Below are 207,627 nucleotides of genomic sequence, written 5' to 3' on the forward strand. Positions count from 1 at the left end.
CGAAGAGAACATTTATCAGATTTTGGAACTTCCAGTTAAGTATCGTATTATTGCATAAAGATAAATAAACTGTCAGGACTCAGCGACATTTATTCTGTACCTTCCGTACAAAGTTTCTTTACACAATGGTCTAATTTTTGTGAGTTATGGGTCCTTCCTTTCCGTTGCAGTATAAAAGTTGAGGTGCAAGAATCACGAGTCGAAGTCAACAAAATGCGATCTGAACGACATGAGATCAAATAGAAATTGGTGCGACAGCAAAAGGAACACGAGCGACAAATCAGTAGACAGAGGGAGTCGTCCGCCAAACTGGAACGTACTGTTGAGAGACTAACAAAACAAGTTATCGAACACAGACAGTATCTCGAAAAAAGGGAGGTCAGGTATTCAGCAAGTTGGACTCTCGGGGAAGTCTTCGAAAAGTAACTCTTTATCAACGCTGCATAATAAAAACCATAAGGGTCCTGTGCAGGAACATTCGGGACGGTTGAGACACAACAGGGACGAAAGCGATGATACGGATATCATTTTTTTCTAGTATATAGACGAGGTAATATTTTAATGGAAGGTGTTTTTGGAAACTCAGTTGTTAAGGCTTGGTTTTAAAGGCTCATTCAGACAACTATTTGAATTTTGGGAAAAATGATTCTGTCAATCTTAAGTCGTGCTTAAACAATGTGTCTGAGTCGAAGTGGAATATCTCATTTCATTGGTAAAGATGTCCGTTGCTTCATAACTATAAGCCAAGAACCCATTCTGGTTCTTTGGTGTCTCTGGTCACTTCTGCACCAAACGAGACATGCTTTGATATTACATAAGATAGCTGGACTTCAAATACTATTTGAGTGGGGCGTGCTTCAGGATACTTGACAGGGTTGATGTAGGCCCATTAACTGATTGGGAGAGCCATAAGGGTTCATGCGGTTGGTTTGGATCCAAAAGGCTCTAACAGCCTGAAATACTTTCAATGGCAACGGCCATTCCCCCATCAATATTTATCAAGGCAAATGATATGATGATTCTTGTTTTTGCACAATTTCGATTTGCTTGGATATTCAGGAGGTTCCTGATAGTTTCATTACATACTTTCTGAATAGATAAATAATATTTTTTATTGTGAGATATACTTTCGTTTGTTTTCAATCTTTTAGAATTTATGACTACCATAACAAAATGTAAATTTATTTGCATTGGCTAAGTACTTGTATCGCGCAGCTGTTAGGTCTTAAATAAAAATTGTCTTTAGGACTTTTTCGTAACTCAGTTTAAACGAAATTCACTAAACTTGCATGATGGCATTAACTTCGTGTTATTAAAAAGACAAGTCATCAAGTTCGTAAGGTTGGTAAGGGGTAAATAACATGTCTAGATTAAACTGTTACCAATTAGAATCTAGAAGAAACTACTCTATACGCTCGACGGGTGTCAGCCAACAAGCCTCTCTTCTTTGGCCATTTGTTTTGCACCACGTGATACTTTTCAGCCTCTTAACAGAGGAGCTTGTCCCGGTTGCTATAGAGAAGTTTAGCGGTGTTTCGAACCCGTTCATTAAGTTCGCTCACCCTACTGTACGCTCAGACAGTTGTACTTTAATCGAGATTTCATAAGGCATACTTTTAGAGAAAAGTATCATCATTTTCTTGCTGTGTTTCCTGTATTGGTTCACGTTTTACTCTTGAATTTTAGATACCCTCACGCAGCTTTTCCCGTTAATGGTAAAAAAAAGTTTTATTATCGAATTCTCCTTTTCAACACCAATATGCAAAGCTTGATAAAATGATCCTACCATTTATTCCTATATCATTGGATTTTTGACATGTTCTTGACAGTAGACACAGCACCCCCCTCCCCTCCCCCCCCTCCTTGACAAAAATAGTTTTGCTGATTTTTCTTAACACAAATTTGATATTATCGTAGGCGCGGAGGAGCAATAGCCTGTGAACTCCCAAGAGACACTTCTCCCGCTTATATTTTTGATTGTTGGTTTCCCCTTTGGACCACCTGTGGTTCAATCAAATTGAATCTCCCTTGAGTATCGCAGGTTTTCGTAGAATATAAATAAGCAATCCATTTGCTTTATAATCAATATTCTGAATTATAAACCAGATATTAAATATGATGCATAACAAAGTTTTTATGATGCTAATGGAGACTTGAGGATAATATCGTTCGCTCTGGCATTCTGAAATGAATTCGGCAGTGTTTTCGAAGGTTTATGCTATCCAAGATGGCCTACTTGATGGTGCTCTATTGTGACTTCAGCTAGATCTATAAATCAACTAAATCTCTAAACTTTTCAACTTTGTTCGATACTGGATTTTGTATTGCACCGTAAAGCTTCGTCAAGTAGAAGACATTCGATGCCTGGACGCAGAGGTAGAGGACGCAGGCTGATTGCGTTTAATTGAGGTAATCGAATATGTTCTCTTATTTCCTTTCAAAGTGTTGCTTTTATCTTACCTTATCAGAAAGAAAATACGACATCTTCAAGACTGTTCTTCTTAACGTCAAGCGAATAAGCTTTGTTGAATAATTTTGATAGGGTTCTTATTTTAAGTATTCTGCAACTTCGATAAATACGCAGTAAATCAAAAACCTGCCGGCTGTAAAGAAAACCTGTTTTCAGAGAGCAAACTTAGAATTCGTTTGGTTAAAGCTTTGATTGCAATATATGTGGAAACGTCATTTGACCAGGGACGGATCCAGGATTTTTGGTGACTATAGATCAAATTGTTTGGGATCGGGACCACACCCTTCTTGCTTGTGGGACACGCCCACTATATGGGCAAATGATAAAACCATGTGTGTTTATAGTTGCTTCGTATTCATAAATATTCCTTCGAACATCCTTTTTGTATCTCCAGGGACGCCAGAGAAGGGGGTGTGGGGGTACAACCGCCCCTGTTGCCCTTTTACAAAAGGGGCAAGGGTTGTTTTAATAAAGTTCCCTTGAAACTGGCCAATTGTAATAATCAGAGAGATCATATGAAATTCTGAACTTCTCAAAACATGTAAAATAATTCCTTATGCCGAAAGTTAGCCAATGTTGAAGATACCTACAGGTAATAAAATTGCAGTTACGTATGAATTTGTAGAAGCTGAGAATGATCTTTCAAAAGCCCTTTACTCAAGCCTGCCCCCCCCTCTCTTGCCGCTTGGTCGTTCCGCCGTCCCTGCCTATTCCCTAGTAGGTTCTTGCCTTTGAAGCTACATTACAGGGGACCCAGGATGTGAAGACGAGCTATAGTCCACTGTTGCTTTACAGGGGGCAGAGAGCGGAGAAGAACCGTGGATACTCATATTCTATTGGTTAAAAAGCCATTTTCAAACCTGACTATAGCTTCACTATAGCTCGCGCCAAAAATTATAGTACGAGTTTCATTGTCTTCGATGCCTTTTCCAGAGCAAATCCGGAGAGGCATAGTGATGACCAGTGGCGGCTCGTGACTTTCACAGTTGGGAGGGCAGACCATCAATATTGCGATAATCGATAGAAAGGTCGACTTTGCAAATTTTTCACTGTATTCATGGTTTGATGTTGATCGTCATGGAGTGCAGAAGAAAAAGCATAAATAGATGTGGTTGTTGTTTAGCGATGATGTCATTTTACGGGCAAAATTTTTCTTGCCCCGAATCCAAATGAGCCAATCACAGACGGCGTTTTGCAATGCTCGAGGTCAAAACTTAGCTTGTGCGCATGTCGGCTAGGGGCAAAAAAACTTTGCCGGTAAAATGACATCATCGCTCAAGGCACTAGCGGGCCAGAAGCGAGGCTAAGGACGAGACGGGATAGCAAGGAGCTTTTTCTAGAAGAGATACAAACTTATATAATTAACCACAGTAAGACTATCTTTAAAATTAAATATGAATATCATAGATTTCCTTTGAATCTTTTTGAGGGTGCATGGCCCCAGATGCCCATTAGCAAGAGCCGCCAGCAATGCATGTTTGTTAATAATTTGATAACCTATACCGCTGCTTTCAAATGTTGAGAGGCTTGATAGCAGAGGAAAAATTAACACTTAACTTTGAATTCCGAAAATCAAACACGGAGATTTTGACTATAGCTCGAGCTACAGTTGCTATAGTCTGGATCCGCTCCTGATTTGACCCTATACATTGAATGCAAAACCCCAGTAATTCAGGAGAATTAAAATTCCCTAAATACTTTTACATTGAATTGCGATGTAGTGCTTAGATTTTCTCGCCTCAATCTACTGTAACAAAATTTTTTCGAGGTCGATCTGATTGACTTTCTATTTTGTTTTTCTTATTATAATATCTGTGAATCATTGGTCATGATCTACACCTCCCCCCCCCCCCTACGAACACCCCGACCCGGAAGGAAAATGGAATGGTTGCATACTCCAGTCCCATAGTGAATCTACGTCACTTTATTTGATTCAATCCAAGTAAAGAATTGGAATGCCGGATAAAGTAGTATTTGCTATGATCGTCATAACCAGTATCGTTCCAAGAGTTGAAATCATATGTTCTAAAGAAAAAGAAGCCCTCCTCTTTATCTAGGAGGGGATATAGTGAAGGGGCTATATAGCCTCGCCTAATCAATCAACAAGGGTAAAATCAATCAGAACGATATTTAGCTACCCTTACCCTCTGGTAATAAGAAGATTTTTGGTGAACAGCAAATGCCTGCTGCGTTTACAAATTATTGACATTTTCCTAAGCACGGGATTAAGATCAATTTTGAATCACCTGCAATGCAGCCTGAACTCTATCCATACTTACTCTACATCGAGTAACATGAATCTAAGTAAATTCTTACCTTAGATAGATAGAAAAGATGATTTATATTCGTGTCCCTTTTACTTTTGAAAGAAACTTTGTAGTCTCTGCCCTTTGTATCTTATGCTAACTTTATCTTTGAACTATTTGTATAAGACTCTAAGTTTGAATTTTCAAAAGTTTATGTTTCTCGTTGGATTCATCCATTGATAGAAAGCATTGCTTGTTCTGCCATATTTTCCTTGGATGTTTCCATCCATAATCTAATCTAAGTAAACTGTTACCCTTGATAGATAAAGTCGAAGATTCACCATCGTGTCCTTCCTACGTTCTGAAAGAAGGTTTGTTGACTCTACCCTTTATACCTTTGGCTAAATTTATTTTGGAAGTATTCTGATTCAACTCTAAATTTGAATTCTAAAAGATTAATACTACAGCAAATTTAAGAACGGTCTTACCCTTTATTGATAAAGTCAACGACTTTCCGTCGTGTCTCTTCTGCGTTTTAAAACAAGGTTTTTGTTCCTGTCTCTTGTACTTTTGGCTAAATTTATCTTTAAAATATTCTGATTAAACATTTACTTTGAAGTAAATAACGTTTACGTTTCTCGATGATGTCTCTCCATTGATAGACAGCAATGCTTGTTATGCCATTAATTCCTTGGATTTTTCAATCTTCAATCTAATCGAAGAAAAATCTTACCCTATATTGAAAAGTCGATGACTGTCCATCGTGTCTCTTCTGCGTTGTGAAACAAGCTTCTTGTCCCTGTCTTTTGTACTTTTGGCTAAACTCTTTTTTAATTATACTGATTAAAATCTAACATTTAAATTGATAAAGTTTATGTTTCTCGTTATTCTCTCTCAATTAATAGACAGCAAAGCTTGTCATGCCATTATTTCCCGGGATTTTTAAATGCTTAACCTAATCTTCGTGAACTCTTATGTTAGACCGAAAAAGTCAACGACTTTCCATCGTGTCTGTTCTGCGTTTAAAAACAAGGTTTTCGTTTCTGTCTCTTGTACTGTTGGCTAAATGTATCTTTGAATAATACTGATTAGACTCTTACCTTTTATTAGATAAAGTTTATGTTTCTCGTTGGTCTCTCTCAATTGATAGACAGCAATGCTTGTTGTGCCATTGATTCCTTGGACGTTTCAGTTCTTTATCTAATCTAAGTAAGGTCTTACCCCCTATTGATAAAGTCAATCTCTCTCCATATTGTCTCTTCTGCGTTTTGAAACAAGGTTTTTGTTCCTGTCCCCTTTACTTTTGACTAAACGTATCTTTGAATAATTCTGATTAAAGTCTTACTTTCAAATTATGTTTCTCGTTGGTCTATTTCAATTAATAGACAGCAATGCTTCTCGTAATATTATTTCCTGGGATGTTTCAATCCTCAACGTAGTCTTTGTAAACTCTTACGTTAGACCGAAAAAAGTCGATGAATGTCCATCGTGTCCTTTCTACGTTTTGAAGTTCATCGTTTGATGTTCATTAAATCGTTATAATTTTTGGCAGTTTTACATTCAGTTTGGCAGGATAAAAGTCCCTGACATCCTCAAACAAAACCACAAAGTTACCCACTTTCTTCTACTGTTTTGTATTTTCAAATCAAAAGTAGACAGTCTTGAATTGCTCGCAAAAAAATTTCTTTTTTCATAGATAACTAGGCCTAGATTGCCATTAATTTAATTTCAATAATAAAATTTCGTTTACCATAAGATAATGTTATTAATATTTATGCATTAGTCCACAGAATGAATGCATTACAAAACTTTCCTTCCGTCTGCAGATAATGTAGCAACTAATTCTTTACATCATTTTTGGGTGTAGCCTTTAATAAAGGGCGTGTCTGTGTGGCTTTCTTATTTTGGCTCCCTCACTTCTGATCTGCTTCATACGTGGCTTGATGTAGGACACAGCTGCATAATGTTTGTGGATTTTAAGGCTTTGACTAAAATATTGAAAGTTTGGGAAAAATTTAGGACAAAATCCTGACTTGTTTAATTTCCTCCGAATTCTTCCAAACTAAGGCTGTAATGTGATGCCAATGATTAAAGTCCAATGCAAAACATTATGCGTTACTTTTAATTACCATGACATTACCTCTACTAATGCTACTTTTGCAAGAAATTTGAAGATATCCTCTTAGCAACGATACTACCCTTTGTTATGAAAACCTCCTCTCTTAGCTCTTTTGAATCAATGTCATTTTTTGGCAATTCAGTTTAGAAAACAAAATATTGTTGCTTTTTAGAACTTTGAAAAAATGTTAACAATGAAAAAGCCATCTATGATTTCGATACTTTGATTGAAACGACTTTTTGATTTCAGACTTTGTCGATAACGTTCTCCAGATCTCTTTTAATCATAAACAGTTTGTTTGGTTTCTTCGGTCCTTCAGGTCTTGCTTTTGCTCAGGACTCTGTTCTTTGGGACAAAATTAAAGAAAATTGCATTTTCGTGAACTTTATTGAAATATCTTTTCAACTACTTCCAATGTTTTTTTTGTTAAAATCCTAGGACTCACAAATTCCTCTTCAAAGCTCCATCAATGTAGCCAGTTGATGCTTTGAACAACTAGAAATTGGATATGAATGGGATCTGGACTAAAACCTTCATAAAAACTTGTATGACTTTTGCAGGTATGTCGGTTCCCTTTCCTTCAAATTCAAAAATTACAAACTTTAATAGCGTGGGTCGTTCTGCATTTATTCTTAACTGCAGACCTTTTATTCTGAAGTGCAGACATTACATTTTTTTGGAAAATTTTTATTTTAGAACTACCATTATAATTCAAAAATAATATTTTCCTTGAGAATTAAATCCTGTTCATGACTTATTTTACGTTGCTTTTGATAAAAAGTTTCTTAATGTTGTAAGCTTTGTAAAAACATTTCTCTAAAATTTTTCTGTTATTTTGTTTCCTTCCTCATAAAATTTTATTTCAAACTTACTGCTGGTGGCTCTGTTATGAAATTTCTCTAAAAAACACTATTATTTTTATTTCCTTGCGTATTGATTTATGATTATCACTTACTATCACTAGCTTTGCTTATGAGTTTCTCTAAAAACCAACGTGTCATGTTTTCTTACTAATTTGCTGTAGAGAGCTTTACGTTAAATTTGCCCTAAAATACTTCCTTCCTCTTTGTTTTTGCCTAACAATATTTATTGCTACGTTCCTGTGGGGAGCTTTGCTTTAGAATTATTTTAAAAGCCTTCATGTTCTCATTTCCTTGCCTGTCAATTTTTATTGCTAAGTTGCTGTAGGGAGCTACCCTTCACAATTTCCATAAAATCCTTTCCTCTCTTTCTTTATTTGCCTGTCAATTTTTTTTGCTAAGTTGCAGTAGGGAGCTTTGCTTTGAAACTTCGCAAAAAGCCTTTGTTCTCTTTATTTCATTGCTTGTCATTTTTTAATGCTAAGTTGCTGTAGGGAGCTATGCTTCAGAATTTCCCTACAATCCTTCGCTCTCTTTATTTAGTTATTTGTCAATTTTTTTGCTAAGTTGCTGTAGGGGGCTATCTTTTAGATGTTCCATAAAATCCTTTCCTCCCTTTCTTTTTTTTCCTGTCAATTTTTTTTGCTAATTTGCTCTAGAGAGCTATGCTTCAGAATTTTCATAAAATCAATCGTTGGTTTTCTTTTATTGCTTGTTGATTTTTATTGCTTCCTTGCTGTGGGGGGCTTTGTTTTAGAATTTCCTCAAAATCCTTGGCTCTCTTTATTTCATTGCCTGTCATTTTTTATTGCTTCGTTGCTGTACGGAGCTATGCCTTTGAATTTTCTTAAAGTCCTTAGCTCTCTTTATTTGATTGCCTGTCAATTTTTTTTGCTTAGTTGATGTAGGGAGCTATGCTTCAGAATTTTTTTAAAATCCATCGCTTTCTTTATTTCATTGCCTGTCAATTTTTTTTGCTAAGTTGCTGTAGGGGGCTATCTTTTAGATTTTCCATAAAATCCTTTGCTTTCTTTATTTCATTGCCTGTCAATTTTTATTGCTAAGATGCTGTAGGGAGCTTTGTTTTAGAACTTTCCTAAAATCCTTCGCTCTCTTTAATTCATTGCCTGGCAATTTTTATCGCTAATTTGCTGTAGAGAGCTATGCTTCAGAATTTCCCTAGAATCCTTCGCTCTCTTTATTTAGTTATCTGTCGATTTTTATTGCTTAGTTGCTGTAGGGAGCATCGCTTTGGAATTTCTATAAAATCCTTTCCTCTCTTTATTTATTTGCCTGTCATTTTTTTGTTAATTTGCTGTAGGGGGCTATCTTTTAGAATTTCCATCAAATCATTTCCTTTCTTTATATCATTGCTTGTCATTTTTTATTGCTTTGTTGCTGTAGGGACCTATGCTTTAGAATTTCCCAAAAATCCTTCGTTCTCTTTATTTCATTGCCTGTCATTCTATTGCTTCGTTGCTGTAAGAAGCTATGCTTTAGACTTTTCCTTAAAATCCGTGGCCCTCTTTATTTCATTGGCTGTCATTTCTATTTCTAAGTTGCTGTAGGGAGCTATGCTTTAGAATGTTATTGAAATCCTTGGCTTTCTTTATTTCGTTGCCTGTCATTTCTTATTGCTTCGTTGCTCAAGGGAGCTTTGCTTTAGAAATTTCCTAAAATCCTTCGTTTTCTTTATTTCATTGCCTGTCATTCTATTGCTTCGTTGCTGTAAGAAGCTAAGCTTTAGACTTTTCCTAAAATCCTTGGCCCTCTTTATTTCATTGGCTGTCATTTCTATTGCTAAGTTGCTGTAGGGTGCTATGCTTGAGGATTTCCCTAAAATCCTTCGTTCTCTTTATTTCAATGCCTGTCATTTTTATTGTTTCGTTGATGTAAGGAGCTATGCTTTATAATCTCCCTGAAATCCTTCACTCTCTTTTTTTCATTGCTATGATTCAGAATTTCCCAAAAATCCTTCGTTCTCTTTATTTCATTGCCAGTCATTTTTTGTTGCTTCGTTGTTGTAAGGAGCTCTACGTTAGACTTTTCCTAAAATCCTTCGTTCTCTTTATTTCATTGCCTGTCATTTTTCATTGCTTTGTTCCTGTAACGAGCTATACTTTAGACTTTTCCTAAAATCCTTGGCTCTCTTTATTTCATAGCCTGTCATTTTTATGGCTTTATTGCTGTAGAGAGCTTTGCTTTGGAATTTCCCAAATTTCCCCATTCTTATTATTTCAATGCCTGTCATTTTTATTGTTTCATTGCTGTAGGGAGCTATGCTTCAGAATCTCCCTGAAATCCATTACTCTCTTTATCTCATTGCCTCTATATTTTTAATGCTAAGATGCTGTAGGGAGCTATGTTTCAGAATTTCCAAAAAATCCTTCGTTGTCTTTATTTCTTTGCCTCTCTATTTTAATGTTAAGTTGCTGTAGGGAGCTATGCTTTAAAATTTCACAAAAATCCATCGTTCTCTTTATTTCATTGCCTGTCATTTTTATTGCTTCGTTGCTGTCAGAAGCTATGCTTTAGACTTTTCCTAAAATACTTGGCCCTCTTTATTTCATTGCCTGTCATTTCTATTGCTAAGTTTCTGTAGGGAGCTATGCTTCAGAATTTTTTTGAAATCCTTCGGTTTCTTTATTTCATTGCCTGTCATTTGTTAATGCTTTGTTGCTGTAAGGAGCTTTGCTTTAAAATTTTACAAAAATCTTTCGTTCTCTTTATTTCATTGCTTTTCATTTTTTATTACTAAGTTGCTGTAAGGAGCTAAGCTTTAGAATTTTCTTAAAATCCTTCGCTTTCTTTATTTCGTTGCCTGTCATTTTTATTGCTTCGTTTTTCAAGGGAGCTATGCTTTAGAATCTCCCTAAAATCCTTCGTTCTCTTTTTTTCATTGCCTGTCATTTTTATTCTTTCGTTGTTGTAGAGAGCTATGCTTCAGAATTATCCAAAAATCCTTCGTTCTCTTTATTTCATTGCCTGTCATTTTTTATTGCTTCGTTGCTGTAAGGAGCTCTACTTTAGACTTTTCCTAAAATCATTGGCTCTATATATTTCATTGCCTGTCATTTTATATGGCTTAATTGCTGTAGGGAGCTATTCTTGAGGATTTCCCAAAAATCCTTCGTTGTCTTTATTTCATAGCCTGTCATTTTTATTGCTTCGTTGCTGTAAAGAGCTATACTTTAGACTTTTCCTAAAATCCTTGGCTCTCTTTATTTCCTTGCCTGTCATTTTTATTGTTTCGTTGCTGTAGGGAGCTATGCTTCAGAATTATCCAAAAATCCTTCGTTCTCTTTATTTCATTGTCTGTCATTTTTTATTGCTTCGTTGCTGTGAAGAGCTATGCTTCAGAATCTTCCTAACATCCTTCACTCTCTTTATCTCATTGCCTCTATATTTTTAATGCTAAGATGCTGTAGGGAGCTATGTTTCAGAATTTCCAAAAAGTCCTTCGTTGTCTTTATTTATTTGCCTCTCTATTTTAATGTTAAGTTGCTGTAGGGAGCTATGCTTTAAAATTTCACAAAAATCCATCGTTCTCTTTATTTCATTGCCTGTCATTTTTATTGCTTTGTTGCTGTCAGAAGCTATGCTTTAGACTTTTCCTAAAATACTTGGCCCTCTTTATTTCATTGCCTGTCATTTCTATTGCTAAGTTTCTGTAGGGAGCTATGCTTCGGAATTTTTTTGAAATCCTTCGGTTTCTTTATTTCATTGCCTGTCATTTGTTAATGCTTTGTTGCTGTAAGGAGCTTTGCTTTGAAATTTCACAAAAATCTTTCGTTCTCTTTAATTTATTGCTTTTCATTTTTTATTACTAAGTTGCTGTAAGAAGCTAAGCTTTAGAATTTTCTTAAAATCCTTCGCTTTCTTTATTTCGTTGCCTGTCATTTTTATTGCTTCGTTGTTCAAGGGAGCTATGCTTTAGAATCTCCCTAAAATCCTTCGTTCTCCTTTTTTCATTGCCTGTCATTTTTATTCTTTCGTTGTTGTAGAGAGCTATGCTTCAGAATTATCCAAAAAATCCTTCGTTCTCTTTATTTCATTGCCTGTCATTTTTATTTCTTCGTTGCTGTAAAGAGCTATGCTTCAGACATTTTTTTTAAATCCTTCGCTTCCTTTTTTTCATTGCCTGTCATTTTTATTGCTTCATTGCTGTAAGAAGCTATGCTTTAGATTTTTCCTAAAATCCTTGGCCCTCTTTATTTCATTGCCTGTCATTTCTATTGCTAAGTTGCTGTAGGGAGCTATGCTTTAGAATTTTTTTTGAAATCCTTCGCTTTCTTTATTTCGTTGCCTGTCATTTTTCATTGCTTTGTTGCTGTAAGGAGCTATGCTTCATAATTTTACTAAAATCTTTCACTCTGTACTTTTAGTTGCCTCTCTATTTTTAATGCTAAGTTGCTGTAGGAATCTATCCTTCAGGATTTCCCTAAAATCCTTCCTTTTCTTTATTTCATTGCCTGTCATTTTTTATTGCTTCGTTCCTGTAACGAGCTATACTTTAGACTTTTCCTAAAATCCTTCACTCTCTTTATCTCATTGCCTCTTTATTTTTAATGCTAAGTTGCTGTAGGGAGCTATGCTTCAGAATTTCCAAAAAATCCTTCGTTCTCTTTATTTCTTTGCCTCTCTATATTTAATGTTAAGTTGCTGTAGGGAGCTATGCTTCAGAATTTCCAAAAAATCCTTTGTTCTCTTTATTTCTTTGCCTCTTTATTTTTAATGTTAAGTTGCTGTAGGGAGCTATGCTTCAGAATTTCCAAAAAATCCTTCATTCTCTTTATTTCTTTGCCTCTCTATTTTTAATGTTAAGTTGCTGTAGGGAGCTATATTTCAGAATTTCTTTGAAGTCCTTCGCTTTCTTTATTTAATTGGCTGTCAATTTTCCATTGCTAAGTTGCTCTAAGGAGCATTGCTTTAAAATTTCCCAAAAATCCTTCGTTCTCTTTATTTCATTGCTTTTCATTTTTCAATACTAAGTTGCTGTAGGAAGCTATGCTTCAGAATCTCCCTAAAATCCTTCACTCTCTTTATTTCATTGCCTTTCTTTTTTTATTGCTTAGTTGCTGTAGGGAGCAATGGTTCAGAATTTCCCAAAAATCCTTGGCCCTCGTTATTTCATTGCCTGTCATTTCTATTGCTAAGTTGCTGTAGGGAGCTATGCTTCAGAATTTTTTTGAAATCCTTCGCTTTCTTTATATCAATGCCTGTCATTTTTTATTGATTCGTTGCACAATGGAGCTATGCTTCATAATTTTCCTAAAATCCTTCGTTCTCTTTATTTAATTGCCTGTCATTTTTTATTGCTTCGTTGCTGTGAAGAGCTATGCTTCAGAATTTCCCTAGAATCCTTCGTTCTCTTTATTTCATTGCCTGTCATTTTTATTGTTTCGTTGCTGTAGGAAGCTATGCTTCAGAATCTCCCTAAAATCCTTCACTCTCTTTATTTCATTGCCTCTCTTTTTTAATGCTAACTTGCTGTAGGGAGCAATGGTTCAGAATTTCCCAAAAATCCTTCGTTCTCTTCATTTAATTGCCTGTCATTTCTATTGCTAAGTTGCTGTAGGGAGCTATGCTTCAGAATCTCCCTAAAATCCTTCGCTTTCTTTATTTAATTGCCTGTCAATTTTTATTGCTTCGTTGCTGTAGGGAGCTATGCCTTTGAATTTTCTTAAAGTCCTTAGCTCTCTTTATTTGATTGCCTGTCAATTTTTTTTGCTTAGTTGATGTAGGGAGCTATGCTTCAGAATTTTTTTAAAATCCATCGCTTTCTTTATTTCATTGCCTGTCAATTTTTTGTGGTAAGTTGCTGTAGGGGGCTATCTTTTAGATTTTCCCTAAAATCCTTTGCTTTCTTTATTTCATTGCCTGTCAATTTTTATTGCTAAGATGCTGTAGGGAGCTTTGTTTTAGAATTTTTTTAAAATCCTTCGCTCTCTTTAATTCATTGCCTGGCAATTTTTATCGCTAATTTGCTGTAGAGAGCTATGCTTCAGAATTTCCCTAGAATCCTTCGCTCTCTTTATTTAGTTATCTGTCGATTTTTATTGCTTAGTTGCTGTAGGGGGCATTGCTTTGGAATTTCAAAAAAATCCTTTCCTCTCTTTATTTATTTGCCTGTCATTTTTTTGTTAATTTGCTGTAGGGGGCTATCTTTTAGATTTTCCATCAAATCATTTCCTTTCTTTATATCATTGCTTGTCATTTTTTATTGCTTTGTTGCGGTAGGGACCTATGCTTTAGAATTTCCCAAAAATCCTTCGTTCTCTTTATTTCATTACCTGTCATTCTATTGCTTCGTTGCTGTAAGAAGCTATGCTTTAGACTTTTCCTTAAAACCTTGGCCCTCTTTATTTCATTGCTTGTCATTTCTATTTCTAAGTTGCTGTAGGGAGCTATGCTTTAGAATGTTATTGAAATCCTTGGCTTTCTTTATTTCGTTGCCTGTCATTTCTTATTGCTTCGTTGCTCAAGGGAGATTTGCTTTAGAAATTTCCTAAAATCCTTCGTTTTCTTTATTTCGTTGCCTGTCATTTTTATTGCTTCGTTGTTCAAGGGAGCTATGCTTTAGAATCTCCCTAAAATCCTTCGTTCTCCTTTTTTCATTGCCTGTCATTTTTATTCTTTCTTTGTTGTAGAGAGCTATGCTTCAGAATTATCCAAAAATCTTTCGTTGTCTTTATTTCATTGCCTGTCATTTTTTATTGCTTCGTTGCTGTAAGGAGCTCTACTTTAGACTTTTCCTAAAATCCTTGGCTCTATATATTTCATTGCCTGTCATTTTATATGGCTTAATTGCTGTAGGGAGCTATTCTTGAGGATTTCCCAAAAATCCTTCGTTGTCTTTATTTCATAGCCTGTCATTTTTATTGCTTCGTTGCTGTAAAGAGCTATGCTTCAGAAATTTTTTTAAATCCTTCGCTTCCTTTTTTTCATTGCCTGTCATTTTTATTGCTTCATTGCTGTAAGAAGCTATGCTTTAGATTTTTCCTAAAATCCTTGGCCCTCTTTATTTCATTGCCTGTCATTTCTATTGCTAAGTTGCTGTAGGGAGCTATGCTTTAGAATTTTTTTGAAATCCTTCGCTTCCTTTATTTCGTTGCCTGTCATTTTTCATTGCTTTGTTGCTGTAGGGAGCTATGCTTCATAATGTTACTAAAATCCTTCACTCTGTTTTTTGAGTTGCCTCTCTATTTTTAATGCTAAGTTGCTGTAGGGATCTATCCTTCAGGATTTCCCTAAAATCCTTCTTTTTCTTTGTTTCATTGCCTGTCATTTTTTATTGCTTCGTTCCTGTAACGAGCTATACTTTAGACTTTTCCTAAAATCCTTGGCTCTCTTTATTTCATTGTCTGTCATTTTTTATTGCTTCGTTGCTGTAAAGAGCTATGCTTCAGAATCTTCCTAAAATCCTTCACTCTCTTTATCTCATTGCCTCTTTATTTTTAATGCTAAGTTGCTGTAGGGAGCTATGCTTCAGAATTTCCAAAAAATCCTTCGTTCTCTTTATTTCTTTGCCTCTCTATATTTAATGTTAAGTTGCTGTAGGGAGCTATGCTTCAGAATTTCCAAAAAATCTTCATTCTCTTTATTTCTTTGCCTCTCTCTTTTTAATGTTAAGTTGCTGTAGGGAGCTATACTTCAGAATTTCTTTGAAGTCCTTCGCTTTCTTTATTTAATTGGCTGTCAATTTTCCATTGCTAAGTTGCTCTAAGGAGCATTGCTTTAAAAATTCCCAAAAATCCTTCGTTCTCTTTATTTCATTGCTTTTCATTTTTCAATACTAAGTTGCTGTAGGAAGCTATGCTGCAGAATCTCCCTAAAATCCTTCACTCTCTTTATTTCATTGCCTTTCTTTTTTTAATGCTTAGTTGCTGTAGGGAGCAATGGTTAAGAATTTCCCAAAAATCCTTGGCCCTCGTTATTTCATTGCCTGTCATTTCTATTGCTAAGTTGCTGTAGGGAGCTATGCTTCAGAATTTTTTTGAAATCCTTCGCTTTCTTTATATCATTGCCTGTCATTTTTTATTGATTCGTTGCACAATGGAGCTATGCTTCATAATTTTCCTAAAATCCTTCGTTCTCTTTATTTCATTGCCTGTCATTTTTTATTGCTTCGTTGCTGTAAAGAGCTCTACTTTAGACTTTTCCTAAAATCCTTGGCTCTATATATTTCATTGCCTGTCATTTTATATGGCTTAATTGCTGTAGGGAGCTATTCTTGAAGATTTCCCAAAAATCCTTCGTTGTCTTTATTTCATAGCCTGTCATTTTTATTGCTTCGTTGCTGTAAAGAGCTATGCTTCAGAAATTTTTTTAAATCCTTCGCTTCCTTTTTTTCATTGCCTGTCATTTTTATTGCTTCATTGCTGTAAGAAGCTATGCTTTAGATTTTTCCTAAAATCCTTGGCCCTCTTTATTTCATTGCCTGTCATTTCTATTGCTAAGTTGCTGTAGGGAGCTATGCTTTAGAATTTTTTTGAAATCCTTCGCTTTCTTTATTTTGTTGCCTGTCATTTTTCATTGCTTTGTTGCTGTAGGGAGCTATACTTCATAATTTTACTAAAATCCTTCACTCTGTTTTTTTAGTTGCCTCTCTATTTTTAATGCTAAGTTGCTGTAGGGATCTATCCTTCAGGATTTCCCTAAAATCCTTCTTTTTCTTTGTTTCATTGCCTGTCATTTTTTATTGCTTCGTTCCTGTAACGAGCTATACTTTAGACTTTTCCTAAAATCCTTGGCTCTCTTTATTTCCTTGCCTGTCATTTTTATTGTTTCGTTGCTGTAGGGAGCTATGCTTCAGAATTATCCAAAAAGCCTTCGTTCTCTTTATTTCATTGCCTGTCATTTGTTAATGCTTTGTTGCTGTAAGGAGCTTTGCTTTAAAATTTCACAAAAATCTTTCGTTCTCTTTAATTCATTGCTTTTCATTTTTTATTACTAAGTTGCTGTAAGGAGCTAAGCTTTAGAATTTTCTTAAAATCCTTCGCTTTCTTTATTTCGTTGCCTGTCATTTTTATTGCTTCGTTGTTCAAGGGAGCTATGCTTTAGAATCTCCCTAAAATCCTTCGTTCTCCTTTTTTCATTGCCTGTCATTTTTATTCTTTCTTTGTTGTAGAGAGCTATGCTTCAGAATTATCCAAAAATCTTTCGTTGTCTTTATTTCATTGCCTGTCATTTTTTATTGCTTCGTTGCTGTAAGGAGCTCTACTTTAGACTTTTCCTAAAATCCTTGGCTCTATATATTTCATTGCCTGTCATTTTATATGGCTTAATTGCTGTAGGGAGCTATTCTTGAGGATTTCCCAAAAATCCTTCGTTGTCTTTATTTCATAGCCTGTCATTTTTATTGCTTCGTTGCTGTAAAGAGCTATACTTTAGACTTTTCCTAAAATCCTTGGCTCTCTTTATTTCCTTGCCTGTCATTTTTATTGTTTCGTTGCTGTAGGGAGCTAAGCTTCAGAATTATCCAAAAATCCTTCGTTCTCTTTATTTCATTGCCTGTCATTTTTTATTGCTTCGTTGCTGTAAGGAGCTCTACTTTAGACTTTTCCTAAAATCCTTGGCTCTATATATTTCATTGCCTGTCATTTTATATGGCTTAATTGCTGTAGGGAGCTATTCTTGAAGATTTCCCAAAAATCCTTCGTTGTCTTTATTTCATAGCCTGTCATTTTTATTGCTTCGTTGCTGTAAAGAGCTATGCTTCAGAAATTTTTTTAAATCCTTCGCTTCCTTTTTTTCATTGCCTGTCATTTTTATTGCTTCATTGCTGTAAGAAGCTATGCTTTAGATTTTTCCTAAAATCCTTGGCCCTCTTTATTTCATTGCCTGTCATTTCTATTGCTAAGTTGCTGTAGGGAGCTATGCTTTAGAATTTTTTTGAAATCCTTCGCTTTCTTTATTTTGTTGCCTGTCATTTTTCATTGCTTTGTTGCTGTAGGGAGCTATACTTCATAATTTTACTAAAATCCTTCACTCTGTTTTTTTAGTTGCCTCTCTATTTTTAATGCTAAGTTGCTGTAGGGATCTATCCTTCAGGATTTCCCTAAAATCCTTCTTTTTCTTTGTTTCATTGCCTGTCATTTTTTATTGCTTCGTTCCTGTAACGAGCTATACTTTAGACTTTTCCTAAAATCCTTGGCTCTCTTTATTTCCTTGCCTGTCATTTTTATTGTTTCGTTGCTGTAGGGAGCTATGCTTCAGAATTATCCAAAAAGCCTTCGTTCTCTTTATTTCATTGCCTGTCATTTGTTAATGCTTTGTTGCTGTAAGGAGCTTTGCTTTAAAATTTCACAAAAATCTTTCGTTCTCTTTAATTCATTGCTTTTCATTTTTTATTACTAAGTTGCTGTAAGGAGCTAAGCTTTAGAATTTTCTTAAAATCCTTCGCTTTCTTTATTTCGTTGCCTGTCATTTTTATTGCTTCGTTGTTCAAGGGAGCTATGCTTTAGAATCTCCCTAAAATCCTTCGTTCTCCTTTTTTCATTGCCTGTCATTTTTATTCTTTCTTTGTTGTAAAGAGCTATGCTTCAGAATTATCCAAAAATCTTTCGTTGTCTTTATTTCATTGCCTGTCATTTTTTATTGCTTCGTTGCTGTAAGGAGCTCTACTTTAGACTTTTCCTAAAATCCTTGGCTCTATATATTTCATTGCCTGTCATTTTATATGGCTTAATTGCTGTAGGGAGCTATTCTTGAGGATTTCCCAAAAATCCTTCGTTGTCTTTATTTCATAGCCTGTCATTTTTATTGCTTCGTTGCTGTAAAGAGCTATGCTTCAGAAATTTTTTTAAATCCTTCGCTTCCTTTTTTTCATTGCCTGTCATTTTTATTGCTTCATTGCTGTAAGAAGCTATGCTTTAGATTTTTCCTAAAATCCTTGGCCCTCTTTATTTCATTGCCTGTCATTTCTATTACTAAGTTGCTGTAGGGAGCTATGCTTTAGAATTTTTTTGAAATCCTTCGCTTTCTTTATTTCCTTGCCTGTCATTTTTATTGTTTCGTTGCTGTAGGGAGCTATGCTTCAGAATTATCCAAAAAGCCTTCGTTCTCTTTATTTCATTGTCTGTCATTTTTTATTGCTTCGTTGCTGTAAAGAGCTATGCTTCAGAATCTTCCTAAACTCCTTCACTCTCTTTATCTCATTGCCTCTTTATTTTTAATGCTAAGTTGCTGTAGGGAGCTATGCTTCAGAATTTCCAAAAAATCCTTCGTTCTCTTTATTTCTTTGCCTCTCTATATTTAATGTTAAGTTGCTGTAGGGAGCTATGCTTCAGAATTTCCAAAAAATCCTTCGTTCTCTTTATTTCTTTGCCTCTTTATTTTTAATGTTAAGTTGCTGTAGGGAGCTATGCTTCAGAATTTCCAAAAAATCCTTCATTCTCTTTATTTCTTTGCCTCTCTATTTTTAATGTTAAGTTGCTGTAGGGAGCTATACTTCAGAATTTCTTTGAAGTCCTTCGCTTTCTTTATTTAATTGGCTGTCAATTTTCCATTGCTAAGTTGCTCTAAGGAGCATTGCTTTAAAATTTCCCAAAAATCCTTCGTTCTCTTTATTTAATTGCTTTTCATTTTTCAATACTAAGTTGCTGTAGGAAGCTATGCTTCAGAATCTCCCTAAAATCCTTCACTCTCTTTATTTCATTGCCTTTCTTTTTTTAATGCTAAGTTTCTGTAAGGAGCAATGGTTCAGAATTTCCCAAAAATCCTTGGCCCTCGTTATTTCATTGCCTGTCATTTCTATTGCTAAGTTGCTGTAGGGAGCTATGCTTCAGAATTTTTTTGAAATCCTTCGCTTTCTTTATATCATTGCCTGTCATTTTTTATTGTTTCGTTGCACAATGGAGCTATGCTTCATAATTTTCCTAAAAACCTTCGTTCTCTTTATTTCATTGCCTGTCATTTTTTATTGCTTCGTTGCTGTAAGGAGCTCTACTTTAGACTTTTCCTAAAATCCCCAGTTCTCTTTATTTCATTGCCTGTCCTTTTTTATTGCTTCGTTGCTCAAGGGAGCTAAGCTTCAGAATCTCTCAAGATCCTTCGTTCTATTTTTTTCATTGCCTGTCATTTTTTATTGCTTTGTTGATGTAGGGAGCTAGGCTTCAGAATTATCCAAAAATCCCTCGTTCTCTTTATTTCATTGCCTGTCATTTTTTATTGCTTCGTTGCTGTAAGGAGCTATGCTTCAGAATTTCCCTAGAATCCTTCCTCCTTTTTTTTTCATTGCTTGTCCTTTTTTATTGCTTTGTTGCTCAAGAGAGCTATGCTTCAAAATTTCCCAAGAATCCTTCCTTCTTTTTTTTTCATTGCTTGTCGATTTTTTTTGCTAAGTTGCTGTAGGGGGCTATCTTTCAGATTTTCCATAAAATCCTTTGCTTTCTTTATTTCATTGCCTGTCATTTTTTATTGCTTCGTTGCTGTAAGAAGCTATACTTTAGACTTTTCCTAAAATCCTTCGTTCTCTTTTTTTCATTTCCTGTCATTTTATACGGCTTTATTGCTGTAGGGAGCTTTACTCTGGAATTTCTCAAAAATCCCTCGTTCTCGTTATTTCATTACCTGTCATTTTTTATTGCTTTGCTCCTGTAGGGAGGTATGCTGTAGAATTTCCCTTAAATCCTTCACTCTCTTTATTTCATTGCCTGCCAATTTTTATCGCTAACTTGCTGTAAGGAGCTTTGCTTTAGACTTTCCCTAAAATCCTTGGTTCTCTTTTTTTTATTGCCTGTCATTTTTTGGTTCTTCGTTGCTGTAGGGAGCTTTGCTTCAGAATCTCCCTAAAATCCTTCGCTTTCTTTATTTAATTGCCTGTCAATTTTTATTGCTTCGTTGCTGTAGGGAGCTATGCTTCAGAATATCCCTAGAATCCTTCGCTCTCTTTATTTAGTTATCTGTCGATTTTTATTGCTTAGTTGCTGTAGGGAGCTTTGCTTTGGATATTCCATAAAATCCTTTCCTCTCTTTCTTTATTTGCCTGTCAATTTCTTTTGTTAATTTTCTGTAGGGGGCTATCTTTTAGATTTTCCATAAAATCCTTTGCTTTCTTTATCTCATTGTCTGTCAATTTTTTTGCTAAGTTGCTGTTGGGAGCTATTTTTTAGATTTTCCATAAAATCCTTTGCTTTCTTTATTTCAATGCCTGTCAATTTTTTTTGCTAAGTTGCTGTAAGAAGCTTTGCTTTGGACTTTTTATAAAATCCTTGGTTCACTTTATTTCGTTGTCTGTCATTTTATATTTCTTCGCTGCTGTAGGTAACTTTGTTTTAGAATTTCCCTAAAATCCTTTGCTTTCTTTATTTCAATGCCTGTCAATTTTTTTTGCTAAGTTGCTGTAAGAAGCTTTGCTTTGGACTTTTTATAAAATCCTTGGTTCACTTTATTTCGTTGTCTGTCATTTTATATTTCTTCGCTGCTGTAGGTAACTTTGTTTTAGAATTTCCCTAAAATCATTCGTTCTCTTTATTTCATTGCCTGCCAATTTTTATCGCTAACTTGCTGTAGGGAGCCATGCTTCAGAATTTTCTTAAAATCCGTCGCTTTCTTTATTTAATTGCCTGTCAATTTTTATTGTTTCGTTGCTGTAGGAAGCTATGCTTCAGAATATCCCTAGAATCCTTCGCTCTCTTTATTTAGTTATCTGTCGATTTTTATTGCTTCGTTTCTATAGGGATCTTTGCTTTGAAGTTTCCCAAAAATCCCCAGTTCTCTTTATTTCATTGCCTGACTTTTTTAATTGCTTTGTTGCTGTAGGGAGCTATGCTTGAGGTTTTCCCTAAAATCCTTCGTTCTTTTTATTTCTTTGCCTGTCATTTTTAATGCTTCGTTGCTGTAAGAAGCTTTGCTTTGGACTTTTTATAAAATTCTTGGTTTACTTTATTTCGTTGTCTGTCATTTTATATTTCTTCGCTGCTGTAGGTAACTTTGCTTTAGAATTTCCCTAGAATCCTTCGCTCTCTTTATTTCATTGCCTGCCAATTTTTATCGCTAACTTGCTGTAAGGAGCTTTGCTTTAGACTTTCCCTAAAATCCTTGGTTCTCTTTATTCTATTGCCTGTCATTTTTTGGTGCTTCGTTGCTGTAGGGAGCTATGCTTCAGAATATCCCTAGAATCCTTCGCTCTCTTTATTTAGTTATCTGTCGATTTTTATTGCTTAGTTGCTGTAGGGAGCTTTGCTTTGGATATTCCATAAAATCCTTTCCTCTCTTTCTTTATTTGCCTGTCAATTTGTTTTGTTAATTTTCTGTATGGGGCTATCTTTTAGATTTTCCATAAAATCCTTTGCTCTCTTTATTTCAATGCCTGTCAATTTTTATTGCTAAGATGCTGTAGGAAGCTATGCTTCAGAATTTCCCTAGAATCCTTCCTTCTTTTTTTCATTGCCTGTCAATTTTTATTGCTAAGATGCTTTAGGAAGCTATGCTTCAGGATTTCCCAAGAGTAATTCCTTTTTTTTCATTGCTTGTCGATTTTTATTGCTAAGATGCTGTAGGGAGCTTTGCTTTAGACTTTCCCTAAAATCCTTCGCTTTCTTTATTTAATTGCCTGTCAATTTTTATTGCTTCGTTGCTGTAGGGAGCTATGCTTCAGAATATCCCTAGAATCCTTCGCTCTCTTTATTTAGTTATCTGTCGATTTTTATTGCTTAGTTGCTGTAGGGAGCTTTGCTTTGGATATTCCATAAAATCCTTTCCTCTCTTTCTTTATTTGCCTGTCAATTTGTTTTGTTAATTTTCTGTATGGGGCTATCTTTTAGATTTTCCATAAAATCCTTTGCTCTCTTTATTTCAATGCCTGTCAATTTTTATTGCTAAGATGCTGTAGGAAGCTATGCTTCAGAATTTCCCTAGAATCCTTCCTTCTTTTTTTCATTGCCTGTCAATTTTTATTGCTAAGATGCTTTAGGAAGCTATGCTTCAGGATTTCCCAAGAGTAATTCCTTTTTTTTCATTGCTTGTCGATTTTTATTGCTAAGATGCTGTAGGGAGCTATGCTTTAGAATTTCTCTAAAATCTTTCGCATTCTTTATTTAATTGCCTGTCTGTTTTTTTTGCTAAGTTGCTGTAGGGGGCGATCTTTTAGATTTTCCATAAAATCCTTTGCTTTCTTTATTTCATTGCCTGTCAATTTTTTTGCTTAATTGATGTAGGGAGCTATGCTTTAGAATTTCTCTAAAATCTTTCGCATTCTTTACTTAATTGCCTGTCTGTTTTTTTTGTTGCTGTAGGGGGCTATCCTTTAGATTTGTTGCTGTAGGGGGCTATCTTTTAGATTTTCCATAAAATCCTTTGCTTTCTTTATTTCATTGTCTGTCAATTTTTTTGCTTAGTTGCTGTAGAGTTTTGCTTTGGAATTTCCATAAAATCCTTTCCTCTCTTTCTTTTTTTGCCTGTCAATTTGTTTTGTTAATTTTCTGTAGGGGGCTATCTTTTATATTTTCCATAAAATCCTTTGCTTTCTTTATTTCATTACCTGTCAATTTCTTTTGCTAAGTTGCTGTAGAGGTCTTTTTTCAGATTTCCCATAAAATCCTTTGCTTTTTTATTTCATTGCCTGTCAATTTTTATTGCTAAGATGCTGTAAGGAGCTTTGTTTTAGAATTTTCCTAAAATCCTTCGCTCTCTTTAATTCATTGCCTGCCAATTTTTATCACTAATTTGCTGAAGAGAGCTATGCTTCAGAATTTCCCTAGAATCCTTCGCTCTCTTTATTTAGCTGTCTGTCGATTTTTATTGCTTAGTTGCTGTAGGGAGCTTTGCTTTGGAATTTTCATAAAATCTTTCGTTGTTTTCCTTTTATTGCTTGTTGATTTTTATTGCTTCCTTGCTGTAGGGGGCTTTGTTTTAGAATTTCCTCAAAATCCTTGGCTCTCTTTATTTCATTGCCTGTCATTTTTTATTGCTTCGTTGCTGTACGGAGCTATGCCTTTGAATTTTCTTAAAGTCCTTAGCTCTCTTTATTTGATTGCCTGTCAATTTTTTTTGCTTAGTTGATGTAGGGAGCTATGCTTCAGTATTTTCTTAAAATCCATCGCCTTCTTTTTTTCATTGCCTGTCAATTTTTTTGCTAAGTTGCTGTAGGGGGCTATCTTTTAGATTTTCCAAAAAATCATTCGTTTTCTTTATTTCATTGCCTGTCAATTTTTTTTGCTTAGTTGCTGTAGAGAGCTATGCTTCAGAATTTCTCTAGAATTCTTCGCTCTCTTTATTTAGTTGTCTATCGATTTTTATTGCTTAGTTGCTGTAGGGAGCTTTGCTTTAGAATTTTCCTAGAATCCCTCGCTCTCTTTAATTCAATGCCTGTCATTTTTATTGCTTCGTTGCTGTAGAGAGCTATGCTTCAGAATTTCCCTAGAATTCTTCGCTCTCTATATTTAGTTGTCTGTCGATTTTTATTGCTTAGTTGCTGTAGGGAGCTTTGCTTTGGAATTTCCATAAAATCCTTTCCTCTCTTTCTTTATTTGCCTGTCAATTTTTTTGTAAATTTGCTGTAGGGGGCTATCTTTTAGATTTTCCATCAAATCCTTTGCTTTCTTTATTTCATTGCCTGTGAATTTTTTTTGCTTTGTTGCTGTAGGGAGTTATGCTTCAGAATTTTCTTAAAATCCTTCGCTCTCTTTATTTAATTGCCTGCCAATTTTTACTGCTAAGATGCTGTAGGGAGTTTTGTTTTAGAATTTCCCTAAAATCCTTCGATCTCTTTCTTTAATTGTCTGTTGATTTTTATCGCTCATTTGCTGTAGGGAGCTATGCTTCAGAATTTTCTTAAAATCCTTTGCTTTCTTTATTTAATTGCCTGTCATTTTTTAATGCTAAGATGCTGTAGGGAGCTTTGTTTCAGAATTTCCCTAAATTACTGCACTCTCTTTATTTAATTGCCTGTCATTTTTTAATGCTAAGATGCTGTAGGGAGCTTTGTTTCGGAATCTCCCAAAAATCCTTCACTCTCTTTATTTCAATGCCTGTCATTTTTATTGCTCCGTTGCTGTGGAGAGGTTTGCTTTGGAAATTCCCAAAAATCTCTCGTTCTCTTTATTTCATTGCCTGTCATTTTTTATTGCTTCGTTGCTGTACGGAGCTATGCCTTTGAATTTTCTTAAAGTCCTTAGCTCTCTTTATTTGATTGCCTGTCAATTTTTTTTGCTTAGTTGATGTAGGGAGCTATGCTTCAGAATTTTCTTAAAATCCATCGCCTTCTTTTTTTCATTGCCTGTCAATTTTTTTGCTAAGTTGCTGTAGGGGGCTATCTTCTAGATTTTCCAAAAAATCCTTCGTTTTCTTTATTTCATTGCCTGTCAATTTTTTTTGCTTAGTTGCTGTAGAGAGCTATGCTTCAGAATTTCTCTAGAATTCTTCGCTCTCTTTATTTAGTTGTCTATCGATTTTTATTGCTTAGTTGCTGTAGGGAGCTTTGCTTCAGAATTTTCCTAGAATCCCTCGCTCTCTTTAATTCAATGCCTGTCATTTTTATTGATTCGTTGCTGTAGGGAGCTATGCTTTATAATCTCCTTGAAATCCTTCCATCTCCTTATTTCATTGCCTCTCTATTTTTAATGCTAAGTTGCTGTAGGGAGCTATGCTTCAGACTTTCCCAAAAATCAATCGTTCTCTTTATTTTAATGCCTGTCAATTTTTTTTGCTTAGTTGCTGTAGAGAGCTATGCTTCAGAATTTCCTTAGAATTCTTCGCTCTCTTTATTTAGTTGTCTGTCGATTTTTATTTCTTAGTTGCTGTAGGGAGCTTTGCTTTGGAATTTCCATAAAATCCTTTCCTCTCTTTCTTTATTTGCCTGTCAATTTTTTTGTTAATTTGCTGTAGGGGGCTATCTTTTAGATTTTCCATCAAATCCTTCGCTCTCTTTATTTAATTGCCTGCCAATTTTTACTGCTAAGATGATGTAGGGAGTTTTGTTTTAGAATTTCCCTAAAATCCTTCGATCTCTTTCTTTAATTGTCTGTTGATTTTTATCGCTTATTTGCTGTAGGGAGCTATGCTTCAGAATTTTCTTAAAATCCTTTGCTTTCTTTATTTAATTGCCTGTCATTTTTTAATGCTAAGATGCTGTAGGGAGCTTTGTTTCAGAATTTCCCTAAATTACTTCACTCTCTTTATTTAATTGCCTGTCATTTTTTAATGCTAAGATACTGTAGGGAGCTTTGTTTCGGAATCTCCCAAAAATCCTTCACTCTCTTTTTTTCAATGCCTGTCATTTTTATTGCTTCGTTGCTGTGGAGAGGTTTGCTTTGGAAATTCCCAAAAATCTCTCGTTCTCTTTATTTCATTGCCTGTCATTTTTATTGTTTTGTTGTTGCAGGGAACTATGCTTCAGAATCTCCTTGAAATCCTTCCATCTCTTCATTTCATTGCCTCTCTATTTTTAATGCTAAGTTGCTGTAGGGAGCTTTGCTTTGGAATTTCCATAAAATCCTTTCCTCTCTTTCTTTATTTGCCTGTCAATTAATTTGTTAATTTGCTGTAGGGGGCTATCTTTTAGATTTTCCATCAAATCCTTTCCTTTCTTTATATCATTGCTTGTCATTTTTTATTGCTTTGTTGCTGTAGGGACCTATGCTTTAGAATTTCCCGAAAATCCTTCGTTCTCTTAATTTCATTGCCTGTCATTCTATTGCTTCGTTGCTGTAAGAAGCTATGCTTTAGACTTTTCCTTAAAACCTTGGCCCTCTTTATTTCATTGCTTGTCATTTCTATTTCTAAGTTGCTGTAGGGAGCTATGCTTAGAATGTTTTTGAAATCCTTGGCTTTCTTTATTTCGTTGCCTGTCATTTCTTATTGCTTCGTTGCTCAAGGGAGCTTTGCTTTAGAAATTTCCTGAAATCCTTCGTTTTCTTTATTTCATTGCCTGTCATTCTATAGCTTCGTTGCTGTAAGAAGCTAAGCTTTAGACTTTTTCTAAAATTCTTGGCCCTCTTTTTTTCATTGCCTCTCTATTTTTAATGCTTAGTTGCTGTAGGGAGCTATGATTCAGAATTTCCCAAAAATCCTTCGTTCTCTTTATTTCTTTGCCTCTCTATTTAAATGTTAAGTTGCTGTAGGGAGCTATGCTTTAAAATTTCTCAAAAATCCATCGTTCTCTTTATTTCATTGCCTGTCATTTTTATTGCTCTGTTGCTGTATGGAAATTTGCTTTAGAATTTCTCAAAAATCCATCGTTCTCTTTATTTCATTGCCTGTCATTTTTATTGCTTTGTTGCTGTCAGAAGTTATGCTTTAGACTTTTCCTAAAATACTTGGCCCTCTTTATTTCATTGCCTGTCCTTTTTTATTGATCCTTTGCTCAAGGGAGCTATGCCTTATAATTTTCCTAAAATCCTTCGCTTTCTTTATTTCGTTGTCTGTCCTTTTTTATTGCTTCGTTGCTCAAAGGAGCTATGCCTTATAATTTTCTTAAAATCCTTCGTTCTCTTTATTTCATTGCCTGTCATTTTTATTGTTTCGTTGCTGTAGGAAGCTATGTTTCAGAATCTCCCTAAAATCCTTTACTCTCTTTATTTCATTGCCTCTCTTTTTTTAATGCTAAGTTGCTGTAGGGAGCAATGGTTCAGAATTTCCCAAAAATTCTTTCGTTCTCTTTATTTCATTGCCTGTCATTTTTTATTGCTGTGTTGCTGTATGGAACTTTGCTTTAGAATTGCTCAAAAATCCATCGTTCTCTTTATTTCATTGCCTGTCATTTTTATTGCTTCGTTGCTGTAAGAAGCTATGTTTTAGAATTTTCTTAAAATCCTTCGCTTTTTTTATTTCGTTGCCTGTCATTTTTTATTGCTTCGTTGCTCAAGGGAGCTATGCTTTAGAATTTTCCGAAAATCCTTCGTTCTCTTTATTTCATTGCCTGTCATTTTTATTGTTTCGTTGCTGTAGGAAGCTATGCCTCAGAATCTCCCTAAAATCCTTCACTCTCTTTATTTCATTGCCTCTCTTTTTTTAATGCTAAGATGCTGTAGGGAGCAATTGTTCAGAATTTCCCAAAAATCCTTGGCCCTCGTTATTTCATTGCCTGTCATTTCTATTGCTAAGTTGCTGTAGGGAGCTATGATTCAGAATTTTTTTGAAATCCTTCGCTTTCTTTATATCATTGCCTGTCATTTTTTATTGATTCGTTGCACAATGGAGCTATGCTTCATAATTTTCCTAAAATCCTTGGCACTCTTTATTTCATTGCCAGTCATTTTTTGTTGGTTCGTTGTTGTAAGGAGCTCTACGTTAGAATTTTCCTAAAATCCTTGGCCCTCTTTATTTCATTGCTTGTCATTTCTATTTCTAAGTTGCTGTAGGGAGCTATGCTTTAGAATGTTTTTGAAATCCTTGGCTTTCTTTATTTCATTGCCTGTCATTTTTATTGTTTCGTTGCTGTAGGAAGCTATGTTTCAGAATCTCCTTAAAATCCTTCACTCTCTTTATTTGATTGCCTCTCTTTTTTTAATGCTAAGTTGCTGTAGGGAGCAATGGTTCAGAATTTCCCAAAAATCCTTCGTTCTCTTTATTTCATTGCCTGTCATTTTTTATTGTTTCGTTGCTAAAGGGAGCTATGCTTCAGAATCTCCCTAAAATCATTCGTTCTCTTTTTTTCATTTCCTTTCATTTTTATTGTTTCGTTGTTGTAGAGAGCTATGCATCAGAATCTCCCTAAAATCCTTCGTTCTATTTATTTCATTGCCTGTCATTTTTTATTGCTTTGTTGCTGTAGGGAGCTATGCTTCAGAATTATCCAAAAATCTTTCGTTCTCGTTATTTCATTGCCTGTCACTTTCATTGCTTCGTTGCTGTAAGAAGCTATGCTTTAGACTTTTCCTAAAAACCTTGTCCCTCTTTATTTCATTGCTTGTCATTTCTATTTCTAAGTTGCTGTAGGGAGCTATGCTTTAGAATGTTTTTGAAATCCTTGGCTTTCTTTATTTCGTTGCCTGTCATTTCTTATTGCTTCGTTGCTCAAGGGAGCTTTGCTTTAGAATTTTCCTAAAATCCTTCGTTTTCTTTATTTCATTGCCTATCAATATTATTTGCGTTCTTACTGTAGGGAGCTTTGCTTAAGAATTTCCCAAAAATCCTTCGTTCTATTTATTTCATTGCCTGTCATTCTATTGCTTCGTTGCTGTAAGAAGCTATGCTTTAGAGTTTTCCTAAAATCCTTGCCTCTCTTTATTTCATTGCCTGTCATTTTTATTGTTTCGTTGCTGTAGGGAGCTATGCTTCAGAATCTCCCTGAAATCCTTTACTCTCTTTATTTCATTGCCTCTCTATTTTTAATACTAAGTTGCTGTAGGGAGCTATGCTTCAGAATCTTCCTAAAATCCTTCACTTTCTTTATCTCATTGCCTCTATATTTTTATTGCTAAGTTGCTGTAGGGAGCTATGCTTCAGAATTTCCCAAAAATCCTTCGTTCTCTTTATTTCATTGCCAGTCATTTTTTGTTGCTTCGTTGTTGTGAGGAGCTCTACGTTAGACTTTTCCTAAAATCCTTGGTTCTCTTTACTTCATTGCCTGTCATTTTATCGCTTCGTTGTTGTAAGGAGCTATGCTTCAGAATCTCCCTAAAATCCTTCACTTTCTTTATTTCATTGCCTCTTTATTTTTAATGCTAAGTTGCTGTAGGGAGCTATGATTCAGAATTTCCCAAAAATCCTTCGTTCTCTTTATTTCATTGCCAGTCATTTTTTGTTGCTGATCCTGTAACGAGCTATACTTCAGACATTTCCTAAAATCCTTGGCTCTCTTTATTTCATTGCCTGTCATTTTTATGGCTTTATTGCTGTAGAGAGCTTTGCTTTGGAATTTCCGAAAATTTCCCATTCTCTTTATTTCAATGCCTGTCATTTTTATTGTTTCGTTGCTGTAGGGAGCTATGCTTCAGAATCTCCCTGAATTCCTTTACTCTCTTTATTTCATTGCCTCTCTTTTTTTAATGCTAAGTTGCTGTAGGGAGCAATGGTTCAGAATTTCCCAAAAATCCTTGGCCCTCGTTATTTCATTGCCTGTCATTTCTATTGCTAAGTTGCTGTAGGGAGCTAGGATTCAGAATTTTTTTGAAATCCTTCGCTTTCTTTATATCATTGCCTGTCATTTTTCATTGATTCGTTGCTCAATGGATCTATGCTTCATAATTTTCCTAAAATCCTTCACTCTCTTTATTTCATTGCCTCTTTTTTTTAATACTTAGTTGCTGTAGGGATCTATTCTTCAGGATTTCCCTAAAATCCTTCGTTTTCTTTATTTCATTGCCTGTTATTTTTTATTGCTTCGTTGCTGTAAAGAGCTATGCTTCAGAATTTCCTTAGAATCCTTCGTTCTCTTTATTTCATTGCCTGTCATTTTTATTGTTTCGTTGCTGTAGGGAGCTATGCTTCAGAATCTCCCTGAAATCCTTTACTCTCTTTATTTCATTGCCTCTCTATTTTTAATACTAAGTTGCTGTAGGGAGCTATGCTTCAGAATCTTCCTAAAATCCTTCACTTTCTTTATCTCATTGCCTCTATATTTTTATTGCTAAGTTGCTGTAGGGAGCTATGCTTCAGAATTTCCCAAAAATCCTTCGTTCTCTTTATTTCATTGCCAGTCATTTTTTGTTGCTTCGTTGTTGTGAGGAGCTCTACGTTAGACTTTTCCTAAAATCCTTGGTTCTCTTTACTTCATTGCCTGTCATTTTATCGCTTCGTTGTTGTAAGGAGCCATGCTTCAGAATCTCCCTAAAATCCTTCACTCTCTTTATTTCATTGCCTCTTTATTTTTAATGCTAAGTTGCTGTAGGGATCTATGCTTCAGAATTTCCAAAAAATCCTTCCTTCTCTTTATTTCATTGCCTGTCATTTTTTATTGCTTCGTTCCTGTAACGAGCTATACTTTAGACTTTTCCTAAAATCCTTGGCTCTCTTTATTTCATAGCCTGTCATTTTTACGGCTTTATTGCTGTAGAGAGCTTTGCTTTGGAATTTCCCGAAATTCCCCATTCTCTTTATTTCAATGCCTGTCATTTTTATTGTTTCGTTGCTGTAGGGAGCTATGCTTCAGAATCTCCCTGAAATCCTTTACTCTCTTTATTTCATTGCCTCTCTATTTTTAATGCTAAGTTGCTGTAGGGAGCTATGCTTCAGAATATTCCTAAAATCCTTCACTCTCTTTATCTCATTGCCTCTATATTTTTAATGCTAAGATACTGTAGGGAGCTATGTTTCAGAATTTCCAAAAAATCCTTCGTTCTCTTTATTTCTTTGCCTTTCTATTTAAATGTTAAGTTGCTGTAGGGAGCTATGCTTTAAAATTTCACAAAAATCCATCGTTCTCTTTATTGCATTGCCTGTCATTTTTATTGCTTCGTTGCTGTCAGAAGCTATGCTTCAGAATTTCCCAAAAATCCTTGGCCCTCTTTATTTCATTGCCTGTCATTTCTATTGCTAAGTTGCTGTAGGGAGCTTTGCTTCAGAATTTTTTTGAAATCCTTCGCTTTCTTTATATCATTGCCTGTCATTTTTTATTGATTCGTTGCTCAATGGAGCTATGCTTCATAATTTTCCTAAAATCCTTCACTCTCTTTATTTCATTGCCTCTTTTTTTTAATACTTAGTTGCTGTAGGGTTCTATGCTTCAGGATTTCCCTAGACTCCTTCGTTCTCTTTATTTCATTGCCTGTCATTTTTATTGTTTCGTTGCTGTAGGAAGCTATGCTTCAGAATCTCCTTAAAATCCTTCACTCTCTTTATTTCATTGCCTCTATATATTTAATGCTAAGTTGCTGTAGGGAGCTATGCCTCAGAATTTCCCAAAAATCCTTCGTTCTCTTTATTTCATTGCCTGTCATTTTTATTGCTTCGTTGCTAAAAGAAGCTTTGCTTTAGACTTTTCCTAAAATTCTTGGCTCTCTTTATTTCATTGGCTGTCATTTTTTATGGCTTTTTTTGCTGTAGAGAGCTATGCTTAAGGATTTCCCTAAAATAGTTTATTCTCTTTTTTTCAATGCCTGTCATTTTTATTGTTTCGTTACTGTAGGGAGCTTTGCTTCAGAATCTCCCTGAAATCCTTCACTCTCTTTTTTTCATTGCCTCTCTATTTTTAATGCTAAGTTGCTGTAGGGAGCTATGATCAGAATTTCCCAAAAATACTCCTTTCTTTTTATTTCATTGCCAGTCATTTTTTATTGCTTCGTTGCTGTAAGGAGCTCTATTTCAGACTTTTTCTAAAATCCTTCGTTCTCTTTATTTCAATGCCTGTCATTTTTATTGCTTCGTTGCTGTTGAGAGGTTTGCTTTGGAAATTCCAAAAATCTCTCGTTCTCTTTATTTCATTGCCTGTCATTTTTTATTGCTTCGTTGCTGTACGGAGCTATGCCTTTGAATTTTCTTAAAGTCCTTAGCTCTCTTTATTTGGTTGCCTGTCAATTTTTTTTGCTTAGTTGATGTAGGGAGCTATGCTTCAGAATTTTCTTAAAATCCATCGTCTTCTTTTTTTCATTGCCTGTCAATTTTTTTGCTAAGTTGCTGTAGGGGGCTATCTTTTAGATTTTCCAAAAAATCCTTTGTTTTCTTTATTTCATTGCCTGTCAATTTTTTTTGCTTAGTTGCTGTAGAGAGCTATGCTTCAGAATTTCTCTAGAATTCTTCGCTCTCTTTATTTAGTTGTCTATCGATTTTTATTGCTTAGTTGCTGTAGGGAGCTTTGCTTCAGAATTTTCCTAGAATCCCTCGCTCTCTTTAATTCAATGCCTGTCATTTTTATTGATTCGTTGCTGTAGGGAGCTATGCTTTATAATCTCCTTGAAATCCTTCCATCTCTTTATTTCATTGCCTCTCTATTTTTAATGCTAAGTTGCTATAGGGAGCTATGCTTCAGACTTTCCCAAAAATCCATCGTTCTCTTTATTTCAATGCCTGTCAATTTTTTTTGCTAAGTTGCTGTAGGGAGCTTTGCTTCAGAATTTTTTTGAAATCCTTCGCTTTCTTTATATCATTGCCTGTCATTTTTTATTGATTCGTTGCTCAATGGAGCTATGCTTCATAATTTTCCTAAAATCCTTCACTCTCTTTATTTCATTGCCTCTTTTTTTTAATACTTAGTTGCTGTAGGGTTCTATGCTTCAGGATTTCCCTAGACTCCTTCGTTCTCTTTATTTCATTGCCTGTCATTTTTATTGTTTCGTTGCTGTAGGAAGCTATGCTTCAGAATCTCCTTAAAATCCTTCACTCTCTTTATTTCATTGCCTCTATATATTTAATGCTAAGTTGCTGTAGGGAGCTATGCTTCAGAATTTCCCAAAAATCCTTCGTTCTCTTTATTTCATTGCCTGTCATTTTTATTGCTTCGTTGCTAAAAGAAGCTTTGCTTTAGCCTTTTTCTAAAATTCTTGGCTCTCTTTATTTCATTGGCTGTCATTTTTTATGGCTTTTTTTGCTGTAGAGAGCTATGCTTAAGGATTTCCCTAAAATAGTTTATTCTCTTTTTTTCAATGCCTGTCATTTTTATTGTTTCGTTACTGTAGGGAGCTTTGCTTCAGCATCTCCCTGAAATCCTTCACTCTCTTTTTTTCATTGCCTCTCTATTTTTAATGCTAAGTTGCTGTAGGGAGCTATGATCAGAATTTCCCAAAAATACTCCTTTCTTTTTATTTCATTGCCAGTCATTTTTTATTGCTTCGTTGCTGTAAGGAGCTCTATTTTAGACTTTTTCTAAAATCCTTCGTTCTCTTTATTTCAATGCCTGTCATTTTTATTGCTTCGTTGCTGTTGAGAGGTTTGCTTTGGAAATTCCAAAAATCTCTCGTTCTCTTTATTTCATTGCCTGTCATTTTTTATTGCTTCGTTGCTGTACGGAGCTATGCCTTTGAATTTTCTTAAAGTCCTTAGCTCTCTTTATTTGATTGCCTGTCAATTTTTTTTGCTTAGTTGATGTAGGGAGCTATGCTTCAGAATTTTCTTAAAATCCATCGTCTTCTTTTTTTCATTGCCTGTCAATTTTTTTGCTAAGTTGCTGTAGGGGGCTATCTTTTAGATTTTCCAAAAAATCCTTTGTTTTCTTTATTTCATTGCCTGTCAATTTTTTTTGCTTAGTTGCTGTAGAGAGCTATGCTTCAGAATTTCTCTAGAATTCTTCGCTCTCTTTATTTAGTTGTCTATCGATTTTTATTGCTTAGTTGCTGTAGGGAGCTTTGCTTCAGAATTTTCCTAGAATCCCTCGCTCTCTTTAATTCAATGCCTGTCATTTTTATTGATTCGTTGCTGTAGGGAGCTATGCTTTATAATCTCCTTGAAATCCTTCCATCTCTTTATTTCATTGCCTCTCTATTTTTAATGCTAAGTTGCTATAGGGAGCTATGCTTCAGACTTTCCCAAAAATCCATCGTTCTCTTTATTTCAATGCCTGTCAATTTTTTTTGCTTAGTTGCTGTAGAGAGCTATGCTTCAGAATTTCCTTAGAATTCTTCGCTCTCTTTATTTAGTTGTCTGTCGATTTTTATTGCTTAGTTGCTGTAGGGAGCTTTGCTTTGGAATTTCCATAAAATCCTTTCCTCTCTTTCTTTATTTGCCTGTCAATTTTTTTGTTAATTTGCTGTAGGGGGCTATCTTTTAGATTTTCCATCAAATCCTTTGCTTTCTTTATTTCATTGCCTGTGAATTTTTTTTGCTTTGTTGCTGTAGGGAGTTATGCTTCAGAATTTTTTTAAAATCCTTCGCTCTCTTTATTTAATTGCCTGCCAATTTTTACTGCTAAGATGCTGTAGGGAGTTTTGTTTTAGAATTTCCCTAAAATCCTTCGATCTCTTTCTTTAATTGTCTGTTGATTTTTATCGCTTATTTGCTGTAGGGAGCTATGCTTCAGAATTTTCTTAAAATCCTTTGCTTTCTTTATTTAATTGCCTGTCATTTTTTAATGCTAAGATGCTGTAGGGAGCTTTGTTTCAGAATTTCCCTAAATTACTTCACTCTCTTTATTTAATTGCCTGTCATTTTTTAATGCTAAGATACTGTAGGGAGCTTTGTTTCGGAATCTCCCAAAAATCCTTCACTCTCTTTATTTCAATGCCTGTCATTTTTATTGCTTCGTTGCTGTGGAGAGGTTTGCTTTGGAAATTCCCAAAAATCTCTCGTTCTCTTTATTTCATTGCCTGTCATTTTTATTGTTTTGTTGTTGCAGGGAACTATGCTTCAGAATCTCCCTAAAATCCTTCACTCTCTTTATTTCATTGCCTCTCTATTTTTAATGCTAAGTTGCTGTAGGGAGCTATGCTTCATAATTTCCCAAAAATCCTTCGTTCTCTTTATTTCATTGCCTGTCATTTTTTATTGCTTCGTTGCTATAAGGACCTCGACTTTAGACTTTTCCTAAAATCCTTCGTTCTCTTTATTTCATTGCATGTCATTTTTTATTGCTTCGTTACTGTAGGGAGCTATGCTTCAGAATCTCCTTGAAATCCTTCCATCTCTTCATTTCATTGCCTCTCTATTTTTAATGCTAAGTTGCTGTAGGGAGCTTTGCTTTGGAATTTCCATAAAATCCTTTCCTCTCTTTCTTTATTTGCCTGTCAATTTTTTTGTTAATTTGCTGTAGGGGGCTACCTTTTAGATTTTCCATCAAATCCTTTCCTTTCTTTATATCATTGCTTGTCATTTTTTATTGCTTTGCTGTTGTAGGGACCTATGCTTTAGAATTTCCCGAAAATCCTTCGTTCTCTTAATTTCATTGCCTGTCATTCTATTGCTTCGTTGCTGTAAGAAGCTATGCTTTAGACTTTTCCTTAAAACCTTGGCCCTCTTTATTTCATTGCTTGTCATTTCTATTTCTAAGTTGCTGTAGGGAGCTATACTTAGAATGTTTTTGAAATCCTTGGCTTTCTTTATTTCGTTGCCTGTCATTTCTTATTGCTTCGTTGCTCAAGGGAGCTTTGCTTTAGAAATTTCCTAAAATCCTTCGTTTTCTTTATTTCATTGCCTGTCATTCTATAGCTTCGTTGCTGTAAGAAGCTAAGCTTTAGACTTTTTCTAAAATTTTTGGCCCTCTTTTTTTCATTGCCTCTCTATTTTTAATGCTAAGTTGCTGTAGGGAGCTATGATTCAGAATTTCCCAAAAATCCTTCGTTCTCTTTATTTCTTTGCCTCTCTATTTAAATGTTAAGTTGCTGTAGGGAGCTATGCTTTAAAATTTCTAAAAAATCCATCGTTCTCTTTATTTCATTGCCTGTCATTTTTATTGCTTTGTTGCTGTATGGAAATTTGCTTTAGAATTTCTGAAAAATCCATCGTTCTCTTTATTTCATTGCCTGTCATTTTTATTGCTTTGTTGCTGTCAGAAGCTATGCTTTAGACTTTTCCTAAAATACTTGGCCCTCTTTCTTTCATTGCCTGTCATTTCTATTGCTAAGTTTCTGTAGGGAGCTATGCTTCAGAATTTTTTTGAAATCCCTCGGTTTCTTTATTTCATTGCCTGTCATTTGTTAATGCTTTGTTCCTGTAAGGAGCTTTGCTTTAAAATTTCACAAATATCTTTTGTTCTCTTTATTTCATTGCTTTTTATTTGTTATTACTAAGTTGCTGTAAGGAGCTATGCTTTAGAATTTTTTTAAAATCCTTCGCTTTCTTTATTTCGTTGCCTGTCATTTTTTATTGCTTCGTTGCTCAAAGGAGCTACGCTTTAGAATTTTCCTAAAATCCTTCACTCTCTTTATTTCATTGGCTCTTTTTTTTAATACTTAGTTGCTGTAGGGATCTATTCATCAGGGTTTCCCTAAAATCCTTCGTTTTCTTTATTTCATTGCCTGTCATTTTTTATTGCTTCGTTGCTGTAAAGAGCTATGCTTCAGAATTTCCCTAGAATCCTTCGTTCTTTTTATTTCATTGCCTGTCATTTTTATTGTTTCATTGCTATAGGAAGCTATGCTTCAGAATCTCCCTAAAATCCTTCACTCTCTTTATTTCATTGCCTCTCTTTTTTTAATGCTAAGTTGCTGTAGGGAGCAATGGTTCAGAATTTCCCAAAAATCCTTCGTTCTCTTTATTTCATTGCCTGTCATTTTTTATTGCTTTGTTGCTGTATGGAACTTTGCTTTAGAATTTCTCAAAAATCCATCGTTCTCTTTATTTCATTGCCTGTCATTTTTATTGCTTCGTTGCTGTAAGAAGCTATGCTTTAGACTTTTCCTAAAATCCTTGGCCCTCGTTATTTCATTGCCTGTCAGTTCTATTGCTAAGTTGCTGTAGGGAGCTATGCTTCAGAATTTTTTTGAAATCCTTCGCTTTCTTTATATCATTGCCTGTCCTTTTTTATTGATCCTTTGCTCAAGGGAGCTATGCTTTATAGTTTTCATAAAATCCTTCGCTTTCTTTATTTCGTTGCCTGTCATTTTTTATTGCTTCGTTGCTCAAAGGAGCTATGCTTTAGAATTTTCTTAAAGTCCTTCGCTTTCTTTATTTCGTTGCCTGTCATTTTTTATTGCTTCGTTGCTCAAAGGAGCTATGCCTTATAATTTTCTTAAAATCCTTCGCTTTCTTTATTTCGTTTCCTGTCATTTTTTATTGCTTCGTTGCTCAAAGGAGCTATGCTTTAGAATTTTCCTATAATCCTTCGTTCTCTTTATTTCATTGCCTGTCATTTTTATTGTTTCGTTGCTGTAGGAAGCTATGTTTCAGAATCTCCCTAAAATCCTTCACTCTCTGTATTTCATTGCCTCTCTTTTTTTAATGCTAAGTTGCTGTAGGGAGCAATGGTTCAGAATTTCCCAAAAATCCTTGGCCCTCTTTATTTCATTGCCTGTCATTTTTTATTGTTTCGTTGCTAAAGGGAGCTATGCTTCAGAATCTCCCTAAAATCATTCGTTCTCTTTTTTTCATTTCCTTTCATTTTTATTGTTTCGTTGTTGTAGAGAGCTATGCTTCAGAATCTCCCTAAAATCCATCGTTCTATTTATTTCATTGCCTGTCATTTTTTATTGCTTTGTTGCTGTAGGGAGCTATGATTCAGAAATTCCCAAAAATCCTTCTTTTTCTTTATTTCATTGCCAGTCATTTTTTGTTCCTTCGTTCCTGTAACGAGCTATAATTTAGACTTTTCCTAAAATCCTTGGCTCTCTTTATTTCATTGCCTGTCATTTTTATGGCTTTATTGCTGTAGAGAGCTTTGCTTTGGAATTTCCCAAAATTTCTCATTCTCTTTATTTCAATGCCTGTCATTTTTATTGTTTCGTTGCTGTAGGGAGCTATGCTTCAGAATCTTCCTAAAATCCTTCACTCTCTTTATCTCATTGCCTCTATGTTTTTAATGCTAAGATACTGTAGGGAGCTATGTTTCAGAATTTCCAAAAAATCCTTCGTTCTCTTTATTTCTTTGCCTCTCTATTTAAATGTTAAGTTGCTGTAGGGAGCTATGCTTTAAAATTTCACAAAAATCCATCGTTCTCTTTATTTCATTGCCTGTCATTTTTATTGCTTCGTTGCTGTCAGAAGCTATGCTTTAGACTTTTCCTAAAATACTTGGCCCTCTTTATTTCATTGCCTGTCATTTCTATTGCTAAGTTTCTGTAGAGAGCTATCCTTCAGAATTTTTTTGAAATCCTTCGGTTTCTTTTTTTCATTGCCTGTCATTTCTTAATGCTTTGTTGCTGTAAGGAGCTTTGCTCTAAAATTTCACAAAAATCTTTCGTTCTCTTTATTTCATTGCTTTTCATTTTTTATTACTAAGTTGCTGTAAGGAGCTATGCTTTAGAATTTTCTTAAAATCCTTCGCTTTCTTTATTTCGTTGCCTGTCATTTTTTATTGCTTCGTTGCTCAAAGGAGCTATGCTTTAGAATTGTCCTAAAATCCTTCGTTCTCTTTATTTCATTGCCTCTCCATTTTTAAGGTTAAGTTGTTGTAGGGAGCTATGCTTCAGAATTTCTTTGAAGTCCTTCGCTTTCTTTATTTAATTGGCTGTCAATTTTCCATTGCTAAGTTGCTCTAAGGAGCATTGCTTTAAAATTTCCCAAAAATCCTTCGTTCTCTTTATTTCATTGCTTTTCATTTTTCAATTCTAAGTTGCTGTAAGGAGCTATGCTTTAGAATTTTCTTAAAATCCTTCGCTTTCTTTATTTCATTGCCTGTCATTTTTTATTGCTTCGTTGCTGTAAAGAGCTATGCTTCAGAATTTCCTTAGAATCCTTCGTTCTCTTTATTTCATTGCCTGTCATTTTTATTGTTTCATTGCTGTAGGAAGCTATGCTTCAGAATCTCCCTAAAATCCTTCACTCTCTTTATTTCATTGCCTCTCTTTTTTTAATGCTAAGTTGCTGTAGGGAGCAATGGTTCAGAATTTCCCAAAAATCCTTGGCCCTCATTATTTCATTGCCTGTCATTTCTATTGCTAAGTTGCTGTAGGGAGCTATGATTCAGAATTTTTTTGAAATCCTTCGCTTTCTTTATATCATTGCCTGTCATTTTTCATTGATTCGTTGCTCAATGGAGCTATGCTTCATAATTTTCCTAAAATCCTTCACTCTCTTTATTTCATGGCCTCTTTTTTTTAATACTTAGTTGCTGTAGGGATCTATTCTTCAGAATTTCTCTAAAAACCTTCGTTTTCTTTATTTCATTGCCTGTCATTTTTTATTGCTTCGTTGCTGTAAAGAGCTATGCTTCAGAATTTCCCTAGAATCCTTCGTTCTCTTTATTTCATTGCCTGTCATTTTTATTGTTTCATTGCTGTAGGAAGCTATGCTTCAGAATCTCCCTAAAATCCTTCACTCTCTTTATTTCATTGCCTCTCTTTTTTTAATGCTAAGTTGCTGTAGGGAGCAATGGTTCAGAATTTCCCAAAAATCCTTCGTTCTCTTTAATTCATTGCCTGTCATTTGTTAATGCTTTGTTGCTGTAAGGAGCATTGCTTTAAAATTTTTCAAAAATCCTTCGTTCTCTTTATTTCATTGCTTTTCATTTTTCAATACTAAGTTGCCGTAAGGAGCTATGCTTTAGAATTTTCTTAAAATCCTTCAGTTTTTTAATTTGGTTGCCTGTCATTTTTTATTGCTTCGTTGCTCAAGGGAGCTATGATTTAGAGATTTCATAAAATCCTTCGTTCTCTTTATTTCATTGCCTGTCATTTTTATTGTTTCGTTGCTGTAGGGAGCTATGCTTCAGAATCTCCCTAAAATCCTTCACTCTCTTTATTTCATTGCCTCTTTTTTTTAATGCTAAGTTGCTGTAGGGAGCAATGGTTCAGAATTTCCCAAAAATCCTTGGCCCTCTTTATTTCATTGCCTGTCATTTCTATTGCTAAGTTGCTGTAGGGAGCTTTGCTTCAGAATTTTTTTGAAATCCTTCGCTTTCTTTATATCATTGCCTGTCATTTTTTATTGATTCGTTGCTCAATGGAGCTATGCTTCATAATTTTCCTAAAATCCTTCACTCTCTTTATTTCATTGCCTCTTTTTTTTAATACTTAGTTGCTGTAGGGTTCTATGCTTCAGGATTTCCCTAAAATCCTTCGTTTTCTTTATTTCATTGCCTGTCATTTTTTATTGCTTCGTTGTTGTAAAGAGCTATGCTTCAGAATTTCCCTAGACTCCTTCGTTCTCTTTATTTCATTGCCTGTCATTTTTATTGTTTCGTTGCTGTAGGAAGCTATGCTTCAGAATCTCCCTAAAATCCTTCACTCTCTTTATTTCATTGCCTCTATATTTTTAATGCTAAGTTGCTGTAGGGAGCTATGCTTCAGAAATTCCCAAAAATCCTTCGTTCTCTTTATTTCATTGCCTGTCATTTTTATTGCTTCGTTGCTAAAAGAAGCTTTGCTTTAGACTTTTCCTAAAATTCTTGGCTCTCTTTATTTCATTGGCTGTCATTTTTTATGGCTTTTTTTGCTGTAGAGAGCTATGCTTAAGGATTTCCCTAAAATAATTCATTCTCTTTTTTCAATGCCTGTCATTTTTATTGTTTCGTTACTGTAGGGAGCTTTGCTTCAGAATCTCCCTGAAATCCTTCACTCTCTTTTTTTCATTGCCTCTCTATTTTTAATGCTAAGTTGCTGTAGGGAGCTATGATCAGAATTTCCCAAAAATACTCCTTTCTTTTTATTTCATTGCCAGTCATTTTTTATTGCTTCGTTGCTGTAAGGAGCTCTATTTTAGACTTTTTCTAAAATCCTTCGTTCTCTTTATTTCATTGCCTGTCATTTTTATTGCTTCGTTGCTGTAAGGAGCTATGCTTCAGAATCTCCCTGAAATCCTTTACTCTCTTTATTTCATTGCCTCTCTATTTTTAATGCTAAGTTGCTGTAGGGAGCAATGCTTCAGAATTTTTTTGAAATCCTTTGCTTTCTTTATTTGATTAGCTGTCAATTTTCCATTGCTAAGTTGCTGTAAGGAGCTTTGCTTTAAAATTTCCGAAAAATCCTTCGTTCTCTTTATTTCATTGCTTTTCATTTTTTATTACTAAGTTGCTGTAACGAGCTATGCTTTAGAATTTTCTCAAAATCTTTCACTTTCTTTTTTTCGTTGCCCGTCATTTTTTATTGCTTCGTTGCTCAAGGGAGCTATGCTTTAGAATTTTCCTACAATCCTTGACTCTTATTTATTCATTGCCTGTCATTTTTCATTGGTTCGTTGCTTCGTTGCTGTAGGGAGCTATGCTTCAGAATCTCCCTAAAATTCTTCACTCTCTTTATTTCATTGCCTCTCTTTTTTTTAATGCTAAGTTGCTGTAGGGAGCAATGCTTCAGAATCTCTCAAAAATCCTTCGTTCTCTTTATTTCATTGCCTGTCATTTTTATCGCTTCGTTGCTGTAAGGAGCTATGCTTTAGAATTTCCCAAAAATCTTTCGTTCTTTTTATTTGGTTGCTTGTCATTTTTTATTGCTAAGTTGCTTTAGGAAGCTTTTCTTTGGAATTTCAAATATTCTGATTAAACTCTTACTTTGTAATAGACATAGTTTATGTTTTTTGCTGATGTTTCTCCATTGATAGATAGCAATTTTTTTCTGCCACATTTATCCGGGATGTTTCAGTCCTTTGTTTAATATAAGAAAATTTTCACCCCATACTGCTAAAGTCGATGACTCTCCATCGTGTCTTGTTTGAGAAGCTTTATTGTCCCTGTTTTTTACACTTTTGGTAGGAAATCTTTATAAAAATGGGCAAAGTCACATCTTTCTTTGACATTTGAAATTCATCTTAGCATGCAATTGTCTATGAAAACTTTAAGAAGGGACTGTCGTTATACTCAAACTAAGAAAGGAGCTTTTTATCTTTTTTGTCAACCTACATTGATAGTATTAATTGTTCACAAAGAGTATTACTATGCCCACACAATTCAAATGAACGTGGAATGTTACTGAGGAAGTCAAGAGCTAGAGCTATAGGAACAGCATAAACGACGAGAAGCAATCCAATACAAATGAGTGTAATACAATAAACTAACATTTTACAATAAATTATAACTTTGCTAGGACTTAATGTAATTAATTGTCTTTCTTGACACGTAAGGAAAAGAAATTTGTCTTTTGAAGTCAGCAACTTAAATAGCTTGCATTTTTTCATACCATACAGAGGACGGATCATTGTACAATGAAACTCATCTGCAATGTGGTTACTACATATATTTGACAGAAAGCATTGACAGATTCGTGTCCAAACTTATGGAAACCATCAAAGCAATACTAGAAACATTAAAAAGCCACATACATATTCATTATTTAAAGGACCTTAAAGTTTGAAAACACTTGCGCCTTGTTTTAGATTTAAACTGAATTTGAACTTAGCTCGCATTAGTTATAAATAGAAACTGAAAGATATGGAAAAAGACCAAACCCTAGAAACGAAGACACTGTGCGATTGCAATCTTGTTTCCATGCCAGTCCGTCAGTGGATGTAAACTAACAATCTTTTGGTGGTGCAAAACTTAAAAATGGATTTTCAAAACGCAAACGTTTGATTATACTAAAGCTTTTAATTTGACACTTATTAGAGTATAAAACGTCAGAACATAGATCGAAAACTCTGCGCTAGGAAATATATACACCCAATTGTGGATCGAAATAGGCCAATCAGAAACGCGAGCACATGTCTGTTGAGGTTGCCCAATCAGTGCCACTTCCCTATTGAGAATGTTACCAATGGAGTCCTGAGGTAAAAATGAACTCCCTTTGTCTACACAATAACGGTTTTTCGTGCTTATGTACACTTAGTGAGCAAAAGTATTGCACAGGCTGAAACAGAAATGGCGGCACCGCAGCAAAATATTCTATCGAGCCAAAATTCAAGTGGCGATAGCAAGTTTCATAAAAGCTAAAAGATGACTTTTAAACTGGAATATGTTGGAAAATTTATCAAGTTTTGATGGTGAAAATAGTAAATGTAAGAATACTACTTATTTAGCTAGCTAATGCGTTTACAAAGCAAGCAGGTGCATTTATGTAGCTAGCTCATGCGTTTACAGGACGAAATGGGGCGTTTATTTAGCTAGCTAATGCGTTTACAAAGCAAGCAGGTGCATTTATGTAGCTAGCTCATGCGTTTACAGGACGAAATGGGGCGTTTATTTAGCTAGCTAATGCGTTAACAAAGCAAGCAGGTGCATTTATGTAGCCAGCTCATGCGTTTACAGGACGAAATGGGGCGTTTATTTAGCTAGCTAATACGTTTACAAAGCAAGCAGGTGCATTTATTGAGCTAGCTATTGCGTTTACAGGACGAAATGGGGCGTTTATTTAGCTAGCTAATACGTTTACAAAGCAAGCAGGTGCGTTTATGTAGCTAGCTAATGCGTTTACAGGACGAAATGGGGCGTTTATTTAGCTAGCTAATGCGTTTACAAGGCAAGCAGTTGCGTTTATGTAGCTAGCTAATGCGTTTACAGGACGAAATGGGGCGTTTATTTAGCTAGCTAATACGTTTACAAAGCAAGTAGGTGCGTTTATGTAGCTAGCTAATGCGTTTACGGGACGAAATGGGGCGTTTATTTAGCTAGCTTATACGTTTACAAAGCAAGCAGGTGCATTTATGTTGCTAGCTAATGCGTTTACAGGACGAAATGGGGCGTTTATTTAGCTAGCTAATGCGTTTACAAGGCAAGCAGTTGCGTTTATGTAGCTAGCTAATGCGTTTACAGGACGAAATGGGGCGTTTATTTAGCTAGCTAATACGTTTACAAAGCAAGTAGGTGCGTTTATGTAGCTAGCTAATGCGTTTACGGGACGAAATGGGGCGTTTATTTAGCTAGCTAATACGTTTACAAAGCAAGCAGGTGCATTTATGTAGCCAGCTCACGCGTTTACAGGACGAAATGGGGCGTTTATTTAGCTAGCTAATACGTTTACAAAGCAAGCAGGTGCGTTTATGTAGCCAGCTCATGCGTTTACAGGACGAAATGGGGCGTTTATTTAGCTAGCTAATACGTTTACAAAGCAAGCAGGTGCGTTTATGTAGCTAGCTAATGCGTTTACAGGTCGAAATGGGGCGTTTATTTAGCTAGCTAATACGTTTACAAAGCAAGCAGGTGCGTTTATGTAGCCAGCTCATGCGTTTACAGGACGAAATGGGGCGTTTATTTAGCTAGCTAATACGTTTACAAAGCAAGCAGGTGCGTTTATGTAGCTAGCTAATGCGTTTACAGGACGAAATGGGGCGTTTATTTAGCTAGCTAATGCGTTTACAAGGCAAGCAGTTGCGTTTATGTAGCTAGCTAATGCGTTTACAGGACGAAATGGGGCGTTTATTTAGCTAGCTAATACGTTTACAAAGCAAGCAGGTGCGTTTATGTAGCTAGCTAATGCGTTTACGGGACAAAATGGGGCGTTTATTTAGCTAGCTAATACGTTTACAAAGCAAGCAGGTGCGTTTATGTAGCTAGCTAATGCGTTTACAGGACGAAATGGGGCGTTTTTTTAGCTAGCTAATACGTTTACAAAGCAAGCAGGTGCGTTTATGTAGCTAGCTAATGCGTTTACAGGACGAAATGGGGCGTTTATTTAGCTAGCTAATACGTTTACAAAGCAAGCAGGTGCATTTATGTTGCTAGCTCATGCGTTTACAGGACGAAATGGGGCGTTTATTTAGCTAGCTAATGCGTTTACAAGGCAAGCAGGTGCGTTTATGTAGCTAGCTGACGCGTTTACAGGACGAAATGGGGTGTTTATTTAGTTAGCTTATGCGTTTACAAAGGAAGCAGGTGCGTTTATGTAGCTAGCTAATGCGTTTACAGGACGAAATGGTGCGTTTATTTAGCTAGCTAATGCGTTTACAAAGCAAGCAGGTGCGTTTATGTAGTTAGCTAATGCGTTTACAGGTGCGTTTATTTAGCCATCCTGGGCCATCTTGGGTATTAATTCGAAGATTCTATATTGAATATTGATTATTTCCTATTCATTTTCCCTTTCCCTTTTCCATAGGGCTGATTTCATTCAATATTTCATGCTGTTTTTGAGGATTAAAATTTCAGAAAATTATGTTTTTGTATAGCACATAAACATTTTCTCCTACCCTCAGTAAATTATGCTGTATTTTTGCTTGTTTTTTACAACGTATTATTATCAGCATTTTTTATAAAGAGATAAATTTGCACCTTGGCAGTATCCAGGACGGCGTGCGATCTCCTTAAACCCCAAAAGGATGACATTTCCGCCTTTCTCTGTTCACGTAGGAAAAAAAACCAAAACCTTTGGTATCAAATGGATGCAAGAAATGCATGTTTTTTTGTCACCATAATATAAGCCTTTCTGGGTGGGTTATTAAACGCTCCTAGAGAATATTCCATATTCTCAAGCATGTCCCCTTTTGTGTAATAAGAAAAGCACCCCTTAACGCGATATTTTTATCTTGAAACTTCAAATATTTATTTTTTCCATTTCACTGAGGCTGCTCCCTGCTGAACACCTTCAAACAAAGGTATATCCACAGGATAATGGGGTCGGGAGATTGCGCAAAAACGCAACAAAATTGATGCCTCTGGGGTATACAGATACAACTTGAATGCCGTACAAGTCATTGATAAATTATTATCTCAACCGAGGGACAAATCACTCTAAGAAAATCTCGTACACCTTTTGTGAAAATCCTATTTTTTTATCTGAAAATCTCTAGAAATCCTTTTGTTTTAGGCAAAATCTCGTACGCTATTTGCAAGAGTGAATCGCCCCTCGATCTCAGGCATCAGAAAACTGTTGTACAAGCAGGAAATCGCAACTTGACACTAATGATGATTTTTTGCAAAATTATCAATGATCAAGGTCAAATAATTATAAATACAACCAATGAAAATGATCAAATGACAATGGCTAATATCAAGACTGCACAGAAAACCGAAAACAACGTTTTGGATCGAAAATCACTAGAGAGGAGAAACCAAATAGCCAATCACGCGCCAATACTCCTTTTAGTTCATTTTCGATCCACCAAAGAGCTCAATTCCCGACACAGTTTTCAAATGCTACATCAAAACTTATGCATCAAATAAACCTTTCATAACAGAAAGACCATTGAGATATCACTAGAAAAACTTTCAAACGACTTCCAAGCTCTTTATTGAAGTTGCCAACTTTGCTTATGAATAGCTTTGAATGAGTTTGCGAACTTCAGTTTGCTAATGACACAAAAAAGCGAGCAGTCTCTGCAAGCCTCGCTGTTTAAAACAAACTATGATCTTTATAACATCAAATTCAGGAAGAAGTTCAATAAAATTAAATATTCAGGAAGGTTGAATATTTAATGGAAGAAGTATGTGTTTAAAGGGTCGCCTTTGAAGGGGATTCAGCTGCCGTAACCTAAATTCGTAAGAGGATTTCCTTCTTCAAAAACAAATTCCTTCGTGAGCAGATTTGTATGTGAACCAATCTCTTTTTATGGCTGAAAATTTTCCAGGATTGATTCTGTTTTGCTCCTCTTAGAAGTGTCTTCGTTAAATCTCAGCAATGGAATGCCGTAAGGGGCAAGCATCTCAAAGAAACCAGCAGCACAGTCACTCTTTGTAACCATGTACGACGTCAGTCGTCACCTCTCTGTGTATCTGTCAATTCAAAAAGATAAGACATTTCAGCCAAAAGTGACATTTTCATTAAATTTTTAGGTGAATGCCGCAGACACCCAGTGGACGCCGCAACAGAAGATGATGTCGATGCATCAGTAGCAAAGAAGCAAACGCAAGTGAAGAAAAGGTTTAGGGAATGAACCAAATCTCCACATAGAAACCCAATACAGACACTTTTTCCTAGTTTGTTTATCGTTTTAAATTTTAAAGATTTTCTATGCATAGAAACGTGTTGCCGGAAATTTCTTTCCCCATGGCGTGTAAACTTGATTTCTCACATTCGCCTTTGTAAAGGCCCTTGCCCTTGAAGCTTTTGTGCCGCCTAAACGCCGAAGATTAAGTAGGGTTAGGGTAACTCTGAATAGAAAGCTGCTGTTTGGAGCCATCTATTGTCGGAAAATATGTAAAGGAGTCCCTAAGTTAACGATAAACAACCACTTCGATCGCGTGAATCATAGGTCAATGCAAAATTGAGCCCTTTTCCTACCCCAGCCCTGAATCCTTAGTAAATGTATAATCTGAAACTACTTAGCAACTTGCCCCCTCAGACTCTCCGATACACTTCTTTTCGAGCGGTGTTCAAATGCCCATCTACGTCGAGAGCATTCCCCATCATTGTTACATTGTTTATGTTCTCCTTTTAGGTTCGGCCTTGTCAATTGCCACCCTCAACAAATTAAGAGAGTATTTTGAGATGAAGCTTTAGAAATTGTCTATTGAATTTCTTTTGTTTGAAGTGAGAATCTTTTGAATTGTTGGTTTTTAGGAAAGATAATTTTTACTCGCTCATCCAAAAGGTTAAAGTAAACGTCCTTTTGTGGAATGGTAGCATGGATTGAGATAAATATTGCTTATTTTCTGTGTATTTTTCCTGTTTTGCGTTTAAAAGATATTTGATATTCCAGCCGGCCCGGCCCTCACCTCTTAGTGTTTTCACAAAGAGAGGCTTTTGTCTGAAATTGAATGGCCAGTGTTTCAGCTAGAAGTTGCATTATTGGCGAAACCATAAACAGTATCAAATTTTAGTTTCTACCATTAGGTGCGGGAGGTTGCGGCCGTCCTTGTGGTATTTCGTTTTGTCGAATAGGACCGATTTAAGCAAAGTTATTTGACTTTTTCTTGGCTGAGAGCAAGGGGGATTCAGGTTTACATAAAGGCGTTCAGAAAAAACAATAGGCTTGTGATTCCCCGAGTTTCTGAAGACTTGGGTTTTTAGCGATTTACACAAAAAGTATCACAGTTACAAGTTTTTTAGTGCATTCATGAGATGGGCCGTTCGATGCTCGATTTTTTGAGCTATTTCCCGTAATTTTGGGACCTGTTTATGCTGAGTTATTGAGGATTTAGTGATTAAAACACGCAAAAAACGGTTTTTTGCAGTTTAAAAATCGAAAACAGCCGATAAAAATTCTGCGAGCCGTTCGAGATATCGCTGATTTTTTGCTCGATTTTTTGAGCTATTGCTTGTCTTGTTTGAAGCTTGCGTTACTGAATTAACTCGATTTTTCCGAAAAGTGCACTTTTCAAATTTTCTCAAATTTGCATCGCAGCGACCGATCGAGCTCAAACCGGTAACTGCGGCGGCGGTCAGAACTTTTCCTTGAAAAACGGTGTTTAATTGGAATTTAAAAACAGGAAAAGTCTGTGAACGGGTAAAAGAGCTTCCTGGATTCGATTTAAATGCATTTAAAGTTGCATTTCATGATTTTTTAAAGTTTCGATACATTTGCCCCAATGTTGCTAGCCGCCCGTCGCCCGATCGGCTTGTTCGGTCAAGAAACTCTCAAAACTGTCTGATTTTCACAGCTCTTTGGGAATTTCCATTTCTTTTGTTCTAATCATTAGATCCTCAATAACTCGGCAAAGACAGGTCCTAAAATTACGGGAAACGGCTCACAAAATGGAGCATCAAACGGTCCATCTCATGGATGCGCTCAAAAACTTGTAACTGTGATACTTTTTGTTTAAATCGCTAAAAACCCAAGTCTTTAGAAACTTGGGGAATCAGAAGCCTATTGTTTTTTCTGAACGCCTTTATGCAAACCTGAATCCCCCTTGCTCTCAACCAAGAAAAAGTCGAATAACTTTGCAAAAATCGATCCCATTCGACAAAAGGAAACGTAAAACGGTGTTTAATTGGAATTTAAAAACAGGAAAAGTCTGTGAACGGTGAAAAGAGCTTCCTGGATTCGATTTAAATGCATTTAAAGTTGCATTTCATGATTTTTTAAAGTTTCGATACATTTGCCCCAATGTTGCTAGCCGCCCTTCGCCCGATCGGATTGTTCGGTCAAGAAACTCTCAAAACTGTCTGATTTTCACAGTTCTTTGGGAATTTCCATTTCTTTTGTTCTAATCATTAGATCCTCAATAACTCGGCAAAAACAGGTCCTAAAATTACGGGAAACGGCTCACAAAATCGAGCATCAAACGGTCCATCTCATGGATGCACTCAAAAACTTGTAACTGTGATACTTTTTGTGTAAATCGCTAAAAACCCAAGTCTTTAGAAACTTGGGGAATCACAAGCCTATTGTTTTTTCTGAACGCCTTTATGTAAACCTGAACCCCCCTTGCTCTCAGCCAAGAAAAAGTCGAATAACTTTGCTTAAATCGGTCCTATTCGTCAAAAGGAAACGAAAAACGGTGTTTAATTGGGGCAAATGTATCGAAACTTTAAAAAATCATGAAATGCAACTTTAAATGCATTTAAATCGAATCCAGGAAGCTCTTTTACCCGTTCACAGACTTTTCCTGTTTTTAAGTGTCAATTAAACACCGTTTTTCAAGAAAAAGTCTGACCGCCGCCGCAGTTACCGGTTTGAGCTTGATCGGTAGCTGCGATGCAAATTTGAGAAAATTTGAAAAGTGCACTTTTCGGAAAAATCGAGTTAATTCAGTAACGCAAGCTTCAAACAAGACAAGCAATAGCTCAAAAAATCGAGCAAAAAATCAGCGATATTTTCATTGCTTCACAGAATTTTTATCGGCTGTTTTAGATTTTTAAACTGCAAAAAACCGTTTTTTGCGTGTTTTAATCACTAAATCCTCAATAACTCAGCATAAACAGGTCCCAAAATTACGGGAAATAGCTCAAAAAATCGAGCATCAAACGGCCCATCTCATGAATGCGCTAAAAAACTTGTAACTGTGATACTTTTTGTGTAAATCGCTAAAAACCCAAGTCTTCAGAAACTCGGGGAATCACAAGCCTATTGTTTTTTCTGAACGCCTTTATGTAAACCTGAATCCCCCTTGCTCTCAGCCAAGAAAAAGTCAAATAACTTTGCTTAAATCGGTCCTATTCGACAAAACGAAATACCACAAGGACGGCCGCAACCTCCCGCACCTAATGGTAGAAACTAAAATTTGATACTGTTTATGGTTTCGCCAATAATGCAACTTCTAGCTGAAACACTGGCCATTCAATTTCAGACAAAAGCCTCTCTTTGTGAAAACACTGAGAGGTGAGGGCCGGGCCGGCTGGAATATCAAATATCTTTTAAACGCAAAACAGGAAAAATACACAGAAAATAAGCAATGTTTATCTCAATCCATGCTACCATTCCACAAAAGGACGTTTACTTTAACCTTCTGGATGAGCGAGTATCAATTATCTTTCCTAAAAACCAACAATTCAAAAGATTCTCACTTCAAACAAAAGAAATTCAATAGACAATTTCTAAAGCTTCATCTCAAAATACTCTCTTAATTTGTTGAGGGTGGCAATTGACAAGGCCGAACCTAAAAGGAGAACATAAACAATGTATCAATGATGGGGAATGCTCCCGATGGAGATGGGCATCTTTTCGCTGTAGTTAGACGACACTTGTCGTTCACTATTTAAAAAGGAGAGTTTGAGAGGGCAATAAGGGTGCTAAGTAGCTTCAGAATATACATTTACTAAGGATGCAGGGTTGTAAGTAGGAAAGGGGTTCAATATTTCTAGGGGCGTCGCGACTGAAGGGTGTCACACCTCCTCAATAGCATCTGGATAGGAAATTTCAGGTAAAGTCCGCCCAGTGGAAGCAACGCTTTAGGAATTTCAGAGACCGTCATGCTTAAGATCAATAAAGGAATAAGCAAAGGTAGTTGCTCCTTTGGTTAAATATGATTTTTCTTGATATGAAGGAAGGTAAACAAACTAATGATTTGAAGATTTCTTGTTGGCACAAAATTTAATAATCCATGCCCTCTTTAGGTAAAATTGTGCCATGTGTCCATTTCCCCTAAAGTTCCTCGGTAGAAGCGTCAACTGCAATTCATAATGAGCTCCAGGTTTTTTGTAACATTCAAAAGGCATGCTAGGTTGGAAAGAGGGATCTAAATTGACAACCAGTGCTGCTTGTTACCTGGCTTCAGAGGTAACTGACAACATGGAATTTTTCAAACCACGGGGAAATTTTACCAGTTGTTTTTATCTGCTGCTCAATTTGTTTGTAAAAATAAAAGAATTTTTTATAGGATTAAGAGGATTGCTTTAGTAAAATTTGGTAAAAAAAATGTATTTTCCAGGGAACTGGAAGCATCAAAAATCGAAAATTTTCTAGTCTCTCGGCGGCAACCATGGTGCGGGCTCGGGTAGGTATATCCTTGCCCGTCCCGATATACAGATTTGACAAAACTATTATAAAAGTCTGTTATAATCACTTAAAATTGAAAATTGTGAATTATATGCCACACCGTTAGATTGACAAAAAGTATTGCAGAGGTTTGCTTCAGCATGTTAAGAATTTCAGGTAATTGTTTAATAATCAGGTAAATTTGTTGTCCACACCTCCCCCCCCCCCCAGCAAGGCTTGCCTCGCGATTGCCCTGGATATTGCATCGACCTATGTTCCACGCGATCGAAGAGGGTGTGTTTATGGTTAACTTAGAGACTTCTTTGTACATTTCCCGACAATAGATGGCTCCAAATTGCAGCTTTCCGTTCAGAGTTACCCTACTTAATTTTGGGCAGTTAGGCCGAACAATTTCGGTAGTTAGGCGGCACATAAGCGGCACATTAAGGGCAAGGGGGGCATTCCATTCGGGAGCTAAAGGCGACTGGACAAGTTACAAAGAGATGTTACAAGGCCGAGCGTGAGAAATCAAGTTTACATGCCATACGGAATGGAATTTTCTGCAACGTTCTTGTGGCTGCAAAATCTTTAAACGATTACAAACAAGGAAAGTGTCTGTATTGGATTTCTGTATAGAGACTTGGTTCATGTGGTAAACCTTTCCTTCATGTGCGTTTGCCTCTTTGCTACTGATGCATCGACATCATCTTTTATTGCGGTGTCCACTGGGTGTCTGCGACAGCGAAAATTTCTCCTAGAAAATTTAATGAAAATGTAACTTTTAGCTGAAATGTCTTATCCCTTAAAATTAAAAGCTACACAGAGAGGTGCCGTCGTACATGCTTCTAAAGGGTGACTGTGTTGTTGGTTTCTTTGAGGTGCTTACCCCTTACAGCATTCCATTGCTTCAAAAGAAGGAAGCCCTCTTACGAAACCTAGGTTCAAGGCGGCTGAGTCCCCTTCAAAGGCGCCCCTCCAAGCACAAAGTTCTTCCATTGAATATTCCAAGAGCTTTAAAACAAATTTCAAGCATTTTTTGTTCTGAATTTGATGTTATGAAGACCATGGTTAGTTTTAAACAGTGGGGCTTGCAGAGACTGCTTGCTTTTTGTGTCTTAAGCAAAACTAAGTTCGCAAACCTTAGTAAAAGCTTTTCGCGGTCAAAATTGGTAACTTCAATAAAAAGCTTAGAAGTCATTTGGATCTCAATGGTCTTTCTGTTATTAAAGGTTTATTTGATGCATAAGTTTTGATGTAGCATTTGAAAACTGTGTCGGGAATTGAGCACTTTGGTGGATCGAGAATGACCTAAAAGGAGTATTGGCGCGTGATTGGCTATTTGGTTTCGCCTCTCTAGTGATTTTCGATCCAAAACGTTGTTTTCGGTTTTCTGTGCAGTCTTGATATTAGCCATTGTCATTTGATCATTTTAATTGGTTGTATATATAATTATTAAGAGCTTAGAAGTCAGTTTCTCTAATGATACCTCAATGGTCTTACTGCGATGAAAGGTTTATTTGATGCATCAGTTTTGATGCCCGGAATTGAGCACTTTGGTGGAACGAAAATGACCTTAAAGGAGTATGGGCGCGTGATTGGCAGTTTGGTTGTGCGGGATTAGAGTTGTGTCTGTTGTATTCCACAGAGGCATAATTTTGTAGCGTTCTCGCGCAATCTCCCGAACCCATTGTCCTGTGGATATACCTTTGTTTGAAGGTGGTGAACAGGGAGCAGCCTCAGTGAAATAAATTACATAAATATTTGGAGTTTCAAGATAAACATCTCGGGGTGCTTTTTCTATTACACAAAAAGGGACATGGAAGAGGGCAGGGCCACTTACCAAAAAAAAGCAACTCGCAGGCTTGAGAATTTGGAATATTCTCTAGGAACGTTTAATAACCCACCCAGAAAAGCTTATATTGTGGTGACAAAAATACATGCAAAAATTGACTGAAATCATGAAATCTTTGGATTAATACCCTGCAAATATATATTTTTAATCAACTGCCTATTGCATTTTTGTCATCTGAGGGTATCAAGGCACAAAAACCCTGGAAAACTAGATGAAAATAGCAATCAACCAATAATAAGAGACAACAACGATTAATGACTAGGATTAAATTATGAATTTTGTCAACCAAAGCCGACAAAAATAAAAAAAAAAAAATCAATACGCAAGCAAGTAGAAGTTAATAAAGATTTTGGAGAAACTTTTTGATACGCTCCAACAGGATGCTATAGAAAAAAATTTAATGACAATTTAATTTGAACAAAAAAAGAGTTTGTTAAGAAAATCTGAAGCAAAAAAACCTACAGTAAGGTAGCAATAAAAAACAATACGCCAGGTGGATAATTAAAGAAGGAATTTACAAAATCTCTAAAGCAAAGCTCCCTACAGTAAGGTATTAAAAAAAATAATAAAGAGGAAATAAATATAACAAAAGATATAGGAGTAATTCGAAATAAAAAATATATCGAAAAAATCCTAGCGATACAATTTGGCAGGCAGAAAAATAAAAAGGAGGAAGAATTTTCGAGAAACTCTAAAGCAAAGCTCCAGACAGGAATATTGCAATAAAAATTGACAGGCAGTAAAAGAAAGAGAAAGAAAAATTTGAGAGAAACTCTAAAGCAAATCCTCCTACTGCAACGTAGCAATAAAATTTAAAAGGCAACAGATAAAAACAGCCATGGATTTTAGAGAAACTCTAAAGCAAAGCTCCCTACAGCAACGTAGCAATAAAATTTAAAAGACAACAGATAAAAACAGCCATGTATTTTAGAGAAACTCTAAAGCAAAGCTCCTTGCAGCAATGTAGCCATCAAAATTGAAAGTCAACAAAAAAACAACCATGGATTTTAGAGAAACTCTAAAGCAAAGCTCCCTACAGCAACGGAGCAATAAAATTTGAAAGGCAACAGATAAAAACAGCCATGGATTTTAGAGAAACTCTAAAGCAAAGCTCCTTACAGCAATATAGCCATCAAAATTGAAAGTAAACAAAATAAAAACAGCCATGGATTTTAGAGAAACTCTAAAGCAAAGCTCCCTACAGCAACGGAGCAATAAAATTTGAAAGGCAACAAAATAAAAACAGCCATGGATTTTAGAGAAACTCTAAAGCAAAGCTCCCTACAGCAACGTAGCAATAAAATTGAAAGGCAACAAAATAAAAACAGCCATGGATTTTAGAGAAACTCTAAAGCAAAGCTCCTTACAGCAACGTAGCAATAAAAATTGAAAGGCAACAAAATAAAAACAGCCATGGATTTTAGAGAAACTCTAAAGCAAAGCTCCTTACAGCAATGTAGCCATCAAAATTAAAAGTCAACAAAAAAACAACTATGGATTTTAGAAAAACTCTCAAGCAAAGCTCCTTACAGCAATAAAACCATCAAAATTGAAAGTCAAGAAAAAAACAACCATCGATTTTAGAGAAACTTTAAAGCAAAGCTCCCTACAGCAACGGAGCAATAAAATTTGAAAGGCAACAAATAAAAACAGCCATGGATTTTAGAGAAACTCTAAACCAAAGCTCCCTACAGCAACGTAGCAATAAAAATTGAAAGGCAACAGATAAAAACAGCCATGGATTTTAGAGAAACTCTAAGCAAAGTTCCCTACAGCAACGTAGCAATAAAAATTGAAAGGCAACAGATAAAAACAGCCATGGATTTTAGAGAAACTCTAAATCAAAGCTCCCTACAGCAACGTAGCAATAAAAATTGAAAGGCAACAGATAAAAACAGCCATGGATTTTAAAGAAACTCTAAGCAAAGCTCCCTACAGCAACGTAGCAATAAAATTTGAAAGGAAACAAATAAAAACAGCCATGGATTTTAGAGAAACTCTAAACCAAAGCTCCCTACAGCAACGTAGCAATAAAATTTGAAAGGCAACAAAATAAAAAGAGCCATGGATTTTAGAGAAACTCTAAAGCAAAGCTCCCTACAGCAACGTAGCAATAAAAATTGAAAGGCAACAGATAAAAACAGCCATGGATTTTAGAGAAACTCTAAACCAAAGCTCCCTACAGCAACGTAGCAATAAAATTTGAAAGGCAACAAATAAAAACAGCCATGGATTTTAGAGAAACTCTAAAGCAAAGCTCCCTACAGCAACGTAGCAATAAAAATTGAAAGGCAACAGATAAAAACAGCCATGGATTTTAGAGAAACTCTAAGCAAAGCTCCCTACAACAACGTAGCAATAAAATTTGAAAGGAAACAAATAAAAACAGCCATGGATTTTAGAGAAACTCTAAACCAAAGCTCCCTACAGCAACGTAGCAATAAAATTTGAAAGGCAACAAAATAAAAACAGCCATGGATTTTAGAGAAACTCTAAAGCAAAGCTCCCTACAGCAACGTAGCAATAAAAATTGAAAGGCAACAGATAAAAACAGCCATGGATTTTAGAGAAACTCTAAACCAAAGCTCCCTACAGCAACGTAGCAATAAAAATTGAAAGGCAACAAATAAAAACAGCCATGGATTTTAGAGAAACTCTAAAGCAAAGCTCCCTACAGCAACGTAGCAATAAAAATTGAAAGGCAACAAATAAAAACAGCCATGGATTTTAGAGAAACTCTAAAGCAAAGCTCCCTACAGCAACGTAGCAATAAAAATTGAAAGGCAACAGATAAAAACAGCCATGGATTTTAGAGAAACTCTAAAGCAAAGCTCCCTACAGCAACGTAGCAATAAAAATTGAAAGGCAACAGATAAAAACAGCCATGGATTTTAGAGAAACTCTAAAGCAAAGCTCCCTACAGCAATGTAGCAATAAAAATTGAAAGGCAACAAAATAAAAACAGCCATGGATTTTAGAGAAACTCTAAAGCAAAGCTCCCTACAGCAACGTAGCAATAAAAATTGAAAGGCAACAAAATAAAAACAGCCATGGATTTTAGAGAAACTCTAAAGCAAAGCTCCCTACAGCAACGTAGCAATAAAAATTGAAAGGCAACAGATAAAAACAGCCATGGATTTTAGAGAAACTCTAAACCAAAGCTCCCTACAGCAACGTAGCAATAAAAATTGAAAGGCAACAAATAAAAACAGCCATGGATTTTAGAGAAACTCTAAAGCAAAGCTCCCTACAGCAACGTAGCAATAAAAATTGAAAGGCAACAAATAAAAACAGCCATGGATTTTAGAGAAACTCTAAAGCAAAGCTCCCTACAGCAACGTAGCAATAAAAATTGAAAGGCAACAAAATAAAAACAGCCATGGATTTTAGAGAAACTCTAAAGCAAAGCTCCCTACAGCAACGTAGCAATAAAAATTGAAAGGCAACAAAATAAAAACAGCCATGGATTTTAGAGAAACTCTAAAGCAAAGCTCCCTACAGCAACGTAGCAATAAAAATTGAAAGGCAACAAATAAAAACAGCCATGGATTTTAGAGAAACTCTAAAGCAAAGCTCCCTACAGCAACGTAGCAATAAAAATTGAAAGGCAACAAAATAAAAACAGCCATGGATTTTAGAGAAACTCTAAAGCAAAGCTCCCTACAGCAACGTAGCAATAAAAATTGAAAGGCAACAGATAAAAACAGCAATGGATTTTAGAGAAACTCTAAAGCAAAGCTCCCTACAGCAACGTAGCAATAAAATTTGAAAGGAAACAAATAAAAACAGCCATGCATTTTAGAGAAACTCTAAAGCAAAGCTCCCTACAGCAACGTAGCAATAAAAATTGAAAGGCAACAGATAAAAACAGCCATGGATTTTAGAGAAACTCTAAAGCAAAGCTCCCTACAGCAACGTAGCAATAAAATTTGAAAGGAAACAAATAAAAACAGCCATGGATTTTAGAGAAACTCTAAACCAAAGCTCCCTACAGCAACGTAGCAATAAAATTTGAAAGGCAACAAAATAAAAACAGCCATGGATTTTAGAGAAACTCTAAAGCAAAGCTCCCTACAGCAACGTAGCAATAAAAATTGAAAGGCAACAGATAAAAACAGCAATGGATTTTAGAGAAACTCTAAAGCAAAGCTCCCTACAGCAACGTAGCAATAAAATTTGAAAGGAAACAAATAAAAACAGCCATGGATTTTAGAGAAACTCTAAAGCAAAGCTCCCTACAGCAACGTAGCAATTAAAATTGAAAGGCAACAGATAAAAACAGCCATGGATTTTAGAGAAACTCTAAAGCAAAGCTCCCTACAGCAACGTAGCAATAAAAATTGAAAGGCAACAAATAAAAACAGCCATGGATTTTAGAGAAACTCTAAAGCAAAGCTCCCTACAGCAACGTAGCAATAAAAATTGAAAGGAAACAAATAAAAACAGCCATGGATTTTAGAGAAACTCTAAAGCAAAGCTCCCTACAGCAACGTAGCAATAAAAGTTGAAAGGAAACAAATAAAAACAGCCATGGATTTTAGAGAAACTCTAAAGCAAAGCTCCCTACAGCAACGTAGCAATAAAAATTGAAAGGAAACAAATAAAAACAGCCATGGATTTTAGAGAAACTCTAAAGCAAAGCTCCCTACAGCAACGAAGCAATAAAAATTGAAAGGCAACAAAAAAAACAGCCATGGATTTTAGAGAAACTCTAAAGCAAAGCTCCCTACAGCAACGTAGCAATAAAATTTGAAAGGAAACAAATAGAAAACAGCCATGGATTTTAGAGAAACTCTAAAGCAAAGCTCCCTACAGCAACGTAGCAATAAAAATTGAAAGCCAACAAATAAAAACAGCAATGGATTTTAGAGAAACTCTAAAGCAAAGCTCCCTACAGCAACGGAGCAAGAAAATTTGAAAGGCAACAGATAAAAACAGCCATGGATTTTAGAGAAACTCTAAAGCAAAGCTCCTTACAGCAATGTAGCCATCAAAATTGAAAGTCAACAAAAAAACAACCATGGATTTTAGAGAAACACTAAAGGAAAGCTCCCTACAGCAACGGAGCAATAAAATTTGAAAGGCAACAAAATAAAAACAGCCATGGATTTTAGAGAAACTCTAAAGCAAAGCTCCCTACAGCAACGTACCAATAAAAATTGAAAGGCAACAAATAAAAACAGCAATGGATTTTAGAGAAACTCTAAAGCAAAGTTCCCTACAGCAACGTAGCAATAAAATTTGAAAGGCAACAAATAAAAACAGCAATTGATTTTAGAGAAACTCTAATGCAAAGTTCCCTACAGCAACGTAGCAATAAAATTTGAAAGGCAACAAAAAAAACAGCCATGGATTTTAGAGAAACTCTAAAGCAAAGTTCCCTACAGCAACGTAGCAATAAAATTTGAAAGGCAACAAATAAAAACAGCCATGGATTTTAGAGAAACTCTAAAGCAAAGCTCCCTACAGCAACGTACCAATAAAAATTGAAAGGCAACAAATAAAAACAGCAATGGATTTTAGAGAAACTCTAAAGCAAAGTTCCCTACAGCAACGTAGCAATAAAATTTGAAAGGCAACAAATAAAAACAGCAATTGATTTTAGAGAAACTCTAATGCAAAGTTCCCTACAGCAACGTAGCAATAAAATTTGAAAGGCAACAAAAAAAACAGCCATGGATTTTAGAGAAACTCTAAAGCAAAGTTCCCTACAGCAACGTAGCAATAAAATTTGAAAGGCAACAAATAAAAACAGCCATGGATTTTAGAGAAACTCTAAAGCAAAGCTCCCTACAGCAACGTAGCAATGAAAATTGAAAGGCAACAAATAAAAACAGCAATGGATTTTAGAGAAACTCTAAAGCAAAGTTCCCTACAGCAACGTAGCAATAAAATTTGAAAGGCAACAAATAAAAACAGCAATGGATTTTAGAGAAACTCTAATGCAAAGTTCCCTACAGCAACGTAGCAATAAAATTTGAAAGGCAACAAAAAAAACAGCCATGGATTTTAGAGAAACTCTAAAGCAAAGCTCCCTACAGCAACGTAGCAATAAAAATTGAAAGGCAACAAATAAAAACAGCAATGGATTTTAGAGAAACTCTAAAGCAAAGCTCCCTACAGCAACGTAGCAATAAAATTTGAAAGGCAACAAATAAAAACAGCCATGGATTTTAGAGAAACTCTAAAGCAAAGCTCCCTACAGCAACGTAGCAATAAAATTTGAAAGGCAACAAATAAAAACAGCCATGGATTTTAGAGAAACTCTAAAGCAAAGCTCCCTACAGCAACGTAGCAATAAAAATTGAAAGGCAACAAATAAAAACAGCAATGGATTTTAGAGAAACTCTAAAGCAAAGCTCCCTACAGCAACGTAGCAATAAAATTTGAAAGGCAACAAATAAAAACAGCCATGGATTTTAGAGAAACTCTAAAGCAAAGCTCCTTACAGCAACATAGCAATAAAAATTGAAAGGCAACAAAATAAAAACAGCCATGGATTTTAGAGAAACTCTAAAGCAAAGCTCCCTACAGCAACGTAGCAATAAAAATTGAAAGCCAACAAAATAAAAACAGCCATGGATTTTAGAGAAACTCTAAAGCAAAGCTCCCTACAGCAACGTAGCAATAAAATTTGAAAGGCAACAAATAAAAACAGCCATGGATTTTAGAGAAACTCTAAAGCAAAGCTCCTTACAGCAACGTAGCAATAAAAATTGAAAGGCAACAAAATAAAAACAGCCATGGATTTTAGAGAAACTCTAAAGCAAAGCTCCCTACAGCAACGTAGCAATAAAAATTGAAAGGCAACAAAATAAAAACAGCCATGGATTTTAGAGAAACTCTAAAGCAAAGCTCCCTACAGCAACGTAGCAATAAAAATTGAAAGCCAACAAAAAAAAACAGCAATGGATTTTAGAGAAACTCTAAAGCAAAGCTCCCTACAGCAACGTAGCAATAAAATTTGAAACGCAACAAATAAAAACAGCCATGGACTTTAGAGAAACTCTAAAGCAAAGCTCCCTACAGCAACGTAGCAATAAAAATTGAAAGAGAACAAATAAAAACAGCAATGGATTTTAGAGAAACTCTAAAGCAAAGCTCCCTACAGCAAGGTAGCAATAAAATTTGAAAGGCAACAAATAAAAACAGCCAGGGATTTTAGAGAAACTCTAAAGCAAAGCTCCCTACAGCAACGTAGCAATAAAAATTGAAAGGCAACAAATAAAAACAGCCATGGATTTTAGAGAAACTCTAAAGCAAAGCTCCCTACAGCAACGTAGCAATAAAAATTGAAAGGCAACAAATAAAAACAGCCATGGATTTTAGAGAAACTCTAAAGCAAAGCTCCTTACAGCAATGTAGCCATCAAAATTGAAAGTCAACAAAAAAACAACCATGGATTTTAGAGAAACACTAAAGGAAAGCTCCCTACAGCAACGGAGCAATAAAATTTGAAAGGCAACAAAATAAAAACAGCCATGGATTTTAGAGAAACTCTAAAGCAAAGCTACTTACAGCAACGTAGCAATAAAAATTGAAAGGCAACAAATAAAAACAGCAATGGATTTTAGAGAAACTCTAAAGCAAAGTTCCCTACAGCAACGTAGCAATAAAATTTGAAAGGCAACAAATAAAAACAGCAATGGATTTTAGAGAAACTCTAAAGCAAAGTTCCCTACAGCAACGTAGCAATAAAAATTGAAAGGCAACAAATAAAAACAGCAATGGATTTTAGAGAAACTCTAAAGCAAAGCTCCGTACAGGAACGTAGCAATAAAAATTGACATACAGTAAAAAAAAGAGAACGAAGGATTTTAGAGAAACTCTAAAGAAAAGCTCCTTATATGAACATAGCAATAAAAATTAACAGGCAGTAAAATAAAGAGAAAGAAGGATTTTAAAGAAACTCTAAAGCAAAGCTCCCTACAGCAACGTAGCATGAAAAATTGGCAAGCAGTAAAATAAAGAGAACGAAGGGTCTTAGGGAAATTTTAAAGCAAAGCTTCCTACAGCAACGTAGCAATAATAATTTACAGGCTTGAAATAAAAACAACGAAGGATCTTAGGGAAACTTTAAAGGACAGCTCCCTACAGGAACACAGCAATAAAAATTGACATACAGTAAAAAAAAGAGAACGAAGGATTTTAGAGAAATTCTAAAGCAAAGCTCTCTAAAGGAACATAGCAATAAAAATTGACATACAGTAAAAAAAAAGAGAACGAAGGATTTTAGAGAAACTCTCAAGCAAAGCTCTCTAAAGGAACATAGCAATAAAAATTGACATACAGTAAAAAAAAAGAGAACGAAGGATTTTAGAGAAATTCTAAAGCAAAGCTCTCTAAAGGAACATAGCAATAAAAATTGACATACAGTAAAAAAAAAGAGAACGAAGGATTTTAGAGAAATTCTAAAGCAAAGCTCTCTAAAGGAACATAGCAATAAAAATTGACATACAGTAAAAAAAAAGAGAACGAAGGATTTTAGAGAAACTCTAAAGGAAAGCTCCGTACAGGAACGTAGCAATAAAAATTGACATCCAGTAAAAAAAAGAGAACGAAGGATTTTAGAGAAACTCTAAAGCAAAGCTCCCTACAGGAACGTAGCATGAAAAATTGACAGGCAATGAAATAAAGAGAACGAAGGATTTTAGAGAAATTTCAAAGCAAAACTCCTTATAGGAATAAAGTAATAAAAATTGACCGGCAGTAAACAAACGAGAAAGAAGGATTTTAGAGAAACTATAAAGCAAAGCTTCCTACAGCAACGTAGCAACAAAAATTGACAGTAAGTAAAATAAAGCGAACGAAGGATTTTAGGGAAATTCTAAAGCAAAGCTCCCTACAGGAAGGTAACACTAAAAATTGACAGGCAATAAAAGAACAACGAAGGATTTTAGAAAACCTCTAAAGGAAAGCTCCTTATAGGAACATTGCAATAAAAATTAACAGGCAGTAAAATAAAGAGAAAGAAGGATTATAGAGAAACTCTAAAGCAAAGATCCCTACAGCGACGTAATAAAAAAAATTGACAGGCAGGAAAATAAAGAGAAAAAAGGATTTTAGAGAAACTCTAAAGCAAAGCTCCCTACAGCAACGTAGCATGAAAAATTGGCAGGCAGTAAAATAAAGAGACCGAAGGGCCTTAGGGAAATTCTAAAGCAAAGCTCCCTACAGGAACGAAAACAATAAAAATTAACAGCCAGGAAAATATAGAGAAAAAAGGATTGTAGAGAAACTCTAAAGCAAAGCTTCCTACAGCAACGTAGCATGAAAAATTGGCAGGCAGTAAAATAAAGAGAACGAAGGATTTTAGAGAAACTCTAAAGCAAAGCTCCTTACAGGAACGTAGCAATAAGAATTGACATACAGTAAAATAAAGAGAACGAAGGATTTTAGAGAAACTCTAAAGCAAAGCTTCCTACAGCAACGTAGCATGAAAAATTGACATACAGTAAAATAAAGAGAACGAAGGATTTTAGAGAAACTCTAAAGCAAAGCTCCTTACAGGAACGTAGCAATAAGAATTGACATACAGTAAAAAAAGAGAACGAAGGATTTTAGAGAAACTCTAAAGCAAAGCTCCCTACAGGAACGTAGCAATAAGAATTGACATACAGTAAAAAAAGAGAACGAAGGATTTTAGAGAAACTCTAAAGCAAAGCTCCCTACAGGAACGTAGCAATAAGAATTGACATACAGTAAAAAAAGAGAACGAAGGATTTTAGAGAAACTCTAAAGCAAAGCTCCCTACAGGAACGTAGCAATAAGAATTGACATACAGTAAAAAAAGAGAACGAAGGATTTTAGAGAAACTCTAAAGCAAAGCTCCCTACAGGAACGTAGCAATAAGAATTGACATACAGTAAAAAAAGAGAACGAAGGATTTTAGAGAAACTCTAAAGCAATGCTCCCTACAGGAACGTAGCAATAAGAATTGACATACAGTAAAAAAAGAGAAAAAAGGATTTTAGAGAAACTCTAAAGCAAAGCTCCCTACAGGAACGTAGCAATAAGAATTGACATACAGTAAAAAAAGAGAACGAAGGATTTTAGAGAAACTCTAAAGCAAAGCTCCCTACAGGAACGTAGCAATAAGAATTGACATACAGTAAAAAAAGAGAACGAAGGATTTTAGAGAAACTCTAAAGCAATGCTCCCTACAGGAACGTAGCAATAAGAATTGACATACAGTAAAAAAAGAGAACGAAGGATTTTAGAGAAACTCTAAAGCAAAGCTCCCTACAGGAACGTAGCAATAAGAATTGACATACAGTAAAAAAAGAGAACGAAGGATTTTAGAGAAACTCTAAAGCAAAGCTCCGTACAGGAACGTAGCAAGAAAAATTGACATACAGTAAAAAAAAGAGAACGAAGGATTTTAGAGAAACTCTAAAGAAAAGCTCCCTACAGGAACGTAGCAATAAGAATTAACATACAGTAAAAAAAGAGAACGAAGGATATTAGAGAAACTCTAAAGGAAAGCTCCCTACAGGAACATAGTAATAAAAATTGACATACAGTCAAAAAAAGAGAACGAAGGATTTTAGAGAAACTCTAAAGGAAAGCTCCGTACAGGAACGTAGCAAGAAAAATTGACATACAGTAAAAAAAAGAGAACGAAGGATTTTAGAGAAACTCTAAAGGAAAGCTCCCTACAGGAACATAGTAATAAAAATTGACATACAGTCAAAAAAAGAGAACGAAGGATTTTAGAGAAACTCTAAAGGAAAGCTCCGTACAGGAACGTAGCAAGAAAAATTGACATACAGTAAAAAAAAGAGAACGAAGGATTTTAGAGAAACTCTAAAGGAAAGCTCCGTACAGGAACGTAGCAAGAAAAATTGACATACAGTAAAAAAAAGAGAACGAAGGATTTTAGAGAAACTCTAAAGGAAAGCTCCCTACAGGAACATAGTAATAAAAATTGACATACAGTCAAAAAAAGAGAACGAAGGATTTTAGAGAAACTCTAAAGGAAAGCTCCGTACAGGAACGTAGCAAGAAAAATTGACATACAGTAAAAAAAAGAGAACGAAGGATTTTAGAGAAACTCTAAAGCAAAGCTCCCTACAGGAACGTAGCAAGAAAAATTGACATACAGTAAAAAAAAGAGAACGAAGGATTTTAGAGAAACTCTAAAGGAAAGCTCCCTACAGGAACATAGTAATAAAAATTGACATACAGTCAAAAAAAGAGAACGAAGGATTTTAGAGAAACTCTAAAGGAAAGCTCCGTACAGGAACGTAGCAAGAAAAATTGACATACAGTAAAAAAAAGAGAACGAAGGATTTTAGAGAAACTCTAAAGGAAAGCTCCGTACAGGAACGTAGCAAGAAAAATTGACATACAGTAAAAAAAAGAGAACGAAGGATTTTAGAGAAACTCTAAAGAAAAGCTCCGTACAGGAACGTAGCAAGAAAAATTGACATACAGTAAAAAAAGAGAACGAAGGATTTTAGAGAAACTCTAAAGGAAAGCTCCCTACAGGAACATAGTAATAAAAATTGACATACAGTAAAAAAAGAGAACGAAGGATTTTAGAGAAACTCTAAAGGAAAGCTCCGTACAGGAACGTAGCAAGAAAAATTGACATACAGTAAAAAAAAGAGAACGAAGGATTTTAGAGAAACTCTAAAGGAAAGCTCCCTACAGGAACATAGTAATAAAAATTGACATACAGTCAAAAAAAGAGAACGAAGGATTTTAGAGAAACTCTAAAGGAAAGCTCCGTACAGGAACGTAGCAAGAAAAATTGACATACAGTAAAAAAAAGAGAACGAAGGATTTTAGAGAAACTCTAAAGGAAAGCTCCGTACAGGAACGTAGCAAGAAAAATTGACATACAGTAAAAAAAAGAGAACGAAGGATTTTAGAGAAACTCTAAAGAAAAGCTCCGTACAGGAACGTAGCAAGAAAAATTGACATACAGTAAAAAAAGAGAACGAAGGATTTTAGAGAAACTCTAAAGCAAAGCTCCCTACAGGAACGTAGCAATAAGAATTGACAAACAGTAAAAAAAGAGAACGAAGGATTTTAGAGAAACTCTAAAGCAAAGCTCCCTACAGGAACGTAGCAATAAGAATTGACATACAGTAAAAAAAGAGAACGAAGGATTTTAGAGAAACTCTAAAGCAAAGCTCCCTACAGGAACGTAGCAATAAGAATTGACATACAGTAAAAAAAGAGAACGAAGGATTTTAGAGAAACTCTAAAGCAAAGCTCCGTACAGGAACGTAGCAAGAAAAATTGACATACAGTAAAAAAAAGAGAACGAACGATTTTAGAGAAACTCTAAAGGAAAGCTCCGTACAGGAACGTAGCAATAAGAATTGACATACAGTAAAAAAAGAGAACGAAGGATTTTAGAGAAACTCTAAAGCAAAGCTCCGTACAGGAACGTAGCAAGAAAAATTGAGATACAGTAAAAAAAAGAGAACGAAGGATTTTAGAGAAACTCTAAAGGAAAGCTCCGTACAGGAACGTAGCAAGAAAAATTGACATACAGTAATAAAAAGAGAACGAAGGATTTTAGAGAAACTCTAAAGAAAAGCTCCGTACAGGAACGTAGCAAGAAAAATTGACATACAGTCAAAAAAGAGAACGAAGGATTTTAGAGAAACTCTAAAGCAAAGCTCCCTACAGGAACGTAGCAATAAGAATTGACAAACAGTAAAAAAAGAGAACGAAGGATTTTAGAGAAACTCTAAAGCAAAGCTCCCTACAGGAACGTAGCAATAAGAATTGACATACAGTAAAAAAAGAGAACGAAGGATTTTAGAGAAACTCTAAAGCAAAGCTCCCTACAGGAACGTAGCAATAAGAATTGACATACAGTAAAAAAAGAGAACGAAGGATTTTAGAGAAACTCTAAAGGAAAGCTCCGTACAGGAACGTAGCAAGAAAAATTGACATACAGTAAAAAAAAGAGAACGAAGGATTTTAGAGAAACTCTAAAGAAAAGCTCCCTACAGGAACGTAGCAATAAGAATTGACATACAGTAAAAAAAGAGAACGAAGGATATTAGAGAAACTCTAAAGCAATGCTCCCTACAGCAACGTAGCAATAAGAATTGACATACAGTAAAAAAAGAGAACGAAGGATTTTAGAGAAACTCTAAAGGAAAGCTCCGTACAGGAACGTAGCAAGAAAAATTGACATACAGTAAAAAAAAGAGAACGAAGGATTTTAGAGAAACTCTAAAGAAAAGCTCCGTACAGGAAAGTAGCAAGAAAAATTGACATACAGTAAAAAAAGAGAACGAAGGATTTTAGAGAAACTCTAAAGCAATGCTCCCTACAGGAACGTAGCAATAAGAATTGACATACAGTAAAAAAAGAGAACGAAGGATTTTAGAGAAACTCTAAAGGAAAGCTCCGTACAGGAACGTAGCAAGAAAAATTGACATACAGTAAAAAAAAGAGAACGAAGGATTTTAGAGAAACTCTAAAGGAAAGCTCCCTACAGGAACGTAGCAATAAAATTGACAGGTAATAAAAGGACAACGAAGGATTTTAGAGAACCTCTAAAAGATAGCTTCCTACAGCAACGTAGCAATAATAATTTACAGGCTTAAAATAAAAACAACAAAGGATCTTAGGAAAACTTTAAAGCAAAGCTCCCTACAGGAACATAGCATTAAAAATTGACATACAGGAAAAAAAAGAGAACGAAGGATTTTAGAGAAACCCTAAAGCAAAGCTCCGTACAGGAATGTAGCATGAAAAATTGGCAGGCAGTAAAATAAAGAGAACGAAGGATTTTAGAGAAACTGTAAAGAAAAGCTCCTTATAGGAACATTCCAATAAAAATTAACAAGCAGTAAAATGAAGAGAAAAAAGGATTTTAGAGAAACTCTAAAGCAAAGCTCCCTACAGCAACGTAGCATGAAAAATTAGCAGGCAGTAAAATAAAGAGAACGAAGGATCTTAGGGAAACTTTAAAGCAAAGCTCCCTACAGCAACGTAGCATGAAAAATTGGCAGGCAGTAAAATAAAGAGAACGAAGGATCTTAGGGAAATTCTAAAGCAAAGCTCCCTACAGGAACGTAGCAATAAGAATTGACATACAGTAAAAAAAGAGAACGAAGGATTTTAGAGAAACTCTAAAGGAAAGCTCCGTATAGGAACATTGCAATAAAAATTAACAGGCAGTAAAATAAAGAGAAAGAAGGATTTTAGAGAAACTCTAAAGCAAAGCTGCCTACAGCAACGTAGCAAAAAAAATTGACAGGCAGTAAAATGAAGAGAAAAAAGGACTTTAGAGAAACTCTAAAGCAAAGCTCCCTACAGCAACTTAGAATTGAAAATTGGCAGGCAGTAAAATAAAGAGAACATAGGGTCTTAAGGAAATTCTAAAGCAAAGCTCCTTACAGAAACATAGCAATAAAAATTGACATACAGTAAAAAAAGAGAAGGAAGGATTTTAGAGAAACTCTAAGCCAAGCTCCGTACAGGAATGTAGAACAAAAAATTGGCAGGCAGTAAAATAAAGAGAACGAAGGATTTTAGAGAAACTCTAAAGGAAAGCTCCTTATAGGAACAAAGCAATAAAAATTAACAGGCAGTAAAATAAAGAGAAAGAAGGATTTTAGAGAAATTCTAAAGCAAAGCTCCCTACAGCAACGTAGCAATATAAATTGACAGACAGTTAAAAAAAGAAAACCAAAGATTTTAGAGAAACTCTAAAGGAAAGCTCCTTATAGGAACATAGCAAAAAAAATTAACAGGCAGTAAAATAAAGAGAAAGAAGGATTTTAGAGAAATTCTAAAGCAAAGCTCCCTACAGCAACGTAGCAATAAAAATTGACAGACAGTTAAAAAAAGAAAACGAAGGATTTCAGAGAAACTCTAAAGGAAAGCTCCTTATAGGAACATAGCAATAAAAATTAACAGGCAGTAAAATAAAGAGAAAGAAGTAATTTTAGAGAAACTCATAAGCAAAGCTCCCCACAGGAACGTAACAATAAAAATTGACAGGCAATGAAATAAAGAGAACGAAGGATTTTAGAGAAATTTCAAAGCAAAACTCCTTATAGGAACATAGCAATAAAAATTGACAGGCAGTAAAATAACGAGAAAGAAGGATTTTAGAGAAACTCTAAAGCAAAGCTCCCTACAGGAACGTAGCAATAAAATTGACAGGCAATAAAAGAACAACGAAGGACTTTAGAGAACCTCTAAAAGAAAGTTTCCTACAGCAACGTAGCAATAATAATTTACAGGCTTAAAATAAAAACAACGAAGGATCTTAGGGAGACTTTAAAGCAAAGCTCTCTACAGGAACATAGCAATAAAAATTGACATACTGTAAAAAAAGAGAACAAAGGATTTTAGAGAAACCCTAAAGCAAAGCTCCGTACAGGAACGTAGCATGAAAAATTGGCAAGGAAGAAAATAATAAGAACGAAAGATTTTAGAGAAACTTTAAAGGAAAGCTCCCTACAGCAACGTAGCAATGAAATTGACAGGCAATAAAATAAAAACAACAAAGGCTTTTAGGGAAACACTAACGCAAAGCTCTCCACAGGAACTTGGCAATAAAAATTGACATGTTGGCTTTTTGAGAAACTCAAAAACAGAGTAAGTTATAGTAAGTGATAAACGAAAGTTAATACGCAAGGAAATAAAAATAAAAGTGGTTTTTAGAGAAGCTTTTCAAAAGAGCTACCAGCAGTAAGTTAGAAAGAGAAATTCATGCGAAAGGAAATAAAAATAAAAGTGGTTTTTAGAGAATTGTTTTTACAAAGCTAACAACAGTAAGAAACTTTTCATCAAAAGTAACGCATAGTAAGTTATGAATAGAATTTAATTCTCAAGGAAAAACTATACTTTGAAATATAATGGTAATTTGAAAAAAATAATTTTCCTTGGAAAGTATAAGGTTTGCACTTCAGAATTAAAGGTCTGCACTTCAGAAAAAAAGCTCAAGGATCCACGCTATTTAAGTTTGTAAGTTTGGAATTTGAAGGAAAGGGAACCGACATACCTGCAAAAGTCATACAAGTTCTTATGAAGGTTTTAGTCCAGATCCCATTCATATCCAATTTCTAGGTGTTCAAAGCATCAACTGGCTATATTGATGGAGCTCTGAAGAGGAATTTGTGAGCCCTAGGATTTTAACAAAAAAATAACATTGGAAGTGGTTGAAAAATATTTCAATAAAGGTTCAAGAAAATGAAAGTTTCTGGAATTTTGTCCAAAAGAACAGAGTCCAGAGCTAAAAGCAAGACCTAAAGGACTGAAGAAAACCAAACAAACTGTTTATCATTAAAAGAGATCTGGAGAACGTTATCGAGAAAGTCTGAAATTAAAAAGTCGTTTCAATCAAAGTATCGACATCCTAGATGGCTGTTTCATTGTTAACATTTTTTCAACGTTCTAAAAAGCAAAACAATTTTGTTTTCAGAACTGAATTGCCAAAAAATTGACATTGGTTTTCCTAATGAAGGGTAGTATCGTTGCTAAGAGGATATCTTCAAAAGTAGCATCAGTGAAGGTAATGTCACAGTAGTTAAAAGTAATATATAATGATTTACATTAGACTTTGATTGGCATCACATTGCAGGCTTAGTTTGCAAGAATTTGGATAAATTAAACAAGTGAGGATATTGCCTAAATTTTTCCTAAACTTTCAATATTTTAGTCATAGCTTTAAAATCCACAAAACAATATTCAGATGTGTCCTACATCAAGCTACTTATGAAACAGATCAGAAGTGAGGGAGCCGAAATAAGAAATCCACACAGACACGCCCTTTATCAAAGGCTATATAAATGAAGTAAAGAATTAGTTGACAAATTATCTGCAGACGGAAGAAAAGTTTTATAATATATTCATTTTGTGGGCTAATCTCTATCAGTATCTGATGGAAAAAGAAATTTTATTATTGAAATTTTATTAATGGCAATCTCGGCCTAAATTTCTATAAAAAGGACATTTTTGTGAGGAATTCAAGACTGTCTACTCTTGATTTGAAATTATATAACAGTAGAAGAAAGTGGGTAACTTTGTGGTTTCGTTTGGGGATGTCAGGGACTTTTATCCTGCCAAAAATTATAACTATTTAATGAACATTGATTCAGAGGAACATTTGAATGATGAATGAAGCAAACAATTAAAAACAATGGGCATTGATGAAGGGAGGGGATTCAGGGGCTTGCCCTAAAAAAAATTTAAGGACCAAGTCCTCTGAATTGTATAAAAACATAACTACAACAAGAGTGAATATAAAGTCATCATTCTCATTTCGGCTGGAAAAATTCCTTGGACCATTATGCTCTAACGAATCACTGCTGACATAGACTCTGATATCAAAAGATCAATTTAATCACAGATAATCTGGTTTCCATCTTTGCTATGCTTTAAAGAGCAAAATCTTTTCAAGGCTAGGTCTACAAAGGAAAATTACAGAGCATTTTGGCAAAATACATTCAGTTAAAAGATGAATCTATGAAATCTTTCTGGCACAAAAGAAAATGAGGTTTTCCAAACAGAAAATTAACATTCTTTTAGGAACAGTGACTAAATTCAGAGCATTAATTAAGCAAGATTTAAAACAATATAGAAAATTAAAAATGATATTGATGTCCTTAGATTGCAAAATCTTTTTGAGGACAGCAAGGAATGGTAAGTGTGAATTGCAAAGCATCTGATTGCTTGCAGGAGTGCAAGGAGGGCTGTTTCTATCATCAAGACAGCATTTATTTAAAGAAAATTATATTCAACTTTGGTGGAAACAACATATGATACACTGGAAAAAGTCTTATTTGTTGATAGCTCTTTTAGTTTGCTTCACATTTTAAAATTTTTTTTAAAATACTTGATTCGAAAGGTAGATTACATTAAATGAAAGATACAACAGATTTGAAAGATACATTAAATTATATTTCTTGGCAAATGCTATATCATAATTAACTACCTGGCTTTTGGTTCCAAAGTTTTCCCATCAAGACAAAATACCACAGAAATCAAAGCAGGATGCAAATATCCATGACTCTACATAAAACAAATTTAGACATGAATTTATATATCATGTAGATCATCAAAATTTTAGTATATAATCTTTCACAAACTGGCATTGATTTTTATTAGTTTCAATGCTGTGTTTAAAAATCTTATATCAAAACTTTTAACCATTCTGTTGGGGTCTTGGAGTATTTGCTCAATAATTTCTTGTAATGGTTATCGACCTTTACATTTAAAGGCTGATTCACTTTTACATTCATATTCAAATAAAATTTTCATCCACTTGATGAGAGATGTTATAGAATTTGAAATCATTAAGGGTTCTTATTTTCTTTCAATTTTATTAATCAAATTTAGGTGTAAAGTTATGCTATTAAGCCTCAATTTGCTGTTTTGATGCCTTTGGGAATAATGGTGAAGTTGTAGTTGGGATTTCTTGGGTGAAAGTTGTTACAGAGAGTGTAAGCAAGTGTTTTGGATAGGGCTTCTTGTTTTTTATGTATGCTCTTGCCAGGCTGTTCTCTTCTCCTGTCCCTCTCTCCCCTTCTGGTTTAAAGTAAAGTGTGTTTCGTCAAATCCTCTATAATTTTACCTCATAGGGGTTTGGGCTTATTCACATAACAGGATTCAAATAACAGATTATTATGATTTCATTAAGGGTAGACTTGGCTCTTTAAGTTTTGTTTCTCTTCCCCTCTCATACTTTATGCAACTAAGGTAGGATGGTGCATCAGCTCCCTGGTGTGGATAAGCTGCCTTGTTACTTGAATCAATCAAGTTATATCTAAGGTCTAGGGCAGGCATTCTTAAACCCCTACCTGCGGGTCATCTCCGGCCCACAGCAAAATGTCATTCTGCCTGCTGAATACATTTTACCTCAAAAATATTTTTTGCCAACATTTTCAAAATCTGGAATTCAATTTATCTTTGGTTTTCCTTTGTCTCCTCTGATATATTTTTTTTCTCTTTAATAAATTTTAAATGCAGTCCATTGACAGTTATTAGTCCAAAAGGGAATAACAAAATAGGAAATGCCTTGTTTCCTTTTTCATATCAATAGATAAAACTATGAAACCTAGTCAAGAATATGCCTTGAATTTTCTCTCGTTAAAATCTAACTGAGGTGTTGTTTCTGGCCATTCCTAGATTGATATAGCCTAAAATTTTTCTTGCCACCAACCATGGAGGTGGCCTTGACTAAATACATCCACAAACATAAGATTTTGACCTTTCTTTAAAATACGCTGTGCAGTCCCTTGACCTGACTTCAGGCACTTCAAATCGACCCAACAAGAGACTAACGATGATGAACGTTCTAGCCCAAAAATAGCATAGAACGATTTCCTTACTCAGCCTGGTACAAGAAACATAAAGTTACAGACCTTTGTGAAACTATTCTTTGGGTTTATGCGAAGGTAGATAAGATAGGCAGGCACGAAATAAAAGGCCTGTCTATTTTATCACTAACTTAGCCTGGTAAAAATGAGATCTGAGTTTCATTTTGAGCAGCCTACACAAGGTATGTAAAAGTTGAAAACCAACTGGCCCCCGAAGAAATTCTATATGTTTTTCTGGCCCGGCATTTAAAATAATTAAGAATCCCTGGTCTAGGGCTTTATATGTGATTATTGATCGATTTTTACCAAGGCACCAACAGCCAAATGCGGAAGTGAAGGCTCAACACCCGATTTGAAAGATGGCAAAAATCGATTAAGAACCTAAGATAACAAAGTGATAGATAAAAATAAACTTCCACTAAAAAATAGCCCTTCTTGTTGCTTAAAGTCTATTCAACACTCTACAACACGCAAAACAAAATGATTCTAAACGCCACAAACAACAGACAAGAACAAACACAAAACATCACTGAGCATAAAAATGTGACATGCCAATGGAAGTGTCTTCTGAAGTAAATAATATTTTTAAATTCAAAGAATTCCTTTTTTATTGTTTTCAACCTGAGAAATTAATCTCTTTACGAGTTTTTTACTCAAAAGAGTTTTAATAATTTTGAAAAACAAATCTGAGAGATTGCAAGAGCCCTATACGACACAGCGATCAATATTTGCCACTCTCTAGAGAGTGGCAACTTAGGTTGGTGACTTCATGGCATAGCACTCACGAACAAAATCCTATGAAATAATCCCAATTCTCTTTTTCTCTAGTTATTGCATGCAATGTAGTTTTAGAACATAACTTACAGAAAAGACGGCGCTAAAAACACCACAGGGCTTGATCAGAAGCTGGCCTGACATCATATGGCGTTTATAAAATAACAGTAGCAACAAAGACATACCTTCGGCCTTTAACTGTTCAACATTACAATATATTTATCTAACATCTTGTCGCATAGTAAATATAAATTTTCTTTGAATAACTATAACACGTGAGCCGCTTATGACGAAAACAACTTTCTTCGAAGCCATGTTTTTAATCACACGAAAGGCGAATAGCATTCTGGGTAGTAAAGTTCCTTCGTCGATACGTGTTGACGAAAGAAGATATCTTTACTGTTTTCAAACAACTGCTTTTTGGCCATATGCAAAATCAGAGGCACTAATTATATTTTAAAGAAAAAGCTAGCTAAAAAGGCAAAGAAAACGACGACATTTATTACGGACGCAAAAATTGACAATACTAAAAAAATATAGAAGAAGAATCCATGTTGACAAAGAACTGCATTAAGTTAAATTGTTGGGGAAGAATAAATTTGATGTAGCTGTAACTGTATAAAATTTGTTAGAAAAAGCCAGTGAAAGAAATTTTGATAAAAAGAGATATCAAAAGTAGCCAAGGCATAAAAGTTGCGAAGGAATCACTCAAGGATGACTTCAGACCTCGCTCGTCAGACTCATATTTTTCTCTCGCATTCGCTAATACAGATGAAATTTATACATATATAAAGTACGGATTAACTGTATACCATCTACTTAATGGATAAAAAGTCTACCTGCGGGATGTAATTCTTGTAAATAATTACGAGGACCATAAAAACCTGTGTATAATCCACACTTGTTTAATCATTGTAGTTTTTATATTCTATGGAGTAGCCCCAACTCAATCCTTTGTTTTCCTTTAAGCAAAATGATCTAGTGAAAGAACAAAGGGAAGACTAGCCCATTGAACGATGAAAACGTTATCGCATCGCCGGGTGTTGCAAGGGGCATTCATCTTGTTATTTAGAGAATTGAAAATTTTTGGCATTTGAAAAAGGAAACTGGTTTCCCGGATCTAGAAAAAATCTGGAAAATATAACGTTCGGCTTATCGATAATTTAGAAACACTGGGCTTCTTTTCCGTTTATTTTGCCTACAAATCTTGTTTTCTTGATTAATTACATACTTCTCCATGGGTATTATCTAAAGCTGATACTAAATATACTCGGTGAAGGTTATAGGCAGGTTTTGAGATTTACATTAAAGATTGTAAAATACCCAACTTTAATGTTTTATAGAATTAAATCGGAAGTAAATAGCTAATAATAGTATATATAATTCTACGAGCTGTTGTCTTGCTCTGCATTGTTTTCCGAATAATTCAGTGCTATTTCGTATACCTTATCGTAGTTACTAACAAAATGCTTTTCCAAGTTTTGTTTTATGAAATTTTGCAAGTCGTCATAGTCTTTTTTGTTGCCTTCTGGTAAAATGACTGTTGATATATTTGCACGTTTCGCCTGAAAGGAAAAAATTTTCAAGGTTCATAATTAATGAGTCATTGTGTTTAAATGTTGTGTGATCAAAAAATTTGTTTGTCTATAAGGATATTAAGCATATAGAAAGGGCAGGCCTGTGTTATCCTATAGAAAAGAATAAGATGTTATTTCAAAATAATGAGAGAGTGCTCTCTTGTCTGTATGCATAGATCAACAGCGAAATATTTATCACCTGGGAAACAAATATGTTGATATATTAAATAACTTCGTGAAAAGAAAATGTCAAAAGAGAGTTTGTTATCTTTCTGGTAGAATAATTGACGAATAAAATGTCAAACAAGAAGGATATATCCAAATGTTCTTTTATCATTGTTTTATTTGATGTAGCACTACAGCCTTTCTGTGAAACAATCATTTCGCTATATTTATATATTTCATTTCCAAAATGGCTTTGAAAAAGACGAACTTTTGAAACATGTTTCTGAAGCTTTTCGTCTGACACTCTTCAGAGTATACAACGTCAGAACATAAATCGAAAACTTATTTTATTTTATCTTATTTTATTTTCATTTTTAGTTTTTATGCAAATAACTTCCAGTGAAATGTAAGCTAGTACTCTAACTATTGAAGAAGTAAGTTTGTTAGTGGCTTATTGTACCCAACGAAAAGAGTGCGTTTGGAGCAGAATTTAAATGTGTTGTGCTCTTCTAACAAGATTGGGAATAAAAATAAGAAAGAACAATAATTTTCTCTAATCGTAGTGAATGCTTTTACAGTTTCGATGATCAGTTCATTAAACCCCTGGCTTCTCTAGAGCACGTGTGTATCTAAAAACCAGACTGGAAAAACTACAATAGTTGAGATCCAACAAAACTCAAGTCAAACACCTCTTTATGGTTCTAAACCTCCCTTACTAGATCGATTAATGTTTACTTTAGGAGTGGGGTAAACGATCTGTCGAAATTGTGACAGAGTATAATGAACTTATAAGACGACATTTTGTTTGCACTTAATCGGCCATATATTCAACGATATATTTGCACTCACGCAGAACAGCTAATATTTCTATTGTGTTTACATTTGCTTTGTAGCCTGGCTTGTCTATTTGCTATGTTTTAGCTTATCCCCTTTATTGAGCTGTTGTATTAAAGTTGTGTACATAGTTTAAATGATAATTCGTGTTTTGGACAAGAAAAACAAGCTGTGCTAACTTTTTGCATCTTCAAACACTGAGGTGAGAAATTGTATATATATTTATAATATTTATAATCCAAAACAAATCATTCGTAAAAGAACCAACAACGCTCTTACTAAACCAGTATATCTGTCCAAGAGTTGAAATCATATGTTCTAAAGAGAAAGAAGCCCCCCTCCTTATCTAAGAGAAGATATAGTGAAGGGACTCTATAGCCTCGTCAAAACAAGAATTTTGTAAAGATGGGACTAGTCTTCCAAGATTAGGGTTTTAATATCTTCCTTAAAAACATTTAAAAATTGGTACCTTTCCGACAGTGACAAAACTTTCATTCATTTTTTGGATAGCTGTGTAATTGGAATGTGAATTCAACAGCTACAATTTATTTAGACTCTTGTAACCACAGAAAAACTCAATTTTTTAAAAATTTATCATTATCTTACATTTCTTTCACATAAATGGATTACTAGGTATTAATTTTATAGATTCTAGTATAAAGATAAGTAGATGATAATTTTCGTACTCGTCAAATATTTTTCATTCCTGTTTAGTAGGTCAAAAAGTACCCATTTTCTTTGAATAGAAAACTTTTTGACCCACAAGCCTGAACTTAAATGATATTGTCTCATGCCATCGTCAAATGCAATCGATCGCTACAAATTAGGAAGATTTATAACGTATTTCTATTTTGACATATCTTTTGGTCCGTTTCAATTCTCAACCTCAAGGCAAGATATGCTCATGTCAGACATCTGCCGTTTGAAATTTCTTTCAATGTATGCAGTAGCTGGGTCTCTTTCAAATCTTTAAATTTTCTGACGTTTCAGTCTTCACAAAGACTGAAAATCTGATACTGATTTAAAATAGTTGGAGGAAGGAAATTATCCAGTAGAATTCAGTCTTCTCTTTGTATTTATTTCCTTCCGTGCTAATTTTTAAGGCTTTTCTAGAAGCCTTCTCTATATTAATATCCTTAAGAATTAATTTTCATATATACTTAACTGATGATAGCTTTGCTTTAGATTTTCTCTAATCTTGAGTGATAAATAAAGCAAATACGTAAAGAAATAAAAAAAATGGTTTTCAGAGAATCCGTTAAGAAAAACAACCTACAGAAAGTTATAACTAAAAGATAGCATGTACAGAAAGAAAATTAAAAGTGGTTTATAGAGAAACTATATAGCAATGCTATCTATATTAGGTGTTATATGAAAATTAATACGCAACGAAAAAGAATTTAAATAAAGGAGAAAAGGGGCGTAACAACAAATGGAGCTTCAAGAAGTCGAAAAAGTATCAGTAAAAATAACAAAATTCGATGAAAGTAAACTGGCAGTGCCTCGAGAATAGATCGAAGAACAATTAAACAAAAAGAGAACGAGAATACAACAACAAAAAATGCTCTAAAGAATCAAAGAGAAAAGAGAAAAATGTGAAGGTGAAATGGATATGAAAAAAGGAGTTACAAGTGAAGACAACAAGCATTAATTTAGCGAAAAGATGACAGGGGCAGAACAACAAATAATGCTCTAAAGTAATAAAGAGAAAAAAAGAAAAATCAAAAGATTCAATGGATTGAAAGAAAGAGTTACAAGTGAAGACAACAAGCATTAATTTAGCGAAAAGATGACAGGGGCAGAACAACAAATAATGCTCTAAAGTAATAAAGAGAAAAAAAGAAAAATCAAAAGATTCAATGGATTGAAAGAAAGAGTTTCAAGTGAAGAAATCAAGGATTAATTTAACAAAAAGAGGACGGGGGCAGCACAACAAATAATGCTCTAAAGTATTAAAGAGAAAAAGAAAAAGATTTAATGGATTTAAAGAAGGAGTTCCAAGTGAAGAAATCAAGGATTAATTTAACAAAAAGAGGACAGGGGCAGAACAAATAAATAATGCTCTAAAGTATTAAAGAGAAAAAAAGAAAAATCAAAAGATTCAATGGATTGAAAGAAAGAGTTTCAAGTGAAGAAATCAAGCATTAATTTAACAAAAAGAGGACAGGGGCAGAACAACAAATAATGCTCTAAAGTATTATAGAGAAAAAAAGAAAAATAAAAAGATTTAATGGATTTAAAGAAGGAGTTCCAAGTGAAGAAATCAAGGATTAATTTAACAAAAAGAGGACAGGGGCAGAACAAATAAATAATGCTCTAAAGTATTAAAGAGAAAAAAAGAAAAATCAAAAGATTTAATGGATTTAAAGAAGGAGTTTCAAGTGAGGATTATCAAGGATTAATTTAACGAAAAGAGGACAGGGACAGCACAACAAATAATGCTCTAAAGTATTAAAGAGAAAAAAAGAAAAATAAAAAGATTCAATGAATTTAAAGAAGGACTTTCAAAAGAAGATAATCAAGGATTAATTTGACGATAAGAGGACAGGGGCAGAACAACAAATAATGCACTAAAGTATCAAAGAGAAAAAAAGAAAAATAAAAAGATTTAATGGATTTAAAGAAAGAGTTTCAAGTGAGGATTATCAAGGATTAACTTAACGAAAAGAGGACAGGGGCAGCACAACAAATAATGCTCTAAAGTATTAAAGAGAAAAAAAGAAAAATAAAAAGATTTAATGGATTTAAAGAAAGAGTTTAAAGAGAAGGTTATCAAGGATTAATTTAACGAAAAGAGGACAGGGGCAGAACAACAAATAATGCTCTAAAGTATCAAAGAGAAAAAAAAAAAATAAACAGATTTAATGGATTTAAAGAAAGAGTTTCAAGTGAGGATTATCAAGGATTAATTTAACGAAAAGAGGACAGGGGCAGAACAACAAATAATGCACTAAAGTATCAAAGAGAAACAAAAATAAAAAGATTTAATAGATTTAAAGAAGGAGTTTCAAGTGAAGAAAATCAAGCATTAATTTAACGAAAAGAGGACGGGGGCAGAACAAAAAATAATGCTCTAAAGTTTCAAAGAGAAAAAAGAAAAATAAAAAGATTTAATGGATTTAAAAAAGGAGTTTCAAGTGAGGATTAACAAGGATTAATTTGACGAATAGAGGACAGGGGCAGCAGAACAAATAATGCTCTAAAGTATCAAAGAGAAAAAAAGAAAAATAAAAAGATTTAACGAAGGATTAATTTACCGAAAAGAGGACAGGGGCAGCATAACAAATAATGCTCTAAAGTATCAAAGAGAAAAAAAAAAAAAAAGATTTAATGGATTTAAAGAAGGACTTTCAAAAGAAGATAATCAAGGACTAATTTAACGAAAAGAGGACGGGGCAGAACAAATAAATAATGCTCTAAAGTATCATAGAGAAAAAAAGAAAAATAAACAGATTTAATGGATTTAAAGAAGGAGTTTCAAGTGAGGATTATCAAGGATTAATTTAACGAAAAGAGGACAGGGGCAGCACAACAAATAAATAATGCTCTAAAGTATCAAAGAGAAAAAAAGAAAAATCAAAAGATTCAATGGATTGAAAGAAAGAGTTTCAAGTGAAGAAATCAAGGATTAATTTAACAAAAAGAGGACAGGGGCAGAACAAATAAATAATGCTCTAAAGTAATAAAGAGAAAAAAAGAAAAATCAAAAGATTCAATGGATTGAAAGAAAGAGTTTCAAGTGAAGAAATCAAGGATTAATTTAACAAAAAGAGGACAGGGGCAGAACAACAAATAATGCTCTAAAGTATTATAGATAAAAAAAGAAAAATAAAAAGATTTATTGGATTTAAAGAAGGAGTTCCAAGTGAGGATTATCAAGGATTAATTTAACGAAAAGAGGACAGGGACAGCACAACAAATAATGCTCTAAAGTATTAAAGAGAAAAAAAGAAAAATAAAAAGATTCAATGAATTTAAAGAAGGACTTTCAAAAGAAGATAATCAAGGATTAATTTGACGAAAAGAGGACGGGACAGCACAACAAATAATGCTCTAAAGTATTAAAGAGAAAAAAAGAAAAATAAAAAGATTTAATGAATTTAAAGAAGGACTTTCAAAAGAAGATAATCAAGGATTAATTTGACGAAAAGATGACAGGGGCAGCACAACAAATAATGCTCTAAAGTATTAAAGAGAAAAAAAGAAAAATAAAAAGATTTAATGGATTTAAAGAAGGACTTTCAAAACAAGAAAATCAAGGATTGATTTAACGAAAAGAGGACAGGGGCAGAACAACAAATAATGCTCTAAAGTATTAAAGAGAAAAAAAGAAAAATAAAAAGATTTAATTGATTTAAAGAAGGAGTTTCAAGTGAGGATTATCAAGGATTAATTTAACGAAAAGAAGACAGGGGCAGAACAACAAATAATGCTCTAAAGTATTAAAGAGAAAAAAAGAAAAATAAAAAGATTTAATGGATTTGAAGAAGGAGTTTCAAGTGAGGATTATCAAGGATTAATTTAACGAAAAAAGGACAGGGGCAGAACAACAAATAATGCACTAAAGTATCAAAGAGAAACAAAAATAAAAAGATTTAATGGATTTAAAGAAGGAGTTTCGAGTGAAGAAAATCAAGCATTAATTTAACGAAAAGAGGACGGGGGCAGAACAAAAAATAATGCTCTAAAGTAATAAAGAGAAAAAAAGAAAAATCAAAAGATTTAATGGATTGAAAGAAGGAGTTTCAAGAGAAGATAATCAAGGATTAATTTAACGAAAAGAGGACGGGGGCAGCACAACAAATAATGCTCTAAAGTATTAAAGAGAAAAAAAGAAAAATAAAAAGATTTAATGGATTTAAAGAAGGAGTTTCAAGTGAGGATTATCAAGGATTAATTTAACGAAAAGAGGACAGGGGCAGAACAACAAATAATGCTCTAAAATATCAAAGAGAGAAAAAGAAAAAAAAGGTTTAATGGATTTAAAGAAGGAGTTTCAAGTGAGGATTATCAAGGATTAACTTAGCGAAAAGAGGACGGGACAGCACAACAAATAATGCTCTAAAGTATTAAAGAGAAAAAAAGAAAAATAAAAAGATTTAATGGATTTAAAGAAGGAGTTTCAAGTGAGGATTATCACGGATTAAATTAACGAAAAGAGGACGGGGGCAGCACAACAAATAATGCTCTAAAGTATCAAAGAGAAACAAAGAAAAATAAAAAGATTTAATGGATTTAAAGAAGGACTTTCAAAACAAGAAAATCAAGGATTGATTTAACGAAAAGAGGACAGGGGCAGAACAACAAATAATGCTCTAAAGTATTAAAGAGAAAAAAAGAAAAATAAAAAGATTTAATGGATTTAAAGAAGGAGTTTCAAGTGAGGATTATCAAGGATTAATTTAACGAAAAGAAGACAGGGGCAGAACAACAAATAATGCTCTAAAGTATTAAAGAGAAAAAAAGAAAAATAAAAAGATTTAATGGATTTAAAGAAGGAGTTTCAAGTGAGGATTATCAAGGATTAATTTAACGAAAAAAGGACAGGGGCAGAACAACAAATAATGCACTAAAGTATCAAAGAGAAACAAAAAGAAAAAGATTTAATGGATTTAAAGAAGGAGTTTCGAGTGAAGAAAATCAAGCATTAATTTAACGAAAAGAGGACGGGGGCAGAACAAAAAATAATGCTCTAACGTAATAAAGAGAAAAAAAGAAAAATCAAAAGATTCAATGGATTGAAAGAAAGAGTTTCAAGTGAAGAAATCAAGGATTAATTTAACAAAAAGAGGACAGGGGCAGAACAAATAAATAATGCTCTAAAGTAATAAAGAGAAAAAAAGAAAAATCAAAAGATTCAATGGATTGAAAGAAAGAGTTTCAAGTGAAGAAATCAAGGATTAATTTAACAAAAAGAGGACAGGGGCAGAACAACAAATAATGCTCTAAAGTATTATAGATAAAAAAAGAAAAATAAAAAGATTTATTGGATTTAAAGAAGGAGTTCCAAGTGAGGATTATCAAGGATTAATTTAACGAAAAGAGGACAGGGACAGCACAACAAATAATGCTCTAAAGTATTAAAGAGAAAAAAAGAAAAATAAAAAGATTCAATGAATTTAAAGAAGGACTTTCAAAAGAAGATAATCAAGGATTAATTTGACGAAAAGAGGACGGGACAGCACAACAAATAATGCTCTGAAGTATTAAAGAGAAAAAAAGAAAAATAAAAAGATTTAATGAATTTAAAGAAGGACTTTCAAAAGAAGATAATCAAGGATTAATTTGACGAAAAGATGACAGGGGCAGCACAACAAATAATGCTCTAAAGTATTAAAGAGAAAAAAAGAAAAATAAAAAGATTTAATGGATTTAAAGAAGGACTTTCAAAACAAGAAAATCAAGGATTGATTTAACGAAAAGAGGACAGGGGCAGAACAACAAATAATGCTCTAAAGTATTAAAGAGAAAAAAAGAAAAATAAAAAGATTTAATTGATTTAAAGAAGGAGTTTCAAGTGAGGATTATCAAGGATTAATTTAACGAAAAGAAGACAGGGGCAGAACAACAAATAATGCTCTAAAGTATTAAAGAGAAAAAAAGAAAAATAAAAAGATTTAATGGATTTAAATAAGGAGTTTCAAGTGAGGATTATCAAGGATTAATTTAACGAAAAAAGGACAGGGGCAGAACAACAAATAATGCACTAAAGTATCAAAGAGAAACAAAAATAAAAAGATTTAATGGATTTAAAGAAGGAGTTTCGAGTGAAGAAAATCAAGCATTAATTTAACGAAAAGAGGACAGGGGCAGAACAACAAATAATGCACTAAAGTATCAAAGAGAAACAAAAATAAAAAGATTTAATGGATTTAAAGAAGGAGTTTCGAGTGAAGAAAATCAAGCATTAATTTAACGAAAAGAGGACGGGGGCAGAACAAAAAATAATGCTCTAAAGTAATAAAGAGAAAAAAAGAAAAATCAAAAGATTTAATGGATTGAAAGAAGGAGTTTCAAGAGAAGATAATCAAGGATTAATTTAACGAAAAGAGGACGGGGGCAGCACAACAAATAATGCTCTAAAGTATTAAAGAGAAAAAAAGAAAAATAAAAAGATTTAATGGATTTAAAGAAGGAATTTCAAGTGAGGATTATCAAGGATTAATTTAACGAAAAGAGGACAGGGGCAGAACAACAAATAATGCTCTATAATATCAAAGAGAGAAAAAGAAAAAAAAGGTTTAATGGATTTAAAGAAGGAGTTTCAAGTGAGGATTATCAAGGATTAACTTAGCGAAAAGAGGACGGGACAGCACAACAAATAATGCTCTAAAGTATTAAAGAGAAAAAAAGAAAAATAAAAAGATTTAATGGATTTAAAGAAGGAGTTTCAAGTGAGGATTATCACGGATTAAATTAACGAAAAGAGGACGGGGGCAGCACAACAAATAATGCTCTAAAGTATCAAAGAGAAACAAAGAAAAATAAAAAGATTTAATGGATTTAAAGAAGGACTTTCAAAACAAGAAAATCAAGGATTGATTTAACGAAAAGAGGACAGGGGCAGAACAACAAATAATGCTCTAAAGTATTAAAGAGAAAAAAAGAAAAATAAAAAGATTTAATGGATTTAAAGAAGGAGTTTCAAGTGAGGATTATCAAGGATTAATTTAACGAAAAGAAGACAGGGGCAGAACAACAAATAATGCTCTAAAGTATTAAAGAGAAAAAAAGAAAAATAAAAAGATTTAATGGATTTAAAGAAGGAGTTTCAAGTGAGGATTATCAAGGATTAATTTAACGAAAAAAGGACAGGGGCAGAACAACAAATAATGCACTAAAGTATCAAAGAGAAACAAAAAGAAAAAGATTTAATGGATTTAAAGAAGGAGTTTCGAGTGAAGAAAATCAAGCATTAATTTAACGAAAAGAGGACGGGGGCAGAACAAAAAATAATGCTCTAACGTAATAAAGAGAAAAAAAGAAAAATCAAAAGATTCAATGGATTGAAAGAAAGAGTTTCAAGTGAAGAAATCAAGGATTAATTTAACAAAAAGAGGACAGGGGCAGAACAAATAAATAATGCTCTAAAGTAATAAAGAGAAAAAAAGAAAAATCAAAAGATTCAATGGATTGAAAGAAAGAGTTTCAAGTGAAGAAATCAAGGATTAATTTAACAAAAAGAGGACAGGGGCAGAACAACAAATAATGCTCTAAAGTATTATAGATAAAAAAAGAAAAATAAAAAGATTTATTGGATTTAAAGAAGGAGTTCCAAGTGAGGATTATCAAGGATTAATTTAACGAAAAGAGGACAGGGACAGCACAACAAATAATGCTCTAAAGTATTAAAGAGAAAAAAAGAAAAATAAAAAGATTCAATGAATTTAAAGAAGGACTTTCAAAAGAAGATAATCAAGGATTAATTTGACGAAAAGAGGACGGGACAGCACAACAAATAATGCTCTAAAGTATTAAAGAGAAAAAAAGAAAAATAAAAAGATTTAATGAATTTAAAGAAGGACTTTCAAAAGAAGATAATCAAGGATTAATTTGACGAAAAGATGACAGGGGCAGCACAACAAATAATGCTCTAAAGTATTAAAGAGAAAAAAAGAAAAATAAAAAGATTTAATGGATTTAAAGAAGGACTTTCAAAACAAGAAAATCAAGGATTGATTTAACGAAAAGAGGACAGGGGCAGAACAACAAATAATGCTCTAAAGTATTAAAGAGAAAAAAAGAAAAATAAAAAGATTTAATTGATTTAAAGAAGGAGTTTCAAGTGAGGATTATCAAGGATTAATTTAACGAAAAGAAGACAGGGGCAGAACAACAAATAATGCTCTAAAGTATTAAAGAGAAAAAAAGAAAAATAAAAAGATTTAATGGATTTGAAGAAGGAGTTTCAAGTGAGGATTATCAAGGATTAATTTAACGAAAAAAGGACAGGGGCAGAACAACAAATAATGCACTAAAGTATCAAAGAGAAACAAAAATAAAAAGATTTAATGGATTTAAAGAAGGAGTTTCGAGTGAAGAAAATCAAGCATTAATTTAACGAAAAGAGGACGGGGGCAGAACAAAAAATAATGCTCTAAAGTAATAAAGAGAAAAAAAGAAAAATCAAAAGATTTAATGGATTGAAAGAAGGAGTTTCAAGAGAAGATAATCAAGGATTAATTTAACGAAAAGAGGACGGGGGCAGCACAACAAATAATGCTCTAAAGTATTAAAGAGAAAAAAAGAAAAATAAAAAGATTTAATGGATTTAAAGAAGGAGTTTCAAGTGAGGATTATCAAGGATTAATTTAACGAAAAGAGGACAGGGGCAGAACAACAAATAATGCTCTAAAATATCAAAGAGAGAAAAAGAAAAAAAAGGTTTAATGGATTTAAAGAAGGAGTTTCAAGTGAGGATTATCAAGGATTAACTTAGCGAAAAGAGGACGGGACAGCACAACAAATAATGCTCTAAAGTATTAAAGAGAAAAAAAGAAAAATAAAAAGATTTAATGGATTTAAAGAAGGAGTTTCAAGTGAGGATTATCACGGATTAAATTAACGAAAAGAGGACGGGGGCAGCACAACAAATAATGCTCTAAAGTATCAAAGAGAAACAAAGAAAAATAAAAAGATTTAATGGATTTAAAGAAGGACTTTCAAAACAAGAAAATCAAGGATTGATTTAACGAAAAGAGGACAGGGGCAGAACAACAAATAATGCTCTAAAGTATTAAAGAGAAAAAAAGAAAAATAAAAAGATTTAATGGATTTAAAGAAGGAGTTTCAAGTGAGGATTATCAAGGATTAATTTAACGAAAAGAAGACAGGGGCAGAACAACAAATAATGCTCTAAAGTATTAAAGAGAAAAAAAGAAAAATAAAAAGATTTAATGGATTTAAAGAAGGAGTTTCAAGTGAGGATTATCAAGGATTAATTTAACGAAAAAAGGACAGGGGCAGAACAACAAATAATGCACTAAAGTATCAAAGAGAAACAAAAAGAAAAAGATTTAATGGATTTAAAGAAGGAGTTTCGAGTGAAGAAAATCAAGCATTAATTTAACGAAAAGAGGACGGGGGCAGAACAAAAAATAATGCTCTAACGTAATAAAGAGAAAAAAAGAAAAATCAAAAGATTCAATGGATTGAAAGAAAGAGTTTCAAGTGAAGAAATCAAGGATTAATTTAACAAAAAGAGGACAGGGGCAGAACAAATAAATAATGCTCTAAAGTAATAAAGAGAAAAAAAGAAAAATCAAAAGATTCAATGGATTGAAAGAAAGAGTTTCAAGTGAAGAAATCAAGGATTAATTTAACAAAAAGAGGACAGGGGCAGAACAACAAATAATGCTCTAAAGTATTATAGATAAAAAAAGAAAAATAAAAAGATTTATTGGATTTAAAGAAGGAGTTCCAAGTGAGGATTATCAAGGATTAATTTAACGAAAAGAGGACAGGGACAGCACAACAAATAATGCTCTAAAGTATTAAAGAGAAAAAAAGAAAAATAAAAAGATTCAATGAATTTAAAGAAGGACTTTCAAAAGAAGATAATCAAGGATTAATTTGACGAAAAGAGGACGGGACAGCACAACAAATAATGCTCTGAAGTATTAAAGAGAAAAAAAGAAAAATAAAAAGATTTAATGAATTTAAAGAAGGACTTTCAAAAGAAGATAATCAAGGATTAATTTGACGAAAAGATGACAGGGGCAGCACAACAAATAATGCTCTAAAGTATTAAAGAGAAAAAAAGAAAAATAAAAAGATTTAATGGATTTAAAGAAGGACTTTCAAAACAAGAAAATCAAGGATTGATTTAACGAAAAGAGGACAGGGGCAGAACAACAAATAATGCTCTAAAGTATTAAAGAGAAAAAAAGAAAAATAAAAAGATTTAATTGATTTAAAGAAGGAGTTTCAAGTGAGGATTATCAAGGATTAATTTAACGAAAAGAAGACAGGGGCAGAACAACAAATAATGCTCTAAAGTATTAAAGAGAAAAAAAGAAAAATAAAAAGATTTAATGGATTTAAATAAGGAGTTTCAAGTGAGGATTATCAAGGATTAATTTAACGAAAAAAGGACAGGGGCAGAACAACAAATAATGCACTAAAGTATCAAAGAGAAACAAAAATAAAAAGATTTAATGGATTTAAAGAAGGAGTTTCGAGTGAAGAAAATCAAGCATTAATTTAACGAAAAGAGGACAGGGGCAGAACAACAAATAATGCACTAAAGTATCAAAGAGAAACAAAAATAAAAAGATTTAATGGATTTAAAGAAGGAGTTTCGAGTGAAGAAAATCAAGCATTAATTTAACGAAAAGAGGACGGGGGCAGAACAAAAAATAATGCTCTAAAGTAATAAAGAGAAAAAAAGAAAAATCAAAAGATTTAATGGATTGAAAGAAGGAGTTTCAAGAGAAGATAATCAAGGATTAATTTAACGAAAAGAGGACGGGGGCAGCACAACAAATAATGCTCTAAAGTATTAAAGAGAAAAAAAGAAAAATAAAAAGATTTAATGGATTTAAAGAAGGAATTTCAAGTGAGGATTATCAAGGATTAATTTAACGAAAAGAGGACAGGGGCAGAACAACAAATAATGCTCTATAATATCAAAGAGAGAAAAAGAAAAAAAAGGTTTAATGGATTTAAAGAAGGAGTTTCAAGTGAGGATTATCAAGGATTAACTTAGCGAAAAGAGGACGGGACAGCACAACAAATAATGCTCTAAAGTATTAAAGAGAAAAAAAGAAAAATAAAAAGATTTAATGGATTTAAAGAAGGAGTTTCAAGTGAGGATTATCACGGATTAAATTAACGAAAAGAGGACGGGGGCAGCACAACAAATAATGCTCTAAAGTATCAAAGAGAAACAAAGAAAAATAAAAAGATTTAATGGATTTAAAGAAGGACTTTCAAAACAAGAAAATCAAGGATTGATTTAACGAAAAGAGGACAGGGGCAGAACAACAAATAATGCTCTAAAGTATTAAAGAGAAAAAAAGAAAAATAAAAAGATTTAATGGATTTAAAGAAGGAGTTTCAAGTGAGGATTATCAAGGATTAATTTAACGAAAAGAAGACAGGGGCAGAACAACAAATAATGCTCTAAAGTATTAAAGAGAAAAAAAGAAAAATAAAAAGATTTAATGGATTTAAAGAAGGAGTTTCAAGTGAGGATTATCAAGGATTAATTTAACGAAAAAAGGACAGGGGCAGAACAACAAATAATGCACTAAAGTATCAAAGAGAAACAAAAAGAAAAAGATTTAATGGATTTAAAGAAGGAGTTTCGAGTGAAGAAAATCAAGCATTAATTTAACGAAAAGAGGACGGGGGCAGAACAAAAAATAATGCTCTAACGTAATAAAGAGAAAAAAAGAAAAATCAAAAGATTCAATGGATTGAAAGAAAGAGTTTCAAGTGAAGAAATCAAGGATTAATTTAACAAAAAGAGGACAGGGGCAGAACAAATAAATAATGCTCTAAAGTAATAAAGAGAAAAAAAGAAAAATCAAAAGATTCAATGGATTGAAAGAAAGAGTTTCAAGTGAAGAAATCAAGGATTAATTTAACAAAAAGAGGACAGGGGCAGAACAACAAATAATGCTCTAAAGTATTATAGATAAAAAAAGAAAAATAAAAAGATTTATTGGATTTAAAGAAGGAGTTCCAAGTGAGGATTATCAAGGATTAATTTAACGAAAAGAGGACAGGGACAGCACAACAAATAATGCTCTAAAGTATTAAAGAGAAAAAAAGAAAAATAAAAAGATTCAATGAATTTAAAGAAGGACTTTCAAAAGAAGATAATCAAGGATTAATTTGACGAAAAGAGGACGGGACAGCACAACAAATAATGCTCTAAAGTATTAAAGAGAAAAAAAGAAAAATAAAAAGATTTAATGAATTTAAAGAAGGACTTTCAAAAGAAGATAATCAAGGATTAATTTGACGAAAAGATGACAGGGGCAGCACAACAAATAATGCTCTAAAGTATTAAAGAGAAAAAAAGAAAAATAAAAAGATTTAATGGATTTAAAGAAGGACTTTCAAAACAAGAAAATCAAGGATTGATTTAACGAAAAGAGGACAGGGGCAGAACAACAAATAATGCTCTAAAGTATTAAAGAGAAAAAAAGAAAAATAAAAAGATTTAATTGATTTAAAGAAGGAGTTTCAAGTGAGGATTATCAAGGATTAATTTAACGAAAAGAAGACAGGGGCAGAACAACAAATAATGCTCTAAAGTATTAAAGAGAAAAAAAGAAAAATAAAAAGATTTAATGGATTTAAAGAAGGAGTTTCAAGTGAGGATTATCAAGGATTAATTTAACGAAAAAAGGACAGGGGCAGAACAACAAATAATGCACTAAAGTATCAAAGAGAAACAAAAATAAAAAGATTTAATGGATTTAAAGAAGGAGTTTCGAGTGAAGAAAATCAAGCATTAATTTAACGAAAAGAGGACGGGGGCAGAACAAAAAATAATGCACTAAAGTAATAAAGAGAAAAAAAGAAAAATCAAAAGATTTAATGGATTGAAAGAAGGAGTTTCAAGAGAAGATAATCAAGGATTAATTTAACGAAAAGAGGACGGGGGCAGCACAACAAAAAATGCTCTAAAGTATTAAAGAGAAAAAAAGAAAAATAAAAAGATTTAATGGATTTAAAGAAGGAGTTTCAAGTGAGGATTATCAAGGATTAATTTAACGAAAAGAGGACAGGGGCAGAACAACAAATAAGGCTCTAAAATATCAAAGAGAGAAAAAGAAAAAAAAGGTTTAATGGATTTAAAGAAGGAGTTTCAAGTGAGGATTATCAAGGATTAACTTAGCGAAAAGAGGACGGGGCAGCACAACAAATAATGCTCTAAAGTATTAAAGAGAAAAAAAGAAAAATAAAAAGATTTAATGGATTTAAAGAAGGAGTTTCTTGTGAGGATTATCAAGGATTAATTTAACGAAAAGAAGACAGGGGCAGAACAACAAATAATGCTCTAAAGTATTAAAGAGAAAAAAAGAAAAATAAAAAGATTTAATGGATTTAAAGAAGGAGTTTCAAGTGAGGATTATCAAGGATTAATTTAACGAAAAAAGGACAGGGGCAGAACAACAAATAATGCACTAAAGTATCAAAGAGAAACAAAAAGAAAAAGATTTAATGGATTTAAAGAAGGAGTTTCGAGTGAAGAAAATCAAGCATTAATTTAACGAAAAGAGGACGGGGGCAGAACAAAAAATAATGCTCTAACGTAATAAAGAGAAAAAAAGAAAAATCAAAAGATTTAATGGATTGAAAGAAGGAGTTTCAAGAGAAGATAATCAAGGATTAATTTAACGAAAAGAGGACGGGGGCAGCACAACAAATAATGCTCTAAAGTATTAAAGAGAAAAAAAGAAAAATAAAAAGATTTAACGGATTTAAAGAAGGAGTTTCAAGTGAGGATTATCAAGGATTAATTTAACGAAAAGAGGACAGGGGCAGAACAACAAATAATGCTCTAAAATATCAAAGAGAGAAAAAGAAAAAAAAGGTTTAATGGATTTAAAGAAGGAGTTTCAAGTGAGGATTATCAAGGATTAACTTAGCGAAAAGAGGACGGGGCAGCACAACAAATAATGCTCTAAAGTATTAAAGAGAAAAAAAGAAAAATAAAAAGATTTAATGGATTTAAAGAAGGAGTTTCAAGTGAGGATTATCACGGATTAATTTAACGAAAAGAGGACGGGGGCAGCACAACAAATAATGCTCTAAAGTATCAAAGAGAAACAAAGAAAAATAAAAAGATTTAATGGATTGAAAGAAGGAGTTTCAAGTGAAGATTATCAAGGATTAATTTAACGAAAAGAGGACGGGGGCAGCATAACAAATAATGCTCTAAAGTATCAAAGAGAAAAAAATAAAAAAAAAGATTTAATGGATTTAAAGAAGGACTTTCAAAAGAAGATAATCAAGGACTAATTTAACGAAAAGAGGACGGGCCAGAACAAATAAATAATGCTCTAAAGTATCATAGAGAAAAAAAAAAAAAAATAAAAAGATTTAATGGATTTAAAGAAGGAGTTTCAAGTGAGGATTATCAAGGATTAATTCAACGAAAAGAGGACAGGGGCAGCACAACAAATAATGCTCTAAAGTATTAAAGAGAAAAAAAGAAAAATAAAAAGATTTAATGAATTTAAAGAAGGACTTTCAAAAGAAGATAATCAAGGATTAATTTGACGAAAAGAGGACAGGGACAGCACAACAAATAATGCTCTAAAGTATTAAAGAGAAAAAAAAAAAAATAAAAAGATTTAATGGATTTAAAGAAGGACTTTCAAAACAAGAAAATCAAGGATTGATCTAACGAAAAGAGGACAGGGGCAGAACAACAAATAATGCTCTAAAGTATTAAAGAGAAAAAAAGAAAAATAAAAAGATTTAATGGATTTAAAGAAGGAGTTTCAAGTGAGGATTATCAAGGATTAATTTAACGAAAAGAAGACAGGGGCAGAACAACAAATAATGCTCTAAAGTATTAAAGAGAAAAAAAGAAAAATAAAAAGATTTAATGGATTTAAAGAAAGAGTTTCAAGTGAGGATTATCAAGGATTAATTTAAAGAAAAAAGGACAGGGGCAGAACAACAAATAATGCACTAAAGTATCAAAGAGAAACAAAAATAAAAAGATTTAATGGATTTAAAGAAGGAGTTTCAAGTGAAGAAAATCAAGCATTAATTTAACGAAAAGAGGACGGGGGCAGAACAAAAAATAATGCTCTAAAGTAATAAAGAGAAAAAAAGAAAAATCAAAAGATTTAATGGATTGAAAGAAGGAGTTTCAAGAGAAGATAATCAAGGATTAATTTAACGAAAAGAGGACGGGGGCAGCACAACAAATAATGCTCTAAAGTATTAAAGAGAAAAAAAGAAAAATAAAAAGATTTAATGGATTTAAAGAAGGAGTTTCAAGTGAGGATTATCAAGGATTAATTTAACGAAAAGAGGACAGGGGCAGAACAACAAATAATGCTCTAAAATATCAAAGAGAGAAAAAGAAAAAAAAAGTTTAATGGATTTAAAGAAGGAGTTTCAAGTGAGGATTATCAAGGATTAACTTAACGAAAAGAGGACGGGACAGCACAACAAATAATGCTCTAAAGTATTAAAGAGAAAAAAGAAAAATAAAAGATTTAATGGATTTAAAGAAGGAGTTTCAAGTGAGGATTATCACGGATTAATTTAACGAAAAGAGGACGGGGGCAGCACAACAAATAATGCTCTAAAGTATCAAAGAGAAACAAAGAAAAAAAAAAAGATTTAATGGATTGAAAGAAGGAGTTTCAAGTGAGGATTATCAAGGATTAATTTAACGAAAAGAGGACGGGGGCAGCATAACAAATAATGCTCTAAAATATCAAAGAGAAAAAAATAAAAAAAAAAGATTTAATGGATTTAAAAAAGGACTTTCAAAAGAAGATAATCAAGGACTAATTTAACGAAAAGAGGACGGGGCAGAACAAATAAATAATGCTCTAAAATATCATAGAGAAAAAAAGAAAAATAAAAAGATTTAATGGATTTAAAGAAGGAGTTTCAAGTGAGGATTATCAAGGATTAATTTAACGAAAAGAGGACAGGGGCAGCACAACAAATAATGCTCTAAAGTATTAAAGAGAAAAAAAGAAAAATAAAAAGATTTAATGAATTTAAAGAAGGACTTTCAAAAGAAGATAATCAAGGATTAATTTGACGAAAAGAGGACAGGGGCAGCACAACAAATAATGCTCTAAAGTATTAAAGAGAAAAAAAGAAAAATAAAAAGATTTAATGGATTTAAAGAAGGACTTTCAAAACAAGAAAATCAAGGATTGATTTAACGAAAAGAGGACAGGGGCAGAACAACAAATAATGCTCTAAAGTATTAAAGAGAAAAAAAGAAAAATAAAAAGATTTAATGGATTTAAAGAAGGAGTTTCAAGTGAGGATTATCAAGGATTAATTTAACGAAAAGAAGACAGGGGCAGCACAACAAATAATGCTCTAAAGTATTAAAGAGAAAAAAAGAAAAATAAAAAGATTTAGTGGATTTAAAGAAGGAGTTCCAAGTGAGGATTATCAAGGATTAATTTAACGAAAAAAGGACAGGGGCAGAACAACAAATAATGCACTAAAGTATCAAAGAGAAACAAAAATAAAAAGATTTAATTGATTTAAAGAAGGAGTTTCAAGTGAGGATTATCAAGGATTAATTTAACGAAAAGAGGACGGGGGCAGCACAACAAATAATGCTCTAAAGTATTAAAGAGAAAAAAAGAAAAAAAAAGATTTAATGGATATAAAGAAATACTTTTAAAAGAAGATAATCAAGGACTAATTTAACGAAAAAAGGATGGGGGAAGAACAAATAAATAATGCTCTAAAGTACTAAAGAGAAAAAAAGAAAAATAAAAAGATTTAATGGATTGAAAGAAAGAGTTTCAAGTGAGGATTATCAAGGATTAATTTAACGAAAAGAGGACGGGGGCAGCATAACAAATAATGCTCTAAAGTATCAAAGAGAAAAAAATAAAAAAAAAGATTTAATGGATTTAAAGAAGGACTTTCAAAAGAAGATAATCAAGGACTAATTTAACGAAAAGAGGACGGGCCAGAACAAATAAATAATGCTCTAAAGTATCATAGAGAAAAAAAAAAAAAAATAAAAAGATTTAATGGATTTAAAGAAGGAGTTTCAAGTGAGGATTATCAAGGATTAATTTAACGAAAAGAGGACAGGGGCAGCACAACAAATAATGCTCTAAAGTATTAAAGAGAAAAAAAGAAAAATAAAAAGATTTAATGAATTTAAAGAAGGACTTTCAAAAGAAGATAATCAAGGATTAATTTGACGAAAAGAGGACAGGGGCAGCACAACAAATAATGCTCTAAAGTATTAAAGAGAAAAAAAGAAAAATAAAAAGATTTAATGGATTTAAAGAAGGACTTTCAAAACAAGAAAATCAAGGATTGATCTAACGAAAAGAGGACAGGGGCAGAACAACAAATAATGCTCTAAAGTATTAAAGAGAAAAAAAGAAAAATAAAAAGATTTAATGGATTTAAAGAAGGAGTTTCAAGTGAGGATTATCAAGGATTAATTTAACGAAAAGAAGACAGGGGCAGAACAACAAATAATGCTCTAAAGTATTAAAGAGAAAAAAAGAAAAATAAAAAGATTTAATGGATTTAAAGAAAGAGTTTCAAGTGAGGATTATCAAGGATTAATTTAAAGAAAAAAGGACAGGGCAGAACAACAAATAATGCACTAAAGTATCAAAGAGAAACAAAAATAAAAAGATTTAATGGATTTAAAGAAGGAGTTTCAAGTGAAGAAAATCAAGCATTAATTTAACGAAAAGAGGACGGGGGAGAACAAAAAATAATGCTCTAAAGTAATAAAGAGAAAAAAAGAAAAATCAAAAGATTTAATGGATTGAAAGAAGGAGTTTCAAGAGAAGATAATCAAGGATTAATTTAACGAAAAGAGGACGGGGGCAGCACAACAAATAATGCTCTAAAGTATTAAAGAGAAAAAAAGAAAAATAAAAAGATTTAATGGATTTAAAGAAGGAGTTTCAAGTGAGGATTATCAAGGATTAATTTAACGAAAAGAGGACAGGGGCAGAACAACAAATAATGCTCTAAAATATCAAAGAGAGAAAAAGAAAAAAAAGGTTTAATGGATTTAAAGAAGGAGTTTCAAGTGAGGATTATCAAGGATTAACTTAACGAAAAGAGGACGGGACAGCACAACAAATAATGCTCTAAAGTATTAAAGAGAAAAAAGAAAAATAAAAGATTTAATGGATTTAAAGAAAGAGTTTCAAGTGAGGATTATCACGGATTAATTTAACGAAAAGAGGACGGGGGCAGCACAACAAATAATGCTCTAAAGTATCAAAGAGAAACAAAGAAAAATAAAAAGATTTAATGGATTGAAAGAAGGAGTTTCAAGTGAGGATTATCAAGGATTAATTTAACGAAAAGAGGACGGGGGCAGCATAACAAATAATGCTCTAAAATATCAAAGAGAAAAAAATAAAAAAAAAAGTTTTAATGGATTTAAAAAAGGACTTTCAAAAGAAGATAATCAAGGACTAATTTAACGAAAAGAGGACGGGGCAGAACAAATAAATAATGCTCTAAAATATCATAGAGAAAAAAAGAAAAATAAAAAGATTTAATGGATTTAAAGAAGGAGTTTCAAGTGAGGATTATCAAGGATTAATTTAACGAAAAGAGGACAGGGGCAGCACAACAAATAATGCTCTAAAGTATTAAAGAGAAAAAAAGAAAAATAAAAAGATTTAATGAATTTAAAGAAGGACTTTCAAAAGAAGATAATCAAGGATTAATTTGACGAAAAGAGGACAGGGGCAGCACAACAAATAATGCTCTAAAGTATTAAAGAGAAAAAAAGAAAAATAAAAAGATTTAATGGATTTAAAGAAGGACTTTCAAAACAAGAAAATCAAGGATTGATTTAACGAAAAGAGGACAGGGGCAGAACAACAAATAATGCTCTAAAGTATTAAAGAGAAAAAAAGAAAAATAAAAAGATTTAATGGATTTAAAGAAGGAGTTTCAAGTGAGGATTATCAAGGATTAATTTAACGAAAAGAAGACAGGGGCAGAACAACAAATAATGCTCTAAAGTATTAAAGAGAAAAAAAGAAAAATAAAAAGATTTAGTGGATTTAAAGAAGGAGTTCCAAGTGAGGATTATCAAGGATTAATTTAACGAAAAAAGGACAGGGGCAGAACAACAAATAATGCACTAAAGTATCAAAGAGAAACAAAAATAAAAAGATTTAATTGATTTAAAGAAGGAGTTTCAAGTGAGGATTATCAAGGATTAATTTAACGAAAAGAGGACGGGGGCAGCACAACAAATAATGCTCTAAAGTATTAAAGAGAAAAAAAGAAAAAAAAAAGATTTAATGGATATAAAGAAGGACTTTTAAAAGAAGATAATCAAGGACTAATTTAACGAAAAAAGGATGGGGGAAGAACAAATAAATAATGCTTTAAAGTACTAAAGAGAAAAAAAGAAAAATAAAAAGATTTAATGGATTGAAAGAAAGAGTTTCAAGTGAGGATTATCAAGGATTAATTTAACGAAAAGAGGACGGGGGCAGCACAACAAATAATGCGCTAAAGTATCAAAGAGAATAAAAGTAAAAAGATTTAATGGATTTAAAGAAGGAGTTTCAAGTGAAGAAAATCAAGCATTAATTTAACGAAAAGAGGACGGGGGCAGAACAACAAATAATGCTCTAAAGTATCAAAGAGAAAAAAAGAAAAATAAAGATTTAATGGATTGAAAGAAGGAGTTTTAAGTGAGGATTATTAAGGATTAATTTAACGAAAAGAGGACGGGGGCAGAACAACAAATAATGCTCTAAAGTATCAAAGAGAAAAAAAGAAAAATAAAGATTTAATGGATTGAAAGAAGGAGTTTTAAGTGAGGATTATCAAGGATTAATTTAACGAAAAGAGGACGGGGGCAGCACAACAAATAATGCTCTAAAGTATCAAAGAGAAAAAAAGAAAAATAAAGATTTAATGGATTGAAAGAAGGAGTTTTAAGTGAGGATTATTAAGGATTAATTTAACGAAAAGAGGAGGGGGGCAGAACAACAAATAATGCTCTAAAGTATCAAAGAGAAAAAAGAAAAATAAAAAGATTTAAAGGATTGAAAGAAGGAGTTTTAAGTGAGGATTATCAAGGATTAATTTAACGAAAAGAGGACGGGGGCAGAACAACAAATAATGCTCTAAAGTATCAAAGAGAAAAAAAGAAAAATAAAAAGATTTAATGGATTGAAAGAAGGAGTTTTAAGTGAGGATTATCAAGGATTAATTTAAGGAAAAGAGGACGGGGGCAGAACAACAAATAATGCTCTAAAGTATCAAAGAGAAAAAAAGAAAAAAAAGATTTAATGGATTTAAAGAAGGAGTTTTAAGTGAGGATTATCAAGGATTAATTTAACGAAAAGAGGACAGGGGCAGCACAACAAACAATGCTCTAAAGTATCAAAGAGAAAAAAAGAAAAATAAAAAGATTTAATGGATTTAAAGAAAGACTTTCAAAAGTAGATAATCAATGATTACTTTAACGAAAAGAGGACGGGGGCAGAACAAATAAATAATGCTCTAAAGTATTAAAGAGAACAACAAATGAGGCAGCACAACAAATAATGCTCTAAAGTATCAAAGAGAAAAAAGAAAAATAAAAAGATTTAATGGATTTAAAGAAGGAGTTTCAAGTGAGGATTATCAAGGATTAATTTAACGAAAAGAGGACGGGGGCAGCACAACAAATAATGCTCTAAAGTATCAAAGAGAAAAAAGAAAAATAAAGATTTAATGGATTGAAAGAAGGAGTTTGAAGTGAGGATTATTAAGGATTAATTTAACGAAAAGAGGACGGGGGCAGAACAACAAATAATGCTCTAAGGTATCAAAGAGAAAAAAAGAAAAATAAAGATTTAATGGATTGAAAGAAGGAGTTTTAAGTGAGGATTATCAAGGATTAATTTAACGAAAAGAGGACGGGGGCAGCACAACAAATAATGCTCTAAAGTATCAAAGAGAAAAAAGAAAAATAAAAAGATTTAATGGATTTAAAGAAGGAGTTTCAAGTGAGCATTATCAAGGATTAATTTAACGAAAAGAGGACGGGGGCAGCACAACAAATAATGCTCTAAAGTATCAAAGAGAAAAAAGAAAAATAAAAAGATTTAATGGATTGAAAGAAGGAGTTTTAAGTGAGGATTATTAAGGATTAATTTAACGAAAAGAGGACGGGGGCAGAACAACAAATAATGCTCTAAAGTATAAAAGAGAAAAAAAGAAAAATAAAGATTTAATGGATTGAAAGAAGGAGTTTTAAGTGAGGATTATCAAGGATTAATTTAACAAAAAGAGGACGGGGGCAGCACAACAAATAATGCTCTAAAGTATCAAAGAGAAAAAAGAAAAGTAAAAAGATTTAATGGATTTAAAGAAGGAGTTTCAAGTGAAGAAAATCAAGCATTAATTTAACGAAAAGAGGACGGAGGCAGAACAAAAAATAATGCTCTAAAGTAATAAAGAGAAAAAAAGAAAAATCAAAAGATTTAATGGATTGAAAGAAGGAGTTTCAAGAAAAGATAATCAAGGATTAATTTAACGAAAAGAGGACGGGGGCAGCACAACAAATAATGCTCTAAAGTATTTAAGAGAAAAAAAGAAAATAAAAAGATTTAATGGATTTAAAGAAGGAGTTTCAAGTGAGGATTATCAAGGATTGATTTGACGAATAGAGGACAGGGGCAGCACAACAAATAATGCACTAAAGTATCGAAGAGAAAAAAAGAAAAATAAAAAGATTTAATGGATATAAAGAAGGACTTTCAAAAGAAGATAATCAAGGATTAAATTAACGAAAAGAGGACGGGGGCAGAACAACAAATAATGCTCTAAAGTATCAAAGAGAAAAAAGAAAAAAAAAGATTTAATGGATTGAAAGAAGGAGTTTTAAGTCAGGATTATTAAGGATTAATTTAACGAAAAGAGAACGGGGGCAGAACAACAAATAATGCTCTAAAGTATCAAAAAGAAAAAAAGAAAAATAAAGCTTTAATGGATTTAAAGAAAGAGTTTCAAGTGAAAAAATCAAGGATTAATTTAACGAAAAGAGGACGGGGGCAGCACAACAAATAATGCTCTAAAGTATCAAAGAGAAAAAAAGAAAAATAAAAAGATTTAATGGATTTAAAGAAAGACTTTCAAAAGTAGATAATCAATGATTACTTTAACGAAAAGAGGACGGGGGCAGAACAAATAAATAATGCTCTAAAGTATCAAAGAGAAAAAAAGAAAAATAAAAAGATTTAATTGATTTAAAGAAGGAGTTTTAAGTGAGGATTATCAAGGATTAATTTAACGAAAAGAGGACGGGGGCAGCACAACAAATAATGCTCTTAAGTATCAAAGAGAAAAAAGAAAAATAAAAAGATTTAATGAATTTGAAGAAGGACTTTCAAAAGAAGATAATCAAGGATTAATTTAACGAAAAGAGGAAGGGGGCAGAACAACAAATAATGCTCTAAAGTATCAAAGAGAAAAAAAGAAAAATAAAGATTTAATGGATTGAAAGAAGGAGTTTTAAGTGAGGATTATCAAGGATTAATTTAACGAAAAGAGGACGGGGGCAGCACAACAAATAATGCTCTAAAGTATCAAAGAGAAAAAAGAAAAATAAAAAGATTTAATGGATTTAAAGAAGGAGTTTCAAGTGAGGATTATCAAGGATTAATTTAACGAAAAGAGGACGGGGGCAGCACAACAAATAATGCTCTAAAGTATCAAAGAGAAAAAAGAAAAATAAAAAGATTTAATGGATTGAAAGAAGGAGTTTTAAGTGAGGATTATTAAGGATTAATTTAACGAAAAGAGGACGGGGGCAGAACAACAAATAATGCTCTAAAGTATCAAAGAGAAAAAAGAAAAAAAAAGATTTAATGGATTGAAAGAAGGAGTTTTAAGTCAGGATTATTAAGGATTAATTTAACGAAAAGAGAACGGGGGCAGAACAACAAATAATGCTCTAAAGTATCAAAAAGAAAAAAAGAAAAATAAAGCTTTAATGGATTTAAAGAAAGAGTTTCAAGTGAAAAAATCAAGGATTAATTTAACGAAAAGAGGACGGGGGCAGCACAACAAATAATGCTCTAAAGTATCAAAGAGAAAAAAAGAAAAATAAAAAGATTTAATGGATTTAAAGAAAGACTTTCAAAAGTAGATAATCAATGATTACTTTAACGAAAAGAGGACGGGGGCAGAACAAATAAATAATGCTCTAAAGTATCAAAGAGAAAAAAAGAAAAATAAAAAGATTTAATTGATTTAAAGAAGGAGTTTTAAGTGAGGATTATCAAGGATTAATTTAACGAAAAGAGGACGGGGGCAGCACAACAAATAATGCTCTTAAGTATCAAAGAGAAAAAAGAAAAATAAAAAGATTTAATGAATTTGAAGAAGGACTTTCAAAAGAAGATAATCAAGGATTAATTTAACGAAAAGAGGACGGGGGCAGAACAACAAATAATGCTCTAAAGTATCAAAGAGAAAAAAAGAAAAATAAAGATTTAATGGATTGAAAGAAGGAGTTTTAAGTGAGGATTATCAAGGATTAATTTAACGAAAAGAGGACGGGGGCAGCACAACAAATAATGCTCTAAAGTATCAAAGAGAAAAAAGAAAAATAAAAAGATTTAATGGATTTAAAGAAGGAGTTTCAAGTGAGGATTATCAAGGATTAATTTAACGAAAAGAGGACGGGGGCAGCACAACAAATAATGCTCTAAAGTATCAAAGAGAAAAAAGAAAAATAAAAAGATTTAATGGATTGAAAGAAGGAGTTTTAAGTGAGGATTATTAAGGATTAATTTAACGAAAAGAGGACGGGGGCAGAACAACAAATAATGCTCTAAAGTATCAAAGAGAAAAAAAGAAAAATAAAGATTTAATGGATTGAAAGAAGGAGTTTTAAGTGAGGATTATCAAGGATTAATTTAACGAAAAGAGGACGGGGGCAGCACAACAAATAATGCTCTAAAGTATCAAAGAGAAAAAAAGAAAAATAAAGATTTAATGGATTGAAAGAAGGAGTTTTAAGTGAGGATTATTAAGGATTAATTTAACGAAAAGAGGACGGGGGCAGAACAACAAATAATGCTCTAAAGTATCAAAGAGAAAAAAGAAAAATAAAAAGATTTAATGGATTTAAAGAAGGAGTTTCAAGTGAGGATTATTAAGGATTAATTTAACGAAAAGAGGACGGGGGCAGCACAACAAACAATGCTCTAAAGTATCAAAGAGAAAAAAAGAAAAATAAAAAGATTTAATGGATTGAAAGAAGGAGTTTTAAGTGAGGATTATCAAGGATTAATTTAACGAAAAGAGGACGGGGGCAGAACAACAAATAATGCTCTAAAGTATCAAAGAGAAAAAAAGAAAAATAAAAAGATTTAATGGATTGAAAGAAGGAGTTTTAAGTGAGGATTATCAAGGATTAATTTAACGAAAAGAGGACGGGGGCAGAACAACAAATAATGCTCTAAAGTATCAAAGAGAAAAAAGAAAAATAAAAAGATTTAATGGATTTAAAGAAGGAGTTTCAAGTGAGGATTATTAAGGATTAATTTAACGAAAAGAGGACGGGGGCAGCACAACAAACAATGCTCTAAAGTATCAAAGAGAAAAAAAGAAAAATAAAAAGATTTAATGGATTGAAAGAAGGAGTTTTAAGTGAGGATTATCAAGGATTAATTTAACGAAAAGAGGACGGGGGCAGAACAACAAATAATGCTCTAAAGTATCAAAGAGAAAAAAAGAAAAATAAAAAGATTTAATGGATTGAAAGAAGGAGTTTTAAGTGAGGATTATCAAGGATTAATTTAAGGAAAAGAGGACGGGGGCAGAACAACAAATAATGCTCTAAAGTATCAAAGAGAAAAAAAGAAAAAAAAGATTTAATGGATTTAAAGAAGGAGTTTTAAGTGAGGATTATCAAGGATTAATTTAACGAAAAGAGGACAGGGGCAGCACAACAAACAATGCTCTAAAGTATCAAAGAGAAAAAAAGAAAAATAAAAAGATTTAATGGATTTAAAGAAAGACTTTCAAAAGTAGATAATCAATGATTACTTTAACGAAAAGAGGACGGGGGCAGAACAAATAAATAATGCTCTAAAGTATTAAAGAGAACAACAAATGGGGCAGCACAACAAATAATGCTCTAAAGTATCAAAGAGAAAAAAGAAAAATAAAAAGATTTAATGGATTTAAAGAAGGAGTTTCAAGTGAGGATTATCAAGGATTAATTTAACGAAAAGAGGACGGGGGCAGCACAACAAATAATGCTCTAAAGTATCAAAGAGAAAAAAGAAAAATAAAGATTTAATGGATTGAAAGAAGGAGTTTGAAGTGAGGATTATTAAGGATTAATTTAACGAAAAGAGGACGGGGGCAGAACAACAAATAATGCTCTAAGGTATCAAAGAGAAAAAAAGAAAAATAAAGATTTAATGGATTGAAAGAAGGAGTTTTAAGTGAGGATTATCAAGGATTAATTTAACGAAAAGAGGACGGGGGCAGCACAACAAATAATGCTCTAAAGTATCAAAGAGAAAAAAGAAAAATAAAAAGATTTAATGGATTTAAAGAAGGAGTTTCAAGTGAGCATTATCAAGGATTAATTTAACGAAAAGAGGACGGGGGCAGCACAACAAATAATGCTCTAAAGTATCAAAGAGAAAAAAGAAAAAAAAAAAGATTTAATGGATTGAAAGAAGGAGTTTCAAGTGAGGATTATTAAGGATTAATTTAACGAAAAGAGGACGGGGGCAGCACAACAAACAATGCTCTAAAGTATCAAAGAGAAAAAAAGAAAAATAAAAAGATTTAATGGATTGAAAGAAGGAGTTTTAAGTGAGGATTATCAAGGATTAATTTAACGAAAAGAGGACGGGGGCAGAACAACAAATAATGCTCTAAAGTATCAAAGAGAAAAAAAGAAAAATAAAAAGATTTAATTGATTTAAAGAAGGAGTTTTAAGTGAGGATTATCAAGGATTAATTTAACGAAAAGAGGACGGGGGCAGCACAACAAATAATGCTCTTAAGTATCAAAGAGAAAAAAGAAAAATAAAAAGATTTAATGAATTTGAAGAAGGACTTTCAAAAGAAGATAATCAAGGATTAATTTAACGAAAAGAGGACGGGGGCAGAACAACAAATAATGCTCTAAAGTATCAAAGAGAAAAAAAGAAAAATAAAGATTTAATGGATTGAAAGAAGGAGTTTTAAGTGAGGATTATCAAGGATTAATTTAACGAAAAGAGGACGGGGGCAGCACAACAAATAATGCTCTAAAGTATCAAAGAGAAAAAAGAAAAATAAAAAGATTTAATGGATTTAAAGAAGGAGTTTCAAGTGAGGATTATCAAGGATTAATTTAACGAAAAGAGGACGGGGGCAGCACAACAAATAATGCTCTAAAGTATCAAAGAGAAAAAAGAAAAATAAAAAGATTTAATGGATTGAAAGAAGGAGTTTTAAGTGAGGATTATTAAGGATTAATTTAACGAAAAGAGGACGGGGGCAGAACAACAAATAATGCTCTAAAGTATCAAAGAGAAAAAAAGAAAAATAAAGATTTAATGGATTGAAAGAAGGAGTTTTAAGTGAGGATTATCAAGGATTAATTTAACGAAAAGAGGACGGGGGCAGCACAACAAATAATGCTCTAAAGTATCAAAGAGAAAAAAAGAAAAATAAAGATTTAATGGATTGAAAGAAGGAGTTTTAAGTGAGGATTATTAAGGATTAATTTAACGAAAAGAGGACGGGGGCAGAACAACAAATAATGCTCTAAAGTATCAAAGAGAAAAAAGAAAAATAAAAAGATTTAATGGATTTAAAGAAGGAGTTTCAAGTGAGGATTATTAAGGATTAATTTAACGAAAAGAGGACGGGGGCAGCACAACAAACAATGCTCTAAAGTATCAAAGAGAAAAAAAGAAAAATAAAAAGATTTAATGGATTGAAAGAAGGAGTTTTAAGTGAGGATTATCAAGGATTAATTTAACGAAAAGAGGACGGGGGCAGAACAACAAATAATGCTCTAAAGTATCAAAGAGAAAAAAAGAAAAATAAAAAGATTTAATGGATTGAAAGAAGGAGTTTTAAGTTAGGATTATCAAGGATTAATTTAACGAAAAGAGGACGGGGGCAGAACAACAAATAATGCTCTAAAGTATCAAAGAGAAAAAAGAAAAATAAAAAGATTTAATGGATTTAAAGAAGGAGTTTCAAGTGAGGATTATTAAGGATTAATTTAACGAAAAGAGGACGGGGGCAGCACAACAAACAATGCTCTAAAGTATCAAAGAGAAAAAAAGAAAAATAAAAAGATTTAATGGATTGAAAGAAGGAGTTTTAAGTGAGGATTATCAAGGATTAATTTAACGAAAAGAGGACGGGGGCAGAACAACAAATAATGCTCTAAAGTATCAAAGAGAAAAAAAGAAAAATAAAAAGATTTAATGGATTGAAAGAAGGAGTTTTAAGTGAGGATTATCAAGGATTAATTTAAGGAAAAGAGGACGGGGGCAGAACAACAAATAATGCTCTAAAGTATCAAAGAGAAAAAAAGAAAAAAAAGATTTAATGGATTTAAAGAAGGAGTTTTAAGTGAGGATTATCAAGGATTAATTTAACGAAAAGAGGACAGGGGCAGCACAACAAACAATGCTCTAAAGTATCAAAGAGAAAAAAAGAAAAATAAAAAGATTTAATGGATTTAAAGAAAGACTTTCAAAAGTAGATAATCAATGATTACTTTAACGAAAAGAGGACGGGGGCAGAACAAATAAATAATGCTCTAAAGTATTAAAGAGAACAACAAATGGGGCAGCACAACAAATAATGCTCTAAAGTATCAAAGAGAAAAAAGAAAAATAAAAAGATTTAATGGATTTAAAGAAGGAGTTTCAAGTGAGGATTATCAAGGATTAATTTAACGAAAAGAGGACGGGGGCAGCACAACAAATAATGCTCTAAAGTATCAAAGAGAAAAAAGAAAAATAAAGATTTAATGGATTGAAAGAAGGAGTTTGAAGTGAGGATTATTAAGGATTAATTTAACGAAAAGAGGACGGGGGCAGAACAACAAATAATGCTCTAAGGTATCAAAGAGAAAAAAAGAAAAATAAAGATTTAATGGATTGAAAGAAGGAGTTTTAAGTGAGGATTATCAAGGATTAATTTAACGAAAAGAGGACGGGGGCAGCACAACAAATAATGCTCTAAAGTATCAAAGAGAAAAAAGAAAAATAAAAAGATTTAATGGATTTAAAGAAGGAGTTTCAAGTGAGCATTATCAAGGATTAATTTAACGAAAAGAGGACGGGGGCAGCACAACAAATAATGCTCTAAAGTATCAAAGAGAAAAAAGAAAAAAAAAAAGATTTAATGGATTGAAAGAAGGAGTTTTAAGTGAGGATTATTAAGGATTAATTTAACGAAAAGAGGACGGGGGCAGAACAACAAATAATGCTCTAAAGTATAAAAGAGAAAAAAAGAAAAATAAAGATTTAATGGATTGAAAGAAGGAGTTTTAAGTGAGGATTATCAAGGATTAATTTAACGAAAAGAGGACGGGGGCAGCACAACAAATAATACTCTAAAGTATCAAAGAGAAAAAAGAAAAATAAAAAGATTCAATGGATTGAAAGAAGGAGTTTTAAGTGAGGATTATTAAGGATTAATTTAACGAAAAGAGGACGGGGGCAGCACAACAAATAATGCTCTAAAGTATCAAAGAGAAAAAAAGAAAAATAAAGATTTAATGGATTAAAAGAAGGAGTTTTAAGTGAGGATTATCAAGGATTAATTTAACGAAAAGAGGACGGGGGCAGCACAACAAATAATGCTCTAAAGTATCAAAGAGAAAAAAAGAAAAATAAAGATTTAATGGATTGAAAGAAGGAGTTTTAAGTGAGGATTATTAAGGATTAATTTAACGAAAAGAGGACGGGGGCAGCACAACAAATAATGCTCTAAAGTATCAAAGAGAAAAAAGAAAAATAAAAAGATTTAAAGGATTGAAAGAAGGAGTTTTAAGTGAGGATTATCAAGGATTAATTTAACGAAAAGAGGACGGGGGCAGAACAACAAATAATGCTCTAAAGTATCAAAGAGAAAAAAAGAAAAATAAAAAGATTTAATGGATTGAAAGAAGGAGTTTTAAGTCAGGATTATTAAGGATTAATTTAACGAAAAGAGAACGGGGGCAGAACAACAAATAATGCTCTAAAGTATCAAAAAGAAAAAAAGAAAAATAAAGCTTTAATGGATTTAAAGAAAGAGTTTCAAGTGAAAAAATCAAGGATTAATTTAACGAAAAGAGGACGGGGGCAGCACAACAAATAATGCTCTAAAGTATCAAAGAGAAAAAAAGAAAAATAAAAAGATTTAATGGATTTAAAGAAAGACTTTCAAAAGTAGATAATCAATGATTACTTTAACGAAAAGAGGACGGGGGCAGACCAAATAAATAATGCTCTAAAGTATTAAAGAGAAAAAAAGAAAAATAAAAAGATTTAATGGATTTAAAGAAGGAGTTTTAAGTGAGGATTATCAAGGATTAATTTAACGAAAAGAGGACGGGGGCAGCACAACAAACAATCCTCTAAAGTATCAAAGAGAAAAAAGAAAAATAAAAAGATTTAATGGATTGAAAGAAGGAGTTTTAAGTGAGGATTATTAAGGATTAATTTAACGAAAAGAGGACGGGGGCAGCACAACAAATAATGCTCTAAAGTATCAAAGAGAAAAAAGAAAAATAAAAAGATTTAATGGATTTAAAGAAGGAGTTTTAAGTGAGGATTATCAAGGATTAATTTAACGAAAAGAGGACGGGGTCAGCACAACAAATAATGCTCTAAAGTATCAAAGAGAAAAAAGAAAAATAAAAAGATTTAATGAATTCGAAGAAGGACTTTCAAAAGAAGATAATCAGGGATTAATTTAACGAAAAGAGGACGGGGGCAGCACAACAAATAATGCTCTAAAGTATTAAAGAGAAAAAAAGAAAAATAAAAAGATTTAATGGATTTAAAGAAGGAGTTTCAAGTGAGGATTATCAAGGATTAATTTAAGGAAAAGAGGACGGGGGCAGAACAACAAATAATGCTCTAAAGTATCAAAGAGAAAAAAAGAAAAAAAAGATTTAATGGATTTAAAGAAGGAGTTTTAAGTGAGGATTATCAAGGATTAATTTAACGAAAAGAGGACAGGGGCAGCACAACAAACAATGCTCTAAAGTATCAAAGAGAAAAAAAGAAAAATAAAAAGATTTAATGGATTTAAAGAAAGACTTTCAAAAGTAGATAATCAATGATTACTTTAACGAAAAGAGGACGGGGGCAGAACAAATAAATAATGCTCTAAAGTATTAAAGAGAACAACAAATGGGGCAGCACAACAAATAATGCTCTAAAGTATCAAAGAGAAAAAAGAAAAATAAAAAGATTTAATGGATTTAAAGAAGGAGTTTCAAGTGAGGATTATCAAGGATTAATTTAACGAAAAGAGGACGGGGGCAGCACAACAAATAATGCTCTAAAGTATCAAAGAGAAAAAAGAAAAATAAAGATTTAATGGATTGAAAGAAGGAGTTTGAAGTGAGGATTATTAAGGATTAATTTAACGAAAAGAGGACGGGGGCAGAACAACAAATAATGCTCTAAGGTATCAAAGAGAAAAAAAGAAAAATAAAGATTTAATGGATTGAAAGAAGGAGTTTTAAGTGAGGATTATCAAGGATTAATTTAACGAAAAGAGGACGGGGGCAGCACAACAAATAATGCTCTAAAGTATCAAAGAGAAAAAAGAAAAATAAAAAGATTTAATGGATTTAAAGAAGGAGTTTCAAGTGAGCATTATCAAGGATTAATTTAACGAAAAGAGGACGGGGGCAGCACAACAAATAATGCTCTAAAGTATCAAAGAGAAAAAAGAAAAAAAAAAAGATTTAATGGATTGAAAGAAGGAGTTTTAAGTGAGGATTATTAAGGATTAATTTAACGAAAAGAGGACGGGGGCAGAACAACAAATAATGCTCTAAAGTATAAAAGAGAAAAAAAGAAAAATAAAGATTTAATGGATTGAAAGAAGGAGTTTTAAGTGAGGATTATCAAGGATTAATTTAACGAAAAGAGGACGGGGGCAGCACAACAAATAATACTCTAAAGTATCAAAGAGAAAAAAGAAAAATAAAAAGATTCAATGGATTGAAAGAAGGAGTTTTAAGTGAGGATTATTAAGGATTAATTTAACGAAAAGAGGACGGGGGCAGCACAACAAATAATGCTCTAAAGTATCAAAGAGAAAAAAAGAAAAATAAAGATTTAATGGATTAAAAGAAGGAGTTTTAAGTGAGGATTATCAAGGATTAATTTAACGAAAAGAGGACGGGGGCAGCACAACAAATAATGCTCTAAAGTATCAAAGAGAAAAAAAGAAAAATAAAGATTTAATGGATTGAAAGAAGGAGTTTTAAGTGAGGATTATTAAGGATTAATTTAACGAAAAGAGGACGGGGGCAGCACAACAAATAATGCTCTAAAGTATCAAAGAGAAAAAAGAAAAATAAAAAGATTTAAAGGATTGAAAGAAGGAGTTTTAAGTGAGGATTATCAAGGATTAATTTAACGAAAAGAGGACGGGGGCAGAACAACAAATAATGCTCTAAAGTATCAAAGAGAAAAAAAGAAAAATAAAAAGATTTAATGGATTGAAAGAAGGAGTTTTAAGTCAGGATTATTAAGGATTAATTTAACGAAAAGAGAACGGGGGCAGAACAACAAATAATGCTCTAAAGTATCAAAAAGAAAAAAAGAAAAATAAAGCTTTAATGGATTTAAAGAAAGAGTTTCAAGTGAAAAAATCAAGGATTAATTTAACGAAAAGAGGACGGGGGCAGCACAACAAATAATGCTCTAAAGTATCAAAGAGAAAAAAAGAAAAATAAAAAGATTTAATGGATTTAAAGAAAGACTTTCAAAAGTAGATAATCAATGATTACTTTAACGAAAAGAGGACGGGGGCAGACCAAATAAATAATGCTCTAAAGTATTAAAGAGAAAAAAAGAAAAATAAAAAGATTTAATGGATTTAAAGAAGGAGTTTTAAGTGAGGATTATCAAGGATTAATTTAACGAAAAGAGGACGGGGGCAGCACAACAAACAATCCTCTAAAGTATCAAAGAGAAAAAAGAAAAATAAAAAGATTTAATGGATTGAAAGAAGGAGTTTTAAGTGAGGATTATTAAGGATTAATTTAACGAAAAGAGGACGGGGGCAGCACAACAAATAATGCTCTAAAGTATCAAAGAGAAAAAAGAAAAATAAAAAGATTTAATGGATTTAAAGAAGGAGTTTTAAGTGAGGATTATCAAGGATTAATTTAACGAAAAGAGGACGGGGGCAGCACAACAAATAATGCTCTAAAGTATCAAAGAGAAAAAAGAAAAATAAAAAGATTTAATGAATTCGAAGAAGGAGTTTCAAGTGAGGATTATCAAGGATTAATTTAACGAAAAGAGGACGGGGGCAGCACAACAAATAATGCTCTAAAGTATCAAAGAGAAAAAAGAAAAATAAAAAGATTCAATGGATTGAAAGAAGGAGTTTTAAGTGAGGATTATTAAGGATTAATTTAACGAAAAGAGGACGGGGGCAGAACAACAAATAATGCTCTAAAGTATCAAAGAGAAAAAAAGAAAAATAAAGATTTAATGGATTGAAAGAAGGAGTTTTAAGTGAGGATTATCAAGGATTAATTTAACGAAAAGAGGACGGGGGCAGCACAACAAATAATGCTCTAAAGTATCAAAGAGAAAAAAAGAAAAATAAAGATTTAATGGATTGAAAGAAGGAGTTTTAAGTGACGATTATTAAGGATTAATTTAACGAAAAGAGGACGGGGGCAGCACAACAAATAATGCTCTAAAGTATCAAAGAGAAAAAAGAAAAATAAAAAGATTTAAAGGATTGAAAGAAGGAGTTTTAAGGGAGGATTATCAAGGATTAATTTAACAAAAAGAGGACGGGGGCAGAACAACAAAAAATGCTCTAAAGTATCAAAGAGAAAAAAAGAAAAATAAAAAGATTTAAGGGATTGAAAGAAGGAGTTTTAAGTGAGGATTATCAAGGATTAATTTAACGAAAAGAGGACGGGGGCAGAACAACAAATAATGCTCTAAAGTATCAAAGAGAAAAAAAGAAAAATAAAAAGATTTAATGGATTTAAAGAAGGAGTTTCAAGTGAGGATTATTAAGGATTAATTTAACGAAAAGAGGACGGGGGCAGCACAACAAACAATGCTCTAAAGTATCAAAGAGAAAAAAAGAAAAATAAAAAGATTTAATGGATTTAAAGATGGAGTTTCAAGTGAGGATTATCAAGGATTAATTTAACGAAAAGAGGACAGGGGCAGCACAACAAACAATGCTCTAAAGTATCAAAGAGAAAAAAAGAAAAATAAAAAGATTTAATGGATTTAAAGAAGGAGTTTCAAGTGAGGATTATCAAGGATTAATTTAACGAAAAGAGGACAGGGGCAGAACAACAAACAATGCTCTAAAGTATCAAAGAGAAAAAAAGAAAAATAAAAAGATTTAATGGATTTAAAGAAGGAGTTTCAAGTGAGGATTATCAAGGATTAATTTAACGAAAAGAGGACAGGGGCAGAACAACAAATGATGCTCTAAAGTATCAAAGAGAAAAAAAGAAAAATAAAAAGATTTAATGGATTTAAAGAAGGAGTTTTAAGTGAGGATTATCAAGGATTAATTTAACGAAAAGAGGACGGGGGCAGCACAACAAATAATGCTCTAAAGTATTAATGAGAAAAAAAGAAAAATAAAAAGATTTAATGGATTTAAAGAAGGAGTTTCAAGTGAGGATTATCAAGGATTAATTTAACGAAAAGAGGACAGGGGCAGAACAACAAATGATGCTCTAAAGTATCAAAGAGAAAAAAAGAAAAATAAAAAGATTTAATGGATTGAAAGAAGGAGTTTTAAGTGAGGATTATCAAGGATTAATTTAAGGAAAAGAGGACAGGGGCAGCACAACAAATAATACTCTAAATTATCAAAGAGAAAAAAAGAAAAAAAGATTTAATGGATTGAAAGAAGGAGTTTTAAGTGAGGATTATCAAGGATTAATTTAACGAAAAGAGGACGGGGGCAGAACAACAAATAATGCTCTAAAGTATCAAAGAGAAAAAAAGAAAAATAAAAAGATTTAATGTATTGAAAGAAGGAGTTTTAAGTGAGGATTATCAAGGATTAATTTAACGAAAAGAGGACGGGGGCAGAACAACAAATAATGCTCTAAAGTATCAAAGAGAAAAAAAGAAAAAAAAGATTTAATGGATTGAAAGAAGGAGTTTTAAGTGAGGATTATCAAGGAGTAATTTAACGAAAAGAGGACAGGGCAGAACAACAAATAATGCTCTAAAGTATCAAAGAGAAAAAAAGAAAAATAAAGATTTAATGGATTGAAAGAAGGAGTTTTAAGTGAGGATTATTAAGGATTAATTTAACGAAAAGAGGACGGGGGCAGAACAACAAATAATGCTCTAAAGTATCAAAGAGAAAAAAAGAAAAATAAAGATTTAATGGATTGAAAGAAGGAGTTTTAAGTGAGAATTATTAAGGATTAATTTAACGAAAAGAGGACGGGGGCAGAACAACAAATAATGCTCTAAAGTATCAAAGAGAAAAAAAGAAAAAAAAGATTTAATGGATTGAAAGAAGGAGTTTTAAGTGAGAATTATTAAGGATTAATTTAACGAAAAGAGGACGGGGGCAGAACAACAAATAATGCTCTAAAGTATTGAAGAGAAAAAAAGAAAAATAAAAAGATTTAATGAATTTGAAGAAGGACTTTCAAAAGAAGATAATCAAGGATTAATTTAACGAAAAGAGGACGGGGGCAGAACAACAAATAATGCTCTAAAGTATCAAAGAGAAAAAAAGGAAAATAAAAAGATTTAATGGATTGAAAGAAGGAGTTTTAAGTGAGGATTATTAAGGATTAATTTAACGAAAAGAGGACGGGGGCAGCACAACAAATAATGCTCTAAAGTATCAAAGAGAAAAAAAGAAAAATAAAAAGATTTAATGGATTTAAAGAAGGAGTTTTAAGTGAGGATTATCAAGGATTAATTTAACGAAAAGAGGACAGGGGCAGCACAACAAATAATGCTCTAAAGTATCAAAGAGAAAAAAAGAAAAAAAGATTTAATGGATTGAAAGAAGGAGTTTTAAGTGAGGATTATCAAGGATTAATTTAACGAAAAGAGGACGGGGGCAGAACAACAAATAATGCTCTAAAGTATCAAAGAGAAAAAAAGAAAAATAAAAAGATTTAATGGATTGAAAGAAGGAGTTTTAAGTGACGATTATCAAGGATTAATTTAACGAAAAGAGGACGGGGGCAGAACAACAAATAATGCTCTAAAGTATCAAAGAGAAAAAAAGAAAAAAAAGATTTAATGGATTGAAAGAAGGAGTTTTAAGTGAGGATTATCAAGGAGTAATTTAACGAAAAGAGGACAGGGCAGAACAACAAATAATGCTCTAAAGTATCAAAGAGAAAAAAAGAAAAATAAAGATTTAATGGATTGAAAGAAGGAGTTTTAAGTGAGGATTATTAAGGATTAATTTAACGAAAAGAGGACGGGGGCAGAACAACAAATAATGCTCTAAAGTATCAAAGAGAAAAAAAGAAAAATAAAGATTTAATGGATTGAAAGAAGGAGTTTTAAGTGAGGATTATTAAGGATTAATTTAACGAAAAGAGGACGGGGGCAGAACAACAAATAATGCTCTAAAGTATCAAAGAGAAAAAAGAAAAATAAAAAGATTTAATGGATTGAAAGAAGGAGTTTTAAGTGAGGATTATCAAGGATTAATTTAACGAAAAGAGGACGGGGCAGAACAACAAATAATGCTCTAAAGTATCAAAGAGAAAAAAAGAAAAATAAAGATTTAATGGATTTAAAGAAGGAGTTTCAAGTGAGGATTATCAAGGATTAATTTAACGAAAAGAGGACGGGGGCAGAACAACAAATAATGCTCTAAAGTATCAAAGAGAAAAAAAGAAAAATAAAAAGATTTAATGGATTGAAAGAAGGAGTTTTAAGTGAGGATTATCAAGGATTATTTTAACAAAAAGAGGACGGGGGCAGAACAACAAATAATGCTCTAAAGTATCAAAGAGAAAAAAAGAAAAATAAAGATTTAATGGATTGAAAGAAGGAGTTTTAAGTGAGGATTATTAAGGATTAATTTAACGAAAAGAGGACGGGGGCAGAACAACAAATAATGCTCTAAAGTATCAAAGAGAAAAAAAGAAAAAAAAGATTTAATGGATTGAAAGAAGGAGTTTTAAGTGAGGATTATCAAGGATTAATTTAACGAAAAGAGGACGGGGGCAGAACAACAAATAATGCTCTAAAGTATCAAAGAGAAAAAAAGAAAAATAAAGATTTAATGGATTGAAAGAAGGAGTTTTAAGTGAGGATTATTAAGGATTAATTTAACGAAAAGAGGACGGGGGCAGAACAACAAATAATGCTCTAAAGTATCAAAGAGAAAAAAAGAAAAATAAAAAGATTTAATGGATTGAAAGAAGGAGTTTTAAGTGAGGATTATCAAGGATTAATTTAATGAAAAGAGGACGGGGGCAGAACAACAAATAATGCTCTAAAGTATCAAAGAGAAAAAAAGAAAAAAAAAAGATTTAATGGATTGAAAGAAGGAGTTTTAAGTGAGGATTATTAAGGATTAATTTAACAAAAAGAGGACGGGGGCAGCACAACAAATAATGCTCTAAAGTATCAAAGAGAAAAAAAGAAAAAAAAGATTTAATGGATTGAAAGAAGGAGTTTTAAGTGAGGATTATCAAGGATTAATTTAACGAAAGGAGGACGGGGGCAGAACAACAAATAATGCTCTAAAGTATTAAAGAGAAAAAAAGAAAAATAAAAAGATTTAATGGATTGAAAGAAGGAGTTTTAAGTGAGGATTATCAAGGATTAATTTAACGAAAAGAGGACGGGGCAGAACAACAAATAATGCTCTAAAGTATCAAAGAGAAAAAAAGAAAAAAAAGATTTAATGGATTGAAAGAAGGAGTTTTAAGTGAGGATTATCAAGGATTAATTTAACGAAAAGAGGACAGGGGAAGAACAACAAATAATGCACTAAAGTATCAAAGAGAAAAAAAGAAAAAAAAGATTTAATGGATTGAAAGAAGGAGTTTTAAGTGAGGATTATTAAGGATTAATTTAACGAAAAGAGGACGGGGGCAGAACAACAAATAATGCACTAAAGTATCAAAGAGAAAAAAAGAAAAAAAAGATTTAATGGATTGAAAGAAGGAGTTTTAAGTGAGGATTATCAAGGATTAATGTTACGAAAAGAGGACGGGGCAGAACAACAAATAATGCTCTAAAGTATCAAAGAGAAAAAAAGAAAAATAAAAAGATTTAATGGATTGAAAGAAGGAGTTTTAAGTGAGGATTATCAAGGATTAATTTAACGAAAAGAGGACGGGGGCAGAACAACAAATAATGCGCTAAAGTATCAAAGAGAAAAAAAGAAAAAAAAGATTTAATGGATTGAAAGAAGGAGTTTTAAGTGAGGATTATCAAGGATTAATTTAACGAAAAGAGGACGGGGGCAGCACAACAAATAATGCTCTAAAGTATCAAAGAGAAAAAAAGAAAAATAAAAAGATTTAATGGATTGAAAGAAGGAGTTTTAAGTGAGGATTATCAAGGATTAATTTAACGAAAAGAGGACGGGGGCAGAACAACAAATAATGCTCTAAAGTATCAAAGAGAAAAAAAGAAAAATAAAAAGATTTAATGGATTGAAAGAAGGAGTTTTAAGTGAGGATTATCAAGGATTAATTTAACGAAAAGAGGACGGGGGCAGCACAACAAATAATGCTCTAAAGTATCAAAGACAAAAAAAGAAAAATAAAAAGATTTAATGGATTGAAAGAAGGAGTTTTAAGTGAGGATTATCAAGGATTAATTTAACGAAAAGAGGACGGGGGCAGAACAACAAATAATGCTCTAAAGTATCAAAGAGAAAAAAAGAAAAATAAAAAGATTTAATGGATTGAAAGAAGGAGTTTTAAGTGAGGATTATCAAGGATTAATTTAACGAAAAGAGGACGGGGGCAGCACAACAAATAATGCTCTAAAGTATCAAAGAGAAAAAAAGAAAAATAAAAAGATTTAATGGATTGAAAGAAGGAGTTTTAAGTGAGGATTATCAAGGATTAATTTAACGAAAAGAGGACAGGGGCAGCACAACAAATAATGCTCTAAAGTATCAAAGAGAAAAAAAGAAAAATAAAAAGATTTAATGGATTGAAAGAAGGAGTTTTAAGTGAGGATTATCAAGGATTAATTTAACGAAAAGAGGACGGGGGCAGAACAACAAATAATGCTCTAAAGTATCAAAGAGAAAAAAAGAAAAATAAAAAGATTTAATGGATTGAAAGAAGGAGTTTTAAGTGAGGATTATCAAGGATTAATTTAACGAAAAGAGGACGGGGGCAAAACAACAAATAATGCTCTAAAGTATCAAAGAGAAAAAAAGAAAAAAAAGATTTAATGGATTGAAAGAAGGAGTTTTAAGTGAGGATTATCAAGGATTAATTTAACGAAAAGAGGACAGGGGCAGAACAACAAATAATGCTCTAAAGTATCAAAGAGAAAAAAAGAAAAATAAAGATTTAATGGAGTGAAAGAAGGAGTTTTAAGTGAGGATTAATTAGGATTAATTTAACGAAAAGAGGACGAGGGCAGCACAACAAATAATTCTCTAAAGTATCAAAGAGAAAAAAAGAAAAAAAAGATTTAATGGATTGAAAGAAGGAGTTTTAAGTGAGGATTATCAAGGATTAATTTAACGAAAAGAGGACAGGGGCAGAACAACAAATAATGCTCTAAAGTATCAAAGAGAAAAAAAGAAAAAAAAGATTTAATGGATTGAAAGAAGGAGTTTTAAGTGAGGATTATCAAGGATTAATTTAACGAAAAGAGGACGGGGGCAGAACAACAAATAATGCTCTAAAGTATCAAAGAGAAAAAAAGAAAAATAAAAAGATTTAATGGATTGAAAGAAGGAGTTTTAAGTGAGGATTATCAAGGATTAATTTAACGAAAAGAGGACGGGGCAGAACAACAAATAATGCTCTAAAGTATCAAGGAGAAAAAAAGAAAAATAAAAAGATTTGATGGATTGAAAGAAGGAGTTTTAAGTGAGGATTATCAAGGATTAATTTAACGAAAAGAGGACAGGGGCAGAACAACAAATAATGCTCTAAAGTATCAAAGAGAAAAGAAGAAAAATAAAAAGATTTAATGGATTGAAAGAAGGAGTTTTAAGTGAGGATTATCAAGGATTAATTTAACGAAAAGAGGACGGGGCAGAACAACAAATAATGCTCTAAAGTATCAAAGAGAAAAAAAGAAAAATAAAAAGATTTAATGGATTGAAAGAAGGAGTTTTAAGTGAGGATTATCAAGGATTAATTTAACGAAAAGAGGACAGGGGCAGAACAACAAATAATGCTCTAAAGTATCAAAGAGAAAAAAAGAAAAATAAAAAGATATAATGGATTGAAAGAAGGAGTTTTAAGTGAGGATTATCAAGGATTAATTTAACGAAAAGAGGACGGGGCAGAACAACAAATAATGCTCTAAAGTATCAAAGAGAAAAAAAGAAAAATAAAAAGATTTAATGGATTGAAAGAAGGAGTTTTAAGTGAGGATTATCAAGGATTAATTTAACGAAAAGAGGACGGGGCAGAACAACAAATAATGCTCTAAAGTATCAAAGAGAAAAAAAGAAAAATAAAAAGATTTAATGGATTGAAAGAAGGAGTTTTAAGTGAGGATTATCAAGGATTAATTTAACGAAAAGAGGACAGGGGCAGAACAACAAATAATGCTCTAAAGTATCAAAGAGAAAAAAAGAAAAATAAAAAGATTTAATGGATTGAAAGAAGGAGTTTTAAGTGAGGATTATCAAGGATTAATTTAACGAAAAGAGGACGGGGCAGAACAACAAATAATGCTCTACAGTATCAAAGAGAAAAAAAGAAAAAAAAGATTTAATGGATTGAAAGAAGGAGTTTTAAGTGAGGATTATTAAGGATTAATTTAACGAAAAGAGGACAGGGGAAGAACAACAAATAATGCTCTAAAGTATTAAAGAGAAAAAAAGAAAAATATAAAGATTTAATGGATTTAAAGAAGGACTTTCAAAAGAAGATAATCAAGGACTAATTTAACGAAAAGAGGACGGGGCAGAACAACAAATAATGCTCTAAAGTATTAAAGAGAAAAAAAGAAAAATAAAAAGATTTAATGGATTTAAAGAAGGAGTTTCAAGTGAGGTTTATCAAGGATTAATTTAACGAAAAGAGGACAGGGGAAGAACAACAAATAATGCTCTAAAGTATTAAAGAGAAAAAAAGAAAAAAAAAAATTTAATGGATTGAAAGAAGGGAGTTTTAAGTGAGGATTATCAAGGATTAATTTAACGAAAAGAGGACAGGGGCAGAACAACAAATAATGCTCTAAAGTATCAAAGAGAAAAAAAGAAAAAAAGATTTAATGGATTGAAAAAAGGGAGTTTTAAGTGAGGATTATCAAGGATTAATTTAACGAAAAGAGGACAGGGGCAGCACAACAAATAATGCTCTAAAGTATCAAAGAGAAAAAAAGAAAAAAAAGATTTAATGGATTGAAAGAAGGAGTTTTAAGTGAGGATTATCAAGGATTAATGTTACGAAAAGAGGGCAGGGGCAGCACAACAAATAATGCTCTAAAGTATCAAAGAGAAAAAAAGAAAAATAAATAGATTTAATGGATTTAAAGAAGGACTTTCAAAAGAAGATAATCAAGGACTAATTCAACAAAAAGAGGACGGGGCAGAACAACAAATAATGCTCTAAAGTATTAAAGAGAAAAAAAGAAAAATAAAAAGATTTAATGGATTTAAAGAAGGACTTTCAAAAGAAGATAATCAAGGACTAATTTAACGAAAAGAGGACGGGGCAGAACAACAAATAATGCTCTAAAGTATTAAAGAGAAAAAAAGAAAAATAAAAAGATTTAATGGATTGAAAAAAGGGAGTTTCAAGTGAGGATTATCAAGGATTAATTTAACGAAAAGAGGACGGGGGCAGAACAACAAATAATGCTCTAAAGTATCAAAGAGAAAAAAAGAAAAAAAAGATTTAATGGATTGAAAGAAGGAGTTTTAAGTGAGGATTATCAAGGATTAATGTTACGAAAAGAGGGCAGGGGCAGCACAACAAATAATGCTCTAAAGTATCAAAGAGAAAAAAAGAAAAATAAATAGATTTAATGGATTTAAAGAAGGACTTTCAAAAGAAGATAATCAAGGACTAATTTAACGAAAAGAGGACGGGGCAGAACAACAAATAATGCTCTAAAGTATCAAAGAGAAAAAAAGAAAAAAAAGATTTAATGGATTGAAAAAAGGGAGTTTCAAGTGAGGATTATCAAGGATTAATTTAACGAAAAGAGGACAGGGGCAGCACAACAAATAATGCTCTAAAGTATTAAAGAGAAAAAAAGAAAAATAAAAAGATTTAATGGATTGAAAGAAGGAGTTTTAAGTGAGGATTATCAAGGATTAATTTAACGAAAAGAGGACGGGGCAGAACAACAAATAATGCTCTAAAGTATCAAAGAGAAAAAAAGAAAAATAAAAAGATTTAATGGATTGAAAGAAGGAGTTTTAAGTGAGGATTATCAAGGATTAATTTAACGAAAAGAGGACAGGGGCAGAACAACAAATAATGCTCTAAAGTATCAAAGAGAAAAAAAGAAAAAAAAGATTTAATGGATTGAAAAAAGGGAGTTTTAAGTGAGGATTATCAAGGATTAATTTAACGAAAAGAGGACAGGGGCAGCACAACAAATAATGCTCTAAAGTATCAAAGAGAAAAAAAGAAAAAAAAGATTTAATGGATTGAAAAAAGGGAGTTTTAAGTGAGGATTATCAAGGATTAATTTAACGAAAAGAGGACAGGGGCAGAACAACAAATAATGCTCTAAAGTATCAAAGAGAAAAAAAGAAAAAAAAGATTTAATGGATTGAAAAAAGGGAGTTTCAAGTGAGGATTATCAAGGATTAATTTAACGAAAAGAGGACGGGGGCAGAACAACAAATAATGCTCTAAAGTATCAAAGAGAAAAAAAGAAAAAAAAGATTTAATGGATTGAAAAAAGGGAGTTTTAAGTGAGGATTATCAAGGATTAATTTGACGAAAAGAGGACAGGGGCAGAACAACAAATAATGCTCTAAAGTATCAAAGAGAAAAAAAGAAAAAAAAGATTTAATGGATTGAAAAAAGGGAGTTTCAAGTGAGGATTACCAAGGATTAATTTAACGAAAAGAGGACGGGGGCAGCACAACAAATAATGCTCTAAAGTATCAAAGAGAAAAAAAGAAAAATAAAAAGATTTAATGGATTGAAAGAAGGAGTTTTAAGTGAGGATTATCAAGGATTAATTTAACGAAAAGAGGACAGGGGCAGAACAGCAAATAATGCTCTAAAGTATCAAAGAGAAAAAAAGAAAAATAAAAAGATTTAAAGGATTGAAAGAAGGAGTTTTAGGTGAGGATTATCAAGGATTAATTTAACGAAAAGAGGACGGGGGCAAAACAACAAATAATGCTCTAAAGTATTAAAGAGAAAAAAAAGAAAAATAAAAAGATTTAATGGATTGAATGAAGGAGTTTTAAGTGAGGATTATCAAGGATTAATTTAACGAAAAGAGGACGGGGGCAGCACAACAAATAATGCTCTAAAGTATTAAAGAGAAAAAAAGAAAAATAAAAAGATTTAATGGATTTAAAGAAGGAGTTTCGAGTGAGGATTATCAAGGATTAATTTAACAAAAAGAGGACGGGGGCAGCACAACAAATAATGCTCTAAAGTATCAAAGAGAAAAAAAGAAAAATAAAAAGATTTAATGGATTTAAAGAAGGAGTTTCAAGTGAGGATTATCAAGGATAAATTTAACGAAAAGAGGACGGGGGCATCACAACAAATAATGCTCTAAAGTATTAAAGAGAAAAAAAGAAAAAAAAAGATTTAAAGGATTGAAAGAAGGAGTTTTAAGTGAGGATTATCAAGGATTAATTTAACGAAAAGAGGACAGGGGCAGAAAAACAAATAATGCGCTAAAGTATCAAAGAGAAAAAAAGAAAAATAAAAAGATTTAAAGGATTGAAAGAAGGAGTTTTAAGTGAGGATTATCAAGGATTAATTTAACGAAAAGAGGACAGGGGCAGAACAACAAATAATGCTCTAAAGTATCAAAGAGAAAAAAAGAAAAATAAAAAGATTTAATGGATTGAAAGAAGGAGTTTTAAGTGAGGATTATCAAGGATTAATTTAACGAAAAGAGGACGGGGGCAAAACAACAAATAATGCTCTAAAGTATAAAAGAGAAAAAAAGAAAAATAAAAAGATTTAATGGATTGAAAAAAGGGAGTTTTAAGTGAGGATTATCAAGGATTAATTTAACGAAAAGAGGACAGGGGCAGAACAACAAATAATGCTCTAAAGTATCAAAGAGAAAAAAAGAAAAATAAAAAGATTTAAAGGATTGAAAGAAGGAGTTTCAAGTGAGGAGTATGAAGGATTAATTTAACGAAAAGAGGACGGGGGCAGAACAATAAATAATGCTCTAAAGTATTAAAGAGAAAAAAAGAAAAATAAAAAGATTTAATGGATTGAAAGAAGGAGTTTTAAGTGAGGATTATCAAGGATTAATTTAACGAAAAGAGGACAGGGGCAGAACAACAAATAATGCTCTAAAGTATCAAAGAGAAAAAAAGAAAAATAAAAAGATTTAATGGATTTAAAGAAAGAGTTTCAAGTGAAAAAATCAAGGATTAATTTAACGAAAAGAGGACGGAGGCAGCACAACAAATAATGCTCTAAAGTATCAAAGAGAAAAAAAGAAAAATAAAAAGATTTAATGGATTGAAAGAAGGAGTTTTAAGTGAGAATTATCAAGGATTAATTTAACGAAAAGAGGACAGGGGCAGAACAGCAAATAATGCTCTAAAGTATCAAAGAGAAAAAAAGAAAAATAAAAAGATTTAAAGGATTGAAAGAAGGAGTTTTAGGTGAGGATTATCAAGGATTAATTTAACGAAAAGAGGACGGGGGCAAAACAACAAAGAATGCTCTAAAGTATTAAAGAGAAAAAAAGAAAAAAAAGATCCATTGGATTTAAAGATAGAGTTTCAAGAGAAGATAATCAAGGATTAATTTAACGAAAAGAGGACAGGGGCAGAACAACAAAGAATGCTCTAAAGTATTAAAGAGAAAAAAAGAAAAAAAAAATCAATTGGATTTAAAGATAGAGTTTCAAGAGAAGATAATCAAGGATTAATTTAACGAAAAGAGGACGGGGGCAGCACAACAAATAATGCTCTAAAGTATCAAAGAGAAAAAAAGAAAAATAAAAAGATCCAATCGATTTAAAGATAGAATTTCAAGAGAAGATAATCAAGGATTAATTTAACGAAAAGAGGACAGGGGCAAAACAACAAAGAATGCTCTAAAGTATTAAAGAGAAAAAAAGAAAAAAAAGATCCATTGGATTTAAAGATAGAGTTTCAAGAGAAGATAATCAAGGATTAATTTAACGAAAAGAGGACAGGGGCAGAACAACAAAGAATGCTCTAAAGTATTAAAGAGAAAAAAAGAAAAAAAAAATCAATTGGATTTAAAGATAGAGTTTCAAGAGAAGATAATCAAGGATTAATTTAACGAAAAGAGGACGGGGGCAGCACAACAAATAATGCTCTAAAGTATCAAAGAGAAAAAAAGAAAAATAAAAAGATCCAATCGATTTAAAGATAGAATTTCAAGAGAAGATAATCAAGGATTAATTTAACGAAAAGAGGACAGGGGCAGAACAACAAAGAATGCTCTAAAGTATTAAAGAGAAAAAAAGAAAAAAAAAGATCCATTGGATTTAAAGATAGAGTTTCAAGAGAAGATAATCAAGGATTAATTTAACGAAAAGAGGACAGGGGCAGAACAACAAAGAATGCTCTAAAGTATTAAAGAGAAAAAAAGAAAAAAAAAGATCCAATGGATTTAAAGATAGAGTTTCAAGAGAAGATAATCAAGGATTAATTTAACGAAAAGAGGACAGGGGCAGAACAACAAAGAATGCTCTAAAATATTAAAGAGAAAAAAAGAAAAAAAAGATCCATTGGATTAAAAGATAGAGTTTCAAGAGAAGATAATCAAGGATTAATTTAACGAAAAGAGGACAGGGGCAGAACAACAAAGAATGCTCTAAAGTATTAAAGAGAAAAAAAGAAAAAAAAAGATTTAATAGATTTAAAGAAGGAGTTTGAAGTGAGGATTATCAAGGATTAATTTGACGAAAAGAGGAAAGGGGCAGAACAACCAAGAATGCTCTTAAGTATTAAAGAGAAAAAAAGAAAAACAAGATCCAATGGATTTAAAGAACGAGTTTCAAGAGAAGATAATCAAGGATTAATTTAACGAAAAGAGGACAGGGGCAGAACAACAAAGAATGCTCTAAAGTATTAAAGAGAAAAAAAGAAAAACAAGATCCAATGGATTTAAAGAACGAGTTTCAAGAGAAGATAATCAAGGATTAATTTAACGAAAAGAGGACAGGGGCAGAACAACAAAGAATGCTCTAAAGTATTAAAGAGAAAAAAAGAAAAAAAAAGATCCATTGGATTTAAAGATAGAGTTTCAAGAGAAGATAATCAAGGATTAATTTAACGAAAAGAGGACAGGGGCAGAACAACAAAAAATGCTCTAAAGTATTAAAGAGAATAAAAGAAAAAAAAGGTTTAATAGATTTAAAGAAGGAGTTTCAAGTGAGGATTATCAAGGATTAATTTGACGAAAAGAGTAAAGGGGCAGAACAACAAATAATGCTCTTAAGTATTAAAGAAAAAAAAGAAAAAAAAAGATTTAATAGATTTAAAGAAGGAGTTTCAAGTTAGGATTATCAAGGATTAATTTGAAGAAAAGAGGAAAGGGGCAGAACAACAAATAATGCTCTAAAGTATTAAAGAGAAAAAAGAAAAAAAAAGATCCAATGGATTTAAAGATAGAGTTTCAAGAGAAGATAATCAAGGATTAATTTAACGAAAAGAGGACAGGGGCAGAACAAAAAAGAATGCTCTAAAGTATTAAAGAGAAAAAAAGAAAAAAAAAGATCCATTCGATTTAAAGATAGAGTTTCAAGAGAAGATAATCAAGGATTAATTTAACGAAAAGAGGAAAGGGGCAGCACAACAAAAAATGCTCTAAAGTATTAAATAGAAAAACAGAAAAAAAAGATTTAATAGATTTAAAGAAGTAGTTTCAAGTGAGGATTATCAAGGATTAATTTGACGAAAAGAAGAAAGGGGCAGAACAACAAATAATGCTCTAAAGTATCAAAGAGAAAAAAAAAACAAAAGATTCAAAGGATTTAAAGATAGAGTTTCAATAGAAGATAATCAAGAATTAATTTAACGAAAAGAGGAAAGGGGCAGAACAACAAAGAATGCTCTAAAGTATCAAAGAGAGAAAAAGAAAAAAAAAGATTTAATAGATTTAAAGAAGAAGTTTCAAGTGAGGATTATCAAGGATTAATTTAACGAAAAGAGGAAAGGGGCAGAACAACAAAAAATGCTTTAAAGTATCAAAGAGAAAAAAAGAAAATAAAAAGATTTAATGGATTGAAAGAAGGAGTTTCAAGTGAGGATTATCAAGGATAAATTTAACGAAAAGAGGACAGGGGCAGAACAACAAATAATGCTTTAAAGTATCAAAGAGAAAAAAAGAAAAAAAGAGTTACTGGATTTAAAGAAGGAGTTTCAAGTGAAGAAATCAAGGATAAATTTAACGAAAAGAGGACAGGGGCAGAACAACCAATAATGCTTTAAAGTATCAAAGGGAAAAAAAGAAAATAAAAAGATTTGATGGATTGAAAGAAGGAGTTTCAAGTGAGGATTATCAAGGATTAATTTAACGAAAAGAGGACAGGGGCAGAACAACAAATAATGCTTTAAAGTATCAACGAGAAAAAAAGAAAAAAAAGAGTTAATGGATTTAAAGAAGGAGTTTCAAGTAAGGATTATCAAGGATTAATTTAACGAAAAGAGGACAGGGGCAGAACAACAAATAATGCTTTAAAGTATCAAAGAGAAAAAAAAAATAAAAAGATTTAATGGATTGAAAGAAGGAGTTTCAAGTGAGGATTATCAAGGATTAATTTAACGAAAAGAGGACAGGGGAAGAACAACAAATAATGCTGTAAAGAATCAGAGAGAAAAAAGAAAAAAAGAGTTACAGGATTTAAAGAAGGAGTTTCAAGTGAAGAAATCAAGGATTAGTCTAACGAAAAGAAGACAGGGGCAGAACAACAAAGAATGCTTTAAAGTATCAAAGAGAAAAAAAAATAAAAAGATTTAATGGATTAAAAGATAGAGTTTCAAGAGAAGATAATCAAGGATTAATTTAACGAAAAGAGGACAGGGGCAGAACAACAAAGAATGCTCTAAAGTATTAAAGAGAAAAAAAGAAAAAAAAAGATTTAATAGATTTAAAGAAGGAGTTTGAAGTGAGGATTATCAAGGATTAATTTGACGAAAAGAGGAAAGGGGCAGAACAACCAAGAATGCTCTTAAGTATTAAATAGAAAAAAGAAAAAAAAGATCCATTGGATTTAAAGATAGAGTTTCAAGAGAAGATAATCAAGGATTAATTTAACGAAAAGAGGACAGGGGCAGAACAACAAAGAATGCTCTAAAGTATTAAAGAGAAAAAAAGAAAAACAAGATCCAATGGATTTAAAGAACGAGTTTCAAGAGAAGATAATCAAGGATTAATTTAACGAAAAGAGGACAGGGGCAGAACAACAAAAAATGCTCTAAAGTATTAAAGAGAAAAAAAGAAAAAAAAAGATTTAATAGATTAAAAGAAGGAGTTTCAAGTGAGGATTATCAAGGATTAATTTGACGAAAAGAGTAAAGGGGCAGAACAACAAATAATGCTCTTAAGTATTAAAGAAAAAAAAGAAAAAAAAAGATTTAATAGATTTAAAGAAGGAGTTTCAAGTTAGGATTATCAAGGATTAATTTGAAGAAAAGAGGAAAGGGGCAGAACAACAAATAATGCTCTAAAGTATTAAAGAGAAAAAAGAAAAAAAAAGATCCAATGGATTTAAAGATAGAGTTTCAAGAGAAGATAATCAAGGATTAATTTAACGAAAAGAGGACAGGGGCAGAACAAAAAAGAATGCTCTAAAGTATTAAAGAGAAAAAAAGAAAAAAAAAGATCCATTCGATTTAAAGATAGAGTTTCAAGAGAAGATAATCAAGGATTAATTTAACGAAAAGAGGAAAGGGGCAGCACAACAAAAAATGCTCTAAAGTATTAAATAGAAAAACAGAAAAAAAAGATTTAATAGATTTAAAGAAGTAGTTTCAAGTGAGGATTATCAAGGATTAATTTGACGAAAAGAAGAAAGGGGCAGAACAACAAATAATGCTCTAAAGTATCAAAGAGAAAAAAAGAAAAAAAGAGTTACTGGATTTAAAGAAGGAGTTTCAAGTGAAGAAATCAAGGATAAATTTAACGAAAAGAGGACAGGGGCAGAACAACCAATAATGCTTTAAAGTATCAAAGGGAAAAAAAGAAAATAAAAAGATTTGATGGATTGAAAGAAGGAGTTTCAAGTGAGGATTATCAAGGATTAATTTAACGAAAAGAGGACAGGGGCAGAACAACAAATAATGCTTTAAAGTATCAACGAGAAAAAAAGAAAAAAAAGAGTTAATGGATTTAAAGAAGGAGTTTCAAGTGAGGATTATCAAGGATTAATTTAACGAAAAGAGGACAGGGGCAGAACAACCAATAATGCTTTAAAGTATCAAAGAGAAAAAAAAAGGTTTAATGGATTTAAAGAAGGAGTTTCAAGTGAAGAAATCAAGGATTAATTTAACGAAAAGAGGACAGGGGCAGAACAACCAATAATGCTTTAAAGTATCAAAGAGAAAAAAAGAAAATAAAAAGATTTAATGGATTGAAAGAAGGAGTTTCAAGTGAGGATTATCAAGGATTAATTTAACGAAAAGAGGACAGGGGCAGAACAACAAAAAATGCTTTAAAGAATCAGAGAGAAAAAAGAAAAAAAGAGTTACAGGATTTAAAGAAGGAGTTTCAAGTGAAGAAATCAAGGATTAGTCTAACGAAAAGAAGACAGGGGCAGAACAACAAAGAATGCTTTAAAGTATCAAAGAGAAAAAAAAATAAAAAGATTTAATGGATTTAAAGAAGGAGTTTCAAGTGAAGAAATCAAGGATTAATTTAACGAAAAGAGGACAGGGGGAGAACAACAAATAATGCTCTAAAGTATCAAAGAGAAAAAAAGAAAAATCAAAAGATTTAATGGATTTAAAGAAGGAGTTTCAAGTGAGGATTATCAAGGATTAATTTAACGAAAAGAGGACAGGGGCAGAACAACCAATAATGCTTTAAAGTATCAAAGAGAAAAAAAGAAAAAAAAGAGTTAATGGATTTAAAGAAGGAGTTTCAAGTGAAGAAATCAAGGATTAATTTAACGAAAAGAGGACAGGGGCAGAACAACAAATAATGCTCTAAAGAATCAAAGAGAAAAAAAGAAAAATCAAAAGATTTAATGGATTTAAAGAAGGAGTTTCAAGTGAGGATTATCAAGGATTAATTTAACGAAAAGAGGACAGGGGCAGAACAACAAATAATGCTCTAAAGTATCAAAGAGATAAAAAGAAAAAAAAGAGTTAATGGATTTAAAGAAGGAGTTTCAAGTGAGGATTATCAAGGATTAATTTAACGAAAAGAGGACAGGGGCAGAACAACAAATAATGCTCTAAAGAATCAAAGAGAAAAAAAGAAAAATCAAAAGATTTAATGGATTTAAAGAAGGAGTTTCAAGTGAAGAAATCAAGGATTAATTTAACGAAAAGAGGACAGGGGGAGAACAACAAATAATGCTCTAAAGTATCAAAGAGAAAAAAAGATAAATCAAAAGAGTTACTGGATTTAAAGAAGGAGTTTCAAGTGAAGAAATCAAGGATTAGTCTAACGAAAAGAAGACAGGGGCAGAACAACAAAGAATGCTTTAAAGTATCAAAGAGAAAAAAAAAAAAAAGATTTAATGGATTTAAAGAAGGAGTTTCAAGTGAAGAAATCAAGGATTAATTTAACGAAATAAGGACAGGGGGAGAACAACAAATAATGCTCTAAAGTATCAAAGAAAAAAAAAGATAAATCAAAAGATTTAATGGATTTAAAGAAGGAGTTTCAAGTGAAGAAATCAAGGATTAATTTAACGAAAAGAGGACAGGGGCAGAACAACAAATAATGCTCTAAAGAATCAAAGAGAAAAAAAGAAAAATCAAAAGATTTAATGGATTTAAAGAAGGAGTTTCAAGTGAGAATTATCAAGAATTAATTTAACGAAAAGAGGACAGGGGCAGAACAACCAATAATGCTTTAAAGTATCAAAGAGAAAAAAAGAAAAAAAAGAGTTAATGGATTGAAAGAAGGAGTTTCAAGTGAGGATTATCAAGGATTAATTTAACGAAAAGAGGACAGGGGAAGAACAACAAATAATGCTCTAAAGTATCAAAGAGAAAAAAAGAAAAATCAAAAGATTTAATGGATTGAAAGAAGGAGTTTCAAGTGAGGATTATCAAGGATTAATTTAACGAAAAGAGGACAGGGGCAGAACAACAAATAATGCTTTAAAGTATCAAAGAGAAAAAAAGGTTTAATGGATTTAAAGAAGGAGTTTCAAGTGAAGAAATCAAGGATTAATTTAACGAAAAGAGGACAGGGGCAGAACAACAAATAATGCTTTAAAGTATCAAAGAGAAAAAAAGAAAAAAAAGGGTTAAAGGATTCAAAGAAGGTGTTTCAAGTGAGGATTATCAAGGATTAATTTAACGAAAAGAGGACAGGGGCAGAACAACAAATAATGCTCTAAAGTATCAAAGAGAAAAAAAGAAAAAAAAAGATTTGATGGATTGAAAGAAGGAGTTTCAAGTGAGGATTATCAAGGATTAATTTAACGAAAAGAGGACAGGGGCAGAACAACAAATAATGCTTTAAAGTATCAAAGAGAAAAAAAGAAAAAAAAGAGTTACTGGATTTAAAGAAGGAGTTTCAAGTGAAGAAATCATAGATTAATTCAACGAAAAGGGGACAGGGGCAGAACAACAAAGAATTCTCTAAAGTATCAAAGAGAAAAAAAAAAGATTTAATGGATTTAAAGAAGGAGTTTCAAGTGAAGAAATCATAGATTAATTTAACGAAAAGCGGACAGGGGCAGAACAACAAATAATGCTCTAAAGTATCAAAGAGAAAAAAAGAAAAATCAAAAGATTTAATGGATTGAAAGAAGGAGTTTCAAGTGAGGATTATCAAGGATTAATTTAACGAAAAGAGGACAGGGGCAGAACAACAAATAATGCTTTAAAGTATCAAAGAGAAAAAAAGAAAAAAAAGAGTTACTGGATTTAAAGAAGGAGTTTCAAGTGAAGAAATCATAGATTAATTCAACGAAAAGGGGACAGGGGCAGAACAACAAAGAATGCTCTAAAGTATCAAAGAGAAAAAAAAAAGATTTAATGGATTTAAAGAAGGAGTTTCAAGTGAAGAAATCATAGATTAATTTAACGAAAAGCGGACAGGGGGAGAACAACAAATAATGCTCTAAAGTATCAAAGAGAAAAAAAGAAAAATCAAAAGATTTAATGGATTTAAAGAAGGAGTTTCAAGTGAAGAAATCAAGGATTAATTTAACGAAAAGAGGACAGGGGCAGAACAACAAATAATGCTTTAAAGTATCAAAGAGAAAAAAAGAAAAAAAAGAGTTAATGGATTTAAAGAAGGTGTTTCTAGTGAAGATTATCAAGGATTAATTTAACGAAAAGGGGACAGGGGCAGAACAACAAATAATGCTCTAAAGTATTTAAGAGAAAAAAAGAAAAAAAAGATTTAATGGATTGAAAGAAGGAGTTTCAAGTGAGGATTATCAAGGATTAATTTAACGAAAAGAGGACAGGGGCAGAACAACAAATAATGCTCTAAAGTATCAAAGAGAAAAAAAGAAAAAAAAAGATTTAATGGATTGAAAGAAGGAGTTTCAAGTGAGGATTATCAAGGATTAATTTAACGAAAAGAGGACAGGGGCAGAATAACAAATAATGCTCTAAAGTATCAAAGAGAAAAAAAGAAAAAAAAAGATTTAATGGATTGAAAGAAAGAGTTTCAAGTGAGGATTATCAAGGATTAATTTAACGAAAAGAGGACAGGGGCAGAACAACAAATAATGCTCTAAAGTATTTAAGAGAAAAAAAGAAAAAAAAGATTTAATGGATTGAAAGAAGGAGTTTCAAGTGAGGATTATCAAGGATTAATTTAACGAAAAGAGGACAGGGGCAGAACAACAAATAATGCTCTAAAGTATGAAAGAGAAAAAAAGAAAAAAAAAGATTTAATGGATTGAAAGAAGGAGTTTCAAGTGAGGATTATCAAGGATTAATTTAACGAAAAGAGGACAGGGGCAGAATAACAAATAATGCTCTAAAGTATCAAAGAGAAAAAAAGAAAAAAAAAGATTTAATGGATTGAAAGAAAGAGTTTCAAGTGAGGATTATCAAGGATTAATTTAACGAAAAGAGGACAGGGGCAGAACAGCAAATAATGCTCTAAAGTATCAAAGAGAAAAAAAGAAAAAAAAGGTTTAATGGATTTAAAGAAGGAGTTTCAAGTGAGGATTATCAAGGATTAATTTAACGAAAAGAGGACGGGGGCAGCACAACAAATAATGCTCTAAAGTATCAAAGAGAAAAAAAGAAAAATAAAAAGATTTAATGGATTTAAAGAAGGACTTTCAAAAGAAGATAATCAAGGATTAATTTAACGAAAAGAGGACGGGGGCAGAACAAAAAATAATGCTCTAAAGTATTAAAAAAGAAAAATAAAAAGAATAGAATCAAATGTTTAGATTAGGAAGACAAAGCAGGTATTTCCTTAAAAAGTGAACAAAATAGCACTTACCATGCCCCTCGTCATTCATACACAATTCTCCGTAACCAAGTATTATGATCTGCAACAGAATTCATATTTTGAGAGATTTTACGAAGAAAAAGGGTTTTGATATCTGGGCCGGGGTTTGAACTGTTTTCTGTTATGTGCCATGTGACTCTTCTTCTCTATTTGCCAACTGTGGTCCCTTTTGGACAAACACCCAGAAAGTTGGAGAAAAAAGGGCAGGCATTTTATTTCTGGTTGTAGTTTTAAAAACTTGGAACAAGACCCCAGTCAGGGTACTCTTTGTTCTCTGTTCTCAGGGATTCTTTGTTCTCAGGTGCCATATGCTTCTAACTTTTACAGCAGAATTGCACAGTCAGTAGTGTAAAATGCTTTTCTAAGAATATGGCTAATTGAGATACACATTATATATTGACACCAAAAGCCAATAGTTTTAATGCATTGATAATATATTACCCATTATTTTACAGGAATGATGAAGACTCAGAACAAAGACTTCCATCACGTGTTCCATTTCTCAAAGGTTTCAGGTCCAGGGGCTATTTGAAAATCGAATTCTTAAGGACTATGTAGCATGCTGAAAACCATAGTTTTTACAAGGATAATGGAAATACAGTAAAGTCAATACCACGTAGCAGGGTAGACATAATTGGAGGGCCAGGGGGGAGGGGGGAGTTTAGTTCATGAGCTCAGTTAAAAGTAAAGCTTACGCAACATAAACAGGTAGAAATTAATAACAAAATCGAATGGTTTCAGGAAGGTTCAATATGCGAAAGCCTAGCGCAACCAACTCAATGCTTGGTGCTAAGTGCATTTAAGGAATTGTTAGGTGGCTACCTTTTTCCCCTTTTTTATGCAAGAGAATATGAAATGACTTTTTAAAAAACTTTTATTGAAAGGGTTATCAAGCCAGAAGCCTTTGCTGGTGATCAGCAAAGAGCTTTTAATTACAATTATTGGGCCTCTTTTACCAAAAGGGAGACGATGCTCGTATTATACTTAGTAAGGGGTGCTCAGACTACTTTTTTTGGGTCAAGAATTTCGGCAAAGTTTATTTTAAAGATACACAATTACAGATGGCTATTCATTTATAGATATAATGTGCCCTGTGAAAAGAGAATGGAATATTTGATACCAAAATTCTTCAATAAAGTAAAACTGGGATGGTGAAGAAAAGCAGGGGATACATGAATACAAAATTAGAATCAAAGACTTTATCTCCGTTAAAGACTATAGCCGTCGTATTTGACAAAAACCTCCTGCGAGAAAAAATTGTTTTCCAGTAATTTCCTGTAACCAGTGGATTTTCAAAATTCAAACGGAAAACAGAAACAATTGTAAAACAAAACCCCTTCTTGGGACCATGAATTTCTAAAGTAATTTGTTTGGTATGTTGAAATGAGAAAAATGTTAAAAAAGTAGAGAAAAATTGCAAACTGTCGTCTGGAAAATTTTTTGGGACAAATTTCATGCTGGAAATTAATTTGTTTCTGTTGCTGGTTTGAATAATATCCCTCAGTGCCAGAAATTATGGAGGGTATGCCCCCCCCCCCAATCAGCGATCTTGTCAGAAAATTAGGGCTTATCTTAGGGGCGTAATTGCCAGATAGGGTCTGGAGCACAGGCTACCAGATTTTCTGCTCGCTTTTTGCTCGCAAGTGATCCGCACTTCCCCTTTTTTACACCAGGGGCCTCTATAACCTCTCTGTGCCCGAGCATGATGGGAAGGTAAATCTCTTCCGTGGAAGAAAAACATGAATATTGAAACAAATCGAGTGGTTTGAGGGCAATCAAAAATTAATCCCACTGAATTATTTTGAAACGGGAATTTTTCCTTCAAACGAAATCTTCAAACGCTAAAAAAATCTAGTTTGACTTCGTTAAACTTCCGAAATGGCAAAAAAATAATCTTTTATGTTGTTTGCGTATCAATTTTCATTTTTTTCATCTCCTTTGACATAAACTTACGAGGTATGCAGCTCATCTTCACTTTCTTTTCTTTTGCCCTCTGCATCCAAGAAATTCGAGTCTATGGGTTGAACCAACGCCTATACTGGCTCTTCATTCTGGTTCTCATCGAGATTTACACAGAGACTTAAAAAATATCTAGGAAACAGAAACTTTTGGCACTGAATTTTTTGGCATTTAATGTACTCCTAACGAGATATGAGCTTCGTTGTAAATGTACTTTGCAGATTATTGCATTTTCTTCAGAGGTGTATTCCAATACAGATATGCAGTGAGGAAGCATCTCTTAACGCTCCTTCAGAGTGGCTCAATAAGAATTCTTGAATTCTAGACAAACTTTGAAACTTTGGAGCATGCACAAAGCCAGCACTGAGAAGGTGTTGTGAGAGGTTTCCCTCAAAGAATCGAGATGCATAAAAAGACGCTCTTGTTACGCTTTTGCCATTTCGGCAACAACTCCCTTTTCATGTAAAATAAGTCACTTAAATGATAATATACAAACAAAAGATGATTAAGGGCTAAGAAAATATGATAGGTTCATTCATTTAATTAAACACGAAAACGAGACTACGGATACTAAATTGTCCAATCATATTAGAGGAGGCTATTCCTGTTACAGTGTGGTGTTGGTGGGGGGAGGGGGGGGGGTTTAAGCCGAGCAAAGGAAAGATCGGCATGTCATTGATCGAAACGAAAGCGTTCGTTGCTTGTTCTTTTGAGGTAAAAAATTCAGTAAAAGTATTGTAAAGCCTTCAAGGACTTTTTATCTCGTACTTGGCTGAGAGTTTTTGGAATGAAAACGTTTTAACATTTATTTTTGTAATTTTCCTTTGTTGTATAAAAAAGTATGATGAAGTCAGCCCCGTAGAGCCATATGCTTCTATCATTAAAAACTTTCATTTTCCTACCGGCTATACACATTATGGACTCCGAACTGGGGTTTAGTACTAGGGGTCTCAGGGCAGTGGTGGCGCTAGAAATTCCCCGACGGAGGGACTTGACCTTCTGACAAGGAGGTTAGGCAATCGAAAAGAAAACATGGAATCCCAGTTGCACAAACATTTAGATTATGAAAGGACATGAATTTAACAAACAAGAATAAGCATCTATTCAGAGATTATGGATTAATATTTCATGTGGGTTACTCGCTTTTATAATAAAATGTCCCTGAAAAACAAAGACATAAATGAAGAAAGTTCTTTGTAGATCTTTCCGTGATATTTCTATATTCTCAATATTCTAAACTTTTCTGAGTAATAAAAAGACGTCATTTAATAATATGGTAGTTTGCAAATTATTGCTCGTGTCACAGTAAACAAGTCCAAGAAAGATAATACCTGAGGCGGCACCATAGTTACCGCAGAAGGCGGATAAATTTTGGAATTTTACTGATCCTAGTTCGCTGGAAAATGCAATCATTGATGCAATTGTTCTACCTTTCAATACAACCTTACTCTTAGAATTAATGTCCACAGGCAGAATGCTATTTGATGGTTTTAATCGATTTTCTAGTAATCATTCTCGTCATTCGGGCACCCTACATTGAAACATTGTAATGGGGGGTTTGGTTCTCACTGGTTTCAGATTGCCAATTCAAACATGTCTCTTGAGATCTCCTGAAATTCTGACTTTCTAGAGTAAAGTTCCAGTTAAGACCCCTATACTAAAGCCTTCAAACAGGTAACAACTTCCCCTTGTACTGGAATATACTTTGCAGGTGTGAACAGAAATTAGACCTTAGAAAAGTAATTTAACATCATTGTTGGCTTTATTATCCAAGGAAGTCTATTTTAAAATCAACCACTAGACTATTTGTGATAAATTAGAACAGGGTCCTATTGAATACAATGCTCTCTGTTTAAGGGATAGTTCTTTAATTGTCCAATATAAGTTCTTTCTCTGACCTTACTTACATGATAATTGTCAAAGTATTATTTGCATGAAAATTAATGAAACATTCATTAAAAGTAAGGCAAAATGTCCGAACTACTAAATGTTCAAGATGCTTTGAAAAATAGCAGTGATGTTGAAACCAACTCAGATTCACAACGTATTCAGTCCCACAAGATAGACCGTTTTCGGCTTTTTGGCATAGGAGAGTGTACCATGGTGTTTGTACATAATGGTCTTATTTTAAGTATGACAGGTACCCCTAAAAATTATCTGACTGCTTGTAGGACAGGATAAGATTAAACCACCTCACAATTCACTAGGTAGAATGCAAATTTGAATCTAATTAAAAAAATTCACTGTATGAAATTAGTAACCAATTGTCTTATTTTAAGAATATCAGATACCAAAAAATGAAACCCCTAAATCTTCCCTGACTACTTGAAGGATGGGATAAAATTAAACTAGAGCACAATTCATTACATACTAACACAATTTTGGATCTGATTAAAAAATATTTGAAATTCTCTTAAAGAAATTGGTAGCTAAGTGTCCTAAATCTAGAATGACAGCTACCAAAATAAAAAAACTACTAAAAATTATCTGATTGCTTCAACAAAAAGATAACATTAACCAAGTGTATAATTCATAACGATTTTAAAATCCTTGGATGAAAGCGTACAATTTATTACCTAGAATCCAATTTTGAATGTAACTAAAAAAATAGTTTGAATTCATTGAATGAAATTGTTAGCCAATGGAATGGCGGATACCAAAATAAAAAAAACAAAATTTTGAAAAAGGAACTAAGAAATTTTTCATAGAATCTGTGACAAAAAATTTTTCACTTCAAACACCTTCAAATGAGTTAAAATACATTCCAAACACCATTAGAAGTGCTCTTGATAAACTGCTAGGAAAAATTTGGAACAAAGCACCAAGTCATTTGAAAATGTTTCTGACAGTGAATTTGTGAAAGAGCTTCAAAAATTTGAAAAACTTCTAAATAAAGTTCATGGTCTTAAAGTAAGAAAAAACTACCTCTAAAAAATACCTCCATTTAGCTTTCTCAAGACATTTCTGTTATCTTCCAAGTGATGTCTGACATTGTCATTTGAGAAATCTTGAAATGTGTAAAAATACATTATCAAAACCATTAGAAATTTTTTTGATGAATTTCTAGATCATATTTCGAAAGAAGAACATGAGTAATTTTTCAAAAATATCTGTGACCACAGACGTTTCAAAAAAGTTCAAGAATCCAAAAACTTTATAAAAATTCTTTTTCGCTTGAAAACCCTTTAAATGCGTGAAAATACATTCTGAACACCGTTAAAAGTGCTTTTGATGAATGTAAAGCAAAGAAGATCATGAAATCATTTGAAGCCCACTGGTTGCATAAATTGTGCAATTAAATTTTTATTCAATGTGCTATGTACCAAAGTTATGCAGACCCCTAGGACAAGAAATCTCGTAGTTTTCTGAATGACATTGTTTCAGAGGAAGTTTTCTGGGAAAAGCCTCATCTATGATCCCTATTGAACTGGTGCGGGTGTCTATAATAGATACTTTTAATGGCCACTCTTTAAGCACATTCTAAGGTGCCTCCTACAGAACAATTTTGAAAATCAAAATTTTGTGTGAAAATTCAAGTTTCCGCACGCAAAGTTAGCCACACTGAAATGAGTTTCAAACTTCAAATAAAATAAGAAATAAGAAATAATAAGAAATAAAATTCCTTATTAAACAGGAGGCACTCAAGAAACAAAGTTTTGCAATCAGTATCAAACTGATTGAAGCAATTTTGATGCCAAAAGTTCTGTACGCATGTGAAACATGGACTAACGCAACTAATAAGCAATTTAAAAACTTAGAAAAATTGCAAAAAGATGCAGTAACAATAATTAACTCTCTACCCCAATCAATGTCATATGATGGAATAGTCCTTGAATGTGGCCTGATGCCTATGGAATTTAGAATAAAAGAGAAAAGATTAATATACTTCCATAAGGTATTAAACATGAACGAAAGTAGATTGACCAAGATAGTTTATGAAGAGCAAAAACGTTTAAATTTCCCAAACTGTTGGTATAAAGAAGTGATTAGTGACATAAAACTGATTGATATTAACCTCAAAGAAAATCAGATCAAAAATTTAACCAAAGAACAGTGGAAAAAAGTTGTTAGAGAAAAAATGATCATAATCATAGAGAATAACATTAGAAATAATAGTAAGACTAAACTTAGATTTATCAAGGGTAGTAAATTTGAAATGAAAGAGTATCTGGGGTGTGAAGACGCGTCATCCCTGCTGAAATTAAAACTAAACATGGTTGACTTAAGAGCGAACTACAAAGGAAAGTACTCTGATTCTCTTTGCAGAAGATGTGGGGCCCATGAGGAATATATTGAACACTTATGGGATTGCCCAAGTTTTTATCAAAAACCCAAGATGGAAAAAACATGTTTAGCTACAAATAATTCAAAAATTCTTAAAAGTATCAACAACACCCTTCAAAAATTTCTTACCAATGGATGAAATAGAAATAAAAAGATTGGCTAAAATTATAGCACCAGCTTGTGATACCCAGTAGTTGGGTAACTGCTCCGAAATGGAGATTTAGCTTCAATTATTATAATGATCTAGCGAATGCATTTGCCCCACATTACAGAGACTGAGCCTTGCTTTTCGTTCTTTGCTGGCTCATACAAATAAAGCTAGGGGTTTTTTAAACCTTCATCTGAAAAAGAACTGCTTTTTATAGAAAGTTTTTTCAAACAAAACCGTGATAATATTTTGTTTTCCTTACCTTGAAATAATGTTTTAATTGGTTGTTGATCCATGTGGACGACCGCCATTTTCATTCGACATATTTATACCGGAAACGAGGCTGCAGCTTGAAATCCGCACACTGTTTTGAGATCAGTGGGGCCTCAAATTATAGGTAAAAAAGACATTCGATGTGGAGGAAATATAATTTTTACGAAACTTCGAAACTGGATTCTGTTTAAACTCTAAAATCGGGGAACATTAAAAATTCAGAGGAAAAAATAAATCGTGTCACCAGTTTCAAATTTAAATTTTACCTCCCCCCCCCCTATACTCTCCTTGGAACCGCCTGTGGTACGTCTAGCCATCAAAAGAACATCTATTGCATGACGATTCAATAATCATCTATTGCATGACGATTCAATTTGATCTTTATTTGCAAATAAACAATTCTGCCTTAGGATACGTACATTAGGTTAGCTACTCGAATAGTTAAACAGTCGATGAACCTGACCCAAAATTTGGCCATAACCATGCAGAGCATCAATAACAATTTGATCTTTACAATCTCGAACTCGCACGTTTTACAACAGGGCCTCCAAAAGCTCTATAGATAATCTAGGTGGTGGCAATGCCTACCACGAAGCTAGAAAGTGCTATCTACATCGTTCAAGCTAGGCTTACAGAAATAGCCTTTTTAATCTCAATGGAAACTTTGTTATGTTGTCCCTTAAACGAGCTTTTTATACTTATAGAGTTTTTGTTAGAGTACCCCTAAAAACAGGTGCCACTAAAGATAAGTGCCTTTAATGTGTCCTTGGGTCATAATTATTAAGAACAGCTAGCGATAATTGCCTAGGATCTTGTCAATGTTTTCAATATTAGATGCATATTCTGGCCGTCCTTAGAATAGATATTTTACAAGGCATTCTATTTAAAAATCTTTATCTTGGAAATTTAATTATGATCAATAAGATAAAAAGGCCAAATAAAATTCAAAACATTGCTTGGTTCCATGTTTAGGGTATTCGTGCAACAGTCAATCAGTGAAACAATCTGATTTACAAACTGTTATCCATCGTAGTCTTTCTATAAGTTTCAAATCTGTTTTATACTAGACTTTCATAATACGAAACAATAATACCTAATTATGGTTCTTATTTCGTGAAACTTTGTTATCGTGAATTGCTTTAGGCTGTTCTTTATTGCTGAATACATATGGCATTGGGGTGAAAGTGATATTTACAAATACAAAAGCGAAGCAACTGTATAAGCTGCAACCCTGCCCTTCTACCGGGGGGCTTCAATGCATCGCCTTAAATTTTTGGCCATGTTTGATTACAACACAAGCTTTGTGTTTAGCGACAACAAGAAGCAGATAGATCAGGAATTCAAATTTCACCTTTAAAGAGATAAATAAATCAATGTCCAAGAAGAGAATAAACGTTCTTTACCTCATTTTCCGTTTATTGGTAAGAGTTTACAGAATCACTGAGTAAACCAAGGATTTCACAGAAAATAAATCTTCAAAATATCATGGCGGGACTCTGTTCAACGAAATTTGGCGGGCTTTTCGAAGGTCTCTGTTTTGGCGGTCTTTCATGGCAAAGCATTCTTGCCTCACCCTCTTTACAATGATATGATTGGTTGATAAGAACAACAAGCCAGCATGATTGACAGGATCCCATATTGTTATTTTAATATCGTTCATTTTTATTGGTTAGTTTCAAACAATTCCTCTGCCACATATAAAACTGAATGGCGCCAATGAGCCTTCAGTTCCTCCTTCTGATAAGTGGTGCCGGTCTCCGTCTATTGACGTCGCACACAACACTGTCAGAATGGTATCCCGAAGGAGACAAAGGGATATGGTGGGGGCTAGCCTGTACTCTGACTTGTGGTGCCGGTCTCCGTCTATTGACGTTGCACACAACGCTTGTCAGATAGAGGGTATTCCTAGGAGACAAAGGGATACCTTCGTTGGCTAGCCCCCGACGAGGAACCTTTTTTTGGCCTTCAAGGCAGAGTGATATAGGTCTCACAGTAAACAGTGAGAAATGCCTAGCGCAACATATAGCCTCTCCTCTGCAGCTCATCCCCGCCTTCTCGTGGTGTTGGCTGTTTTCGCCAATGGGGCAACTGAGTCGGGGCGAACGTCCAGCGCCCTAGAAATTAAACTGGACAAAAATTGCCGTGGGGTTTAAACTACTTCTCCAAAACACCCGGTCAGTATAGAGCACTATATATTTTCAACCATATGGCATAAATATAAAGATTTACTCCATTTTTAAATGTCCTCCATACGTTATAAAAGAGAAGTTGTTCATAAATACGAGGGTATAGCTTAAAGGTCTGAAAAAGGGGCATAAAGCCAATGAATCCTTGTTTCCCCAATTCTTATTCAACAGCACCTATTTGCAATATAGAATTTATAGGTTGAGATGATTTGTTATGGCAGTCTTTTGCTAACGAATTCAACAGTCTGATACCCAAAATAATATGAATAAATTTATAGACTTAGTAGAAATATACATTTTGTTATATATATATATACATCCTCATCTACAAGAGGCCTGCTATGATCTTTGCAGACGTGCTACAAATGGGCAAATACGTGCAATAACGCTAGGTTTCAAATCAAGCTTCTATCTAAACTGCTTATTGGAATGGGGAAGGCTCGACCCTGAAATTAGACTATCCAGCTCTGTGAATCTTTTCATGAAAAATTTACTGTCAATTAACCGCCCAGCCCCAAAGCCGGTCTATCGTATTTATGATCCAAAAGACTTATCCGTCCTAACACAGCTACGGGTTGGACTCAGTAAGCTAAATTTTCATCAATTCAAAGATAATTTTAGGGATTCTTTGAACCCTTTATGCCCAACAAATGATAGTGTTGAGGACACGGAGCACTATTTTCTGCTCTGCAATACTTATGATTTAAATAGACGTGATCTTCTCAACATTGTTCATGCGATATTGTTGACTCATGGTATATTAAATCTTTCAAAAAAGAGCTACTGAAAGTCACCCTTTATGGACATGAACAGTTACCATTTGATTTGAATGGAAAAGCCTTACGGCAACATTGAAGTATATCCAGGCCAGTATAACTTGCAAAGTCAAAGATTTTGTGTTAAGATACTTCCTTTTTGCCAATAATCAATTAACAAACAGTTCAAAATTTAACAAACTTTCCGAATTCAGTGTGACCTTCTTAGTTCAACTTAAAGCTCAATACTCAAACATAGCCAAATAGAGAGTTGTTGAAATCGTATAAAATTTAGACATTTTCAACAAACTTTCAGAATTCAGTGTGCCCCTCTTAGTTAAACTTATAGCTCGATACTCAATAGTGGCCAACTAGAGAGTTGTTGAAATCGTATAAAAATTAGACATTTTCAACAAACTTTCAGAATTCAGTGTGCCCCTCTTAGTTAAACTTATAGCTTGATACTCAAAGGTGGCCAAATAGAGAGTTGTTGAAATTGTATAAAAATTAGGCATTTTCAACAAAGTTTCAGGACTCAGTGTGCCCCTCTTAGTTAAACTGATACCTTGATACTCAATCGTAACCAAATAGAGAGTTGTTGAAATCGTATAAAATTTAGACATTTTCAACAAACTTCCAGAATACAGTGTGCCCTCTTAGTTAAATTTCTGGCTTCATACTCAATCATAGCCAAATAGAAAGTTGTTGAAATCGTATAAAATTTAGACATTTTCAACAAACTTTAAGTATTCAGTGTGCCCCTCTTAGTTAAACTTAAAGCTTGATACTTAAAGGTGGCCAACTAGAGAGTTGTTGAAATCGTATAAAAATTAGGCATTTTCAACAAACTTTCAGGATTCAGTGTGCCCCTCTTAGTTAAACTTATAGCTTGATACTCAATAGTGGCCAACCAGAGAGTTGTTGAAATCGTATAAAAATTAGGCATTTTCAACAAACTTTCAGGATTCAGTGTGCCCCTCTTAGTTAAACTTATAGCTTGATACTCAATAGTGGCCAACCAGAGAGTTGGTGAAATCTTATAAAATTTAGACATTTCCAACAAACTTTCTGAATTCAGTGTGCCCTTCTTAGTTAAACTTATAGCTTGATACTCAATAGTGGCCAACTAGAGAGTTGTTGAAATCGTATAAAATTTACACATTTTCAACAAACTTTCAGAATTCAGTGTGCCCCTCTTAGTTAAACTTATAGCTTGATACTCAATAGTGGCCAACTAAAGAGTTGTTGAAATCGTATAAAATTTAGACATTTCCAACCAACTTTCAGAATTCAGTGTGCCCCTCTTAGTTAAACTTATAGCTTGATACTCAATAGTGGCCAACTAGAGAGTTGTTGAAATCGTATAAAATTTAGACATTTCCAACAAACTTTCAGAATTCAGTGTGCCCTCTTAGTTAAACTTATAGCTTGATACTCAATAGTGGCCAACTAGAGAGTTGTTGAAATCGTATAAAATTTAGACATTTTCAACAAACTTTCAGAAATCAGTGTGCCCCTCTTAGTTAAACTTATAGCTTGATACTCAATAGTGGCCAACTAGAGAGTTGTTGAAATCGTATAAAATTTAGACATTTCCAACAAACTTTCAGAATTCAGTGTGCCCCTCTTAGTTAAACTTATAGCTTGATACTCAATGGTGGCCAAAGAGAGAGTTGTTGAAATCGTATAAAATTTACACATTTTCAACAAACTTTCAGAATTCAGTGTGCCCTTCTTAGTTCAACTTATAGCTTGATACTCAATAGTGGCCAAATAGAGAGTTGGTGAAATCGTATAAAATTTACACATTTTCAACAAACTTTCAGAATTCAGTGTGCCCCTCTTAGTTAAACTTATAGCTTGATACTCAATAGTGGCCAACTAAAGAGTTGTTGAAATCGTATAAAATTTAGACATTTCCAACCAACTTTCAGAATTCAGTGTGCCCCTCTTAGTTAAACTTATAGCTTGATACTCAATAGTGGCCAACTAGAGAGTTGTTGAAATCGTATAAAATTTAGACATTTTCAACAAACTTTCAGAAATCAGTGTGCCCCTCTTAGTTAAACTTATAGCTTGATACTCAATAGTGGCCAACTAGAGAGTTGTTGAAATCGTATAAAATTTAGACATTTCCAACAAACTTTCAGAATTCAGTGTGCCCCTCTTAGTTAAACTTATAGCTTGATACTCAATGGTGGCCAAAGAGAGAGTTGTTGAAATCGTATAAAATTTAGACATTTCCAACAAACTTTCAGAATTCAGTGTGCCCTTCTTAGTTCAACTTATAGCTTGATACTCAATAGTGGCCAAAAAGAGAGTTGGTGAAATCGTATAAAATTTACACATTTTCAACAAACTTTCAGAATTCAGTGTGCCCCTCTTAGTTAAACTTATAGCTTGATACTCAATAGTGGCCAACTAAAGAGTTGTTGAAATCGTATAAAATTTAGACATTTCCAACCAACTTTCAGAATTTAGTGTGCCCCTCTTAGTTAAACTTATAGCTTGATACTGAATAGTGGCCAACTAGAGAGTTGTTGAAATCGTATAAAATTTAGACATTTCCAACAAACTTTCAGAATTCAGTGTGCCCTCTTAGTTAAACTTATAGCTTGATACTCAATAGTGGCCAACTAGAGAGTTGTTGAAATCGTATAAAATTTAGACATTTTCAACAAACTTTCAGAATTCAGTGTGCCCCTCTTAGTTAAACTTATAGCTTGATACTCAATAGTGGCCAACTAGAGAGTTGTTGAAATCGTATAAAATTTAGACATTTTCAACAAACTTTCAGAATTCAGTGTGCCCCTCTTAGTTAAACTTATAGCTTGATACTCAATAGTGGCCAACTAAAGAGTTGTTGAAATCGTATAAAATTTAGACATTTCCAACCAACTTTCAGAATTCAGTGTGCCCCTCTTAGTTAAACTTATAGCTTGATACTCAATAGTGGCCAACTAGAGAGTTGTTGAAATCGTATAAAATTTAGACATTTCCAACAAACTTTCAGAATTCAGTGTGCCCTCTTAGTTAAACTTATAGCTTGATACTCAATAGTGGCCAACTAGAGAGTTGTTGAAATCGTATAAAATTTAGACATTTTCAACAAACTTTCAGAATTCAGTGTGCCCCTCTTAGTTAAACTTATAGCTTGATACTCAATAGTGGCCAACTAGAGAGTTGTTGAAATCGTATAAAATTTAGACATGTCCAACAAACTTTCAGAATTCAGTGTGCCCCTCTTAGTTAAACTTATAGCTTGATACTCAATGGTGGCCAAAGAGAGAGTTGTTGAAATCGTATAAAATTTAGACATTTTCTACAAACTTTCAGAATTCAGTGTGCCCCTCTAAGTTAAACTTATAGCTTGATACTTAAAGGTGGATAAACAGAGAGTTGTTGTAATCGCATAAAAATTAGACATTTTCAACAAATTTTCCTATTTCATAACCAAATAAGAAAATGTTAAAATCCTTTAAAATTTAGACATTCTAATCAAACTTTCAGAATTAAGTGTGCCCTTCTTAGTTTAACTGATAGCTTAATACTCAATGGTGGCCAGATAGAGAGTTGTTGAAATCGTATAAAATTTAGACATTTTCAACAAACTTACAGAGTCCTTCTTAGTTAAACTGATAGCTTGATACTCAATCGTAGACAATAAGAGAGTTGTTGAAAACGTATAAAAGTTAGACATTCTCAACAAACTTTCAGAATTCAGTGTGACCTTCTTAGTTTAACTGATCGCTTAATACTCAATGGTGGCCAGATAGAGAGTTGTTGAAATCGTATAAAATTTAGACATTATCAACAAACTTACAGAGTCCTTCTTAGTTAAACTTATAGCTTGATACTCAATCGTAGACAATTAGAGAGTTGTTGAAATCGTATAAAATTTAGACATTTCCAACAAACTTTCTGAATTCAGTGTGCCCTTCTTAGTTCAACTTAGAGCTTGATACTCAATAGTGGCCAACCAGAGAGTTGGTGAAATCTTATAAAATTTAGACATTTCCAACAAACTTTCTTAATTCAGTGTGCCCTTCTTAGTTCAACTTATAGCTTGATACTCAATAGTGGCCAAATAGAGAGTTGGTGAAATCGTATAAAATTTACACATTTTCAACAAACTTTCAGAATTCAGTGTGCCCCTCTTAGTTAAACTTATAGCTTGATACTCAATAGTGGCCAACTAAAGAGTTGTTGAAATCGTATAAAATTTAGACATTTCCAACCAACTTTCAGAAATCAGTGTGCCCCTCTTAGTTAAACTTATAGCTTGATACTCAATAGTGGCCAACTAGAGAGTTGTTGAAATCGTATAAAATTTAGACATTTCCAACAAACTTTCAGAATTCAGTGTGCCCTCTTAGTTAAACTTATAGCTTGATACTCAATAGTGGCCAACTAGAGAGTTGTTGAAATCGTATAAAATTTAGACATTTTCAACAAACTTTCAGAAATCAGTGTGCCCCTCTTAGTTAAACTTATAGCTTGATACTCAATAGTGGCCAACTAGAGAGTTGTTGAAATCGTATAAAATTTAGACATTTCCAACAAACTTTCAGAATTCAGTGTGCCCCTCTTAGTTAAACTTATAGCTTGATACTCAATGGTGGCCAAAGAGAGAGTTGTTGAAATCGTATAAAATTTAGACATTTTCAACAAACTTTCAGAATTCAGTGTGCCCTTCTTAGTTCAACTTATAGCTTGATACTCAATAGTGACCAAAAAGAGAGTTGGTGAAATCGTATAAAATTTACACATTTTCAACAAACTTTCAGAATTCAGTGTGCCCCTCTTAGTTAAACTTATAGCTTGATACTCAATAGTGGCCAACTAAAGAGTTGTTGAAATCGTATAAAATTTAGACATTTCCAACCAACTTTCAGAATTCAGTGTGCCCCTCTTAGTTAAACTTATAGCTTGATACTCAATAGTGGCCAACTAGAAAGTTGTTGAAATCGTATAAAATTTAGACATTTCCAACAAACTTTCAGAATTCAGTGTGCCCTCTTAGTTAAACTTATAGCTTGATACTCAATAGTGGCCAACTAGAGAGTTGTTGAAATGGTATAAAATTTAGACATTTTCAACAAACTTTCAGAATTCAGTGTGCCCCTCTTAGTTAAACTTATAGCTTGATACTCAATAGTGGCCAACTAGAGAGTTGTTGAAATCGTATAAAATTTAGACATTTCCAACAAACTTTCAGAATTCAGTGTGCCCCTCTTAGTTAAACTTATAGCTTGATACTCAATGGTGGCCAAAGAGAGAGTTGTTGAAATCGTATAAAATTTAGACATTTTCAACAAACTTTCAGAATTCAGTGTGCCCCCCTAAGTTAAACTTATAGCTTGATACTTAAAGGTGGATAAACAGAGAGTTGTTGTAATCGCATAAAAATTAGACATTTTAAAAAAACTTTCCCATTTCATAACCAAATAAGAAAATGTTAAAATCCTTTAAAATTTAGACATTCTAAACAAACTTTCAGAATTAAGTGTGCCCTTCTTAGTTTAACTGATAGCTTAATACTCAATGGTGGCCAGATAGAGAGTTGTTGAAATCGTATAAAATTTAGACATTTTCAACAAACTTACAGAGTCCTTCTTAGTTAAACTGGTAGCTTGATACTCAATCGTAGACAATAAGAGAGTTGTTGAAAACGTATAAAAGTTAGACATTCTCAACAAACTTTCAGAATTCAGTGTGACCTTCTTAGTTTAACTGATAGCTTAATACTCAATGGTGGCCAGATAGAGAGTTGTTGAAATCGTATAAAATTTAGACATTATCAACAAACTTACAGAGTCCTTCTTAGTTAAACTTATAGCTTGATACTCAATCGTAGACAATTAGAGAGTTGTTGAAATCGTATAAAATTTAGACATTTCCAACAAACTTTCTGAATTCAGTGTGCCCTTCTTAGTTCAACTTATAGCTTGATACTCAATAGTGGCCAACCAGAGAGTTGGTGAAATCTTATAAAATTTAGACATTTCCAACAAACTTTCTGAATTCAGTGTGCCCTTCTTAGTTCAACTTATAGCTTGATACTCAATAGTGGCCAAATAGAGAGTTGGTGAAATCGTATAAAATTTACACATTTTCAACAAACTTTCAGAATTCAGTGTGCCCTTCTTATTTCAACTTATAGCTTGATACTCAATAGTGGCCAAATAGAGAGTTGGTGAAATCGTATAAAATTTAGACATTTTCAACAAACTTCCAGAATACAGTGTGCCCTCTTAGTTAAATTTCTGGCTTCATACTCATTCATAGCCAAATAGAAAGTTGTTGAAATCGTATAAAATTTAGACATTTTCAACAAACTTTCAGTATTCAGTGTGCCCCTCTTAGTTAAACTTATAGCTTGATACTTAAAGGTGGCCAAAGAGAAAGTTGTTGAAATCGTATAAAATTTAGACATTTCCAACAAACTTTCTGAATTCAGTGTGCCCTTCTTAGTTCAACTTATAGCTTGATACTCAATAGTGGCCAAATAGAGAGTTGGTGAAATCGTATAAAATTTAGACATTTTCAACAAACTTCCAGAATACAGTGTGCCCTCTTAGTTAAATTTCTGGCTTCATACTCAATCATAGCCAAATAGAAAGTTGTTGAAATCGTATAAAATTTAGACATTTTCAACAAACTTTCAGTATTCAGTGTGCCCCTCTTAGTTAAACTTATAGCTTGATACTTAAAGGTGGCCTAATAGAGAGTTGTTGTAAACGTATAAAAATTAGACATTTTCAACCAACTTTCAGAATTCAGTGTGCCCTTCTTAGTTCAACTGATAGCTTGATACTCAATAGTGGCCAACTAGAGAGTTGTTAAAATCGTATAAAATTTAGACATTTCCAACAAACTTTCAGAATTCAGTGTGCCCCTCTTAGTTATACTTACAGCTTGATACTCAAAGGTGGCCAACTAGAGAGTTGTTGAAATCGTATAAAAATTAGGCATTTTCAACAAACTTTCAGGATTCAGTGTGCCCCTCTTAGTTAAACTTATAGCTTGATAGTCAATAGTGGCCAACCAGAGAGTTGTTGAAATCGTATAAAAATTAGGCATTTTCAACAAACTTTCAGGATTCAGTGTGCCCCTCTTAGTTAAACTTATAGCTTGATACTCAATAGTGGCCAACCAGAGAGTTGGTGAAATCTTATAAAATTTAGACATTTCCAACAAACTTTCTGAATTCAGTGTGCCCTTCTTAGTTCAACTTATAGCTTGATACTCAATAGTGGCCAAATAGAGAGTTGGTGAAATCGTATAAAATTTACACATTTTCAACAAACTTTCAGAATTCAGTGTGCCCCTCTTAGTTAAACTTATAGCTTGATACTCAATAGTGGCCAACTAAAGAGTTGTTGAAATCGTATAAAATTTAGACATTTCCAACCAACTTTCAGAATTCAGTGTGCCCCTCTTAGTTAAACTTATAGCTTGATACTCAATAGTGGCCAACTAGAGAGTTGTTGAAATCGTATAAAATTTAGACATTTCCAACAAACTTTCAGAATTCAGTGTGCCCTATTAGTTAAACTTATAGCTTGATACTCAATAGTGGCCAACTAGAGAGTTGTTGAAATCGTATAAAATTTAGACATTTTCAACAAACTTTCAGAATTCAGTGTGCCCCTCTTAGTTACACTTAGAGCTTGATACTCAATAGTGGCCAACTAGAGAGTTGTTGAAATCGTATAAAATTTAGACATTTCCAACAAACGTTCAGAATTCAGTGTGCCCCTCTTAGTTAAACTTATAGCTTGATACTCAATGGTGGCCAAAGAGAGAGTTGTTGAAATCGTATAAAATTTAGACATTTTCAACAAACTTTCAGAATTCAGTGTGCCCCTCTAAGTTAAACTTATAGCTTGATACTTAAAGGTGGATAAACAGAGAGTTGTTGTAATCGCATAAAAATTAGACATTTTCAACAAACTTTCCTATTTCATAACCAAATAAGAAAATGTTGAAATCCTTTAAAATTTAGACATTCTAAACAAACTTTCAGAATTAAGTGTGCCCTTCTTAGTTTAACTGATAGCTTAATACTCAATGGTGGCCAGATAGAGAGTTGTTGAAATCGTATAAAATTTAGACATTTTCAACAAACTTACAGAGTCCTTCTTAGTTAAACTGATAGCTTGATACTCAATCGTAGACAATAAGAGAGTTGTTGAAAACGTATAAAAGTTAGACATTCTCAACAAACTTTCAGAATTCAGTGTGCCCTTCTTAGTTTAACTGATAGCTTAATACTCAATGGTGGCCAGATAGAGAGTTGTTGAAATCGTATAAAATTTAGACATTATTAACAAACTTACAGAGTCCTTCTTAGTTAAACTTATAGCTTGATACTCAATCGTAGACAATTAGAGAGTTGTTGAAATCGTATAAAATTTAGACATTTCCAACAAAATTTCTGAATTCAGTGTGCCCTTCTTAGTTCAACTTATAGCTTGATACTCAATAGTGGCCAACCAGAGAGTTGGTAAAATCTTATAAAATTTAGACATTTCAAACAAACTTTCCGAATTCAGTGTGCCCTTCTTAGTTCAACTTATAGCTTGATACTCAATAGTGGCCAAATAGAGAGTTGGTGAAATCGTATAAAATTTACATATTTTCAACAAACTTTCAGAATTCAGTGTGCCCCTCTTAGTTAAACTTATAGCTTGATACTCAATAGTGGCCAACTAAAGAGTTGTTGAAATCGTATAAAATTTAGACATTTCCAACCAACTTTCAGAATTCAGTGTGCCCCTCTTAGTTAAACTTATAGCTTGATACTCAATAGTGGCCAACTAGAGAGTTATTGAAATCGTATAAAATTTAGACATTTCCAACAAACTTTCAGAATTCAGTGTGCCCCTCTTAGTTAAACTTATAGCTTGATACTCAATGGTGGCCAAAGAGAGAGTTGTTGAAATCGTATAAAATTTAAATATTTTCAACAAACTTTCAGAATTCAGTGTGCCCCTCTAAGTTAAACTTATAGCTTGATACTTAAAGTTGGATAAACAGAGAGTTGTTGTAATCGCATAAAAATTAGACATTTTCAACAAACTTTCCTTTTTCATAACCAAATAAGAAAATGTTGAAATCCTTTAAAATTTAGACATTCTAAACAAACTTTCAGAATTAAGTGTGCCCTTCTTAGTTTAACTGATAGCTTAATACTCAATGGTGGCCAGATAGAGAGTTGTTGAAATCGTATAAAATTTAGACATTTTCAACAAACTTACAGAGTCCTTCTTAGTTAAACTGATAGCTTGATACTCAATCGTAGACAATAAGAGAGTTGTTGAAAACGTATAAAAGTTAGACATTTTCAACAAACTTTCAGAATTCAGTGTGCCCCTCTAAGTTAAACTTATAGCTTGATACTTAAAGTTGGATAAACAGAGAGTTGTTGTAATCGCATAAAAATTAGACATTTTCAACAAACTTTCCTTTTTCATAACCAAATAAGAAAATGTTGAAATCCTTTAAAATTAAGACATTCTAAACAAACTTTCAGAATTAAGTGTGCCCTTCTTAGTTTAACTGATAGCTTAATACTCAATGGTGGCCAGATAGAGAGTTGTTGAAATCGTATAAAATTTAGACATTTTCAACAAACTTACAGAGTCCTTCTTAGTTAAACTGATAGCTTGATACTCAATCGTAGACAATAAGAGAGTTGTTGAAAACGTATAAAAGTTAGACATTCTCAACAAACTTTCAAAATTCAGTGTGCCCTTCTTAGTTTAACTGATAGCTTAATACTCAATGGTGGCCAGATAGAGAGTTGTTGAAATCGTATAAAACTTAGACATTATCAACAAACTTACAGAGTCCTTCTTAGTTAAACTGATAGCTTGATACTCAATCGTAGACAATAAGAGAGTTGTTGAAAACGTATAAAAGTTAGACATTCTCAACAAACTTTCAGAATTCAGTGTGCCCTTCTTAGTTTAACTGATAGCTTAATACTCAATGGTGGCCAGATAGAGAGTTGTTGAAATCGTATAAAATTTAGAAATTTTCAACAAACTTACAGAGTCCTTTTTAGTTAAACTGATAGCTTGATACTCAATCGTAGACAATTAGAGAGTTGTTGAAAACGTATAAAATTTAGACATTCTCAACAAACTTTCAGAATTAAGTGTGCCCTTCTTAGTTTAACTGATAGCTTAATACTCAATGGTGGCCAGATAGAGAGTTGTTGAAATCGTATAAAATTTAGACATTTTCAACAAACTTACAGAGTCCTTTTTAGTTAAACTGATAGCTTGATTCTCAATAGTGGCCAACTAGAGAGTTGGTGAAATCGTATAAAATTTACACATTTTCAACAAACTTTCAGAATTCAGTGTGCCCCTCTTAGTTAAACTTATAGCTTGATACTCAATAGTGGCCAACTAGAGAGTTGTTGAAATCGTATAAAATTTAGACATTTTCAACAAACTTTCAGAATTCAGTGTGCCCCTCTTAGTTAAACTTATAGCTTGATACTCAATAGTGGCCAACTAAAGAGTTGTTGAAATCGTATAAAATTTAGACATTTCCAACCAACTTTCAGAATTCAGTGTGCCCCTCTTAGTTAAACTTATAGCTTGATACTCAATAGTGGCCAACTAGAGAGTTGTTGAAATCGTATAAAATTTAGACATTTCCAACAAACTTTCAGAATTCAGTGTGCCCTCTTAGTTAAACTTATAGCTTGATACTCAATAGTGGCCAACTAGAGAGTTGTTGAAATCGTATAAAATTTAGACATTTTCAACAAACTTTCAGAATTCAGTGTGCCCCTCTTAGTTAAACTTATAGCTTGATACTCAATAGTGGCCAACTAGAGAGTTGTTGAAATCGTATAAAATTTAGACATTTCCAACAAACTTTCAGAATTCAGTGTGCCCCTCTTAGTTAAACTTATAGCTTGATACTCAATGGTGGCCAAAGAGAGAGTTGTTGAAATCGTATAAAATTTAGACATTTTCAACAAACTTTCAGAATTCAGTGTGCCCCTCTAAGTTAAACTTATAGCTTGATACTTAAAGGTGGATAAACAGAGAGTTGTTGTAATCGCATAAAAATTAGACATTTTCAACAAATTTTCCTATTTCATAACCAAATAAGAAAATGTTAAAATCCTTTAAAATTTAGACATTCTAAACAAACTTTCAGAATTAAGTGTGCCCTTCTTAGTTTAACTGATAGCTTAAGGAGGCAGTTCAGGGTAAAAATGCTGAATAACTGAAAATATGGACAAAATTCAAAAATTGTTTTTTTGCATTCTGTGATGCATATTCTATGCCCCTGAGGTTGAAAAGCTGGTATTTGAAGCTTTACTTTTGAGAATTTTCGATTTGTTGTGAGACCACTTACAAATCTAAACCTTAGCAACGAGTATTTTTTGGTTGCTATGGTGAGTTTTTAACAAAAAAATGCCAAATACAGCAGATATTTAAACCGACAAAAGTCCCAGGTGTTTGTCCATTGTCCATTCCGTCTTTTCCAGCCTCTTTACCATTCAAAATTGCATTCACTTCAACTCAGTTTCTTCAATCTTGAAGCACCTCGTGAAATGCTTTCAGTTCCCAAACCAAAATGTCGCCTGCTAAAAAGTTTCGATCTATTCGGAGGAAAGTACGTAAGGGATTCAAAGGTATAAAGATCCAAGATATTCGTAAGGCAGAACAAATTCCATCAGCGAATGCTAGTCCAGTGCAGGCTACAAGTCCTCCTCTTACAAGTAGTGCACAAGGGCCTAGTGAGTCAGGAAGTGTGGCAGACCAAAGTTTCGACCTTGACTCATCCTTCGACGTTATCGATGAAAGCAGTTATGAGACTAGAAACAGGTCTTTACAGCTCGGTAAAAGATATGAACAAATTCATCCTGCGTGTGGTTTCAAAATTATTGACTTCGATCTGCTAAAACAGAGTCTAGAAGCAGCATTTATTTGCACACTTTGTAAAACCGACAAAACGGGAATTGATATCATGGTAGATGAAAAGAAGAGAAAAGGACTTGAAGAAAGCTTGTCTTTTGTGTGTAAAAATTGTGGAAATGAAACTCTACTGCAAACAAGCAAAGCATTAACTGGCAGGAAAGTTTCAGAGGTCAATGCCCGCTCTGTCATAGCTTCATCTTCGATGGGTCATGCCAGATTGTCAGATTTTTGTGGCACCATGGGACTACCACCTCCTCTTGCAAAGTCCAGTTATCAGCAACAGCTGAAAAATATATGCAAACATATTGTAGAAGCGACTGAAGGAGTATTGATTGAAGCTTCAGAGAAGCTGATACAGATAACAGAGAAAGAGGAACCTTTTCAAATACAGTTTGATGATAGTGGTAGGAAAATTGCAAATGTTGGTGTCACAGTTGATGGTACATGGCAAAAACGAGGACATTCTTCCCGGATCGGAGTTGTTTTTGTGATGTCAGTTAGAACTGGTGCTGTTCTTGATTATGTTATCAAATCAAAAACTTGCCATGAATGTCGATGTCATGAAAAGGATGACAAGGAGACAGATCAATATAAATCTTGGCATGAGAATCACAAGTCCCATTGTGAAATAAACCATGAAGGATCATCAGGAGAGATGGAGGCATCTGGTGCAATAGAAATATTTTTAAGAAGTATTGAATCTAGGGGACTTAAGTATATTGATTTTGTGGGGGATGGAGACAGCAGTAGTTTTGGGAGAGTTAAAGAGGCATTAGAGGGAAAATATGGCAAAGATTATGAGGTCAGAAAAGAAGAATGTGTAGGTCACATCCAAAAAAGAATTGGCACTGCCTTGAGAGAATTCAAAAATAAAAGAAAAAGTTGTAAACTTTCAGATGGAAAATATGTTGGTGGTAAAGGGAGACTTACAAAAGTTGCTATTGACAATATTCAAAACTATTATGGATCAGCAATACGAAACAACAAAGGATCGATTGATGGAATGAAGCAAAGTATCAAAGCCATTCAGCATCATTGTATAATAAACAACTATTTATCATTGGAAGAACAACACCAGTTTTGCCCTAAAGATCAAGATACATGGTGTAAATTCTGGAAGGAAAAGCTATACAATGATGGAAAATATTGCCAAGATAAGAGGCTACCCGGTGTATTTTTTGAAGAACTAACACCAATATTTCAAAGGCTTTCAGATGATGCATTGCTTCGAAGATGCCTGAAAGGATTGACCCAGAATCAAAATGAAAGCCTTAATGGTCAAGTGTGGACAAACAGGTGTCCAAAAACAAAGTACTGTGGGACCACAAAAGTTAAAATAGCTGTTTGTGAAGCAGTTTCCATGTGGAATACTGGAGCTGCAAGTAGAGCTCTGCTGATGAAATCTTTGGGTATCAAAGACCTTGGTCCTCATACCTTGAAATATTTGAGGAACCAAAACAAACAGAGGTTTCAAAATTCAAAAAGGAAATCTAGCATGGAATTTAAGACAAAAAGGAAAGCACTGCGTCATAAGAGTAAGAAAAATAAAAAAAACTCAGATAAAAAGTCATATAAAGCAGGTTCTTTTGATATAGACTCTCTACCTGAAGTCAGACAAAAGAAGAAAAATAAAGCAAGAGGAGCAACCAGAAAGCAAGTTGATGATGAACATAATAATAAGAGAAAAAGAATTGATTCAGAAGATGATAGCAATTGTCAAAATATAACATTCATTGATGAAAAAGAAATAGCTGTTCTAACAGAATTCAAGAAAAAGAAGGTCTAAAGGAAGAATTCTGCATGGAAGTTTATTATAAAGACTTAATTGTACAATATTTATCACCAGGACATTGGTCTTATCTTATATTTTGGCATCATTTTGGTTGTGAAATAATCCTAAAACTTTACTATGCGTTTTCTCAACATTTAACATTGTAGACGTGCGTATAGGAAAACATTGATAAATTTAAAATCTGTTGCCAGATCAAGCTCAAATTTTCACAGTATATGTATTTAAGATAGTTCTATGCAATGAATTGACAAGTTTACAAAATTTCTTGTTGAACTAATTTGAACTACAAAAAACTATTTTTTGGACATTCCCCCCTATTAATTGATAATTTTGAAAAAAACCCAATACATTGCACAGCTTGTTGCAATGCAGTTTCTCTGCAGAAGTTTCAGCTTCCTGTGGTTGATAGAACTTGTTTTATCAATGTCAAAGGCAAAAAGAGTACACTTGTTTACATATTGTTTCCATGGAAACCAATTTACTTTTTTCATTAATAATTATCAAAAATTGTTTCTTATTTCAATGTCATCCACTAGCAGAAAAATTGTGTATGTATTGACACTTACACAAAAGTTATGTTGGTTTTGTTAAAACTAACATTTATTCAAATATAACATGAACTGCCTCCTTAATACTCAATGGTGGCCAGATAGAGAGTTGTTGAAATCGTATAAAATTTAGACATTTTCAACAAACTTACAGAGTCCTTCTTAGTTAAACTGATAGCTTGATACTCAATCGTAGACAATAAGAGAGTTGTTGAAAACGTATAAAAGTTAGACATTCTCAACAAACTTTCAGAATTCAGTGTGACCTTCTTAGTTTAACTGATAGCTTAATACTCAATGGTGTCCAGATAGAGAGTTGTTGAAATCGTATAAAATTTAGACATTATCAACAAACTTACAGAGTCCTTCTTAGTTAAACTTATAGCTTGATACTCAATCGTAGACAATTAGAGAGTTGTTGAAATCGTATAAAATTTAGACATTTCCAACAAACTTTCTGAATTCAGTGTGCCCTTCTTAGTTCAACTTAGAGCTTGATACTCAATAGTGGCCAACCAGAGAGTTGGTGAAATCTTATAAAATTTAGACATTTCCAACAAACTTTCTTAATTCAGTGTGCCCTTCTTAGTTCAACTTATAGCTTGATACTCAATAGTGGCCAAATAGAGAGTTGGTGAAATCGTATAAAATTTACACATTTTCAACAAACTTTCAGAATTCAGTGTGCCCCTCTTAGTTAAACTTATAGCTTGATACTCAATAGTGGCCAACTAAAGAGTTGTTGAAATCGTATAAAATTTAGACATTTCCAACCAACTTTCAGAATTCAGTGTGCCCCTCTTAGTTAAACTTATATCTTGATACTCAATAGTGGCCAACTAGAGAGTTGTTGAAATCGTATAAAATTTAGACATTTCCAACAAACTTTCAGAATTCAGTGTGCCCTCTTAGTTAAACTTATAGCTTGATACTCAATAGTGGCCAACTAGAGAGTTGTTGAAATCGTATAAAATTTAGACATTTTCAACAAACTTTCAGAAATCAGTGTGCCCCTCTTAGTTAAACTTATAGCTTGATACTCAATAGTGGCCAACTAGAGAGTTGTTGAAATCGTATAAAATTTAGACATTTCCAACAAACTTTCAGAATTCAGTGTGCCCCTCTTAGTTAAACTTAAAGCTTGATACTCAATGGTGGCCAAAGAGAGAGTTGTTGAAATCGTATAAAATTTAGACATTTCCAACAAACTTTCAGAATTCAGTGTGCCCCTCTTAGTTAAACTTATAGCTTGATACTCAATGGTGGCCAAAGAGAGAGTTGTTGAAATCGTATAAAATTTAGACATTTTCAACAAACTTTCAGAATTCAGTGTGCCCCTCTAAGTTAAACTTATAGCTTGATACTTAAAGGTGGATAAACAGAGAGTTGTTGTAATCGCATAAAAATTAGACATTTTCAACAAATTTTCCTATTTCATAACCAAATAAGAAAATGTTAAAATCCTTTAAAATTTAGACATTCTAAACAAACTTTCAGAATTAAGTGTGCCCTTCTTAGTTTAACTGATAGCTTAATACTCAATGGTGGCCAGATAGAGAGTTGTTGAAATCGTATAAAATTTAGACATTTTCAACAAACTTACAGAGTCCTTCTTAGTTAAACTGATAGCTTGATACTCAATCGTAGACAATAAGAGAGTTGTTGAAAACGTATAAAAGTTAGACATTCTCAACAAACTTTCAGAATTCAGTGTGACCTTCTTAGTTTAACTGATAGCTTAATACTCAATGGTGTCCAGATAGAGAGTTGTTGAAATCGTATAAAATTTAGACATTATCAACAAACTTACAGAGTCCTTCTTAGTTAAACTTATAGCTTGATACTCAATCGTAGACAATTAGAGAGTTGTTGAAATCGTATAAAATTTAGACATTTCCAACAAACTTTCTGAATTCAGTGTGCCCTTCTTAGTTCAACTTAGAGCTTGATACTCAATAGTGGCCAACCAGAGAGTTGGTGAAATCTTATAAAATTTAGACATTTCCAACAAACTTTCTTAATTCAGTGTGCCCTTCTTAGTTCAACTTATAGCTTGATACTCAATAGTGGCCAAATAGAGAGTTGGTGAAATCGTATAAAATTTACACATTTTCAACAAACTTTCAGAATTCAGTGTGCCCCTCTTAGTTAAACTTATAGCTTGATACTCAATAGTGGCCAACTAAAGAGTTGTTGAAATCGTATAAAATTTAGACATTTCCAACCAACTTTCAGAATTCAGTGTGCCCCTCTTAGTTAAACTTATATCTTGATACTCAATAGTGGCCAACTAGAGAGTTGTTGAAATCGTATAAAATTTAGACATTTCCAACAAACTTTCAGAATTCAGTGTGCCCTCTTAGTTAAACTTATAGCTTGATACTCAATAGTGGCCAACTAGAGAGTTGTTGAAATCGTATAAAATTTAGACATTTTCAACAAACTTTCAGAAATCAGTGTGCCCCTCTTAGTTAAACTTATAGCTTGATACTCAATAGTGGCCAACTAGAGAGTTGTTGAAATCGTATAAAATTTAGACATTTCCAACAAACTTTCAGAATTCAGTGTGCCCCTCTTAGTTAAACTTAAAGCTTGATACTCAATGGTGGCCAAAGAGAGAGTTGTTGAAATCGTATAAAATTTAGACATTTTCAACAAACTTTCAGAATTCAGTGTGCCCTTCTTAGTTCAACTTATAGCTTGATACTCAATAGTGGCCAAATAGAGAGTTGGTGAAATCGTATAAAATTTACACATTTTCAACAAACTTTCAGAATTCAGTGTGCCCCTCTTAGTTAAACTTATAGCTTGATACTCAATAGTGGCCAACTAAAGAGTTGTTGAAATCGTATAAAATTTAGACATTTCCAACCAACTTTCAGAATTCAGTATGCCCCTCTTAGTTAAACTGATAGCTTGATACTCAATAGTGGCCAACTAGAGAGTTGTTGAAATCGTATAAAATTTAGACATTTCCAACAAACTTTCAGAATTCAGTGTGCCCTCTTAGTTAAACTTATAGCTTGATACTCAATAGTGGCCAACTAGAGAGTTGTTGAAATCGTATAAAATTTAGACATTTTCAACAAACTTTCAGAAATCAGTGTGCCCCTCTTAGTTAAACTTATAGCTTGATACTCAATAGTGGCCAACTAGAGAGTTGTTGAAATCGTATAAAATTTAGACATTTCCAACAAACTTTCAGAATTCAGTGTGCCCCTCTTAGTTAAACTTATAGCTTGATACTCAATGGTGGCCAAAGAGAGAGTTGTTGAAATCGTATAAAATTTAGACATTTTCAACAAACTTTCAGAATTCAGTGTGCCCTTCTTAGTTCAACTTATAGCTTGATACTCAATAGTGACCAAAAAGAGAGTTGGTGAAATCGTATAAAATTTACACATTTTCAACAAACTTTCAGAATTCAGTGTGCCCCTCTTAGTTAAACTTATAGCTTGATACTCAATAGTGGCCAACTAGAGAGTTGTTGAAATCGTATAAAATTTAGACATTTTCAACAAACTTTCAGAAATCAGTGTGCCCCTCTTAGTTAAACTTATAGCTTGATACTCAATAGCGGCCAACTAGAGAGTTGTTGAAATCGTATAAAATTTAGACATTTCCAACAAACTTTCAGAATTCAGTGTGCCCCTCTTAGTTAAACTTAAAGCTTGATACTCAATGGTGGCCAAAGAGAGAGTTGTTGAAATCGTATAAAATTTAGACATTTTCAACAAACTTTCAGAATTCAGTGTGCCCTTCTTAGTTCAACTTATAGCTTGATACTCAATAGTGGCCAAATAGAGAGTTGGTGAAATCGTATAAAATTTACACATTTTCAACAAACTTTCAGAATTCAGTGTGCCCCTCTTAGTTAAACTTATAGCTTGATACTCAATAGTGGCCAACTAAAGAGTTGTTGAAATCGTATAAAATTTAGACATTTCCAACCAACTTTCAGAATTCAGTATGCCCCTCTTAGTTAAACTTATAGCTTGATACTCAATAGTGGCCAACTAGAGAGTTGTTGAAATCGTATAAAATTTAGACATTTCCAACAAACTTTCAGAATTCAGTGTGCCCTCTTAGTTAAACTTATAGCTTGATACTCAATAGTGGCCAACTAGAGAGTTGTTGAAATCGTATAAAATTTAGACATTTTCAACAAACTTTCAGAAATCAGTGTGCCCCTCTTAGTTAAACTTATAGCTTGATACTCAATAGTGGCCAACTAGAGAGTTGTTGAAATCGTATAAAATTTAGACATTTCCAACAAACTTTCAGAATTCAGTGTGCCCCTCTTAGTTAAACTTATAGCTTGATACTCAATGGTGGCCAAAGAGAGAGTTGTTGAAATCGTATAAAATTTAGACATTTTCAACAAACTTTCAGAATTCAGTGTGCCCCTCTTAGTTAAACTTATAGCTTGATACTCAATGGTGGCCAAAGAGAGAGTTGTTGAAATCGTATAAAATTTAGACATTTTCAACAAACTTTCAGAATTCAGTGTGCCCCCCTAAGTTAAACTTATAGCTTGATACTTAAAGGTGGATAAACAGAGAGTTGTTGTAATCGCATAAAAATTAGACATTTTAAAAAAACTTTCCCATTTCATAACCAAATAAGAAAATGTTAAAATCCTTTAAAATTTAGACATTCTAAACAAACTTTCAGAATTAAGTGTGCCCTTCTTAGTTTAACTGATAGCTTAATACTCAATGGTGGCCAGATAGAGAGTTGTTGAAATCGTATAAAATTTAGACATTTTCAACAAACTTACAGAGTCCTTCTTAGTTAAACTGGTAGCTTGATACTCAATCGTAGACAATAAGAGAGTTGTTGAAAACGTATAAAAGTTAGACATTCTCAACAAACTTTCAGAATTCAGTGTGACCTTCTTAGTTTAACTGATAGCTTAATACTCAATGGTGGCCAGATAGAGAGTTGTTGAAATCGTATAAAATTTAGACATTATCAACAAACTTACAGAGTCCTTCTTAGTTAAACTTATAGCTTGATACTCAATCGTAGACAATTAGAGAGTTGTTGAAATCGTATAAAATTTAGACATTTCCAACAAACTTTCTGAATTCAGTGTGCCCTTCTTAGTTCAACTTATAGCTTGATACTCAATAGTGGCCAACCAGAGAGTTGGTGAAATCTTATAAAATTTAGACATTTCCAACAAACTTTCTGAATTCAGTGTGCCCTTCTTAGTTCAACTTATAGCTTGATACTCAATAGTGGCCAAATAGAGAGTTGGTGAAATCGTATAAAATTTAGACATTTCCAACAAACTTTCAGAATTCAGTGTGCCCTTCTTATTTCAACTTATAGCTTGATACTCAATAGTGGCCAAATAGAGAGTTGGTGAAATCGTATAAAATTTAGACATTTTCAACAAACTTCCAGAATACAGTGTGCCCTCTTAGTTAAATTTCTGGCTTCATACTCAATCATAGCCAACTAGAGAGTTGTTGAAATCGTATAAAAATCAGGCATTTTCAACAAACTTTCAGGATTCAGCGTGCCCCTCTTAGTTAAACTTATAGCTTGATACTCAATAGTGGCCAACCAGAGAGTTGTTGAAATCGTATAAAAATTAGGCATTTTCAACAAACTTTCAGGATTCAGTGTGCCCCTCTTAGTTAAACTTATAGCTTGATACTCAATAGTGGCCAACCAGAGAGTTGGTGAAATCTTATAAAATTTAGACATTTCCAACAAACTTTCTGAATTCAGTGTGCCCTTCTTAGTTCAACTTATAGCTTGATACTCAATAGTGGCCAAATAGAGAGTTGGTGAAATCGTATAAAATTTACACATTTTCAACAAACTTTCAGAATTCAGTGTGCCCCTCTTAGTTAAACTTATAGCTTGATACTCAATAGTGGCCAACTAAAGAGTTGTTGAAATCGTATAAAATTTAGACATTTTTCCAACCAACTTTCAGAATTCAGTGTGCCCCTCTTAGTTAAACTTATAGCTTGATACTCAATAGTGGCCAACTAGAGAGTTGTTGAAATCGTATAAAATTTAGACATTTCCAACAAACATTCAGAATTCAGTGTGCCCTCTTAGTTAAACTTATAGCTTGATACTCAATAGTGGCCAACTAGAGAGTTGTTGAAATCGTATAAAATTTAGACATTTTCAACAAACTTTCAGAATTCAGTGTGCCCCTCTTAGTTGAACTTATAGCTTGATACTCAATAGTGGCCAACCAGAGAGTTGGTGAAATCTTATAAAATTTAGACATTTCCAACAAACTTTCTGAATTCAGTGTGCCCTTCTTAGTTCAACTTATAGCTTGATACTCAATAGTGGCCAAATAGAGAGTTGGTGAAATCGTATAAAATTTACACATTTTCAACAAACTTTCAGAATTCAGTGTGCCCTTCTTAGTTCAACTTATAGCTTGATACTCAATAGTGGCCAAATAGAGAGTTGGTGAAATCGTATAAAATTTAGACATTTTCAACAAACTTCCAGAATACAGTGTGCCCTCTTAGTTAAATTTCTGGCTTCATACTCATTCATAGCCAAATAGAAAGTTGTTGAAATCGTATAAAATTTAGACATTTTCAACAAACTTTCAGTATTCAGTGTGCCCCTCTTAGTTAAACTTATAGCTTGATACTCAATAGTGGCCAACTAGAGAGTTGTTGAAATCGTATAAAATTTAGACATTTCCAACAAACTTTCAGAATTCAGTGTGCCCCTCTTAGTTAAACTTATAGCTTGATACTCAATGGTGGCCAAAGAGAGAGTTGTTGAAATCGTATAAAATTTAGACATTTCCAACAAACTTTCTGAATTCAGTGTGCCCTTCTTAGTTCAACTTATAGCTTGATACTCAATAGTGGCCAAATAGAGAGTTGGTGAAATCGTATAAAATTTACACATTTTCAACAAACTTTCAGAATTCAGTGTGCCCCTCTTAGTTAAACTTATAGCTTGATACTCAATAGTGGCCAACTAAAGAGTTGTTGAAATCGTATAAAATTTAGACATTTCCAACCAACTTTCAGAATTCAGTGTGCCCCTCTTAGTTAAACTTATAGCTTGATACTCAATAGTGGCCAACTAGAGAGTTGTTGAAATCGTATAAAATTTAGACATTTCCAACAAACTTTCAGAATTCAGTGTGCCCTCTTAGTTAAACTTATAGCTTGATACTCAATAGTGGCCAACTAGAGAGTTGTTGAAATCGTATAAAATTTAGACATTTTCAACAAACTTTCAGAATTCAGTGTGCCCCTCTTAGTTGAACTTATAGCTTGATACTCAATAGTGGCCAACCAGAGAGTTGGTGAAATCTTATAAAATTTAGACATTTCCAACAAACTTTCTGAATTCAGTGTGCCCTTCTTAGTTCAACTTATAGCTTGATACTCAATAGTGGCCAAATAGAGAGTTGGTGAAATCGTATAAAATTTACACATTTTCAACAAACTTTCAGAATTCAGTGTGCCCTTCTTAGTTCAACTTATAGCTTGATACTCAATAGTGGCCAAATAGAGAGTTGGTGAAATCGTATAAAATTTAGACATTTTCAACAAACTTTCAGAATACAGTGTGCCCTCTTAGTTAAATTTCTGGCTTCATACTCATTCATAGCCAAATAGAAAGTTGTTGAAATCGTATAAAATTTAGACATTTTCAACAAACTTTCAGAATTCAGTGTGCCCCTCTTAGTTATACTTACAGCTTGATACTCAAAGGTGGCCAACTAGAGAGTTGTTGAAATCGTATAAAAATTAGGCATTTTCAACAAACTTTCAGGATTCAGTGTGCCCCTCTTAGTTAAACTTATAGCTTGATACTCAATAGTGGCCAACCAGAGAGTTGTTGAAATCGTATAAAAATTAGGCATTTTCAACAAACTTTCAGGATTCAGTGTGCCCCTCTTAGCTAAACTTATAGCTTGATACTCAATAGTGGCCAACCAGAGAGTTGGTGAAATCTTATAAAATTTAGACATTTCCAACAAACTTTCTGAATTCAGTGTGCCTTCTTAGTTCAACTTATAGCTTGATACTCAATAGTGGCCAAATAGAGAGTTGGTGAAATCGTATAAAATTTACACATTTTCAACAAACTTTCAGAATTCAGTGTGCCCCTCTTAGTTAAACTTATAGCTTGATACTCAATAGTGGCCAACTAAAGAGTTGTTGAAATCGTATAAAATTTAGACATTTCCAACCAACTTTCAGAATTCAGTGTGCCCCTCTTAGTTAAACTTATAGCTTGATACTCAATAGTTGCCAACTAGAGAGTTGTTGAAATCGTATAAAATTTAGACATTTCCAACAAACTTTCAGAATTCAGTGTGCCCTATTAGTTAAACTTATAGCTTGATACTCAATAGTGGCCAACTAGAGAGTTGTTGAAATCGTATAAAATTTAGACATTTTCAACAAACTTTCAGAATTCAGTGTGCCCCTCTTAGTTACACTTAGAGCTTGATACTCAATAGTGGCCAACTAGAGAGTTGTTGAAATCGTATAAAATTTAGACATTTCCAACAAACGTTCAGAATTCAGTGTGCCCCTCTTAGTTAAACTTATAGCTTGATACTCAATGGTGGCCAAAGAGAGAGTTGTTGAAATCGTATAAAATTTAGACATTTTCAACAAACTTTCAGAATTCAGTGTGCCCCTCTAAGTTAAACTTATAGCTTGATACTTAAAGGTGGATAAACAGAGAGTTGTTGTAATCGCATAAAAATTAGACATTTTCAACAAACTTTCCTATTTCATAACCAAATAAGAAAATGTTGAAATCCTTTAAAATTTAGACATTCTAAACAAACTTTCAGAATTAAGTGTGCCCTTCTTAGTTTAACTGATAGCTTAATACTCAATGGTGGCCAGATAGAGAGTTGTTGAAATCGTATAAAATTTAGACATTTTCAACAAACTTACAGAGTCCTTCTTAGTTAAACTGATAGCTTGATACTCAATCGTAGACAATAAGAGAGTTGTTGAAAACGTATAAAAGTTAGACATTCTCAACAAACTTTCAGAAATCAGTGTGCCCTTCTTAGTTTAACTGATAGCTTAATACTCAATGGTGGCCAGATAGAGAGTTGTTGAAATCGTATAAAACTTAGACATTATCAACAAACTTACAGAGTCCTTCTTAGTTAAACTTATAGCTTGATACTCAATCGTAGACAATTAGAGAGTTGTTGAAATCGTATAAAATTTAGACATTTCCAACAAACTTTCTGAATTCAGTGTGCCCTTCTTAGTTCAACTTATAGCTTGATACTCAATAGTGGCCAAATAGAGAGTTGGTGAAATCGTATAAAATTTACACATTTTCAACAAACTTTCAGAATTCAGTGTGCCCCTCTTAGTTAAACTTATAGCTTGATACTCAATAGTGGCCAACTAGAGAGTTGTTGAAATCGTATAAAATTTAGACATTTCCAACCAACTTTCAGAATTCAGTGTGCCCCTCTTAGTTAAACTTATAGCTTGATACTCAATAGTGGCCAACTAGAGAGTTGTTGAAATCGTATAAAATTTAGACTTTTCCAACAAACTTTCAGAATTCAGTGTGCCCTCTTAGTTAAACTTATAGCTTGATACTCAATAGTTGCCAACTAGAGAGTTGTTGAAATCGTATAAAATTTAGACATTTTCAACAAACTTTCAGAATTCAGTGTGCCCCTCTTAGTTAAACTTATAGCTTGATACTGAATAGTGGCCAACTAGAGAGTTGTTGAAATCGTATAAAATTTAGACATTTCCAACAAACTTTCAGAATTCAGTGTGCCCTATTAGTTAAACTTATAGCTTGATACTCAATAGTGGCCAACTAGAGAGTTGTTGAAATCGTATAAAATTTAGACATTTTCAACAAACTTTCAGAATTCAGTGTGCCCCTCTTAGTTACACTTAGAGCTTGATACTCAATAGTGGCCAACTAGAGAGTTGTTGAAATCGTATAAAAGTTAGACATTTCCAACAAACGTTCAGAATTCAGTGTGCCCCTCTTAGTTAAACTTATAGCTTGATACTCAATGGTGGCCAAAGAGAGAGTTGTTGAAATCGTATAAAATTTAGACATTTTCAACAAACTTTCAGAATTCAGTGTGCCCCTCTAAGTTAAACTTATAGCTTGATACTTAAAGGTGGATAAACAGAGAGTTGTTGTAATCGCATAAAAATTAGACATTTTCAACAAACTTTCCTATTTCATAACCAAATAAGAAAATGTTGAAATCCTTTAAAATTTAGACATTCTAAACAAACTTTCAGAATTAAGTGTGCCCTTCTTAGTTTAACTGATAGCTTAATACTCAATGGTGGCCAGATAGAGAGTTGTTGAAATCGTATAAAATTTAGACATTTTCAACAAACTTACAGAGTCCTTCTTAGTTAAACTGATAGCTTGATACTCAATCGTAGACAATAAGAGAGTTGTTGAAAACGTATAAAAGTTAGACATTCTCAACAAACTTTCAGAATTCAGTGTGCCCTTCTTAGTTTAACTGATAGCTTAATACTCAATGGTGGCCAGATAGAGAGTTGTTGAAATCGTATAAAACTTAGACATTATCAACAAACTTACAGAGTCCTTCTTAGTTAAACTTATAGCTTGATACTCAATCGTAGACAATTAGAGAGTTGTTGAAATCGTATAAAATTTAGACATTTCCAACAAACTTTCTGAATTCAGTGTGCCCTTCTTAGTTCAACTTATAGCTTGATACTCAATAGTGGCCAAATAGAGAGTTGGTGAAATCGTATAAAATTTACACATTTTCAACAAACTTTCAGAATTCAGTGTGCCCCTCTTAGTTAAACTTATAGCTTGATACTCAATAGTGGCCAACTAGAGAGTTGTTGAAATCGTATAAAATTTAGACATTTCCAACCAACTTTCAGAATTCAGTGTGCCCCTCTTAGTTAAACTTATAGCTTGATACTCAATAGTGGCCAACTAGAGAGTTGTTGAAATCGTATAAAATTTAGACTTTTCCAACAAACTTTCAGAATTCAGTGTGCCCTCTTAGTTAAACTTATAGCTTGATACTCAATAGTTGCCAACTAGAGAGTTGTTGAAATCGTATAAAATTTAGACATTTTCAACAAACTTTCAGAATTCAGTGTGCCCCTCTTAGTTAAACTTATAGCTTGATACTCAATAGTGGCCAACTAGAGAGTTGTTGAAATCGTATAAAATTTAGACATTTCCAACAAACTTTCAGAATTCAGTGTGCCCCTCTTAGTTAAACTTATAGCTTGATACTCAATGGTGGCCAAAGAGAGAGTTGTTGGAATCGTATAAAAGTTAGACATTTTCAACAAACTTTCAGAATTCAGTGTGCCCCTCTAAGTTAAACTTATAGCTTGATACTTAAAGGTGGATAAACAGAGAGTTGTTGTAATCGCATAAAAACTAGACATTTTCAACAAACTTTCCTATTTCATAACCAAATAAGAAAATGTTGAAATCCTTTAAAATTTAGACATTCTAAACAAACTTTCAGAATTAAGTGTGCCCTTCTTAGTTTAACTGATAGCTTAATACTCAATTGTGGCCAGATAGAGAGTTGTTGAAATCGTATAAAATTTAGACATTTTCAACAAACTTACAGAGTCCTTCTTAGTTAAACTGATAGCTTGATACTCAATCGTAGACAATAAGAGAGTTGTTGAAAACGTATAAAAGTTAGACATTCTCAACAAACTTTCAGAATTCAGTGTGCCCTTCTTAGTTTAACTGATAGCTTAATACTCAATGGTGGCCAGATAGAGAGTTGTTGAAATCGTATAAAATTTAGAAATTTTCAACAAACTTACAGAGTCCTTTTTAGTTAAACTGATAGCTTGATACTCAATCGTAGACAATAAGAGAGTTGTTGAAAACGTATAAAAGTTAGACATTCTCAACAAACTTTCAGAATTCAGTGTGCCCTTCTTAGTTTAACTGATAGCTTAATACTCAATGGTGGCCAGATAGAGAGTTGTTGAAATCGTATAAAACTTAGACATTATCAACAAACTTACAGAGTCCTTCTTAGTTAAACTTATAGCTTGATACTCAATCGTAGACAATTAGAGAGTTGTTGAAATCGTATAAAATTTAGACATTTCCAACAAACTTTCTGAATTCAGTGTGCCCTTCTTAGTTCAACTTATAGCTTGATACTCAATAGTGGCCAAATAGAGAGTTGGTGAAATCGTATAAAATTTACACATTTTCAACAAACTTTCAGAATTCAGTGTGCCCCTCTTAGTTAAACTTATAGCTTGATACTCAATAGTGGCCAACTAGAGAGTTGTTGAAATCGTATAAAATTTAGACATTTCCAACCAACTTTCAGAATTCAGTGTGCCCCTCTTAGTTAAACTTATAGCTTGATACTCAATAGTGGCCAACTAGAGAGTTGTTGAAATCGTATAAAATTTAGACATTTCCAACAAACTTTCAGAATTCAGTGTGCCCTCTTAGTTAAACTTATAGCTTGATACTCAATAGTTGCCAACTAGAGAGTTGTTGAAATCGTATAAAATTTAGACATTTTCAACAAACTTTCAGAATTCAGTGTGCCCCTCTTAGTTAAACTTATAGCTTGATACTCAATAGTGGCCAACTAGAGAGTTGTTGAAATCGTATAAAATTTAGACATTTCCAACAAACTTTCAGAATTCAGTGTGCCCCTCTTAGTTAAACTTATAGCTTGATACTCAATGGTGGCCAAAGAGAGAGTTGTTGGAATCGTATAAAAGTTAGACATTTTCAACAAACTTTCAGAATTCAGTGTGCCCCTCTAAGTTAAACTTATAGCTTGATACTTAAAGGTGGATAAACAGAGAGTTGTTGTAATCGCATAAAAACTAGACATTTTCAACAAACTTTCCTATTTCATAACCAAATAAGAAAATGTTGAAATCCTTTAAAATTTAGACATTCTAAACAAACTTTCAGAATTAAGTGTGCCCTTCTTAGTTTAACTGATAGCTTAATACTCAATTGTGGCCAGATAGAGAGTTGTTGAAATCGTATAAAATTTAGACATTTTCAACAAACTTACAGAGTCCTTCTTAGTTAAACTGATAGCTTGATACTCAATCGTAGACAATAAGAGAGTTGTTGAAAACGTATAAAAGTTAGACATTCTCAACAAACTTTCAGAATTCAGTGTGCCCTTCTTAGTTTAACTGATAGCTTAATACTCAATGGTGGCCAGATAGAGAGTTGTTGAAATCGTATAAAATTTAGAAATTTTCAACAAACTTACAGAGTCCTTTTTAGTTAAACTGATAGCTTGATACTCAATCGTAGACAATTAGAGAGTTGTTGAAAACGTATAAAATTTAGACATTCTCAACAAACTTTCAGAATTAAGTGTGCCCTTCTTAGTTTAACTGATAGCTTAATACTCAATGGTGGCCAGATAGAGAGTTGTTGAAATCGTATAAAATTTAGACATTTTCAACAAACTTACAGAGTCCTTTTTAGTTAAACTGATAGCTTGATTCTCAATAGTGGCCAAATAGAGAGTTGGTGAAATCGTATAAAATTTACACATTTTCAACAAACTTTCAGAATTCAGTGTGCCCCTCTTAGTTAAACTTATAGCTTGATACTCAATAGTGGCCAACTAGAGAGTTGTTGAAATCGTATAAAATTTAGACATTTCCAACAAACTTTCAGAATTCAGTGTGCCCCTCTTAGTTAAACTTATAGCTTGATACTCAAAGGTGGCCAAATAGAGAGTTTTTGAAATCGTATAAAATTTAGACATTTCCAACAAACTTTCAGAATTCAGTGTGCCCCTCTTAGTTAAACTTATAGCTTGATACTCAATAGTGGCCAACTAGAGAGTTGTTGAAATCGTATAAAATTTAGACATTTCCAACAAACTTTCAGAATTCAGTGTGCCCCTCTTAGTTAAACTTATAGCTTGATACTCAATGGTGGCCAAAGAGAAAGTTGTTGAAATCGTATAAAATTTAGACATTTTCAACAAACTTTCAGAATTCGGTGTGCCCCTCTAAGTTAAACTTATAGCTTGATACTTAAAGGTGGATAAACAGAGAGTTGTTGTAATCGGATAAAAATTAGACATTTTTAACAAACGTTCCTATTTCATAACCAAATAGGAAGTTGTTGAAATCCTTTAAAATTTAGACATTCTCAACAAACTTTCAGAATTGAGTGTGTGCCCTTCTTAGTTTAACTGATAGCTTAATACTCAATGGTTGCCAGATAGAGAGTTGTTGAAATCGTATAAAATTTAGACATTTTCAACAAACTTACAGAGTCCTTCTTAGTTAAACTGATAGCTTGATACTCAATCGTAGACAATAAGAGAGTTGTTGAAAACGTATAAAATTTAGACATTTCCAACAAAATACAAACTTTCAGAATTCAGTGTGCCCTTCTTAGTTCAACTTATAGCTTGATACTCAATAGTGGCCAACCAGAGAGTTGGTAAAATCTTATAAAATTTAGACATTTCAAACAAACTTTCCGAATTCAGTGTGCCCTTCTTAGTTCAACTTATAGCTTGATACTCAATAGTGGCCAAATAGAGAGTTGGTGAAATCGTATAAAATTTACATATTTTCAACAAACTTTCAGAATTCAGTGTGCCCCTCTTAGTTAAACTTATAGCTTGATACTCAATAGTGGCCAACTAAAGAGTTGTTGAAATCGTATAAAATTTAGACATTTCCAACCAACTTTCAGAATTCAGTGTGCCCCTCTTAGTTAAACTTATAGCTTGATACTCAATAGTGGCCAACTAGAGAGTTGTTGAAATCGTATAAAATTTAGACATTTCCAACAAACTTTCAGAATTCAGTGTGCCCCTCTTAGTTAAACTTATAGCTTGATACTCAATGGTGGCCAAAGAGAGAGTTGTTGAAATCGTATAAAATTTAGATATTTTCAACAAACTTTCAGAATTCAGTGTGCCCCTCTAAGTTAAACTTATAGCTTGATACTTAAAGTTGGATAAACAGAGAGTTGTTGTAATCGCATAAAAATTAGACATTTTCAACAAACTTTCCTTTTTCATAACCAAATAAGAAAATGTTGAAATCCTTTAAAATTTAGACATTCTAAACAAACTTTCAGAATTAAGTGTGCCCTTCTTAGTTTAACTGATAGCTTAATACTCAATGGTGGCCAGATAGAGAGTTGTTGAAATCGTATAAAATTTAGACATTTTCAACAAACTTACAGAGTCCTTCTTAGTTAAACTGATAGCTTGATACTCAATCGTAGACAATAAGAGAGTTGTTGAAAACGTATAAAAGTTAGACATTTTCAACAAACTTTCAGAATTCAGTGTGCCCCTCTAAGTTAAACTTATAGCTTGATACTTAAAGTTGGATAAACAGAGAGTTGTTGTAATCGCATAAAAATTAGACATTTTCAACAAACTTTCCTTTTTCATAACCAAATAAGAAAATGTTGAAATCCTTTAAAATTAAGACATTCTAAACAAACTTTCAGAATTAAGTGTGCCCTTCTTAGTTTAACTGATAGCTTAATACTCAATGGTGGCCAGATAGAGAGTTGTTGAAATCGTATAAAATTTAGACATTTTCAACAAACTTACAGAGTCCTTCTTAGTTAAACTGATAGCTTGATACTCAATCGTAGACAATAAGAGAGTTGTTGAAAACGTATAAAAGTTAGACATTCTCAACAAACTTTCAGAATTCAGTGTGACCTTCTTAGTTTAACTGATAGCTTAATACTCAATGGTGGCCAGATAGAGAGTTGTTGAAATCGTATAAAACTTAGACATTATCAACAAACTTACAGAGTCCTTCTTAGTTAAACTTATAGCTTGATACTCAATCGTAGACAATTAGAGAGTTGTTGAAATCGTATAAAATTTAGACATTTCCAACAAACTTTCTGAATTCAGTGTGCCCTTCTTAGTTCAACTTATAGCTTGATACTCAATAGTGGCCAAATAGAGAGTTGGTGAAATCGTATAAAATTTACACATTTTCAACAAACTTTCAGAATTCAGTGTGCCCCTCTTAGTTAAACTTATAGCTTGATACTCAATAGTGGCCAACTAGAGAGTTGTTGAAATCGTATAAAATTTAGACATTTCCAACCAACTTTCAGAATTCAGTGTGCCCCTCTTAGTTAAACTTATAGCTTGATACTCAATAGTGGCCAACTAGAGAGTTGTTGAAATCGTATAAAATTTAGACATTTCCAACAAACTTTCAGAATTCAGTGTGCCCTCTTAGTTAAACTTATAGCTTGATACTCAATAGTTGCCAACTAGAGAGTTGTTGAAATCGTATAAAATTTAGACATTTTCAACAAACTTTCAGAATTCAGTGTGCCCCTCTTAGTTAAACTTATAGCTTGATACTCAATAGTGGCCAACTAGAGAGTTGTTGAAATCGTATAAAATTTAGACATTTCCAACAAACTTTCAGAATTCAGTGTGCCCCTCTTAGTTAAACTTATAGCTTGATACTCAATGGTGGCCAAAGAGAGAGTTGTTGGAATCGTATAAAAGTTAGACATTTTCAACAAACTTTCAGAATTCAGTGTGCCCCTCTAAGTTAAACTTATAGCTTGATACTTAAAGGTGGATAAACAGAGAGTTGTTGTAATCGCATAAAAACTAGACATTTTCAACAAACTTTCCTATTTCATAACCAAATAAGAAAATGTTGAAATCCTTTAAAATTTAGACATTCTAAACAAACTTTCAGAATTAAGTGTGCCCTTCTTAGTTTAACTGATAGCTTAATACTCAATTGTGGCCAGATAGAGAGTTGTTGAAATCGTATAAAATTTAGACATTTTCAACAAACTTACAGAGTCCTTCTTAGTTAAACTGATAGCTTGATACTCAATCGTAGACAATAAGAGAGTTGTTGAAAACGTATAAAAGTTAGACATTCTCAACAAACTTTCAGAATTCAGTGTGCCCTTCTTAGTTTAACTGATAGCTTAATACTCAATGGTGGCCAGATAGAGAGTTGTTGAAATCGTATAAAATTTAGAAATTTTCAACAAACTTACAGAGTCCTTTTTAGTTAAACTGATAGCTTGATACTCAATCGTAGACAATTAGAGAGTTGTTGAAAACGTATAAAATTTAGACATTCTCAACAAACTTTCAGAATTAAGTGTGCCCTTCTTAGTTTAACTGATAGCTTAATACTCAATGGTGGCCAGATAGAGAGTTGTTGAAATCGTATAAAATTTAGACATTTTCAACAAACTTACAGAGTCCTTTTTAGTTAAACTGATAGCTTGATTCTCAATAGTGGCCAAATAGAGAGTTGGTGAAATCGTATAAAATTTACACATTTTCAACAAACTTTCAGAATTCAGTGTGCCCCTCTTAGTTAAACTTATAGCTTGATACTCAATAGTGGCCAACTAGAGAGTTGTTGAAATCGTATAAAATTTAGACATTTCCAACAAACTTTCAGAATTCAGTGTGCCCCTCTTAGTTAAACTTATAGCTTGATACTCAAAGGTGGCCATATAGAGAGTTGTTGAAATCGTATAAAATTTAGACATTTCCAACAAACTTTCAGAATTCAGTGTGCCCCTCTTAGTTAAACTTATAGCTTGATACTCAATAGTGGCCAACTAGAGAGTTGTTGAAATCGTATAAAATTTAGACATTTCCAACAAACTTTCAGAATTCAGTGTGCCCCTCTTAGTTAAACTTATAGCTTGATACTCAATGGTGGCCAAAGAGAAAGTTGTTGAAATCGTATAAAATTTAGACATTTTCAACAAACTTTCAGAATTCGGTGTGCCCCTCTAAGTTAAACTTATAGCTTGATACTTAAAGGTGGATAAACAGAGAGTTGTTGTAATCGGATAAAAATTAGACATTTTCAACAAACGTTCCTATTTCATAACCAAATAGGAAGTTGTTGAAATCCTTTAAAATTTAGACATTCTCAACAAACTTTCAGAATTGAGTGTGTGCCCTTCTTAGTTTAACTGATAGCTTAATACTCAATGGTTGCCAGATAGAGAGTTGTTGAAATCGTATAAAATTTAGACATTTTCAACAAACTTACAGAGTCCTTCTTAGTTAAACTGATAGCTTGATACTCAATCGTAGACAATAAGAGAGTTGTTGAAAACGTATAAAAGTTAGACATTCTCAACAAACTTTCAGAATTCAGTGTGCCCTTCTTAGTTTAACTGATAATAGTGGCCAACCAGAGAGTTGGTAAAATCTTATAAAATTTAGACATTTCAAACAAACTTTCCGAATTCAGTGTGCCCTTCTTAGTTCAACTTATAGCTTGATACTCAATAGTGGCCAAATAGAGAGTTGGTGAAATCGTATAAAATTTACATATTTTCAACAAACTTTCAGAATTCAGTGTGCCCCTCTTAGTTAAACTTATAGCTTGATACTCAATAGTGGCCAACTAAAGAGTTGTTGAAATCGTATAAAATTTAGACATTTCCAACCAACTTTCAGAATTCAGTGTGCCCCTCTTAGTTAAACTTATAGCTTGATACTCAATAGTGGCCAACTAGAGAGTTGTTGAAATCGTATAAAATTTAGACATTTCCAACAAACTTTCAGAATTCAGTGTGCCCCTCTTAGTTAAACTTATAGCTTGATACTCAATGGTGGCCAAAGAGAGAGTTGTTGAAATCGTATAAAATTTAGATATTTTCAACAAACTTTCAGAATTCAGTGTGCCCCTCTAAGTTAAACTTATAGCTTGATACTTAAAGTTGGATAAACAGAGAGTTGTTGTAATCGCATAAAAATTAGACATTTTCAACAAACTTTCCTTTTTCATAACCAAATAAGAAAATGTTGAAATCCTTTAAAATTTAGACATTCTAAACAAACTTTCAGAATTAAGTGTGCCCTTCTTAGTTTAACTGATAGCTTAATACTCAATGGTGGCCAGATAGAGAGTTGTTGAAATCGTATAAAATTTAGACATTTTCAACAAACTTACAGAGTCCTTCTTAGTTAAACTGATAGCTTGATACTCAATCGTAGACAATAAGAGAGTTGTTGAAAACGTATAAAAGTTAGACATTTTCAACAAACTTTCAGAATTCAGTGTGCCCCTCTAAGTTAAACTTATAGCTTGATACTTAAAGTTGGATAAACAGAGAGTTGTTGTAATCGCATAAAAATTAGACATTTTCAACAAACTTTCCTTTTTCATAACCAAATAAGAAAATGTTGAAATCCTTTAAAATTAAGACATTCTAAACAAACTTTCAGAATTAAGTGTGCCCTTCTTAGTTTAACTGATAGCTTAATACTCAATGGTGGCCAGATAGAGAGTTGTTGAAATCGTATAAAATTTAGACATTTTCAACAAACTTACAGAGTCCTTCTTAGTTAAACTGATAGCTTGATACTCAATCGTAGACAATAAGAGAGTTGTTGAAAACGTATAAAAGTTAGACATTCTCAACAAACTTTCAGAATTCAGTGTGACCTTCTTAGTTTAACTGATAGCTTAATACTCAATGGTGGCCAGATAGAGAGTTGTTGAAATCGTATAAAACTTAGACATTATCAACAAACTTACAGAGTCCTTCTTAGTTAAACTTATAGCTTGATACTCAATCGTAGACAATTAGAGAGTTGTTGAAATCGTATAAAATTTAGACATTTCCAACAAACTTTCTGAATTCAGTGTGCCCTTCTTAGTTCAACTTATAGCTTGATACTCAATAGTGGCCAAATAGAGAGTTGGTGAAATCGTATAAAATTTACACATTTTCAACAAACTTTCAGAATTCAGTGTGCCCCTCTTAGTTAAACTTATAGCTTGATACTCAATAGTGGCCAACTAGAGAGTTGTTGAAATCGTATAAAATTTAGACATTTCCAACCAACTTTCAGAATTCAGTGTGCCCCTCTTAGTTAAACTTATAGCTTGATACTCAATAGTGGCCAACTAGAGAGTTGTTGAAATCGTATAAAATTTAGACATTTCCAACAAACTTTCAGAATTCAGTGTGCCCTCTTAGTTAAACTTATAGCTTGATACTCAATAGTTGCCAACTAGAGAGTTGTTGAAATCGTATAAAATTTAGACATTTTCAACAAACTTTCAGAATTCAGTGTGCCCCTCTTAGTTAAACTTATAGCTTGATACTCAATAGTGGCCAACTAGAGAGTTGTTGAAATCGTATAAAATTTAGACATTTCCAACAAACTTTCAGAATTCAGTGTGCCCCTCTTAGTTAAACTTATAGCTTGATACTCAATGGTGGCCAAAGAGAGAGTTGCTGGAATCGTATAAAAGTTAGACATTTTCAACAAACTTTCAGAATTCAGTGTGCCCCTCTAAGTTAAACTTATAGCTTGATACTTAAAGGTGGATAAACAGAGAGTTGTTGTAATCGCATAAAAACTAGACATTTTCAACAAACTTTCCTATTTCATAACCAAATAAGAAAATGTTGAAATCCTTTAAAATTTAGACATTCTAAACAAACTTTCAGAATTAAGTGTGCCCTTCTTAGTTTAACTGATAGCTTAATACTCAATTGTGGCCAGATAGAGAGTTGTTGAAATCGTATAAAATTTAGACATTTTCAACAAACTTACAGAGTCCTTCTTAGTTAAACTGATAGCTTGATACTCAATCGTAGACAATAAGAGAGTTGTTGAAAACGTATAAAAGTTAGACATTCTCAACAAACTTTCAGAATTCAGTGTGCCCTTCTTAGTTTAACTGATAGCTTAATACTCAATGGTGGCCAGATAGAGAGTTGTTGAAATCGTATAAAATTTAGAAATTTTCAACAAACTTACAGAGTCCTTTTTAGTTAAACTGATAGCTTGATACTCAATCGTAGACAATTAGAGAGTTGTTGAAAACGTATAAAATTTAGACATTCTCAACAAACTTTCAGAATTAAGTGTGCCCTTCTTAGTTTAACTGATAGCTTAATACTCAATGGTGGCCAGATAGAGAGTTGTTGAAATCGTATAAAATTTAGACATTTTCAACAAACTTACAGAGTCCTTTTTAGTTAAACTGATAGCTTGATTCTCAATAGTGGCCAAATAGAGAGTTGGTGAAATCGTATAAAATTTACACATTTTCAACAAACTTTCAGAATTCAGTGTGCCCCTCTTAGTTAAACTTATAGCTTGATACTCAATAGTGGCCAACTAGAGAGTTGTTGAAATCGTATAAAATTTAGACATTTCCAACAAACTTTCAGAATTCAGTGTGCCCCTCTTAGTTAAACTTATAGCTTGATACTCAAAGGTGGCCATATAGAGAGTTGTTGAAATCGTATAAAATTTAGACATTTCCAACAAACTTTCAGAATTCAGTGTGCCCCTCTTAGTTAAACTTATAGCTTGATACTCAATAGTGGCCAACTAGAGAGTTGTTGAAATCGTATAAAATTTAGACATTTCCAACAAACTTTCAGAATTCAGTGTGCCCCTCTTAGTTAAACTTATAGCTTGATACTCAATGGTGGCCAAAGAGAAAGTTGTTGAAATCGTATAAAATTTAGACATTTTCAACAAACTTTCAGAATTCGGTGTGCCCCTCTAAGTTAAACTTATAGCTTGATACTTAAAGGTGGATAAACAGAGAGTTGTTGTAATCGGATAAAAATTAGACATTTTCAACAAACGTTCCTATTTCATAACCAAATAGGAAGTTGTTGAAATCCTTTAAAATTTAGACATTCTCAACAAACTTTCAGAATTGAGTGTGTGCCCTTCTTAGTTTAACTGATAGCTTAATACTCAATGGTTGCCAGATAGAGAGTTGTTGAAATCGTATAAAATTTAGACATTTTCAACAAACTTACAGAGTCCTTCTTAGTTAAACTGATAGCTTGATACTCAATCGTAGACAATAAGAGAGTTGTTGAAAACGTATAAAAGTTAGACATTCTCAACAAACTTTCAGAATTCAGTGTGCCCTTCTTAGTTTAACTGATAGCTTAATACTCAATGGTGGCCAGATAGAGAGTTGTTGAAATCGTATAAAATTTAGACATTTTCAACAAACTTACAGAGTCCTTTTTAGTTAAACTGATAGCTTGATACTCAATCGTAGACAATTAGAGAGTTGTTGAAAACGTATAAAATTTAGACATTCTCAACAAACTTTCAGAATTAAGTGTGCCCTTCTTAGTTAAACTGATAGCTTGATACTCAATCGTAGACAATTAGAGAGTTGTTGATAACGTATAAAATTTAGACATTCTCAACAAACTTTCTGAATTCAGTGTGCCCTTCTTAGTTCAACTTATAGCTTGATACTCAATAGTGGCCAAATAGAGAGTTGGTGAAATCGTATAAAATTTACACATTTTCAACAAACTTTCAGAATTCAGTGTGCCCCTCTTAGTTAAACTTATAGCTTGATACTCAATAGTGGCCAACTAGAGAGTTGTTGAAATCGTATAAAATTTAGACATTTCCAACAAACTTTCAGAATTCAGTGTGCCCTTCTTAGTTTAACTGATAGCTTAATACTCAAGGGTCGCCATATAGAGAGTTGTTGAAATCGTATGAAATTTAGACATTTTCAACAAACTTTCAGAATTAAGTGTGCCCTTCTTAGTTTAACTTACACCTTGATACTCAATCGTAGATAATTAGAGAGTTGTTGTAATCGTATAAAATTTAGACATTCTCAACAAACTTTCAGAATTCAGTGTGCCCTTCTTAGTTTAACTGATAGCTTAATACTCAATGGTGGCCAGATAGATAGTTGTTGAAATCGTATAAAATTTAGACATTTTCAAAAAACTTACAGAGTCCTTTTTAGTTAAACTGATAGCTTGATTCTCAATAGTGGCCAAATAGAGAGTTGGTGAAATCGTATAAAATTTACACATTTTCAACAAACTTTCAGAATTCAGTGTGCCCTTCTTAGTTTAACTGATAGCTTAATACTCAATGGTGGCTAGATAGATAGTTGTTGAAATCGTATAAAATTTAGACATTTCCAACAAACTTTCAGAATTCAGTGTGCCCCTCTTAGTTAAACTTATAGCTTGATACTCAATGGTGGCCAAAGAGAGAGTTATTGAAATCGTATAAAATTTAGACATTTTCAACAAACTTTCAGAATTCAGTGTGCCCCTCTAATTTAAATTTATAGCTTGATACTTAAAGGTGGATAAACAGAGAGTTGTTGTAATCGTATAAAAATTAGACATTTTCAACAAACGTTCCTATTTCATAACCAAATAGGAAGTTGTTGAAATCCTTTAAAATTTAGACATTCTCAACAAACTTTCAGAATTGAGAGTGTGCCCTTCTTAGTTTAACTGATAGCTTAATACTTAATGGTCGCCAGATAGAGAGTTGTTGAAATCGTATGAAATTTAGACATTTTCAACAAACTTTCAGAATTAAGTGTGCCTTTCTTAGTTTAACTTATACCTTGATACTCAATCGTAGACAATTAGAGAGTTGTTGTAATCGTATAAAATTTAGACATTCTCAACAAACTTTCAGAATTCAGTGTGCCCTTCTTAGTTTAACTGATAGCTTAATACTCAATGGTGGCCAGATAGATAGTTGTTGAAATCGTATAAAATTTAGACATTTTCAACAAACTTACAGAGTCCTTTTTAGTTAAACTGATAGCTTGATACTCAATCGTAGACAATTAGAGAGTTGTTGAAAACGTATAAATTTTAGACATTCTCAACAAACTTTCAGAATTCAGTGTGCCCTTCTTAGTTTAACTGATAGCTTAATACTCAATGGTGGCCAGATAGAGAGTTGTTGAAATCGTATAAAATTTAGACATTTTCAACAAACTTACAGAGTCCTTTTTAGTTAAACTGATAGCTTGATACTCAATCGTAGACAATTAGAGAGTTGTTGATAACGTATAAAGTTTAGACATTCTCAACAAACTTTCTGAATTCAGTGTGCCCTTCTTAGTTAAACTGATAGCTTGATACTCAATCGTAGGCAATTAGAGAGTTGTTGATAACGTATAAAATTTAGACATTCTCAACAAACTTTCTGAATTCAGTGTGCCCTTCTTAGTTCAACTTATAGCTTGATACTCCATAGTTGCCAAATAGAGAGTTGGTGAAATCGTATAAAATTTACACATTTTCAACAAACTTTCAGAATTCAGTGTGCCCCTCTTAGTTAAACTTATAGCTTGATACTCAATAGTGGCCAACTAGAGAGTTGTTGAAATCGTATAAAATTTAGACATTTCCAACAAACTTTCAGAATTCAGTGTGCCCCTCTTAGTTAAACTTATAGCTTGATACTCAAAGGTGGCCAAATAGAGAGTTGTTGAAATCGTATAAAATTTAGACATTTCCAACAAACTTTCAGAATTCAGTGTGCCCCTCTTAGTTAAACTTATAGCTTGATACTCAATAGTGGCCAACTAGAGAGTTGTTGAAATCGTATAAAATTTTGTCATTCTCAACAAACTTTCAGAATTCAGTGTGCCCTTCTTAGTTTAACTGATAGCTTAATACTCAATGGTGGCCAGATAGATAGTTGTTGAAATCGTATAAAATTTAGACATTTTCAACAAACTTACAGAGTCCTTCTTAGTTAAACTTATAGTTTGATACTCAATCGTAGACAATTAGAGAGTTGTTGTAATCGTATAAAATTTAGACATTCTCAACAAACTTTCAGAATTCAGTGTGCCCTTCTTAGTTTAACTGATAGCTTAATACTCAATGGTGGCCAGATAGAGAGTTGTTGAAATCGTATAAAATTTAGACATTTTCAACAAACTTACAGAGTCCTTCTTAGTTAAACTCATAGCTTGATACTCAATCGTAGACAATTAGAGAGTTGTTGAAAACGTATAAAAATTAGACATTTTCAACAAACTTACAGAGTCCTTCTTAGTTAAACTTATAGCTTGATACTCAATCGTAGACAATTAGAGAGTTGTTGAAATCGTATAAAATTTAGACATTTCCAACAAACTTTCAGCATTCAGTCTGCCCTTCTTAGTTTAACTGATAGCTTAATACTCAATCGTAGACAATTAGAGAGTTGTTGAATTCGTATAAAATTTAGACATTTCCAACAAACTTTCAGAGTTAAGTGTGCCCTTCTTAGTTTAACTGATAGCTTAATACTCAATGGTGGCCAGATAGAGAGTTGTTGAAATCGTATAAAATTTAGACATTTTCAACAAACTTACAGAGTCCTTCTTAGTTAAACTTATAGCTTGATACTCAATCGTAGACAATTAGAGAGTTGTTGTAATCGTATAAAATTTAGACATTCTCAACAAACTTTCAGAATTCAGTGTGCCCTTCTTAGTTTAACTTATAGCTTGATACTCAATAGTGGCCAACTAGAGAGTTGGTGAAATCATATAAAAGTTAGACATTTCCAACAAACTTTCAGAATTCAGTGTGTCCCTCTTAGTTAAACTTATAGCTTGAAGCTTAAAGGTGGCCAGATAGAGAGTTGTTGAAATCGTATAAAATTTAGACATTTTCAACAAACTTACAGAGTCCTTCTTAGTTAAACTTATAGCTTGATACTCAATCGTAGACAATTAGAGAGTTGTTGTAATCGTATAAAATTTAGACATTCTCAACAAACTTTCAGAATTCAGTGTGCCCTTCTTAGTTTAACTGATAGCTTAATACTCAATGGTGGCCAGATAGATAGTTGTTGAAATCGTATAAAATTTAGACAATTTCAACAAACTTTCAGCATTCAGTCTGCCCTTCTTAGTTTAATTGATAGCTTAATACTCAATGGTGGCCAGATAGATAGTTGTTGAAATCGTATAAAATTTATACATTTTCAACAAACTTACAGAGTCCTTCTTAGTTTAACTGATAGCTTAATACTCAATAGTGGCCAACTAGAGAGTTGTTGAAATCGTATAAAATTTAGACATTTCCAACAAACTTTCAGAATTAAGTGTGCCCTTCTTAGTTTAACTGATAGCTTAATACTCAATGGTGGCCAGATAGAGAGTTGTTGAAATCGTATAAAATTTAGACATTTTCAACAAACTTACAGAGTCCTTCTTAGTTAAACTTATAGCTTGATACTCAATCGTAGACAATTAGAGAGTTGTTGAAAACGTATAAAATTTAGACATTTCCAACAAACTTTCAGAATTCAGTGTGCCCTTCTAAGTTAAACTTATAGCTTGATACTTAAAGGTGGATAAACAGAGAGTTGTTGTGATCGTATAAAAATTAGACATTTTCAACAAACGTTCCTATTTCATAACCAAATAGGAAGTTGTTGAAATCCTTTAAAATTTAGACATTCTCAACAAACTTTCAGAATTGAGTGTGTGCCCTTCTTAGTTTAACTGATAGCTTAATACTCAATGGTGGCCAGATAGAGAGTTGATGAAATCGTATAAAATTTAGACATTTTCAACAAACTTACAGAGTCCTTCTTAGTTAAACTTATAGCTTGATACTCAATCGTAGACAATTAGAGAGTTGTTGTAATCGTATAAAATTTAGACATTCTCAACAAACTTTCAGAATTCAGTTTGCCCTTCTTAGTTTAACTGATAGCTTAATACTCAATGGTGGCCAGATAGATAGTTGTTGAAATCGTATAAAATTTAGACATTTTCAACAAACTTACAGAGTCCTTCTTAGTTAAACTTATACCTTGATACTCAATCGTAGACAATTAGAGAGTTGTTGAAATCGTATAAAATTTAGACATTTCCAACAAACTTTCAGAATTAAGTGTGCCCTTCTTCGTTTAACTGATAGCTTAATACTCAATGGTGGCCAGATAGAGAGTTGTTGAAATCGTATAAAATTTAGACATTCTCAACAAACTTACAGAGTCCTTCTTAGTTAAACTTATAGCTTGATACTCAATCGTAGTCAATTAGAGAGTTGTTGAAAACGTATACAAATTAGACATTTCCAACAAACTTTCAGAATTCAGTGTGCCCCTCTTAGTTAAACTTATAGCTTGATACTCAATAGTGGCCAACTAGAGAGTTGTTGAAATCGTATAAAATATAGACATTTCCAACAAACTTTCAGAATTCAGTGTGCCCCTGTTAGTTAAACTTATAGCTTGATACTCAATAGTGGCCAACTAGAGAGTTGGTGAAATCGTATAAAATTTAGACATTTCCAACAAACTTTCAAAATTCAGTGTGCCCCTCTTAGTTAAACTTATAGCTTGATACTCAATAGTGGCCAACTAGAGAGTTGGTGAAATCATATAAAAGTTAGACATTTCCAACAAACTTTCAGAATTCAGTGTGTCCCTCTTAGTTAAACTTATAGCTTGAAACTTAAAGGTGGCCAGATAGAGAGTTGTTGAAATCGTATAAAATTTAGACATTTTCAACAAACTTACAGAGTCCTTCTTAGTTAAACTTATAGCTTGATACTCAATCGTAGACAATTAGAGAGTTGTTGTAATCGTATAAAATTTAGACATTCTCAACAAACTTTCAGAATTCAGTGTGCCCTTCTTAGTTTAACTGATAGCTTAATACTCAATGGTGGCCAGATAGATAGTTGTTGAAATCGTATAAAATTTAGACAATTTCAACAAACTTTCAGCATTCAGTCTGCCCTTCTTAGTTTAATTGATAGCTTAATACTCAATGGTGGCCAGATAGATAGTTGTTGAAATCGTATAAAATTTAGACATTTTCAACAAACTTACAGAGTCCTTCTTAGTTTAACTGATAGCTTAATACTCAATAGTGGCCAACTAGAGAGTTGTTGAAATCGTATAAAATTTAGACATTTCCAACAAACTTTCAGAATTAAGTGTGCCCTTCTTAGTTTAACTGATAGCTTAATACTCAATGGTGGCCAGATAGAGAGTTGTTGAAATTGTATAAAATTTAGACATTTTCAACAAACTTACAGAGTCCTTCTTAGTTAAACTTATACCTTGATACTCAATCGTAGACAATTAGAGAGTTGTTGAAATCGTATAAAATTTAGACATTTCCAACAAACTTTCAGAATTAAGTGTGCCCTTCTTCGTTTAACTGATAGCTTAATACTCAATGGTGGCCAGATAGAGAGTTGTTGAAATCGTATAAAATTTAGACATTCTCAACAAACTTACAGAGTCCTTCTTAGTTAAACTTATAGCTTGATACTCAATCGTAGTCAATTAGAGAGTTGTTGAAAACGTATACAAATTAGACATTTCCAACAAACTTTCAGAATTCAGTGTGCCCCTCTTAGTTAAACTTATAGCTTGATACTCAATAGTGGCCAACTAGAGAGTTGTTGAAATCGTATAAAATATAGACATTTCCAACAAACTTTCAGAATTCAGTGTGCCCCTGTTAGTTAAACTTATAGCTTGATACTCAATGGTGGCCAGATAGAGAGTTGTTGAAATCGTATAAAATTTAGACATTTTCAACAAACTTACAGAGTCTTTCTTAGTTAAACTTATAGCTTGATACTCAATCGTAGACAATTAGAGAGTTGTTGAAAACGTATAAAAATTAGACATTTTCAACAAACTTACAGAGTCCTTCTTAGTTAAACTTATAGCTTGATACTCAATCGTAGTCAATTAGAGAGTTGTTGAAAACGTATACAAATTAGACATTTCCAACAAACTTTCAGAATTCAGTGTGCCCCTCTTAGTTAAACTTATAGCTTGATACTCAATAGTGGCCAACTAGAGAGTTGTTGAAATCGTATAAAATATAGACATTTCCAACAAACTTTCAGAATTCAGTGTGCCCCTGTTAGTTAAACTTATAGCTTGATACTCAATAGTGGCCAACTAGAGAGTTGGTGAAATCGTATAAAATTTAGACATTTCCAACAAACTTTCAAAATTCAGTGTGCCCCTCTTAGTTAAACTTATAGCTTGATACTCAATAGTGGCCAACTAGAGAGTTGGTGAAATCATATAAAAGTTAGACATTTCCAACAAACTTTCAGAATTCAGTGTGTTCCTCTTAGTTAAACTTATAGCTTGAAGCTTAAAGGTGGCTAAATAGAGAATTGTTGTAATCGTATATAAATTAGACATTTTCAACAAACTTTCCTATTTCATAACCAAATAAGAAGTTGTTGAAATCCTTTAAAATTTAGACATTCTCAACAAACTTTCAGAATTAAGTGTGCCCTTCTTAGTTTAACTTATAGCTTGATACTCAATCGTAGACAATTAGAGAGTTGTTGTAATCGTATAAAATTTAGACATTCTCAACAAACTTTCAGAATTCAGTGTGCCCTTCCTAGTTTAACTGATAGCTTAATACTCAATGGTGGCCAGATAGATAGTTGTTGAAATCGTATAAAATTTAGACATTTTCAACAAACTTACAGAGTCCTTCTTAGTTAAACTTATACCTTGATACTCAATCGTAGACAATTAGAGAGTTGTTGAAATCGTATAAAATTTAGACATTTCCAACAAACTTTCAGAATTAAGTGTGCCCTTCTTCGTTTAACTGATAGCTTAATACTCAATGGTGGCCAGATAGAGAGTTGTTGAAATCGTATAAAATTTAGACATTCTCAACAAACTTACAGAGTCCTTCTTAGTTAAACTTATAGCTTGATACTCAATCGTAGTCAATTAGAGAGTTGTTGAAAACGTATACAAATTAGACATTTCCAACAAACTTTCAGAATTCAGTGTGCCCCTCTTAGTTAAACTTATAGCTTGATACTCAATAGTGGCCAACTAGAGAGTTGTTGAAATCGTATAAAATATAGACATTTCCAACAAACTTTCAGAATTCAGTGTGCCCCTGTTAGTTAAACCTATAGCTTGATACTCAATAGTGGCCAACTAGAGAGTTGGTGAAATCGTATAAAATTTAGACATTTCCAACAAACTTTCAAAATTCAGTGTGCCCCTCTTAGTTAAACTTATAGCTTGATACTCAATAGTGGCCAACTAGAGAGTTGGTGAAATCATATAAAAGTTAGACATTTCCAACAAACTTTCAGAATTCAGTGTGTCCCTCTTAGTTAAACTTATAGCTTGAAGCTTAAAGGTGGCTAAATAGAGAATTGTTGTAATCGTATATAAATTAGACATTTTCAACAAACTTTCCTATTTCATAACCAAATAAGAAGTTGTTGAAATCCTTTAAAATTTAGACATTCTCAACAAACTTTCAGAATTAAGTGTGCCCTTCTTAGTTTAACTGATAGCTTAATACTCAATGGTGGCCAGATAGAGAGTTGTTGAAATCGTATAAAATTTAGACAATTTCAACAAACTTTAAGAATTAAGTGTGCCCTTCTTAGTTTAACTTATAGCTCGATACTCAAACATACCCAAATTGAAAGTTGTTGAAATCGTAAAAAATTTAGACATTTTCAACAAACTTTCATAATTAAGTGTGCCTTTCTTAAATAAACTTATAGCTTGATACTCAATGGTGGCCAAATAGAGAGTTGTTGAATAAAGTGATAAATTTCAATGACACTAAAGATCAGCATTATGGAGGATCGCCAATTTGGAGTTAAATAGAAAAGTGTTGCGATCGTATAAAATAAGTAAAAAATGTCGATCAACTTAAAAATGAACACTACGGATCATTGCTCAATCGGAGGCAAAAATATAATTGTTTAAAGTGTATAAAATTTAGACATTTTCAACTTTCTATCCAAAATTAGTATTACCTTTTTAGTTCATCCTATAGTTTGATATTATGTATATGATGAAATAAGAAAAAGCCGATCAAGCTAAAGATGAACATTGCTATTGTGCCCCTTATAAGAGCTTGATAGATGTTTTATGAAATCTTATTAAATCTGGAAAATTTCAACAAACTATCAATGTTTTGATATGGCAAATATTTGAGTCGGGTTCTTCCAACAACATTACAACAACGTAAATAATCAAATCTTAAATACTGCACATTGCTTTATTTTTTTCTTTCCATGACCTGTTGATTTTAAAATATTCAGCATAATTCTCCTTCACTATTCGTTCTTATTTGTATCCTGTAGCAAAATATTTAAAGTGTGCTTTCAAACGAATGTGTAACTTAAAGGGTTTTTGTTTTTAACTACAGTATCTAATTTATGTTTGTAGTTGAATCATATGTTTATAAATTATATTTATTTTTTGCCCCGTCTGTATTAGACGATTGGCATCGACAAAAAAGGTGGGGATGAGATGGAGGATGTCATTTTACTATGACTAAAAAAATTGGGTAATCAAGACAATTTATATTTTCTACTAGGACTGTTATTTCAGATTATTCATTCTGGGTATGGGACTGTTAAATATGTTAGCGAAAGACTGCCATAAAAAATCATCTCAACCTATAAATTCTATATTGCAAATAGGTGCTGTTGAATAAGAATTGGGGAAACAAGGATTCATTGGCTTTATGCCCCTTTTTCAGACCTTTAAGCTATACCCTCGTATATATGAACAACTTCTCTTTTATAACGTATGGAGGACATTTAAAAATGGAGTAAATCTTTATATTTATGCCATATGGTTGAAAATATATAGTGCTCTATACTGACCGGGTGTTTTGGAGAAGTAGTTTAAACCCCACGGAAATTTTTGTCCAGTTTAATTTCTAGGGCGCTGGACGTTCGCCCCGACTCAGTTGCCCCATTGGCGAAAACAGCCAACACCACGAGAAGGCGGGGATGAGCTGCAGAGGAGAGGCTATATGTTGCGCTAGGCATTTCTCACTGTTTACTGTGAGACCTATATCACTCTGCCTTGAAGGCCAAAAAAAGGTTCCTCGTCGGGGGCTAGCCAACGAAGGCATCCCTTTGTCTCCTAGGAATACCCTCTATCTGACAAGCGTTGTGTGCAACGTCAATAGACGGAGACCGGCACCACAAGTCAGAGTACAGGCTAGCCCCCACCATATCCCTTTGTCTCCTTCGGGATACCATTCTGACAGTGTTGTGTGCGACGTCAATAGACGGAGACCGGCACCACTTATCAGAAGGAGGAACTGAAGGCTCATTGGCGCCATTCAGTTTTATATGTGGCAGAGGGATTGTTTGAAACTAACCAATAAAAATGAACGATATTAAAATAACAATATGGGATCCTGTCAATCATGCTGGCTTGTTGTTCTTATCAACCAATCATATCATTGTAAAGAGGGTGAGGCAAGAATGCTTTGCCATGAAAGACCGCCAAAACAGAGACCTTCGAAAAGCCCGCCAAATTTCGTTGAACAGAGTCCCGCCATGATATTTTGAAGATTTATTTTCTGTGAAATCCTTGGTTTACTCAGTGATTCTGTAAACTCTTACCAATAAACGGAAAATGAGGTAAAGAACGTTTATTCTCTTCTTGGACATTGATTTATTTATCTCTTTAAAGGTGAAATTTGAATTCCTGATCTATCTGCTTCTTGTTGTCGCTAAACACAAAGCTTGTGTTGTAATCAAACATGGCCGACAATTTAAGCCAATGCATTGAAGCCCCCCGGTAGAAGGGCAGGGTTGCAGCTTATACAGTTGCTTCGCTTTTGTATTTGTAAATATCACTTTCACCCCAATGCCATATGTATTCAGCAATAAAGAACAGCCTAAAGCAATTCACGATAACAAAGTTTCACGAAATAAGAACCACAATTAGGTATTATTGTTTCGTATTATGAAAGTCTAGTATAAAATAGATTTGAAACTTATAGAAAGACTACGATGGATAATAATTTGTAAATCAATTTTTTTTACTGATTGACTTTTGTACGAATACCCTAAACATGGAACCAAGTAATGTTTTGAATTTTATTTGGCCTTTTTATCTTATTGATCATAAATAAATTTCCAAGACAAAGATTTGTAAATAGACTGTTTTGTCACCTATCCTCGTCCAGTGCTTTACTGGTATACCATTTTGTATCTCAAATTTTTAATGTTCAATTTTATTTATATATTTGTCTTGTATTTCTTGAGTTTTTATAGCTCTTATAACGTCCAAAACTAGATTGAAACAGTATTGATTGATAAGCTTTGAAATAGGATGGCACAGGACACTTAGAAATTATTATCCTCTTGCCATACGTAGAGCAAATTTTACTTTGTAAAGGGATATTCATCCTCTAAAGGAAAAACATTATTATTCAAGAGAGGCAACGTGGGAAATTTATGATGCGGCGGTATCAAAATCGTCTGCCAAAGCAGAAAGGGAAACGTAGTTTAGCCAGTGGTGAAAACTGGTTTTAAATGATGGCCCTGCCCAGGAAGAGAAGGTCTGAGGTCTAATATTCACCACATTGACAAGATCCTAGGCAGTAATCGCAAGCTTTTTTTAATAATTATGACCCATGGACACATTTTCTCTTGTGTTAATAAATCAATGCAGGTTTCACTGAACGGTGCTACAAAAAGTGTCATGCAAAATTGTTATTTATTGGACTTAGATAGTATTTATATCCTGCAGATATAGAAAATCAATTTTGAAATTAAAACAACATTAAGAACATCCAGGCACGGACCGATATACAGGGGGGGGGGCAAGACGGCTTTACCCCCCAAATATTACAAGAAGTTAAGCTGTATGAGAAAAATAGTGTTATTTTGGAAAATATGGCTATTTTCACACTTATCTATCAGGGCTGGCCCCTAAAACAAAAAATTGTATCATTGTGTTTGAACCCGAGCCTGGAGTTGTCCAAAAAATAAGAGCATCAAGCGTCGGCAAAAATTAGTTGTTCTTATAACAAAATGTTACCTTTTTAGTTCACCTTCAAGTTTGACATTTATCAATTGAATAAAGTTATGAATATCGATCCAACTAAACATGAACATTTCAGTGTTACATTTTTATTTTATATTATGTTTTGACATTTAACAAATTAGTGAAGTAAAAAATGTCCATCAAATTAAACATGAACATTATGGAGGATCACTATATCGGAGCCAAATGGAACATTGTTAAAATTGCATAAAATTTAGACATTTTCAACAAACTCTACACGTTCAGTTTTAAATTTTTAGTTTATGTTATATTTTGATATTTATCAATCGGAGCCAAATGGAACATTGTTAAAATTGTATAAAATTTAGACATTTTCGACAAACTCTACACGTTCAGTTTTAAATTTTTAGTTTATGTTATATTTTGATATTTATCAATCGGAGCCAAATGGAACATTGTTAAAATTGCATAAAATTTAGACATTTTCAACAAACTCTACACGTTCAGTTTTACAATTTTTAGTTTAGGTTATTTTTTTTATTTATCAATTTAAAAAAGTAAAAAATGTCGATCAAATTAAACATGATCATTATGGAAAATGGCTCAATCGTAGCCAAATAGAAAATGTTCAGATCGTATAAAATTTAGACATTTTCAACAAACACTCCAAAATCTGTGTTACCTTCCTAGTTCAACTTATAGTTTTATACTCAATTGTAACCGAATAGAAAAATTGTTGAAATAGTATAAAACTTAGACATTTTCAGCAAACTATATGAAATCAGTGTTACCTTCTTAGTTCAACTTATAGTTTGATATTTATCAACTGACTAAATTTATAAATGTCAATCAATCTAAAGATGAACATTAAGGGGGATCGCTGAATCAAAGCTACACAAAAAATTGTTGAAATAGTATAAAACTTAGACATTTTCATATAACTATCCAAAATCAGTTTCACTTTCTTGAATCATTTTATAATTTCATATTTATCAATTGAATAATGTTATAAACGTCGATCAATCTAAGGATGAGCATTATGGAGGATTGCTCATGTCGCTGCTAAACAAAAATTATCGGCCATGTTTAAATGCAACACAAGCTTTGTGTATAGCAAGCACAAGAAGCAGATATATCAGGAATTAAAGTGTGAGATTGACAGAGTATAACAAAGCATATGTTCGAGACGTGAAATAAGGCTCTAAGAGTAACCAATTTTTTATTTACTGGTAAGAGTTTACAGTTTTACTGTGTTAACCAAGGATTTCACAGATAATAAATCTTCATAATAACATGGCTGTACTCTGTCTAACGGAAATTTGGTAAGCTTTTCGTAGCTCTCTGTTTTGGCTGTCTTTCATGGCAAAGCATTCTTGCCTCACCCTCTTTACAATGATATGATTGGTTGATGAAAACCACCTTCCAGCTTGATTGAGAGGATCCAATATTGCTAGTAAAATACCGTTTATTCTAATTTGTTAGTTTCAAACAATCCCACTGCCACATATAAAAATGAACTTCGCAAATGAGCACCCAGTTCCTCCTGACACTCGCACACAACACTGTCAGAATGATATCCCAAAGGAGACAAAGGGATATGGTGGGGGCTAGCCCTTACTCCGACTTGTGGTGCCGGTCTGCGTCCATTGACGTTGCACACAACGCTTGTCAGATAGAGGGGATTCCTAGGAGACAAAGGGATACCTTCGTTGGCTAGCCCCCGACGTGGAACCTTTTTTGGCTTTCAAGGCAGAGTGATATAGGTCTCACAGAATATTTAACTACATAGCAGAAATATTAGCTTTATTCAATTTGTAAATATCCTCCATACTTAAAAAATCATTAGTTTTCACAAATTCAAAGGAATAGCTGATAAGATCTGAACAAGGGGCATAAGGTCAATGAATCATCTTTTTCCCAATTTTTATTCCACAGTATCTATTTGCAATATAGAATTGATAGTTTCAGATCATTTGTAATGGCAGTCTTTTGCTAACAAGTTTAACAGTCCGATACCCGGAATAATTTAAATTGATAGACTTAATAGTAAATATACATTTTGTTACAACGACATTTTTGTCATTATTAAATGATACCCAGCATCCCAACCCCATTTTGTCAGTCCCAATTGTCTATTACAAACAGTGCACAAAACAGAATAAAGCTGCAATTTATTGCCACTGCTTCTAACATTCTAAATCTAACCTTCTTCTGAAGCCAGACTATTGACCCCAGACATAAATAAGATATTATATCCAAAAAACATAAAAATTCTTTCAAACAAACAATCTTTTGATAGCAAAGACTTAAATTTTTGCTACAAAATATCCATTAGACCTAACTGAGAAGGAGAAATATGATGTGTATGCAAAATTCAAAGGGGTCAAAGAGAAGAAGAAAATAACTTCAAGGTGCTATATTTTAGACTGAAAACATAATGGTATTTTGGTTTGATTGTAAGTTGGAAAGTACTTTTAAGGTCGAGAATGAGCTGGAATACTTGTTAGACAGAATGTCTGCTGGTTTGATCATTCTGGCTGGAAAAACGTTTGAAAAATGTTGAAGATGCCAACTGCACAATCATCCTGAATTTTCGTCATAATGTCAATGTATCAGCAATGGACTTCAATTTTCAGACATGTTTCATTGCTGGTAATGAGAATAGTGAGCATACACCCTATGAGGATAGTCGAGGAAATGTAAAAGGGTGATTCTTGGGTTCATATCTTATCCAAACATAGGTATAAAGATATGTCGCAAAACATTTGTGGATTGGTGATGCACCTATTGAAAGATATCTAACGATAAAAGTACGGAGACCTGACTATGAGTTGCATAGATATAATTGGTAAATGGTGGACCTAGAAGTGATGTAGCAACATACAATATTCTAAGGTATTCATCACTGCACAAATACATAAATTTTGCAATTCAAACTAGTATCGCAAATGGCAGTAAAGCATTAGTCCGAGTACCGTGGGTGCGTTTTGCAGATAGGGTTGTTATGCTTTTCATCAACAAACTAATACCTCAAAATTATGGGTAGATTTCATATAATTAATGTACCCATCTATATATACCCATTCCTTTTCTTGAAGAGCTTTAAAGGTCGACCCTTAATCGACCCCCACCCTTTTTTTGAAAATTTATTAGCTGGAAGTAAATGAACTTGGACTGATCATTATAGCACCATCTAATGAGAGAGGGATGGGTAGAGGTACACTTTAGGCTTCAGTACTGAAGATACAGCGTAGCTGAGTAGCTGAAGTTCACTTAAAAGTAGCTAAAGCTCTCGTAACTGAATACAAAATAGACAAACTTATGCTTACTACGATAAAAATGATTGTGCCAACTCGCTATTGCCTATTAGATATAAAATGTGATAAATTTGCTTCATGATTTATTGAAACATACCAGCGAAAGAAAACACTAGCAAACATAAATATATATATCACACATGAAAACAGATTTCCCAAGAAAAATCGATTGGAACTTTTTGTAATTGAATCAAGTGCTCCTTCAGTAAACTTTAAGCGAGAAACCGATTTCTTGGTAAATTTGGGGAACCTGTAGGCTTTGAGCCGGTGAGAATGATATAAGAAATGTCCGTGTATCCATTGCGTGTATCCATTATCCATTGCAAAAATTTAGTCTCAGCACACAACAGACCTAAAACTAGTTCAACAAGCCGTCTTATGCGCAAGACAATATGCCAACCCCTAGGTATATATCAATATCAGCTAGTTTTTAAAAGTTACAACATTTTTGATTAAACAAATTGCACTTTTTGTTCAGTTGGTGGCTGTTTCATACATTTTGATTACTAATGAAAACAATTAGAAAATTTCACGCTGCATGAATTCAGACTCATTGCTGCACATTTTCCATTCATCATTGCACAAATTGATCATCACTGCACCTTATAATATTGCCTGTGTAGCACTTTATTCAAACGATTAAAAATTGAACACAAAACACAATGTCAATGTAAGAGTTTTAGCATGTTGCTGTCTTGAATATATTTTGTGATTTCCTATGCCTGTGTTAATTGAAATGTTTATGCTCCCTTTTCACTCCCAAGCCCCATATGTTTCAAGATATCAAAATAATTATAAATGAATTAGTACCTCAATTGATAGAACAGCCTTAATCAATCCAAGCCATGTCAAACCAAATGTTGTCCTAAGTTCATCTTTCTGCGAGCATGAAGTATTTCCGAATAAAGCCAGAGAAAGGCACTTTCAGAAATTTAGCAAAATGATCTTATGAGACCTTTCTAAAAGTTCTTCAGTCATAATTCAAGTGTTGAAGAGAGGGCATCGAAAGTCACAAGCTTCAATGAGTGTCGAGAAAAAATTTTTAGAGAATAAATAAATACAAAATCAGGGAAAGGGCGGAGAGGCAGAACAACCAGTGACGGACTCAAATGTCGAAGAGATACCAACGAAAATCAGAACCTTCAATGAGTGTTGAGAAAGATTCTTTAAGGAATAAATAAAAAAAATCAGGGAAAAGGGCAAAGAGGAAGAACAACAAAAGACGGTCTCGAGTTTTTAAGAGACACCAAAGAAACTCGCAAACTTCAATGAATGTTGAGAAAGGTTTTTTCTGGAATGGATAAAAAGATAAATCAGGGAAAAGGGCAAAGTGGAAGAACAACAAAAGACGGCCTCGAGTTTTTAAGAGACACCAAAGAAACTCGTAAACTTCAATGAATGTTGAGAAAGGTTTTTTCTGGAATGGATAAAAAGATAAATCAGGGAAAAGGGCAAAGTGGAAGAACAACAAAAGACGGTCTCAAGTTTTTAAGAGACACCAAAGAAACTCGCAAACTTCAATGAATGTTGAGAAAGGTTTTTTATGGAATGGATAAAAAGATAAATCAGGGAAAAGGGCAAAGTGGAAGAACAACAAAAGACGGTCTCGAGTTTTTAAGAGACACCAAAGAAACTCGTAAACTTCAATGAATGTTGAGAAAGGTTTTTTCTGGAATGGATAAAAAGATAAATCAGGGAAAAGGGCAAAGTGGAAGAACAACAAAAGACGGTCTCAAGTTTTTAAGAGACACCAAAGAAACTCGCAAACTTCAATGAATGTTGAGAAAGGTTTTTTATGGAATGGATAAAAAGATAAATCAGGGAAAAGGGCAAAGTGGAAGAACAACAAAAGACGGTCTCGAGTTTTTAAGAGACACCAAAGAAACTCGTAAACTTCAATGAATGTTGAGAAAGGTTTTTTCTGGAATGGATAAAAAGATAAATCAGGGAAAAGGGCAAAGTGGAAGAACAACAAAAGATGGTCTCAAGTTTTTAAGAGACACCAAAGAAACTCGTAAACTTCAATGAATGTTGAGAAAGGTTTTTTCTGGAATGGATAAAAAGATAAATCAGGGAAAAGGGCAAAGTGGAAGAACAACAAAAGACGGTCTCGAGTTTTTAAGAGACACCAAAGAAACTCGCAAACTTCAATGAATGTTGAGAAAGGTTTTTTATGGAATGGATAAAAAGATAAATCAGGGAAAAGGGCAAAGTGGAAGAACAACAAAAGACGGTCTCAAGTTTTTAAGAGACACCAAAGAAACTCGTAAACTTCAATGAATGTTGAGAAAGGTTTTTTCTGGAATGGATAAAAAGATAAATCAGGGAAAAGGGTTAAGTGGAAGAACAACAAAAGACGGTCTCAAGATTTTAAGAGACACCAAAGAAACTCGTAAACTTCAATGAATGTTGAGAAAGGTTTTTTCTGGAATGGAAAAAAAGATAAATCAGGGAAAAGGGCAAAGCGGAAGAACAACAAAAGACGGTCTCGAGTTTTTAAGAGACACCAAAGAAACTCGCAAACTTCAATGAATGTTGAGAAAGGTTTTTTATGGAATGGATAAAAAGATAAATCAGGGAAAAGGGCAAAGTGGAAGAACAACAAAAGACGGTCTCGAGTTTTTAAGAGACACCAAAGAAACTCGTAAACTTCAATGAATGTTGAGAAAGGTTTTTTCTGGAATGGATAAAAAGATAAATCAGGAAAAAGGGCAAAGTGGAAGAACAACAAAAGACGGTCTCGAGTTTTTAAGAGACACCAAAGAAACTCGTAAACTTCAATGAATGTTGAGAAAGGTTTTTTCTGGAATGGATAAAAAGATAAATCAGGGAAAAGGGCAAAGTGGAAGAACAACAAAAGACGGTCTCAAGTTTTTAAGAGACACCAAAGAAACTCGCAAACTTCAATGAATGTTGAGAAAGGTTTTTTATGGAATGGATAAAAAGATAAATCAGGGAAAAGGGCAAAGTGGAAGAACAACAAAAGACGGTCTCGAGTTTTTTAAAGACACCAAAGAAACTCGTAAACTTCAATGAATGTTGAGAAAGGTTTTTTCTGGAATGGATAAAAAGATAAATCAGGGAAAAGGGCAAAGTGGAAGAACAACAAAAGACGGTCTCGAGTTTTTAAGAGACACCAAAGAAACTCGTAAACTTCAATGAATGTTGAGAAAGGTTTTTTCTGGAATGGATAAAAAGATAAATCAGGGAAAAGGGCAAAGTGGAAAAACAACAAAAGACGGTCTCAAGTTTTTAAGAGACACCAAAGAAACTCGCAAACTTCAATGAATGTTGAGAAAGGTTTTTGATGGAATGGATAAAAAGATAAATCAGGGAAAAGGGCAAAGTGGAAGAACAACAAAAGACGGTCTCGAGTTTTTAAGAGACACCAAAGAAACTCGTAAACTTCAATGAATGTTGAGAAAGGTTTTTTATGGAATGGATAAAAAGATAAATCAGGGAAAAGGGCAAAGTGGAAAAACAACAAAAGACGGTCTCGAGTTTTTAAGAGACACCAAAGAAACTCGTAAACTTCAATGAATGTTGAGAAAGGTTTTTTCTGGAATGGATAAAAAGATAAATCAGGGAAAAGGGCAAAGTGGAAAAACAACAAAAGACGGTCTCAAGTTTTTAAGAGACACCAAAGAAACTCGCTAACTTCAATGAATGTTGAGGAAGGTTTTTTATGGAAAGGATAAAAGGATAAATCAGGGAAAAGGGTTAAGTGGAAGAGCAACAAAAGACGGTCTCAAGTTTTTAAGAGACACCAAAAGAAACTCGCAAACTTCAATGAATGTTGAGAAAGGTTTTGTATGGAAAGGATAAAAAGATAAATCAGGGAAAAGGGCAAAGTGGAAAAACAAAAAGGGACGGTCTCAAGTTTCGAAAAGACACCAACGAAAATCAGAAGCTTCAATGAATGTTGAGAAATAATTTTTAGGGAATGAAAAAAACAAATGACGAAAAAGGGCAGAGAGGAAGGAAAACAAGGGACGATCTCAAGTTTTGAAGAGACACCAACGAAAATCAGAAGCTTCAATGAGTGTTGAGAAACACTTTTTAGAGAATAAATAAATAAAAGATCAGGGAAAAAGGCGGAGAGGCAGAACAACAAGGAAGGGACTCAAATGTCGAAGAGAAACCAACGATAATCAGAAGCTTCAATGAGTGTTGGGAAAAATTTTTAAGAAATGAAAAAAAGGGGAAAAGGGCAGAAAGGAAGGACAACATAGGACGGTCTCAAGTTTCTAAAAGATACCAATGAAAATCACAAGCTTCAAGGAATGTTGAGAAAGATTTTTTAGTGAATGAATTAAAAAATCAGCGAAAAGGGAAGAGAGGAAGAGCAAAAAGGGACGGTCTCAATTGTCGAAGAGACACCATCGAAAATCACAAGCTTCAATGAATGTTGGGAGAGATTTTTTAGAGAATGAATAAAAAAAATCAAAGAAAAGGTTTAGAGGAAGAACAACAAGGGGCGGTCTCAAGTGTCGGAAAGATACCAATGAAAATCACAAGCTTCAAGGAATGTTGAGAAAGAGTTTTTAGAGAATGAATAAGAAAAATCAGCTGAAAGGGCAGAGAGGAAGAACAACAAGAGACGGTTTTAAGTGTCGAAAAGATACCAACAAAATCACAAGCTTCAATGATTGTTAAAAAAGATTTTTTAAGAAATGAATAAAAATAATCAGCGAAAAGGGCAGAGAGGAAGAGCAACAAGAGACCGATTCAAGTGTTGAAGAGACACTAACAAAAATCACAAGCTTCAATGAATGTTGAGAAAGATTTTTTAAGGAATGATAAAAATAATCAGCGAAAAGGGCAGAGAGGAAGAACAACAAGAGACGGATTCAAGTGTTGAAGAGACACTAACAAAAATCACAAGCTTCAATGAATGTTTAGAAAGATTTTTTAAGGAATGAATAAAAATAATCAGCGAAAAGGGCAAAGAGGAAGAACAACAAAAGACGGTTTCAAGTGTCGAAGAGACACCAACAAACATCACAAGCTTCAATGAATGTTGAGAAAAATTTTTTAAGGAATGAATAAAAATAATCAGCGAAAAGGGCAAAGAGGAAGAACAACAAAAGACGGTTTCAAGTGTCGAAGAGACACCAACAAACATCACAAGCTTCAATGGATGTTGAGAAAGATTTTTTTCAGAATGAATAAAAATAATCAGCGAAAAGAGCAGAGAGGAAAAGCAACAAGAGACGGATTCAAGTGTTGAAGAGACACTAACAAAAATCACAAGCTTCAATGAATGTTGAGAAAGATTTTTTTCAAAATGAATAAAAAAAATCAGCGGAAAGGGCAGAGAGAAAGAACAACAAGAGACTGATTCAAGTGTTGAAGAGACACTAACAAAAATCAGAAGCTTCAATGAATGTTGAGAAAGATTTTTTAAGGAATAAATAAAAATAATCAGCGAAAAGAGCAGAGAGGAAGAACAACAAGAGACGGATTCAAGTGTTGAAGAGACACTAACAAAAATCACAAGCTTCAATGAATGTTGAGAAAGATTTTTAAAGAATAAATGGAAACAAAAATTCAGGGAAAAGGGCGGAGAGAAAGAACAATAAGGGACGGTTTCAAGTGTCGAAAAGACAGCCACGAAAATTACAAGTTTCAAGGAATTTTGAGAAAGATTTTTTAGAGAATGAATTAAAAAAGATCAGCGGAAAGAGCAAAGAGGAAGAACAACAAGAGACGGTTTCAAGTGTCGAAGAGACACCAACAAAAATCACAAGCTTCAAAGAATGTTGAGAGAGAATTTTTAAAGAATTAATAAAATAAAAATCAGCGGGAAGAGCAAAGAGGAAAAACAACAAGAGACGGATTCAAGTGTTGAAGAGACACTAACAAAAATCACAAGCTTCAATGAATGTTGAGAAAGATTTTTTAAGGAATGAATAAAAATAATCAGCGAAAAGGGCAGAGAGGAAGAACAACAAAAGACGGTTTCAAGTGTCGAAGAGACACTAACAAAAATCACAAGCTTCAATGAATGTTGAGAAAGATTTTTTAAGGAATGATAAAAATAATCAGCGAAAAGGGCAGAGAGGAAGAACAACAAGAGACGGATTCAAGTGTTGAAGAGACACTAACAAAAATCACAAGCTTCAATGAATGTTTAGAGAGATTTTTAAAGAATAAATAGAAACAAAAATTCAGGGAAAAGGGCAGAGAGAAAGAACAACAAGGGACGGTTTCCAGTGTCGAAAATATAGCAACGAAAATCACAAGTTTCAAGGAATGTTGAGAAAAATATTTTAGAGAATGAATTAAAAAAGATCAGAGGAAAGGGTAAAGAGGAAGAACAACAAAAGACGGTTTAAAGTGTTGAAGAGACACTAACAAAAATCACAAGCTTCAATGAATGTTGAGAAAGATTTTTTTCTTAATTAATAAAAAAAATCAGCGGAAAGGGCAGAGAGGAAGAACAACAAGAGACGGATTCAAGTGTTGAAGAGACACTAACAAAAATCACAAGCTTCAATGAATGTTGAGAAAAATTTTTTAAGGAATGAAAAAAATAATCAGCGAAAAGGGCAGAGAGGAAGAACAACAAGAGACGGCTTCAAGTGTTGAAGAGACACTAACAAAAATCACAAGCTTCAATGAATGTTTAGAGAGATTTTTAAAGAATAAATAGAAACAAAAATTCAGGGAAAAGGGCAGAGAGAAAGAACAACAAGGGACGGTTTCAAGTGTCGAAAAGATAGCAACGAAAATCACAAGTTTCAAGGAATGTTGAGAAAGATTTTTTAGAGACTGAATTAAAAAAGATCAGAGGAAAGGGCAAAGAGGAAGAACAACAAGAGACGGTTTCAAGTGTCGAAGAGACACCAACAAAAATCACTAGCTTCAAGGAATGTTGAGAAAGAATTTTTAAAGAATGAATAGAAAAAAAAATCAGGGAAAATGGCAGAGAGAAAGAACAACAAGGGACTGTTTCAAGTGTCGAAGAGACACCAACAAAAATCACAAGCTTCAATGAGTGTTAAGAAATGTTTTTTAAAGAATAAAGAGAAACAAAAATAAGAGAAAAGGGCAGAGAGAAAGAACAACAAGGGACGGTCTGAAGTGTCGAAAAGATACCAACGAAAATCACAGGCTTCAAGGAATGTTGAGAAAGATTTTTTAGTGAATGAATTAAAAAAATCAGCGTAAAGGGCTGAGAGGAAGAACAATAAGGGACGGTCTCAATTGTCGAAGAGACACCATCGAAAATCACAAACTTCAATGAGTGTTGAGAAAGATTTTTTTTAAAATGACTAAAAAAAATCAGCGGAAAGGGCAGAGAGGAAGAACAACAAGATACGGTTTCAAGTGTCGAAGAGACACCAACAAAAATCACAAGCTTCAATGAGTGTTAAGAAATATTTTTTAAAGAATAAAGAGAAACAAAAATAAGGGAAAAGGGCAGAGAGAAAGAACAACAAGGGACGGTCTGAAGTGTCGAAAAGATACCAACGAAAATCACAAGCTTCAAGGAATGTTGAGAAAGATTTTTTAGTGAATGAATAAAAAAAATCAGCGTAAAGGGCTGAGAGGAAGAACAATAAGGGACGGTCTCAATTGTCGAAGAGACACCATCGAAAATCACAAACTTCAATGAGTGTTGAGAAAGATTTTTTTTAAAATGACTTAAAAAAATCAGCGGAAAGGGCAGAGAGGAAGAACAACAAGAGACGGTTTCAAGTGTCGAAGAGTTACCAACAAAAATCACAAGCTTCAATGAGTGTTAAGAAATATTTTTCAAAGAATAAAGAGTAACAAAAATAAGGGAAAAGGGCAGAGAGAAAGAACAACAAGGGACGGTCTGAAGTAGCGAAAAGCTACCAACGAAAATCACAAGCTTCAAGGAATGTTGAGAAAGATTTTTTAGTGAATGAATTAAAAAATCAGCGTAAAGGGCAGAGAGGAAGAACAACAAGGGACGGTCTCAATTGTCGAAGAGACACCATCGAAAATCACAAACTTCAATGAGTGTTGAGAAAGATTTTTTTAAAAATGATCCAGTCAACGAAAATGCAGAGAGGCAGAACAACAAAGGATGGTCTGAAGTGTTGAAGAGATACTAGCAGATCTTACAAACTTTAATGAGTATGAGGAAGTGGTTTCTAGAGGATAAATCAAAGATTAATTCTGCAAAAAGGAAAAAGGGTCAGAGCAATAATAGATGGTCTAAAGTATCAAAGAGATACCAGCAGATCCCGAAAACCTGAATCAATTTGAAGAAGGGCTTTGTAAAGAATGAATCTAAGATCAAATCAGCGAATTGGGCAGAGGGTCAGATTAAATTAGCAAACCATTAAGTGGTAGAATTTTGCTCTTTAATTACGAATAGACAATTTGGAAAATCAGAAAGTTTGTTTGATCTTATGTGAAATTAATGATCATCATAATGAAGATCAACATCGCAACAAGCGAATAAATGAAAAATTAAATCAGCTAACGTAGAAAAGGGTCCTATAGAAGACACTCGTTTAACGTTAAAACGTTAGAAAGACACCACAGTTTGGAAGCCTAAAGCAAAGGTTGGTTCGCGATGCAAATAGCTTTCGGAAATGTAATCCTTAAAAGGTTTCTCAAATATTTAGATAAGAAAGACAAAGCAATACCAGTTTATTTTCTACCATTTTTCAAAAGGCATCCAAACAACACTCACCACGTCCCTCGTCATTCATACACAATCTTCCGTAGCCATGTGTTTTGATCTGCAACGGAATTCATTTTTTTAGAGTTTTATCAACAAAAAAAGGTTCTGATAATCACGGAAACCAAGAAAGCTAAAGCAAAAAATATTAAGGAATGTATTCCTGGTTATGTTTTTAAAAAACTAGGAACAAGACGGAGTTTCAGACAGTGTACTTGAGGGATTCTTTTTTCTTTTATGCCTAGTGCTTTCAATTTTCACAGCAGAATCGCATTGTCAATAGTTTTAAATGTTTTTCTATACTTAAGAAGATTATATATTGAAACCAATAACCAATAGTATTAATGAATTAATGTTAACCATTGTTTTGCCGAGATGATAGACAAATTAATCGTCAAAGACATTCATAATCATAATAATGCATGCAGATGAGAACATAGAATTCCATCATGTATTACATTTTCCATAGGTATTAATTTTGGGGGCTATCTGAAACCGAATTCTTAAGGACTACATAGCATGCTGAAAAACAAAGATTTTACAAAGATGATGGGATTACAGTCAAGTCAATACCACATATCAGGGTGGACATTATTCAAGGGCCAGGAGGAGAGACGCTAAAAGTTTAGCTCGCGAGTTAAATGTAAAGCTCATTCAACATAAATAGGTAGAAATAAAGAAAAAAGCGACTGGTTTTCGGAAGGTTCAATATGCCAACGCCTAGAACAAGCTAACTCATTGTTTGGTGCTGAATGCATTTTAGGAATTGTTAGGTGGCTACATTTTCACATTTTTGCCAGAGATTAAAAAATTACTTTTTAGAAATTTTTATTGAAAGAGCTACCAAGCAAGGAACTTTCGTTGGTGTCCAGCAAAAAGGTTTTCATTCTAAAAATTTTCTGGGCCTCTCTCACCAAAGGGGAAGGGGGGGGGGTAATCATTTATCTTTAGAATAGGGGTGCCTAGGTTACTTTTAAGCTCTAGAATTTGGACAAACTTTATTAAAGTTCTTCAATATAAAAAACCGTGATTCTATATTGGACAAATAATTTTTAGGAAAAAAAAATTTTCTTTAATTTCCGGTGAGCAGTGGTCTTAGAAATTTAAACGAAAAACAAATTCAATTGTAAAACCCCTTTCTTGGGACCAGGAAATTCTAAAGCAATTTCTTTGGTAAATCAAAATGAGAAAGGATTTGGAAAAAGTCGAGAAAAATCGCAAACTGCCGTCTAAAGAAAATTTTTTGGAAAGATTTCATGCTAGAGGGACGAAGTGTACACCACGTACACCACGTGCACAGAAGAAGAGAAGGCAAAAGAAATTTGGTTTATAAATAAACAAAGTAAAAAATTGCAGTAATTTGATACTTCTTACCTTCATGAAATTATTGGTTATCTTCAGTTGCCGCGAAGGTGATTGTGTAGAATATTTCCACTGGGATAAGTACACTGTTGTCGATAATAATTTTCTTGGAAGCCATGTTGTTTTCAAAGTGAAAAATTTTGTTGGCACATGCCTTGCTGGGCATGATGGGAAGGAAAGTCTCCTCCGTAGGAGAAAAATATGAATATTGAAACAAATCGAGTGGTTTGAGGGCAAGTGAAAATTAATCCCACCGAATTTTTTAAGCTGGAAATATTTCCTATCAAAATTTTCAAACGCTAGAAAAATCTCGTTTTTAATTTTAAACTATAATTAAACTATATTAATTTTTGCTAAAACTAGCGTTTGTAAACGAAAATCTCTTAGAATTCTTAACAAAATTCGGGAAAACTTCACATGATGTCACGAGACAATGTATCTCAGATGTTTTTTTGAGGTCTAGGGCAAAGTTTCAGTCTTGACCCCCATATTGAAGCTTTACAAACAGGTAAAAACATCCCTTTGTTCTTGAATAACCTTTGAAAGTGTGAAAACAAACTAGAACCTTTGAAATGTAAATTGACACCATTATTAACTTAATACCGGATGAAGACTATCTAAAAATTAACAAGACTATTTGTAACAAATCAGAACAGAATCCAATTGAAAACAATGTCTTCTATTAAATGCATAGTTTTTGAATTTTAATCACAATTTCTTTCTCTGACGTTATTTGCCTGATAATTTCCAAAGCTATTATTTGCATAAAACATGACGAGACATTCTTTAAGAATAAGAAAAAAATTCCAACCATCAAGATGATCAAAATGTTTTAAAGATAGCAGTGGTGGTGACACAGACTCGGATTCACAATTTATTCAGTCCTGCAAGATAAAAGGCTTTTTTGTCTTTTTTGTATAAGAGAGTGTATCATATGCTGGCTTATGGTGAATTTGTACGTAAATTGCGCAAAACATATAAACAATATGGAAAAAGGTTAAAGAAATTATAGTCAAAAGGAAAGAAGTAACAAACCGAATGAAAACTTTAAGAGAAAACTGAATGGGTTTTAATAAATTTTATTGAGTTTTAATAATTTTGGTCACAAAAGAAAATGGGGTCCATCCACCATGATGTACCGAGGCAATTCTAGCGTGCAATTCATTACCTCAAACGGTCTTTTGACGCTATTTGAAAAACACTTTAAATTTATTGCATAAAATTGGTAGCAAAGGGTCTTATTTTAAGACCCAAAGATACCAAAATCAAGAACACCCTTAAACGTCTCCGAATTTTAAAATGACCTATCAAGGCAATTCTAGCGTGCAAATCATTACCTCAAACGGTCTTTTGACGCTATTTGAAAAACACTTTAAATTTATTGCATAAAATTGGTAGCAAAGGGTCTTATTTTAAGACCCAAAGGTACCAAAATCAAGAACACCCTTGAACGTCTCCGAAAGTTAAAATGACGTACAGAGGCAATTCTAGCGTGCAATTCATTACTTAAAACGGTCTTTTGATGCTATTTGAAAAAGACTTTAAATTTATTGCATAAAATTGGTAGCAAATGGTTTTATTTTAAGACCCAAAGGTACCAAAATCAAGAACACCCTCAAACGTCTCCGATAGTTAAAATAACGTACAGAGGCAATTCTAGCGTGCAATTCATTACTTAAAACGGTCTTTTGATGCTATTTGAAAAAGACTTTAAATTTATTGCATAAAATTGGTAGCAAATGGTCTTATTTTAAGACCCAAAGGTACCAAAATCAAGAACACCCTCAAACGTCTCCGATAGTTAAAATGATGTACCGAGGCAATTCTAGCGTGCCATTCATTACTTAAAACGGTCATTTGACGCTATTTGAAAAAGACTTTAAATTTATTGCATAAAATTGGTAGCAAAGGGTCTTATTTTAAGACCCAAAGGTACCAAAATCTAGAACACCCTCAAACGTCTCCGATAGTTAAAATGACGTACCGAGGCAATTCTAGCGAGCAATTCATTACTTAAAACGGTCATTTGACGCTATTTGAAAAAGACTTTAAATTTATTGCATAAAATTGGTAGCAAAGGGTCTTATTTTAAGACCCAAAGGTACCAAAATCAAGAACACCCTTAAACGTTTCCGAATATTAAAATGACGTACCGAGGCAATTCTAGCGTGCAATTCATTACTTAAAACGGTCATTTGACGCTTTTTGAAAAAGACTTTAAACTTATTGCACAAAATTGGTAGCAAAGGGTCTTATTTTAAGACCCAAAAGTACCAAAATCAAGAACACCCTTAAACGTCTCCGAATGTTAAAATGACCTATCAAGGCAATTCTAGCGTGCAATTCATAACCTAAAATGGTTATTTGACGCTATTTGAAAAAGACTTTAAATTTATTGCATAAAATTGGTAGCAAAGGGTCTTATTTTAAGACCCAAAGATACCAAAATCAAGAACACCCTTAAACGTCTCCGAATGTTAAAATGACCTATCAAGGCAATTCAAGCGTGCAATTCATTACTTATAACGGTTTTTTGATGCTATTTGAAAAAGACTTTAAATTTATTGCATAAAATTGGTAGCAAAGGGTCTTATTTTAAGACCCAAAGGTACCAAAATCAAGAACACCCTTAAACGTTTCCGAATATTAAAATGACGTACCGAGGCAATTCTAGCGTGCAATTCATTACTTAAAACGGTCATTTGACGCTTTTTGAAAAAGACTTTAAACTTATTGCACAAAATTGGTAGCAAAGGGTCTTATTTTAAGACCCAAAAGTACCAAAATCAAGAACACCCTTAAACGTCTCCGAATGTTAAAATGACCTATCAAGGCAATTCTAGCGTGCAATTCATAACCTAAAATGGTTATTTGACGCTATTTGAAAAAGACTTTAAATTTATTGCATAAAATTGGTAGCAAAGGGTCTTATTTTAAGACCCAAAGATACCAAAATCAAGAACACCCTTAAACGTCTCCGAATGTTAAAATGACCTATCAAGGCAATTCAAGCGTGCAATTCATTACTTATAACGGTTTTTTGATGCTATTTGAAAAAGACTTTAAATTTATTGCATAAAATTGGTAGCAAAGGGTCTTATTTTAAGACCCAAAGGTACCAAAATCAAGAACACCCTTAAACGTTTCCGAATGTTAAAATGACGTACCGAGGCAATTCTAGCGTGCAATTCATTACTTAAAACGGTCATTTGACGCTATTTGAGAAAGACTTTAAACTTATTGCACAAAATTGGTAGCAAAGGGTCTTATTTTAAGACCCAAAAGTACCAAAATCAAGAACACCCTTAAACGTCTCCGAATGTTAAAATGACCTATCAAGGCAATTCTAGCGTGCAATTCATAACCTAAAATGGTTATTTGACGCTATTTGAAAAAGACTTTAAATTTATTGCATAAAATTGGTAGCAAAGGGTCTTATTTTTAGAACCAAAGATACCAAAATCAAGAACACCCTTAAACGTCTCCGAATGTTAAAATGACCTATCAAGGCAATTCAAGCGTGCAATTCATTACTTATAACGGTTTTTTGATGCTATTTGAAAAAAACTTTAAATTTATTGCATAAAATTGGTAGCAAAGGGTCTTATTTTAAGACCCAAAGGTACCAAAATCAAGAACACCCTCAAACGTCTCCGATAGTTAAAATGACGTACCGAGGCAATTCTAGCGAGCAATTCATTACTTAAAACGGTCATTTGACGCTATTTGAAAAAGACTTTAAATTTATTGCATAAAATTGGTAGCAAAGGGTCTTATTTTAAGACCCAAAGGTACCAAAATCAAGAACACCTTTAAACGTTTCCGAATGTTAAAATGACGTACCGAGGCAATTCTAGCGTGCAATTCATTACTTAAAACGGTCATTTGACGCTATTTGAAAAAGACTTTAAACTTATTGAACAAAATTGGTAGCAAAGGGTCTTATTTTAAGACCCAAAAGTACCAAAATCAAGAACACCCTTAAACGTCTCCGAATGTTAAAATGACCTATCAAGGCAATTCTAGCGTGCAATTCATTACTTAAAACGGTCATTTGACGCTATTTGAAAAAGACTTTAAATTTATTGCATAAAATTGGTAGCAAAGGGTCTTATTTTAAGACCCAAAGGTACCAAAATCAAGAACACCCTCAAACGTCTCCGATAGTTAAAATGACGTACCGAGGCAATTCTAGCGAGCAATTCATTACTTAAAACGGTCATTTGACGCTATTTGAAAAAGACTTTAAATTTATTGCATAAAATTGGTAGCAAAGGGTCTTATTTTAAGACCCAAAGGTACCAAAATCAAGAACACCTTTAAACGTTTCCGAATGTTAAAATGACGTACCGAGGCAATTCTAGCGTGCAATTCATTACTTAAAACGGTCATTTGACGCTATTTGAAAAAGACTTTAAACTTATTGCACAAAATTGGTAGCAAAGGGTCTTATTTTAAGACCCAAAAGTACCAAAATCAAGAACACCCTTAAACGTCTCCGAATGTTAAAATGACCTATCAAGGCAATTCTAGCGTGCAATTCATTACTTAAAACGGTCATTTGACGCTATTTGAAAAAGACTTTAAATTTATTGCATAAAATTGGTAGCAAAGGGTCTTATTTTAAGACCCAAAGATACCAAAATAAAGAACACCCTTAAACGTCTCCGAATGTTAAAATGACCTATCAAGGCAATTCTAGCGTGCAATTCATTACTTATAACGGTTTTTTGATGCTATTTGAAAAAGACTTTAAATTTATTGCATAAAATTGGTAGCAAAGGGTCTTATTTTAAGACCTAAAGATACCAAAATCAAGAACACCCTTAAACGTCTCCGAATGTTAAAATGACCTATCAAGGCAATTCTAGCGTGCAATTCATTACTTATAACGGTTTTTTGATGCTATTTGAAAAAGACTTTAAATTTATTGCATAAAATTGGTAGCAAAGGGTCTTATTTTAAGACCCAAAGATACCAAAATCAAGAACACCCTTAAACGTCTCCGAATGTTAAAATGACCTATCAAGGCAATTCTAGCGTGCAATTCATTACTTAAAACGGTCATTTGACGCTATTTGAAAAAGACTTTAAATTTATTGCATAAAATTGGTAGCAAAGGGTCTTATTTTAAGACCCAAAGATACCAAAATCAAGAACACCCTTAAACGTCTCCGAATGTTAAAATGAACTATCAAGGCAATTCTAGCGTGCAATTCATTACTTATAACGGTTTTTTGATGCTATTTAAAAAAGACTTTTAATTTATTGCATAATATTGGTAGCAAAGGGTCTTATTTTAAGACCCAAAGGTACCAAAATCAAGAACACCCTTAAACGTCTCCGAATGTTAAAATGACCTATCAAGGCAATTCTAGCGTAAAATTCATAACCTAAAATGGTCTTTTGACGCTATTTAAAAAAGTCTTTTAATTTATTGCATAATATTGGTAGCAAAGGGTCTTATTTTAAGACCCAGAGGTACCAAAATCAAGAACACCTTTAAACGTTTCCGAATGTTAAAATGACGTACCGAGGCAATTCTAGCGAGCAATTCATTACTTAAAACGGTCATTTGACGCTATTTGAAAAAGACTTTAAATTTATTGCATAAAATTGGTAGCAAAGGGTCTTATTTTAAGACCCAAAGGTACCAAAATCAAGAACACCTTTAAACGTTTCCGAATGTTAAAATGACGTACCGAGGCAATTCTAGCGTGCAACTCATTACTTAAAACGGTCATTTGACGCTATTTGAAAAAGACTTTAAACTTATTGCACAAAATTGGTAGCAAAGGGTCTTATTTTAAGACCCAAAAGTACCAAAATCAAGAACAACCTTAAACGTCTCCGAATGTTAAAATGACGTACCGAGGCAATTCTAGCGTGCAATTCATTACTTAAAACGGTCATTTGACGCTATTTGAAAAAGACTTTAAACTTATTGAACAAAATTGGTAGCAAAGGGTCTTATTTTAAGACCCAAAAGTACCAAAATCAAGAACACCCTTAAACGTCTCCGAATGTTAAAATGACCTATCAAGGCAATTCTAGCGTGCAATTCATTACTTAAAACGGTCATTTGACGCTATTTGAAAAAGACTTTAAATTTATTGCATAAAATTGGTAGCAAAGGGTCTTATTTTAAGACCCAAAGGTACCAAAATCAAGAACACCCTCAAACGTCTCCGATAGTTAAAATGACGTACCGAGGCAATTCTAGCGAGCAATTCATTACTTAAAACGGTCATTTGACGCTATTTGAAAAAGACTTTAAATTTATTGCATAAAATTGGTAGCAAAGGGTCTTATTTTAAGACCCAAAGGTACCAAAATCAAGAACACCTTTAAACGTTTCCGAATGTTAAAATGACGTACCGAGGCAATTCTAGCGTGCAATTCATTACTTAAAACGGTCATTTGACGCTATTTGAAAAAGACTTTAAACTTATTGCACAAAATTGGTAGCAAAGGGTCTTATTTTAAGACCCAAAAGTACCAAAATCAAGAACACCCTTAAACGTCTCCGAATGTTAAAATGACCTATCAAGGCAATTCTAGCGTGCAATTCATTACTTAAAACGGTCATTTGACGCTATTTGAAAAAGACTTTAAATTTATTGCATAAAATTGGTAGCAAAGGGTCTTATTTTAAGACCCAAAGATACCAAAATAAAGAACACCCTTAAACGTCTCCGAATGTTAAAATGACCTATCAAGGCAATTCTAGCGTGCAATTCATTACTTATAACGGTTTTTTGATGCTATTTGAAAAAGACTTTAAATTTATTGCATAAAATTGGTAGCAAAGGGTCTTATTTTAAGACCTAAAGATACCAAAATCAAGAACACCCTTAAACGTCTCCGAATGTTAAAATGACCTATCAAGGCAATTCTAGCGTGCAATTCATTACTTATAACGGTTTTTTGATGCTATTTGAAAAAGACTTTAAATTTATTGCATAAAATTGGTAGCAAAGGGTCTTATTTTAAGACCCAAAGATACCAAAATCAAGAACACCCTTAAACGTCTCCGAATGTTAAAATGACCTATCAAGGCAATTCTAGCGTGCAATTCATTACTTAAAACGGTCATTTGACGCTATTTGAAAAAGACTTTAAATTTATTGCATAAAATTGGTAGCAAAGGGTCTTATTTTAAGACCCAAAGATACCAAAATCAAGAACACCC

The 207,627-nt window shown here is 33.1% G+C and overlaps 2 protein-coding genes and 2 long non-coding RNA genes across 7 annotated transcripts; 2 read left to right on the forward strand and 2 right to left on the reverse strand.

The window, feature by feature from the left end:
- Window positions 1-2,059: 2,059 nt before the first annotated feature.
- LOC148957836 (uncharacterized) lies at window positions 2,060-46,814 on the forward strand. The gene is made up of 4 exons (XR_016145035.1): window positions 2,060-2,409; window positions 5,040-5,087; window positions 7,274-7,395; window positions 46,730-46,814. It is a non-coding gene; the product is annotated as an uncharacterized LOC148957836 (long non-coding RNA).
- A 3,412-nt stretch (window positions 46,815-50,226) lies between these two features.
- Window positions 50,227-73,505, reverse strand: LOC135681543 (uncharacterized). The gene is made up of 4 exons (XR_016145119.1): window positions 73,368-73,505; window positions 71,025-71,101; window positions 69,093-69,214; window positions 50,227-52,006 (listed from the first exon to the last, which is right to left on the reverse strand). It is a non-coding gene; the product is annotated as an uncharacterized LOC135681543 (long non-coding RNA).
- Window positions 73,506-73,780: 275 nt separating this feature from the next.
- Window positions 73,781-200,481, reverse strand: LOC148957837 (uncharacterized). 4 transcript variants are annotated; one of them, XM_089114565.1, is made up of 5 exons: window positions 200,448-200,481; window positions 199,086-199,134; window positions 134,501-134,547; window positions 129,595-129,643; window positions 73,796-74,747 (listed from the first exon to the last, which is right to left on the reverse strand). In XM_089114565.1, exons 4-5 carry the CDS (start codon window positions 129,607-129,609, stop codon window positions 74,568-74,570), a joined length of 195 nt encoding a protein of 64 aa, XP_088970691.1. In that variant the 5' UTR covers window positions 129,610-129,643; window positions 134,501-134,547; window positions 199,086-199,134; window positions 200,448-200,481; the 3' UTR covers window positions 73,796-74,567. The 4 variants fall into 4 exon arrangements, 3 of the variants coding, with proteins under 3 accessions (XP_088970692.1, XP_088970691.1, XP_088970690.1); XM_089114564.1 differs by lacking the exons at window positions 199,086-199,134; window positions 200,448-200,481 and adding exons at window positions 136,257-136,379; window positions 137,671-137,884 and having other exon boundaries at window positions 73,802-74,747; XM_089114566.1 differs by lacking the exons at window positions 129,595-129,643; window positions 199,086-199,134; window positions 200,448-200,481 and adding an exon at window positions 136,257-136,548 and having other exon boundaries at window positions 73,781-74,747.
- LOC135685491 (uncharacterized) lies at window positions 150,443-153,587 on the forward strand. The gene has a single exon (XM_065201458.2). It carries the CDS (start codon window positions 150,819-150,821, stop codon window positions 152,946-152,948), a length of 2,130 nt encoding a protein of 709 aa, XP_065057530.2. The 5' UTR covers window positions 150,443-150,818; the 3' UTR covers window positions 152,949-153,587.
- Window positions 200,482-207,627: the final 7,146 nt, after the last annotated feature.

Source organism: Rhopilema esculentum, chromosome 20 (assembly GCF_057945365.1).
Source record: "Rhopilema esculentum isolate cy_ngs chromosome 20, ASM5794536v1, whole genome shotgun sequence".
Taxonomy (NCBI): Eukaryota; Metazoa; Cnidaria; class Scyphozoa; order Rhizostomeae; family Rhizostomatidae; genus Rhopilema; species Rhopilema esculentum.

Coding starts and splice junctions, on each gene's coding strand:
- LOC135685491 (XM_065201458.2), top strand. CDS start 150,819: ATGTCGCCTGCTAAAAAGTTTCGATCTATTCGGAGGAAAGTACGTAAG.